This window comes from Adiantum capillus-veneris, chromosome 17 (assembly GCF_014529385.1).
Source record: "Adiantum capillus-veneris isolate H3 chromosome 17, ASM1452938v2, whole genome shotgun sequence".
NCBI classification, from domain to species: domain Eukaryota; kingdom Viridiplantae; phylum Streptophyta; class Polypodiopsida; order Polypodiales; family Pteridaceae; genus Adiantum; species Adiantum capillus-veneris.
In genome coordinates this window covers 2,130,919-2,412,068 of record NC_140947.1, presented here as the reverse complement: position 1 = coordinate 2,412,068, position 281,150 = coordinate 2,130,919, and the positions used below count along the sequence as shown (strand labels likewise).

The 281,150-nt window shown below is 43.8% G+C and overlaps 1 protein-coding gene and 1 pseudogene across 5 annotated transcripts; one reads left to right on the top strand and one right to left on the bottom strand.

Moving 5' to 3' along the window:
* Nucleotides 1-120,843: 120,843 nt before the first annotated feature.
* LOC147436718 (flagellar WD repeat-containing protein Pf20-like) lies at nucleotides 120,844-254,669 on the bottom strand. 5 transcript variants are annotated; one of them, XM_086486161.1, is made up of 14 exons: nucleotides 254,511-254,658; nucleotides 233,627-233,740; nucleotides 232,338-232,466; nucleotides 232,033-232,166; nucleotides 231,797-231,942; nucleotides 230,987-231,099; nucleotides 217,465-217,584; nucleotides 216,868-217,139; nucleotides 214,597-214,740; nucleotides 214,229-214,325; nucleotides 213,980-214,068; nucleotides 203,583-203,775; nucleotides 160,583-160,752; nucleotides 120,845-121,498 (listed from the first exon to the last, which is right to left on the bottom strand). In XM_086486161.1, the coding sequence occupies exons 5-14, from the start codon at nucleotides 231,876-231,878 to the stop codon at nucleotides 121,360-121,362; spliced, it is 1,419 nt and encodes a 472-aa protein (XP_086342287.1). In that variant the 5' UTR covers nucleotides 231,879-231,942; nucleotides 232,033-232,166; nucleotides 232,338-232,466; nucleotides 233,627-233,740; nucleotides 254,511-254,658; the 3' UTR covers nucleotides 120,845-121,359. The 5 variants fall into 5 exon arrangements, with proteins under 5 accessions (XP_086342284.1, XP_086342288.1, XP_086342287.1 ...); XM_086486159.1 differs by having other exon boundaries at nucleotides 120,846-121,498; nucleotides 230,987-231,092; nucleotides 254,511-254,669; XM_086486160.1 differs by lacking the exon at nucleotides 217,465-217,584 and having other exon boundaries at nucleotides 120,847-121,498; nucleotides 230,987-231,092; nucleotides 254,511-254,669.
* On the top strand, nucleotides 139,161-141,680 carry LOC147436719 (uncharacterized; annotated as a pseudogene).
* Nucleotides 254,670-281,150: the final 26,481 nt, after the last annotated feature.

Here is a 281,150-nt window from a genome sequence, read left to right as displayed (position 1 = left end):
CTTTCCCAAGTTTTCACATCTCGAACTCTTGACATAGGCAAGAAAAAAGCGGTTCTGCAAGGAGACAAGTGGCTTTGCCTACTGCTACAATGCTCACGGAAACCATAGTGCAAGGTGGGTCTTCCATTCAGTGTTTGGGAAAAATGTGTCTCAGCTTAATATCAAGCCATTTTCAATTTCAAAAATGCGGGTTGAGGGCAAGGGGAAAAGGAGAAATCCCGCCCCAAAGTAGAGAAAAATAGTGTAAAAGCTTGCAAAATAAACCTAATTTTCTACATTTCCTCTTGGAAAATTAAAAGAAAGCAATTTTGTATGTTTGAAACAATGATTTTTCTAGAACACTGATGTGATTGCATTTTAGGATGATCATTGTCAGTCAAGGGTATTGGCCTTGGTCTTCGAGTTAGCAATCCTTTGCTCATTTGGATCTTCCTTGGTGTTGCATACCTAAGGTGGGCCCTTTGCCTCCCCCTAGAGATGATGACTCTGATCTCTTATTTTAGGGTTGCCTCCATGCATGTGCCTCCAATGTAGGATTGCCTCCATATCATTTTTCTTACATTTAGAGCCTGGTCACTTTGGCACGGCTAAATAGCCTTCCAACTTTGTTTGCAAGTCAAGAAAACCGGTGTCTTTTTGAAGATAAATGCTGGATTTGACTGAGTGATGAGACAGATCTTGAGCAAGTTCTTGCTAACCGACAGGGCCTCAAAAGTCAACCATGTGAAAGGCTATGCCCATTTTGAGGCTCTTGACTACCACGATTAGATAGGTAGAGAGAGAAGAGCCGGCTCGTGAGCGGACAAAAAGCAGGCTCGTTAGTACACACAACCAGGCTCTTCACCTCTCACATGCTTCATTTTAATATTACAAACTAGACATGCAGCCTGAGAGAGAGAGACAGAGAGAGAGAGAGAGAGAGAGAGAGAGAGAGAGAGAGAGAGAGAGAGATAGAGAGAGAGAGAGAAGAAGAAGAAGAAGATAACAAGAGACCTAAAAATTTTATCCGATGAACGTTGATTCTGGAACTCAAGGTCTTGCATGCTCACATACTTATACAAGGAGAGGGGGACACAGTGACCTTAAAGGTTAACCCGAGAGAGAGAGAGAGAGAGAGAGAGAGAGAGAGAGAGAGAGAGAGAGAGAGAGAGATCATCCTTAAAGGTCAGATTGACCTATGGGACTGAGTACAACATGTAACATGCTTGAAGACTAAGTGCCTCAATGCTCTACCTCACATTTAAGCTAAGCCAAATGGCTGCTATGGTATAAAATATGGGTAAGGGCAAGCATGTGAATGGTTGAATACAGTCTGCTCTCTCGAAGAAGAACATGAATGTGTGTGTGTGTGTGTGTATTTTGTAACAGGCCCTTTCTTTTAGGATGATGCCCAAAACTCTTGCAAAGAGAAACGATTGAGTGAACTTTTGTCGTCACATTTTAAGGCGCCAATGGTGCCCAAATGTACACAAAAAAATAATATGCGTCTTATATTACTAACATACTTATGGTCAATTGCAAGAGACCTCAACATCCATGTGACAAGAGACCTCAACATCCATGCGACGAGCCTTGGTAGATGCAAGTGTACATGCTAGCTAGATTGAGTGCAATCCAACCTGTAAATTTTGAAATTTACCCACATGTAGAGACAAAGTTGCTATAGCCATGCAGTCAATCCCAGGTCACATACCCATCATGAATAGTGCCTTTGAAAAGCAAACGACACACTACTCACCAAATCAGTTGTGCATACCAATGGAAAAGTTTCTTCTACTACTATGTGCTATAATGTTGGCATGTTGGGTCATGGTTGGTATAATGACGAATGCCTTGATTGGTAAGGATGGTGAGATGGGATGCTAATGCATCTAAAGAATTTTTCGTTCAATGTAAACACTATCCAAAGATGGATACCATCTCTCTATTAGTCTATTTAGAGGGCCACTACCACTCATCAGGGTTCCACATCAATTGTTGGGGGGGGGGGGGGGGGGGGGGGGTGTCTCTAGCCTAATCGCAAATTCACTGCCACCTTAGAGAGAAACATAGGATGTTAAGACAAGACATCATGTGAAGGGAGCAGCCCATTACTTAATTCATTCCCAAGAGACCTCAAATTAACCTGATAATTATTGAACTCAACACATACACACATATAGATAGAGAGAAGGAGGGGAGCGACAAACTTGCCATGATTAGGAGGAGTATGTTGGAGCTTGGCATGACCAACTAGAAAGTAGATTTGTCATTGGTAAATCCACAAGGATGTGGAGAGTAACTACACTTCATTAGTTGTTTGACCTTACAATCAAAAAGGTAGACATAGTGTTGATCTAAAAGATAGATTTGTGCTTGGTTGATGTGAACGTGGAGGGCACTTAGACCTTGTGTGTTGTCATACATTGTCATCTATAAAGTAGTTATAGTGGTGGTTGATGCACAAGTGTATTAAAGAGCTATAAAAGCTCACATGAGAATCATAGGCATTTGCCCACATTTTTGCCCTCCCCGTGAAGGGAAGGAGAACAATGGTTGCATGTAGCCGCGGCAAGGCATAGGTCACATACTAGTTTATTTTATGTGGAATAGAAAGTCTCTTGACTTTACATTTGAAAAAGCTTGTCACTTCTTACATTACAATCTTACCCTTTAATTTTGCATTTTATATTAGATGTTTTGTAAGGTGTTTTTTGAAATGAACCAGGGAGTGACACGTGGACGCCCTCTCCTTCCTTGAAAATTTTAAGCTGCATTATAAAGAGTATAGAAGCACAAATTTTTTTTCTCAACCTTATCATTAAGGGGTGAAAAGGACACGGAACCGTGTCAAAGCCCAAGATGGTGCTGTAACCGTGCATTCGCATGAGTATTTTTTATTTCTAAAGCAAAAGTTGCAAAACATACTCAAGAGTCAAAAGTAATCGAGGAACCTTCACGTTCATAAATCTCGTCAATTTGTGTTCATTTACGATACGTGTCTTTTAATCTTGCAGTTGATGAGAAAAATGGACAAAAACATGCGTAGCATAAATTATAATGCTTGTAAAAATGTGGATTATTATTTTTTTTTCCTAGAAAAAAAAAGGTAAAGCACAATCTATGTGGATTTTTCAAACTGGAAAGGGAAAGCCATAATAATCTAACTTCCAAGTTCCCTTTTTGGGTACAATCCATGTTGAATTTTTTTGGAAATTGGTACTAAAGAGTCCGAGTAAATTTGACTCAATTTACAAAAGATGCCTTTCATTGTCAAAGCCAAGAGCCTTTAAACTATGGGGGCTTCCATCAGATGTGAGGTCACCACTACTACCTACTACCTCTATGCTTTCTTGGACAATCTCCATGAAGCTAGCCGTTCCCAGGGCATTCTCAAAAGCCGACCATCCTTGGCCTTCCATACTTGCTTAAAGTAGCAAAATCTAGAAATTTGCATACAAATAAGAAGCACTTGTCTTTTCAACACCTTCCCTCCCAAGAAGAGATCGTCATGAAAAAATCTATCTTCGAAGTCTTTTGAATCCATTTTCAAATCTTCTCTGCAAGGCCACAAATCATCGGGCACTCCTTGAATAAGTGAGTGAGGTCCTCATTGGACATTCTGCATTGCAAGCATCTATTAGGACCAATACCTCTGGCTAGAACCTTCAATCCACTTGATAAGGATCCCCAAAGTACCTTTTATAGAGAAACCTTCATCCCATGTGGCCATTGTGGGCACCAAATGTTCTTTGCAATCAATACCTATCTTTGGTATCACATTGCTTGTTCAGAGGGGAAAACCAATATGCCAAAACCATCAAGGTGTGGTACATGCCCTTGGTTTGCAATTTAAAAAATTGTCTATCCTTGGCCCAGTGCCATGCTTTCCACTCGAAATTGGACTCGCAAGGAGGAAAATAGAATCTATCCATCCCTTCCAAGGCTCTATTGACCAACATACTTTTAGCCCCACTGAGGTGGAACTAGAAAGACAGTTGTTCTGCACCTTTCCATTTTTTGCTACTACTATCCCAAAACTGGCCCAGTCGATGTAGTCCTTTGTTATTAATGTCTCAGGCAACTTCCCTTCAGAACGGGCTTAGAAGGATGCTTCCTGCCTTAGAAAGCCATGGGGACCAGGGAGTTATTGAGTTGTGAAAATGTCTTGTATCTGTCCCCATTCCAAGACCTTTGTTGCTTTGTTGCATTTCTCAATAAGATCACCTATAGTGCCCCTAAGCCTTAGGCTAGCCCACCGAGGGGACAAGCAATTTGTCGTGCGTCTCTAGCCCTTTCCATTGGCCACCTTGAGAACATAATTTAACATTGTCCATCATGTAAGTTGTTTTTTTTTTTTCAAAACTCACAATAGTGAGTTCATTATATTAACAAGAACAAGATTTTATAGATTCTTCTCATACTTGTGCCGAGCCATGACGTCTTCTAGCAACCAAAGATGCATCGATTTGCTGATAGGGGAGCCACCCCTTCTCATAGATATGGACCCCAGGGAGAAACTTAGCTAATCTAACCATACAAAATGGTAGCAATTGCTCTACTTCACTCATCAGTGTTGATCCGAGATGACCCCATGTATCCTTTTTTTTTTCTTTTTGCCATACTCACAATTATGAGTGGTAGTTGTATTATCATAGCAAAGCATGTACATTAAGCCTCAAGCACATTCTTTTTTTTGTTTTTTTCCTTACTCACAATTGTGAGTGGTAGAGTCAAATTGAAGGTCGGGCTGAAATGGGTTGTTCTATGTTATAAGTCTAACATATTGGGTCGAAACTCCAAATCTCAATTAATTTCTTGCTTTGATTCCTATGAATCTTTGGCAAAATTTAAAAGGCAAGCGTGTTGAGAGTTTTGGTGACTTGACTCTTGAGGATATGTATACGCATTGTAAGAACCTCTATGAGCAACCAAATGTTGATAAGATGGAGTGTTGTAGCTCCCTTCCGTTTATGCCTCCCTTCTTTACCATTGAAGATGTATATTGCACGCTTGAGAAACTTGCTACCTGCAAGACAAGGGACCTTAAAGGTGTCAAGGCTGAAATGATTAAATGGACAAGAAAGAAAACACGATATTGGATATGCGATATGTTTAACCTTGCACTTCAGCATGGCATGCCTCATGATTGGAGTGTAAATTGGATCAAACCTTTGCACAAAGGAGGAAATGTAAATAATGTGAACAACTATCGCACTATAATGGTTGGCTCTTTGATGACAAAGTTATTTGGATGTATCATGGAGATGAAGATAAGTGAATGGACTGAAAAGAATGGCAAATGTGCGCTAGGCCAAGCAGGTTTTCGAAAGCATCATAGCACTGTTGATCACCTTGTCACTCTTCGAGTTCTTATGGAAGCATCTCGATTGAAGGAAAGAAGTTGTATTGTTGCTTCGTGGATTTCAAGAAAGCTTTTGACATGGTACCGCGAGGAAATCTTTGGAGACGTATGCAAAGTCTTCAAGTGCCGAGAGAATTTATGCATGCAGTCTTTTATATCTACCAAAAAGTGATATGTCGATTACGTATGGGAGATGGGATTTCAGAATTTTTTGCAAGCACCATTGGTGTCAAACAAGGATGCCCACTTTTCCCAACCCTTTTTGGGCTACTCATTGATGAATTGGAATCCATGGTTCTTGATTTTATGCAACAAGAAGACGTAGAAGAGGTTAAGATCAGAAATGTGGTGATCGTGCTTTTGCTTTATGCCGATGATGTAGTGCTTGTGGAACATACCTTAGAAGATGCACAAAAGCTTATGAGTGGCTTGGAACGCTTTTGCCTACATAGCGGGCTGATCGTGAATGAATCCAAAACCAAGGTTATGCTTGTAAAGACCCTCAATGATGAAAATCTATGCATTGTATACAACAATGAGCAACTTGAATTGGTAGATAGCTTCAAGTACCTTGGCCTTGAGGTTCCATCCAATCATAAATGGAAGGATTGTGCAATGCGTCGCTTGGAAGCCGGAAAGAGGGATGATTATGCATTTGAGAACATGTGCAATGCTGGAGAGATCAAGTGTTGGGCTCTCAAAAAGTACCTCTTTGACACATTGGTGACACTGGTGCTTCTTTATGGAGTGGAAGTGTGGGGTGGAAGCATCGGGAAGTCTACTTGGAAAGAGTTTGAGAATGTCCAAAAGCGTTTTCTCACCAACTTTCTCTGAGTCAAGACACAAACACCCTACATGCTCTTACTTCTTGAGTCCGGATCACTTCCCATTGAGGTCTTGGCAATGCAAAGGGTTGTGGAGTACATGCTTAAGACACAAGGTAGCCCTTTGTATCGACTTCCTAGAATCGCATATGAAGCAAGTCAAAAGGTCCAAAAGACATGCAAGAGAAAAATATTAAGTTCGGGGTGGATGCTTGACATCAATAAATGGTTTGGAAGATGGGATGCATGTCACTTGGTCAAGGATGCGTCGATCGACTCCCAACCCATCCCTACATCCTTGAGCCCATCCCATTGAGTGCGATCCTCACCATTACCTCCATTCGTCTTAGCTCCCATTCTTTACGCTGTGAGACAAGACGTTGGGGCACTGGCGAGGAGTCACATTGACTCTGCACCTTATGCCCTCGTCAAGTGCGAGAGAGTGAGTACCACACACTACTTTAGTGCTCAGATTTTGACCACATTAGGTCATCTTTTCCCCATATATTCACCCACGAGTTCTCCCTACATACTTCCTCTCCAAACCACGATGTGGACTCTCTATTGCGATGCTCATTTTAGCCATTTTTGAGCATCGAGAGTCACTTATGACTTCCACTCACACCATGTGACATGTTCATTTGGTCCCATAGATCATATTTGACCTCCGAGGACGATAATAGAACTCTCTCTCTCTCTCTCTCTCTCTCTCACACACACACACACACACACACACACAATTGTAGTAAATAACGAAGAGGTATCTCTTTAAGACCTTCGACACACACGGCGATGCCGTAAAAAATGAAACATGCTCTCTCTCTCTCTCTCTCTCTCTCTCTCTCTCTCTCTTATTACATTGAATTCTCTTAGATTTCATCTCTTCACACCATGCTAACTTATCTAATCTCTATAATCAAGTTTAGTAGCATTGCTAGATCAAGGTAGACCAAATGAAGGAATCTCTCTCTCTCTCTCTCTCTCTCTCTCTCTCTCTCTCTCTATATATATATATATATATACACACACACACACACACACACACACACACTCCAATAGAATAAAAGCACTCTTAAGTTTGTTGAACAAGGGCTAGCGCTAACCTCATGAAAAATAATGTCTATGAGAAGCTTCCAATCTTGGTATCAAAAGAATGCTTTGTAGCATCTATTAAGAGGTCGTAGCATGCGTCAAATGCGATAGACTATACGTGTAGGAAGAGAGTATTGACAGTGTTCCACTTGGAAGTGAACATAACCCTATGAGAATAGAGGCATTGTTTCCTTGGCCGTAGCAATGCGCGGATCACATACTAGTTTCAACTAAACATATTGAAATTTGAGCCGGCCTCAAATCCTTGGACCTTGGTCCTTCTTGCAAAATTTTGAGACGACCATTTTAGGCTTTCTAGAAGAAACCTTCTATACTCTTTATAATGCAACTTAAAATTTTGAAGGAAGGAGAGGCCGTCCACATGTCACTCCTTTGTTCATTTCAAAAAACATTTTACAAGACATCTAATTTAAAATGCAAAAGTAAAGGGTAAGATTGTAAGAAATGACAACCTTTCATAATGTGAGAAGTGACAAGCCTTTTCAAATATAAAGTGAAGAGACTTTCTCTTCTACATAAAATAAATGTTAAAGTTTGATTGCACAAAACAAAAGGGGATAACTTTAGTGGAGGTTTTGTTACTTAATGCGGATTTCCTTTTTGAAGATATAACAAAAAAAGAATAATTTTAGTGATTTTTTTTGTTTAATGGAAATGTAATTTTTGAAGATATATTTGGTTTTATCTTTTCAAGGGGCTTTTTTCAAGACCAATATTGATATGTTTTAAAAAAATTTGGAAGTATGTATTTCTTTAAAGAGCTTGAGAAAAAGAAAAAAGCTCGCCTAACGTCGACTTAGGGTTGTTTCGCTTTGAGGACATGCATGACGTACAAATGCAGAGATCATTATCCACATTATTGACCGTTAGAGAGAGAGAGAGAGAGAGAGAGAGAGAGAGAGAGAGAGAGAGAGACCATCACATTGCATGTATCCATACACATGTACATTTATGAGGGGGAGAGAGAGAAAGAAAGATTTTATCGTTGAGCTCACGCACTTTTCAAATTTTCAAGTATTTTTTGGCATTAGTGTATTTTTTAAAGGGTAGCTAAAGTTTTTCACCCGTAGAAAATGGATTAAATGCCTGACAAAGACCAACCCTTACATTAACACCCCAAATAGGTAGAGACATTTGCTAGTTGATGGACCTTTTACCAATTCTTGGATATTTTGTTCTTTTTATTTTTAGGAGTTAACATGTGGGCCATGCTTAAAAATCTATAAATTCTTTAAATTTTGGCAGGCTAGGGTGCCAATTTAAAATCAACGAGAGAGAAATAAGTAGAGAGATTTTCCAGTTGATGTACCTTTTATCAATTTTTGGATATTTTGTTCTTTCTATTTTTAAGAGTTAACATGTGGGCCATGCTTAAAAATCTATAAATTTCTTAAATTTTGGCAAGCAAGGGCACCAACCTAAAATCAACGCGAGAGAGCGAGAGAGAGAGAGGGGGGGGGGGGGGGGGGGGGGGGGGGGGGGGGACAATTGTTAAGTGCTGTATTTAATGTGTTAAATACAAAGTTCAACATGTGACGCAAGAGGAGAGAGGAAGACAAAACAAAATGCTCGCGTGTAGAAACAATCTAAAGTGACTTTAAAAGTTACAAGGCAAGCCTTCAACAAAAGTGAATATCTATGGGGAGGAGGAGGAGGAGGAGGAGAGAGAGAGAGAGAGAGAGAGAGAGAGAGAGAGAAGATAAACAATGCCATCGCAACAATCCCAAAAGATATATCTCACAACATGGGTAAGAATAAAGTTATTTTTGTTTCATCTTCTCTCTCTCTCTCTCTCTCTCTCTCTCTCTCTCACACACACACACACACACACACACACACACACACGTCTTGATAAAAGGAGAATTTGAAATGTTGTAAGAACATCCAATGAGATCTCAAAGATCTATTTGATGGTAGAGAGAGAGAGAGAGAGAGAGAGAGAGAGAGGCAGACCGATCGTAGCCAATTATATTTTTCTTTTCAAAAAAATGAGAAAAAGAAGGTCGCTTCTCCTTTCTAAATATCCACCTGGAATACTCACTTCAACTAGAGGGTTTTGTTTGGGGATGGGGGGGAGGGGGGGACGAGGGAAGCATAGAAACTTTGAATTTCATAGTTAATGTAGTGGAACAATAGCAAGATGCCTCTTATGACAAATGTGACAAACTCAAAACATATGTGACAAATCTTTTCTTCAAGCATATGTGTGTATGTGTGTGTTTGTTTGTGTGTGTGTGTGTGTGTGTGTGTGTGTGTGTGTGTGTGTGTGTGTGCGTGCTATGTGTACATATAGACATAATTGGAACATATCATGATGTCTCAAGACCTATGTGACAAATCTTCGCTTCAAGCATATAAGCATATATATATATATATATATATATATATATACATATATATATATATATATACATATATATATATATATATATATATATATATATGTATACATATATATATATATATATATATATATATATATATATATATATATATATATATATTTATATGTGTGTGTGTGTGTGTGTGTGTACAAATAGATATATATATATATGTATACATACATCTAACATACGTACAAAGATAGAAGCAAGTAAGAGAGTGGACAAGAGATAACAAGATGCCTCTTATGACAAATGTGACAAACTCAAAACATATGTGACAAATCTTTCCTTCAAGCATATGTGTGTGTGTGTGTGTGTGTGCATGCGTGCTATGTGTACATATAGACATAATTGGAACATATCATGATGTCTCAAGACCTATATGACAAATCTTCGCTTCAAGCATATATATATATATATATATATATATATATATATAGGTGTGTGTGTGTGTGTGTGTGTGTGTGTGTGTGTGTGTGTGTAGCTGTATTAATCTTACTTAATAAGACATAATTGAACTTTTACATTCAAAAGACAACTGGCCAAGGATCAATGAACTGATTTGTACGAAAATAACTCAGTATCAGAATTATCTAAGTACAAAGATTGTGAGAAAGAGATCCTCTTTCAATGTGGTTTGGTAGTAAAAAAACTTCCCCGTTTTTCAATGGATATTTCATAACAGAAGTGCTGCTTGCCAAAGAAAAGAAACCCTCCAAGATAAGATAGAGTCCTTACCTGCATCCATCCAAACAAGACAACAATTTAGTTAGCTTTGGATGTGTTTTACAGGTATTAATGGACTATATCAGTTGTTATCCATGTCCATCTTTACAGAATTTAATTACTTTAGACAAGCTAGGTTATAGAGAGATTTAAAAAAAAAAACAGTGAGGTCTACTTGTTTAAGCCATAGATTGGTAGCTATGCTTGAGCTCATAGAAACAGCCATATACGTACTAGTCAATAAAGTTTTGTAAAAACTCCATTCTTATCACGTGAGACCACATTTCTCGAGTCATATCTCGGTATTTATGCCAAGTTTTGAGAGTACCAACCATATACTTACCTTCAATTTCCCAAGCTTTCTCCATAGCTAGGTAGCTATGCTTAAAAATAACAGTAGCAACTATTCTCTTTCCAAAAAGAGTATCAAAAAAACCTATTCAAGTGGAGCTTTTATGTTTATGAGAAAGAGGTCAAATTTTTCCGCAATGTTGAGAGTAATCCCCACATTCTTACCTTCAAAAAACTTCGAGTTTCTCATTAAGCCCTTAGTATTCCATTCAGTTCGACAGTATTCAGCTCTATTTTAGCCAAGATACTTTTAAGTGTAGCGTCTTTTTATCAGTTCCTTTCCACATGCTAAAAAAACCATATACTTTCCTTCATAAAGAGCAGAATATCCAAAGATTGGTAGTTCCCCTAAAAAAAAAACCCAGGGTTATGCCAAGCAAGAGGTCACCCTTCCTCACATTGTGAATCCATACAAAGTACCCCATGTTTTGAATGATACAAAGCTAAGATTAGCTTTTTTAAAAAAACCAGTTTTAACGTCAAAAGATTAGTTAAGCCACAAGTTTGAGATAACTCGCAACAGCTTGAGAAAAAAGCCAAAAAAAACCAGTTTTTTTTTAAAAAACAGCGACATAACCAATCCATCATGCTAGTTTTTTTTCCCAGAGCCAAGTGACCATTAGGTTCACACTCAAATGCTGCTTCTATTCATATATTTGGAAAAAACCAATTTTTCTGTCAGTTGAAACAGATGTTTAAGAACAGCCATAAAGCCAAGCCAACCAATATACTCCCAACCATATACACCTGTACATGCCAACATACTGCCCCATATCTACCTAATAATTTTATGCAGAGGTGAAGTCTTTCCATGGAATTTTTTTAGAGCCATTTCATCATATTGTGGCAAGCCTCGGCTTCTATGACAAGTTTTTCTCTTCAAAAAAAACCGAAAACAGAAAATACCTCCCTTCATTTCCTATGCATAAGTGATTCCAAGGTCATCAAAAATGCCTAGGCATATCAGAAAAAACAAGTAGATAGGAGCTTGGTGATAAAAAATTTATATGCAGTAACGAAAAAATTGTCCAAGGTTCTGCAGTAGAACAACCACTATCCATCAAAGTATGCCTTAGTTAGTACATCCAATCATTTCCCTTGATCTGCCCAAGAGATGCTAGCTCATAAATATGTCCCACCCTAATTGAGGGCAAAAGAGTAGGTAGCACTACCCATATGCTGCTACAATCTTTCTTTAGGGGAAAAAACGTTTTAGTCAGAGAGAAAAAAACCAAAGACACCTATTCTGCAGTCATTTAAACGATTTCCAAAGCCTTTGAGAGCTTTATGTAGTATTTAGCAACCATATGCTATGCTAGAACATCTCCAGAACCACAGTCGGTCAAGGGATAATAACCATTAAGCTTGATCAGGCCTCATGCTACAAAAAAAACAGCAGTCGGTTTCTGGCGAAAAAGAAGACAATTTAGGAAGACTTATAATACGTGTGGTGACTGAGTAGCAAGCTCCATTGCTTTTGGTATTTCAAGCGGAAATAACACATAACGGGTTTACCCAATATACACACTGAATCTCAAGCTAAGTGAGGGCTAAGGAGTGCCCTCACCTTTATAGGTTTGGTATTCACGCTTTCCTGAGTGTCTGAAGTGAAGAGAGTAGAGACGCCCTATGCTGTGAGAGCGCCTCGTCCGTCAGATGCCATTATTGCCAGGGGAGAAAGCTCACCTTTACACGGTCCGAGGATGGAAGGAGCCGCCTTCCTTCTGTAATGATAGTTTTGAAGATTTTTTTACGAGCTCCTTGCCCAATACCCAAGTTGGTGGCACAATGCTAGTAATGTAGGCCCTACTTTGCCAATAGGAGGAGAGAGAGGGGGGGGGGGGGGGGGGGGGGGGGGGGATATATAAGACTCCATAATGTTCACCCATAGTGTGTGTGTGTGTGTGTGTGTACAGATAGATATATATATATATATATATGTATACATACATCCATACATACGTACAAAGATAGAAGCAAGTAAGAGAGTGGACAAGAGATATTGAATTCAATTGAGTTCCTATCATTGACACCAATTCTAAAACTCACTCCATTTATAAAACAAGTGATAAAATCACAAGGCCTGCCAAAATGAGATGCACCTAACAAAAATGTCAGTTCATATAAATAATATAAGATTACAATCACGTCTCCACAATTTAATATTAGAATCTCAATTCTATTATCTATTATTATAGATAATAGGATTGAGATTCTATCATAAAATGCAATGATCACATTTATGGAAGTCGTTGTCTGATGCAACTAGATCCATGACGTGGTTACAATTGTAGCCTGGCATAATGGCCATGCTAGTCAAGATACAATTAGTCCAAAAATTAAATAATGCAGGGTGTTGGAACTTGGGGCATGCTTTCAAAGTAGGCCCAATTGCTGCCATGGTTGCCACTGCCATCCACTGATGTGTTTCTGGCCCATGCATGATAAGGTAGCGTTCCTTGAGACAATGATGTTACGACCTTCCAAAAAACATGGAATTCAACATGTGGAGACAAATTAAAGAGAGCATGTCATTAACACCAAGAGCGAAAGAACGAGCAATGCATCAGCAACACATAAATGCATCAATATCACAAGAAACTTTCTAATGCCTGGGAAATACTACTTATCTTCTTGAGAAAAGGCTCCTCCCATAGTTACCTGCCAAAGATCACCAATTAGCAAGACTAGGCAATCAAGTGCTGCCTAAATGAGAAAAACTGAGACAACTCATTGGGGTTGGTGGTCGTAACAATTGCTTCCCTGCCAAAGGTACAACTATCTAGAGAGGCACCGATGACCTGGTAATAGGCATCAAAAGCATAGGAGATGTGGTTGGGAATGTCGGTGTTAGGCTCATGACAGAGCATGCCTGGTTGGATGGTAGAGCATTAATTGGCTTGGTGATGCTACACATCCTATCTAGAGCAATCTGTGATGTGTTGTCCTCATCCACGCTAGGCTTGACCAGAGCCAGCGAGGCTCAGAAAGGGCCCATAATGTCGGGTCACTGCATGCAGGACCGACTTTCAAATATTCACTAGAGAGCTCCAAAATGAAGGTTTTGATGGGCAAGCAAGGTTGGTGGGCAGGGGTGCTCATGTTGTGGACAATGGGACCAAGGAGATTGCTATATATTGTAGGCACCCACATGTTCCATGGTGACATGATCCGCATCCAGTGTCGATTTTGTCATGGCAGGACCAGCCACTTCAAACCCTTCTCTCCGGGAGGTGTGGCCGTGGACACCAGCAGTACACTCCTTTATGCATACACTAGTCTTTTTGACACTGTGTTGGACTCAGCATTTTATGTGTTGGCCTACCTTAAGAGACAATAATCTAGGTGTAGAACTAGATATCGATATGAGCTCCCACACACATACAAAAACAAGAGCATGAACCATCAGTACAAAATCTATGTGAATCTTGTTTAAGTCGTTGTCCTAAAGATGTTAGACAAACTCATCCAGAGTAAAGCACTAATCTAAGAAACAAAAAACCAGAGTAAATAGAATTATGAAATCACTGCAAATAGAAAATATTAACAAATCAAGATTTCGATTATCTAACTTATTCCTCGTGATTGTATACCAAACTCACATCTGTTTTAGTTTTTGTCGTCTGAGCTACGATCAATTTTTAAATCTGAAAGTGCTCACAACAACTGTACACAATATAATCCACCTAAAATTTAGAGAAAAAAGCCAATCCAAAAACACTCATGTCGCAGAACAAAGCACAAGAAAAGATAAATTACATACCCTTTCTTTGGTTGCTGGTTGCTGGTTGCTGTAGCTCCAGATTGCTAGCTTTGAAGGAAGAATGACACCGTGGAGAAGGAAGAGACTGCACATGCCCAATATTTTCTCCTGGAAACTGTTTCAACTGATGTTTGCCTACCTGACATTATGCAACTCCTAGCCTTGTGCAAAAGTAAATACTTGAGCTTGGAAGAGCAACCTACAAGATATTTAGGTTCATGTAGTTGTTAATCCAAGATCTAGAACAATCTCCACACTGAAGAGTTCATTAGACTATTGCTCACATGATCACACATGTGGAAGGGCTCGTGGTGCCGCACTCATTATTTACCCGACTATTTTTCTTGATACTCGGGACCAACCCAGATGTTCCGCATATGAACCTGGAGGCGAACTTTGTACCAAAAATCCCTGCATAGACATGCAATTCATTAGTTGATGTTGTTGGTGGTCATGCACGTATATTGCAGCTCTCTCTCTCTCACACACATAGAGGCTTGAGAAGAAGCTGTCCACAAGGCACCGTGCATGTACCACCTTATGGACAACTAATGAATTGCATAGACATGCAATTCATTAGTTGATGTTGTTGGTGGTCATGCACGTATATTGCAGCTCTCTCTCTCTCACACACATAGAGGCTTGAGAAGAAGCTGTCCACAAGGCACCGTGCATGTACCACCTTATGGACAACATCAACTCGATGCACTATGTCTGGCCTTGTTGAAACTATTTCACATGGCATGCTAACTGCGTGCATGATAGTGACCTGAACTGCCCACTACCAGATTCCACACTCGAGGAAAAACAAGCACTTAATTTCCTCACAAAACTCTTTGAACGAAGCCTGCAAGTTCATACTCGTAGAAGTAAAATAAACATTACCCGCCCCTCATCACCAACGTCCTGTGTGCTATCACCCCAACTTCCACTCGCATCCATGTCTTCGTCTGCCTAAATGCCCCCTCCCCTCTTGCCTCCTCTACTCTGCTGAGCAATTACCTCTACATGTAAGCAAATGCCTACATATTTCTGTGGGTAGTGCATCATCAGCTAATAACCAGCAAGTAACGAGGTGCATTGATAGAAGCTTTTATTACTGTAATTTGCAAAAACAAGTACACACCGTCACATTGATTGAACCCAAATAACTTATACAGTCCAAGAGAATACCAACCGGAACGCGCACTGATTTTTGCTAAGAACTTGAAACTCCTTGATAGTGCAGCTGGTTAGGGTTTCTGCTAATCATAGAAAACTGTAGTCGATCTGCTCATTGCACTAAGTGTCAGAATCAGATGCTCGCCAAATGCCCATCACATGAACTTCGGGTTTCCAATGAATTGTTAATATGAGTGCTTGACCAATAACTTGGAGAGAAATGTATGCCTGCAGGGTTTCGAGAGCCCGAACCAAAACCCTTGCTCATTGTCGTTTTCAATATCTGGGGGTCTCTAACTGCTGTTTGCTTCACCCACACACACAAAGAGAAGCTTCTGGATTTTTTGTTTTTGGGCGGGGGAGGGGGAGAGAGAGAGATTGGGAATTTTTGAGAATTAGGGTCAATTATCACATAGCCGATACCCCCAATCCCTCCATTGAGTCCAAGAGTATGCTGGTTTGCAGCCTCCCTCGCCATCGCGTACTCCCCCACCCGATAAAGTCCTCCCCATTGTTCTCCTGTGCGTCACCATGTGCTTCCTCGACCCTTCCATTTTCCATCTCCCTTGGTCTACAGAACGGGTGCGTACCTTGCAGTATATTAGGCTGGCCTCCCACCAACGCTTCATCTTCGGCCCCCCACTCCAGTTGCATCTGGGAAACCTCTACCTTACCTCATGATGATAAGTTGCACCACATCACTATCTTTAACGTTTAATCACACTCAAATACATGCCCTCCTAACTCCCCTCTCCTTATCGCGATCACGCTAAGTACTTTGGAGAAAAGATAGAGATCTGTGAGCGAGAGAGAGAGAGAGAGAGAGAGAGAGAGAGAGAGAGAGAGAGAGAGAGAGAGAGAGAAAGAGAGAGTCCCTTTGCCTCTCTGTCTTGCGCCCGTCTGCACCTGGTCTGTGTCTGCCCTCTTAATGACACCCGTCATCTCTCTCTCCCTCTCTCTTTCTGTCCACCATGCCGCACTTCCTCTTGCCCCCAAAAATCTCTTTCTAATACAAGCATCTCAAAATCGTTTTCCATGGCCATGTCTGCCTCGTTGCGGATGAGCTTCTTTGCCATCTCCCCCTCTCTCTACATTTTTCCACATTCTCTTGGGTTCACCCTTGCACAACAAGGGCGTCCCTTCTGCATGGCCTTCGATGAGAAAATAACAAAAAGAAAAGAGGTAGACGTGCAACATCCATGATCTCCTGCTCGCATGTTCCTCCTCACTCTGCACCGCTTCCTCTTCAAGTGTCATGCACCTCCCATCTGTACCGCACCTTAATTGTCCAACATTGATACCGCTCCTAGCCCTCAACCACAATTTGACTGCTACATCTGAGTCCAAGTATGGATCGTCACCGTCGCACACTTAGGGGATGGACACCCAGCTGCAAGGCCAAGCATGCCTACAGCACTGAGAGAGAGATTGCTAGATAAAAAGTTGTTGCTCTAATGTGATAGTTTGAAGCCACTGAAGGGAAGGATGATTACTCTAGGCTCTAGGGGGAGCTCTGCACCAAGGCAAGAGACAGGGGCAGAGAAAGAGGGTGAAGCTCTCTCTCTCTCTCTCTCTCTCTCTCTCTCTCTCTCTCTCTCTCTCTCTCTCTCTCTCTCTGCGTCTTCGTCAGCACTGTAACTCTCACTGCCTTTGCCTGACCCTCTCTCTTCACTATCGTCCCGACTCTCAATGCGCATCATCTCCGCCACGTGCCAGATCCAGCCTTTTCCTGTAAAAGAAAAAGAAGCATCTACTGGGATTCTACTAAAAATAAGACTCTTTTCTAAGATTGGCAGGACTACACTCCCCACTTCTAATCTATAAGGCTTGCATTAAATGTACATATGCTTACGAGGAAAAGCAGAGTCTCTGATTTTTAATAGTTTGTCCCACTCTTAGAAATGAGTACCAGTCATCTAAATGAGTGCCCACTATCTTACTTCAACCGATCAACATTTTTTGCCTATCAAAAAATGCTTGAAAATGAACAAAATAAATAAAAAATATATTCGTGAGCAAAAAGACAATGCATCGCTATAGCCTTTGCCCTTTGGGCAAGCCAAAAAAGTTTTATTATTACATTGAATTCTCTTAGATTTCATCTCTTCACACCATGCTAACTTATCTAATCTCTATAATCAAGCTTGGTAGCATTGCTAGATCAAGGTAGACCAAATGAAGGAATCTCTCTCTCTCTCTCTCTCTCTCTCTCTCTCTCTATCTATATATATATATATATATATATTTATATATATATATATATATATACACACACACACACACACACACACACACACACACACACCCCACAATAGAATTAGAGCACTCTTAAGTGTATTGAACAAGGGCTAGCACCTCAGGAAAAATAATGTCTATGAGAAGCTTCCAATTTTGGTATCAAAGAATGCTTTGCAACATCTATTAAGAGGTTGTGTCATGCATCACTTTTATAAATGCGATAGACTATATGTGTAGGAAGAGAGTATTGACAGTTTTCCACTTGGAAGAGAAGATAACCCTATGAGAATAGAGGCATTTTTTCCTTGGCCGCAGCAACACATGGGTCACATACTAGTGTTCACTTATCTAATTTTTATAATCAAGTTTCATACCATTGCTAGACAAAGATAGACCAAAAGGACTCTCTCTCTCTCTCTCTCTCTCTCTCTCTCTCTCTACCCCAATAGAAGTACAACACTTCTGAATTTGTTGAACGAGCGCTAGCACCTCATGAAAAACAATGTCTATGAGAAGCACCCAAGCTTGGTATTAAAGAATTCTTTGCAACATCTATACTCTTTATAATGGAGCTTAAAATTTTTGAGCAAGGAAGGCATCCACGTGTCACACTGTGTCACACTGCTGCATTTCAAAGGAAACCTTAAGAAATGCAAAAATGAAAGGTAGAAAATGAGAAGACTTTCTGAGTCCTCGAAATGTAAAGTGCAAAAATTATTACTTCGTCTATATTTATAATAGTTTTAGTTCTTGGGAAGACCATGGAATTTCACTTCAAGCATGACTACTTTGTCTTTTTAAAGCCATTTGAAGGGTGGGTTTACTTTGCATTTTGAAGGAACTTCCCTCCATGTGTCATCTAAGGCTATGGTCATGCGAAGCTTAGTGGTTCGTTACATCAATCGGAAATTTTCGTTAGTGTGTAGATTTTCGTTGGCTTACTATGCTTAAAAGAGCATAATTTTCAAACTACGTCGGTTTCTTGGCGATCAGTCCTCTTTCTCTCTCTCTCTCTCTATTGTTTGCGTTTCACTCTCCCTCACTACTTACTACTACCTGTGACGTTTTGGACAGTCGAGTCTGCCTTAGTTAAATTGTTGAGGCTTATAGACAATTAAGCTTTGTGTGGCCATGTCCTAATGAACCTCCCTTTGTAGGATTGCACAAACCTTCCATGTTGTAAATGATATCTCTCTAGCCTTACTGCTCAAAGCTCAATAGTTACACTCATGTAGCCGTATTTTGTATGTGTGTGTGTGTGTGTGTGTGTGTGTGTGTGTGTGTGAGAGAGAGAGAGAGAGAGAGAGAGAGAGAGAGAGAGAGAGAGAGACCCTTTGCCTTTGTGTGTGTGTGTGTATACGAGAGACAGAGTTGACATGCCATTCATTGAGGTGTTGGAGCATTGCAAGAAGGCCTTCCACATTTGCATTGCAATACTAAATTGCAGCATGCTTAACGATTCAACAATAGGAGTCCAATGATTTTTTGTAGATGTCCGGCACGCATTGTGTGTGTGTGTGTGTGTATGAGAGAGAGAAAATGCGACGTATTGATTGCAAGATTTCGTGTGTGCTGAGAAATAGAGAATGCTCCATCTGATTCATCATGTGTGTGCGCACGCGCGCGTGCGCGCGTGTGTGTGTGTGTGTGTGTGTGTGTGAGAGAGAGAGAGAGAGAGAGAGAGAGAGAGAGAGAGAGAGAGAGAGAGAGAGAATGGTCCATGTGATTCATCATGTGTGTGTGTGTGTGTGTGTGTGTGTGTGTGTGAGAGAGAGAGAGAGAGAGAGAGAGAGAGAGAGAGAGAGAGAGAGGGCTATCACACTAACATGACTCAGAGAGGAGGGAGGGAGAATAAGCATAATCAACAATCAACGATCAACAGAATCCACAATCAAGAATCATGAATCAACATTGACAAATTTTGATCCGACAAATCCAAGGCAGAAGGGTGTAAGCCCAAGGCAAGAGCGGACCTCAACAGATAGCAAAGGCGGACGACAAGAGGCAACTTTGAAAAATCTTGGCTATTTTTGAGGTCTTTATGCTAGATTTCTTGCTCTTGCCTTGGGTTGACTTAGAATTTAAAGGTGAATCTCAAAAGTCATAGGTGGGATTGCACTAAGCCTAGGTTTTTGCAAGCGCTTAAAGAAAAATTATATTTTTTGAGGCAAATCTCAAAAATTTGTAAGAGGGGTTGCACTAAATCAAGGTGAGACACAATACTTTCTTCCAAAAAATCAAAAAACTTACATATGAGAAATTTTAGGGGCAACTTTATTATATTTGAAGGATATTATACTCAATTTCTTTACTTTGTAGGTTTTCTCACCTTCAAATCTAAAATTTAGAGATAAATTTCATAATGTGTAGGTGGGATTACACTATAGCGAGGACTTTTCAATCATTCAGCTATACTATGTTTTTTCCAAAAACTATACAAGAAAATTTACTATATTTTAAGGCTATTGCACTAAACTTCTCTGTAGCTTCTCTAAACTTTAATTTAGGTTCTATGAACTTTGGAGATATTCTCACCTTGAATTTAAAATTTAAAGTTGTGATGTTAAGTTGTTAACCTTTTTGCATCCATGGCTTTTTTGGAGCATGGGGATGTTGTATATTTTATGTTTCTAATTCATTACAACTCACTCTCACAAGTGATAAGTGAGTGCTACTAAAACAAAGCTTTTAAAAAAATTAGAGGTAAATCTCAAAATTTGTAGGTGGGATTATACTAAACCTAGGTTTTTTCCTCCAATTGTTGCGGGTGTCTTAACCTTCAAATTATATCTTACAAGTGTGTGGCTCATCCTATGGATGGACACACACACACACACACACACACACACAAAGAGGCCCTTTTCTTTGCGCCCAATCCACTCTCTTTCTTGCTTTGTCTTGGTCTCCAACTCTCATCCCCTCCAAGCCCTTTCCTTATGTCATGTGGCAGGGGCCTCCAAGGTGTATTAGATATAGTCAAGGAATTTGTGGGTGGGATTACACTAAACCTAGGTTTTTCTCGAGCACTTGCGTACACAATAGTTTTTTCGCTATTATTCAATAGTCCATTATCTATAATCTTTATAGTGGAGCTTGAAAAATTGGAGGAAGGTGAGGGTCTCCACATGTCACCTTTTGGTTGATTTGCACGGCATGTTGGATCAATACCAAAATTGAGTTGTTGAGTCCCTACTGGTTGTCCTCCTTGCTATAAACACATTAAAGAGCCTTCAAAAATTACACGAAGTACTCCAAATTCAATGCAAATCAATTCTTTCCCACACTGTGATGGTGACACACACACACACACACACACACACACACACAGTGCACACGCGTATGCATAATTTTGGGTAGTATAGTTTGCACGTTGTTGAAAAATGGCAAATTTGCACAATCTCTCTCTCTCTCTCTCTCTCTCTCTCTCTCTCTCTCTCTCTCACACACACACACACACACACACACACACACACACACACACACACACACACAAGTTAACACGATGTCAGGTGTACGATTTTGACTATTTCAAATTTGTAGGTGGGATTACACTAAACCTAGGTTTTTCTCAAGCCCTTGCGTACACAATAATTTTTTTCTATTATTCAATAGTCTATACTCTTTATAAATGGAGCTTGAAAAATTAGACAAAGGTGAGGGTCTCCACATGTTGCCTTCTGGTTGATTTGCACGGCATGTTGGATCAACACCAAAATTGAGTTGTTAAGCCCTCCTGGTTGTCCTCCTTTCTATAGACACATTAAAGAGCCTTCAAAAATTACATGAAGTACTCCAAACTCAATGCAGATCAATTCTTTCCCAATGCCTTGAAATAGTCAAAATCGTACACCTGACATTGTGTTAACCTGTGTGTGTGTGTGTGTGTGTGTGTGTGTGTGTGTGTGTGTGTGTGTGTGTGTGTGTGGTGTATGTGTATGAGAGAGAGAGAGAGAGAGAGAGAGAGAGTGTGTGAAAATCCACCATTTTTCAACAACGTGCAAACTATAGTACCCAAAATTGTACGCCTGACAACTTGCATGTGTGTAGGCATACGCGTGTGCATTGTGTGTGTGTGTGTGTGCGTGTGTGTGTGTGTGTGTGTGTGTGTCACCATCACTGTGTATGTCATAGAGATAAACACACACACACATACACACAGACAGAGGGGGCGAGAGAGAGAGAGAGAGAGAGAGAGAGAGAGAGAGAGAGAGAGCACTCTGGCACTAGCAACTAGACAAAGATAGAGAAAGAATTAGGCGGGTCACCAAAATTAGAACCAAGACCTTGATTAGGATAGCTGTTGGTGATCACATATAGGTGGGATAGGCCAAGCGGTGGTGCTGCAATATTTAGCAGCAAGATAGAGAAAGAATTATGTGGGTCACCAAAATTAGAACCAAGACCTTGATTAGGATAGCTGCTGGTGATCACATATAGGTGGGATAGGCCAAGCGGTGGTGCTGCAATATTTAGCAGCAATAACTTGGTCATGAAGCAGAGTTGAATAGGGGAGAGGAACTGCTTTCTTGTGGGGAACGCTTGGTAGTAGCAAATGGGTGCTCAAGGCAATGGGTGTACATGGGTTTGCTCAAGACACTGATTGTTTGGGCTGAGGAAAAAGAGTTGACGGCTTGGTGGGAGCACCTGCAGCCATGACTTGACATATTGTATGTGTGTGTGTGTGTGTGTGTGTGAGAGAGAGAGAGAGAGAGAGAGAGAGAGAGAGAGAGAGAGAGAGAGAGAGAGAGAGACTATGTGTGTGTACGGTGTGTGTGTGTGTGTGTGTGTGTGTGTGTGTGTGTGTGTGTGTGTGTGAGAGAGAGAGAGAGAGAGAGAGAGAGAGAGAGAGAGAGAGATCCCTTGGTAACCTGGTAGCCCTTCAAAAGTGACCCCAGAGCGTAGCACTAACCAAAACCTATCTTGCTTCAACTAATAGAGGATCATGAAAAGCATGTTTATTGACAAGTCATGGTTTTGATAGCATGGCACATCAAAATCAAGCTGGTAGATAATATGATACATTGTTATTGGTTGATTAGCAAGGAGATATGGGAACTTTGAATTTATTAGAAGTCGTGTGAAGAATGAGTCGCTCGCAACCATTTGGCTAAAAATACTCCATGTGCTCATTGAGAGAGAGAGAGAGAGAGAGAGAGAGAGAGAGAGCTAGCTAGCTATCCTGTCCTCAAATCAAAATGTCCTCAAATCAAAAGAATTGAGAAAGGGAGAAAAGGTCTTAAGAACATTTAAATAATGAGATGTCCATAAATGTGCTATCTTTTTGTATAACCCTTAGCTTTTTCACATGTCCAATTGCACTACAATTGCCTAAATAACAAAATATCAATTTCCATTATAGCATATGGCCCAAAATCAAGAATTTTTCTTCACCTTAAACAAAGAGAATATACTACAGCCTTAGCTACAAAGAAGATTGGCTCTCGACGCTTAACAAGCAATGGAGGCTATTATGGCATGAGACAAAATGGGCGAATGTTGTAGGTAACATCTGAGATCCTCCATGGCCTAGCATAATGAAGTCCTTTGTCTAGAAGGCATTCTGGGGGACACTACCAACATGGATCAAAGCAATTTAAGCGCAAGGGATAGGCATAGACCTATGTTTACGTTGTAAAGTGACAATCAAAGACCCCCTCCATCTATTCAAAGACTACTCGACCACGCGGCCAAAGGGGGGGGGGGGGGGGGAGACTCGCATCTCCCTCGCATGAAAAATTTGCCAATGGGTTCAAAATACTTGAAAGATACACTTGTATATGAATGATATAATTTTTGGTGGAAAGATTGTCAAGATTCAAGATACATTTGTTTGTACTTAGATTATTCTCTTTTGTTACCTCAAACAAACCTAGAAATCAAGAAACCTTTTGTAAGCATTCAAAGGAAACTCTCTAGGCTAAGCATCAAGAGATCTACACAAGAGTAGGGAATTAATTCTCTCTATTGGGAAGCACAACAAGCATGAAGATTGGAAGCAAGGACGTCTATATGTGAGAGGAAGTACAAACTACAGGCCTCTGGCTATCAACTGTATCACATCTTTATTATATATATAAAAAAAAAAAGCAAAACTCACAATTGTGAGTGAGTGAACAGCCCAAAAAATCACAAGGTCCATAAATCACAACTTAAATAAGCTTTGTAGAAGTGGCTAAAGAAAAGCTTTAAGCACCCTTGCTCTAGATATTGTGGACCATATGAAGTGATTAAAGTAATCAGTGATCAAGTTTATAAACTAAAATTACCTGAGCATCTCAAGGTCCATTTTTGGGGTGGGCGTAGCTCACAATGGTCATTGAACTATATTAACAAAACTTAAAAAATACAAATTCTAGTCATGCTCGTGACGAGCCATGATGTCAACCTTGCAACCATAGATACATTTACTAAGGCTTAATGTGCATTTTTACTACGAGTATGTGTGCCCAATCTTTGCAAGCAGATCATATTAACCGGAATCCGCGAAGATGCGATTTGAAAACTAAAGGAAAACGTTAGAGCTTGACGCAGGTGGCGCGTGACAGTCAACAGAGGGTGTGTGTCAGGTCGAGGGGGAGAGACAGGAGGCAACTCGTGGGTACCAGGTGACGCTTGTGTCGGCAGACGGGAGGCAACTGGGACGCGGATGTGCGTAGCTGGAACTGCAGCTGTGTGTTGCCCACGACAACGCAAGAGAGAGAGAGAGAGAGAGAGAGAGAGAGAGAGAGAGAGAGAGAGAGAGAGAGAGAGACAATGAGCATGTTCTACTTGCAAGGCGAGCTGCATGGCAGTCGCATTCGGTCTCGGACATGGCAGGTTCGCTCGGGAAGATAAATGGGAGCGTTCCACTGTGCCTTGAAGGTGCATGGGGGCGCATGAGAGTGCAAGGTCCTGTGTCTTTGCTGTAGGCCACTACGATCACTGCGCGGAGCTACAGTACATGCGCATGGCCCCGTAGGCAGCGTGCATCGCCCCCCGTAGACAAGGAGATGGTCCGAGGGCTGGTCTTGAGCGCAGACAGAGAGGCAGGCACGGAGAGTCAGGAAGGCGGGAGGACGCAAGAAGGCAGCACAAGGGAGCCGGTGAGGGCCGTGTGTCTCGGTTCCAAGGCAGCTCCGTGTTCGGGAGTTAAGGGGTTCACAGAATCTTTTGCCCAAATTAATTAATGTATCGACAATTCGACCTAGTATGTCCCTCTAATCTTTTTCCCATTTCTTTTTATAGGAATCAGAAGAGATGCTCGGGTTGATCTAAATGAAAATGGGAAAGTCAAAGAGCAAGGGGGGTTGTGTGCGAGGGCACGTGTGCAGGTACCCATACATGGAGGCAACACACGTGATAGAGGAAGCCTACGGGATTTCTCTTCTTGTGCCCCTCACAACCGGAGGTATTTTCAGCTCAAGGAAGATATTTGGAGAGAGGGGACGGCACAGAGAGGGATGCGTAGAGAAGAGAAGAGAGAGGGAGGCGTAGAGGGGTCAGCGCGCACAGATGCTCACAAGTGCGAGATGTTCTATGCTGTCCAAGGCAACCAGAGAGCAGGGAAGGCAGCATGGCCCCGTCAACACAAAGATGGAACATCTGGTAGGAGGGTGGTGCCACAATTTGCAGAGGCAATCGAGGGTAGTGTCTCCCAAGGCGACGCTGACGGGCGCGACGAGTGGTGGGTGCATTTGCAAGATTTTCCCTCATCGCCGGAGGGCAGAAAAGTGCTGAGTGCACACACATAGCAGGAGTGAAAATGGCAATGCAAGCTCCTCTCTCGCGCTATTTCCTTTGCACACAAGCCTAGGTTGGAGCAGCACCATGTTGCTCCGGTGCAAAAGTCATGCATGCTGCGTGCGTGAGGACCTGCAGGAGAAAGAGCGCATTTCCCACTCACAATTGTGAGTATGGAAAAAACAAAAAAAAAAGTCCTTGAGGCTTAATGCACATGCTTTGCCATGATAAGACAACTACCACTCATAATTGTGAGTATGGCAAAAAGAAAAAAAAGGATACACGGGGTCATCTCCGATCAACACTGATGAGTGAAGTAGAGCAATTGCTACCATTTTGTATGGTTAGATTAGCTAAGTTTCTGCATGGGGTCCATATCTATGAGGTGGGGTGGCCTCCCTGTCAGCACCGATGTATCTTTGGTTGCTAGAAGACGTCATGGCTCGGCACAAGCATGAGAAGAATTTATAAAATCTTGCTCTTGTTAACATAATGAACTCACTATTGTGAGTTTTGAAAAAAAACAACTTACATGATGGACAATGCTAAATTATATTCTCAAGGTGGCCAATGGAAAGGGCTAGAGATGCACGACAAATTACTTTCCCCCTCGGTGGGCTAGCCTAAGGCTTAGGGGCACTATAGGTGAGATTATTCAGAAATGCAACAAAGCAATATAGGCCTTGGAATGGGGAGAGAGAACAATTCTAAGCCCGTTTTGAAGCGAAGTTGCCCGAGACATTAATAACAAAGGACTACATCGATCGGGCCAGTTTTGGGATAGTAGTAGAAAAAAATGGAAAGGTGCAAAACAACTGTCTTTCCAGTTCCACCTCAGTGGGGCTAAAAGTATGTTGGTCAATAGATCCTTGGAAGGGATGGATAGATTCTATTTTCCTCCTTGCGAGTCCAATTTCGAGTGGAAAGCATCGAAGTGGGCCAAGGATAGACAATTTTTTAAACTGCAAACCAAGGGCATGTACCACACCTTGATGGTTTTGGCGGATTGGTTTTCCCCTCTGAACAAGCAATGTGATAAGCATTGGCCAAAATCAAGATGGGTATTGATTGCAAAGAACATTGGGTGCCCACAATGGCCACATGGGATGAATGTTTCTCTATGAAAGGTACTTTGGGGATCCTTATCGAGTGGATTGAAGGTTCTAGACAGAGGTATTGGTCCCAATAGATGCTTGCAATGCAGAATGGCTAATGAGGACCTCCCTCAGTTATTCAAGGAGTGCCCGGTGATTTGTGGCCTTGCAGGGAAGATTTGAAAATGGATTCAAAAGACTTGGAAGATAGATTTTTTCATGAACGATCTCTTCTTGGGAGGGAAGGTGTTGAAACATCAAGCGCTTCTTATTTGTACGCAAATTTCTAAATTTTGCTACTTTAAGCAGGTATGGAAGGCCAAGAATGGTCGGGTTTTGAGAATGCCCTGGGAACGGCAAGCTTCATGGAGATTGTCCAAGAAAGCATAGAGGTGACTATCACCACGTGAAACGGAAGAACTGTGAAGAGTGGAATTGGGCAATTTGGGCTACAATGACCGACTTGTATGTTTGAGTGGGTGGGATCTTGCTCATGTCAAGGTTTTCTCCCTAGGTAGGCAGTCCCTATGATTATTGTGGGGTAGCTCCCCTCTCAGCCAACGTATCGCATATGTATTTGTGGTATCAGGAAGATGCCATGGCTTGATATGAGCATGGCTTCAAATTTGTAAATCTTTGTGGTTATTTTTGTTTTTTTGCAAAACTTGCAGCACCCATGGTTCTGTTCCACTCCTCAGAGTTCCTTTGTTTTCCAATGGTGATGATCATTACCTTGCCTTCTTGGACTATCTCCGTGAACTTAGGGATTTTCATGGAATTCTCAAAGATCCAACAGTTCCTTGCCTTCCAAATTTGTTTGAAGTAACAATATCTCACTATTTTTTGTTGCAATGAGAAATGCATGGCTCTTAAACACCTTCCCTCCCAAGAAGAGAACGTTCTTGAAGATTTCTATTTTCCAAGTCTTTTGGACTCATTTGCAAATCTTACCTACAAGGCCATAGATTTCCAGGCACTCCTTGAAAAGGTGATGGAGGTTTTCACAAGCCATTTTTCATTGTGAGCATCTGTTTGGACCAATTCCCTTGGCAAGAACCTTCAGTCATAGCACATTTCATAAGAAAACCTCATCCTGTTACGGCATTAGCCGCACATGCGGTCCTGTGGTCCTGCGGAGGTCTGGACACTGCGGATCAGGAGTCAGGAGTCATGCGGTATGCGGCGGCCGGAGCGGCAGTTCTTCATAGGATATCATGGGACAGGAGTGTGTGCACCGTTCCCGATCTGCGCTGGAGCAGCGGTTGTATATGGAGGGACATACCTGTCTTTTGATGTAACTTAACCAATCTCTATGATATTCATGGCATCATCTATTGTACTCTGTGTTTGGATTACAGATGAATGAAGCAAGGGTTGTTCTGTGTCTGTGTACTTAGTACTTCCTTCTCTTGTCATTCTGTGCGTTGATGTTCATATAATGTAGTTGCGGGTAATCATTCCCGTAATGCCTATTGCTCCTGTGTGGGAAATAGCCATTACATCTGGCGACCACGATGAGTGATGAATGGCCTGCAATGAATATGCATGCGCACTAGGTCGCAGGGTCCGCCTGACCCTGTGGTTCCAATTGTAGGAAGACGTCGGAGGAGAGGCGGTTCAGATGAATTTGTTTTTTCTTCACTGCAGATTGAGGAATCTGTATCTCCATCACCAAGCCCGATGCATGGTAGGAGGTTGCGGCGAGCGAGACGTACTCCGCGCAGTCAGTCATGTCCTCCTGTCGTATGTTCACCCTCACCCACACAGGTTGCTCCACCACCGTCTCCGGTAAGCAATCCGGGAGTATCTCCACCATTGTCCCCACCTCCTAGTGCTCGTCAGCTTTTTCCGGGGGGAGGAGGAACAGTTGGGCAAGGAGTGATGGCTCATCCTCAGATTAAGTATAGTCGGTTTCGAGGTCTTTCGAGTGAAGACCCGGATGCACATTTATGCCAATTCAATAAAGCTTTATAGTCGGTTTCGAGGTCTTTCGAGTGAAGACCCGGATGCACATTTACGTCAATTCAATAAAGCTTATGGATTGAATCATCCTGGGGTGGTGATTTCTCTCCATCAACAGTCAGTATTTGAATCTACACTCTCAGGGAAAGCTGCGAAATGGATGTTCGAATATCCTGATGATCATTTCCAAACGTATGCTGATGGATCCATAGCGTTTCTACGAAGGTTTTGAACGGAAAAGACAGTCCCTCAACATTTGGAGAAGCTTCGAACGCTCCGGCAGAAGTCATTGACAGTGGAGGATTACGCCGCAAAATTTTGGATGCTTTTGCAGAGGGTACCTCAGGCACAAAGACCGGCAGCGGAAGTACTGAATGACTATTTTTTGCGGGGGCTCAACAAGGATCTCAGAACGGCTATGGCGACATTGGATAAGGTAACTACTCCACTGGATTCTGTAATTGCTAGGACTGTAGTAGCAGGAGAGGCTTTAGAGGATACAGAACATCCAAAGAAGTCAAAGAAGAAAGATAGAAAGAAATCTCATCAGAAGTCACAGGACAGTGGCAGTGATAGTTCGGAGTCGGAATCCGCAGGATCTGATTCCTCGGACTCAGGCAACAGCGATTCGGGAAAAGAATCGGAAGAGACACCACGGAAAAAATCCCAGCGTCACGGGAAAGGTGTATCCTCCGGATCGATGGAATCGGCTGTAGTGGGTAAAAGTCTGAAGGAAATCTGGTGTACCCAATGTCGGAATCCGGGCCATGCTGCTCAGGAATGTGCAATGAATCAGAAGTGGTGTGGAATTTGCACGACCAATACTCATAATACAGTGGAATGTTATTTCAATGGCCGGGGTCGTCGGAGACAAGGGGACTCTTCTACCTGGCAACAACCACAGATAGGGCAGGGACAAGAGCCTGCTATGGCGATGGCTCATGCTCATACACCAGAGCCGCCTCTGCAAGGTCAAGCAGGAGGACGGGGTCAAGGGGGAGGACGAGGCCGCGGAAAAGGTGACCGAGATCCTAATCGCCCCAAGACATGCCTTTTCTGTTTGGGGGATGGTCATTGGCGATCTGAGTGTACTGAAGCTATGGAATACGATCGGAAAAAGCAAGAACGCGCTGCAGGGAAACAGCCTAGTGTGGCTATGGTTTAGATTGAAGGATTGGAGGAGTCTGACCCAGCGGTTTCATTAATCACGCGATCGGGTAAAAATGTGGTTTCAATTACCGATGTGAAAATTCCGGATTGGACGGCTCAAGAAGAGGTGCGGAAAAATACCGTGTCCTGGTTGCCACAATCCGCACCACCAGTAAAGACAGCAGGACCATCGACTATGCCAACCACTGTAGGCCTGGATATAAGGGAAGGGAAAGCTGGAATTAAGGGTGATATTAAAGAACAGGAGGAGTGGAATTCAATTTGGAAAGAGGTTCTCATGTCACCAATTCAAGTACCTCTGGGTTCATTGCCGAAATTAGTCCCGAATTTCCATAATGCATTGCTGCGACAAACGGCCACTGAGCTGAGGGAAGTCGCCATTGGGAAGGTTGAAAGCGAGGATGATGATTCAGCCCCGTTGCCGGCGAATAGGATCACGGATACCCGTATTCCGAAACTTTCACTTCGATACCATGGCACATACATTGACAAGGTACTCTTGGATGGAGGAGCGGGGGTAAACATTATCACCCAAGCAGCGTGTGAGCGTTTTGGTCTCAGTGATTGGGAGCGTGCACCCTTTGTAGTCCGCATGGCAGATCAGCGAAGAGTGCAACCAGTGGGTTTACTTCGGGGTGTTGTTTTGGATGTAGCGGGCTTGTCCTTTGCTATTTCCTTAGTAGTTTTGAATATTGAAGATCATAATCAGGATTATCACATTATCTTGGGGAGACCCTGGTTATGACAAGCGAGGGTAAAACATAATTGGAAAGCAAATATGCTTACAGTAAAGAAGGGTAAAAGAAAAGTGCGTGTGATGTTGGGAACATGCCGACAACCAGTTCAGGCAGCATGGCCGGTGATAGCAGAAACAGTTAATATGGTGGAAGGATTAGAAGAGGATGAAGAGGAGCAATTTCTCAAAGTGAATCCGGATTTGGTTTCTCTATACCTTGCGGATATTTCTCTGATTCCGAAAGGGAATTCGGTGGGGGTTTCACGAACTCCAGGAGGAATAGGGGAGCCCCCAACAACAGGTGCTTCCAAGTCCTGAGTCACTGGAGGATGTGATTCAGCAAGAACGAGTGTTTGAGGTGCAAATGGAAAAAATTACAAGGGTTAAGCAAGATGAATTAGAGAAGGTTTTTCTTGGGGAGCAAGCAGAGTCGCAACCCATATACATTAATAAGCAGTTGGAAGCAAGTTTTAGAGATGATTTGATCAAATTACTGACAGAGTTTAAGGATGTTTTCGCATGGGAATATGCGGACATGCAGGGATTGGATCCTAAGTTTTATCAGCATACGATCAATTTGAAACCGGATGCGGTGCCCGTGAAGCAGCATTCGTACAGGATGAATCCGAATGTGGCAAAGCAAGTTAAATTGGAAATTGATCGCCTGTTGGAAGTGGGTTTTATTACCCCTATTGATAATCCGGAATGGATTTCTCCAATTGCGGTAGTACCAAAGAAAAATAAGCAAATCCGAATTTGTGTGGATTACCGGAAATTTAATGCCGCTACTGTTCCAGATCCTTTTCCTCTCTCTTTTTTGGATTCCATTTTGGATGATGTAGCAGGACATGAGATGTATAATTTTCTGGATGGCTTTAGTGGATATAATCAAATCAGAATGGCATTGCGGGATCAACCAAAAACAGCTTTTATTACCGCATGGGGAATATTTGCCTGCACAGTAATGTGGTTTGGATTGCGGAATGCACCTTCCACTTTTCAACAGGATATGTTTCAAATCTTTAAGCCTTACTTGACGGATTTTATGCGGATTTTTCTGGATGATCTCAGTGTTTTTGGAGCACAATTGGAGCATTTGCAACAATTATGGTTATGCTTTACAAAATGCAGAGAGGTAAAATTCAGTTTGAATCCTTCAAAGTGTGCATTTGCTGTTCGCAGTGGCAGGCTCCTGGGGCATATCGTCTCTGAAGACGGCATTTCTCTGGATCCGGATAAAATTGCCGCAATTATGGAAGCGCCTGCACCGCGGAATCAGAAACAGTGCCACATTTTCTTGGGTCAAGCCCGATGGCATGGGAGGCATTTGCGGTTTGTCGCGCATTTGGTAATCCCGATTACTCAGGCAACTCATGCTATAGATTTCGAATGGACACATGAATGTGATTTGGCTTTTCGAAGATTAAAACTGCAGCTCTCCAAATCTCCGATTATGCTGGCACCGAATTGGGGGCAGGATTTTCATGTGTTCGTGGATGCTTCGAATCGCGCTATTGGCACTGTGTTGATGCAGGAACAAAGTCAAGGATGGTTTTGACCGGTCTATTATGCCAGTAGACGATTATCATCTGCAGAAAGAAATTATTCAGTAACGAAAAGGGAATGTTTAGGGATGATTTATTCAATGAAGAAATTCCGGCACTATCTGTTGGGCCGACGAGTTTTCTTCCATGTGGACCATTCGGCTCTGTTATACCTGGTAAGGCAACAAAATTTGACGGGAAGATTGGCCCAATGGGTGCTTCTGTTGCAGGAATTTGACTTTGAGGTCATACACAGGCCAGGGGCTCAGCATGCGGTGGCTGACTACCTATCCCGGCTAGACTCTGGAGAGCCGCCGATGGGGGTCGCTGATGAATTTCCGGATGCATCTCTGTTTCTAACAGGAGTCGCTGCAGAAGATATTACCGTCCCAAGTCAGGTAAGGGTCATTCCGAGCATTCCATGGACATGGTATAAGGAGATGTTTCATTTTCTCGACAGCGGCAACATGCCTTCCTTCTTGACCAGCCATCAGAGGAAACGTATGGCTATTAAAAGTAGAAATTTCGAGATCATTATGGGGAAGCTCTATTACCACACGGTGGCAGAGGTATTACTCCGATGTGTGCTACCACAGGAGCAGGAAGCAGTCCTAGAGGAAGTACATACGGGTATTGCCGGAGGTCACTTTGCAGCACTAATTACAGCTAGAAAGGTTCTCCAATCAGGATTATGGTGGCCCACATTGTTTCAAGATGCGAGAAACTATGTGCAACAGTGTGATGTGTGTCAGCGTTTGGGGCAACCTACCAAACGGTCGAGAATGCCTTTTCAGCCAGTCTTGCCCTTGGAGCCTTTTCAAAAGTGGGGTTTGGATTTTGTTGGTCCTTTTAAACTAGTGGTAGCTCACACAGGGAATAAGTATATCTTGACAGCCACAGATTACGCTACCAAATGGGTGGAGGCATGGCCTTTGAGGGATAACACTGCAGTTTCTGTGGCGGGATGCTTATATAAGGATATCTTTTCTAGATATGGCTGCCCTATTGAGCTGGTTAGTGACCGGGGAAGTCATTTTTTGAATAAGGTGATAGAGAGAATGCTGCGGTTTTACTTTGTATTGCACAGGAAATCTTCTCCATATTATCCTCAGGCGAATGGGCAAGCAGAATCAACCAATAAACAATTGATTCGAATTTTGATAAAGTTAGTGAATATGAATAGAACGGATTGGGATGTGAAACTTCCTTCTGCCTTATGGGCCTATCGGACAGCTTACAAAGTGGCAACAGGATTGACTCCTTTTAAGTTAGCATTTGGCATGGAGGCAATCACTCCGGTGGAGCATGTGATTCCGATTTTGCAGATGTTGATTGCGGATTGGCTTCTTCCGGAGGATTCCGTGATTTATCGATTGGATGTTTTGCAGGAACTGGACGAAGAGCGGCTGCAGAGCTTTGCGGTGCTGCAAGATCTGCAGTCTAGGCGGAAAAAATGGCTAGATTGCCCGAAAGCACGTTAATTTGTTCGAGGACAGCTGGTCCTTGTCTTCAATTCCCGTCTCGGGAAGATGCCGGGGAAGCTTAAATTAAGGTGGTTAGGACCATTTTGGATTTTTCAAGCATGCGGGCCTATTTCTTTTTATTTGGTGGATTTGCGAGGGGAGGTTATTTCTGTGCCGGTCAATGGTTTCAGACTGCGCCATTATGTTTCACCTACCACGATTCAGTGCCCCTTTGCTACGGTACAAGAGCCGGAAGCCGCCTTAATCATGATTGGGGATTCTTTTGCATGCAATCTTGGGAAGCGGGAAAAGATCTATGATGGTTGCGACACCGTGGATCACCCTATTTTGGGAGCTCATTGTGGAAGGGTTACTATTGCATGCATAAGTTTTTTATTGTGGTTCTCTAGTTTTGTGTGTCGTGCGCTCTTACTGTTTTATTCTCTGCTCCTGCATCTCATCGCCACCATGACAGCTTCTCTTCTGCAATGTGTCCCTTTCACTCCCGTGCAGCAGCTCGCACTTCGACGAGTGGACGCATGGCTGCAAGACTTGCGGCTGCGTGTGTTCGCCAACCTGGACTAGCAAGGAATCCCAGTGCACCCGCAGGCAGCACGTTTGATCGAGCAACTCGCGGTTGGGGATATGGTGGTCCTCAACAATCAACAGATACAGTTGACAGCAGAAAGAATCTCAAGATGTTGTTGTTTACCCAATGATGGCGTGGTGCAAGCCTCCCATGTGATCCCTGCTGCAAATGTCGAGCAGGAATTTGGCTTGAAGGTCAAAGGGGAGTATAAAATGTCAGGGTTGTCAGATGTGGCAACCAGGGATGCATATCGGTGGTTCCTTGAGGCGATTTGGCTACAGGACAAAACGTATACTATTTCGACCCGAGCTAGAAATGTGTTGCATTCCGCCAACTTTGGGCTAGTAGCTTGGGCAGCAGTGGTCAGAGAGCGACTGTTGGCGGAGTGCCAACGAGTGATGGCACAGTTTGGGAGGGGTACCCCAACCAATACAAAGGTGGGCCAACTGCTCACATTGATCTTTCCTTTGAGAGAAGTGTTTCCTCTCGCCCTGCGTCCTCTTTGCCACTTTGAAGATGATCGCTTGGTGGTCCAAGGCACTAATCCTCCTCTGTCGCAAACATAAAGCTTGGCAGTGCCGGCAGAGAGGGAAACACAGCAGCAACAGGTGGGTACTGTGGAATTGCCTGGTTCATCGACGGCAGTGGTATCCTCTGGAGCCCAAGAGATGGCCACTGTAGGTGCAAGATCAGCAAGCCGCAAGCGTGCCGTGCGGAGCAGCAATTTTCAACACCACCTCCAGCAACTGCATCTCCTGTTGCGGAAGATTCTGCGGTGGCTCGCTGGCGCCGCCGAATGCAGGAAAGAGTTAGCAGTACGACTCCCTTGTGGATGAGCTCTGTGGTTGTGGACGTCCCCACTCAATCGGAAACGTCGGGTATTACGAATGCGGCTACCTCGACAGGAGGTATTCTCCCCGCAGCGCTACCCTAGGAGGCTACGGCAGCAGCGACCCCTGCTGACCAATTACAGGCATGCGGCACATTTTTTAGCAGACTTGCAGAGTCTATTCGTGCGGCCTGGCTAGCCCCAGCCATAGAGGGACGAGTCAATGAGCTGGAAGCGCAGGTAGCAACTTCGTAGACTCGGATTGACGAGTTAAACACTCAAAATGAACAGCTGACTGCCACTACTCGCCAGCAAGGGGCAGAAATACAAAGATTCAGAGGGGCTAATGCTGAGTTTGTAAGGTCTATTCAACAAGAACTTCTTCAATTGAGAACACAGCATAGCCTAGCTTCTTACTTAACCTCGCACCCTGGCGATGTAATGATCAACATGACTGATTTGGATGCATTGGCAGTGGAGATGCAAGAGGATCTCCAAACTTTTTTAGATAATCAATTACAAAGCTGGAGCACACGCTTGGCTGCTGAGTTGGGAGCACAGCCACCGGCTCAGCAGGTTGTGGTGCACCAACCCGAGTCATCCAACACTGACAGAGGTAAGAGTGTTGTTCCAGAGGGTTTTGACGTTGCTGATTGGGCACAAGCTATAGAGGATTGTGCTGAAGCCCAGACTCATGTCTCTCGTTTGTAGAAAATGATTTGTCGATTTCGTAAGGAGAGGCGCAGGGTCTGTTTTTGGGTGGAGACCTTAGCTCATTCCTTTTCTCTCAGTCTCCCACCTTGTCCTCCATTTTGGGATGCTCTTAATCGCTACCTTACTCGTTATTATCCCTTGCATACACCTCTTGCTCCTCTGCCACAGCCGCCTCAGTTTATCTCCTTGCCAACGCAGTTTATTCCTCGGGCTGCCTAGCCGGAACAAATTGAGATAGATCCACGTCTTTTGGATGAGGTCTATCGAGCCCATACTGCAGATTTTCGGGGCTTTGGCTATATTGATGTTTCCTCTTCACCAGAGCAGGGTGCAGAGCAACCACCGGAACCTTCCAACCGAAGGGGCTGATTGTGGGTTCGCGCAATCCACCGTGCGTGCCAGGTGTTACGGCATTAGCCGCACATGCGGTCCTGCGGAGGTCTGGACATTGCGGATCAGGAGTCAAGAGTCATGCGGTATGCGGCGGCCGGAGCGGAAGTTCTTCATAGGATATCATGGGACAGGAGTGTGTGCACCGTTCCCGATCTGCGCTGGAGCAGCGGTTGTATATGGAGGGGCATACCTGTCTTTTGATGTAACTTAACCAATCTCTATGATATTCATGGCATCATCTATTGTACTCTGTGTCTGGATTAGAGATGAATGAAGCAAGGGTTGTTCTGTGTCTGTGTACTTTGTACTTCCTTCTCTTGTCATTATGTGCGTTGATGTTCATATAATGTAGTTGCGGGTAATCATTCCCATAATGCCTATTTCTCCTGTGTGGGCAATAGGCATTACACATCCCATGCGACCATTGAGGGCTCCATATGTTCTTCACGACCGTTTCCCTTCTTGACCTTGGCCAATTTTTTCCCCAATTTTGCTAGCTGGAGAGAACCAATTTGCTTGAAGACATAAGGGTGAGGTACACATCCTTAGTTTGCTGTTTCAAAAAATGTATGTTTATAGACCACTGCCAAGCTTTCCACTCAAACTTGGATTCGTAGTTTGGCAGATACCACCTGTTAAGGCATTGTAGGGCTCTATTGATTAGTAATCTTTCTATCCCACTAAGGTTAAAGTGTAGAACCAATTGATCCATTCCTTTCCAACAGCTTCTATTGTAATCCCAAAGTTTGCCTATATGTCTAATGCCCTTGTTATTAACCTTTATGGAAACTTCTCTCCAAAAAGAGGTCAGAAGGATGTCTCCAGCCTTGGAGAGACAAGGGGACCAGTAAATTATAGAATTGTAGAAGTACCTTGACAACTCTCCCATTCCAAGAACTCCATTTCTTTCTTCAATTTTTGAGTGAGCTCACCTTTCATACCCCCAAGTTTCAGGACATCCCATTGAGGGGCTAGCAACTTATCGTGCTCCCTTTCCACCGGCCACCTTGCGAGCATACATTGGAATTGTCCATCATATCCTTAGCCATAATAGCCCAATACTGGCCTTGCTTTGCAAGTGCTACCACAAACTTGGCACATTGGGCCTCTGCATGAGTGCTAGGGTTAAGAATTGTGAGATTGCCTTGCTCCACAGGTCTCTCAATTATCTCCCATATATTTTAGCCCACTTCCAGGGCATTGCGTCTTTAGTGTTGTTCTTTCATAGAAATCTCTTTAAAATTTTCAAGAAATATTTCCAGTTGCCTTTAGCGAGCTTAAGAAATGGGTCATTAAAGGCTATATAGGGGAGCATCAAAAAATTGATTACCTTCACTCTGCTTGGAAAGGGGAGAAGCACATATTTCCACCTTCTCATCTTATTCCTTACTTTCTCCATAATCCAGAATCTTTGCTTGTGAGTGACGTCCAAACCCAAAGGGGGCTCCTAGGTGACGGAATATCTTTCCTTTTGACACTATCTCCACAGTCCACATAGACGGATCAAACAAGTAGTCCTTGGAGAGAGAGAGAGAGAGAGAGAGAGAGAGAGAGAGAGAGAGAGAGAGAGAGAGAGAGATCAATCTTGATTATTTAATACTACACTTTGACCTTGAGGCTAAGGAAAACGTTTGCACAATTTCTAGACCTTCTTGATAACCTCAATGCAATCCTTAAGCAAAAGTAGGGAGTCATCCACAAAAAGCTTTGCCAAAAGTTGTTCATTGCTAGGCAAAGCCAACCCTTGAATCTCTCGTTAGCAGCACTGTCTTCAAGTAATGTAACAAGAGGATGGCATCTGATGGTGAACATTAGGGGGCAAGTGGGCAGCCTTATTACCCACAATTCTTTCATTGAAAAGGAGCTCCAATTGGCTACCATTACCAAGGGTGCTAACCAGACGGCACCTTCACGGCTTAAAGCCTAATGAATTCATGACATTTTCAATGAACGACTACATTATCTTGTCATAGGCTTTATCAAGATCCAACTACAGGAGGATACACTCTTGCTTAGTGAAAGTAGCATATTCAATGCCGACCATTACTGCCAAATGTTATCATAAATTGACCTTGCCTTGATGAATCCTTGTTGGTGGGGAATGAAGACTTTGTTAAGGAGGGGGGAGAGCCTCAGGGCTACAATTTTGGCGATAATTTCATAGGCTACTCATATCATCATTATGGGGCACCAATGCTTTAGTTAGGAGCAAAAAACTTGTTTGGGGAGAGGCTTAATGAGGCCTCTTTTAATGATTAAGTTCATGACTCCATATCAGGGCTTGGTTAGCCATTCTCACAATTGGAGACTTAAGATCATCCCAAAATTACTTGAAGAACTCAGCAGTCAACCCATCCCAACCAGGGGACCTCTCTATGCCCTTGGGGGGGGGGGGGGGGGGTCATTTAATAATTATGTGACTATCACATGAGTGCAACAAAATGAGCTATTAAATTTCATTTTCTCTCACAATTTTACAAATAGAAGGATACCATAAAATGGATAGGAAAAAAATTTATCGATTGAATAAGAAAAGGGTGTCTTTTATTTTTATAAAATTCACATATAAGGAGTTGAAAAAATAGTACTTGAACGCACATGAGTAATACACAATTTATACATAGTGACCCCCCCCCCCCCCCCCCCCCCCCCCCCCCCCCACCTCTCCTTGAGTATTTGCCCAAAGCTTACAACACAAGAGAGTAGTCATGTTGGAATTAGGGTTGCACGGAAACACACATAGCTTGGAGAAGACAAAGGAAGCTCAAGGCACACAATAGAGAGTGTATTACTTAGTGTGCAATGGAAAGACAGATAACCCTAGAATGAATGGGCATATATAGAATGCACGGGGGAAAAACCTCTTAAAGAGGGAAAAAATCCCCCTGACGGTCCTAAGTGTGTTCACACACATCTCTACCACATGTATATGGTAACAAATCCCCCCTAGAGTGATGCAATGAACGAGAACTGGCACATGAGTAAAGGGAAGTGCCATGCCCTAAGGACATGATCAGTCCACAAAGGGAAGTAATCCCAAAGCTTTGCGGAAAGCTTCAAACTTCTCAAGAGACAATTCCTTTGTGAAAAGATCTGCAAGGTTGTCATGTGTTGGCACATAAGACAAACTGATGTCTCCTATGGAGAGCCTCTCCCTGACATAGTGGTAATGCACCTCAATGTGCTTTGTGCGAGCATGAAAAACTGGGTTCCTCGCAACTGCCAATGTGCTTTGACTGTCAATGTAGATAGTGTTGGCAGTGTCCTGTCCAACACCCAAATCATCCATAAGGTTTCTGAGCCATACACACTCAACTATAACTCTGTGAAGAGTGCCCTGTACTCAGCCTCACAACTCAAAGTGGCCACAATAGGTTGCTTCTTGCTCAACCATGATATACATGAACTACCAATCATGAAACAAAAACCACTTGTGGGCACTCGTGTGTCAAAATATCCCGCCCAATCTAAGTCCGAAAAGCATGTAAGTATGGCGGCAATGATCTCCCCTGGGGATAAAACAAGCCAAGATGTAAAGTGCCACTCAAGTAATGGAAAATCCTCTTGATAGCCTGCCAATGCTTGGACCCTGGGCTATGCATAAATTTGCTGACCTGTGAGACTGCAAACTGAATATTTGGCCTCATGTTGCATACATAAATGAGGCAACCAACAACATTTTGGTAAAGAGTGACATCAACAGGATCACTAGCATCATGTAGACTCAACTTCAAACCTGTTTCCATGGGAGTGGCAATAGGTATACAATCCTCAAGTCCAAATTTACATAGCAATCTCTCTATGTAACTTTTCTGACACAAGGCAATACCACCATCACACTGCTTGAAATGTATATCCAAGTAATGATGCGACAACCTCAAATATTTCATCTTGAAAGTAGCATTCAAATCAGCCTTAAATTCATGATATGTCTCTCATTTGGTCCAATGATCAGCAAATCATCTACATAAAGAACCACAATGACCCTCACACTTTACATACAATGTGCTTTGTGTTGGACTGTTATGAAAGCCTTGTTTGACCAAATGAGTGTCAGCTTTCTCATACCAAGCATGAGGAGATTGCTTCAACCCATACAAAGCCTTGTTACATTTTCACAATTTGTCCTCTTGTCCTTTCTTAAAAAAACCGCGAGGCTGCGTTACATAAACTTTCTCAAATATGTCACCATTCAAGAAAGCAGTAACAATGTCTAATTGATGTACATCCCAACCAAAATGAGCTGCCAACGCACATAGAAAACACACAGTAGTCATACGACAAGTGGAGAAGATGTCTCTTTATAATCTATGCCTTTCTAGTGCGCATAGTCTTTTCCAACAAGTCGACCCTTATGGCGATCAACCTCACCATTGGGCTTATCAAGGATATCAATGAGCAACTTATTTCTACAGGTGAAGTCATTTCAAACAATTCCCTTGTGCAGACTGTTCTTGATGCCTTACCTGATTCTTACCAGACTTTTGCTAGTTAACAGACTTTTGCTAGTACTTGGAGATTTATGACCCAAGGAAATCCTAAAGTTGTCAAGTTTGATGCATCATGCACATTGATTTGAAAGATTCACTTTCCAGAAAAAATAAGACTAGGCAGCGTGCAGTTGAACAGGATTTTATTGCTTCTCAAAGAAAGGGTGGAAACAACAATGCACCCACTTTTTATGGTTCTGCTGCGAGTGGCAAAACTTCTGTTCCTAATGCTTCTGCTGGCAGCACTTTGTCTGGAAATTTTGGTGATAAGGGCAAAAAGAAGTGCATTGCTATTGTTGTAAAGCTAATGATCACTTGATCAAGCAGTGTCCTAAGTTGAAGGCCAAAGAGGGTAAGAAGAAAGAGGGTTTTCCACTAAAAATGCTGGTTCCACTACAAATGCAACCATTGTTGAGTCTTCTGTGAATGGAGACTGTGATGCTGATGTTGATGCAGAATGGCATGATTCATATGGAGTAATAGACTGTAAATCTTTTGTAGGACACCTGTTTAGTACATAAGTGGCACACATGATGGCCTCAAGCCAAAAAGAATGTGGCAAAGCTTGACTTTTGACCATACATCATGCCATTTCCGTAAGTGACCTGTTTTTCCTCTTAGCAACACCATTTTGCTAAGGTGTATAAGGCACTATACATTGGTGTTTTATCCCACAAATAGCTAGAAATGCATTGAATTCATGAGTCATATACTTCCCCCCTTGATCGGAACGGAGGGTGCCCATAGTACATTTCGAGACATTTTCAGCCATAGCCAGAAATTTTTTGAAGCACATAAAAACTTTGGACTTCGCTTTAAGCGGAAATACCCATGCATGCCTGGAGTAATCATCCATGAAAGTCATGAAGTACAGGTAATTGCCCAAGGACAGAGTTTGCATGGGTCCACAAACATCACTATGCACAAGCTGCAACCTGCATGTGGCCCGAACTGAACCATCCTTTGGAAACTTAGAATGCTGCATCTTACTCAAAATACAGCCTTCACAAACATGTTTGATAGGTGTTTCAAGAGGCAGCAAAGAAGCAACCATATCAAAAATACAACCTTCATAAACATGTTTGACAGGTGCTTCAAGAGGCGGCAAAGAAGCAACCATATTAGGTTTCTACAAACGCAACAAACTGGCAAAATTCAAATGCCTAAAACGTGCATGCCACAGTTTTGCATCTGAAACAACCCTTGAATCTGCAACTGCATTTGCAAGATTTTATCCACACTTGCCATACAAAATGAGCTTATACAGCTCACAGCACAAAAGGCCAGATGAAACAATTTCATCACCAAAACTGAGATCATGAACTGTACATCTATCATCCACAAATTTGACTACAAGTCCAAGTCTAGCAAGTGCGGATACAGAAAAAAGATTCTTCTTCATCCCAGGTACATAAAGTGCATCAACAAGTGTGAAAGAATTGCCATTTGTAGCAGTAAGCACAATATTTCCAACTCCCTAAACCAGATAAGAGGCATTGTTGGCACAAGTGACCAAATTCCCATGAGGGACAGACTCGCGAGAGGTGAAAACTTCATGATGTGAGGAGGTAATGTGCTTTGTAGCACCACTATCGAGATACCACACATGTGAATCTGCAGCAACTGACATACATGCATCATGGACAACACGATTGTAAGTGCACTCTGCACTAAAAGCCCATTCTACATCAACATCAACATCACAATCTCCTTTCACAAAAGAATCAACAATGGCTGCATTTGTAGTGGAACCAGCATTTGCAGTGGAACCATCCTCTTTCTAAGTTAGCCTCTTTGGCCCTTCAACTTAGGACATTGCTTGGTCAAGTGATCATTAGCTTTACAATAATGGCAACGCATCTTCTTTTTGCCCTTATCACCAGAATTTCCTGATGAATTGCTGCCAGCAGAAGCATTAGGAACACGTGATTTTGCACTCGTAGAAGAACCATAAGAAGTGGTTGTATTGTTGTTACCACCCTTTCTTTGAGTAGCAATAAAAGAATGTTTAAATGCATGCTGTCTATCCGTGTTCTTTCTGGAAAGTGACTCTTGCAACAGCAATGTGCATAATGCGTCAAACATGACAACTTCAAGATTTCCTTGGGTCATAAGTCTCCAAGTACTAGCAAAAGTCTTGTAAGAATCTGGTAAGGCATCAAGAACAATCTGCACAAGGAAACTGTCTAAAATGACTTCACGTGTAGAAATAAGTTTCTCATTGGTATCCTTGACACCAGCAAGGAAGGTGTCCATATCATCTTCCCCATGCATAATCCTCGACTCCAACTCTTTACGCATCAATGCAATTTTTGCCTCATTGCGGCTTGCATAAAGACCAGCCGAATATCCCAAGCCCGTTTTGTAGTTTTGCTGAACGAATGTGAGGAGTAATGGTGTGCTTTACAGAAAACAGAATCAACACATGAGCCTGCGCATCCTTTACATCCCAACCAGCTTGTTCTGTCGTAAGCAAAACAACTCTAACATCAGCAATCCTTTCCGCAAGACCTGCAACAACTTCAACATCGCCTGCATCCTTAGAACCAGGACGTATATCAATGCCTTGCACAATATTCTAGACAAACTTTGACACAAGAACATGTTGCATCATGTAAGCCCACATAGGGTAATTTTCCCCATCCAATATGTCCTCAATAGCAAACGTCTTGAACACATCTGTGTTGTGTCAGCCATGGTAAATGCTGCACTTGATGTAAAAACTGCCTAAAAAGATGATAAACAAAGCAGGAACAACAGTTGATATATAGCACAAACCGTAGAAGACTGTAAGGGACGTGTTATGCAAAAAATGGCACTGACAAAAATTCATCACAAAATGACAAAATAGCCTGTACAGCACTATCTGTAGTGGAAACTGAAGCCAAAATGAGGCCGAAATGAGCCCGAATCAGAGAAAGTGAGCAGGCATGTGCTGGAGCTAGTGGCAACTAAGCCTGGGAGGATCCAACCTACTCTGATACCAATTTTTGGACTAGGGTTGCAGAGAAATGCACACAGCTTGGAGAAGACGAAGGAATCTCAAGGCACACAATAGAGAGTGTATTACTTAGTGTGCAATGGAAAGATAGATAGCCCTAGAATGAATGGGCGTATATACAATGCATGGGGGGGAAAACGTCCTAAAGAGGGAAAAAATGCCCCGGTGGTTCAAATGTGTTGATACACATCACTACCACATGTATATGGTAACAATTCATCCTCGGTGAATGCCTGCTCCAGGAGGTTGGATTTAGAGAGGGATATCATTCTTTTGACACTCCCAAGGAGAGTAGATCTAGTATTGTATATCATAGAGGAGTGGGCCTTAGGCTGGCCTATAATCTATCGCAAGTGGTTAAGCATTAAACGAGCCATTTCATCAAGATTCTTAATATCATTTCCTCCACCTTTGTGAGTGAGTGGACCATAAGAAAATTTCCTTTGACTTTGAGGGCCCTAAAGAAGTGTGTATGGTTTGGCCTCCTTCGAATGGAGAAAGATTTCTCTGGATAGGATTTTGGCCTTTCTCACCTCCTCTAGTTGGTGGTTAATTGATTCTGCTTTATCTCCAAGCCACGGTAGGCCACAACCCCTAGCCACGTGTAGTGTAGTATACTTCACAATTTATGCTTACAGTTCATCAAATCTATGAGAAGGTTGTATGTCAATTTTGCATGGGAAGTGGAATTTTGGGCTTTTATACAAGCATTATTGAGGTTAAACAAGGATTTCCATTATGACCAACTTCTTTGTTCTATGTATTGATTAATTGGAACAATAGGGACTTCACTTTATGCAACACAGTGACTCTAAAGAAGTTACTATTTGTAATGTGATAATCATGCTTTCGTTGTATGCTAATGATATAATGCTTCTATCACATACTTTAGAGAATGCACAAAAGCTTATGGTTGTCCTTAAGAACTTTTGCTTACATAGTGGGTTGATTGTGAATGAATCCAAAACAAAGGTTATGCTTGTGAAAACCATCCATAAGAAGAATCCATGCAATGTCCATAAGAAGACGCTTGAAGTTCTTGAGAGCATCAAGTACATTGCAATTGCGTTTTTGGCCAATCACAAGTGGCACGAATATGCTATGCATCATTTTGAAGCTAGGAAAAGAGCATACTATGCATTGAGAACATGTGTACTACGGAGGATATTGAATGTTGGGTTCTAAAGAAATATATTTTTGACACATTGGTGACATTTGTTCTTTTTCTTAACAGAGTAGAAATGTGGGCTGGGAACATTTCCAAGTCTATTAATAAAGAGTTTGAGAATGTCCAAAAGCACTTTTTTTCAAACTTTCTTTAAGTTAAGACACAAACACATTATATGCTCCTACTTCTTGAGTCGAGATCTCTTCCAATTGAGGTTATGGGAATATTAGCTAGCAAAGTTTTCCCCCTTCACGTCCTTTCTTTGGAAAGCCAAAAAAAATCACATAACATGGCCACGTAAGCTAGCCTCTAGAAGGTACTAGCTTGTAGTTTATCTCAACTTATAAAAAATCTAATCATACCCTTAACTTCTCACTCATCTAATTTTTCAAACAACATGTATGTGGTAGTTTAACTCATCAAGTAGTTGGTACAATTCTAAAATTGGGCTTCATTAGGGACAAGTTTACAAGATTTTCCATTTATGGTCACGGTTGATGAGAAGAGCGAGAAGCCATGCCAGGTGTCAAGAAGCTAAGAGCACATAAAGTGTTGGGGCCTAGAGGCTATTGGGAGGAGAGGAGAGAAATGGTAGAATAAGTGAGGCAAGTGCTTGTGTCGCACTAAAGATGCGTAATGGGAAGGTAGTGGTAAGCAAGGGAGGTTATTGCATGGCAAAATGCCACGTTCTAGGTAGGAACAAGACAAACAGATCCTTTTTTTTCAAGGTAGGGATTCAAGGATCCTACACTTAGCTCCTCATGGCGAGGTGAACCAACACAGATGGTTGCATATGAGTGGCAAGGTGATAAAAGTAAACCTCATCACCTTGCTTCTCATATAGATGACTAGGGTCAACCATGCGACAAAACCGGCAATTCAAGGTATCTAGGAGCTAAATGATTGCTTGTAAAGTTATTTGTTGACAACTCATTGCTCTTTCTAAAAGAAAACTCAAAAATGCTAAGAATATCCCTCGATGTGCAATATTGAGAAATTGGGATTGATTTTACTATCTAAAAGAGACTCGTTTGACCCCAATGAATGGTCAAGGGAAGTTGTGGAAAGGGCACTATGTTCAGACATTAAGGCACTCTACTTGGGGTGGGCGTCATGGATAAGAAAATATTTATTGGGTATTGAACAATATCAACAGTTAAATGAGAAGGTGTATTTTTGTGCTCCTCTCCTTCCACAACATAGTCACTATGATTAACAATTTCATGATCCCTTATATTTCATGCATGTCTCTGCATTTAAAACCGGGTAAATCCAATTGGAAAGAATTTATGAGACCTCTTAAATGATTCTTGTGGAAGAACAATGCAAAAGACACCATTCCTTGGTAGTGGGGGCCATGGGAATGGGTTGTGAGACCCAAGAGCCAAGGTGGCATTGTGATCCTAGATCCTATGTTGCATACAAAATCCATGTGCGCCAAACTAATTGTCATGTTGACCAATCAAAAGCAAGAATGGGCTATCCTTACTTGGGACATGATAAACAAAGCAGAGCTTGCATGTCAAGGAGGCACATGGAAGGAGGCTACAATGTAGGATTTTATTTTGGTGCATCTTTGGACCTTCCTTAAGCTTGGAGGCTACACAAGGGAAATGGCACAAAAGTGTAACAAAGTAGCATCAGCCTTGGAATGGGAGAGAAACTTTTAAATACTTCAGGTGCTCCATTCTTCATTGCTCCCCCTACCTATACAAACTTGGAAGGGGTTACTTGAACCCTTTTTGGAGGGAAGTTGCATGAAAGGTGAGCAACAAAGGGATCTCTAAACTATCACATCTTTAGGATGACAAAAACCTCTACAAGAAGGAAGTGGAGAATTTAGTTATTCAACATAATTTGAGCTTGTACAAAAGGTAAATTTTTATCGGTAGAGTCTTGAAAGTTCTATCATCCACACCTACACCTATGCTCGGGTCAAAGCTAGACTAGAAAGACTAGCATTGGTCAAAAGATATAGTGTTTGCACTCCCCAAGAGTCAAGATACCTATCACAAGTTGGTATACAAAGCAGACTAGTTCACTCTACTCACCAAAAGATGGAAGAAAAATTGGTCAAAAGAGCAATGAGGATAGAAGAGTGTCAACACCATTTGGGAAATTGAATGGCCTAACTACACGAAGATGTTTATCTAAAAGGTGATTTGGGAACCCATCTTCATTGGGAATTAGATTTGTGTTATAGGGTTGGGCACCAACACTTGCTCTGGCTGCAAAAGAGCTTTAGAGGATCCCCTACATCTATTCAATAATGTCGTGCCTTGTGGGTCTTGCCACTAAAGGTTGCAAATGAATGCACAAGACCTAGAAGATTATCTCCTCTATAGATGACCTTATCCTGGGGACACATATTGAAACGTCAAGACATTCTAGTTTGCACCCAAATCATGTTATGTAAATCAAAATTGAAAAGCCAAGAACCATCATATCTTTGAAGAAAATCTTGTTGTGGCTCAATTTGATGATATTGTGCATTAAAGAACTCGGCTCAAATACGTTGTAGGATCAAAGAGAGGGACAACCGCTAATGTCAAGGTGTAACCATGCACTTAGTTGCCTTAGTTACTTGAGAGGTTTTACTTAGCAGCTCTATGTCTGGGTTTTGCAATGTTTGTGATCAAGCCCCCTCTTGGAATCCTTGCCCCCTCAAGACACATGTAGTGCTTGAGGTTCATTGTATATACATTTTTGAGTAAGTATAAAATCTCTCCACTTACAATCTTGGAATCCTTGCCCCCTCAAGACACATGTAGTGCTTGAGGTTGATTGTATATACATTTTTGAGTAAGTATAAAATCTCTCCACTCACAATCGTGAGTACATAAAAAACAAAGAGAATAAATATGTTCTTTGACTACAATGGTATTCTCTTCATAAAGTTTAGAAAAAAAAAATATGAAAAGATATAGATATAGAATTTTCAAATGTGGATTGTGGCTCAAGATACTATAAGACTCTCAAAGTTTGTTGTGGCCATTTATTGCGTATTTTAGTGAGAGAGAGTCCAAAATGGGGTGGCCAAAGAGGAGAGAGAGGGACGAGAAGGAGGTCTTTTTGTAAGTTAAACATTACTACGTCTATTACCGCAATATTTATCGATGTTATTACCATTTCTTTAATTGTGACTATTACCTTCATCATTACTATGCAAATGCTTTGGAGCTAAAAAGATTAAATCTAGGTACTTTTTATTTTACAAAAAAAAACTTTACAAAGTAGCATGATATCTTTCATTAAAAATGGACTAAGATAATAGTAGACATTTGACCATCAAACTAATCACATACATATTATTAAATTTATGATTAGAAACATCACTCTTGATTAAATTAAGAAAAGCAATACAAATTAGTATGTTTGATAAATTAGAGAGAGAGAGAGAGAGAGAGAGAGAGCATGGGAAAGGGGCGACATGAAAAAAATACTCATAGAGTAAAATATATAATATATGTATGAATCAACTTCAAAAAGATCTCTTCAAGTGGCATAGTCTAAATCTAAACCCATTGCTCCTTCATCAATAAAGAGAGAGATTGAATTGTCATTTGTAGATGTGTTGGCTTCATCATCTTCGATTTTTTCATCGCCCATCTCATCATTGTCATCATGACAATCACCCTCCTCGATAAGATTGATGGTGGGACTGATTCATTGATCTCTCTTGAGTCTCCTCCTCATCCAAAGTAGTATGTGAGAGAGGGTCAAAGATGGTCTCCACTTTGTTAGAGGCAAAGTGGTCCTTCCGCAATGTGTTACCGGAACTATGAACCGAACCTTGGTTGTCTATTGATGGGATATAGATAATCTAGAGAAAAAAGTTTAAAGTGAATTTCATTGGTATTAGGGTACAAACAAATAAAGGTAACCTGGTAATCACTCACTTGCTCACAATTTCCTAGAAAAACTAAGTTTTCACGCCTCCATGTGTGATTCACACTTGAGTTCACCATGTAGATTTCATCCTCATGCCATCTAGACACATTTGCAAAAGACTTGGACTCAAAGATGTAGGTATGGAGGGTTCTCAAATCGACCTTCAATATCCTTTTGATATCCCCACAATACCTAGCCTCATCACTATCTATGTCAAAGTTATATATGACGCCGCAATCCATGGTGGCTCGATGCTCGTCAATGTGGCATGTACAAAAGTGTCGGCCTTTTGACCACATATAGTTAAAGGAAAGACACTATAGAATAGAAAAAAGTACACAATCAATTCTAAAGATAAAATCAAGTAAAAATTACAATATGGTTGTGGTGTATGAGTGCTCTACCTTTGGCATGAAACCTAGTGTATAATCCTATTCTCTATCAATGATGGCATCTCCTTGTGCCTTTGCTTCAATCATTTTCTCATGGATCCACTCGGGATTATTGAAACCTAGAAAACATGCAAGGTGTTGAGGAGACGGGGATACTACCTCCATGAACTTTCTTCCATGCTTCCCTCTCTTGTAAATGCGTTCCTTTTCTAGTGTCCACAAGTCCACCCACTTGGTCATAATTTTTGCATTGAGGATGTGAAATTGTTGAGCACTCACTATAGATCCATGTCCATGATAATTAATTTTTCCTTTCCACTTGGCAAGTGTGAATTCATGATTCCTCATTTGACCACATCTAAGGCATAAAGGAATCCATAGAAGCCAAATAAACTGAGATATATACAAATTCCTCTTGCACAATCCATCCTTTGGCGATGCATGCCTCAAGTTGGCCCCGTAATCTCCCAAAATTTTAAAGAGTTTTCCAAAACCTCTCAAGAAAGAACATCCATCGTGCATGCCCTACTCCACATATAGCTATTGCCTCAACCACACGAACCAAGAGGTGGACTTGACTAACACAAATGGGTCAAGGGAATGACTCCTCAATGGATTACACTATTTCTGTGGCAATTGTTTGAGCAACACAGATGCCATCTATTTCTATTTCTTTGGAGCTTACAAATCTACAAGATTATAACCCATAAGAGTACACTAAGTGCATGTTGATAATTGAGTGTATAGAAAACAGTTTAGGGGAATAGAGAGACCTTACTAGCTCACCGAGTTTGAAAATAGCTTCCCACACTTTCTTGTCCCCACACTTGCACACTCTCACAATAAAAAATGAAGTACAATGTCAACAAATTAAGACAAAATATTGTTTTAGTTTTACACAAAATCAAAATTCTAAACCAAATGAGAGACAACATAAACATTGAAGAATCACCTGTAACATCTTGTGCCAATTGTGGGACTTCACCCCATATAATTAAATGCTTTCACTTTTCTTTGCCTTTGTGAAAGCTCCCTTTAGTGATCTCATGTATTCTATCGGTATGCAAATGGAGGCAATGGAACCCTTCACTCGATCAAGCTCATCATTGGTTACAATCCATGGGGCTTTAGGAAGTACAATATTTCCATTGGGGCCTTGATGTGGAGTGGCTCATGCGGGGATATGTTACAAGGCTCTCAAATCCTTCCTTGCTCCCAATGAGTCGCTTTTGGTCGTAATGTGGTACCAAAGGGTGTGAGAAACATTCTTAAATATGTGAATGGGACCCAAGAGGTGTGGAATTTTTAAGTCCTTCCAATATGGAAGCCTAAAAAATATGGAATACCTTGACATACCTTTTGGTGGAATAGATGGGGGTGGATCACTGCTATAGTGCTCTTCCCAAATTCTTTCCCAATCTATCACTATACACTTTAGGGGGGGGAAATGTTGGTTATTTAGATAGCTTACCTTGCATAAGTCATCTGGTCGCTTTGTCACCAATGATGGTCTGCAAGCAGGACAAGCATTGCGGCCTGATGTGGACAATCCTGCACTCATATTGTTAGAGAAGTGCTCTATTTTTTAAATAATAAAGAGAAAAATAAATGCACAAAATAAACAAAGAAATCTCTATGAGGCCAAGATAGTCGTGCACAATCAACATAAGGATACCCCTCACAATGGTATCTCTCCTATCCTTAGGAATTGATACATCCACAATAGAGATGCCCTTCCATAAATCCTCCAACTCCTTGATGAGGGTCTTGAGATAGACATCAAATAGAGAGAGGTACCTCTCTCTATATATCACACTCTATCTACCTACCCTCTTTGTATAGAGGATAGATATTAGGTGTGGGATAGAGTTTATGTTAGATAGATAGGGTAGAGATATGTAGAGAGGATGTATATTAGGTATATGGAGATTAGAGAGAGATTAGACCAATAATTACAAACATGTCAAATGAGAGAACACTTGTTGGGGAACAGTCAGTGTCTTCTTCCTTTGGTTGGTTCACTTTGTAGATCCCCCTTCCCATCTGGGTGGATGTCCTCTCTAGCGGATCTAGCACTTGAGGTGGTAAGTTATTGAAATAAATTTAGGTTTATCTATAGTTCATTAAACGCAAGATTTAGTATAGCTATCTTTTTATTGTCTATAGATGTGGCCCTCTTATGATTTTGGTGGAACTTCTCCTATTGAGTTTCCTCAGTCCATCATGGATTCAAAGCTACAACGAGCACTCTCTTTGCAAGAGGAATATCTGTGTTTGATGCAGGGTTTTTTTAGCCACTACACTCCATAGCACCTAGTGGCTTATGGTCTTTTCCACTAGACCACACTGTGGGGGAGTCGAGGAGGGACTCCATACATTCAGATTTTTGCACCAACAACACTCCCTTCTACTATTTTTTCTTAATGACCCACCTCCTTCCATCTCAAGAACCCACACCATTGCATTCGACTCCTACTTCACCCGATACTTGTTGATTGTACACCATTGGTCGACGAACATCTACCAACAGCAAACGTAGGTGGTCCTCTCATGGTAACAAGCATCGTGACAGGCAGAGCGGCAGGGGATCTTGCTAGGATGCTTGTTTTGGTAGTGGTAGGGGGGCAAGGTCACCTATTATGGAGTGTTCCATACAACTACAAAGGATGAGGACTATGATGCACCCATGCTAGATACACACATGTGTTACTATAGGGTAAAATATGGTGTCGTGCAACTGTAGAGGATGAGGACTATGATGCACCCATGCTGGATACACACAAGTACTACTATAGGGTAAAATATCATGGCCAAATTAATTTTGGCATTGCACAAGGCAAAGCATTATGGTGCCACTTGCAGATTCTTATATACTCGATATATAAGAATTGTTTTGTTAAGTTAAACAGAAACATTTTGATCATGCACACTATGAAAGGAATCATTGCATGCTTGCTTTTCAAATCCCTCCACTGAGCTTTTCTCCATGCAATGGTTGGAGGGGTATATAAAGAAATTTGTAAAAAATAAGCAAACAAGTGTACGGCATGCTATGCCCAATTTAGTTTGCAAATCCAGAGTAGACCTTTCATGGAGACAGCATGGCTGATATAGAGTGGGAGTGGTCTATGCAAGAAAAGAGTGATGAAGCAACAACGGTCTCATCCCATAGACAACAACACAAATCTTGAGCCAGATAAACTCCCATACATTATGTTTCGGGAGGCAAAGTGTAAGGATTGATTAGTTAAGGCAGAAAAGGGTAGTTGCATTCATGGTAGTGAGGACTTCATAATAATTAGGAGCAAAACAAATGAGAGAGAGAGCACTCAATGAAATAGACTTGCTTGATCGATTTAGATGAAAATATCAAAATACAAGCTAAGCAATATGGCCTTACATAGGCTCAGAGTAGAAAGGTGGCATTTAATACTAGAGAGTGACATTCATCACATGTGGGAAAAGGGTCAAATAGCATGTGGCTATAGAAAATAGCATGTGACTATAAAGTGGGATGCATACATACACATAATGGTGCATGGTTGGCATGCATGGCTTTAGAGGTTGGTCATGCATTGAGTGTAAGCTAAATGGCTTACCCCAACATACGCCCCTTGTAAGCTGAAGCTTACACGAAGTGCATGGATTCTAACCAAGGCTAATATAGGCTACTTAGGGTAACTGCATATGGCTCATAAGGTGGAATATGATGCAAGAGAGGGTAGATCTTACCTCCAAACTCTGGGTTTGGGGAAGTGTCTAGAACCCATTACAATACATCCTCATAATAGACAATGTTGACTTCCCCTTTTTCTTCTTCTTCTTCTTCCACTAAGTGTACTTTCACCATTGGAATCTCTAGGACTTGTTTGGTTGTCATGGTGCTTTGAGTAGAGTTGCATAGGATAGCCCATTAGTATGTGACTTACCCTCACAATCTCCCCCTTAAGTTAATGCTAATGTCGCTAAGATGGTAAAGTGCCTATGATACATCATGTGGTTCACATACTAAAGAAGATTCCTTTGGATACATCCTCAAGGCTCATTTGGATACAACTGGCTTTGATAGGCTCTCATGATGCACATGGGGTTCACAAGATACAATTAAGGTGCAAGGATAAAACACATGGTTCATGGCTACTTTCCTATCTCAAGATAGTTGTGTTTATTATGCAAAATATCATTATAAAAAAAAGAAGGGAATGTTTTCCTTTATAGTAGCTTGATGCAACATACATAGCATTGGATGTGTCTTCTAAAACATAATGGATCTCTCCATGGTTGCGCCGTGTTGATGTCAATTGAGAAGAGTTTTCATTTTTGTTGACGTCATCTATGTCTCCATTTTTATTGTTGTGCTCGAATGTAAGCTCTTTGTCCTTCTTTGTGGAAGTGGAAGTGCCTTTGGAATGGGCTCTTGCTTGCACTTAAGCCTGCGTTGTGTGAAAGGCCAAATATGGGCTACCATGGGAGAACCCCTTCAAGAAAACGGGCAAAGAGGTAAGATCGGATAGCTCCAAGAAGTCGGGCAGGCGCGGGCAGCCGGGCAGAGATCTAGGCAGGCGGGCAGTCAGGGGCCTCTTTTAGGCCATGTGTCTCAAAAAATGGTAGGGTCCCATGAGACTTTTGAAGGCCTTTTTTGAATTCAACACCCCTTTTAAAACGGTGCACACACACACACACACACACACACTTGGTTAATTGGTAGAGTGAGAAAAAAATAAAGCACAAATCATGCGATATCAATCAAGGCGTCATTGCTTTGTGCTTGCGTTAATTAGAGTACAAGTACATTCATTCAAAAGATCTTGATGAGGGCTTCACCTGCACGTGTGTATATATATAAGCATCGGTCGTTATCAAGCAAGTCAAATCATAATTAAAAGAAGAGAAAAAAAACACACAACTAGCACTCATTTCAATTATCGGTGATCATCGGCAAGGTAGTGGCCGTGTAGACTTTTCCAAAGCCAATGATGGAGATAACTAGAATCAAGTTATACTAATCTAACCCTAAAAGAGGTATGAATCAATTTAATGCTTAGGTAGAGAGAGCACTAAATCTAGCTTAGGGATCTAATTAACGTAATTAGGAGATACCAATTACTTACAAGCTCTAATAGCTAAGGCGGAAAAGGGTTAGTTGCATTCATGGTAACCAGATTAACCTAGCAACCTCAAGAGAGCAAGGGTGTGTTACTCACCGCCCTACGCTTGCCTTCGTGGAGGATTCCTTGCCGCGAAGAAGAGGGAGCTACCACTGTGCCGCACTCAACCGCCTCGCGGCTGCCGTGCCGTCTCAATGCTCTCTCTCTCTCTCTCTCTCTCTCTCTCTCTCTCTCTCTCTCTCTCTCTCTCTCTCTCTCTCTCTCTCTCTCTCATACACACACACACACACAAGGAGATGAAGAAGAAGATGGAGATGGAGCAAGAGCACAAATGAGAGAATGAGTGATTTTTAGGTTTAGGTGACTTTTATATGAGCTTCCCATTCACACTTGGGCACCCATTCTTAGCCAACTAACCCTTGAATGTTCCAGTTAGAGTGCACCTCTCATCGGCGATCACTCTTACCCTTTTTCTGTTGACCCGACAAGCCCGACCCATGACTACTAGAAGTGGATGCCGGTGGTTAACATGTCCACCTTCCTGATGTAGATTCCACCCTTGGAAAGTAAGAACACAGCATCGGGATCCATGATAGGAGTACCCGTAGTAGCAGAAGAAAAACAACATTGTGAAAGCTCAAAGGCAGCATGTGCATGCCTGCAATAAGTGAGATGCATACATGATATTCTAGGAAATGCAAAAGAAATTCATGAATTGTAACATTGCCAACTAGAACAAGCGTAGTACCTAAATGAAATGCAATTGAGTTAAGGTCTATAAGGTTAACTGTAAGAGAAGTACACAAGAGCTAGGGCTAAATTAAGTACTAGATTGACCAATGTTAATTAAAAAATGTCAACTAAAGAGTAGTTAAACCTAGGAATGTTTGTCGGGGTCTAAAGACTAGAGATCTTGTCACTTATACCACTTAAGTGTGATCAACATAAAATACAAGTTTGTGCTATTTTCTTTTTTTCTTTTTCCCCCTTTTTTATTGTTGTCATAGTTGCTACAAGTAGCTGGGGGACTCGAGGTCTCAAATACCAGCAGCTGGGAGACTCAAGGTCTCAAATACCAGCTTGAGCATAAACTATCCGGGAGACTCGAGGTCTCAAATACTATCTTAACACATGGACTTCCACAACACAAGTCACATTTGGGTGGAATAATCTAGAGAGAACTATATCCTCATAGCCTAAACATTACTAAAGTTACTACAATTAATAGACTATTTAGGAATTAAAGTCAGCAATTGAGTGGCCTAGTTTAGCCTAAGGTCCTGATACCTACTTAAAACCTTCCTGCTCTGTAGTGGTGTAGTTTCCCTTGGCATCATTCAATTGATGACTTGCAAAGATAATGGGGTAGTCCAATTTATGTTCTCCTAGTTGAGCTAGAACACACCCAATAGCAAAGTTTGATGCATCAATATGCACATGGAAAACTATAGGGCCAATCGGGCACTCATAGAATGGGAGCGCTTGTCAAGGTCTTTTTCAATGACTCATAAGCATGGTCACACTCCGCGGTCCAGTGGAACTCAATAAGACGCTTGTACAAAGGATGAGCTATCTCGACAAAGTTTAAAATAAACCGTCGGTAGTAACCAACATGGCCCATGAACCTTTGAGCTCCTTTATATTTTGTAGATGGTGGCAATTCAGCGATGGCTTTAATTTTTCCCTTATCTATGGAAATCCCATTTTTGGACACTATATGCCCTAAAATGACTCCATATTTAACCCAGAATTGGCATTTGAAAGGGTTTAAGGATATGCGATACAATCTGCACTTCCCAAACACTTTTCATAAGCATGATAGATGTTCTTTTTAAGAGGAATAAACACAAAGGTCATCTAAGAAAGCTTTGCAAAACTCCCTCAAATATTCTCTAAAAACAGTGTTTATTAATCTTTGAAAGGTAGCAGGGGCATTGGTTAAGCCAAAAGCCATAACACGAAATGCGAACACTCCAAATTTGGTAATAAAAGCCGTTTTATCTTGGTCCTCTAGTGCAATTGTGATTTGATTGTATCCAGAGTACCCATCTAAAAAGGCATAAGCTTCCTTTCCTGCAACTCTTTCAAGCACATGTTTTAAATATGGAAAGGGATAATGGTCCCTCCTAGTGGTGGCATTGACCTTCTCGAGATCCACGCACACTCTGAGTTTTCTATTCTTTTTTGGCATAATCACTATCGGAGAGACCCATTACAAGTGCTCAATAGGGGGTATGAATCCCTATTTCACAAGCTTTTAATCTCTTCTTGAACGATCTTTGCATATTTAAGATTCATTGGATAGGGTCGTTGCTGAACTGGTTTAGCCATGTTATTCATGGGGATTTTGTGTTGCACCACGGAAGATGGAACACCTTTCATATCATGATATGTCCAAGAAAATATATCCCTAAATTCCTTGAGAAGTTCTTTAAGTACACACTCCTCAGTCTCTTTCAAATTTTGGGCAATGAAAACGGGTTTGGACTCTTCTCCTATGTTTGCTAACTCTATTTCCTTATCGCTTGACTTCATAAACTCCATTGCTTCCATCGATAGGTTTTCTCTCAGCCTTTGTATACACAACCTTACATTCCTCTGTGGTGTAGGATTTGAAATATTTAGGTGCAGGGTGTAAGTCTGTGGGACCTATTGTTCTGTGGATTGTGATTTCACTTTTGATTCCTTTTGTTATTGAGCTGACTCTCGATTTTGTTGTCTTCTTACTGTACGGCTCAACTTTGGATTCTCTATAGCCTCTAGTTGTGTGATGTCAATAGATTGTGGACTACACCACATAACTCTTTGAAGGTATTCACCCCAGTTATCTACCAACTTCAGATGAGCATCACATGCCCCTATATAATTAAGCCCTTCTTCTATAGATTTCTTTTCATTTATTCTAGCATGCACATTTGCTCGATATTGTCACCTCTTATATCTCTTACTCTTCTTGTCTAATTTTTGATTACGGTCGATCTTTAGTGAAGAGTCACTAGATGAATCACTACTTGTGTCTTATGCTCCCTTGGATAAATTTTCATCTAGGGTACCACTTGGCCCTGAATGGTTTGTCCCCACATTTGCACTAAGATTTAACTCAGATTCTTTGTCTTGAGAGTCAATTTCAATTGACGATTCTGACCCCAAATCGTGTGGGCTATAGTCTTGTGATACGCTACTGGTTCCAATACCAGTCAAACCTTCATCTTATGCATTCTTTCTAGCATATTTAAGGGTACGAGTGGTGGCATTTCATCCCCCTCAGGTGTTACCCAAGTCGTCCCCCTATTTCCCCAAGTGTCTATGGTTGCTGCAAAGTGGACCCAATCAACATTTTCTGACTCAGTCATCCTAGGTAGTACATCCATATAAGGAGAATCTTTCCCAACATCAATGTCGACTTTACATGTGTAACAATACTGCAATTGGGCCGAGCGAACTGTGGTGTCAAATCTATGATCAATTATAAACCTGTTTCCTAGAAGATGTGCTTGACTAGTTACAAGATCCACTCAAATGATAGAATCTTGGAACTGCAAAAGTAGACATGGTTTTTAAACCAGTTATGCACCATTTTTTCTTCCCTCATGAAAGGACATCCTAAGATCATCTCAGATGCCATAGTGTGCTTGGAGAAATCCATAACAATGAAGGTACTTCTTATTTTATGTCCAAAGACCTTGATCTTGAGATCTTCTAGCATCTCAATAGGTTTAACAATAGACCCAATGGCCATCTTTACTACTATGGTTGTGGTCCCAAGGTGAGGTCTTCCCATAGTTTCCCAACAATTTTTAGTCACAATGCTAACCCCAATGCCACCATCAAGGATTCCCTTCACAATTAATCCCTTGGTAGTGTTGGTATGATTGCATTGGATTCATCGCCCTCAAAGTATTGTCCCAACTTGTTAATAGGTATTTCTACAACAGAGTTCTCATCTAGGTTGGGTTGTGGATCTAAGTGTTCCTCCTCTTTTGACATCTCCCTAGCTCCATCCATCTGTGCAAATTGTGGTAGCCCAACCTTCAGTTCTCCATTGAGGAAAGCTCAAAGAGCTAAGAATAGCTCAGGGTCTCCATATAGTTTGGACATGATGGTGGTTCTAGCTTCTGAAGCCATGAAATCCATCAATTTGGCAATATTTAACGACACCTTTTGGGCTTCAGTCCCTTGACGTGGGGAAGATGGGATCTCCATTTTTTCGATAGGGTCAGGTAGTCCCTCTGTAAACATTCTTTCCAAAAATAAGTGAGTACGCCCACTTTCCCATGACTTTAAGTCACTCTCTTCTTGGATGACACTAGGTATGGCTAGGGGTCTATGGACTTTGTGAGGTTGTTGTTGCGTAGGGAACAATGTGTCTGTAATCTAGATCTACCTAGGTGCTGGTTCTAGATCCCTTTGGGTATCTTCTACCAAACTCCTTAATTACTTGACTCGCTCGATCTCCTCTGTAGGGTTTGGATAAGTTCATATCTTCTTCTTGGATCCTACCCATTGTGGCTCATGACGATCTCTTTTGTTGGTTTCTTTCTTAGTGGTCACTTTGGTCTCCATGGTTTCACCTAAATCAAAATCCTCTTCAGGTTCATTCATATATACGGGGTCGTCACCAGTCCCTATGTTGGTCTTTGAAATGGGGTCTGGCTTCGCTACTTTTTGCGATCTCTTCCTTCGTGTTTTCTTCTTCTTCTGAGATTGGGAAATTGATGTCGTGTGCCTTTTTTCAAGAATATATATTTTTTTTGGAGCATTGACCGTGTGAGTACATTTATTGGTACCATAGGTGTACTTTGTGATGGCTCCTCGGTAACCTCAATCAATTTTAATGGTGTGATCTTGAGCACATTTGAATTATTTGAACATTGGGCAATCAAATAATCTATGTCACATTGATTACACATGAGTATCGGCATTGCAGACGTGCTCGCTTGATTGGTTTGCATTAGTGTGGCGTTCTTTTGTAGCCTAATAGGACACTCGGCCACACGATGTGGACCTCCACACTCATAGCATTGAAGAGGTGGTCTCTTGGCAATGTAATTAATATTTTGGCCTCTTGCAGAGCAAGAGCAGCTACTTGATAGAATGGCTTGGAGTTGTTCTAGGAAACTCTCCATTTCCCTCTCCCTAGCCGCTTGCATATAGTGCTCAACTTCTTGCACCTCCGCAAGACTCCTACCATTGGGTAGTAGAACTTCGGGGGGTGATTGCTTTGCAAGGTCTTTCATGAAAGCAGAGGACAGGATATCGACATGGACACTCTTGGAAAGTATAGGCTCCCCCTGAGATACCAAAGGTGAATCTACCTCTCCCTCACCTTCGTTAACTTCACTAGCCGCAGGTTCATAGCGAGTAGCTCTACTAAAGGTTTCTAGCAGGCGACTAAACACACGAGATCCAGGCTTTGAGGCCCAGGCCGGTACATTTTTGTTTACTTGCTTTGGGTTTGGTGTAGATGCCTTTCCATAATATCATAGTCAGGTGAAGAATCAGTAGCCGCTATGTTTGGGTCTTCGGTTGTACTACCTTGGGTCCCCGCCGAGGGCACGGAACCTAAGTAGGTGGGTATTGAGAACCCGTGTAAGTCTAAGTGATCGCTAGTTGCTTGGCCTCTAGCACACGACGAGAGCGCAAATGCATGTGCCTTTGGCACCATACAAGCATCGGTGAATACCCTTGAAGGTTAACCGCTTGATTTTTTGGACCTTTTACACCCCGTTTTTACTCGTTTTTTGATGTTTTTAACGATCGGTTTTTGGATCAAAGTGTGTGATATCTTGAAACGAGGATATCGCTTAGGGGGTTGTAGTGTGATTTACAACACAGCGTTCGGTTACGCGAAGCTCCGATGGTCCTCAAAAGGGTCGATTTTTACTTAGGTGTGAGGCTAAAATAAGTAAGTCCAAAGGGTGGCTGAGGCCTGAGCCTGGGCTTGGGCTTAGGCTTGGGGAATGTTCCCGATCTTGGTCCTTCCTTTTAAATAAATTTTTTGTTTTTATTTATTTATTTTATTTATAGTTTTGGAGGATAAGATTGCCGCACGCGCGCACACACACACCTAGCCTACGTACTTGCAACTAATAGAGCTGCTATTACTCACTGTTTAACACAGTACTATATCAACTAATTAACTAACAGAGCTACTTATTGCACCTTATAGATCTAATACCTTAAATCTAACACCTTCTATCTATACTATATATGAAGCAACTTAAAATTTTCAAGGAAGGAGAGACCCTCCATGTGTCACATTCTGCTGCATTTCAAAGATAGCTTTTAAAAAACAAGGATGGTAGAAAATGAAAAGACTTATGAGGGAGTCTTGACAGCTTTGGCAGGGGAAAGTCAAAAAGACCTTAGTACTCTATCTAAATTTATAATTCTTAAGCCTATAGTTTTTGAGAGGCCATTTCACTCCAGCCCCTCAATTTCAAGGTTGACCACTTACTACTGTTATTTTTGAAATTCATTTGAAGGGTGTCTTTCCTTTACATTTTGAGTGCCATAGAAAAATTTTCCCCATGTGTTTCGGAGATTTGCACAGACCTTCTATGTCATAAATGATCTTTGACCTCGATGCTCAAATTTCAAAAGCTAGATGCATGTATTTGTGTGTGCGTGCGTGTGCATGTGTGTGTGTGTGTGTGTGTGTGTGTGTGTGTGTGTGTGTGTGTGTGTGTGTGTGAGAGAGAGAGAGAGAGAGAGAGAGAGAGAGAGAGAGAGACCCATTTCCTCAATGTGTGTGAATATAATAAACAAAGTCGACGTGCCATTCCCCGAGGTGTTGGCGCATTGCATGAAGGCTTTCCACATTTGCATTGCATTAATGAAGTACATTGAGCTGGCCAATTTAGCAATAGGAGTCCAAAAATTTGTCATGGATGTCATGTACGCACTATGTGTGTGTGTGTGTGTGTGTGTGTGTGTGTGTGTGTGTGTGTGTGTGTGTGTGAGTGAGAGAGAGAGAGAGAGAGAGAGAGAGAGAGAGAGAGAACACTAAGCTCTCCTTGGCTAGAGAGAGAGAGAGAGAGTAAGAGGGATCTCACACCGACATTAGAGAGAGGGCAGGGAGAATAAGCATTGGTTTTACAATCAGAAATCGACAAAATCCACAATCAGGAATAAAATATAAAAACCCAACATTGACATCACAAAATTGAGAATTAATGCAATTTGGAAAGTTCAATCCGACAAATCCAAAGCAGAAGATGTGCAAGCCCAAGCTAGGAACCGACCTCAACAAACGGCAGAGGTGGATGATGAGAGGGAATTCCGACAATTCTCAGCTATTTTTGAAGGTTTTCATGTTAGATTTCTTTGAGCTTTGTCAGTGCTCTCGCCTTTGGGTTGACTTGGAATTCAAAGGTGAATCTCAAAATTTGTAAGTGGGACTGCACTAAATCTAGGTTTTCTCAAGCGTATGAAGGCAAATTAAAATTTTTCAGAAATCTCAAGATTTTGTGATGGGGGTTACACTAAATCGAGTTGAGGCATAGTGATTTCTCTTAAAAACTTAGAAAACTTGCATATGAGAAATTTTAGGAACAACTTGATTATATTTGAAGGCTTTTACACCCAATTTCTCTATACTTTGTAGGTTTCCTCACCTTCAAATCTATAATTTAGAGATAAATTTCAAAATATGAAGATGGGATTACTCTAAATTGAGGATTTTTCAAGCATTTGGCTATACCATACCTTTTTTCAAACATTTAGAGGCAAATTTACTATATTTGAAGGTTTTTGCACTAAACTTCTCTGTACTTTGTAGATTCTCTAAACATTAATTTATGTTCTCTAATCTTTGTGGGTTTTTTTTTATTGCTCTTAAGAGCTTGATTTGAATTTACTTTAAAAGAATACATGCAGACCATGGCATATCCTTTGCACAAGTGTCTCCAACCAATACAACATATGAACATTGTGACCCAAAACATACCCGAACATTTTCGCAAGTACACTATATTTCTATCAAGGACCTATCTTCTTCTTCTCGGCAAGCATCTTACTCTTGCTTGATAAAAGCCATTTGTAATTAGAGATAAATCTCAAAAAAATTAGAGGGGATTATCCTGAACCTAAGTTTTTTCCTCCAATCATTGTGGGTGTCCTAACATTCAAATTAAATCTTACAAGTGTGTGGCTCTTCCTATGGAGAGAGAGAGAGAGAGAGAGAGAGAGAGAGACCCTTTTCTTGGCACCCAATCCACTCTCTTTCTTTCGTTGCCTTGGTCTCCCACCCACCCACCCCCCAAAGCCCTCTCGTTATGGCACGTGGCAAGGGCCTCCAAGGTGCATTAGATATAGGTGGGATTATACTAAGCCTAGGTTTTTCTTAAGCACTATGGCACACAATAGATTTTTGCTATTATTCAATAGTCCATTATTTATACTCTTTATGATGGAGTTTGAAAAATTAGAGGAAGGAGAGGGCCTCCAAGAATTTTTTTTTATTGATTTGCATGGCCTATCATATCAACACCGAAATTGAGTTGTTGAGAGTCCCTATTGGGTCATCCTCCTTACCATACACACATTAAAGAGCCTTTAAGAATTGAGTGAAGTAGTTCAGATGCTATGCGATTCCATCCTTTTTCAATGACTTGCAATAGTCAAAATTGTACACCTTACAACCTGTGCACTCCTTGCCGCACTATCGAAGCAAGGGACTTGCCTAACACTGTGTGCGAGCCACAGACGGCTCCAAGCACACAACTAGCTTAACTAGTAAGCTCAAAAGAGGGCAATGGTGTGTCACTCACCGCTCTATGCTCCTGCCGTGGAGGATTCCTCGCCGCGAAGAAGAAGGAGACGTCGCTACGTCGCGCTCAACCGCTTCACCGTCGTCATGCCGCCGCAATGCTCGATCGCACTCTCTCTCTCTCTCTCTCTCTCTCTCTCTCTCTCTCTCTCTCTCTCTCTCTCTCTCTCTCTCTCTCTCTCTCATACACACACACACAAGGAGGTGAATAAGAAGAAGATGGAGATGGAGATGGAGCAAGAGCACTCTTCTATTGCACAAATGAGAGAATGAGTGAATTTTAGGTTTAGTTGGCTTTTATATGAGCTCACCCCATTCACACTTGGGCGCCCATGCTTAGCCAACTAATCCCTTGAATGTCCCAGTTAGAGTGTGTCTCTCATCGGCGATCACTCTTACCCTTTTCCTATTGGACCGACAAGCCCGATACCTGACTCTACCAAATAAATAATACAATGTCCACCGTAGGTTACAACGTCCGTCTCGTAGATGATAGGGTGTCCGTGAGACATGAGGGTTAACATGCCCCCCTTCCTGATGTAGATTCTGTCCTCGGAAGCTATTGAGTTGAAGCTCGTAGGTCGAGGTGGAACAGCATTTGAGATGAATGTCCTTAGCCTTCATTAGTCACTGCAACATCAAACAACATTGCACAGTAATTGCATTCTCATAAGCGATTAAAAAGCATATGCAATTTTAGGCAGACAATTGATTGGTAACAGAATTTTAAACAATTTGTCAGCAATAAGCATTAAATTGCAATGTAATCAAATGCATAAACAGATGTAAAGGTAAAAAATTAAACAAGTCTGGGGTCGCTAATTTAACGGCCGAAAGGCACTAGAGATTGACTATTAATACCATGGGTAAGCTTCTTAATTTTCTCTGGTTAATTAAGTTGTGTAATCGCGAGAGCCAATTATTTCATGTTCGAGGGCTGACTAGAGGCTATACCTAGAGGACCTTGTAGTTAAGCTACGATAAAAGGAATTTCTCATGAAATCATCGCCTGACTGATTACCTTTTCTTTGACCCCCCAAAGTCTTTTCACAGTGATTCAATTTGATGTGTGTGCGTATTTTGTATGCCTTGGGTTTTTTGCTTTTCAAGGAAAAGCACCCACACTGGGAACCTCTAGGGCTCTAGTACCATAGGCAATACATGTGAGTGAAGTACCAAATCAAGCTGAGATTTCTCTTCCAGCTTAAGATTTTACATTGTGGCACTTTGATTTTTTGTTTGTTCATTTTCAGCATTTTAATTTTGTAACTTTGGGGGGTCATATAACACTGATACACCTCCCCATGCTCATCACACTAGTAAACTCCCTTTATAATACTTAAGATAAAGGTCAATAGGGTGAAGCCCACGAGAAAGCCCTAGTACATTTCACACAATGCTGCCTAAATTGGATTAAGAACCTAAGTAACCATTGATTATTAGGAAGACATTCCCCATGGTATTAAGAGAAGATCTCTAACACCTAACTTGGTCAAACTAGCTTAGTCGGACTGCTTGATTTTTAAACCTAGACAAGTGATTATGACAAAAAATTACATTGAATTAAATGTTTGATACTAAGCAAATGCGGTGAATATTAGGCTACCAATCACAATTAAAGCAGACAATCATAGATGCAAAAAAGATAAGGGGCAATGCTAATGGATAAGAAACACTTGTTTGTGTCGATGGTCGCACTTGATTTGAAGAGTGAGTCGAGATAAAGATTCCATGAAGGTCCAAATCCTATCAATAGCAACACGCTCCTGTACACACCAGGAAACAAAAGGAATACCTCCAGGAGGCACATTAGTGGGAAAAGGCACCAACACTTATTGAACACAACAAAAAACATAAGGAACCCTAACCTAATTATTTGCACTCCCCCTAGAGAGTCAAGGGAATAGGATATTGTAGAGGTTGGGGGGAAACCCTAAGGCTAAACCCCTATCCTCGTCGTGGAGATAAACAAAGTCATCATCCATGAGACCATATGTGCCATCCGTGTAGTCCTATAAATTTTCTTCTTCATCATAGGTGCCCATGTTTACTAAGAAGGTCACTAGACGCCTATAGTTATCTTGGTCAAAAGGGTAGGCTTGTGCAATGGGAGAAACGCTCTCTACTAAGTATGGATCAGACGTGGTCAAGAGACGTATCAGCCATTCTAACTCCTCAAAATTCCTCTCACATGCTAGCGTACCTATCAAATCCCATTCACATGCAAGCACTGGAAAGACCATGTGAAATATTTGTGAAAAGTAACGAGGGTACCTCTCACCCAAGGCAGGAGTGGATAACTCTAGCGTACTAGCCATATCTGTACACACAAATAGATGATGGTTAGAGTGCAAATATTACAAGGTTTGTGTTCTTGTGCATAATTTGTTTTTATGATTTTGTGTTATGGCTCTTGCTCTTTTACTTTTTTATCTCGTTTTTGTGAGTATAAGGCTTTATATATACATTCCCTAAGATTGGAGATTAAGAGGTCAGGCAGAAAGGTTGAGAGGGAAGCAAGTGAATAATGGATGTCCACAAACACTCCCCCCTCCCTTGGGTAGATCATACCGTTTGAAATGATGTTGTCACCCTTTGAAACCAGTTGTTCCAAGTTGTTATAGGTGAAGATTTTTGCCAGTAGTTTTCTATTACCTTAGGTGCCTCGTCGAGTTGCAAGGGTGGTAAAGTACTCTCCCAGGATCGAACTTGAAGTGGTTCATCAGGTGATTCTTGAACACTGGAAGGTGTGGATTCCTTTGTAGCTTCATGGAGGTCCACTATTGTAGGTGGAGGCTGTGTAGAAGCTTTTACCTCTATGGATGTATTACATGAGGAGCTAGAAGCTTCATGGCACTCCCCCCTTCCTGAGCTAGGTGGAATAAATTGGTTTTGCCTTGGAGCCCAAACTAGCTCTGGACTAGGTGTGTAGCATTCTGTGATCTTTCCCTTCCCACGGTCTGCCATTGGCTTTAGCGTTACATTGTTTGACTCATATGGGTTTGTTGTCGATAGGGAAGGACACATTTTACGTTTAGGTACCCAGATTTGCTCATTTCCATCATAGTAGCCTTGGGCTTCTAATAGTCATTTTGGAATCCATTGTGATTTGGTCTTGACTCTCCTAGAGCGCGCTCTTGGTTTTCCAGGGGAATTTTTTCTTGGAATGGATGGGAGGGTTGAGGTAGTTGGAAGTAAGGCCTTGGGGACCCATTGATATGTATTCTTAGGTCGTGCAAGTTGAGTACTTGCAATATTACTGCTTGCTGCAACTACAAGTGTTGAAGTGCTAGGTTTATGGGTAGCCGGCAAAGACGAGTTAACCACCTTGGCTTGTGAATGTTGGTTATCCTTCAACTTTGCTAGAGTTTGCAACGTAGGTGACGTTGCTTGAATGATAGGGGTAAGAGTCGGTGGTCACGTCGTGACACTACCAGTATCCCAATCAATAGTGCATTTGGTTGCCAACATCCACGTGCGTCCCAGGTTTACGTTGCCTTCCATAGCTCCCGCGGGCATGACTAGAAACCTCTGCACTATGCTTCCATTTTCATAGACAATAGGGGTGTGAAGGACTCCAAGAATAGCAGTTTTCTTTTTATTAATACCCTTGACTTGCATCGTACTCGGGGATAGGGTCAGTTTCCCTAACTGACACCAAACTCCATAGGACAATAAATTTTGTTTAGCTCCCGTATCTAATAAGGCATTGTATAGTACTTTCCCGTAGGGGCTATTTAGCTCAATTGGGTATCGTAGGGGTGGCTCAGATTCTAATGAGTCGTCATCTGTGTCCTCGAAAAATGCTTGCGTGATTCCCAGATTAGCCTCTCGTTGGCGTCTAAGACGTTGTTGTCGTTCTCGAGCCTCAACTCTTGCTTGGAGTTTTTTAAGCTCTGCTTGTTCCTTGGCAGCCTTCTTTTGATGGATGGCTTGCAACTCTTCCTGGCTTAGAGGATCATAATATCTTTTGAATTTACTCCCATTAAGGAATCCAATGGTTTCAACTCCATCTAGAGTCTCCACACGAATGGTACCTTGCGGGGTAATTTCACACACTCGATATGGTCCCTTACCAGTGTATTTCAATTTCTTCTTTTCATTATGTACCCCGTACATAAGAACTTTATCACCAACCTTGATGTCTTTATCCTTTAAATGGCTATCAAACCACTTCTTTCTCCTATACTTCTCCACTAGAGCATTTTGCACAGCTAATTGCCTCTCTTCATCTAGCCTTTCCAGGATATATAATCGCTCAACTAAGGGGTTACCATCCCAACCTTCTTGAGAAGCTACTCGAAGACTAGGAATGACAAACTCCCATGGCATAACTGCTTCTTGGCCATACACCATCTTAAACGGTGTGCAATTAATAGAAAATTTATACGCAATACGATAAGCCCATAAAGCTGATGTAAGCTTTAGGTCCCAATCAGTGCGATGACCCTCAACTGTCTTTGTCAAAATGGAGATGAGAGTTTTGTTGGTACTCTCAGCTTGGCCATTTGCTTGGGGATAATAGGGTGTAGACTTGTGGTGAGATATCATGAAGTTTGATGTGAGTTCTTTTATTACTTTATTTATAAAATGAGTTCCATTGTCACTCACAAGTTCAAAGGGGCATCCAAAACGTGTGATAATGTTCTCAAAGAGGAACTTAGCTGTTTTTTTTGCATCCGCCTTTCGTGTTGCTTTTGCTTCAGCCCATTTGGTTACATAGTCGGTAGCCACAATGATATATCATGATTGCGTGTTACGTGCAGCCGGACTAATCGGTCCTACAAAGTCTAATCCCCACTTTTCAAATGGTTGGGTTACCTTGATGGGATGTAGAGGCATCCTATTCCCTCTTTGTGGCTTCTTGAAGCATTGGCATTCATCACATCCCTTTGCAAAAAGTGATGCATCCTTAAACATAGTGGGCCACCAATAGCCTGACTGTAAGATCTTTCAGGCAGTCAACTTTCCTGAAAAGTGACCACCAGCTACGCCCATGTGTGCCTCTTGTAGAATATATAAATACTCATCCCCACGGGCACAGCGTCTAAGAACATCATCTTTTCCTCTCTTATAGAGAGTTCCAGCCAGTAAGCAATAAGGTTCGCATTCCTTGATTAATTTTCGAGCTATATCTTTTCGCAGCTCTTTGGGTGGAAAACCATTAACTAAGAAGTTAACAATCTTTTCACTCCATTCAGGCATTGTCTCAACAATGAACAAAGGAGTATCAAGCAATTCATCATCAACCCCCGTAGGAGCTTCGCCATTAGGGATACGAGATAAATGATCCGCCATGACATGTTTCCTCCCAGGCCTCACAACAACGGTGAAGTCAAACTCAAGAAGAATTAACAACCACCGTGTAATTCGACCTGTGGAACACGGCTTGTTTACCAAATATAGCAATGCTTGATGATCAACATAAAACACAAACTTGGTAGCAAGAAGGTAATAGCGAAATTTCTTTACTGCGTAAATCATAGCTAGACCTTCGCGCTTTGTAGTAGTGTAGTTCATCTTGGCATCATTTAATTGGCGACTTGCAAAGCTAATAGGGTAGTCCAATTTATGTTCTCCTGGTTGAGTTAGAACACACCCAATAGCAAAATTTGATGCATCAATATGCACATGAAAAGGTACATTCCAATCAGGTGTTCGCAGGATTGGAGCACTTGTTAGGGACTTCTTTAATAACTCATAAGATTGATGACATTCTTCCGTCCAGTGAAACTCGATAAGAAGCTTGTACAATGGACGCGCTATCTCGGCAAAGTTTAAAATAAACCTTCGATAATAACCAGCATGGCCCATAAATCTTTGAACTCCTTTATAGTTAGTAGGTGGTGGCAAATCGTCAATGGCTTTAATCTTACTCTCATCTGTGGATATCCCGTTCTTGGACACTATATGCCCTAGAATGACTCCATGCTTAACCCAAATTGGCATTTGAAAGGGTTCAATGAGATGCGATAAAATCTGCACCTTTCAAATATTTTTCATAGATATAACAAATGCTTCTCCCAAGAAGAATAAACACAAAGGTCGTCTAGGAAAGCTTCACAAAACTCCCTTAGAAATTCTTTAAACGCAGTGTTTATTAATCGTTGGAATGTAGCAGGGGCATTTGTTAAGCCAAAAGCCATAACACGAAATGCAAACACTCCAAACTCTGTGATAAAATCAGTTTTAGCTTGGTCCTCTAATGGAATTGTGATTTGATTGTAACCAGAGTACCCATCTAAAAAGCTATAAGCTTCCTTGCCCGCAACTCTTTCAAGCACATGTTCTGAATATGGCAAGGGATAATGATCTCTCCTAGTAGCTGCATTAACTTTCTTGAGGTCCACGCACACTCTTAGTTTCCCATTCTTTTTTGGCACAATGACTATTGGAGAAACCCATTCTGAGTGCTCAATAGGGTATATGAATCCACATTGGATAAGTTTTTCAATCTCCTCTTGTACAATTTTGGCGTACTTAGGATTCATTGGATAGGGTCGTTGTTGGACGGGTTTAGCAATGTTGATCATGGGAATTGTATGTTGCACCACAGAAGGTGGAACGCCCTTCATGTCATGATATGTCCAAGCAAACATATCCTTGTATTCCTTGAGGAGATCCTTAAGTACAGCCTCTTCAGTTTCGGTAAGGTCTTGAGCAATAAAGACTGGTTTAGACTCCTCACCTGGTTCTGCTAATTCTATCTCTTTAACTACCACTGGACCATCATAGACTCCACTGCTTCCATTGGTAGGTATTCGTTGGGCTTTAGCATACACAACCTTTCACTCCCCCGTGGTATAAGATTTAAAATTTTCAGGAGACGTATGTAAGTCAGCAGGCTCTTGTCCTGACAGAGACCTTTCTTTTAGTTCTGCCTCCTTTTGTTGTTGTGCTAACTCTCGATTTTGATGTCTTCTTATAGTTCGACTCAATTTCGGCTCTGTAACCTCCAATTGAGCGAGGTCAATGGGTAGTGGGCTGCACCACATGACACTCTGGAGATGTTCACCCCAATTGTCTACTAGCTTTCAATGAGCATCACATGCCCCTAGATAGCTAAGCCATTCTGCAGTAGATCTTTCCTTGTTTATCCTAGCTCTCACATTTGCTCGATATCGTCGTCTCTTATATGACCTTTGTTTCTTGTTAAGGTTTTGATTTTGGTAAATGTTTGAACTCGACTCGCCTGATAGGTCTTCGCTTGTATCTTCTTCACTCTCATATAAATTACCATAGATGGTCGTACTAGGCCTTGAGTGTTCAGTTTCTATACTTGGTTCACTCGATGTTTCCTCAGGTTCTGAATCCATTTCTCCCTGAGATTCCGTTTCTGATGTGTATTGGCCTGAAGCCTTTGAGGAATCATCGGTTTCACTCTCAGGTAGGTGTGCCTCTTTCTTATCATCGGATGTTACATGCGCTACACCTAACATGTTTACTGGTGCAATGTGTGGTATCTCTTCCCCATCTGGTGTTACCCAGGTTGTTCCTCTAGCTCCCCATGTATCTATAGTTGCCGCTAGGTGCACCCAATCGACATTGTCTGACTCAACCATTTCGGGTAGGATATCCATATAAGGAGAGTTCTCCCCAATATTCGTGTCTTCGTTACACATATAACAATACTGTAATGGAGCTGAGTGAATTGTTGTGTTTGATCGATTATCAATGATGAATTTATTTCCTAGAGGATGTGTTCAACCACTTAAAAGATCAACTCGAATGACAGAGTCTTGGAACTGTAAGTAGACATGGTTTTTGGACTATTCATGCACCATTTTTGCTTCCCTTATGAATGGACGTCCTAAGATCATCTCAAATGACATAGGATGCTTGGAAAAATCCATAACAATGAAAGTTTGCCTTACCTTGTGTCCCAAGACCTTGATCCTGAGATCCTTTAGCATTCCAATAGGCGTAACATTAGATCCATTAGCCATTTTTACCACTACGCTTGTGGCTTCAAGGTGAGGTCTCCCCACAGACTCCCAACAACTCTTTGTCACCATGCTGACTCCCGCACCACCGTCAAGGACCCCCTTTATAGTTAATCCTTTAGTAGTGATTGGTAGAGTAGCATTAGATTCATCACCTTCAAAGTATTGCCCCAACTTGTTAACGGGTATTTCAATTACAAATTCATGTCCCGCTAGGTCAGATGGTGGTGCTAAATGTTCCTCATCATTCATTACCGAGTCAGGTTTGTTCATATGTGCAAACTGTGGTAATCCGGCCTATAATTCTCCATTGAGGAAGGCTCGAAGAGCTGAGACTAGCTCGGGGTCTTTATATAGTTTGGACATGATGGTGGTTCTAACTTCTGAAGACATGAAATCCATCAATTTGGAAACATTTAATGGCATCTTGTGGGACGTAGGACCCTGACAAGAGAATGGTGAAGATGGAATCTCCACTTCCTCAAGGGGGTCGGGCATTCCCTCACCAAACATTCTCTCTAGTAGGAAAGGTGTGTGTCCACTTTCAGATGTCCTACCCTCACTCTCTTCCCGAATGATACTGGGTATAGCTAACGGCCTGTAGTTCTTGTGAGGTTGAACTTGTGTGGGAAACACTGTGTCCGACATTTGGATATGTTTGGGTTCAGGTTCTAATGTTCGTTGAGTTTCTTCCACCAAACCCCTCAGTTGTTGGACTCGTTCAATTTCCACTGTTGGGTTTGGATAGGTTCCAATCTTTCTCTTGCAATCCTCATTTTTTGTCTCTCGTGGCTTATCTTGGGGGTTCGCAACTGGGTGGTTTAACTTTGAATACTCTTTTGGTGTTCGTCGTAATTCCCTCCCGTGATCCTCCTCACTGGCTTTTTCCTTTGTAGTAACAGTTTTGGTCTCCGTGGTCTCTATCGAATCTGAGTCATCCTCAGGGTCATTCATATACACAGGATCCTCTCCTATCCCTATGTTAGTCTTTGAACTAGGTTTTGAGCTAGAAGCATTAAGGGATTTCTTTCTTCATGTTTTCTTCTTTCTCGCTCGGCCAATGGATGCAGCATCTCTCTCTTCGAGGATGTAATTTTGCTTTTGGAGCATCGACTGTGTGAGTGCATTCACTGGTGCTATGTTTATAGTTGGTGGTGTCCCATCAACAATCTCTATTAAGTTCAATGGTGTGATTTTCGGTGCGTTTGGATTGTTAGGACACTATGCGATCAAATGATCTATGCCACAACGATTACAAGTGAGTATTTGCATTGCCAATGCACTCCCTTGACTTGTTTGCATTAGTGCAACATTCTTTTGCATTCTAATGGGGCACTCAGCTACTCGATGTGGTCCACCACATTTGTAGCACTGAAGAGGTGGTCTCCTGGCAAAACTATTAATGTTTTGGCCTCTTGCTCCTAGCGCAGTAGCTTGATATACCGGTTTGATTTGTCCCCAATGGTCTTCCATATAGTACATGGGACACTCCTCAAGCATGTCGACTCCATAGGTGATACTAGAGTCTATGTCCTCTTCGCAATCTACATAAGTACTAGATGACTCGCAACCTATTTGGTTCATAGGTGTAACTCTTGGATGAGGGGGTTGCGGTCCTAGCACTGGAGGTGGCAACGGTGTGGTTTGGACCACATTTTGGGTTCTAGGGACCATGTGCTGTAATGGCAACTGTTGCTCCATGGGTGGGGTAGGCATCAACACAAGAACTCGAGGTGAGTCTGCCCAAGCTATAGGCGGTCTATTTTCCATGATGCGTTTAAGCATTAGGCAATCCTTCGCTTGATGGCCATACCTACCACACGCGTTACAAGTCCCGTTAAACTTTACTCTGAAAGTAGGGCATTCACTCGTAGTATGTGGGCCCAAGCAGATTGAGCACCATTGCTGCTCCCTTCTTGGATACATATGAGTGTTTTGTGGAGCACGATTACCCCTAAGGCTTTCTTGGATGGCCTTGGTGAGATATGCCAAAGTCATCTCAGATATCGTTTGCTCTTTCACGATTGGCTTTATCTTCATTGGCTCATGCCCTGATGCTTGCGAGCTACTAGACTTCGGCTCGGCAGACACTCTTTCTCCTGCAATCATTAAATTATCCTCCAATTGGATTGCATTCATGGTGACTGCTTCCCAAGTAGTGATACCTCTAATGACTAGGCCATTATAAATACTTTCATGTCGTAGTCCCCTAATGAATCTATCGAGCAATTGGTTGTTGTTGAATCGCTCGTTTGGATTGCATTGAGAATTCAAATTCTTTAGGCGACTAATGAAGTCTCTCACGGATTCACCTTCTTCTCGTTGGGCTTTCTGGAGCTGAGAGGCTACATCCCAAAGTACGCCCTCTCGTATGTATTCTTTTAAGAACAGTCTCCTAAGAGTAGAGTAGATCGTTTTCTCTTCTACTCTTAAGGTTCTATACCAATCTCCAGCCTTTCCGCTTAGGGTCAAACTCAAAGCCTTACACTTATGTAGCTCATTGTGCTCTTCCAAGGAATCGCACACATGTTCAAAGACTTCCATATGCTTTCTAGCATCTCCGTCTCCACTGAATTTCTGTGTGAGCTTAGCTACTTGAACTGCCTTGCTCCTAGGCTCTCTATCAGGTGCACTACGCATGTTTTCCGCAATAGAGAGACCAATAGTTTGAGCAAATGCTGCCAAATCTCCTATTTGAGCAGGTATAATGGGTGTATGTGCTCCTGGAACCACATGTGAGATGGGAGTTGGCCTTGGCATACGCGCGGCTCTTGGGTCCCATATTTCGTATGGTGGTGTACCAGACAGTGGTCCAAAGTTTACAGGAGTGGCCCTAGGCATAGGGGGTGCCTGATATGGCATGTTATTATTAAATGGCATGGATCCACTTGTATAAGAGCTTGGATAATGCCATTGTGGATTGTAAGCTCTTGGAATAATCGAAGGTGTAGGAGCTACATGAAGCTGAGGTACGACAGGTGCACATGATTGATACATACATGTAGGTATAGTTGGGGGCATTGTGCTACTAGGAATCGGCGCAGTATTAACAAATGAACTCCATGGTGTACTTCTTGTCATGCTCACCACTGGGATATGCATGGTAGCCATAGTGTCATTAAGAGAAAGATGAGCTAGATCTGGGAAGGTAAAGCTGCCACTTGTGGGCTCAGATTTTACTGAGGCTCCTGGAGAAACAACATATGGAGGATCAATGGGGCTCACTGAGGGAGTCTCCATTTGTGATAGGGTTGGTTGGTTGGTTGGCCTTTCCTGTATCCAAGAATCTCATTAGTCCTGTTGAAGGCATCTTGATCCCTGTGTTCTGTCTTTCTAACTCGACAATCCTATGGAGTACATCACAGACTTTCTGTTGTTGCTCATCTATGCTAGTAGCACCGGATGTGGATTGTAGAACATCTAACCAACCCACATGATAGGTGTGTCTTGTGTACCGATCAGTTAAAGCTTCTTCTTGTAGGTCATACTCCCAATTTTCGTTTAGGAATATCCCATCTAGGCCTGGCGTGCTGGAGGTTTCCCTCGAAGTGGAAGCATTATTGCTCCCCATCGCTTGCCCCTCCGTGACTGCTACGTTGGGAGCACTCGGTTGCTCGGCTGGCATGATTGTTGTCATAGGAGCCTTTGCTTTCAGGGCTCGACTTTGTTCTAGCCTTCGTAGGTTCTCAATTTCCCTCTCCCTTGTTGCTTGCATATAGCGTTAGATCTCTTCTACTTCGGCAAAACTCCTACCATCGGGTAGTAGAACCTCAGAGGGAGATAGTCCTAAAGGATTAGGAGGTGCAGTGGATGGAACATTCACATGCACACTCTCAAGAAGCATAGGGTCTATTTTAGGCATGAATGACGAATTTACTTCCCCACTCCCTTCATTTATTTCATTAACCGCATGTTCGGAGCGAGTAGCTCTACTAAGGGTCTCTTTTAAGCGGCTAAACACGCTGGACCCGGGCCGTGGGCCCATGGCATGCATGTCTTGACTTGAACTATCAAGGTTTGGTGTAGGATACCCCTCCATGACTTCGTAGTCAGAGGAAGAATCACTAGACGTGATATGAGGATCTTGGGTCGCGCTACCTTGAGTCCCGGCCGAAGGTCCAGAACCTAGGGTGGAGGAATAATGGGTGCCCGCGTAAATGGAGGCACTACCAATATGCTCGTGCTCTAACACTCGTCCAGAGCGTAGGTTCATATGACTTGGATCCCCTAGAAGTGTCAGTGAGTGCCCATGAAGGCTGCTCACCTAGTAATTTTGGGTGTTTTGCAACCCAAGTCTTTTCTTATTTATTTATTTTTTGATTTTTTGGTTCTTTTTTTCTGACCCAGCTATAGAATAGAACGTATGATAGCTCAAAACGAGCATCTCGGTCAGAGGGACGTGCCGTACTTTACAGCCCTCCGTTTGGTCACTTTATGCCCTTGAAATCCCTAAAATTGTCAATTTCTAGTAGGGAACTAGGCCCAAATTAGAAAGTCTAAGGGTGCAAGTGGGAAGAGAAGGGAGGAGAGTGGAGGACTTGCCCCACATGCTCTCATTCCCTCTTGAGGGGGTAGGGTATATATATAAGAGTGAGTCTAGTATATATCATAGGACTGAGGCCTGGGCCTGGGCTTGGGCTTGGGCTTGGGCTTGGGGAAACGATCCCGATCAAAATTTTAGTGTAGCCCCCAAGTCACTCACACTTAAATATTTTTAGTTTTATTTTTATTTTTATTTTTTTTAATTTTTTTATTGAGACGACGATCGTGCGCGGTTTAGGTGACCCTTTCTTGGCCACACACACTGTCAACACCTACCTAACCTCTCTGTCAACAGCTCACAAACAACTCACTACCTTATCTACTTACTAACAGTGCTGCTAACCACTAACTAATCTACTAACTAATCTGTTAACCACTCTGCTAACTGCTTACTGATAGTGGGCTAACTGTCCACCTACTTTCTCTCTCACTACCTTACTGTGCAAAGACTCTGTGTAGGCAAACCTTGACAGAAAACTGTGTACAGACTGTGTGCAAACAAAAATTGCTAACTGTCTACCTACTTATTCATTCACTGTGAACAAGCTAACGACTACTAATTGTGCAAAGACTGTGTGCAAACAGAAAACACAACATTATGTAGAAATCACAGAACTTGCAGACAATACAAAAATTAACAACTTGCAGAAAAATAACTCATTCCTCTTCCTCTTCCTCTTCTTTCCTACTACAAACAACTCATAGGAGAAGCACAAAGTGCCTCTTGGGCTTAGTGCAGGGTGATTCCCCGGAAACGGCGCCAAAAATGTGTGCTCCTTGCCGCACTGTCGAAGCAAGGGACTTGCCTAACACTGTGTGCGAGCCACAGACGGCTCCAAGCACACAACTAGCTTAACTAGTAAGCTCAAAAGAGGGCAATGGTGTGTCACTCACCGCTCTATGCTCCTGCCGTGGAGGATTCCTCGCCGCAAAGAAGAAGGAGACGCCGCTACGTCGCGCTCAACCGCTTCACCGCCGTCGTGCCGCCGCAATGCTCAATTGCACTCTCTCTCTCTCTCTCTCTCTCTCTCTCTCTCTCTCTCTCTCTCTCTCTCTCTCTCTCACACACACACACACACACACACACACACATACACACACACACACACACACACACACACACACACACACAAGGAGGTGAAGAAGAAGAAGATGGAGATGGATATGGAGCAAGAGCACTCTTCTATTGCACAAATGAGAGAATGAGTGAATTTAGGTTTAGTTGGCTTTTATATGAGCTCACCCCATTCACACTTGGGCGCCCATGCTTAGCCAACTAATCCCTTGAATGTCCCAGTTAGAGTGCGCCTCTCATCGGCGATCACTCTTACCCTTTTCCTATTGGACCGACAAGCCCGGTACCTGACTCTACCAAATAAATAATACAATGTCCATCGTAGGTTACAACGTCCGTCTCGTAGGCGATAGGGTGTCCGTGAGCCGTGAGGGTTAACACAACCTGTTGTCAGCATGTGTGTGTGTGTGTGTGTGTGTGTGTGTGTGTGTGTGTGTGTGTGTGTGTGTGTGTGAGAGAGAGAGAGAGAGAGAGAGAGAGAGACTATGCATATGACCTTTTTTCAACACTTGCAAACTATAGTAGTCAAAATTGTGTGTGTGTGTGTGTGTGTGTGTATGAGTGTGTGTGTGTGTGTGTGTGTGTGTGTGTGTGTGTGTGTGAGAGAGAGAGAGAGAGAGAGAGAGAGAGAGAGAGAGAGCTCTGCCACTAGCAAGTAGACAAAGAAAGAGAAAGAGTGAGGTGGGTCATTGGGACCAAGACCAAGACCTTGATCGCAGGATAGCTACTAGTGATCATGTAGAGGCAAACAGGGGACAAGCATTGTTCATTGATGGGGAGTGCTTGGTAGTAGAAGATGGGTGCTCAAGGCAATAGGTGTGCATGGGTTTGCTTGAGCCACTAAGACTTTGGTGATGTAGTAAGGGAGTAAAGAGCTAATGGCATAGGAGGAAGCACTTGTAGCCACAACTCAGACAGAGTGTGTGTGTGTGTGTGTGTGTGTGTGTGTGTGTGTGTGTGTGTGTGTGTGTGTGTGTGTGTGTGAGAGAGAGAGAGAGAGAGAGAGAGATAGGAACTCATTCCATTGTCCAAACTAGGGGACACATTCTTCTCCATGCTCTCTCTCATCCCCTTATCACCAGCGATGGAACGTCCCTCTACATTAGAGCACTGTGGGAGCTGACGTATTGAGAGATATTTATCTGCAGGTTATGATGGTGATGTAGTAATTGAAGCAGAACGTTAAAATGGGTCCTTTTCTTGCAATGGTGAATATAAAAAGACCTTCATTGGGGATGCAAGGATGAAGAGCATCTTAGCATTGGATGTATTTGGGCTTCTTCTATGGCTAACAATGTTGTTTTAGCTTCTAGGATCTATTACAACCGACTACTTTAGCTTCACATATTTGGAGAAGTTGTAGATGTTTTACATCTATCCCAAGATGTGTGTGTGTGTGTGTGTGTGTGTGTGTGTGTGCGTACACGCGCGTTCGTGCGTGCATGCGTGTGTGTGTGTGTGTGTGTGTGTGTGTGTGTGTGTGTGTGTGTGTGAGTGAGAGAGAGAGAGAGAGAGAGAGAGGCATTGTTATCTTCCTAGAGTAATTCCAAGGAATACAATTTCATTCTCCTTACACGTGGACATGCAGATACACATACACACCCACCTATACATGACTTCGTGTGTGTGTGTGTGTGTGTGTGTGTGTGTGTGTGTGTGAGAGAGAGAGAGAGAGAGAGAGAGACAGATATATATATCCAAACTATGCTTTTATTGGACGCAGCAACGCGCGGGTCACATACTAGTGTACTATAAAAGCTTCAAGTTTTAAAGAGATGAGTTGGTTTTCTTATAATATCAATAATGTGATTGACCCTTCCATCTATGTCACTCTCTGGGTACCTCGCTTGCATCTATATCTATGTTTTATGCACAAAAATGGTAATGGTGTCCATCTTTACCTAATCAGAACAATGAATAAGCAGTTTAGTATGATAAGGTGCACACTATTTGTTCTTCGCGACTTTCACTCCATTTGCACCTTAAAATGTGATAGAAATGAAAGCAATGTAAGGTCGTTTAAATGTTTATTTTTGTAGAAGGTTTGGCTATTATACTAAATTAAAGGACATGGTGTAAAATTGAGTCTGTGACGTAAAATCATGCATATCATTGATGTCTCTCTCCCCAAATTACAAAAGCATGTCCTCTTTGAGAGAGGAGATTGTATTCAAACATTAACATGCTTGAGCCTATTCGCTTAGGCATAATCTATACCATACAAACCATTTGGCGTAGCTCTTACTCCCTTAAATGTGAACAATACATTAAGGCAGTGTAGGAGAGCCTCTTCTGAATCTATACTCTTTGTAATGCAGCTTAAAATTTTCAAGAAGGAAGGAGAGGGCATCCACGTGTCACTCCCTGGTTCATTTCAAAAAACACCTTATAAAACATCTAATCTAAAATGCAAAAGCAAAGGGTAAGATTGTAAGAAATGATAATCTTTGCAGAATGTAAGAATTGACAATCCTTTTCAAATGAAAAGACTTTCTATTCTACATTGAATTTGACCAGCCAACCAGCAGTCGCTTAATAAAAGAGACTTTGTCAAACGTTAACACTTACTGGAATCAAGCTATAGAATGCAAGAAATGTAAAGCTATGTGAAGTTGTGAAATGAAAGGTGAAATAAAAAAATAATTAATATATGTGTATGTATAGAATTTATTAACATTATGCAAGGTGAAACTTCACTTTAGCATTCTAAAACAATAGAATGCAAGAAATGTAAATACATGTCATGATGTGAAATGAAAGGTAAGTCTCCATCATGCACTAAAATCAATAAAGTCTCCCTAGCCCAACACAACACTAAAGGTTTCTTTTAGAAAGCCAAAAAGGGGTTTAGTGGAGGTTTTGTTACTTAATGCGAATTTACTTTTTGAATATATAACAGAAAAACATGAATTTTAGTGATTTTTTTTTATGTTTAATGGAAATGTAATTTTTGAAGATATATTTGGTTTTATCTTTTCAAGGGAAAATTTTCAAGACCAATATTGATATGTTTTTAAAAAAATTGAAAGCATGTATTTTTTTAAAGAGCTTGAGAAAAAGAAAAAAGCTCGCCTAATGTCGGCTTGGGGGTATCTCACTTGGAGGACATGCATGACATGCAAATGTAGGGATCGTTAAGAGAGAGAGAGAGAGAGAGAGAGAGAGAGAGAATAATTTTTGAGCGTCCAACGAATGATGTTGCAAGGAGAAGTGAGGAGAGAAAAAGACATAGAAAAATGTTCAAGGGTGTAGGAACAGTTTAAAAAGACACTAAAAGTTGCACGAGTCTTCTCAACAAAAGTGAATATCTTTAGGGGAGAGAGAGAGAGAGAGAGACCAACCAATCATAGTCCATGCAAACTACTATCCATCCAACATGTGTGTGTGTGTGTGTATGAGAGAGAGAGGTTTTGCTGCGCGGGGGGGGGGAGCATAAAAATTTTGAATGTCATTATTATTGTACTAGAACAATAGCAGGAGGCCTCAAGACCTATGTGGCAAATATTTGATTCAAGCAACACACACACACACACTACATATATACATAGATGTATTCATTCATTTATTTATTTACACACACAGATACATACATCATACGTACACACACACACACATATATATATATGCATGTGTCTCTGTGTATGTGCATATTTATTTATTTATTTATTTACATAGGAAAAACTATCAAAATACCCCTTTAATTTGTGAAAATTTCCAAAATATCCCTTAATTTTTAAAGAGCCCAAAAATACCCCAATATTTTGTCATTAATTTCCAAAATTTCCTTCAAATTTTTCAAAATTCCCAAAATACCCGGTTGTGAGATTAAATTTTTTCAACAACAAAAAACTTTGTAGCTTTCCATAAGAAGACTGATTATCTTTGAATACAAGAAGCTAAAACTAGAATTTGAATCGGTTATGTAGGCTTTGGAGATGAACTGCTTCATTATTTGTAGACATTATATGTATATGTATGCATATATACATGTACACATACGTATGTATGTACACACACACACACATATAAAAAGAGAGAGCTTTACGTCTTTAAAAAAACCTTAATTTCAACGAAATATCTATTTATAGAGTCTTGAACTCAAACACACATTGTGTGTGTGTGTGTGTGTGTGTGTGTGTGTGTGTGTGTGTGTGTGTGTGTGTGTGTGAGAGAGAGAGAGAGAGAGAGAGAGAGAGAGAGAGAGAGAGAGAGACTCGTGTGTATCATTCATATATCGTTCCAATTTTATTAGATGCTTCAAATCTTTGAAATAATTTGAGGTTTTTCTTGATGTTAGAATATTCTATAACTTCTATATTGATGTCAATGGTAGCATCTTCTTTATTGGTGGAATATCTAAAGTTTCCATAAAGAAGATGCTCCCCTACTATGGATATAATGGTGGCAACTAACAAATGGAGTCCATGAAGTTTCTAGGAGAGAAAGAAATGTAGGCCGTGATCCAAGCTAAAATGTAAGAAAATAAACTTGACGTGATCAAAAGCTGAACACTAAAGTAGGATATGGTATTCATACTCTCAAATTTTCAAAGGATATAATGTGCATACAAAAAGACTCTCTCCTACATTGCCTCAATGTTCGGTCTCACATGTGAGGGAGCGGGAGCTAAGGAGCTAAGCCAAATCGTTGGTATGATATAGATTGTGCATAAGGGAATAGTCTCAAGCATGTAAATGGTTGAATACAATATGCTCTCACAAAGAGGAACATACTTTTGTAATTCAAGGAGAGAGTGGCATGCATGATTTCAGGTCATCGACTTCATTTTGCACCACATCCTTCAGTTTAACATAATGGCCAAAACTCTTACTTTCATTTCTATCACATTTGAAGATGCAAATGACGTGAAATTGTAAATGAACAAATAGTGTGAACCTTATTGTATTAAGATGCTTATACATTATTGTGATTAGGTGATGATTTAAACCATTACTATGCTTGTGCAAAAAAATAGATAGAGATGCAAGCGAGTCATCTAGAGAGAAACATAGATGGAAGAGTCAATAACAATCTTAATATTAATAGAAAGCCAACTCATCTCTTTGACACTTGACACTTTCTTGGTACCTTGGAAACTATGAGCCGTAATCTTTTCTTACACAATGTAGCAAACATTGGTCCTCATCTTTAATAACTTGCTAGCTTACCTAGTTTGTACTTCTTGACTTGGTAGCACTTTTGTCAACCCTAGGTAGATCAAGGAAAACACATCCTTCTTATTATATAGGCAGTTATGATGTGTACTACTACCATGTCTTCCTCATAAGAACGATGCAAGGATAGAAACAAGTAAGAGAGTGGAGTAGAGACATTGAATCCAATTGTGTTCCTATCATTAAAACCGTTTTCAAAAAAATTTATCCACATTGACTTCTCTTAGCATTCATCTCTATACACCATGCTAACTGATATAATCTCTATAATCAAGTTTGGTAGCATTGCTAGATCAAGACAGAACAAAAGGAGGACTCTCTCTCTCTCTCTCTCTCTCTCCACCCCAATACAAGGAGAGCACTCCTAAGTTTTTTGAACAAAGGCTAGCACCTCATGAAAGATAATGTTTATGAGAAGCTCCCAAGCTTGGTTTTAAAGAATGATTTGAGAATCTTACATATATTCATGTTTGTTAAAATCTATCAAGAGGTTGTGTCATGCATCATTTTTAAAAATATAATAGACTATACATGTGAAAGAGAGTATTGATAGTGTTCTAATTGGAAGATAAGATAGACTTATGAGAATACATGCCATGTTTCCTTGACCGCATATACGCGCGTGTCACATACTAGTATCAACAAAAAATAGTACATTGTAGCAAAAAAATCGAACAACTTATTAACCGGAAACAGTACACTGCAGCAAAAACAAAGTTCACAAATCCTTCTCAACAGCCACACACCTTCTTTCTCTACCTTTCCTATATCTCACATTGCACCACAAAGCAGCATAGAGTGCTATTCGAGCTTAGTGCAGGGCATCTCCCCGGCAACGGTGCCAAAAATGTGTGCATCTGTCACACGTGTCAAAGTAAGGGACTTGTCGTACACTATGTGCGAGCCACAAATGGCTGCAAGCACACAACAAGATTAATCTAGGAAGCTCAAGAGAGCAAGGTGTGTCACTCACTGCCCTACACTCGCCTTCGTGGAGGATTCCTCGTCGTGAAGAAGAGGGAGCTACCACCGTGCCGTGATCAAGCGCCTCGCCGCCGTCGTGCTGTCACAATGCTCGATCACTCTCTCTCTCTCTCTCTCTCTCTCTCTCTCTCTCTCTCTCTCTCTCTCTCTCACGCATATACACACATATAAGGAGATGAAGAAGAAGATGGAGATGGAGCAAGATCACTCTTCAATTGCATAAATAAGAGAATGAGTGATTTTTAGGTTTAGGTGACTTTTATATAAGCTCGTCCACTCATACTTGGGTACCCATGCTTAGCCAACTAACCCTTGAATGTTCCAATTCGAGTGCACCTCTCATTGGCGATCATTCTTACCCTTTTCCTATTGGACCGACAAGCCCGGCCCATGACTACTAGAAGCGGACGCCGGTGGTTAACAATAGGCTCAAAGTGCAAATGTGGCATTTAATGCTAGAGAGTGACGTTCATCACATTTGGGTATAGAGTATAGCATGTGACTATAAAGTGGGATGCATACATGCACATAATGGTGCATGGTTGGCAAGCTTGGATTTATAGGTTGGTCATGCATCGAGTGTAAGCTAAACGACCTACCCCAACACAAAGCAGCCTAGAAAGACAAATGACTCTGACTCGTCCTACTTAGAGAGAGGGTCAAGTATCAAGAGAGAGACACGGAGTTCGATACTTGGCTTATATCTCTTGTGAGCAGTTTGACTTTGCAATTGAATCTCTAAAAACGGTAAGTATAATTAATAAATAATATAATAATTATTTCAAATTATTAATTTATTTTGGTTTTGGTTGTTGTAGAGTCGACGCGATCAAACTTATGTACCTCTAGATAATCATTTCAAGTTATTAATTTATTTAATTTGGTTTTGATAGTTGTAAAGTCAAAGTTATGTACCTCTGGATGAGACAAAGGGAGGGCTTAGATTGATAATTTTTTTGTAGTCCTCTTTTACGAGTGCAATGGCATCCTAAACTTTCATTTGTAAATAAAACTAATTTGAAATTTTATCTTTATTTGCAATCAACTTTCACTATTGTTCTTTTGTGCTTTAAATTATGCAAGGAACACGTGACGTGTAATCTAAAGTATGTTATTAATTTCAAAGGTTTAATCTTTTTTATTTGCTATAAACTTTTCAAAATGCAATTGGTATTTGATATGTTTTTATGCATGTCAAAATAAAGATGCTCATTTGGGCCATCCAATTTGGATGGCTTGAATGAGCACCTTTTTCCAGTATGCAGATTTGATTTTGTTGATCCAAAAGTGCTTATAATCTAGTAAGTATTGTGCTTACCAAGTTTGGCATTGATCGGATTTTATTTGCTATTGATTTTTCATGTGGATGGTTGAATGGATTAGAGAGGTAGAAATCAGGTTTTTTATATTTAGAGAGTTCATAGATTGTTTCCATTGAGTGTATTGTGTGCAAACAAGAGATTTAAAACCTCTTGGTGTGTCCATGCTCTAGTCAAGTCACTTGTTCCCTAGGATTGATATTTTAGTATTGGGACCGTCTCTTTGCTAGATGCAACAGATCTATGCTATAAAAAGACCTCTCAAACATTGGCTCCATTTTTAAGGAATGAGTACCTAAACTAGTGTGAACACATATAAAAACCGGCATAGTTACCTTACATAGACTAGTTAGATGGAGTAGAATAGAAGTGGAGATCAAGGCATCCTTGGTCTTTGTGTTTTCAGTGGTGAGTTTTTCGCTAAGAGTAGTTGGAAGATAGTGTAAAGTGTTGAGAATAGGTTTAGGGCTTGGTGTGTAGCTTTGTAGCTATCATAGCAGTGAATTTTGTAGTAGGCTAAAAAATGCAAGAAAAACTTAAATTTTCAGAGTTGGTATAGTAAGTTTTTTATTTGAGTTATTTTTTAGGTTATTTTACTTTGTCATAGGAGTAGAGTAAGTAGATAATTTTGGACAAATACTCTATCCATTGTGAATCTATATTGAGTCGTAAAGAGTAAGTAGAGAAGTTTGGACAAGTATTCTAGTTATTGTGAATCTGGATTGAGTCATAAAGACCATCACTGCAGTTTTGGACCCACCCAAAGTGTGGTGAAGCTTCAAGAAGGGAGCACATCAATGGAAATTGTGATTTGGGGACATAGAATGCATGCACAAGAGTGTGTTCGTACACACTATTGTGCAAAAAGTTCAAAAAATTGATCATCAATATCTAGGAGAAAAAAATGTGTTTTTTTTCAAAATCTAATAAGAGAAAAGGTTGCACTTTTTGAATTGACGAGAGTTTGGTTAGTTTGTTTAAGAACTTGTGTAAAAGTTGGATGCAAAACAAAGCATAATCTACGTGCAAGAGCCACTTGACATCTTGTCAGTAGGGTTATATGTGTGTTGATTCCAAATTAAAAGGTAAAAAATGAAATACATGACATTCAATGTGCTTATTAGAGTGTGAAAGAGGCACCAGACCATGAAAAAGAAAAAAAGAGCATCCCTATGTAATACAAGAAAAAAACGCATTTTTTTTATAACACTTTGCTACAAGGGTCAAAAATTGACAAGACTTGGGGCACGCATCCTATTTAACCCCAGAAAGCAAGCCATCACATCAAAAGTGAGTTTGGACATATAGTGTGAGTGTGAGATCAAATCCTAGCTCTTAGACTAAGAAAATTTCTAAAATTAGAGTTAAACTCAAACTAGTTATCTAAACATTGTGAAATTTAGTGGGTGTACTCTTGAAAGAGGGTAAAACACTTTAGAATTGGGAAAATTGCAATTAGTTGCCAAAAGTAGAAGTAGGAGAAAAAGCACGGTCTTTTCCTGACTATCTATTGGAGAGAGAAATTTTTGCCAAGTTTTGGACCAAAGAGAGATCTTGATGCAAGGATCACATTTATCAAGTAAAAATTAAAATTGAGAATTTGCACATTAGGCTAAGCCAAGTCCAAGTCAGAGTTGTCAAAAAATGCTAACATTGGAATAGAGCACTCAAAAGAGGTCAAAATTGGTATTGAGATCTACAGAGAGTGGGGAACATAACAAAACAAAAAAAGCTTCATCCTGGCAACTTTGTGTTGATCTTAGGGGGGGGAAATGTGATTTTCTCTTCAAGGTTGTTAGAAATAGGTGAAATTTGGTGTGCTCATAGACCTTGGTGTGAGAAACTCGTTGGTCTTTTCCAAATCGAATTTGGACACTTAGATCACAAGTTAGGTTCAAAACAATGTTAGAAAAAGCTCTAAAACTACCAAAATAGGGTTTAGGGGACTTTATGAAACTTCAAATTAGACCAAATTGGTGGGTAGGCTATTCATAAGGTGAGGAACCCAGCCTAAGTGAAAAAAAAATTGAAGAGAAATATCTTGAGAATAAACAATGCAATTTTTTTCCCAAGTACTCTAAAAAAGGTGAATTTTTTGGTGCTTCTTGATTTCATTTCAAGCTTAGCAATCTTTTTAGAACAAAATTTGGACTTTTTTTGTGGTTTTTATTATCAAAACAGTGTTTTTTCAAGTTCTAGAAGTGTTATAGTGAGAGTAGGAGCTCATTTTGGACTCCAAATTTGACAAGGAGACTCTACAGAGAGTGGGGAACCAAGTGAGCTTAGCAAAACTAAACAAAATTGTAAAAAAAGATACTTTGAGAAAAAAAAATGTAATTTTTCCCTCCAATATTTCAGAATTAGCTGAAATTTGGGATGGTCATTCTCCTCTTTAGTACAAGCCAATTTGTCTTTTCATATTTCAATTTGGACATTTGATAACAAGTTGTTTATATTAGTACCAAAAGAGACAAAAAACAGTATAGAATTAGACCTAGTGGCCAAAGCAAAACTCCAAACTCGATGAAACTTGCATTGTGTACTAACCCTATTGAACCTTAGGGAATTGAAGAAAATTGCATGCTGTCGTTTTGACCTTCTTAGGCAAAAAACACAATTTTTTCCTTGAAGGTTTTCAAATTGGGCTCAAATTTGGTGTGCTTATAATACATGGTGTGGTAAGTGCACAATCAAAATTTGGTGTCATTTGGACATTGGGATCTCAAGTTACAAGCAGTTTTGTGTTGTAAGTGAAAACTAGTTTACACTAATAAGGTCATAATTTCCAAATACGGACTCTGATTCTATAAAAACATTTATTGAAACATAGGAGAGCATGGAAGCGGCTCTATAGATCTTAGAGTAACACTAGACCTAAAAGTATGGCAACCCTTTAGTTCAAGAATTTGAAAATATGTTCCTTAAGGCCTCAGAATTCCATTTTTGTTCTAGGGTGTGTGAAACTAAATTTTTCAGAGTGAGTTTTGGGAGAAAACAGTCAATTTTTTAAACATGATTTTAATTTTTTTCAATCCTAACCACTTGGAACAACTAAGATAAGACCTTAAGAACAAAGCAAAGTTGGGGTTTCCAACATAACATTTCCTAGAAACATACCATCAAGAGCTAGCAACTACAACTTAAAAGAAGATCTAATTTTGCAAGTTTTTTAAAATTTTTTATTGTTTGTGAGTATACACAAACTTCACACAAGTTCTAGACAAGAACACAAGATGCAAAGGAGTTCAACAGGCTTTAACAAGTTGAAAAGCATTTTTAAAATTTTTGGAGAGAGGGTCAATAGGTAACAAGTTGGGTTTGTGCAAACACTCTATTTGCTTTTTATTTCATGCTTTTAAGTTTTATAATTCAAGGGCTAGGTCTCACTCACACACACACACACACACACACACACACACACACACACACACACACACACACACACACACACACACACACACACACACACACAAAGACCAAGATTAGAGTCTCATCAGAAGAGAGCATCAGTCAAGAACTTATAGCAAAGGCTATACAAGTCATAGAACTTACCATGAGGACTATGTGTCTGATACGACTTCAGAGTCTTCTGTTTCTACAAAATGGCTTTCGACCTATGTAAGAAAGGACCTGAGAGATCTAGTTTTAGTAAAATGTCATTAAAGGCAGTGGATTACAACATGAACTTAGTGTACCAATTCGACAATTAGTTTGACCAAAATATCTGCACATATCCCTATAATCACCTTGTTTGTCGAATTGATGATTATCCGATGCAATTCATTGAAGAGCCAGTTGTGAACAATCTAAATGATAGATATGTGGACAACCCTGGTGCTACACATGAAGTGGTAGAAAATCCAAACCTAGTAGATAACCTAGGATGAATGGTATCTAAAAATCAAAGAGATGCAGTGCCTGAATCACCATCTTTAGAACCTCTCATGTAAGTCCATTCCTTAAAAACAAAATATGTCTTGATAGATGATATGTCCATAACATGCATTAATAAATGATATGTCCATAGCTCTCTATTGGGTATCCATAGGACAAGATATCAACATGTATAGAGGGAAGTCCGTTGGATACGAGGCAATCACAAAAGAGAAGATCCTATATGTTTGTACTTCAATAGTTACAAAGACTGTGTTGATCTTAAACAACTTTGGATACAAATTTGAAGCAGTATCAAGAAAAGATTTTTGAAAGGTCACTTTTTGTTTGAGTCCAATGATTGACCAATTGACCATACCATGTGCTCCTAGTGTAAGCCTAGAGGTAAGAAATTTAAAAGACAGAATTGGAGTTGTTGAAACACCGACAAGGCTGAGAGAAGAACCGAGAATTTGAAGAATAGATTCTACCACAAGAACAACAGAGTGGAGGATACTCATCCAGAGAGAATTGTAGATAGAGGTGGATTTATGATTGTTATAGGATTATCTATGCCACACCATACCAAGTGAGTATTGCTGAGGTATTTCCGGATGTGACTACGAGAGAAGTACTGAAAACTGTATCTAGAGCACCAACACCTATAGTGTATGAGGATACTTTCCTAGGAGATCTGAGAGTGACAAGATATGTCATTGAGTCGAGGTCCATGCATCATTCTTAAGTCGCAAAATGCATAGCATCAAAGTATAATGGATCAGGGAATCCCCATGCACATTCCACATCATTTAAATAGGTGTTGAGAGTTGAACAAATCACAAATTTCCACATTCAATTTGAAGGTTTTGGATTAACTTTAAAGGGCATCACCCTTACATGATTTTAGCCTTTGAAAAAGGAAGACTATAGGAAAATTGAGGCACTATTGCAAGAGTTTGTGGAGAAGTTTTCCATGCAAGTATTTAAGCACAACACATTGTATTAGAATCATTCATTCAAGCAGAAGGATAAGATAGAGTACGAGAGGCTACCTTGTACTATAAGCAATATATGAAGAGATGTCCACCACGAGAGAAACACCAGGACAAGCAAGTAATGTTGTTCATTGATGGGATTAAGAATAAGCACCTCAAGAAGGATTTACACTTACAAAAGTGTGTGAAATTTAAATGAGGTCATGAGAGAAGTTGTATATATAGTAAACAATTGCATGGTACACAAAGAGGTATCATAGGATATGGATATAAATTCAAATGACTCATGAGCTACAACTAGTGATGGAAATACAATGAGAGTGACATTGATACAATAGCAAGTGAGTATGAATCATCTTGCAAATGAAATTATGAAGAGAATGAATTAGAATTTGAGAGTCCAGAACCAAAGAATACTCCACCATTTAGACATTTCTTGGCATGTGAAAAAGATCATCTGATTACACATCAGTGTCCCATGATGCCATAGCAATATCCTAGATAGAAGTGGTGTGCCATCAAGCTTAGAAGCAGGTGCCCCTTCTTGGTAGTCAACCACGAGGGAATGTTGTAGAATCATACTTATGGCGAATGTTACTACAATAGGAGTCAAATTATGGAAAGGACTTATCAGTCTAACTTACAGTACCAACCTAATCCACTAGTGAATTCTCGGTATCATTAGAATAGGCAAGCACCACCATCACGAAGATATGTATCCAATTCTCAGCTAGGAGTTGAAATATTGATATCATTGTTGAAGCACCAACAATATCCTAGATAGAAGTGGTGTGACATTGAGAGTAAGTGGACAAATCATACTTTTGAGGAATGTTACTACAATAGGAGTCAAATTATGGAAAGGACTTATAAGTCTAACTTACAATACCTTCCTAATCCACTAGTGAATCCTCAGTATCATTAGAATAGGCGAGCACCACCATCACCAAGATATGTATCCGGACCAATGAATCCTTAGCTAGGAGTTGAACTATTGATATCAGTGTTGAAGCACCAACCACCCCTTCCAAGTGGAGACCAGGCAGCTGCAAGGTATGTGTATCTAGACCAATACTGGAAAGAGAATGCCTTAGTGCTAGAACAATCATATTACAAAGAGGAAATGTATGGGTACCACCATGCATACGATCCTAGGGTTTACATTGAGTCAAGGAACACTAATATTCATAACCAATCAAGGAGGGTATAAACCACATATCCCCAAGGATTGTATGCCCAACAACCAAGACAACAAAGAACCCCACGGCCGTGTCAAGGAGATCATTTATCTAGAAATTTCCCAGCTAACCAAGCTAATGATGCAAAAAAAGTTCCTAATGCCAATGAAGGTGGTAACAAGACTGCAAGTGTAGCAAAAATCGACAAATGAGCAGGGTAGTAGTGAGTCTAACAAGTCCATGAGTGTGAAATTTGGCAAAGAAATCTATGAGAGATAGAGTTAGAGATCAGTATCATAGAAATCTAAAAGCTATTCCAGTTGAGCTATCACAAGCTGAAGAACAATTACAACAACCGACAAGATCTTCATCTAATGTGATACTAGAAGAAATACCCAATACCAAAAAAAACCCAAGCAAAGTAGAGTCAAAAGATGCTAGATCAGGAGATTTGATCTTAGTCGATAAAAAGTTCCATTGGAAGAAATTCCAAAGGCATATGAAGTGTGATTAGACAACCGCCAGACTATGGAGCATCGATGGATGACTTATCCTAATACGGAGTTGAAAAAGCTGAAGTTGGAGATGTGCAAAACATTCATTGAGACTGCTCAAGCACTTATGGAACCTCCACCATATATATCAGTTTAGGCTAGAACAATACCTCAATCACAACACGACTGAACTAGAATCGATTAAGGAGGTTGAGATTTCACATGACGATAGGGTTTGCAAAAAGAGCTCAAATGAGAGAGAGGAGAAAAAGAATAAAACAGGGATTGAGCATCCTCAAGAGGGATGAGGAATTACTTGGGGAGAAGGGGCGGTTGAACACGTGGTAGAGAACATAATATATTAATTTGGTTACCATATTCTTCCTACCCTGCCAAAGGTCAAAGGAAATTGGCCTGAATAACTTTGAGATGTAGTTAGGAAGGCTAGAGATGAGTGTCATCCATGAAAATCCACACCTATTGAAAAATTCAATCTTGACAAGGATATGATGGACTTGGAGTTACATTCCATGTATGGTGATCAAGGAATGGAAAGATCCGAAGATAGTAGAGAAGAAACCCTTAAGGAGTTTCCATTGCACTTGGGACCTTCTGAGGAAAGATGTGATGTTATGGTTTTGCCATCTAAGAGAGAAACTCATAAGCCAGACATAGATTTTTAAGGATTGCAAAAGTTTATGTCAACGTCGGTGAGACGTACGCTAACAATTGTTGAGTTGTTAAAAGTAAGACCTCATATGTGGAGAGATGTCAATGGACACCCTGAGAAAATGGGAATAAAAAATCCTATTGAAACTAAGTCAAGAAGTGGAGGATTGGAACAAGCCCAAAAAGGATTCTAAGCCATTCTCCATAAACAAATTTGGTGATTATTGTGAAGGTGAAGATGGAAACACCACATTACCTACATTAGGAAGAGAATGGAGTTTACTAGGGCCTCTTTATTTGGTAGTTTAAGGGAGTCAAACCTCTAGTATTGAGAAATCAATCAAAGGATATCTTTTTAATTCAAACAAGCAAAATGGCCAATTTATTTGAATTCAAATTTCCCAACCCCCCGCCCCCCCAAAAAAATGAAATTTAAAATCTAGTGGGCCAAGCTATATCATATAGCATATCTATATTCTCCGCTCAAATTGGAGATCATATGTAGGAGTTATGGAAGGCCAAAAATCATAAAGTTGTCCACCTCCTTTTTGGGGGGAAAAAGTGCATCCTTTGATCACTTTTACACCTCTCTTACGCACCCACCATACTTGCACACATGGCGTGCATCTATTTGTCAGATTGTTAATTGCCTCCATAATCTCATGGAAAATAAAGAGGCCCTCCTAGAGCCCTTCCTCTTCCTAATGTAGATTATCATAGAAAAAAAACCACAGCTATTCTAGACAGTGGTGTGGGTGTTGCCATACTCACCAAGGAATTTGGAAAAAATATGGGAAAAACCTACTCTCAGACAAACACGAATGAAGTTACAGCTAGTTGACGGTCATATTTGAGACATGTTGGAGTTCTAGAGCATGTAGTGATGACTTCTTGTAAAATTGAGTATGAGCATACATTTGCAGTAGTAGATTTTGGTATTAAGAACTACTATGATGTTATTCTAGGAAGACCACTCATGTGCCAATTATAAATGGTTCAAGATTGGGGCTATGACTATATCTACCTAAGCCACATGGAGACCACCACGAGGATCAACTTGAGGGGCCATAGCCACAAAGATGTATGTAAGACTCCGGCAGAAGAGCTTGATTTGGCTACAACTGCATACTCTAAAATACTAGCATGGTTGAATTCTAAAGCCCATCTATGGATGGGTGGAGCTTTTGAATGTGGAAGACAAACACAAGAGGAGTGTAAAGGAGATAGGCCATTTGAATATTTTGATTATATACTTGAATCATTCCCAAAAGAAAGAATGGAACCCTTGGAGTGGACTTAAATTTTGGCCACCTTAGATGTGTGTGACAATCAGATCACTCCAACAAAATTTTGCAACAAGAATGGTCTAGACTTGATTTCATTTGCATGATAAATGGGATTCAAGAACAAGACGATCATGAAGGGAAAATGGATGACAATTCACTACAAGAGAGACTAGGGTGCAGTGCTCATGTATCTAAGATGAGATTTTTGTTCAAAAGGGACACATGAAAGAGTTTCATGACAAGCATGTGAAATCTAAGGATTTTGCGCCAAAAGACTATGTGCTTGTTTATACTCTTAAACAAGACAAGAAAACTACAAATCAAGGTATGGGACCGTTTGTGATTTATTCTATATCGCTAAGTGGGAGCCATAAGACTTGCTACATTGGACGGACAAGAAATACCCAATTGAATTAGTGGTTGGAGATTTAAAAATTTTCACTTGTTATCGACTCAAGAAATGCTTGAAAGGGAACATGCACATAAAAACAAGAAGGACAAGCATGAAAAATTCATTCAGCATGCACAACAAGAAGCCAAAGAATGTGCTGCAAAGAGGAAACCAATGCTAGAGAACTTTAGCAAGCAGAAATCTATTCAAATTTACCAGCTAACGAGCATGTAGGAGGATGAAGAAAGTTTAGATCCTTACATTTCTACAGAGCTAGGAGGAGACAACATGTTATGTATTCATGTGCTAGTAGATTTTGGTGTGCATTTTAATACAATCAGTTGGGATCTATATTAGAAAATGCCACGGTTGGTCCTACAACCATTGAAAAAGGACATTCATAGGATTCAATGGGATTGTCAGCATTGCCAAAGGCTATGTGGAACTCATGCTACAAATCAAAGGATCACACCATGTCCCCATAACTTCTAATCAGTAAATACTCGGTACACCATGGAAACGTAAATACAAGGCGTATATACATCGGGCATATAATCAAGTGTATTTTATAGCAGAACATCGAGTACAATAGATCGCATTTGCTTACATGGAAGATATTGGGTATCTCTTTGAGGATGAGAAAAAAGCACCAAAGAGTTAGCCAATAGCTTCAATGCAATAGATACACAACAAAAAATTGCAATTGCCATGCCAAAATGACATCTACAAAATCTACCGACAACCATAACTATGCATATGTAGTTGATTCGCTCCCTTCAGATACAAGTGTTTGAGAAAAAAGGTACATGCTACAAATTTTGTGTCCATATTAAAGACTTAGGGTCATCACAAAAAATCACTCAATTCAGTCATCCAAAACAAATTTGGGTACCAAAGAAGAGATAAGGAAAATGTCAAACCAACACAACACCAAACACCCTCAAGGTGACAAACATAGATACCAAAGGATACGCCAAGAATTAATGCAGACTTCATTTGGGTGCCAAAAGTCCATTTGCAAAGTTTTTCCAAGCAAGGTCAAAGTCAACCACGGTATTCATCCAAAGCTACAAAGGAAAGACGAACAGTCATGCTTAATCTCACCCCAATCATCCATACTACAAAGGTCAAGAAAATGGGGGTAGTCAGATATAAACAGGCATGGGTACCTAAGAAACTTATTACTGCTCAAAAAGCAACACAAAGACTGCAGATTCCAAAATAAAAAAGTTTAATCCATCCCATGGCGACCACAATCCACAAAAGTGCTTCAAAGACACCACAACATTTTCCAAAGTCAAAACCCATTATAATGGTGTGACGTCCTAAACTTTCGACACAAATTCAATCCAAGAAGCGGTTTTAACTTTCATCAATTCAGAAGCACACTGTCAACTTACAACACTTGTTACATGGTATGCGCTCATTTACACAGGACCAAGTCAACCTCATTGTCGATTGTCCTTAAGCACTTTTCTTAAGACCACTATCACACAATATTAATTTTTACATGCATTGACTAAGTATGCATACATAGGGCCACATTACAAGGTCTTGCATAACGCACTGCTTTGACGCCCATTCACAACACAACCCTAATGGCTCAGTGTCATTCAAGAGAACTCCAACCAAGAGAGGAGGGGGGGGCGGGGGGGGGGGGACATTTTGAATGCATACCTATTGATTAGATGAGAAAAGATGCATTGATAATAATTTTTTATTATTTTATGCCCTAAGAAGATGAGATATATCAAGAGTAAGGGGCAAACGTCAGATATGAGCCTTTAGGTGTGAGTACTTATGTACATAATAGTGCTTTTTATCAAGAAAATTCATAAAGAGTGGAGTAACCCATCAAAAAAATGACAAAATAAGATTTTTCTTTCAAATTTAGTATTTTCTAGTTTTCTAGCTAAAACAAGATTCATTCTATTTTCTCTATTTCGTGTAGTTTTGTTGATTTTTAACCAAAAAAGTAACAAAAAAACTAAAAAAATTTCAAGAAAAGTAGGATACAAGTATGAAGTGTCTATAAAGTGATAGGAACTTCCAAAAGTTTAATTGGAGGTTGTTTGGTCAAGATTCAAAATGAGCATAACTCGGTCAGATGAGGCCAAACTTGACCTGCATATTAAGGACATTAAAGCTACCAAATTCTGTGAAGGAGTCTCACCAAAAACTCTACATGTAAAGTGATGCAAGCAAAGAGACTCTTGGATGTCGAAAGCAAGCAATGACATCAAAATGAGATCACACTTCATACACCGCATCTACATGGCTACTACATCATGTTTTTCATCATATATAGTACTAGGCTTCAACCTATAGTTTAGGACAATAGTCGAAGCTTTATTCAAATGGCAAATTGCTGATAATAGAAATAACGGCATCTAATAGATGGAGTGACACATCAAGTGTGTTACAAGGGAGTATATGCTCATGTGGGAATACTCACATAGCTAAAAAATTGTATATGTGTACTAAGTAGGAAAAAGACGTGATTTTTTCTCTACCTTATTCATGTTGAACAATAGTCAGATTTTAATTTAGCCAGTGTTTTACCCTAAACTGGAACTAATGCATATGAAGTCCCAAATGTATTGAACTTACCCAATGCCAATCCTGTTTCTTTAACCTTGCAAAAGTCTAAAAGTGGTAAAAAAATCTTGCATGGGAGGCCACATTCATGATACAAATGGTTCAATACCTTAAAACATCATGGGAAACATGCCCACAAAGCTGGAAGTCAATCAAAGTTAAAATCTTCAATCTGAGGAAAAAATCATGTTTTTTTTTTACAAAGGTTGGTCACACACCCAACAAGGTTTTCAACTTGATAGTCATTTTGGCTAGAGTTGATAGACCACTCTTGTAAGGTCAAAAGTCAAAAAGCTTACATCTATTGTGAATAGGGTCCAGAAAAGCGTGCAACAACTGATGTGGGCAACCTCGGTTCAAGACAAACCACTCAACCAAATTTCACCATTTTTGGACCAAAGCCTATTCTTACAATGTACATCGAGTCCATAAGGGCCAAATCCAAAAAAAAGTTGCTATCCATCATAGCTAGGAAAAAACCACGATTATTTTATCATTCTTGCATGAATGAAATATTTCAAGTTTTTGTGCATGCGGTTTTAAATCATATAGTCATTCGAAGACAGTGAGAGAATTTGCAAGCTAAATGGATGAATATAGGCATGGAAAATGCAAGAATAATTTTGAAAATTCACTAAAAACGCTATTGTGATGTGATGGTTATACAAAATCTATGCGGAACGACACAAAAAGAATGCCGAAGAGGTGGAGCCACAAGCAAAAAAAGATAGAGTAGCTATTGGCCTTCACTATACTCAAGGAGTCAGAGAGAGCTTGACAAGAGACTCCTAAATTTCATACCTTGACTCATGTCAAGGATAACATGAAGTAGGAGGGGGGGAGTGCTGGAAGATTCCAACAAAATATTCCTACTTCAGAAAAGAAGATGCTTAAGAGGATTTTGAACCTTTATAACACAAAGTTTAATTTAATTTTCGTGTCAAAAACCATTAGATTTTGTCTCACTTTTTTGTTAATGAGAGAGTTGAGGCTATGAGCTTCTAATTTATATCAATAAATAGACATTTGGCTAACCTAGTTTACTCATTATTTGAATTACAAATAGCCATTGTACATTTGAGACCCTTAGCTAGGGTATAAAAGATAAAATTGTAAGGATTCTGAGGAGGTTTATTCATAAGTAAGTTCAAGTGATAAGGTTTTCTATGTACATCGTGAGAACCTTCTACAGTTAGGATTTCAACCCCTTGCACCACACCACATGGTTACCATATCAACAAGGCAAGGGTATCAACATGTTAGTTTCAAGGAGATCTATACATCGATATCTACATTGCAAGCATTTCACAAGATCCGAGCGCCGACTTCCACAACCTTCCAGGTGACATACCTCACTCTCCAATCATTATCATGAGATTCTATCAATCGCATCAGATTTCTAGTGCTTAGGAACACCTATTAGGTGCGACCGACATTAGATTGGATGACCTACAATTGTGCTATTGTAGAAAATTGCATTTTTTTCCAACATGCAGAATTTAGGTTTACTGATCCATAAGTGTTTTTGACCTAATAAGGACTATGCCTACCAAGTTTGGGTTGGTCGTAGTTGATTTCCTATTGGTTTTTCATGTGGATGTGTGATTGGATCAGAGAGGTAGAAGTCAAGTTTTTCGCAATTAGAGAGTTCATAGACTGTTTCCACGGAGTGTATTGTGTTCAGACAAGAGATGCAAAACCTCTTGGTGTGCCTCCATGTCCTAGTCTAGTCACTTGTTCCTTAGGATTGACATTTTAGTCTTGGGACCGTCTCTTTGTGAGTTGTGACATATGCTATAAAAAGACCCCTCAGACATGAACGCAGGTGGAAAGAGTGGTCTTACCTCATGCTAGTAAATATGGCTAGTGTCTTACCTTGGGAAGGAAAGTTTTACCTCATACTAGTGAGTATGGTAGTGTCTAAACCTTGGTTGTTAGGTAAATCCCTTATGTGTACACTGCACCCCACATACTAACCTTCATTCTTACCATTCTAATACATTATTATAGCAAATTGAGGATAAGGAGCATACAAGTTCTAGAAATGGTTGTAGGTGCTCCACCCATTACCTCAATATACTCTCTTCTTTTGTTGCATGATCAAAATTGACCATTCTACTAGCTGATATGATCTCCCACGGATAAGTTAATAGAGTTATTTAGAATATTACGAATAAATATCTAGGATTTTAATGGAGTAAGAAAATAGCAATTACTATAAGTGAAAAAAGGATCACATTGGCTTTGATGCCATGTTAGATTTTACAAAACACAAGAAGCAAGATTTATATTTGTTAAAAACTATAATAATGAATACAACTGAGAGTTATTATCCCTAGACTAGCACAAGATACATAGCTGCATTGGATGCTCTAAATGCACAAGATAAAAATAGGGTGGAGGTGGAGCTACTTGCACAAGGAGAATAGGATAGGCTAAATGTAGAGGGCCAATAAAATTAAGATGGTCTTATATAAAGGTAACCATTCCTTTTGAACCTAACATTCATTTGGCAGTGCTTGAGGTTTTTTTGAACCTAACACTCATTTGCAAGGTGCTTGAGGACAAACACCACAAACATGTCAACATTATGTAGATGAAAACCCTATAGATATTTTTACAAAAGGTCTACCCTCTAAGAAGTTTGCACATTGTGGAGTGCCTATAGGCATTGTGTAAAGATCAGGCTATACATATCTTTGGATATGTCCATGGTTTTGTAAAAGGAATACTCACCTTCAAGGTTGTTTGGTAAATCTCTTGTGCCTAGGTTGCATGCTTATCATTCTAACACATTCTTATAAAAATTTGAGAATAAGGAGCATACAAGTTCTTGCAATGGTTGCAGGCACTCCCACGCATCACCTCAATATACTCTCTTCTTCTATTGTGGTTTCTTTGTGCATAGGTTTAGCTCTAAATTAATCCTTAGTATCATTGTATCTATAGAGAGGTGAACTATCAATCCACACTAGCTCCACCACTCATGGTCTTGACCTAGGAGCACTCTTACCCTTGTCACTTGGTCAAATATGCCACGTGTGCACTCTAGCATGTGGACATGTCATCCTATTGAGATCCATCCCATGGTAGCTACATGTTGTGTAACACTTAATGACTAATGAGTGTAATGGCTAATAGGATAAATGGGTTAGGAGGTGCTAACTTCAGTTAGCTTTGATAAAATGGAGGTCATTAATATGGATAAGAGAGTGAGACATTCATAATTTTAGGGAGAAAGCCACAATTTTCATTTCTAAAAAAAGAGTACAAAGAGACTCCATGGATAGAATCGGGATAGAAATCTAGGGTTGAGGCACTTTATGATAGTGATGTGTGAACACACTTAGGACCATTGGATTAATTTTTTTCCTTGCTAAAAAGTAAACACCCCCCCCCCCCCTCTTGTAGAAGGCCTACCCGACACATTTGCAAAAACGAGGCATTGGATAGACTAGATTCCTTTTATGTGGGTTTGTAATTTTCCAAAAAGAAAGCTAACCCACAGAATGGTTCCAATGTTATGCATGAGGAGGATGATTTGGATGTTTTTCTTACATAGATTAACAATCTCAATGAGCAGATTGCAATTGGTGAGGTTATTCCTGACAGTACTCTTGTAGAGACAATTGTTGATGCTTTGCCAAATTCTTATGAGACTTTTGCCTCCACCTTTAGGCTTGTGACACAAAATAAACTTGATGAAGATGGATGGTATTGTATATGGATTGATACAAAAGGCCCAATTAAGAAAACATAAGGCCAAGTAGGTGTTGGAATTAGGGTTGCAGAGAGACACACACAGCTTGGAGAAAACGAAGGAAGCTCAAGGCACACAATAGAGAGTGTATTACTTAGTGTGCAATGGAAAGAGAGATAGCCCTAGAGTGATGGGCGAATACACAATGTACGTGGGAAAAAACCTCCTAAAGAGGGAAAAAATGCCCTGGCAACCCTAGTGTGTTCACACACATCACTACCACATGTATATGGTAACAAATCCCCCCTGGAGTGATGCGGTGAACAAGAGCTGGCACATGAGTAAAGAGAAGTGCCATGCCCTAAGGACATGATCAGTCCACAAAGGGGAGTAAGCCTAAAGCTTTGCGGAAAGCTTCGAGCTTCTCACGAGACAATGCCTTTGTGAAAAGATCTGCAAGGTTGTCCTGTGTTGGCACATAAGCCAAGATGATCTCTCCTGCTGAGAGCCTCTCCCTGACATAGTGGTAATGCACCTCAATGTGCTTTGTGCGAGCATGAAAAACTGGGTTCCTCGCAACTGCCAATGCGCTCTGACTTTCAGCGTAGATAGTGTTGGCAGTGTCCTGTCCAACACCCAAATCATCCATAAGGCGTCTAAGCCATACACACTCAACCGTAGCTGTGAAGACTGCCCTGTACAGCCTCACAACTCGAAGTGGCCACAGTAGGTCACTTCTTTCTCAACCATGTTATACATGAACTGCCAAGCATGAAACAAAAATCACTTGTGGACACTCGCGTGTCAAAACAACCAACCCAATCTGAGTCCGAAAAAGCATGTAAGTCTGGCGGCAATGATCCCCCCTTGGGATAAAATAAGCCAAGATGTAAAGGGCCACTAAGGTAGCGGAAAATCCTCTTGACAATCTGCCAATGCTAAGACCCTGGGCTATGCATAAATCTGTTGACCTGTGAGACTGCAAACTGAATATCTGGCCTCGTGTTGCATACATAAATGAGGCAGCCAACAGCAGTTTGGTAAAGAGTGACATCAGCAGGATCGCCAGCATCATGTAGACTCAACTTCAAACCTGTTTCCATGGGAGTGGCAATAGGTTTGCAATCCTCAAGTCCAAACTTACATAGCAATGTATCTATGTAACTTTTCTGACACAAGGCAATACCACCATCACACTACTTAATTTGTATACCCAAGTAACGATGCAACAGCCCCAAATCTTTCATCTTGAACGTAGCATTCAAATCAGCCTTATATTCTGCAATATGTCTCTCATTTGGTCCAGTGATCAACAAATCATCGACATAAAGAACCACAATGAGAAGTACATCACCCTCACGCTTTACATACAATGTGCTTTCTGTTGGACTGTTACGAAAGCCTCATTTGACCAAATGAGTGTCAGCTTTCTCATACCAAGCACGAGGAGATTGCTTCAACCCATACAAAGCCTTCTTACATCTGCACACTTTGTCCTCTTGTCCTTTTATGACAAAACCGCGAGGCTGCGTTACATAAACTTCCTCAAATATGTCACCATTCAAGAAAGCAGTAACAATGTCTGATTGATGTACATCCCAACCAAAATGAGCTGCCAATACACATAGAAAACACACAGTAGTCATACGACAAGTGGGACCAAAAGTCTCTTCATAATCTATGCCTTTTTGTTGTGCATAACCCTTTGCAACAAGTCGAGCCTTATGGCGATCGATCTCACCATCCGGCTTGCGTTTCAACTTGTAAACCCACTTTGTACCAATGGCATTTTTTCCAGGAGGCAAATCACATAAAGTCCATGTGTCATTTTCTATAAGTCCATCATATTCTGATTGCATGGCAGCCATCTAATTTTCTGAGTTCTATGCTTCATCAAAAGACAGAGGCTCCTCAACATCATGTAAGCTAGACACAACCAAAGCATAACAATCTGATGCATAAGATGCATGGCGAGAGCCTGAATGAGTACGACTAGACAAAGGTGCATCCAATTTATTGTCACGCAAAGTGTGCACCAGCCATTTTGGCATACCTCTAGCCTGCTCATTTTCAGCCCTTTCCTCATCAAGTACATCATGTACATCTGCATCAATAATAGGTTGATCTGTAACATTTTCAGAAACCCCCATAGGCTGTACATTTGCCTCATTAGAACTTACATTCGTATTTCCACCACTGAAAAGAGGCAACAAAGTGTCATAAATGTCCTGTGAGCTTACATTACTGTCTCTAGTACATGACAACAAGGGATGAACAGAATATTCCACAAACACTACATCCCGTGAAACCAGAATACATTTTGTTTGCGGATGATACAACCTGTAACTTTTGATTTCAGCACTATAACCAACAAAAATACATTTGACAGCCTTATCATCCAATTTTCTACGTTGTGTTTGTGGCACCAAAGCATATGCCAAACAACCAAAAACACGCATTTGCTCAATAGAAAGGCTTTCTATCATGCCATGCTTCATATGGAGTAATAGACTACAAAGCTTTTGTAGGACACCTGTTTAGTACATAAGTGGCACACATGATGGCCTCACGCCAAAAAGAATGCGGCAAAGCTTGAGCTCGAGAGATGGCCATCTATACACTGATAAGGAATGAATAGATTCCTGAGAAAGGAGGATCTGCTAGCGACCACCGGTCCTCCCTGGATCGCCCAAATCCCACGAGTGATTCGGAGGTTGAATCTTCATTAGATCTCACCTGAGTCGCCTCATCTACCTCTTCTTGTAGACTCCGAGAACCGAGGCAGAGAGAGCTAGCAAAATTGATCCTGAGGAAGCTCGAAAAAGTTTTCAAACGGCTCAAGCCGAGTTAGCTGAAGCAGAAGGCAGGAGAAAGCTTGACTTTCGACCATACATCGTGCCATTTCCGTAAGTGACCGTTTTCCTTTCAGCAACACCATTTTGCTGAGGTGTAAAAGGCATTGTACATTGGTGTTTTATCCCACGACTAGCCAGAAATGCATTGAATTCATGAGACATATACTCCCCCCCCTCGATCGGAACGGAGGGTGCCCATAGTACATTTCGAGAAATTTTCAGCCATAGCCAGAAATTGTTTGAAGCACATAAAAACTTCGACTTCGCTTTAAGCGGAAAGACCCATGCATACCTAGAGTAATCATCAATGAAAGTCACGAAGTACAGGTAATTGCCCAAGGACAGAGTTTGCATGGGCCCACAAACATCACTATGCACAAGCTGCAACCTGCATGTGGCCCGAACTAAACCATCCTTTGGAAACTTAGAACGCTGCATCTTACCCAAAATACAGCCTTCACAAACATGTTTGGCTGGTGCTTCAAGGGGTGGCAAAGAAGCAACCATATTAGATTTTTGCAAACGCAGCAAACTAGCAAAATTCAGATGAACAAAACGTGCATGCCAAAGTTTTGCATCTGAAATAGCCCTTGAATCTGCAACAGCATTTGCAAAATTTTGCCCACACTTGTCATACAAAGTGAGCTTATACAACCCACTGCACAAAAGGCCAGATGCAACAATTTCATCACCAAAACTGAGATCATGAACTGTACATTTGTCATCCACAAATTTGACTACAAGTCCAAGTCTAGCAACTGCGGATACAGACAAGAGACTCTTCTTGATCCTAGGTACATAAAGTGCATCAACAAGTGTGAAAGAACTTCCATTAGCAGTAGTAAGCACAATCTTTCCAACTCCCTGAACCGGATAAGAGGAATTGTTGGCACAAGTGACTGAATTCCCCTGAGGGATAGACTTGAGAGAGGTAAACAATTCACGATGTGAGGTAATGTGCTTTGTAGCACCACTATCAAAATACCACACATGTGAATCTGCAGCAACTGACAAGCGTGCATCATGGACAGCAGGATTGTAAGTGCACTCTGCGCTAAATGTCCATTCTCCATCAACATCAGCAACACAGTCTCCTTTCACAGAAGACTCAACAATGGCTGCATTTGTAGTGGAACCAGCATTTGCAGTGGAACCACCCTCTTTCTTCTTAGCCTCTTTGGCCTTTAACTTAGGACACGACTTGATCAAGTGATCATTAGCTTTACAATAATGGAAACGCATCTTATTTTTGCCCTTATCACCAGAATTTCCAGATGAATTGCTGCCAGCAGAAGCATTAGGAACAGAAGTTCTGCCACTCGCAGCAGAACCATAAGAAGTGGTTGCATTGCTGTTACCACCCTTTCTTTGAGAAGCAATAAAAGCCTATTCACGCTGCCTAGTCCTATTTTTTCTGGAAAGTGACTCTTGCAACAGCAATGTGCATAATGCATCAAACTTAACAACTTCAGGATTTCCTTGGGTCATAAGTCTCCAAATACTAGCAAAAGTCTGGTAAGAATCTGGTAAGGCATCAAGAATAGTTTACACAAGGGAACTGTCTGAAATGACTTCACCTGCAGAAATAAGTTGCTCATTGATATCCTTGACACTAGCAAGGAAAGTGTCCATATCATCTTCCTCATGCATAATCTTCGACTCCATCTCTTTACCCAGCAAAGCAATTTTAGCCTCATTACGACTTGCATAAAGACCAGCCAAAATATCACAAGCCTGTTTTGTTGATTTTGCTGAACGGATGTGAGGAACAATGGTGCGCTTCACAGACAACGCAATCAATGCATAAGCTTGCGCATCCTTTACATCCCAACGAGCTTGTTCTACCGTAGGCAAAACAACTCTAATAGCAGCAATCCTTGCAGCAAGACCTGCAACATCCTCAACATCGTCTGCATCCTCAGAACCAGGGCGTACATCAATGCCATGCACAATATTCCAGACGCCCTTTGACACAAGAACGTGTTGCATCATATAAGCCCACATAGGGTAATTGTCCCCATCCAACCTGTCCTCAACAGCAAACATCTTGAACACATCTGTGTTGTTGTTGTCAGCCATGGTAAATGCTGCACCTAATGTGAAAACTGCCCAAAAATAGGAGAAACGGAGCGGGAACAACACGTGCTATATAACACAAACCGTAGAAGACTATAAGGCACCTGTTATGCAGAAAACGGCACTGACAGAAATTCTGCACAAAATGCCGAAATTGCTTGTGCAAACCTGCTTGTAGTGGAAACGGAGGCCGGAATGAGCCCGAATCAAAAATCTAAGCTCACCAAGCTCTACGATCTACCTCGAAGAATTTTTCGACCTGCGAACGCTTGCCAAAGCTCACTAAAATCGGAGAAAGTGAGTAGGCGTGTACTGAAGCAGCTGGCGACTAAGCCCGGGAGGATGCAACCTGCTCTGATACCAATTATTGGAATTAGGGTTGCAGACATACATACACAGCTTGGAGAAGACGAAGGAAGCTCAAGGCACACAATAGAGAGTGTATTACTTAGTGTGCAATGGAAAGATATATAGCCCTAGAGTGATGGGCGTATATACAATGCACGGGGGGAAAACCTCCTAAAGAGGGAAAAAATGCCCCGGCGGTCCTAGTGTGTTCACACACATCACTACCACATTTATATGGTAACAGTAGGGTGCTATTGAACATGCATTTGCCAAGAAGAATTCCATATCCATTGGTTCTATAGGAAGCCAGCCTATCCCTACTAGCTGCTACTTCTTCAAGCAACAATAGATCTAAGAAGTCTAGCAATAAAGGAAACAAGAATCTGATATGTCATTAATATAGAGAAAATGATCATCTCATGATGCAATGTCCTAAACTTAAGGTTAAAGAGGGCCATAAGAAAGAGATAGAAGTAGCCATTGCAAATGCTTCTTCAAATGCAAGTTTAAAAAATGTTGTGCGGGCTATAGAATGGGATTTTAGTGCTCTATGTCAATATGACCCATCTATTCATGATGCATGTATTGTAGAATATGTGGATAATTTACTATGCATGTATTGCAAAATATGTGAGTAATGTACTCTGCATGTATTACGAAACATGTGAGTAATGTACTCTACATGTATTACAAAACATGTGAGTAATGTACTCTACATGTACTATAGTAATGTGTAGTACTTTGGCGGTGGTGCAACTAAGCACACTATGTCTCATTGTGATTTGTCCACTTCTCTTGGGAATGTCCCTAATGGAAACATGTTATAGGGTTTCCCAACTCCGTTAATCTTATTGAAGTAATAGTGAGAACCTTAAACAAAATTGTCAATCCGAAGGACATAGCTAGTTTGACTAATGTGGAGGTTGTAAGAGGTGTGAGACTCTGGGAAAACCGAGTCATAACATGCTACAATCAAATGTTGATCTCAGTGTTGATAACCAAATTTTTGAAAGTTGATCTCTAGCCGCTAGTCTAACTCATGTATTTCACCTAGAAAATGGTGTTCAATTTCAACCCACTTGCCATAGGGAGATAGACAAGACCATCTACGAGCACCCAAAGGCATCAAATTCATCAAACAAATGTCAAGATACAAAAATAATACTATATATGAGGCCTAAATGTAGGTTGATTTTGAAACTAGATAGACCCTATAGATTGTAATGTCAAGCCCTATCCACACGCACTCTCAAAGTCACAAATAGGTACTAATCACAAAATATGACTAAAAATAGCATATAGAGGGACACACCCAAAACAATATAATACAGTGAGTTACATTAATGCATATAGAGCTTTCACCCAAAAACGTGATGTGGCACTCAAATTCAAATAGCATGTAGTGGGACACACCCAAAACACTATAATACAGTGAGTTACATTGATGCATAGAGCTTTCACCCGAAAACATGATGCGGCTCTCAAATTCAAAAACCAACTTCATGTAAGAGAGATGCAAGCAGATAAAAGACATAGGCAGAGACAAGTACCCACCACTTTGAGCGCTCAATTCATTATCTCAAAAAGTTTGTGTTCATTTTACAAAAAATGGCCTCTATATTTTGCCAATGGTCAAAATTTAGCGCTCTGGCCAGTATGGCTCATAAAATTGGTAAATTAAGTTCCGTAGGAATAAATGGAATCCTACTTTCACTTATGTGTCAGCTCAAGGGATAACATTCCCCCCTTCCTAACCCATGTTGTCTCATGACATGGCTTTTTGTAATCTATCCTATGGCTTTTTGGTCTAGGTAATGAGCTTCAAAATTCCTTTTTCAACTAATGTGGTTCTAGACTTGGTATGCTTTGTTTCTTTGCTATGTTCTTGCTAGTCACGTTGCCTTGAATTAACAAATTTCAAGGCCAAACTTTCAAATTTAGACTTCTCTACAACGGATCTACTTGGCAAACTCTACAATTCGCTTCCCTTGTGATGTGTGATGATTTATAGATCTAATGAGTTGAGATTTGGTGAGCGGACTTAGCAAACATGTGCCAACATATTGGTGATCAGAGTTACCCCCTTGTGAATAATTTTTTAATACCACAATACTAATAATCGTTCATGACATGGAATTTTGGCAATGGTAATTAAATGTACACCTTATGGCAATGTCACATGGCAACTTTTGATGAGTTTGGATCAATGAATGAGGTGTTGGGTCCAATTTTGGCTTTATGGCTATGAAATTGGTGTTGTGAACAAATGTTCAATACTGTAATACTAAACTTTCTTGCTCAAATTTGGCCATACTTTTCCCACACACTCCCCATGGTATGTAGAAATTGTACATGGCTTGCTACCTAAAGAAGGAACATTGGAAGTAGCATCATTGTTATTGCTACCTCTTCTTTGTGCAACAACAAAATCCTGATGAACAATGCATTGCTTAGCCCTATTTATTTCTTAACATAGCCTCTTGCAACAACAAACTGACCATCCCTCAAACTTAAGAACATTATCATTTCCTTTTACAACGAGCTTCAAAGTCTGAAGCAAAAATCTGATATGAATTTGGTAATACATCCAAGACAGTTTGCTCAAGTGAATGGTCTGGAATGACTTTAGTTGCAGTGATAAGTTTTCTCATTAAAATTTTCCATTTCATCTTACTCGTGCATGATCTTTGATTCTAGCTATTTGTGCAAACATGCTATTTTTATTTGCATACAATTTAATAACAGTGCACTTGACAGATAGCGCAATCAATGCATGTACTTGCATACCTCTACTATCCCAATGACTGTGTTCAGCTGTAGGTAAAACAACACTAGTAGTAGGAGCAAAAATGCCAGAACCTTCAACATCCTCCACAGAACCTAGGCATATATAAAAAAAATTTAACAATGTTCCATACACCGTTGGAAATAAGTACATGCTGCATCATGTAAGCCCACAATGGTTAGTTGTCTCCATGCATTTTGTTATCAAAAGATAACATTTGAAAACATCATTGCTCTCACTACAAGTAATGTAGAAAATATATGAATTGAGTAGAGACTATTCATACTATATAGCATAACCATAGTAGACTATCGAAGACCTGCTATTGAAAATTTGCACTAGACAAAATTCCAAAGTATATATTGACCTATTAACACTCACCAAAGCTCAGCCAAATCGGAGAAAGTGAGCATGGGGTGCTTGCAACACTAGTGACTATGCTTGAGGAGACAAAACCTGCTCTGATATCAATTGCTAGAATTATGTTTATAAGAATGCACATTGGAGATCAAGAAGACTATCAAGGTACAAAACAAAGAGTCAATTAGTAAGTATGCGAGTACAAAATAAGATAACCTTAGAGTGGTGGATGTATATACAAAGCATGGGGAAAAATAGCTCCTAGTGAGGGAAAAAGGTGTCCCAATGGTCCTAAGTGTGTTCACACACATCACAAACATATACATGGAAACATCTCACTTTCTTTCTTTGGAAGGTACAAGCTTGCATTTTTTGAAAACGTTTTTTACACAAGCTCAAGAATCTCATGTTAATCACTACTAGGATACAAAGAACATGCTTTGGTATAGATAGAGGTGGGTACCCAAGCCAACAATTGAGCAAGGCATTTGTCCCAACCCTTCAAGTATATTCTGTATAGTCTAAGAGTTTTAGCTTTTCTAAAAATTGCTCAAACTAGAGGAGTTGAGCATATTGAAGTTGTGTTGAGCATGTTGGTATGGGTGAGCATAATAGTCAAAGTCTATGTATTTGAAGTTTAGTCTATTAGCAGAGAAAAGTCCAAAGGACACTCACACACTGAGCACTGTGAAATATGAGTGGAGAAGCTTCTACATCAAAAACCCTTCGTGAAAAAGTGAAAGCTATTGGGACATCTTTTGGTGTCACATATGCTAAATTTTTTCCTTGAAGCACTTTCCACCGCATGCTTTAATGCTCCAGCATTAAGAATGGGAAACAAATGAATAGTTCCCACGTAAGCCAAAGAAGGACTAAAACATGCTCTAAAGTGTCTAATAGTTCATACAAGGAAACCAATGTGAAAAGGCTGGCATTTATCAACCCAATAGTTGTATCAAGCCATTATGATGTCACAAAAATAGTTGTGTCTTAGTTTGGACCATCATGACAAGTTTGAGGCCAAGAAGTGCATTTCATAGAGCTCTGGCGCAATACAGACTTCCTACAACAAATGTGCAATCCCGAATTTCTCAATGGAAATACCAATAGGCTCCAAATATAGCAAAGAACAAGACCAATCCAAGGAAATTCATCTTTGGAAAAAATGTTTAGTATTGTGATACTGAACATTTGTGTCAAAATTGGGATTATCCATCACAAGAGGCATGATACCTTTTTTGGTCAAAATGGACATATGAGCACCACTTAACTACTAGTATTTCAAAGGTCTCAGACCAACATACTACTAAGGGGAGAATTTTTAACTTTTCTAATTTGATTGTGATAACAGAAATGCATTTGGAAGATTTGCTAACAAAGGAAAGAAAAAACTGCATTGTAGCTATTGCAGAGCTGCTAATTATTTGATAAAGCAACCGTTTAAGCTAAAGGCTAAAGAGTCACATAAGAAAGGAAAATGAATCTTCTTCAAATGTGGCCACTATAGACTCAACAATTATAGGATCAGCAGCTGTGTAGACACTATAGAATCAGCAACTTCTAGTGTTGATACAGAATGGTCTTCTAGTGTGCAGTGTGAGGATGACCCTTCTGTCCATGATGCATGCATGATTGAAGCTACAAATTCACATGTGTGGTATTTTGATAGTGGTTCTACAAAGCGCATTACATCTCATCATGACTTATTCACTTCTCTTGTTGTTGTCCCTAATGGGAATATTGTCACATGTGCCAACAATGCCTCTTATTTAGTTTAAAGAGTCCAAAAATTTGTGCTCGCTACAGTTAATGGTAGTTTCTTCACACTTATTGATGTTCTCACTTCAGTTAAAGGCACTTCCTTCACATTTTTTTATGTAATCACTACAATTAATGGCAGTTCCTTCAAACTTAATCGTGTTGTATAGTTTGTGATTGACACAATTCTTATGACAAGTGTGTGGAAAACTTTGCAAAGGTAGTTACTCATTCTAAAGATGTTCCAGATGCTAAACTATGGTATGCCTGTTTTGGACATCTGAATTTTTTCAATTTTATGCATTTGCATGAATTTGATATGGTTTCCTCATTACCCCCTTTGGAGAAACCATCTAAGTTTCTATGCAATATGAATATGATGCACTTGTGAAGAACAATTCTTGGTCTTTATGTGATTTGCCTCCTGGCAACAAGGCCATTGTTACAAAGTGGGTTTATAAGCTAAAACATAATCGGGATGGTAGTATTGATTGCGCTACAAGGCAAGGCTTGTTGCAAAAAGTTACGCTTAGAAAAAGGGCATTGATTATGAAGAAAGTTTTGCTCTTATTTACTGTATGACTACTAATCATTTCATTTGTGCATTGGTAGCTTATTTTGGATGGGATGTATAGTAGTCGGGCATGAAAACCACTTTCTTCAATGGTGACTTGTATGTCGAATTGTATGTAATGTAGCCTTGTGGTTTTGTCAAGAAAAGGACAGGAAAAGAAAGTGTGCAGATGTAATAAAGAATTGTATGGTTTAAAGCAATCTTCTTATAATTGGCATGAGAAAATGGACAACCATTTTTCTACACGTGGCTAATAGTCCATTTGAGAGCACTTTGTATGTGAAACATGTGGATGATGTATTTCTTATCATTGTTGTGTATGTGGATGTTTTCCCAGTCATGGTCCAAATGCAACACATATTGCTGATTTAGGGTTGTCACAATTGAGACATTAGATTTGGGGCTTTTGCATCATTATTTGGGCATTCAATTCAAGCAATGTGATGAGGGTATCTTATTATGTTAGGCAAAGTATGTGCAAAATTTGCAAAGAAGATTTGCACTTGAAGATTGCAAGCCAATTGCCACTCCTATGGAGACATGTTTGAAGTTGACTCTACATGATGTTGTAGATCCTGCAAATGTTACCCCTCTACCAGATAGTTATCGATTGGCTCATTTATGTATCCATCACATGGACAAATTCAATTTGCAATCTCATAAGTGAGAAAATTTCTGCATAGCCTAGGGTCTAAGCATTGACAAACAGTTAAGAGGATCTTTTGCTACATGAGTGGCATTATAAACCTTGAGTTGTTTATCTCATGGGGATCATTGCCACTAGATTTACATGCTTTCTCTGACTCGAATTGGGTTGGGTGCTATGACATGAGTCTCCATGAGTGATTTTTGTTTCATGCTCAGTTGTTCATGCATATCTTGGTTGAGCAAGATCTGTTATGGCCACCTCTACTTGTGAGCCAAAGTACAAGGCAACTATCACAACTACAGTTGGATGTGTGTGGCTCAAATGTCTTATGGCTGATTTGGGGTTGGCTAACACTCTCATTTACATTGATAGTTAGAGCGCATTTGTAGGTGCAAGGAACGTAGTCTTGATGCCTGCACAAAGCACATTGAGGTGCATTATCACATTGTCAGGGAGAGACTCACAGCTGGAGAGATCGGCTTGCCTTATGTGTCAACACAAAAAAACCTTGCAGACATGTTCACAAAGGCCCCGGAGAGTCTACCATGTAAAAATTTCATATAGCACCTGTGAACAAGTGGTATTTAAATAATCCCTTACATGTATATTTTCAAGTATTATATGTACCCCTTATGTATGCATTTTCGTAAACGAAACTAATCCTTATGTATGAAATTTTTCACTTTCTCAATTTAAAAACCCTTTATGTAAGTAATTTTTTGTAAATGTACTTAATTATAAATTCCTTATTTTGTTCGCACATGCTATCTTACATATTTCCTAGTGGACGCCTCGAGACAAAGGCATTGCCTTGTGAGACGTTTGAATCTTTTTGCAAAGGTATGGGCTTGCTTCCTCTTGTGGACTCACCATTTCCATAATTGCACTTCCCTATACTCTATGTGCCATCTCTCGTTCTGAGTGCATCACTCACAAGGAGGATTTGTTGCCATGTATATGGTAGTGATGTGTGCGAACACACTTCGGACCGTAGGGCCACTTTTTTCCTCACTAGAAGGTTTTTTTTTTCCTCGTGATTTATATATATGTCCATCACTAGAGCTATTTTATCTTGTATTCGCACACTTAGTAATCGACTCTTTGTTATGTGCCTTGATCTTCTTCTCCATCTTCTAGTGTGTGCATTCCTACAACCCTAACTCCAACATGAGAGACCTCTTTTTCTTTTTTCTTTGCATACTTAGAGAATACCAAGTTGTCTTTGCATGGTCTTATAAAGACTTAAAAGGGATAAAACCTATGATTTGTTAGCACATAATCCCTATGTGAGATGATGCTAACCGATTGAGATAACCCATTGAGACAAAGACTGTATACCTATGATGAGACCCTTGCTAAAAAGATAAAGAAGGAAATAGAAAAACTGAAAGATGCGGAGTTCATCTAGATTGAGCATTCTGATTGGGTTTCACCTATTCTAGTAGTGCCCAAGAAAATTGGTAAACTTCGAGTTTACAGTGGGGCTAAATATGGAATAAGGAAGCATCCAAAAGCAAAGGCAACCCAACCTACTCTTTTGTATGGTCACCCCCAAAAGTTCATAGGTGTGAATCCTTGAAAAATGGACAAAAGTGTCCTTTGATGTTTGAAATATATGACCAAGGTGTCATTAAAATTCTCATGAAAGCCACCAGTAGGGATCAATCTTCAGGCCACATGCATGTACACGTGTGTGTGTGTGTGTGTGTGTGTGTGTGTGTGTGTGTGTGTGTGTGTGTGTGGCTTAAAAACATATAACCTAAACAAACCCGAATAAGAACTCTCTATGAAGACAACTAACTCAAGACAAAAATATGCACCCAAAACAAAATTGAATAGGAACTCTATATAAAGACAACTAAATCAGACAGTGTATAGTCTGCACGTGTCATAACTTTTGTGCATTAAGTACAACGCAAAAATCATGCAAAGTTAACGGTTCAAAATATGCGTATCTCGACCCTCTTGACTATCTCAGTGGAGCTGTGGATGTATCATTTTGTCTCTTCTAACAAAGATTCAAATGTTTTACTGGTATAAAAGAACCTTTAACGGGAATATTATAATATATGCAACATCTTTAAGAGTGCACACCAAACAAGGTGAAGGTTCTAACTTCACATTGGCATTCTAAAAGAATAAAACGAAAGGAAAGTCATCTAAGGTTGTGAAATGAAAAGACCTATCAATTGAGAAACTTAAAAAGAAAGGGATCAAAATCCTTGGAATGACACATTGGTCACCAGAATGTGAGAGACACCTCAACCGTAAAACAATTAGTTAGTCTTATGGGTCCTCCATGTCACATTGCTTTAACTTGGATTTTTAGTTGTACTCAGGTTTTAAGATTTACAATAGTCTTTGTCCCCTTAGTTTTTTGATAAAGGCACAATCCCAAAATCGGATTCAATCAATATTGTGACCTCAATATGAGCTTAATCTTAGTCACAATGTCTACTATTTATCAAAAAGTGATAAATAGTAGTGTTTTGTGATTTTTTAGCAAGCACTATTTATCACAAAAAGTGTCAAAAAGTAGTGTTTTGTGAATTTATGAAAATCAATTCTTGGAGGTATTTTGCTCCATTTTCAAAATAGCCTACCTCAAATAAACCCAAGGAGGATGGTACCTCACATATGTTAGCGATTTGAGTAATCTCGCAAAAATCTAACTTCAAACTCCAGGCACTATTTATTTAAAAGCCCAATCAAGACTCAAACAATAATTTTACTAAATCAATAGCTCTTTGCTAAGTTGTTTAAACAACTACAAACCCAAGAACCAAGGCGACATTGGGATTCTCGACCATGTGCTGTATGTAGAAGGCATGTGAGTAAAACTAATCAAAGGCAAGAATGCACGGTCATGGCCTAGGCCATGATCAACAAAGTAGAGATTTTCTCTCAAGGAGGCACATGAAAGGAGGCTTCAGTGCACGATAAAATCCTCACACCTACTTGGACTTTCCTTAAGCTTGGGGGATGCACAAGGAAAATTGCACAAAAGTGTAACAAAGCAACCTAGGATTTGGAATGGAGGGAGACTTTCAGACACTTAGCATGCTCCATTTTGCACTGGTTTGTTTCGCTTTCCTGGAATTTGTGCATTTCAAGAGATGACATCTTGAACAAGAATCTCCTCAAGCACTTTTTGTGCTTTATGAAGTGCACCATATTTGGACATATCCTGCAACCAATGCAATCCTTGTGTAACCCGGCGACACGCTTGTGTAATGCCACATGCCTTCAAGGTGCAAGTGTACAAGGCTGCATTTGGAGAGATGACATCTCTCTACATCTGCTAAAAACAGCTCTCTCTCTCTAGCTGCCATGACCCTATTGGAGATATCCTGCAATCAATGCACTCCATGAGCCAACATGCATCTGGAGAGGCACCCACACTTTGTATCAACTAAAAACTACCAGTGATTGCATTTGGAGAGACACCCTCGCTTCGAATCTGCTAAAAAATGCCTAGAGCTCCTTGGCCCTACCCAAGGTGGGCATATCCTGCAACCATTGCATTCCAAGAGACGACATCCCGGACAAGAAGCTCCTCAAGAACTTTTTGTGCTTTATGAAGTGCACCACATTTGGTATACATGTCGACCAAGGTAGTGCCAAGCACGATGTTTTCTTTCAACAACTCCCGACTAACAATATCATCATGAATTTGTTTTGCCCATATCAGCATCTTATGTAATACCACATGCGTGGAAGGTGCAAGTGTACGTTGTTATATTTGGAGAGATATCTTTTCTCTACATCTGCTGAAAGCAGCTCTCTCTGTCTTCATGACCCTGACCCTGTTGGACATATCCTGCTCTCTCTTCCAGACCTTGACCATGTTAGACATATCCTGCAATCAATGCACTCCATGAGACAACATTGCATCTGGAGACACACCATCACTTTGCATCCACTAAAAACAGCCCCAGGGTGTGGGTGATTGCATCTAGAGAGACACCCTCACTTCACATTTGCTGAAAAACTCTGAGAGCTCCTTGACCTTGGCCAAGTTGGGCATATCCCGCAATCAGTCCATTTCAAGAGACGACATCCTGGACCAAAGCTCCTCAAGCATTTTTTGTGCTTTATGAAGTGTATCACGTTTGGATATATCTTGCAATCAATGTACTCCTTGTGTAATCAAACGACACGCTTATGTAAATGCCACATGCCTTCAAGGTGCAAGTGTACGTGGTTGTATTTGGAGAGATACCCTCTCTACGCATTTGCGAAAAACAATTATCTCTCTTCCTAAATCAATGCTCTCCATGAGACAACATGCATCTGGAGAGATACCCTGACTTTGCATCAGTTGAAAACAACCCAGAGCATATGTGATTGCATCTGGAGAGACACCCTCGCTCCGTATGTGCTTGAAGAGAGTCATGAGCCTCCATATACAAGACATATAGGTAGGACATCCACTTTGTGAAAAAGTGCTTGAAGAGAGTCATGAGCCTCCATATACAAGACATATAGGTAGGACATCCACTCATAAGTGCCATAGAATGCTTATTCCTTTGACAAACAACCCAACTATATTTGGACATTTTGATTGGTCAAAAATGTAAGTTTGAAAGAGACATGGATCATGGGTTTACAATTGCATATACTAGATGATCCTTGCAATGGATTTTCCCAAAAGGACACCAAAAGGAAATGATATGCTTCGGTAATCATTGACAAGTTCAAGAGCAAGATCATTTTATTCCTTGCCATTGGACTTACAAGCTGCACGTCTTTTTATTCAACATATCTTCAAGCTACATAGTGTGCCTTTAGAAATCATTCCAAGTAGAAGCTTCGTACTTCTTTAAAGTTCTTTTTATCCTTTCACCCACAAATAGACTCAAGTCATGAACCTCACTCCTCTTGATATGTTGAGAATGTATGTCATAATGAGAAAGGTTTCTACCTTTATTGGGATTTCCTTACAGCAATATTGTCCTCTCCTCTACAAGAAAGGTTTCAAATGAGATAATGTACCAAAAGAGTCTAGACTAGATCACATGAAGATGATTTCCTAGTCCAGTATTTACTTTATGCCGAACATACATTGGCACATGCGTAATAACATGATTGTGTCATTTTTGAAGGTCAAAGATCCTATGTTCCGTAGTAGCCTTCATTTATTGTACCATCATGCTTTCAAGTTCTCTCTTTAGACGTAAGCTTAGCCGTTGGCAAAGAGAGAGGGTATCCAAGCACATGGAAATGCAGGATTCAAGAGAGAATTTCCTACGCTCGATTGTGTATTTACACTTCGAGCTAGCATCTAGGAGGGTGCAACACATGGACGTTGAATCAATTATTGCTGAAAGCTTTTGATACAATACCTAGAGCCAGATTGACATACAAAGATTGTATGAGTGAGGTTCTAAGACTCAGATTAAATTGAGTGTCATGGCACTTTTTGAGATTGGGATAGTAAAGTGCATACAGCATAGGGCCTATCAACAATTTCCACTTCATCGAGAGTGAAGCATGGATGTTTGCTCTCCCTTATTTTTTCTAGTATGAATATTGATGAGATACTAGTTAGACAATCTTGATAGACAGGGAGATAGAGGTGCATAGCTTTCAAACACTTAGATAACCTTGTTCTCTATGCAGATTGTTCTCATTATTGACCTGCGAGAGGGGCTACAAAGATACTTGGATGCATTACAAAGCTATGCATACGAGAGAGATTTGTTTGTGAACCATAGCAAGACCAAGGTGATATGTCACACCACAGCATACTGGGTAAGGGCATCACCACAAACTGGCTGAGTAGGTCGAGTCCTACACATGTAGTTCTTTGTAAAAACTCCTCCATCTACACGAGGCAACCGGTAGCCTTGAGGTTGACTCAAGTATATGCAACCTTTGCAAGCTTGGAGCCGCTGTGCTCGTTGGTACAATTTCAAGAGCCTCACACAAAGTGCTTATTTGATATTATTGTGATATTCATACTATGTATGGCGCACACATTTGGGACCTAATCTAGACCATCATAGTCTAGCACATGTATGATGCAAGAGAGCTATGGAGAGACAATTGGTGACTAGAAGATGATCCCATGCAAGGCTGTAGTGTCACATGAGGTAGTGAACAAAATCGGGATCCCCACATCTAACATACACAGGTTGTGGGAGCTTTCTAGGTTATCGTTATGCTAGATATGGCCTCCAGTCATCTCAACAACCAGCCATGGGGGGGAGTTACTAGATGTTGGCACACACAGATGTCAACTTGGTTTTAGTTGCATTGCTTTACTACAGATAGATTGCCAACCTTTCACACATTTAGATGTTTAGAGATGAACTGGATCATCAGACATGACATGCATACTGCGGCTTCAACAAGGTTCTTGGAAGAGCTTTCTGTCATGATGCCATGGCCCATGAAGAGGGAGATAACTAAAGTTTTGGGGGCACAAACATGCTTTACTACGAAGCTTTACACACCCTAGCATAGGACCAAGCACCCACTAACAGGTAGGTGACGGATTCTTCCAGAATAGCACCCCAAGACACGTACAGCTATAGAGATTAGTAGATCTTGTTGCTCCTAAGAGGTTCTTTATAGAGGAAGAGATTGAGTTCATGTAATGGTTTAGGCCTATTGCAGACGAAAATGAAATTCCAATTCATTTCCTCTCTCTCTCTCTCTCTCTCTCTCTCTCTCTCTCTCTCTCCTTATGGCTGAAAATCAACCCAGCAAATGGTCAAGTCATGTTTGTGGCCGGTTTCTACATTCCTCACTATGACTCCAACTTCTATGCTTGCTTGAATATGGATAGAGATCAGCCCTTTGTTGAACTAGAGGAAGACATTGCTCATTACAAGGATCAAGGTGAAGTCATTGTTTTTGGGGACATGAATGCTCGCACAAATATGCTACAACACGATATACAACAAGTAGACATGCCGCATGTCTCAAGAAGAATGGATGACTCATACATGTATAATCGAAGTTCTAATGATGCAAAAGAAGTGGATCACTATGGAAAGTCACTTTTACATATGTGCAATAGTACCGGAATGCTCATTGCAAATGGTGTATCTCTATGACAAGGCACCAATGACTTTACATGTAGAAAGCACAACGGTGCTAGCGTGATTGACTATATGTTGTTCTCGGAAGCCACTCTAGAATGCATACAAAGCTTTACACTTGGTGAATGGAATCCGGAATCGGATCATAGGATGTTATGTATTGACCTCAAGTGTGGTAAACGGCCCGAGCATGTAGCCTCCAATCATGATGTGAATCATTTGTACCTACGTCTAGACTTCAAACGAGCACTTATATATGCTAATATGGTGGACCAAATGTTAAGCATGATCGAGCATCAAGAGAGCCCAACATTAGAATGCAAGTGGAAATTTTTCAAAGAAGTAATTTTCTCTTGTGCGAAGGAATGCTTTTCGGTGAAACACATGTCTTGCAAAAGGTCTAAGAAGGGTAGCACCAAGAAGAAATGGTTTGACATGGAATGTAGTCAAGCCCGAAAACGCTTGCTAAGTTTGGATGCAATCAAAAACAAAGAAGTTTACTTGGAATATTCACACACATACAAAGCACTTGTTCAAAAAAAGAGGAGAAGGTGGGAAGTCGAAAAACAACTTCTTTTAGCACAAGAGAAAGCACATGCATGCGGCAAGTTTTGGCAAAATCTAAAAGGCAAGCGCGTTGAGAGCTTTGGTGACTTGACTCTTGAGGATATCTATATGCATTGTAAGAATCTCTATGAGCAACCCAATGTTGATAAGATGGAGTGTTGTAGCTCCCTTCCGTTTATGTCTCCCTTCTTTACCATTGAAGATGTATGCCGCGCGCTTGACAAACTTGCTACTCCTAAGGCAGGTGACCTTCAAGGTGTCAAGGCTGAAATGATTAAATGGACAAGCAAGAAAACACGATATTGGATATGCGATATGTTTAACCTTGCACTTCAGTATGGCATGCCTCATGATTGGAATGCAAATTGGATCAAACCTTTGCACAAAGGAGGAGATGTAAATAGTGTGAACAACTATCGCACTATAATGGTTGGTTCTTTAATGGCAAAGTTATTTGGATGTATCATGGAGATGAAGATAAGTGAATGGGCTGAAAAGAATGGCAAACGTGCACTTGACCAAGCAGGTTTTCGAAAGCATCATAGCACTATTGATCACCTTGTCACTCTTAAAGTTCTTATGGAAGCGTCTCGATTGAAAAGAAAAAAGTTGTATTGTTGCTTTGTGGATTTCAAGAAAGCTTTTGACATGATACCACGAGGAAATCTTTGGAGACGTATGCAAAGCCTTCAAGTACCGAGAGAATTTATGCATGCAGTCTTTCGCATCTACCAAAAAGTGATATGTCGATTACGTATGGGAGATGGAATTTCAGAATTTTTTGCAAACACTATTGGTGTCAAACAAGGATGCCCACTTTCCCCAACTCTCTTTGGACTACTCATTGATGAATTGGAATGCATGGTTCTTGACTTTATGCAGCAAGAAGGCATAGAAGAGGTTAAGATTGGAAATGCGGTGATCATGCTTTTGCTTTATGCCGATGATGTAGCGCTCTTGGCATATACCTTAGAAGATGCACAAAAGCTTATGAGTGTCTTGGAACGCTTTTGCCTACATAGCGGGCTGATCGTGAATGGATCCAAAACCAAGGTTATGCTTGTAAAGACCCTCAATGATGAAAATCCATGCATTGTATATAACAATGAGAAACTTGAAGTGGTAGATCACTTCAAGTACCTTGGCCTTGAGGTTCCATCCAATCATAAATGAAAGGATTGTGCAATGCGTCGCTTGGAAGCCGGAAAGAGGGCCTATTATGCATTTGAGAACATGTGCAATGCAGGAGAGATCAAGTGTTGGGCTCTCAAAAAGTACCTCTTTGACACATTGGTGACACCGGTGCTTCTTTATGGAGTGGAGGTGTGGAGTGGAAGCATCGGGAAGTTTACTTGGAAAGAGTTTGAGAATGTCCAAAAGCGTTTTCTCACCAACTTTCTCCAAGTCAAGACACAAACACCCTACATACTCTTACTTCTTGAGTCCGGATTGCTTCCCATTGAAGTCTTGGGCATGCAAAGGGTTGTGGAGTACATGCGTAAGACACAACGTAGCCCTTTGCATCGACTTCCTAGAATCGCATATGAAGCAAGTCAAATGGTTCAAAAGACATGCAAGAGCAAAATACTAAGTTCGGGGTGGATGCTTGATATCAAGAAATGGTTTGGAAGATAGGATGCATGTCACTTGGTCAAAGATGCGTCGATCGACTCCCAAGTTAATGAGGCCTTCTTACAACGCCAATGTATCACGGCTTGGGAGAAATCCGGAGGTTCTCGCTTCAGCCATTACACCACACACGTTGCCCCAAACTACAAACCTCTCTTCTTCTCGGAACGAGGTAACCGAACCCATTCCTACATCCTTGAGCCCATTCCGTTGAGTGCGATCCGCACCATTGCCTCCATTCGTCTTAGCTCCCATTCTCTACGCTGCGAGACAGGACGTTGACCGGCGAGGAGTGTCATCGACTTTGCACCTTATGCCCTCGTCAAGTGCGAGAGAGTGAGTACCACACACTACTTGAGTGCTCAGCTTTTGATCACATTGAGTCCTCTTTTCCCCATATATTCAGCCATGATCTCTCCCTACATACCTTCCTCTCCCAACCACGATGTGGACTCTCTATTGCGACGCTCATTTCAACCATTTTTGAGCATCGAGAGTCACTTATGAACTCCACTCACACCACGTGACATGTTCATTTGGTCCCATAGGTCATATTTGACCTCTCAGGACGATAATAGAACTATCTATCTATCTCTCTCTCTCTCTCATAGGTCACTTTGGCCTTTTGAAGACGTTAATATAACATTTCATTTCATTTCTCTCTCTCTCCCTCTCCACATGTGCTACATTTTACACCCTCCAATTAGCACACGAAGGAGCTAGCTAGATTGATGCATTTGCATGGTTGTACTTCCCTCAACATATAGACATGAACATATCCCTAGTAGTAGTGCTCCACCCATACCATAGATTTCATCACCCACCAGACGTCCGCTCTTTTATTTTGTACCAGTCTGAACTATTTTGTCTTTTCCAATAGACATACACACATGTATACTTGATTTGTCTCATAGGCCAACTTCAAACTCACATAGACGTTAAAAAGCTCTCTCTCTCTCTCTCTCACTCATATGGCATCCTTAGAGTGGGATGTACCAACTCCCATGTATTCAATTGGTCCAATAGGTCGATTCGGCCTCTGTAGGACATAAATAAAAAACTCTCTATTGTTGTGCGGCAATTAAAACGTAATTTGACAGCAACTTGGGGGTGTCAATCAGTGCAAGTAATTCCCAATACATTGGGTGGGTAAGGGAATTCATGTTGATCCATAAGAACATATAGGTAATTCAGCACAAATATGTTCTCTTGAACCAGAGCGGATCTGAGCAAAAGATACAGTCCAAGTTTGAAAGAACTGTCAAAATTTTCCTTTTTTTTGGATCTTACAGATAACAGCCTACTGTCATTCATATAACCATTAAAAATGATTATTCTTCAGATTAATCATTTTCTCTAACTCAACCAGCATGCTTGGAACGGTCAGCTATATTCTGCAATCGGAATACTGTAAGCAAATATGTAGAATATGTACGGTTGCTTTCCAGCCAATGCAGTAATTAGTGAAGGGAGAACCTAATATGTACAATGGCAAGCAGAGAAGGCACGCTTTCCATACTGCCTGGACATGAAGCCGAGAGTTGTGTGATCTCAAGCCCACACTCTAAACGTACAATCTGTACTTCCAGAAACCATAAATTTGCATGCTGGATCAAACACAATGGCTTGCACTGCATCCTCATGACCCAGGAGCTCTGTTATGGATGAGACAGTTTCATTCACTTGAAAGCTGCATCAGAAGAAGCTGCAGTTTAGCTTATTTTTGTGTCAAACGACTCCACTAAAAGCATTGAAAAAGTTACTGCCAAAAAAAAGGGGTCAAGGATCTATCACTAGGAATGATAAATGCAAACCACTTAGAGAACAGAACAAGGGGTTGGACAACCAAAATATGAAAAGCTCTCTTGATCCCAGAGGGTTTATTTCATATCATAAATTTTCATACGCAACGAGAGCTCCAACACCACAGATAATATCTAAAGCAAGCTTGAAATAGTACTATAGAGCACTAAGAGCAGGTCCAGTCAACCCCTTACCTCTCTGCCTCTCATTTACCATCTTCTCCTTTTGGAGTTGCATATACACTTGGTCACACACTCACCCGCACCACTCCTCTCCACCTTGGCAGAGTCCCTGCTTGTTTCCTTGTGTCTCCCTTACCATCGCTTGGTTACTGCCTTCAGTATACCTTTGATTTTCCCATCAGGTGATATGATGTTTCTTAAAAAACCAAACCTTCGAAAAATGCAGGATAGCTGTACAATCACTTACTCTCCCAGAACTGCCCAGAATCTACATAGCTAATCACACCTGCTGGCTTTGCAATCAAATCCTTACATTCACCTCCACACACGCAGCGCACACACATCAGCTCACTTCAGCTGCTCACTAACACTTATCCAGACCACAAAGTGCACCCCTCCCGCCAGCTACTCTTTCACTCACTCAACATGGCCTTTCGCAGACATTAATACAGTATTTATATTTCTATTCCTATAATGCAAGTGCTTGTGGACGATCCGACACTCATCAAGACAACTTTATCCAGCCTCATGTTCCTCAGTCCCACTCTCCTCCTCAACCAACTCTCTTCTCCTTGTCACAACCACCCGGCCTAGCCAGATAATTTCTTTTCGAGCTGTGACGATCCTTCCCATTTTCCCCATCTCTTTGGCATTGATGAAGTGGAAGCCCAACATCTGAATATCACAAGCCTCCACTTGTCGGACCGTTTCCTTACCCACTAGTACCGGCATTATCCTCGTGCTTACTATGTCAAAGAGATCTATGACATTAACGAAGAGAATATTGAAGAACAGCCATGGAAATGAAAAGCTCGAGGCAAATTTGCATGGCTCCATAAAGAACTTCACTCTTCTGAAGCCCCTTGCAAGTCGCCCATCACTATGGATGACACATGGGACCTTCCCAAGCTAGGCGACTATAACACTGTTAGTTGTCAGGCTTCACCCCAGAAAAATCAGCTGGAAGGTTCTCCTCAGCTGGCACAAAGCTTTATTGGTAGCTTCTGGTTTCACGAACGCTCTGCAATTGACTACTCCGACATACTTCGCCAGTTTCCGGTGTCGTGCCGCTCCGCTTCCATGATGGGAAAAAGGTCCAGGGGATGCAAGTTTAGCTTCTTTGAAACCTATATGTATATTGAGCCGTGGCCAGGGCTTGATAACAAGCAATATTTGATGCTAAATGTATGTCGGATATAGCTTTAAGGGGCCATAACCTGTGTTTTTTATGATAAAAGTGGGTATGTCTGAGGTAATAAAAAATGGAAGTTTATGGATTAAAATTGTAGTGCTCAAGGTGCTCTACGGGCTTGTCTTTACAGCTCGTCAATTGGAGCTACGGTGAAGAAGTTATGCCAATTAGAAGTTGGGATTGATTGCAGATCTGTACCGGATTGGGCAACTGCAGATGAGGGATAGGGGATGAAGTAAATGCATAGGCATCAAGTGCTCGTTTTGTGGAGCACGTTGGTCTTTTCAGATCTAGAATCGGAGCTCTGGTTGCTAAAATAATAGCAGTTCAAGTTTCACCGGGGTCTAGTTCCGTACCAATTTGGTCGCCTCAGTGAGTGTGCGAACTAGGAGTTTTTGGCTATCGACCAGGTTTTGGAATGCGGTGCACTTAATAGGTCAATAAGCGGTCAATGAGCATCTTGCATCGAATGTCATCTCATACGTTGCATCTCATACGTCCCAAAAGCACAAGAACTATGGCCGCCCGAGAGTTTAGTAAGTGGGAAATGGTAAAAGAAAAAGAGGGAAGGCGTTTTGCCAAATGCAATCACCTATACTTGCATCTTGAGGGCATGTGGCACTGCCTTGGTGGACATGTAAACTAAATGTGGTGCACTACAAAGGCCGTCTGCCCACCATGTCAATGGCTGCCCGTTTGAAAAACAACACACACAATGTGTGTGGATGGAGGGGAAAATAATGGAGGAGGAAGTCGACAGGGCGACGAGCAGCGAGAAAGGGGAGAAGAGGGCTCGCGCTGGGCTATACAGGGCTCGGACGCCGTCGAGCATGAAGCGAAAGGCTTAGGTGCCCCTTTTCGGCACAACTCTCGCCGGATTCAGTGCTCCTCCTGACTCGCGATGCCAGGTCATCATTTGGTTACACACGCCCCTAGCAACAACGGCGCCATCATTGCTTAAGGGGAGAAGGGGCATTTTTAAGAGATGGGGAATAAGGTTCGTAGCGGGGAAAAAGATAACGAAGGGGATTCGAGGTAAGAAAAGAACGAGGACGGAAAGGAAGAAGAGGAAACTCGGTAAGCCGGAAACTCTCAATCTCTCTCTCTCGACGAAACCCTCAAACAGACCTGCAGCACGTGACGAAACCCTAAAACAGTGCTCAGCAGGTGGCAAAAACCCCAAAACAGGTTCGCAATAGGTGACGAAACCCTAAAACAGTGCTCAGCAAGTGGCGAAAACCCCAAAACAGGTTCGCAGCAGGTGACGAAACCCTAAAACAGGTGGCGAAAACAGGTTCGCAACAGGTGACCAGGTCGCACAGGCGCACCCTCTCTCTCTCTTGTGGGAGGTGAGCTCTCTGCAGCGCGAGGTGTTTTCCAACTCTTTGCAGCACGGGGTGAGGGCAACACTCTGCAGCGTGAGCGTGCAGGTCGACTCTGTTGAGCAGCGTGCAGGTGGAGGGTGCCCGGTGTGGGCAGCAAACAAGAGGTCTGCAGCCTCTGTCGAAAATGGCAAGCTGAAGGGCTGTTGACAGCGGACGTACAGGGCTATGGAGACGTAGGCCCTTGCACGCGCTTAGAGACGAGTTCCTATCAGATTGCTGCTCGCTGACACTTTAGTCCTGCTTCCGGATTGTTTGCTCACAGCCCTCCCATTGCAGGCGTTTTGCTGTGAAGATATGCTAGCTGTATGCTGATGTAAAGAGGTGTGCATTGATCTCCTTCGGCTTTATGTTGATGTGAAGAGGTGTGCTTTGGCCTCTTTTGGCTGCGAGCAAGGGACACCTCAGGCTTTAGCACTTTGGCAACAATCGCAGGAAACTCCTTGTGCGCAACAGGGGCCGTTACGATGGAGGTCATGAGCGCTTGAAACCGACCCGTGGGGCGGTAGGCGTTGGCTTTCACCCGAAATTCTTTACTTTAGACACACACAGAGTACTTTGCAAAGGTAACCTGTAACGGGGATTAACACCTAAATACACACACGGCTTGGAACCTAGAATGCTCCGAGCAGATGCCGACAACCTGTAGGCCCCAAAATTGGCGCCCCTTTCGGTATTTCTTTATTCTTTAACAGAGGGAATAAAACCTGTGATCTCCTACAAGCTGCCCCGCACAATCTAGGCTAAGAAACACCTGTTCTGGCCCGATTTCGACAGCATAACTGTACTAGGACACTTCACAATCAGTATCCCCACACAATAGGTGACTTTCCCGACGCATGTGAACACTTTGCAAAACCTGGAGATCTACAGCACGCTGAATTTTCTGTTTTCTGCCCCGAAAATGCGCCAGTTCACCTGTACAGCGATCCCCTTGCGTCCCCGAACCTCCTGGGGGTATTAGGGTCCGTTAAGGACCGAAACCCTAAACCTGCAAAAATACACAGCAGGCTGTAATTCCCTGTTTTGGGCTCCGTTTCACGTGCCGGTCGCATCTGTAGCAAGACCTCGAGCTCCCACACATGCAGGACTACTTGCCCTTTGAAACGGACGAGATTTCTGGCGTGAAATCTCTCCGAATTCTCTTGTACCTGCGGGGGATTACCCGCTAGCTAATCCAGTACCTGTGCAAGAGGCTCTTGCCTCGGCAATCGCACATGAACCCACATAATTGTACATTGGTCAAATGAAAAGCCCACTAGTGGGGCATAACATACTGGTCGTAGCGGAAAGAGAGAGCATGTGAATTCCAGCCCTCACTGATAGAGGAAATCAAGGTTAGCACTTGCCACGTCCTCGTGACATAGTTAACAGTTGCCACGTCCCCGTGACATACCCTCCTCTTGAAATCGCAAATGTCCTCGATTCCATACCATAAATACATGCCACTGATGATCTTCTGCTATAAACACTCTTTTATCATCGCATGTATCCGCAAGAAAGGTCATAACACATAGATACAAATGACTTAATGAGGCCTTCATACTTTTGTCATTTCCATCTATTACACTGAATTCATATGTACATTTGATGTACTAGCTCTATCATTAGACCTCCTTTGCACACGTTGGGTTGGGGTATAAGTAGGTTGTAACCCAAAGGATTCATGGTAAAGCTGCAATACATTTGGTGACTCTGACAGTTCATGCTCTTCCATCCACTTTGCATCCATAGGCGGATAGTTCTTAAACTTCACCAAATAGCGTCTTGCAACTTGTCCTTTTAACTTTTCTGTCCTTATGTGCCAAAACTTGCTCAGGTACGAGGATCTCATCAAGTTCCTCCACTTTGCATCCATAGGCGGATAGTTCTTAAACTTCACCAAATAGCGTCTTGCAACTTGTCCTTTAGCTTTTATGTCCTTATGAGCCAAAACTTGCTCAGGTAGGAGGATCTCATCAAGTTCCTCAACTTCTGGCTGATCCTCATCTGGCATATCTTCTAGCACATCACCCACGAAGGGTGTTAGAAGATTCACGTAAAACGCACTATGAATCTTCCACGCATCAGGTAATTTCAGCCTGTAAACCACATTGCTGATCTTGTCAAGCACTTGAAAAGGCCCATAGTAACGCATGCTGAGCTTAGGAAACAACCATTCCTTGCCCTTCATCTTCTTTAACCTTGCTTTTTCGAACCTTAACAGAACCCAATCACCAGGTGATAACAGCAATTCACGACGGTGACGATCAACAACCTTTTTCTACTTTGCCTGAGTCTTCTCCAAGGCAACTTTAATCTTCTTATACATCTCATCCATGTTCTCAACATATCGATCTGCCTCAAGGATCTTGTCCTTTGTATGCAAAATCGGAGGAACCTTTTTGCCGCCTTCAACAATTTCAAAAGGTGCTTTGCCAGTAGACGAATGCACCGTATTATTGTACGCATACTCAAGCATAGACAAATATTGTTCCCACTTGCCCTTATTATCTGACACATAGCATTTCAGCAGATCTAAGACAGTAGAATTAGCCTCTTCTGACTGTCCATCAGTTTGTGGATGAAACGAAGACGAGAACTTGAGCGTAGTGCCCATGTTCTCAAACAATCCTCTCCAGAACAAACTAGTCATGCGAGGATCACGATCACTGATAATCGATTCTGGCATACCATGGTACTTAAACACATTGTACATGAACAAGCGTGCCATCTGATCAGATTTTATCTTCTTCCTGAAGGGGATAAAATGGGCCTGCTTGCTGAACCTGCAGATAACGGTCCATATACCATCATTCCCTGTTGACGTTATTGGAAGATCAAAGATAAAGTCCATAGCAATGCTTTCCCATGGCTTATCCGAACTCGGAAGTGGTTGTAACAACCCTGGTGCCTTTTGCCTGTCAAACTTGACCTTTTGGCAAACTATGCATGCTTGCACAAAGCCATCCACATCTCTCCTCAAGGTAGGCCAATAGAAGAATGTCTGTACCGCTTTAATTGTTGCATCAATGCCACGATGCCCTGCATACGATGGGACATGACTCTCTTCCATGACCTTGTGTCGCAGTGGCCTAGTGACACAAAGTCTGCCATGCATCATCATTAAACCATCTCTGAGGAGGTAGTGGTCGTGATGTTGCCGCTCTTGTAACTATTCAAAGATCCTTGCAAAATCTTCATCAGCAGTATATTGTTCCTTCATGTCATCTAGCTCATGATGATAAGGAATTGCGCATATGCTTTTCGGATAACTTTGACTGTGTCAAGAAGTATCGCAAGGTCTGATGATCTATTTGGACAACAAAATCAACACCTAAGACGTAGTGCTTCCAACTAGAAAGCGCATGAATCACGGCCAAGAGCTCTTTCTCATAGACTTGCATAGTCCTCTCTGGCCCTTGCAAAATTCGGCTTTCATAAGCTACTACCCGTCCATCTTGCATTAGCACTGCTCCGATGCTATTGCCACACGCGTCACACTGGACCACAAATGACTTCCTGAGATCTGGCAAAACAATAACTGGATCTGAAGTCAACTTTTCCTTTAAAAGACTAAAAGCTGAAATCTCTTTTTGGGTCCATCTGAAAGTGACCTCTTTCTTTTGCAAAGCGTGAAGAGGCGATGCTATCTCCGCAAAATTTCTAATAAACCTTCTATAGTAGGAACACAATCCCAAGAAGCTTCTGACATCGTGCACAGTCTTCAAGTCTGGCCATGTCTTGATAGCTTCGACCTTTGCGGGATCCATTCTAACACCATCCTTTGAGACTATGTGGCCAAGAAAGTAGATCTCTTCGAGGAAGAATTCACTTTTCTTAGGATTGACAACTAACCTGTGACTGCGCAGTTCTTCGAACACCATGGTCAAGTGACGCCTATGCTCCTCATCATTCTTCGAATACACTATCATGTCATCGAAGAACGTTCCAACAATCTGTTGAGGCGAGCGAAAAATCCGATCCATCATTCTGTTGGACGTGGCAGGAGCATTTGTTAGCCCAAACGGCATCACTAGGAACTCATAGAGACCAAATGTCGTTCTAAACGCAATCTTGTGTACATTCTCTGGCCTTATACGAATCTCATGGTACCGACTCTTAAGGTCTATCCTACTAAAAATTGCAGCACCCTCTAAACGATCGAGAATATCATCCATTCTAGGAATAGGGAACCTATTCTTGATAGTATTCTTACTTAACGCACAGTAATCAATACACATGCGCCATGAGCCATCCTTCTTCTGCACTAGGAGCACAAAGGAGCAAAAGGGTGAAGAACTAGGCTGAATCAGCCCCTTCTATAATAACTACTCAACCTGGCCCATAATCTCTTTCTGCTGCGCCGCACTAACCCTGTAGGGAGGTCTATTTGGTGGGCTACAACCTGGCACCAAATCTATCCGATGGTCCTCAGGTCTCTCTGGCCGCAATTGCGACGGTAATGAATCTGAAAAAAAGTCACTAAACTTTTGCAAAAATGCTGACCTTTCTTTATCTAACACAAATAAATTGGACTGATCACTATCTGAGACATCACGTGCAAAAATCAAGTACACAGAAAGATGATTCTTTATTACAGAAGTGATAGCAAAAGCAGATACAATAGGAACCGACTCTCCTTTAAGCTTTACATCCAAGATTTGAGTTTTGCCCCTGTGCTGTACAGTGATCTTTTTGTTGTAGGCATCCAAGACTCCATGCACTCGGAACATCCACGGGATCCCCAACAAGGCGTCACAACCTTCCAACGACATGATGTAAAACTCATTCAGTGTCCACATACGACTGAATATGCAGACGCAGTTTTCCAATCATGGGAGTAACACACTTTGAGTGGCCAGGACATGCCAACCCTGCCTCTGCTGTGTACCCAATCTCTTCAGCTCTGATGCCCAGCTTCATAGCTAACTCTGGTGAGATAAAGTTGGCTTTGGCACCTCGATCAAAGAAGATGAGTGCTCTCTGATCCCTAACTTTACCCCATGCCCTGCATAACTCACTGGCATCTGTGCTGGGCCTGTCACCCACCATGTCTGGCACAAAACCTGCCGTGGGTTTAGGCTTCTTGCCTTTCTGGTCTTCTTTATCCTCTGAGTCATCTGGTCTTTTCCTTTGTGGACAATTGATAGAAAAGTGACTAGGCTACTCGCATATAAAGCATTTGTTCTCAGCCATTAGGACCTTCTTTTCCTCGAGCGACTCGCGCACAAAAGGCTTCCTTTTCTGTTTCTTTGCCTACGCTCCAGAAGTTCCGGCTGAATCCTCGTCTTTGGTGGCCTTTTCTGACCCCTGTGACGCATCAGGAGCCGTTTTCACAAAGGGCTTCTTTGCTGAATTTTTCTTTTGCTACCCTCCTTTGTCGCTGCTCGGAAATCCATTGTCCTCTCCTTTCAATAAGGCAAGACCAGTGTTCGCAACTTCCATAAGCTAAGTGAGGGTAGCCACTCTGTTCTTTGTAAAGTAATCGCGAAGCCCTTTAGGCAACCCACAACAGTACTTCTCTATCTGCTCTGTCAATGGCACAAATCTATAGGAGGTCAATGAGAGTAACGCTTTACAAAACCTCCTATTGCACTCCAACAAGTTCTTGCACGAAGCTGAAGTAAGCAGGTGCCAATCTGTCATGACGTCGGCTTCAAATTCATTTGACAGCCAAGTAGATGCAAACATTTGCTCGAAGTAAACCCAAGTGGCGGGTGCCTATCCTTGCATTAACAATGTCGTCCACCATGTAAGTGCATTGTCCTTTAAGAAAGTGGCAGCTTTCCTGACCTTCGAGGCGTCTGTAAAATTTCCTCCCGCATAAGCTGTATCAAACTGCTGGAGGAAGGTAAGAGCCTTGGTCTTATCCTCGAAACCACTGAAGGTACTGAACTTTACTTTACAGCTGCACCACCTTCTAGTGTCCCCAAGTTGTCATATGGAATGGTCAACAACATGGGCACTGTAGTAAGCATGATCGGCACATCTTGGCCATTCACATTTTGCGTCAGAGGTGCAATATCTGGCTGTTGTCCAGAAAAGCCAACCATGACAAAATGACCCTGTGACACCCCAAACTGGCATGATGCCTTGCATACCCCCGAACATTGTTCCTAGCATGTACGGCTGACTTCCAAGCGCATAGCCAGCGATACTTTGGAACACTGATCCACCCCCAAAATACCCAGGATGTACCCTGGGTGGTGGAAAAACTGAGTGCATAGCCTGGTATCCAGTTCCCTGTCCATTCAAGACAGCATGCTGGCTCTAAAAGGTGGCGGGCTGAATTGGCATAACCTGTGGAATAGGCGTTCTAGCCACCTGTTCAAGCACGGGCGAAACCTGTTTTGGAGCCCCCAACTCCGCAACATGCGAGTCTTCCCTTTCCTCCTGAGCCGTATGAAGTACCTGGGCTTAGGCATCAACAAGCTCCGTACGCGGCGTAGGTTGCCTATTTTGCTGTTGCACTGGTTGCGCTTGCAAGAACTCCATAAACCTTCGATTCTGCACCAGCCGCGAAAAGACATTCACCGCGGCAACTAACTGAGTCTTGAACGCATCATCCTCAAGTTGCCCAGCCATAAAGCCTTGTACTACTAGAGGGACATTCACGTTGACATGAGGTACAGACTAACGTGGCCGTGATCTCTTGCCAATCTCAAAAACCATAGGGATCTCCTGCCTGTCCTTTGAAGAGGAACCCTCTTCCATAATGCCCTTCCCCTTGTTGGCCATAGTGTAATCCCTGCGTTCCTGCACTGTGTGTCTTTACCCAAAACAATCCAGGCTCACTCTTTCAGGAAAAAGTGATTGATGTCCTAGCAACGGAACCATGAAACCGGTCCGTGGGGCGGTAGGCGTTGGCTTTCACCCGAAATTCTTTACTTTAGACACACACAGAGTACTTTGCAAAGGTAACCTGCAACGGGGATTAACACCTAAATACACACACGGCTCGGAAGCTAGAATGCTCCGAGCAGACGCCGACAACCTGTAGGCCCCAAAATTGGCACCCCTTTGGGTATTTCTTTATTCTTTAGCAGTGGGAATAAAACCTGTGCTCTCCTACAAGCTGCCCCGCACAATCTAGGCTAAGAAACACCTGTTCTGGCCCGATTTCGGCAGCATAACTGTCCTAGGACGCTTCACAGTCAGTATCCCCACGCAATAGGTGACTTTCCCGACGCATACGGACACTTTGCAAAACCTGGCGAGAATCTGCAGCACGCTGAATTCTCTGTTTTCTGCCCCAAAAATGCGCCGGTTCACTTGTACAGCGGTCCCCTTGCGTCCCTGAACCTGTTGGGGGTATTAAGGTCCGTTTAGGGCCGAAACCCTAAACCTGCAAAAATACACAGCAGGCTGTAATTCCCTGTTTTGGGCTCCGTTTCGCGTGCCAGTCGCATCTGTAGCAAGACCTCGAGCTCCCGCACATGTAGGGCTACTTGCCCTTTGAATCGGACGAGATTTCTGGCGTGAAACCTCTCCGAATTCACTTGTACCTGCGGGGGATTAGCCGCTAGCTAATCCAGTACCTGTGCAAGAGGCTCTTGCCTCGGCAATCGTGCATGAACCCACATAACTATGCATTGGTCAAAATGAAAAGCCCACTAGTGGGGCATAACATACTGCTCGTAGGGGAGAGAGAGAGAGCAGTGCGTAGGTACAAGACATCACTCGTGGCACCGCATTGTACATAAGAGGGAAAGGAAGCACTCCATAGCTCTTAACCTATGACAGTTTGCAAAAAGAGCCTCCTCCCAGCTTAAATTTCAGTGCCAACCTTTCCCTTGTGAGACAAGTGCACATAAACGTGCCACTTGGCACATTTACAAGCATTTTCCCGTTTCAGGTTCGCCGCTTAAAAATATCCTGATCGGTTGCCCAGTTGACTTCGCGGCAGAGTTGTAAAATGTTCCCCTAGTCATACCGGAGGTAATGACGCGAACACATTTTACAACCCAAAATAGCAGTTCCTTAAATTTTAGGAGATGCTTCCGTTGGGCTCCCACTGGTCTTCTGGCCATCTATCCTCATTGGGACCGCATCCAAAAATGCAATGTGGCCCAACTATCGAATACTTTTCTGTTGATAGTCACACCTTGACTTGAGGCCTTTATTGAGTTCACTTCCTAGTATCCACCAACTTGCAAAGTGCGACGGGGGGGACCTATATGATCTTTCTCTGAGCTTAGACATCCTATTACCATACGAATTCCAGTGCCGACCACTACCCATCTGCGGGTGAAACTACCGTTCACATTGGCCATGCAATGTCCGACCGTTTGCTACTTCAAGAAGAGGGTCTCAAAAATAAAACAAAACCCCTTGGAAAGAAACCAACAACTAAAGTTAGCAGTTGCCACGTCCTCGTGACATAGTTAACAGTTGCCACGTCCCCGTGACAGCGCTTCACCAGTTTGCAAGTCTCGTACGAAGGCAACCTTCATGCTTACAAACAAGCGGATAACAGAAGTGAAAGGGAGATGAAGGAATGGAAAGCAAAGATGGGAGGATGGTGGAAGGAGAAGGCCAACCTTCTTCAAATGTTCCTCAACGAAGGCACACAATGGAAGAAGGAGAAAGAGGACCTACACGTAGAGATACAAGCACTTAAGGCGAATTCACAAGAACTCAAAGAGAAGGTCTCAACCCTCAAACGAGAGCTTGCTGATAGAGCAAGCAATGGACTAGAGGAAGGTGAGTTCCATCCCTTCGCTGATAGAGGAAATCAAGGTCATCAAGGAACAGGTAAAGAGGAAGAGAAACAAAATGGGGCAAAGATATCTTCGTGGGTGGATGTAATCAAGAAGACACAGAAGAAGGTGGATGAGGCCGAGAAATGGATAGAAGTCGCTAAGAAAGGGAAAGGGAAAGAAACCACGTCTATTCCCACTCCTACAATCATCAACATGACTTTAGAAGAGAGCAACGAAGGAAGACTAGAGCTTTGCACGTACGAATAACCAGTCTAAAAGACCGAGATGACGTGGAAGGGGAAGTCAAAGAACTTCTAAGAATGATGGGTAGTGAGGCTACTCATACAGCATGGAGGGTAAGGAAGAAGACACAAGGAAATGGGGAGACTTCAAAAGAAAGAGCTCTAATCATGCGCTTCCCATTCATGGAGGCAAAGGACTTCTTGAAGAAGCGTCCTATACTAAAGAAAACGGGCATATTCCTTGGAGATGACCTCACACTCACAGCTTGCTCAAATTAAAGAAGTTATGCACGAGATAATGACAGCTCGAGGGAAGGGGAAAGTGGCCTTCTATAGGGATAGACGAGTGGTTATTCTGGAGAAGCGCCCGCATGACAGTGCAAGACCTGTGGGACCACACTCAGAGTGGCTACATGGAATTGTAATGGATCTTTGCGCCTTGATGTAGGGGCCTTTGAGGATAGTTTCACAGGGAGAGACATCATTTTCTACTCTGAGACGCATCAGGCCCCGGGGCAGCCCATGTCCCATGTGAGCGGATACAGATGGGAGACAACTTGCAGACAAGAGACTCGATCAGAGCGCAGAGGATGAGGTTCAGGAGGAGTGGCACTCTTATTCAGGGAGGAGCTACAATCTCTGATACATATAGCTCGGAGGGATGAGCATGCTAGGTACATGTGGGTGAGACTAAAGGCAGAGACAGCCAGATATCCCTTCATCGCTATTTGTTATTTCCCCCCTAGTACGCCAGTATATGCATCACCTAGAGGACAGTCCCCCTTCTCTATTTTAGATGATGATATATGGGAGTTTTCCAGAGATAGCGACATTATTATCTTGGGGGATTTCAATGCTAGGACTATCCATCACTAGACAGTATTCTATGATACCTCATAGGAGTTGATGCGGGAGCTTGATATTACAGAAATGGGCCTGTCTAGATTATCACAAGATGAGGAGCACATTGAGTATGGCAGATACTTGATTGATATGGGGACTGCACATGGATTGGCCATTTTGAATGGCCTATAGAGATTCCCTACAGCTAGTGGTTTTACATGCTTTCCACATCGGCATGGCGCTAGTACAGTGGATTATGTTATGGCTCCGCCAGGACTCATTCCTTCCTTTCAGGATTTCGTGGTGGGAACTAGGCCGGTTGGGATAGCAGTCGATCATGCTATCTTGTCTTTAACTCTATCGTTCCACTTCAACACAGCTCCATTGCGAGAGGCCTCCACACATCCTTGGTATACCTTCAGGAGGGAAACGGACCACGTATACACTGATGAGATATACAGGCAGCTATGCACTCAGGAGCCAGGACGACCACTAGATGAGCTCACCCAGATTCTGACAGAGATGCTACATGATGCAGCATCAGAGGCATATCCCACAGCCAACCTACACGCACACGATCTAGGAGCATGCCTCAGAACAGTTGGTATAATGAGGAGTGTAGAGAGACGAGGATCACATTACAGAGAGAGGTGCTCATGGGTACTACTACACATAGACAGTCACGGATTATCTTCCGCCGGCTAGTGAGACGAAAGAAGAGGGATTACTCAATTAGAGCGTGATCTGTATCAGTTGTTTATGGTCAGGACTCTAGTGAGGCATGGAGGCTTTTCAACGAGCACTCTCCACTGCCAGCCATCACTTCCACAGAGACGTGGGGGGAATATGCTACATTTCTCTATACAACATCGAGGCAGCCACCTTTGCCTGACCGTCCAGAGGCATGCCCACAAACATGTACTTTCTTTACTGCTGAGCGGGTAAGGAAAGCCATTGACAAGATAAAGACAGGAAGAGCACAGAATCATGATGGTCTGATAGCAGAGCACTTCATCCATGCTAGATTTGCTTGCAGAGCCTCTTGCTATGATGTTTAATAGAGCCATGTATGAGGGTTTCCCTGAGACTTGGAGTATGTCCACTATTGTGCCTATCTTCAAGTCGGGAGATCCTATGCTTCCCGGGAATTACCGAACCATCATGGTTGGTCACACTCTGGCTAGGCTATATGCATCAATTCTTGAGCATGAGTTGAGTGGATGGGCAGAGAGAGAGGGCATACAAGCAGTAGGACAAGCAAGGTTCAGGAGAGGTTTCTCCACTCTTGACAAGATTGACACTCAGAGCCATTATTGAGGAGGGTAGACACCATAGCAGGAGGATATATTGTAGCTTTGTGGATTTCCGCAAAGCCTTTGATATAGTGCCACGAGCCAGACTCATACAAAGATTGCAAGACATGGGGGTGCCCACAGAGCTGATATGGGGGATCTTAGCTTTATACAAGACAGTGGTAGGACAGGTACGCACTACTCAGGGCATGTCCGACATGGTTCACTCCACCACTGGGGTGAAGCGGGGTTGTCCCCTATCTCCGACTCTCTATATGTAGATGAGTTTTCAGATTATGTACATACAGAGGGTGATAGAGGTGCTCAGCTTGCAGGGACATGGATTCTGTTGCTATTATATGCTGATGATATTGTGTTGATCTCCGATTCTCCGGAGGGGATGCAGCGTCATTTGGATGCATTGCATGTATTTGCACGGGCCAGTGGATTGTCTGTGAACCTTGGTAAGACCAAGGTAATGGTGTTTAACACCACTGCGAGTGGGTAAGGAGGTCCGCCCCCACTTTTACATATGGTCGACAGACTGTGGAGTACGCAGATACATACACTTATCTTGGGGCGGTTTTCAGTGGTCCAGAATTTTCCCTGAGGCGTGCAGCAGATACGCGATTGACCAGAGCCTATGCAGCACTGGGGAGACTTGAGAGGATATGTTCGCAGGTTCAGTTCCAGGAACCTCGCACAAAGCTTTGGCTCTTTGACACTTTGGTCACTTCGGCCATGCTGTACGGAGTGGAGATATGGGGCCCCTCAATTGATCATCATAGCAAAGTTGGCAGTACTGATGGGTGGAGAAGCCCTTCGTGTCTATGATTTCTCGGATGATTAGGGCCAAGGCCTCAATACCACGACATTGTTAGGGCGGAGCTCGTTGCTCCTCCATTGGTAGTGGAGGCACTCACTCGATCAGTTTCATTTATGCATAGCACTTGGGCTCTCCCTAGAGACAGATATGATCGATTAGCACTAGAGTCTTCGCGACAACTAGCATTGCAGGGAGATAGATCATGTTGGTATGCAGAGATGGCATCTTGGTTTCAGTTACATGGCTTTAGTATGGACCGGCTACACCCATTTCAGTACTCTCTGGATGCACCCTCCATCTCCCTCACTAGGGCAGAGATTACCACGCTCATCAGACAAGACTTGATTCAGTTGGATACGAAGAGGACATGGATACAACCTATACATGAGCTAGGTACGAAGATGACTTTCTATAGAGAGCATCTTCTCCAACTCACGGAAGATGGTTTTGTGATCAGACCAAGATACATGGATACTCGTCTATCCCACGGGATACGATGTGCTATTGATTAGATACGCACATCCTCACATCAGCTAGAGATCGAGACAGGCAGATTTAGAGGAGTACCCGCTGAGTCCAGGATTTGTCAGGGGTGCCAAATAGAGCCAGAGACAGAGCTACATTACATATGTCACTGCCCAGTATACTATCAAATACGAGGCCGCTTTCACTGTCTATTCAGAGAAGGTTTTGGGCCACTTTCTAGAGTCATGAGATACCAGGATCAGAGATGCCTCGGATTATACTTACTGGAGATTCGTAAACACAGAGAGGACCTCTTGAAGAGGGGCACAATGAGAGAGATCCAACAACAGCGAAAGATTACAGATTTCTTTAAGTCACAGACAGAGGAGTTCGAGCAGCCCACACAACATAACAACACAAGAGGCACCAGAGGCATACTGCTTGATCAGGCGATGGAGTTGGGGCGGTCCCGTCGCCCATGGATGAGGGGGCCCTCTCGATATCGACGCAGATTGCGACAGAGGATCCATACCATACTAGCGCGACATAGGAGCCGTCCCGTATACTAGTGTATATGTATATGATGCCTTGACTGTCAGAGAGCTCCATTGTATCAGCTCACCCTTTGTATTTCCTATTCCCTTTGTATCAGCTTTCACCCCACCCCTACCCACTATTTTATTTTCTTTTTAATTCTTTGTACTTTTTGTACCCAGACCTGGTATTAGATTCACCACATGTAACCTTTTGGTCTCATAGGTCATTTTGGCCTTTTGAAGACGTTAATATTACATTTCATTTCATTTCTCTCTCTCTCTCTCTCTCTCTCTCTCTCTCTCTCTCTCTCTCTCTCTCTCTCTCTCTCTCTCTCTCTCTCTCTCTCTCTCTCTCTCTCTCTCTCTCTAGAATGGGTGAAGTCTTCCTCACGGGGGATTTCAATGCCAGGACACAGAGTAGACAGTGTGATATTTACGACTTCGACGACCCAGAGCTACTCTCCACTATGGAGGACACAGGGGCAGAGAGGATCTCTAGTGATACCACCACACCCACACCATATGGGAGGCACCTACTTCGCTTGGGATCACAGCACCGTCTCGTTATCTATAACGGGATGGCGCAATGGCCATCATCCGGCGTCCTAACTTGTATACCGCAATCAGCAGCCAACGGAGGTAGTACAGTCGACTACATCATTGGCTTCAGAGAGACAGCCCACCTACTCACATCCTTCACCATCCCACCATTGCCTATTGGGGCTGACCACGCATATCTCGCCCTCTCTCTCACTGGCTCACCCATCTCACATACACCACCTACATCCTGTAAAGAATGAGGATGCAAGAGAGCTACACAAGACAAGCACAAAGCACACAGAGATGGAAAGCTTCTTCTTCTTCTTCACAGAAAAGAGAGTACAAAATGACTAAGTGCTAAAGTTGAAAAGTAGCACATATGTACATGCGGTCACTAAGTGTGAACTCGCTAGAAGCGTACTAGGCTGGCACTATAAGTGTAGTCCAGCTGTAGAATCACTGGCAGAGACCCTCCGTGTCGGTCACCTAACGCGCCAGTGAGTAAATGCCGTAAGCGGCCAAGACCCGTAGTGGATGCCAGCTCAAGGTGTAGAGCTCGACATCTCAACACATCCACACCATACACCACTTTACACTTCACACATGAGCTAGCCCACATTTACTCATCACATATATATCAGGGGATCTACACTCTCGACCTAGACACACCACTCTCTACACTCACTAGCCAGCTCTCAGCAGTTCTACACACCTCAGCCCTCAGCTGCTTTCCACACACTACCCACAATGGCCGACCCCCCCCCCCCCCCCCCCCCCCTCTCTCTGGGACGATGCCCCAGAATCGCTCGTACGAGGGGGAGTGCAGAGATCTATACAGACAGCTACGGGCTCGACGAGGAGATTACTGAGAGCGAGGTCAGACGACAGATGAAGGCCATCACACGCCGTAAACGGCGGGCCTTCGAGGAGGCAAAGGAGCTTGAGCTATACCACATTCTTATGAGTACAGACTGCGCCACAACATGGAGGATTCTGAGAGAGCCACGCCCCACCACCCCCCTGGAGGACCCCCAGATTTGGCATGATTATGCCGAGCGCTTGTACCAGATACTTGGGCAGCCACTGATCCCAGAGCCATCTGATCCTCGACCTACCACCTCGACTTTCTTCACATCTAGCATGGTGGAGAGGGCCATCCGACGCCTTCAGCATGGCCGATCAACAGATCACACTGGACTATAGAGTGAGCACTTGATATATGCAACAGACACTCTTTCCCCCTTGATAGCACGTCTCTTCAACTGTGCCTTGGTTGAGGGACTACCAGAGGAGTGGACTATGCACACCATCGTGCCTATCCACAAATCTGGCGACACCCTGGATCCAGAGAACTACAGGACTATCATGATTGGCCACACACTGGCCAAACTATATGGGATTGTTCTTGAGGCAGAGCTTAGCACGCATGCAGAGGCATCAGGGATACGAGCGTTAGGACAGGCAGGCTTTCGACGCACTTTCTCGACTATCGACCACATTTTCGTGCTTCGCTGCCTGATCGATGGAGCGAAAGCACGGAAGAGGAGACTCTACTGCTGCTTTGTGGATTTCCGCAAGGCCTTTGACACTATCCCTAGAGAGAGACTCTTCCAGCGCCTTCAGGAGCTACAGATACCATCTGAGATGATATGGGCCATTCATTCTTTATACGCACAGGTCTCTGGTAGAGTACGCTGCCAGGTGGACTATCGGATTCCATTGCTAGCATTATTGGTGTGAAGCAAGGATGTCCCCTCTCCCCGACTCTATTTGGTCTCTACATCGACGAGATATCAGATTACATTCTACGCGCAGGAGGGGTGGGATTAGACTTGGCAGGTATACCAATACATATTATGCTTTATGCTGATGATATCATCCTAGTTTCTGAGACACAGGAGGGACTACAGAGCAACCTACGAGCCTTGGATGATTTCTGCACACATCGAGGGCTCACAGTGAACCTTGGCAAGACCAAGGTCATGATCTTTCACACCTCCAAGACAGTGCGGAGCCGAGCAGTACTCACAGCAGCAGGCGGGCAGGTCGATGTGGTTGATTCATATGTATACTTGGGGGTGACTTTCATTGGCACCATTGGTAGATTTTCCATGGCACAGGCAGCCCGAGACCGGCTTACACGAGGATATGCAGCGTTGGCCACCTTGGAGCGCAGATGCCATCAGGCCCACTTCCAGGAGCCCTGCACCAAGGGGTGGCTTTTTGACCATAGTTGCCCGGAACGCGGAACAGGAACGGCGACGGGATCCCCGCGGAACGGGGGAACGGCTAGGGGTCCGGAACGGGAACGGCGCGGAACAGGAGGTATAAAAAACACCCAAATAGTGCATTTTTTAGCTCCTTGTGTTTAAATACGAGGAGTATTAGAGTGCTTTGACTCTAATACTCACAAAAAACTCGTTTTGAAGACCATTCAACCTTGCTATGACTAGATGATGAGAGAGAGAGAGAGAGAGAGAGAGAGAGAGAGAGAGAGAGAGAGAGAGTGAAGAGGGAGAGACTCGAGAGAGTGAGAGAGAGAGGGAGAGATTTGAGAGAGTGGGAGGGAGAGGAAGAGAGCTTGAAGGCTTGAAGCCTTGAGCCTTGAGAGAGTGAGTCTTGAGAGAGAGAGATCTTGAGAGTGTGAGAGGGAGAGAGCTTGAGCCTTGAGGATTAGCTTGTGGAGAGAAAGGGGGAGGGGGGTGCATTTTATGAGTCCTTGAGGCCTTGCACACTTCAAGCAGAAGCCCAAACATTTACTTCAATTTTTTCAATTTTTGCCAAATTTGTTTGTAGCCGTTGGCCGTTCCAGGGGCATTCCGGAACGTTCCGGAACGGCCGTTCTGGTTTGCACTGGCCACCCAAAACGTCAAACGTTCCAGGACGTTTCGGAACGTTCGGGAAGGGAACTGCCCCCCGGAACGCCGGAACGGAGGCTAGGGGGCGTTCCCCGGTAACTCTGTTTTTGACACTCTAGTCACACCTGCCATGATGTATGCAGCCGCTGTATGGGCTCCAGGGCTATCCGCATCCCTATGGACACAGATAGAGCGCCCACAGATCATCATGATCTCCCGTTTGCTCCATAGCAAACCCTCAGTACCACATGATATCATCACAGCAGAGCTAGCTACCCCACCGATGCTAGTAGAGGCTCTCTTCCAGACAGTTTGTTTCATACAGCGCATGCGAGAGCGCCCACCAGACAGACTCACCCGCAGAGCTTTTGAGGCATCGATACAACTACATCAGGAGGGGGACACGAGGGCATGGTACTCACAGGTCATAGAGTGGTTTACATCCCATGGCTTGGACATCACGGATCTGCCCCCTTTTCAGTATGATCCTGACTCCCCTCACATATGCCTCTCACACATCGAGAGGAATAGAGTTCTCAGACAGGATCTCTGGCAGCTATACATCAGGGAGACATGGATCACACCCAGAGAGCCTCTTCCCACAAAGAGGCAGTACTACAGAGACCACTTCCTCACTATTGTAGCAGATGGTTTCATTTAGAGACCGAGATACATGGATGTCTATATGCCACATAGAGCACGGGTCGCCATCGGCGGACAGCTCAGAGTATCATCACACTAGCTAGAGATTGAGGCAGGGAAAGCGGCACATGTCCCCAGAGCAGAGAGGATATGCAGACTTTGCACAGCAGAGGTTGAGAGCGAGGAGCATTACGTATGCAGATGTAGAGCATATGAGGAGATTAGAGGCAGATATCTGACCTTGTTTGCATATCAGCCCACTCTACATCATATCTTTGAGTCCAGAGACCAACGACAGCTCGGCCGCTTCCTCATAGAGGCACAGCAGCATCGGGACTCCCTCCTCCAGGCAACACTAGGGATGAGAGACGAGCGCCAGACATAGCTCACGGACTTTTTCCAGAGGACCATAGCAACACCATCACTTTCGACCACCCAGAGAGGAGTGACTCTACAGCAGGCTGAGGAGGTCCGAGCTCGCAGACGCCCACGCACACATGGACGTAGGGCACCCCGCCTACACAAGAGAGAGATCCAGGAGCACTACTACAGATCCTTGGAGGAGCGACGTACTCGGGCTTTTGCAGATCCAGCCGCCATCTTACGCGGATTGTCCGCACCCTACCCATCCATGCATCATGTATTACACCCTGATTATGGGACTGGATGGAGTTAGAGATAGGATAGCATCTCATGATTGTATTTACCCCAGCATATAGGATTGCATCTCTCCCCCAGTTTTTGGAGCTCCACCCCCACCCTCTTTGAATCACCTCCCCCCAGACATTACACAGGATAGTTTACTTTTACTTTTGTACCCTTTTATCCTTTATGGATACACAGAAGACACCCACCTCATGTACTTTGATTTGTCTCATAGGCCGATTTCGGCCTCTTTATAGACGTTAAAAAATCTTTCTCGGCCTCTTTATAGACGTTAAAAAATCTTTCTTTCTCTCTCTCTCTCTCTCTCTCTCTCTCTCTCTCTCTCTCTCTCTCTCTCTCTCTCTCTCTCTCTCTCTCTCTCTCTCTCTCTCTCTCTCTCTGCGTGCTGCTCCCTGCGCGTGGCTCCCTCCTGCACGCTGCCTCCCCTGCGCGCTGCTCCCTGCGCGTGGCTCCCTCCTGCGCGCTGCCTCCTCTGCGCGCTGCCCCACCCCTGCACGCTATCCCTGTGTGCTGCTCCCTCCTGCGCGCTGCGCTGCTCCCTGCACGTCAAGTGAAAACACACACCCCATCCCCATCCCCTGCCCGCTGCCCCCCTGCATACACACAAGCTGAGTGTTCTCTTCCCCTCTTCTTCACAATATGAAGAGAGGGTAGCTACGAAGCCAACCATGTCTTCCCCCATCATCAAGACGCCGACACCGACAAAGAAGACAACGTCCTTCATGCTCACGAATAAGAGGCTTGCACAATTGGAGAAGGACATGAAGGAATGGCGGATGGAGAGAGAAATATGGAAGGAGGAGAAAGCCAACTTCATCAAGCTATGGAACGAAGAGAAGGAGGACATGAGAGCGGAAATCCAAAATCTCAAAGAGGAGAAGGAGAGAAGGGAACGGGAGAACGAGAAGGAGAGGGAGAGATGGAGGAAAGAGCAAGAAGAGATGAAGGCACAAATCGATCTCCTTCATGCTTCCCTCACATCCCTCACCCCCGAGGAAGGAGAGATTAAAGGGGAGGCTAAGGAAGCCCTCAAGGAGGAGATCACCAAAGCCCTCACCGCAAGCATTGAGGACAAATTAGAGGCCACCAAAGAAGGATGGGTCGAAGTAGTCAAAAAGAACATCAAGAAGGTAGCAAGAGAGGAAGCCCAAAAAGATGAAGTACTCATCGTACACACAACCATCGAAGAGGAGAAGATGCGACAAGCTCGCCGTCTCAATGTGCGAGTGACCGGCATCAAAGAAGAAGAAGGGTCTACACCCGAAAGCGATGGGAAAGCTTTATGCAAGAAAGTGGGATACAAGGAAGAAGAGATCCCTTTCTCCAAAGTTTGGAGAGCCGGCAAAGATCCAAAGAAAAGAGCTCTCATCCTCCAATTCGCCTCCGAGGAGTCTCGAACTTCCTTCCTCCGAAAGAGGGTCATCTTGAGAGGGATCGACGGCCCACCGATTTATCTAGATGATGACCTCACAAAGATGCAACAAGATCACCGTCGCGCGTGCATGCCTCGAGTCCACCAAGCCCGCAAAGAAGGGAAGAAGGCAGTATATCGGGATGGTAGGGTTATCATTGATGGCAAGACCATCGCATAGGGACTCGCGGCCTGTGGGACACACGAGGAGATTCATGTCACGGTTTGGAATTGCAATGGAGACTTATGGACACACCCAGAGAGACTTGAGGAGGTGATGAGAGGCCGAGACATCATTCTACTTACAGAGACACACGAGAGCCCGGAGAGAGGGTTACCACGGATACATGGATTTCAGTGGGAGTCTCTACATCGAGGATGTATGCGCCAGCACACCACTCGCGGCTCAGGAGGAGTGGCCATACTCTTTAGACAGGGGCTTCACAGCAGACTACAGATTGTTGCCCGGGACCCACAGGCCCGCTACATGTGGATTCGCCTCGAGCTCTCACGAGACAGGATCGTCTACATTGCCCTTTGCTATTTTGCTCCCACAGGCTCCAGATTCGCCCCTATTGAGCAGGAGTCACCGTACGCATGCCTCACGGAGGAGATTATGGAGTACTCCACACTGGGTGAAGTCTTCCTTATGGGAGACTTCAATGCTCGTACACGCAGTGAGCAGTGTGAGACATATGACCATGAGGACCCAGAGACACTACACACTCTAGATGAGGAGGCTACTATGAGAGACACAGCAGACAGAGCTCCAGTCACAGCTTATGGACGACATCTACTTCGACTTGGCTCCCAGCACCGTCTCGTTATTTATAACGGGATGGTCCAGTGGCCCACCTCAGGGGGCCTGACTTGTATGCCACATGGAGTTGCAGAAGGAGGGGGGAGTACAGTCGACTATATTCTGGGACCCAGGGAGGGTACACACCTTATCACATCCTTCACCATTCCACCCATACCCATCGGAGCCGACCACACATACCTCTCTTTCTCTATCACCGGAGATACCATCACACACAGCTCCACAACACGCACTCCACACACCACCATCCATTTCACACATGAGTTAGCCTCTATTTACTCGGCCAAGGTCGAACATGGCCTATGTCTCCTCCACCCATCCACACCACTCTCAGTTCTCACATCACATATCTCTTCCGTTCTCCACACTTCAGCTATTAGCTCTTTTCCACACACCACTCACACAGGACGCACTCCCCCCCCCGGGGCTATGCCTCAGAACCGCTGGTATGATGATGAGTGCAGAGAGCTATACCGACGCCTCCATGCACGGCGAGCCTTAGGAGAGATCACAGAGAGAGAGGCCAGACGGCATATGAAGACGCTGACACGCCAAAAGCGGCGAGCATTCGAAGAGGCACAGGAGCTTGAGCTATACCGCCTATTCATGAGCATGGATAGCGCGACGGCATGGCGCACCCTGCGCGAGCCACGTCCGACTACAGCTATTGAGGATCCACAGATATGGCATGATTATGCAGAGCGACTTTATGAAGTGCCAGGGCAGCCTCCTATTCCACAACCACACGAGCCTCGCCCCACGTGCTCCTCCTTCTTTACAGCAGAGATGGTAGAGAGGGCCATACGCCGCATGCAGCACAGACGATCAGCTGACCATACTGGATTACAGAGTGAGCACATCATTTATGCGGCCTCCACTATAGCCCCGTTGATTGCACATGTCTTCAACCGGGCTATAGGGGAGGGCTTCCCAGAGGAGTGGACACAGCACACCATAGTGCCTATCCACAAATCTGGCGACACCCTGGACCCAGGGAACTACAGGACTATCATGATTGGCCACACGATGGCCAAGCTATATGGAGCAGTACTTGAGGCACAGCTCAGCTGCTACGCAGAGATCGAGGGTTTACGAGCTCCAGGCCAAGCAGGTTTCAGACGAGCTTTCTCCACCATTGACCACATCTTCGTTCTGCGCTGCCTCATTGATGGGGCAAAGGCGCGGAAGAAGAGGCTTTACTGCTGCTTTGTGGACTTCCGCAAGGCCTTTGACACAGTCCCACGCGAGAGACTCTTCCAGCGCCTTCACAGCATTGGGGTACCAACAGAGATGATTTGGGCCATATATGCTCTATATGAGAGGGTGACGGGTCGGGTTCGTTGCCCAGGCGGTTTTTCAGAGACCATTGCTAGCACCATTGGTGTTAAGCAAGGATGCCCACTCTCCCCGACACTCTTTGGGCTATACATCGACGAGATCTCCGACTACATACTGCGAGCAGGGGGAGAGGGGAGCGACTTGGCAGGTACTCCGGTCCACATCATGTTATATGCTGATGATATTGTGTTGATTTCAGAGTCACCCGAGGGCTTGCAACGCCATCTTGAGGCCTTGGACGAATTCAGCACACACAGGGGGTTGACTGTGAACCTTGGCAAAACCAAGGTTATGATCTTTCACACATCCAGTGCAGTGAGGAGCGCCGCCACCTTCACAGCAGCAGGAGGACAGGTTGATGTAGTCACCTCCTATGTCTACCTTGGCATCACATTCACCAGCCTACCAGGACCCTTCACTATGAGGCAGGCTGCTGTTGACAGGCTCACCCGAGGATATGCAGCTCTGGCCATGCTAGAGCGGAGGTGCCACCAGGCACACTTTCAGGAGCCCCGCACGAAGGGGTGGCTTTTCGACACCTTAGTCACCCCGGCCTTGATGTACTCGGCGGCAGTATGGGCACCAGGATTGACAGCTGACCAGTGGACACAACTTGAGAGACCACAGGTATATATGATCTCACGCTTGCTCCGCAGCAAGAAGACAGTGCCACACGACATTATTAGAGCCGAGCTCGCCACACCACCAATGGTTGTAGAGGCACTATTCCAGACAGTTTGCTTCATCCAGAGGATGAGAGAGCTACCTCCTGACAGACTTACCCGTAGAGCATTTGAGGCAGCTATACAGCTATCAGAGAGTGGACATGAGAGAGCATGGTACTCACAGGTCAGAGCATGGTTTGAGGGACACGGTCTTGACATGGAGAGCCTACCACCATTCCAGTACGACCCCCACTCACCATATGTTCACCTCTCTCGCAGTGAGAGGAACTTGGTATTGAGACAGGATCTGTGGCAGCTATACACTAGGAGAGTCTGGGAGGCACCTAGCTTGGGGACGAGGATGTCAGATTACAGAGACCAGTTTCTCACCATATTGTCTGGGGGGTTCATACAGAGACCACGCTACATGGACACATATATGCCACATAGCTCACGGGTGGCGATTGGTCAGCTGAGAGTGGCTTCACACAGGTTAGAGATTGAGATCGGGAGACATACTGGTGTTCCGAGGGGGGAGCGAATCTGCAGAGCCTGCACAGAGGAGGTGGAGAGTGAGGAGCACTTTGTATGTAGATGCAGAGCATACACTGAGATCAGAGGCAGGTATGAGGCCCTATTTAGAGGACAGCCCACTCTCCGAGAGATCATGGAATCTCGAGATCAGAGACAGCTCGGACGTTTCTTACTAGAGATACAGAGCCATCGGGACACACTACTACAGCCACACACAGCTACACAGACAGAGGGGAGACAGTCGCAACTCACAGACTTCTTTCAGAGGATTTCCGCCCCCCCCTCACCAGACACTCAGAGGGGAGTGACACTCCCACAGGCGGAGGTGAACCGAGCTAGACGACGACCACGAGTCACAGGCTACAGGGGCGCGAGCTCCCACCACCGACAGATCGAGGAGATCCGAGCCCGGGAGCGCCGTGCCACTGAGGAGCGAGTGGCTCAGATGAGGGCTGACCCGACAGCTTTCATCCGGGTAGCCTTGGCACCAGACCCACCCATGTACCACATCTTACACCCCCCCATTAGTACAGGATGGAGCTAGATAGCTTGATGCATTCTCATGATTGTACTACCTTGAGCATACAGACATGCATATACCCCTAGAGATAGAGCTCCATCCCTCCTCAGATACTCCACTACCTACTTTCAGCTCAGTTTTGTATCAATTTTGATTCATTTGTCTTTCCGATAGACGGATGACATACACACAATGTACATTTGATTTGTCTCATAGGCCGATTTCGGCCTGACATAGACGTTAAAAATCTTTCTTTCTTTCTTTCTTTCTTTTCTCTCTCTCTCTCTCTCAGCATGCTCAAGGGTGGCATTAAGGCCAAAACGGGGAAAGAGAAAGAGGTTAACGAAGTGTGAGAGGGAAGGAAGGGCAACGAAGCTAAGAAGAAGGGAGATCCGAAGCTCACCTTCCGGGAAGCTCGCGAGCCAGAGCTTGGGGAGGAGCTAATTACAAGAGCAAGGAAGAAGCAAAAGGGCAAGTCAAGCTCGGGCGGAGGAACAAGCAGAGGAGTAGCTTGCGCATGAAAGGAGCTCGACTTTAATCTCTCTCTAGAGGCATCTCTGAAATTTTTGCAGGAAATTTTTGCCTGAGGGTGGATCCTCCCTCTCTACCCATCTACTCAGTTGCTGCTCAAGAATGGATGCATACAACCGTGCCAATGTGTGTCCAATTATGATAGTACGATAATTCCCAGTCTTTGCGATCATGATCTTTACTATCACACCATATGCAGTGGTCATCCCAATCCTTGCGTGGAGGCTATTGCATGGGCTATGTAGTGGAACCCTTGGTGCTCACCTCTTCAAGCTTAATTGCTTTCAAATTTAGATTTAATTCGTGTATACCTTTGATCATCTCATCAAGAACTGGCTCTTCTAATTTTTGTTTCCTAGAGGCTGACTTCTCCTTAATTTCCTCATCTGTTTTCTCCATGGGATCGACCACAATCAGCCTGGTTATGTGCAGCTGGATAGGCAAGATTCACGAGAGGTTTCTCTACTCTTGATCACATTCTGACAATCAGGGCTATTATTGAAGAGGACAAAACACATGGGAGACGGATCTATTGCAGCTTTGTGGGCTTCCGCAAAGCATTTGATACAGTGCCCAGAGCTAGACTGATACGCAGACTGCAGGAGATTGGAGTACCCACAGAGCTTATTTGGGGGATCATGGCATTATACAGATCAATAGGGGGCATGTACGCACTCCAAATGGGTTATCTGCTTTAGTTCACTCTACTATCGAGATGAAGCAGTGCTGCCCACTCTCTCCTACCTTATTTGGTATGTATGTGGATGAGGTTTCTGACTATATTGACAGAGATGGTGATAGAGGTGCACAATTGGCAGGGACATGGATTCCACTCGTGTTATATGCTGATGATATTGTGTTGATCTCTGACTCACCAGAGGGGATGCAGTGTCAACTGGATGCTTTACATAGATTTGCACATGACAGCGGTTTTTCTGTTAGCCTTGGCAAAACCAAGGTTATGGTGTTCAACACCACCCCACAGTGGATCACGAGATCAGCACCTACATTTACATATGGCGAGGAGACAGTGGAGTATACAGATGCTTACGCCTATCTATCTTGGGGTGGTCTTTAGTGGGCCAGTATTTTCATTGAGGAGAGCAGCAGAGACTAGATTGACCAAAGCTTATGCAGCATTGGGGGGATTGGAGAGGATGTGTTCACACATTCAGTTCCACGAGCCTCCGACGAAGCTCTAACTTTTTGACACTTTGGTAGCTTCAACATTGCTCTATGGAGTTCAGATACGGGGGCCTTCATTGAATCATCATGGGAGGTTGGACCGCAAGGATCGCACTGATGGATGGAGAGGCCTTTGGTCTCTATGATATCGCGGCTCATTAGAGCCAAGGCCTCAAACCACATGACATCATTCGAGCAGAGCTACCTACCCCCCCACTAGTGGTTGAGGCGCTTACCAAATCAGTATCCTTCATAATCGTCTATGGGACCTTCCCAGAGGGCATGAAAGGAGCTCGACTCTAATCTCTCTCTCTCTCTAGCTTTGGGACTCGAGGGAGAATCAACAAGTGAAGGAAGAGGAAGGAACGGGAGCTCGCTCTCGGCTTTGGAAATTGGAAGAGAATCGGCAAGGCATTAATGCTACAATGGCATCAGGCAAGGAATTTTTTCCATAAACCTCCTTCCTAATTAACTTCAATAAGCTGTATTGGCAAGCATAAGAGAGAGATCTGCAGTCTTGGTCGAATTTGGGAGCATTAAACTCTCTTACTTTATCAGCGCCGTTAACTGCAAACACTTGTAATCGAATTTCACTTTGGCTAATCATTAGCAGCTTATAGCATTCAAGTTTTTAATTTTAAGCATTTAAGGCGTCATCGGAGTCTTTTGCTTTGTGTCGTGCATCTTGTCTCTCTTATTATTCCCACAGCGAGCAGCCCCGGTGCTGACCCGGCTCACCTCGCAAACCCATTATCCCCAACACTGGTGTGGTATGCAGGTTGCAATACCAATTGGTATTGCAGTCAAATATACTCCTCCTTCTATTACATGTAAATACATGTCATTTACACAAAATTGTATAAATGCATCAACCATAGTCTTATCCTCATTATCCCGCATCATATGTATGCACGCTTCCACGTGCCAAACACGGCCTTCTCATAGTGATAAAATCCCATCTACTACGATCTTCTCAGTAAGGGCTGGAAGCACTTACTGTTGCGTATAATATCTATATGTAGCAAACACCTAGAGTACCTTCCTCGTTTAGGCCAATTTGATGCTGATAATCATCTTAGAACCACTATTACACTCATGATTTTGTGCACGACTCCAATGCTAAGAATAGAATTTCCCATTTCTAAGAAAGGTTCTATGTCATACTTTGTGCATGTATCGAACTCTATGAATGCAAATACTTCTTGTTGAGCATAGTCTAGCCACGAACCTCTATAATGCTGGATGCACACCTTGCCGAACCAACGCATCCCTCTTGCTCATGAAGATCATGCATTTAGATTCCCTTCCTCCCCAACATCTCATATACTCCTGTTTGAGGGAAAATATGCAACCCCATCTTCTGCATCCATCTAGACCAAAGCTATGCAAGCCTTGTCTTCTCTCATGCACTCATGCTACTCTGCCTAGCCCATAGGAAAGTTTCATGTCTTTTTGTATTACATCGGCCGCCTTGAGGAGGATGTAAGAATGTCACTACAGTATGCAAGAAATCTTCCTCACAAACCAAAAGGGTAAGACAACGATTGGATAAGTAGCTGAATAGACATTGCATAATTGTTGGAGTCCAGGTGACTGGTTCATCAGTGATCATCACGCTCGATTGCCTCTTCGCAAGCCTCAAGTGTTCTGAAAAGGTTGCTACCTTTTGCAGGGTAGAGCTTTGCGCACTCAAGAAACTAGAGAAGTGATCCATGGAATTCTCAGAATTCTCAAGTTGATTGAAGACTTGCATCTACACTAGCTGGCAAGAAAGATTGTGAAACCAGCCGGTAGGGCGGTAGGCGTTGACTTTCAACCGAAATTTTTTACTTTAGACACACACAGAGAGAAAGTGCAAACGAAACCTGTGACGGGAATTAACACTTAAGCACACACACGGCTCGGAAGCTAGAATGCTCCGAGCAGACGCTGACAACCTGTAGGCCCCAAAATTGGCGCCCCTTTTGATATTTCTTTATTCTTTGAGAGGGTAAATTACAAAGTAGAGTCCTGGGAATCCTTTACCTATATACCTCTAGATACTACCTGATTTGGCCAAATTTCGGCAGCATAACAACCCTAGAACTTGCGCGAAACCACTTCCCCTGCTAGAACTCACTTCCACTGGAAGTATACCCTCTGATTCCTGCCCAAAAACAGTAAATTCAGCACGCTGTATTTACTGGTTTTTGCCCTGTTTTCAGCCCCAAACAGTCCCCTAGCTGTCCTCTGCTAGTGGGGCACGATTCCCAAGGGTTTTGGCGTCCGTATGCCTGAAAAACAGTAAATTTTCTGCGCATATACAGTGCTGAATTTGCACCTATACGGTGAGGTTATGACCCTACCGGTGCCTGCTTTGGAGTAGCAGCTAGCTACCCCCGTTCCTGCTCAAGGAGGCTCTTGCCTCAGCACAAAAGCATGAAACCACACAGCTATACATCAATCAAATGAAAAGCCCTCTTGTGGGGCATCACATAACTGCACGTAGGGAGAGAGGGAGCAGTGTGTAGCGTGCACGGCACCACTCCTAGCACCACACTGTACATGGGAGAAAAAGAAACCACTCCATAGCTCTTAACTTGTGACAAAATGCAAATGAGGCCTCTTCCCAGCTTAAAATTCAGCGCCACTTCTTCTGCATAAGGCAGGTGCACAGAAATGTGCCACTTGGCGCATTTCCAAGCTTTTTCCCGTTTCAGGTTTGTCGCTCCCGACTGGTTGCTCAGTTGACTTCGTGGCAGAGTTGTAAAATGTTCCCCTAGTCATACCGTAGGTAATGACGCGAACACATTTTACAGCCCAAAATAGCAGTTCCCAAAATTTTAGGAAATGATTCTGTTGGGCTCCCAGTGGTCACCGGACCATCTATCCTCATTGGGACCGCATCCAAAAGTGCAATGTGGCCCAACTGTCAGATGCTTTCTGTTGGTAGTCCCACCTTGACTTTATGCCTTTATTGAGTTCACTTCCTAATATCCACCAACTTGCTAAGTGCGACAAGGGGGGACCTACATGATCTTGCTCTGAGCCTAGACATCCTCTTACTATACGAATTCCAGTGCCGACCACTACCCATCTGCGGGTGAAACTACAGTTCACATTGGCCATACAATGTCCGACCGTTTCCTACTTCAAAAAGAGGGTCTCAAAAATAAAACAAAACCCATTGAAAAGAAACCAACAACTAAAGTTAGCAGTTGCCACGTCCTCACGAAATAGTTAACAGCTGCCACGTCCTTGTGACATACCCCCCTCTTGAAATCACAAACGTCCTCGATTGCATACAATAAATACATGCCACTGATGATCTTGTGGTATTAACACTCTTTTATCATTGCATGTATCCGCAAAAAAGGTCATTTCCATCTATTACACTGAATTCATATGTACATTTGATGTACTAGCTCTATCATTACCCCTCCTTTGCACACGTTGGGTTGGTGCATACGTAGGTTGTAATCTAAAGGCTTCAAGGTAAAGCTGCAATACATTTGGTGACTCTGACAGTTCATGCTCTTCCATCCACTTGGCATCCATAGGCGGATAGTTCTTCAACTTCACCAAATAGCGTCTTCCAACCTGTCCTTTAACTTTTCTATCCTTATGTGCCAAAACTTGCTCAGGTACCAAGATCTCATCAAGTTTTTCAACTTTTGGCTGATCCTCATCTGGCATATCTTCTGGCACATCGCCCACGAAGGGTCTCAGAAGACTCACGTGAAACGCATTATGAATCTTCCACGCATCAGGCAATTTCAGCCTGTAAGCCACATCGCTAATCTTGTCAAGCACTTGAAAAGGCCCATAGTAATGCTTGTTGAGCTTAGGAAACAACCGTTCCTTGCCCTTCATCTTCTTTAACCTTGCCTTTTCGAACCTTAATAGAACCCAATCACCAAATGATAACAACAATTCATGACGGTGACGATCAACAACCTTTTTTTGTTTTGCCTAAGTCTTCTCCAAGGCAACTTTAATTTTCTTATACATCTCATCCATGTTCTCGACATATCGATCTGCCTCAAAGATCTTGTCCTTTGTAGAGGAATGCACCGTATTAATGTACGTATACTCAAGCATAGGCAAATACTGTTCCCACTTGCCCTTATTATCTGACACATAGCATTTCAGTAGATCTAAGACAATAGAATTGGCCTCTTCCGACTGTCCATCAGTTTGTGGATGAAACGAAGACGAGAACTTCAGCGTAATGCCCATGCTCTCAAACAATCCTCTCCAGAACAAACTAGTCATGCGAGGATCACGATCACTGATAATCGCTTCTGGCATACCATGGTACTTAAACACATTGTACCTTAACAAGCGTGCCATCTGATCAGATTTTATCTTCTTCCTGACAGGGATAAAATGGGTCTGCTTGCTGAACCTGCACATAACGGTCCATATACCATCATTCCCTGTTGGCGTTCTTGGAAAATCGAAGAGAAAGTCCTTAGCAATGGTTTCCTATGGCTTATCCGGAATCGGTAGTGGTTGTAAACCCTGGTGCCTTTTGCCTGTCAAACTTGACCTTTTGGCAAATTATGCATGCTCGCACAAAGGCATCCACCTCTCTCCTCAAGGTAGGCCAATAAAAGAATGTCTCTACCACTCTAACTATCGCATCAATGCCACGTTGCCCTTCATACGGTGGGCATGACTCTCTTCCATGACCTTGTGTCGCAATGGCCTAGTGACACAAAGTCTGCCATGCATCATCATAAAACCATCTCTAAGGAGGTAACCATCTCTAAGGAGGTAGTGGTCGTGATATTGCCCCTCTTGTAACTGTTGAATCCTTGCAAAATCTTCATCAATAGTATACTGCTCCTTCATGTCATCTAGCTCATGATGATAAGGAATTGACACAACTGAAATTTGTGGCTTCCTTGATAACGCATCCACCACAACATTCTTCTTGCCTTCCACATGCATAATCTCGAAGTGGAACATGGAAAGAATGTTTGCCCATCGCATATGCTTTTCAGATAACTTTGACTGTGTCAAAAAGTATCGCAAGGTCTGATGATCTGTTTGGACAACAAAATCAGCACCTAGGAGGTAGCGCTTCCAACTAGAAAGCGCATGAATCACGGCCAAGAGCTCTTTCTCACAGATTTGCATAGTCCTCTCTGGCCCTTGCAAAATTCGGCTTTCATAAGCTACTACCCGTCCATCTTGCATTAGCACTGCTCCGATGCTACTGCCACACGCGTCACACTGGACCACAAATGACTTCCTGAGATCTGGCAAAACAATTACTGGATCTGAAGTCAACTTTTCCTTTAAGAGACTAAAAGCTGAAATCTCTTTTTCGGTCCATCTGAAAGTGACCTCTTTCTTTTGCAAAGCGTGAAGAGGCGATACTATCCCTGCAAAATTTCAAATAAACCTTCTATAGTAGGAACGCAATCCCAAGAAGCTTCTGACACCGTGCACAGTCTTCAAGTCTGCCCATGTCTTGATAGCTTCGACCTTTGCGGGATCCATTTTAACACCATCCTTTGAGACTATGTGGCCAAGAAGTGGATCTCTTCGCGGAAGAATTCACTTTTCAAGTAACCTCTGACTGCGCAGCTCTTCGAACACAATGGTCAAGTGACGCCTATGCTCCTCTTCATTCTTCGAATACACTATGATGTCATCGAAGAACGTTCCAACAAACTGTTTTGATGCGAGCGGAAAATCTGGTCCATCGTACTGTTGAACGGGACAGGAGCATTTGTTAGCCCAAACGGCATCACTAGAAACTCATAAAGACCAAATGTCGTTCTAAACGCAGTCTTGTGCACATCCTCTGGCCTTATACGAATCTAATGGTACCCACTCTTAAGGTCTATCTTGCTGAAAATTGTAGCACCCTCTAAACGGTCAAGAATATCATCAATTCTAGGAATAGGGAACCTATTCTTGATGGTATTCTTATTCAACACAGGGTAATCAATACACATGCGCCATGAGCCATCCTTCTTCTCCACTAGGAGCACTGGGGAGCAAAAGGGTCAAGAACTAGGCTAAATCAGCCCCTTCTCTGATAACTCCTTAACCTGGCCCATAATCTGTTTCTATTGCGCCGCACTAACCCTGTAAGGAGGTCTATTTGGTGGGCTGCACCCTGGCACCAAATCTATCTGATGGTCCTCAAGTCTCTCTCTGGCGGCAATTGCGACGGTAATGAATCAGAAAAACAGTCACTAAACTTAGGGAAAAATGCTTACCTTTCATTATCTAGCACAGATAAATTTGACTGATCGCTATCTGAGACATCACTTGCAAAAATCAAGTACACAGAAAGATGACGCTTTATTACAGAAGTGATAGCAGAAGCAGATACAATAGGGTCTTACTCTCCTTTTAGCTTTACATCCCAGATATGTGTTTTGCCCCTATGCTGTCCAGTGATCTTTTTGTAGTAGGCATCCAAGACTCCATGCACTCGGAACATCCACGGGATCCCCAACAAGGCATCACATCCTTCCAGCGGCATGATGTAGAACTCTTCTGTGTCCACATATGACTGGATATGCAGACGCAGCTTTCCAATAATGGGAGTAACACACTCTGAGTGGCCAAGACATGCCAACCCTGCTTGTGCTGTGTACCACATCTCTTTAGCTTTGATGCCCAGCTTCATAGCTAATTCTGGTGGGAGAAAGTTAGCTTTGACACATGGATCATAGAAGATGAGTGCCGTCTGATCCCTAACTTTACCCCATGTCCTGCATAACTCATTGGCATCTGTACTGGGCCTGTCACCCACCATGTCTGGCACCAAACCTGTCCTGGGTTTAGGCTTCTGGCCTTTCTGGTCTTCTTTATCTTCTAAGTCAGCTGGTCTTTTCCTTTGTGGGCAATTGGTAGCAAAGTGACCACGTTGCTCGCATATAAAGCATTTGTTTTCACCCATTAGGACCTTCTTTTCCTCGAGCGACTTGCGCACAAAAGGCTTCCTTTTCTGTTTCTTTGCCTGCGCTCCAGAAGTCTCGGCTGAATCTTTGTCTTTGGTGACCTTTCTAACCCCTATGACGCATCAAGAGCCGTTTTCACAAAGGGCTTCTTCGCTGAATTTTTCTTTTGCTGCCCTCCTTTGTTGTTGCTCGGAAACCCACTGTCCTCTCCTTTCAACAAGGCAAGACCAGTGTTCGCAACTTCCATAAGCTGAGTGAGGGTAGCCACTTTGTTCTTTGTACAGTAATCGCGAAGCCCTTTAGGCAGTCCACAATAGTACTTCTCTATCTGCTCTGTCAATGGCACAAATCTGTAGGAGGTCACTGAGAGTAACGCTTTACAAAACCTCCTATTGTACTCCAGCAAGCTCTTGCACAAAGCTGAAGTAAGCTGGTGCCAATCTGTCATGACGTCGGCTTCAAATTCATTTGACAGCCAAGTAGATGGAAGCATTTGCTTGTAGTAAACCCAAGTGGCGGGTTCCTGTCCTTGCATTAACAATGTCATCCACCATGTAAGCGCATTGTCTTTTAAGAAAGTGACAGCTTTCCTGACCTTAGAGGCCTCTGTGAAATTCTCTCCTGCATAAGCTGTATCAAACTACTGAAGGAAAGTGAAAGCCTTTGTCTTATCCTCGAAGCCACTGAAGGTATTGAACTTTACAGCTGCACCACCTTCTTTGTAAGCTTTTGGCTTCTCCAGTGCCCTCAAGTTGTCATAAGAAATGGTCTGCAACATGGGCATTGTAGTAGGCATGATCGGCACATCTTGGCCATTCACATTTTGCGTCAAAGGTGCGAGATCTGGCTGCTATCCAGAAAAACCAGCCATGCCAAAATGACCCTTTGGCACCCCAAACTGGCCATGGTTGCTCTAAAAACCCTGCTACATGCCGATACTACCATACATGGGGTTTGGCATCATGCCTTGCATACCCCCAAACACTGTTCCTGGCATGTACGGCTGACTTCCAGGCGCATAACCAGCCATACTTTGGAACATTGATCCACCCCCGAAATACCCAGGATGTACCGTGGGTGGTGGAAAAACTAGGTGCATAGCCTAGTATCCAGTTCCCTGTCCATTCAAGACAACATGCGGGCTTTGAAAGGTGGTGGGCTGAACTAACATAACCTGTGGAATAGGCGTTCTAGCCACCTGTTCAAGCACGGGAGGAACTTGTTTTGGAGCCCCTGACTCCGCAACATATGCGAGTGTTTCCTATCCTCCTGAGCCGCATGAAGTACCTGGGCTTGAGCCTCAACAAGCTCCATACGCGGCGTAGGTTGCCTATTTTGCTGTTGCACTGGTGGCGCTTGCAAGAACTCCATAAACCTTGGATTCTGTACCAGCTGCGAAAAGACATTCACCGCGGCAACTAGCTCAGTCCTAAACGCATCATCCTCAAGTTGCCCAGTCATAAAGCCTTGTACTACTGGAGGGGCATTCACATTGACAGGACGTACAGACTCACGTGGCCGTGAACTCTTGCCAGTCTCAAAGACCATAGGAATCTCTTGCCTGTCCTTTGAAGAGGAACCCTCTTCCATAATGCCCTTCCCTTTGTCGGCCATGCTGTAATCCCGCGTTCTTGTACTCTGTCTGTGTCTTTACCCAAAACACCGAGGCTCACTTCTTGAGGAAAAAGTGATTGATATCCCGGCAATGGAACCTTGAAACCGGCCCGTAGGGCGGTGGGCGTTGGCTTTCACCCGAAATTTTTTACTTTAGACACACACACAGAGAACGTGCAAAGGAAACTTGTGACGGGAATTAACACTTAAGCACACACATGGCTCGGAAGCTAGAATGCTCCGAGCAGACAAACAACCTTTAGGCCCCAAAATTGGCGCCCCTTTAGGTATTTCTTTATTCTTTGAGAGGGTCAATTACAAAGCAGAGTCCTAGGAATCCTTTACCTGTATCCCTCTAGATACTACCTAATTTGACCAAATTTCGGTAGCATAACAACCCCGGAACTTGCGCAAAACCACTTCCCCTACTAGAACTCACTTCCACTGGAAGTATACCCTCTGATTCCTGCCCAAAAACAGTAAATTCAGTACGCTGTATTTACTGGTTTTTGCCCTGTTTTCAGCCCCAAACAGTCTCCTAGCTGTCCTCTGCCAGTGGGGCACGATTCCCAAGGGTTCTCGCGTCCGTATGGCTGAAAAACAGTCAATTTTCTACGCATACACAGCTCTGAATTTGCACCTGTACGGTGAGGTTATGACCCTCACCGGTGCTTGCTTTGGAGTAGCAGCTAGCTACCCCCGTTCGTGCTCAAGGAGGCTCTTGCATCACCACAAAAGCATGAAACCACACAGCTATACATCAGTCAAATGAAGAGCCCTCTTGTGGGGCATCACATAACTGCACGTAGGAGAGAGAGAGCAGCGTGTAGCGTGCAGGGCATCCCTCCTAGCACCACGTTGTACATGGGAGGGAAAGAAAGCACTCCATAGCTCTTAACCTGTGACAAAATGCAAATGAGGCCTCTTCCCAGCTTAAAATTCAGCGCCACTTCTTCTGCATGAGGCAGGTGCACAAAAATGAGCCACTTGGCGCATTTACAAGCTTTTTCCCGTTTCAGGTTTGCCGCCTAAAAATCTCCCGACTGGTTGCTCAGTTGACTTCGCGGCAGAGTTGTAAAATGTTCCCCTAGTCATACCGGAGGTAATGACGCGAACACATTTCACGGCCCAAAATAGTAGTTTCCTAAATTTTAGGAAATGATTCCGTTGGGCTCCCAATGGTCACCTGACCATCTATCGTCATTGGGACCGCATCCAAAAGTGCAATGTGGCCCAACTATCGGATACTTTCTGTTGGTAGTCCCACCTTGACTTTATGCCTTTATTGAGTTTACTTCCTAATATCCACCAACTTGCTAAGTGCGACGGGGGGACCTACATGATCTTGCTCTGAGCCTAGACATCCTCTTACTATACGAATTCCAGTGCCTACCACTACCCATCTGCAGGTGAAACTACTGTTCACATTGGCCATACAATGTCCGACCGTTTCTTACTTCAAAAAGAGGGTCTCAAAAATAAAACAAAACCCATTGGAAAGAAACCAACAACTAAAGTTAGCAGTTGCCACGTCCTCGTGACATAGTTAACAGCCGCCACGTCCTCGTGACAGATTATGACCAGAAAAAAAGGTCACAGCACAAGAGGATAGAGCAAAGAACAAGAAACAAGGTCGTCAAGACTTCTGTGACACCATAGACAATAGCTCAGTGTGAAAAACCCCAAGGAGTAAAACACTACACTCCCTCTGAAATGGACACAATTAATATCCAGACTCCTTGGTCTCTTCTTTGAGTATATACGGCAGATTGGTAGATGTACTATTTGATGTATCACCAACAGGCTTAGCCAACCCACCTGCCTGCATGGCTACGTGGGATTATCTCATGCCTTCCTAGCAGAGTTGCGGACTCCACATTTGGGAGACCCATGTTGCTTGGAGGGTGATGTACTTTGTGGATGGTTGCATATGCGGGTATCAAAGTTAGCACTCGGGCTACAAGAGCTGGTCATTGTATACCGCAGGAATCTCTCAAGCTTTGCTTAAGGAGTTGTCCATGCAGCACACATTGTTAAGATCCTGTTTGCCTCTGGCTGACCAGAATGAAGCTTTGTTATGGATTTATTACAAAGGGAGCCGTATCGATGCTTTCGTATCTACTGAGATCCCATTGCCTTTTTGAGGGGGATGATGTGGTTTCAACCTTCATGTGGGCATCATCCTGATATTCACAAGGTACATTGATGATTAACTATGGTCCTACCCATTGCACAAACATAGACACAGCAGCCCGTGGATTTGATATTCTCTAGTGTAGCCAATATTACAGCCCTGTACATTTGGGAGGCCCATTGTTTACAGGTTTTTGAGTTCAAAGCCTTCCTCCCCGACAGAACATGAACTGATTCACTCTCTTTGCAGTACGTATGATACACCAACACAATGATTAAACCGCAGAGCAGTTTCAGTTTCCTAAATTCCCTAGTCTGGAGTGGCACTATTGCCACCTGATTGGTTCATAGCTCACTTCTCACATCAACTGCCTTGCCAGTAACTGTTTTCTTTACTTTGTACAGTCCCCTACAGACGCGACTGATTTTGTGTCCTGTAAAACCATCTTATATCCTTTGATACATGCATCTCTCATCCCCGCCCAGGGCCATGCTCCCTCCACAAAATAAGGACACATGATCACTTGGCAGAGGAGGTCTGACCAACTAGTCATAGCGGAAGAGAGGTTGGTGAAATGTTTTCATGGCGTTCAGAGGACCACATGTCAAAACGCAGTGTGGTCTAAAACACAGGTCCTCTCAGGGTATTTGACCCTCTATAACACAAATGGAACAGGGATTTAAAAAGATGGCCCTTCCACAACAAAGATTACACGCTTACTTATCATAGCAGACCCTTTGACTGATTAGATTTTTGAGCCTAGTACTTTGAATTTCAGTATTCTAGAGGACTCATTGTGTAACCCTCTCATTTTCAGTCAAAAACTGGGACTTGAAATGACAATTTGTAGCCCAAGTGCCCCTTAAAATAATAAAAGCACATGTTCTAGCAAAATGAACGATAGTTTACTTGTGTATCTAAATTAAAATGTAAAAATGTTTGTATGATTCTCGATCCCTACCATTTGATTGTGTTGTCACTACTTGCAATGGCCAGTACATTTCCACTTTCATCAAATGCACACTTATTTGCTGCACTAGGGCCAGTATCAATTGTGGAAAATTCCGATATTTTGCGAATGTCCCATAACTTGACAATGCCAGCTGCATCTACTGAAGCTACTAAAGAACCCTGAAGAACATTACAACATGAAAAACTCTAACACTCTCTCTCTCTCTCTCTCTCTCTCTCTCTCTCTCTCTCTCTCTCTCTCTCTCTCTCTCTCTCTCTCTCTCTCTCTCTCTCTCTCTCTAGATCAGGATTATTCTAGTATGACATGGCTCAGAGGATCAGGACTATTCTAGCATGACATGGTTCAGAGGATCAGGACTATTCTAGCATGACATGGCTCAGAGGATCAGGACTATTCTAGCACGACATGGTAGGTGCCGACTACGACTATTTACAGAGGCGGACATTGACGATGCTTCATAGAAATATACAAGACTTTCTCGGACAATGCCCAATGCCGGGCATCCTCGGGTATTGATGATGATGCTGATGAGGATGATGATGATTTTAGTTTTTCACTTTAATTCATTTTTATTTTGTACTCGCTCTCTCGCTCTCTCTCTCTCTCTCTCTCTCTCTCAATAATCGCATTGGCGGGCTCCCAAGCGACTGGAAAGGGGAAGGGGACCTCAAGTTTCACAAGTCCCTGGCCCGCATTCAAACAACACTCCCCATGGTACAATGGGATCCAGCAACAATTACCTCTCTTACGCACAAGCATCGCACCGACCATGCAATCCTCACTTTCAAGACCAAGGCGAACCGAATCAAACTCCTTGAGCAATCAAGGCTTCTCAAGGACACTAAAATGTGGTTTACAGAAGACCTTACGTCCGCCCAACTCAAACAGAAGAAAGCAGAACTACGAAAGATACAAGAAGCGCGCAAAGCAAGGAAATGGGCAGTCTATCGAGGAGGAAAAGCTATTATCCAGGAGTTTCGAACTCCCAAAACTGCTCCCTCCTCAGCTCCTCTTTCATAGTTTTTGTTCATCTTAGCTCCCCCTTTCTTTTTACCCCTCATTGGACCCTCGGTCCTTAGCTGAGATGTATCTCACAATCCCTCCACTTGGAAAGACCTTTTGTAATGTCTTGTTTTCGGTCCATGGCTGATAACTCTCTCTCTCTCTCTCTCTCTCTCTCTCTCTCTCTCTCTCTCTCTCTCTCTCTCTCAGAGCAAGAGTACCGAACTACCACCGCGCTGGCCTCCCTTAGGAGCGAGAGCCGCACTGTGGGGAGGCGTTAGGCCCAGCTGCACCCGAATCTTGGCGAGCATAGAACAGTGCCACCTTCTCGAGCTCTCACTTCCTTCCCTCTTCAATCGACGCTGTGAAACAGAAGCATCAGTGTTCACAGAAAACTTCAACAATCTCCCGCACTCTCGAGCTCACAGTCAATCGCTGCCTCAAACACAAAGCCTTTGTTTACTCAGTCGACAAAGATACCTTTCGTCAGAGGAGACAAAAGGTGATTCACACAGTCGCTCGTAAGTCTACTGTAGTAGGCTACAGTGTCACTTTCACAGGACATACAGTTAGTACAGGTGGTCTGGTCTGGTTCACACTGAACGGACTCTCTGAGCTGGGCAATGACACGTGGGAGGGATACGGATGGTGGTCTAGTGGATATCGTGGCCAGCTGAGCACCACCACTCAGTTTGGAGATAGACTTAGATGGCTGACATTTATGAGCCGTTGGTGGCTCTTTATGGTGGGACATATGAGTAGTAGCTGTTGGGTCATCATTATCATCTTCTTCATATATGGTCCAGCGTCGTCGTCTAGAGTAGCAAGTCTATACACAGCACGTCTGCACCATCCCTGCACATCTAAGCCTCGACACCCCATTGTACCCGTGAGTTCTGGGCTGGAGCTGAGTGTGTTGCCACGCCAGAGTCTGCATCGGTTCTTTGAGATAGTGGAGTCCATATGTTCTGGTCGGCTGTTGTGTCTCTGTGTTGATTAGTTGTTATCTATTGTTTCCTGTGTTTTCATTCTGTTTTGAGTGAGATGTCACGCACATTGCATTGAGGAGCACCCCCTGTAGAGAGCACGACACACTATCCGCGCTACAGGTGCTCTCATTTTTGGCACGCCCGGTGGGACTTGAATTGATGTCTCAGTCTCTGTTGAGTTACAAATCGAGGAGCTAGCTGGGTTTACCTAGCCTTGCCTACTTCACCTTGCACAGTGCAGCCTGTTGGTCTGTCCAGTTTCACCCTAGACAGCTTAGTCTAGCTGACCTAGTCTCTCGCCCTACAGGTCTGGTCCTCTCTCGCCTTGGTCCAACCAGCTCTCGTCATGCTCTAGTCCTTCCTTGTCCCTGGTCCAGCCAGGTGGTCTAGTCACTCACCCTGGTCTAGTAGAGTCTAGACATGTGTTCACCAGTTAAAAGTCTTCTTGCTCAAAGCTTGGTTGGGTTTGTGGATACTGCATGACACATACAAGGCGGTCATTTGAGCATCACAACGCACTACTGAGTCCTTGATACTTAGTAGAAGTCCACCAACCTCATCACCCGTACCTCCACAAATGGCATCATCCATTCCTCCATCCGGTTCTACATCTTCCTCGGGAAGTTTTCACATCAGGTGCACCCGTTCGCTATGGCTGACAACAACATAGATGTGTTCAAGATGTTTGTTGTCGAGGATAGATTGGATGGGGACAGTAACCCTATGTGGGATTACATGGTGCAACATGTGTCAAAGGACGTCTAGAATATTGTGCACGGCATTGATGTACGTCCTGGTTTTGAAGCTGTAGGCGATGTTGAGGATGTTGCAGGTTTTGGTGGCAGGGTTGTTGCTGCCGGAGTTGTTTTGCCTACGGTTGAACAAGCTTGTTGGTATGTTAGAGATGCATAGGCTCATGCATTGATTGCATTATCCGTGAAGCGTACTATTAATCCTCACATTTGGTCAGCTACATTTGCAAAACACGCTTGGGATATTTTGGTTGGTCTTTATGCAAGTTGCAATGAGGCTAAAATTGCATTGATGCGTAAAGAGTGGGTTACCTTCCCCAGTAAAGCTCTCTCCCATTTTCTTACAACAAGCTATTGAGCAACACGCTCCTGAGCAAGAGGTCATGGAGGCGTTGACCAGTGTTTTGGCCAAGGTAAACATCAAGTTTCCTACTTTCAAGGGAATCTCCTCAGAAGATGCAGACAACCATGCAAGGAGGTTTGTATCTCTCTATAGAGGTCGTGGTCTTAATAGAGAAGATGCTTATTTGGTACTCTTTCCATCTACCTTGGATGGCTTAGCAGACAAGTGATAGTCAGTTTGCAGAGAACCACTTTGCAACGTGGGCCACTTTACGACAACAGTTTTGTGCAGCATTCAGGCAAGGTGACTTCCAACAAAAGGTTTTGGGTGAGTTGGCCAACATGGTGCTCCAGCCAGGGGAGACTTTTGCAGAACTCATGACTAAAACCAAGTCTCTAGATGCGAAGCTTCCTGAGCAACCAGGGGAATTTATGGTTAAGAAGTGGGTGGAGAAGGCTCTTCCCAAAACTTCCCAGCAAAAACTTCGAGAGAGTCTCCGACCTGACACCACTCTGGAGGAGTTTGTTGCGGCTGCTACTAGGATAGAGGGAGCTAGGAAGCTATTCACCAACTCCCCTCAAATAGAGACCCCCACAGTGTTTTCGGCAAATCCTTCTGATCCGTTAACTTCTTTACGCAGGGAACTGGAAGCCCTAAAGTTACAGCGAGCTCTTCAAGAGGAGAGGTCCTTCTCTCTTAGACAAGAGAAGCCTCCACATCATGAGGCATTGGAACAAATCAAGCACGAGCTAGAAGAGCTCTAGTCTCAGCAGGAGACTAAGGCTATGGTTTGGTGTAGCTCATGCCGCTCTCCAGGGCACCCTCCACAGGAATGCCCCCTTAGGGTTTACTGCCACTTCTGTAAAAAGTCTGGACATGAGGACAAGGACTGCTACTACCTCAAGGAATTGCGACAAATACAGCAACGTCTTGGTCTTACTCTTCAACAAGGGCCAGTACCTGCATCCAACATGGTTTCTCCCTATGGCCATCCACACCACATGCCACCTTTAGTGACAGCCCCTCCTATGCAAGGTATGCAAAGTACTTTTCCGTCTCAGAGATTTTATCATACCCATGCTCCCTCATCACCTCAAAGCTTCTATGCCTCCACCTCCAACTCCATGCACCAAGAGCAAGGACCACCTCACCCATTGAATAGGCCCATTTTGTGCTACAGATGCGGGGAATATGGTCATTACCAAAGCAAATGCTCTCTGCCCGAAGGATCCCCTTCATGCCGTCATTGCCTTGAAATGAAGGATCACTACAGTAAGGATTGCCCTAAAATTCGTGCATCCACGGCTTCGAAACCAAGTCAAAGCCAAAATGAGTTTACTTTTCCCAAGCTCAATCTGATAGCAATCAGCACCGTTCCTCAGCCGCCCCCTTCTACCCGTGTGGTTTACCCCTCAAAATAAGCTGCAGTTGGGGAGGAGCCATCGGGTGTCCTCATTCGAGCCCAGAGAGCCGTTCTTGGTCTTAGCATTCCAGCAAGTTTAACTCCCCCACACATTCTCACAACAGTGGATACCCTACTTCAGCTGTTGACAAGCCATCCTCCAGTGCCAAGAAAGAATCCAAATCTTTGCTCTCCAATATTGATGAAGCTTTCTTGGAAGCAGTTTCAGATATACAGAAGATCAAGGTACCAGAGAAACCACTGGTAGAGCAAGAAAAGCTTACAGTAGAGATAGCCTTGAAGAACACTTTCCAACAAGTGTCCCTCTATGACATGTTGCGACTAGATGCGAGTTTCACAAGTGACACCCTTGCAGTTATTCAATCCCTTTACCCCGGAGCGGGTCCTAGTGGCGGGCACCTCCCAATGCGACCATCAGAGTCCTATATGCTATCCAATCCCGCTGCTCCCCTCACTGATTATAGAAGCCCTCGCCTGACAGTGTCCGTCTAGGGTCGGCAATTCTCAGGAGTGATAGTGGATGGTGGATCTGGCATCAACCTGATGCCCGAGTTCACTATGTTAGCTCTAGGTCTACAGCCTACTCGCCTTGCTCCCTTCACAGTTACATTGGCCGACCAGCGGACAGTCTACCCAGTGGGCATAGAGAACAATGTGCCTCTGCAGGTACGAGACTTTACTTTTAACTTGGATTTTGTTGTGGTTCGTCTTCCCCAGGTTGAGGGCAGATTTCCCTTGCTCATCGGTAGACCATGGCTGTGACACACTAAAGCACTTCATGATTGGGGAAATGATGTCATGTGGATACATACTCTTCGCTCCACGATGCAACCCATTCGCCTAGGAGGCATGGATCCCGTCGTATAACATAGTTCTTTGTCCCTAGCAACCAGCCTTGAATTGGAACAGCCTACTCCATCTGATGGGTCAGACGAGGATATGTTGGAGTGGTTGGATGCTACCAAATCTATGCCCTGTTATGGAGTCTTTATTCACTCTTTTCCTGAAGGTACACCCTCTTCCAACGTTTCCACAGTAACTAAACCTAATGAGCCACCAGAGCCAGCTCAAAGGTTGAAGGTCACAGAAGCTACTCCTGATGCGCCCTTGGTGGAAGCCTTTGAATTTAGTGAGCCTATGAAGAAGCATAGAAGCGGGAAGAAATCTCCTCTATAGGAGTTCACCCCCCCTCAAACATCAGCCCCATTAGTGTCTGCAGAACAAAGCTCTCCTCTGTGTCTAGCAAACTCCCTTCACAGAGCCCGTCCTGCTTGATGAATTTCAAGCTCATGATAGCTGTCTTGCTCATGATAGTTGTCAGCTCCCTCCTCACCCCTACCTACCCCTATCCCCTCGCCCCTACACACAATAAGAATGCGCACATCCTTAGGTTTCACACCAATTTGGCCAAAGAGATCATCCACAGCGTCGAACATCACACGCTCTGCTTCAAGACGTGCCTCTGCCATACATGGAGTAGGCAGCTCACTAATTACAGCAGGCGGCAAGTATGTCTATTCACCAAGCCCGGATCGCTCACAAATCCTACGCTGAAATTCCAAGCTCTTATCATTGAAGGCACCAATGGCAGCAGAGTATCTCATGAAATCCTCATGACTGCACATGTCCGTTTTGGACACCTTATAGCAGGAGAAGTCCACCATATACACAGGGTATGGCATTGCCATGAAGTAGATAGTAATGCCAAAGACAAGTGTGGTGGAGAAGAGCATGACATTGACCAGATTGTATTGAAGCATATCCCAAATGGCTCTCATACCGACATGCCGAAGGCGACCCATCTCTGCACCCACGGCCGTACACAAGGGAAGCAGAAACAAGTACATGGCATGCTGGATCAAGTAGTGATAGCCAAGCTTCACATACTTGAGGTTTATTGTCTTAAGCAAATCCGGCATGACAAAATTCTGCTTCAAGGACATGGCACGCTTATCGGGCTTTGTCATTTGAGGAGGGGAATGGCGCAAGGATGAGAACCCTGCGTGCAAACGGGGAGCTAGGAAGAGAGGGTCTGGCTATGGTGATCAAGAATGAAAGTGGGTGTGGCAATGTGTGTATGTGTCACGGAAGGCGACATCTACTACATTAGATTCCCTCCTACCCCTCGCCCCCTACCCACCCACCTCTCGTCCCCCATCCAGGTCTCGCCCCCCCCCTACCTACCCCTCGCCCCTCCCCCTCCACTGCTCTCGCCCCCTTGTCCCCCCCCCCCCCCCCCCCCCCCCCCCCCCCCCCCCCCCCCCCCACTAGCCCTCGCCCCCTGCCCACTCCCCCCCCCCCCACCAGCCCTTGCCCCTGCCCCCTCACCCTCGCCCACCCCGCTCCCCCTCGTGCCCCTACCCTCCCCTTCACACCCCCTCACCAGCCCTCGCCCCTACTCACCCACCCCCTCTCTCTCCCTCGTCCCCCTACCCTCCCCTTCACACCCCCTCGCACCCCCCTCACCAGCCCTCGCCCCCCCTACCCACACCCCTTTGTCTTGTAGAGCAACCTCTTGTGCACGCCCTCTTGTGCAGCAGCGGGGGTTTGTGCTTATTGAAAGCGTTGGCAACACCAACCACCCTCCATTAACAGAATCAGCGTTCCGCAAGCTCCCTTCTGCCGCCTCGCCAGTTAGAGCATCTGTTGTTTCTATTTCTCCTCTTCAACGTCTTTCTAGGAGCCTTGCAAGAATGGCTTCAGAAAATCCATTCAAGTATACTTTGACGGACTTGCCAAAGCAGGAGGGTGGGAGCTTTGCAAAATATTACAGTCTTCCTACATTGAAGGATCCTCGTACCCCTACCACCCCTCGCCCCCTATCCACAAGAGGAACATTTCGTCATTTTTTAGAATAGCTCTTCCAAGATTACAAGCAAGAGCTAGTCTTATCTTAGCTACGGATTGCGACGTTATCTCTGTAGAGTTGATGTTATTATGCTTGTTAGTAAGGAAAAAGTTATGCAGCTTTAGCAGTAGAGCATTTGTCTCAGAGGCAGTCACTAGCACTTCCCCGCTATACTCCAGCAACTCCACAAAGTCTTGCAATAGAGGAAGAAGAAACCGTTGGGGAGTGATGCCCTCCTTCATCAACTGTATGAGATGCTTTGTTGCAGCTTTGCCAGCTACAACTTGTTAATCAATACCCGCAAGGTTCGTCTGAGCTTCTTGAAAACTATATAAAGAAACTTTGAAATCTCTACACCTGTGCAAGAACGCTAACCCTCCAAACCCTTCAAATTGTGGCCCCGGAAGATCAATTAGACCATCAAGTTCCTGAAGCCTTTTGGAGCTCACCATTGTACAGATGCAGTACCTAGTAGTTTTCTTTCACAGTTTTTCAGTATTCCTCTCACCAAGACGGTGAGCGGTCTTGTGGCGGGCATTCTGTAGCAGGCTACAGTGTCACTTTCACAGTGTCATTTTGGCATGGCTTGTTTTTCTGGACAGCAGCCAGATATCGCACCTCTGACGGAAAATGTGAATGGCCAAGATGTGCCGATCATGCCTACTACAGTGCCCCATGTTGCAGACCATTCCGTATGACAACCTTGGGGCACTAGAGAAGCCGAAGGCTTACAAAGAAGGTGGTGCAGCGGTAAAGTTCAATACCTTCAGTGGTTTCGAGGATAAGACAAAGGATCTAACCTTCCTCCAGCAGTTTGATACAGCTTATGCGGGAGGGAATTTTACAGAGGCCTCGAAAGTCAGGAAAGCTATCACTTTCTTAAAGGACAATGCGCTTACATGGTGGACGACATTGTTAATGCAAGGACAGGCACCCGCCACTTGGGTTTACTTCAAGCAAATGTTTGCATCTGCTTGGCTGTCAAATGAATTTGAAGCCGACGTCATGACAGATTGGCACCAGCTTACTTCAGCTTCGTGCAAGAGCTTGCAGGAGTACAATAGGACCTCCTACAGATTTGTGCCATTGACAGAGCAGATAGAGAAGAACTGTTGTGGGCTGCCTAAAGGGCTTCGCGATTACTGTACAAAGAACAGAGTGGCTACCCTTACTCAGCTTATGGAAGTTGCGAACACTGGTCTTGCCTTGTTGAAAGGAGAGGACAGTGGATTCCCGAGCAGTGACAAAGGAGAGCAGCAAAAGAAAAATTCAGCGAAGAAGCCCTTTGTGAAAACGGCTCCTGATGCGTCACAGGGGTCACAAAAGGCCACCAAAGACAAGGATTCAGCCGGGACTTCTGGAACACAGGCAAGAAACAAAAAAGGAAGCCTTTTGTGCGCAAGTCGCTCGAGGAAAAGAAGGTCCTAATGGCTGAGAACAAATGCTTTATATGCGAGCAGCCTGGTCACTTTTCTATCAATTGTCCACAAAGGAAAAGACCAGCTGACTCAGAGGATAAAGAAGACCAGAAAGGCAAGAAGCCTAAACCCACGGCAGCTTTAGTGCCACACATGGTGGTTGACAGGCCTAGCACAGATGCCAGTGAGTTATGCAGGACATGGGGTAAAGTTAGGAATCAGACGGCACTCATCTTCTTTGATCCAGGTGCCAAAGCCAACTTTATCTCACCAGAGTTAGCTATGAAGTTGGGCATCAAAGCTGAAGAGATAGGGTACACAGCAGAGGCAGGGTTGGCATGTCCTGGCCACTCAGAGTGCGTTACTCCCATCATAGTGTGTTACTGTCACCAGGAGGTGTATTTTTCCTGTTGCCTTCCGTAAATAAGTACTAGGTATTTTTATTTATTTTTATTTTTACTTGTTTTCCTCGGAACCCTTGAAAAGGTGCAAGTGGACATTGCATGGCCAGTGTGAAACGGCTGCGGCCGAATAGGTTTCTCACAGCGGAAGTCTGGGTCGGTCAGTCTGGGACTGGTCGGGCCAGTTAGCACTGAATTCTGATGAGTATGGAAGCCTGTGCGCGCCAAATGAAGTCTGGGCCACTCGGAAAGTCACTTATAACTTTATAAGTCAGTGGGAACTAGAGAATTAACTCAAAAGGAGCAAACTGGACACATGGCGGCTCCTGGTAAAGTTTTCTACTTCCATCAGCAAGAGGGGGCGCCCAATTTGAGAGAGGAGGCTGATTTGACTCATAAGTAACCTACAGTGTGTGTGTGAGTAGTGGGTGCAGGTCTACAGCTTTAATGGAAAGCTTGCCTTCTCCTTTGTCTCATGTAGCGCGATGATTTGCTCTCGTGCATCTCTCTCTCCCCTTTGGCACATATGGTAATGCCCCACTAGACGGGCTACTCATATGAACATGTACAGTTATGGGGGTTTATGCGTGTTTGCCAAGGCAAGAGCCTCCTGAATAGGAACCGGATTAGCTAATTGCTAATCCCGCACAGGTACGCACAGTTCCATCGCGAAAGATTGCGAGTTCGGAGAGTTTTCTCACGTGAAAACTCGTCCAATTCACAGGGGAACTGTCCCATTGCGTGCGGGAGCCCTTGGGACACGCGTAGGCGTGTTCGCTCCGCTAAAAACGATCCGAAACAGAGAATTACAGCGTGCTGTGTTTTTCTGCAGGTTTAGGGTTTCGCACCTAAACTGCAAGGGAACACCGGGGGAGCCTCGTGAGAGCCTTGGGATGCGTGTACAGGCTTTTGGGCACCCGACAGTGAAAAACAGGGAAATACAGCCCGCTGAAATTTTGTGACAGCTCACCAGAAAGCTTCCAGATAGCGAGGGAGTCCGTCCTAGACAGGTGCTTTTGACCTACAGGGGTTTTTGCGCCGTTATGCTGCCAAAATCAGGTCGAAAACCTGCGTGTTCAGCCCTCGCCAGGTTTGGACAGCTTTCTGAAAGCTTGTGCGAAGTGGTCGTATCATCTACCTTAATTTGAATAAAGAAATACCGAAAGGGGCGCCAGTCTTTGGGGCCTACAGGGTGTCGGTCTCGTGTGCGCAGTGACATTCTAGTCGCTGGACGCAACTGTGTTCTCTTCCCTTCTCAATGCTCTGTGTAAAGTTAACAGGTAATTGAAATAGTACCGCCCTCTACGTTGTACAGGCCGGTTATATGGTTCCATCAACGGGATAGTCACTTTTTCTTCAAAAAGTGCAGCGTGGATTGTTGTGGGTGAAAGCAACACAGAGCTTGTCGATATGGCAGAGAAGAGAGACCAAGTACCTGAAGAGGGATCTTCCTCACATGGCACGGAGAAAGTTCCTTCAACTCTTCAAGAAGAGGATAGGTTGTTAAGAACTCAACTGCGTTGCTGCATGGACATGTTTCAGCAGTTGGCTAACAACCCAAGGATGCAGGAGTTCTTACAGGCTCCGACACAGGGTTTTCAGCCTCCTACACAGGGCACGACTGAGCCGTTGCAGGAAAAGGAGATTTCCAATGCGCAGAGGACTCATGATGCTCGAGGGAAAGCCCATGTGGTTGAGCAACTAGCGGTGTCCAATGATCCAAAGCAACTTGCTTTAGCTAGACAGGAACCGTTTGTAAATGGTCAAGGGAGTAATGAACACGCTATGCGTCAGACCCTTCCATTACCTAATACTTATCCTGGTTATTTTGGAGGTGGTTCAGTGTTTCAAGCTATGGCTGGACCTTCCACAGGTTATTGTTCGGGACAATGCAAACGGGCATGGGTAACCCTATGTACGCGAACATGGGTGTCCAACCAGGTTTTCAGGGTGCCTATGGCCAGTTTCGAGTGCCTGGAACACAATTTGGTATGGCTGGTTTTTCGCAGCCATACGTACCAAATGCAGATACCACAGGTAAAACAGTTGATGCGAGTGCTGGAATGAACAATCATGGAGCATCACTGTTACAGGCACCTGTTTATGATAATGTGGCTCCTTTGAGTCAGTTGAAGGATTACAAGGAAGGTGGGCAAGGAGTGAAGTTTGAAACTTTTAGAGGAACTGAGGATCAATTGAAGGCTTTGACCGTCATACAGCAGTTCGATGCAGCTTATGCTGGAGGAAACTTCACGAAATCTTCAAAGATACGCAAGGCTGCCACTTTCTTGAAAGGGAATGCGCTTCAATGGTGGACCGCATTGTTGAACCAGGGTCCAGCCCCAACAACGTGGGTCCAATTCAAACAGCTTTTTGCGCCTGCATGGTTGACAAACACTTTTGAAGTGGATGTGATGACAGAATGGCACGAGTTGAATGCTAAACAATGTGCGAATCTGGAAGAGTACAATAAACAGTTTTGGGCCGCACTGTTGCCAGTCACCCCTTACAGGTTTGTGCCATTGTCAGAACAGATTGAGAAGTACTGTTGCGGATTGCCCAAGAAAATCAGGGACTACTGCACAAAGACTACTGTCATGAATATGTTTCAGTTGATAGAGAATGCAAGAGTGGCCAGCAATCTATCGAAGGGAGATTCCAATGGACTTAATAGCCACAAGAAAGGGTCCCAGGGCAAACAGTTTTCAGCCAAGGGCAATGTTGCAACAAAGCCTTCTGAGCCTCCCACAAAGAAGCCCTCCACTGAAGAAGGTGATACGTCCAAGAAGCAGTCTAAGTCTTCTTCGGGCTGAGGACAAGGACACAAGAGGCATTTTTCTCGCAAAACTTTTGAAGAACCGAAAGCTCTTAGGGAGGCCAAGAAATGCTACATTTGTGAACAGGAAGAACATTTTGCAAATGAATGCCCACAGAAGAAGTCACAGGATAAGGATGACAAGTCACACCATAGAGGGAGGAAGCCAAAGCCAAGTGCAGGACTTGTTCCAGATTTGGTTGGAGACCAACCAAACACAGATGCCACGGAGCTGTGCAGAGCTTGGGGCAAAGTTAGAGACCAGACAATGCTCATTTTCTTTGATCCCGGACCCCGTGCAAATTTCATATCACCAAAATTGGCATCAAAGTTGGGCATTAGTGCAGAGGAGATGGGTATGACAGGCGAAGCAGGTTTGGCATGCCCTGGTCATTCAGAGCCTGTTACTCCCATTTTGGGAAAGCTTCGTCTGCACATTCAAAGCTATGTGGATGCGGAAGAATTTCATATTATGCCACTTCAGGGCTGTGATGTGTTACTGGGTATCCCATGGTGTTACAGGCATAGTTACATGGGACGGCGGGTCGGGGTCGGGACGGCAAAAGTCAAGAAACGGGGACGAGGGTCGGAACGGCAAAAAAAAAAAAAGAGTTTTTTTGGCATTTTTTGACCTACGCACATGCCACACACATAGAGCATCACTTTGACCATAAATTTACACTAAATAGACCAAAGAACACGAGTCATATAGGCTGAAATGTACTAATAAATTATAAAACATCGATGATCGATGGATACAAAATGAGAAGTGCATGCCACAAGGGCTCAAGAGTCAAAAAGCCTAAAGGACTTAGGACAAGCCTGAGGCCTCAAGGATAACAAAAAGTACAAAGGGCTATGTAGTAGGTAGAGTCGAAGACTCGAGAGTCGAGTGATCAATGATCATCAAACTCAAGAAGTGCTCGCCTGCTGAATCTCCACATCGTCGTCGTAGTCGAGGTCGTCAGCGACGTATGAGGGCTCGGGAGGCTCGCATTGAGGCTCGAAATCCTCCTCTAGCTCCTCCAAAAGAGTATCGGCCATAGATGGATTCTCTTGTGCCATCTCCCACTCAGTGAAAGGATCTGCCTTGTGTGTGACGCTCTTGGCAAGCATGCGCAAGTTAGCGCTCACAAACACCAAATCATTGGCCCTCTAAACCCCAAGGCGATTCCTCTTCTTAGAGGCATAGTTGCTCCAAGCAACTAGTGGTACATGCTTGGCTAAGGACACGAACAGCCAAGCGCTGCAAATGTGGGCCATCTCCTCCATAGTCCTCCCACCACAAAACCGAGCCAATCTTGTAGCGATCAAGCTGTGCATCTACACATCCATAGGAGTCCTTCTTTTGCCTTTAGTTGAGTAGCTCGTCTCTAATCTTGCGCCTAATGTCACTGCTAGGCTCAAGGCGCTCCAATGCAAGCCACCATCCTTTGCTCACCTCCTTGTCCGTCTCTTGACGCCTTCCTTGAAACTCAGGGTCAAGCACATAAGCTGCCGCATGAAGTGGAGAGTAGTATCCAATTTCACCTCGACTCACACCAGCCATGAATCTCCGCATACTGAACAGGGTCAGGCACAAGCTTCTCAAGTGCCTCTATCATCCGATCCATGGCTTCGTAGACTTTGCCAATGCATGGCTGCAAGCCATCCACCACTCGAAGTAGGTGTAGAATAGGCTTGACCATGGTGTCAAGAGTCTTCACCTCCTCCCACCAAGCGGCGTCGTCGGCCCATTCTCGGCATTTCAATCCTACTGCTGATGTAGAATCTGGCATGGCCTGGAACTCATCACTGAGAAAGAGGCCCCTTAAGGCTCCGCCACATGTAGACAAGCGGCCTAGCATAAGCCAATTAAATGCAAATCTTGTCTCTAAATATTTGAGCAAGGACAAGTGGCTCCTCTTTGAGAATTCATGGCGCACTTTTTGATGGTTGAGCACAAAGGAGCCAATTCGAGAGGCGTCACCAATGGTGGGTGAAATCCATGACAAGTTCTCTATGTCCTTGAGGAGGTTATTGAGGCAATGCGCCGTGCAAAATGTGACATGGATGTTGGGATACATGCCCTCAATGATAGCTCCGGCTGCCCTATTTGACAACTCTCCATCTGCAACCATACAAAGAACATTCTCCGGGCCGGTGATCTCTATGGTGCTTGTCCACTCCGCAGCAAGCATCTCGGCGGCCTTGCCACTATCGGATGCATCATGTGACTCCACAAAGTACCTCCCCCCTCGAGAGTAGGCCACCACCACGTGGATGGACCGCTTGCGGGTGTCGCTCCATCCATCTACAAGAAGAGAGACGCCATTGGTCTCGCACAAATCCTTTGTTGCTTGGGCCGCTTGCTCCACGGCAAGCTTCTCTTTGTCAAGGAGGGTGGTGCGAAGCCTCTCCGATAAAGGTGGCACATAAGAGGAGCCATATTCCCCTATTTTCGTAACCATGGTTCGAAAGTATGGAGACCTATCCGCACAAAATAGAGCATGTTGTGTTAGTATGGAGAGTCGTGAGTCGAGAAGTTATAACCCATTATGAATACAAAATGGAAGATTACAATGTGCATATGCCAAGGGAAACTCACCGCGAAGCATGGAAGGCAATGTGGTCGTGGAAGAAGAATCGGGCAATCGACCTATCCACCTCTTCCTTCAATTTAGGATTCCAATTTTCGTTGAGAGTGGTTTGGCGATGCGGAACGGAAGAGGACGGTGTAGATCCATGGCGCTCTTGAAGGTTCGAGAGATGTCGTCAAGGTTGGCTTCCCTTTGCTCTCGCGGTGTCGCCGTGGCGGAGGGATCAACGGCAACAAAACGGCCCCTCTTGGCCGCTTCCGCAACCTCATACACCGTGAGCTTCTCAAGAAGATCCAACCTCTTCTCGGGAGCTACATGAGGGCAAAACTTCACCTCGTGACCGGGTTTATGAAGAAGATGGGCTCGCACTTTGTTTGAACCACCCGATCTCTTGTATGGACATAGCTTGCACGTCCATGGTCTTGCACCGCCACCTTTGCCACGCGAGCTAAAGTCGACTTCATCCCACCACGACCACGTTTGCACGGCGGGCCTCCTTCGAGAAGAAGCGGCTTGAGAAGTGGAGTTGGCTTGAGATGACATGATGGTGGAGAGACTCGAGAGAGTAGAGCTTAGAAGTTAGAAGAGTTAGAGGAGAGCTTGTGTGGAGAGAGAGTAAAGGAGAGCTTCAAAGTGGGTAGAAGAGGGAGAGACTTGAGAGTGGAGACTAGAGTGTAGAGTAGTCAATGGTCATGCTTCAAGCTTGAGCAATGAGCATTGAGTAGAGAGGAAAGCATTGATGATTGAGACTTGAGTAGCTTGAGCCTTGAGCTTGAGGGAAATGGAATGAGCATTGAGACTATGAGTATTAAGAGGCCCAAGGGAGCCTTTTATAGCCTCCCAAGGGCCAAGGCTCCAAAAATAGGCCGTTGGGGCTGCACACATCCATTGTAAACGGTCAAAAACGAGCAAAAATTTGAATCTGTTTCGTCCATCCCCGGCCGACCCCATCCGACCACTGCCGGTCCGTCTGTCCCCAGTCCGTCCCCCCTGCGACCCGCCCGTTCGGCCCGATTTCTGTCCGTCCCCCGGCGTTCCCTTCCGTTCCCGGCCCGGTTACGGCCGTCCCTCGGCCCTAGGGACCGTCCCCCTCGTCCCCTGTAACTATGGTTACAGGTTGCATGCTATGGTGGATACTTACAACAAAAAGATTACCCTTGTACATAGAGGAAAGACTCATGTCCTCGATGTAAAGCTTATAGGCGAGTCTGTTCCAGTTGTTTCCGCTTCTGCTATTTCATCTGTAATAAAGAATCATCTTTCTGCGTACTTGATATTTGCAAAAGAAGTACCTCAAGTTGTATCTAATTTGGCTACCTTAGATAAAGACAGGTCAACTTTTTTGAGTGGTTTCAGTGATTGTTTTGCGGACTCTTTGCCAGGGAGTTACCTCCTGAGAGACCTGAGGATCATACTATAGATCTTGTGCCAGGTTCTAGTCCACCGAATAGACCACCATACAAGGTTAGTGCAGCCCAGCAGAAAGAGATTATGAGTCAGGTCAACAAGCTTTTAGAGAAGGGGCTGATTCAGCCCAGTTCATCCCCTTTTTGTTCGCCTGTACTCTTAGTGCAGAAGAAGGATGGTTCGTGGCACATGTGCATTGACTATCGCGCCTTGAATAAGAATACTATCAAGAATAGGTTCCCCATACCGAGGATAGATGACATTCTTGATCGGCTTGAGGGAGCGTCATTGTTTACAAGAATAGACCTAAAGAGTGGGTACCATCAGATACGCGTTAGGCCAGAAGATGTCCATAAGACTGCGCTCAGGACAACATTTGGTCTCTATGAGTTTCTTGTCATGCCATTTGGTCTCACAAATGCTCCTGCCACGTTCAATAGAATGATGGACATAATTTTTAGACCACATAGAAACTTCGTGGGTACCTTCGTTGATGACATGATTGTCTATTCGAAGTCTGAAGAGGACCATAGCGATCACTTGATTGCAATTTTCAATGAGTTACGTAAGAACAAGCTACTCATTAATGCGAAGAAGAGTGAATTCTTTTTGCAAGAAATTCACTTCCTTGGGCACATTGTTTCAAAGGATGGGGTACGCATGGATCCCGCTAAAGTGGAAGCAATTAGATCATGGCCAAACTTGAAGTCCGTACATGACATCCGAAGCTTTCTAGGCTTATGTTCCTACTACAAGAGGTTCATCCGAAATTTTGATGAGATTGCTTCTCCACTCCATGCACTACAAGGAAAAGGAGTTACTTTCAAGTGGACAGCCAAGCAAATTTTAGCGTTCAAACACTTGAAAGAGAAGCTGACTTCAGATCCGGTAATCATTTTGCCAGATCTTTCGAAACCTTTTGTGGTTCAGTGTGATGCGTGTGGCCATAGTCTTGGTGTAGTTCTAATGCAGAATGGCCGAGTAGTCGCATATGAGAGCAGAATTCTTTTGAAGACTGAAAGGAACTTGCAAGTCTATGAGAAAGAATTGCTGGCAGTAATTCATGCTCTCACTAGTTGGAAACACTATCTGCTAGGGGCTGATTTTGTTGTCCAAACAGATCATCAAACCTTGCGATATTTTCTTACACAGACGAAGTTGTCTGAGAAGCACATGCGATGGGAAAACATCTTGTCAATGTTCCATTTTCAGATTGTGCATGTGCAAGGGAAAAAGAACGTGGTGGCTGATGCGTTGTCACGAAAGCCCCAAATTTCAACAGTGTCAATTCCATACCATTGTGAACTAGACGAAATGAAGACACAATATGCTGAAGATTCAGATTTTGCAAGGATCTATGACCAGCTTGTTGATGGGCAACATCATGAGCACTATATGCTTAAGAATGACTTTCTCATGATGCATGGAAAGTTATGCGTTACTAAACAGTTACGGCCAAAGATTTTGATGGAAAGTCATGCTCCACCTTATGCTGGGCATTGTGGAATTGATGCGACAGTGAAAGGGGTTGAGGCATTCTTCTATTGGCCAGCTTTGCGTCAAGATGTTGACACATTTGTAAGATCATGCTTAGTATGCCAAAAAGTCAAATTTGACAGACAAAAGCAACCGGGATTGTTGCAGCCATTGGCGATCCCAAATAGGCCATGGGAAAGCATAGCAATGGACTTTATCTTTGATCTTCCAAGGACGCAAACAGGCAATGATGGGATTTGGACTATCATTTGTAGGTTCAGTAAGCAAGCCCATTTCATTCCTGGGAGGAAGAAGATAAAGCCAGAACACATAGTCAAGATATTCATGAGCAATATCTTTAAATACCACAGGATGCCTCAGTCAATTGTCAGTGACAGGGATCCACGTATGACGAGTCTTTTCTGGAAGGCATTGTTTGAGAACATGGGCACTACGCTAAAGTTCTCTTCTTCGTTTCATCCGCAAACTGATGGGCAGTCAGAAGAGGCAAATTCTACTGTCCTGGACCTGCTCAAATGTTATGTGTTAGAGCATAAGGCAACTTGGGAACACCACCTTCCATTGGTTGAATATGCTTACAATAACACTGTGCATACGTCAACAGGTAAGGCACCATTTGAGATAGTGGAAGGAGGAAAGAAGGTCCCGCCCATTTTGCACACTAAGGACAAGATTTTTGAGGCAGACATGTGCAAGATATGGATGAAACATACAGGAAGATAAAGATTGCTCTCAGGCTAAGCAAAAGAAAGCTGCACAGTCGTGAACTTGTATTTTCACTTGGTGATTGGGTGCTTTTGCGCTTTGAAAAGGCCAGGTTAAGGAAAAGGAAAGGCAAGGAACGCTTGTTTCCTAAGCTCAGTATGCGATATTATGGTCCTTTTCAGATTTCAGAAAAGATCAGCGATGTAGCTTACAAGTTAAAGCTACCAGAAGGCTGGAAAATACATAATGCTTTTCATGTCAGCCTTCTAAGACCCTTTGTCGGTAATGTGCCAGAGAATATGCTTGATGAGGAACAACCCGAAGTGGAAGAATTGGATGAAATCCTTGTTCCTGAACAGATATTGACACATAAAGAAAGAAAGGTTACAGGAAAGGTTGCAAGACGCTATTTGCTGAAGTTCAAGAACTATCCATCGTTGGATGCCAAATGGATGGAAGAGTCTGAATTGGTTGATTCACCTCAGCTATTGCAATTGTATCTTGAAGCCTTTCAGATGGAACCCACAGTGACTTGATGTAGCCTTTTCTGGAACAAGGCAAGAGCATGGTTCATGATGCTCAAGAGAGTAGTTAAGCAATTGTATCTACTCTTTCCATACAGAATTTAGCTCGAGAAGTTTGTGCTTGAGAGTACACTAGATGACTTCTATGCTTGATTTATGTGTCGTAGCCAGGTTGGTGGGATTGTTTAATCGTCCAATGCTACATTTCCAAAAGCATGTATATCTTGGATTCCCATCATAGAATATATGTGATATCAGGAGATACCGCATGTATTATCGGCATGCAAGCGAGGTCGCTTGCAGTATTTCAAGGGTGGGGTGTGTCACCAGGAGGTGTATTTTTCCTATTGCCTTCCGTAAATAAGTACTAGGTATTTTTATTTATTTTTATTTTTACTTGTTTTCCTCGGAACCCTTGAAAAGGTGCAAGTGGACATTGCATGGCCAGTGTGAAACGGCTGCGGCCAAATAGGTTTCTCACAGCCGGAGTCTGGGTCGGTCAGTCTGGGACTGGTCGGGCCAGTTAGCACTGAATTCTGATGGGTATGGAAGCCTGTGCGCGCCAAATGAAGTCTAGGCCACTCGGAAAGTCACTTATAACTTTATAAGTCAGTGGGAACTAGAGAATTAACTCAAAAGGGGCAAACTGGACACATGGCGGCTCCTGTGGTTTTCTACTTCCATTAGCAAGAGGGAGCGCCCAATTTGAGAGAGGAGGCTAATTTGACTCATAAGTGACCTACAGTATGTGTGTGAGTAGTGGGTGCAGGTCTACATCTTTAATGGAAAGCTTGCCTTCTCCTTTGTCTCATGTAGTGCAATGATTTGCTCTCGTGCATCTCTCTCTCCCCTTTGGCACATATGGTAATGCCCCACTAGACGGGCTACTCAGATGAACATGTACAGTTATGGGGGTTTATGCGCGTTTGCCAAGGCAAGAGCCTTCTGAACAGGAACCGGATTAGCTAATTGCTACTCCCCCACAGGTACGCACAGTTCCATCGCGAAAGATTGCGAGTTCGGAGAGTTTTCTCACGTGAAAACTCGTCCAATTCACAAGGGAACTGTCCCATTGTGTGCGGGAGCCCTTGGGACACACGTAGGCGTGTTCGCTCCACTAAAAACGATCCGAAACAGGGAATTACAGCCTGCTGTGTTTTTCGGCAGGTTTAGGGTTTCGCACCTAAATTGCAAGGGAGCACCGGGGGAGCCTCGTGAGAGCCTTGGGATGCGTGTCCATGCTTTTGGGCACCCGACAGTGAAAAACAGGGAATTACAGCCCGCTGAAATTCTGTGACAGCTCACCAGAAAGCTTCCAGATAGCGAGGGAATCCGTCCTAGACAGGTGCTTTTGACCTACACGGGTTTTTACGCCGTTATGCTGCCAAAATCAGGTCGAAAACCTGCGTTTTCAGCCCTCGCCAGGTTTGGACAGCTTTGTGAAAGCTTGTGCAAAGCCGTCGGATCGTCTACCTTAATTTGAATAAAGAAATACCGAAAGGGGCGCCAATCTCTGGGGCCTACAGGGTGTCGGTCTCGTGTGCGCAGTGACATTCTAGTCACTGGACGCAACTGTGTTCTCTTCCCTTCTCAGTGCTCTGTGTAAAGTTAACAGGTAATTGAAATAGTACCGCCCTCTACGTTGGACAGGCCGGTTATAGTTACTCCCATGATTGGAAAACTGCGTCTGCATATTCAGTCGTATGTGGACACTGAATGAGTTTTACATCATGCCGCTGGAAGGTTGTGACGCCTTGTTGGGGATCCCATGAATGTTTCGAGTGCATGGAGTCTTGGATGCCTACAACAAAAAGATCAATGTACAGCATAGGGGCAAAACTCACATCTTGAATGAAAAGCTTAAAGGAGAGTCAGTCCCTATTGTATCTGCTTCTGCTATCACTTCTGTAATAAAGAATCATCTTTCTGTATACTTGATTTTTGCACGTGATGTCTTAGATAATGATCAGTCAAATTTATCTGTGCTAGATAATGAAAGGTCAGCATTTTTGCAAAAGTTTAGTGACTGTTTTTCTGATTCATTACCGTCGCAATTGCCGCCAAAGAGACCTGAGGACCATCGGATAGATTTGGTGCCAGGGTGTAGCCCACCACATAGACCTCCCTACAGGGTTAGTGCGGCGCAACAGAAAGAGATTATGGACCAGGTTGAGGAGTTATCAGAGAAGGGGCTGATTCAGCCTAGTTCTTCACCCTTTTGCTCCCCAGTGCTCCTAGTGGAGAAGAAGGATGGCTCATGGCGCATGTGTATTGATTACCGTGCGTTGAATAAGAATACCATCAAGAATAGGTTCCCTATTCCTAGAATTGATGATATTCTCGACCGTTTAGAGGGTGCTGCAATTTTCAGTAGGGTAGACCTTAAGAGTGGGTACCATCAGATTCGTATAAGGCCAGAGGATGTGCACAAGACTGCGTTCAGAACGACATTTGGTCTTTATGAGTTTCTAGTGATACCGTTTGGGCTAACAAATGCTCCTGCCACGTTCAACAGTATGATGGACCGGATTTTCCACTCGCATCAACAGTTTATTGGAACGTTCCTCGATGACATGATAGTGTATTCGAAGAATGAAGAGGAGCATAGGCGTCACTTGACCATGGTGTTCGAAGAACTGCGCAGTCCTCACAGGTTACTTGTCAATCCTAAGAAAAGTGACAATGCAAGGAGTGACCAATATCGGACGCTCGCTACTGCTGCCCCCCCTCCCACTCGCCCTCGCTGCCTCCAGCCCCCGCGCTGCCCCCTCGCGCTACCTTCTGCCCCCGCGCTGCCCCCATCGCCCTCGCGCTGCCCGCCACGCCACCCTTGCCCTCTGTTGCCCGCTGCCCTCCCCCCTAGCTGCCCCCTAGCCCGTCCGCTGCCCCCCATTCCCTGGCCGCTTCTCCCCCCCCCCCCGGCAGCCTTTTAAACTTTCGCTCGCCGCTTTATCCGTCCCCCCACCCCCCCCCCCCTGTCCTCATCGCTCCCAAAGGTCTTCTGCACCTGGCTCTGCATCACTTCTTCTTCGGACAAGTGCTTGGCGTACTCGGTTGCAAATTTTCTTCACCGCCCGCTTCTTCGACTCAGCAGTAGACACAGATGGAGGCTCCAGCTCCGCCACAGAGGGACTCGCCTGACGCCCCCTCGCCCGACCCCGCTGAGCCCACCATTCGACTTGCTCTCTCGCCGACAGAGCAAGCGAGCCTTGCCGCAGAGGTAGAACGCTTGCATGCGACTTCTGTCATCTGCAAGGTTCTCGGCACCCGTCCTAGCAGAGGAGAGCTGCGAGACCTTCTCCAGGCTCGCCTTCTCGCAGAGGTGGGCAAGATCTTGGATGTCCAGATTCTCGGACGGAGGTACTACCAGATTGAGTTTGAGACTTCCGAGATGGCCTCCAAGGTCATAGCTATGAGTCCACTGGCCATCCGAGCATCACGCGCCCACTTTCGACAGTGGCGACATGGTTTTGACCCAACTTCGGATGTGCTAGTAGAGGAGGCAAACATCCCCATCTCAGTCTGCTTTCCGGGTTTACGGAGGGAGTACCTTCCACTTCTCTCCAGGATTGGCTCCGCCATCGGGACTGTCTTGTAGACACCTCGTATGGCAGCATCAGTGGCTGCCAAGGCGGCTGGCATCCCTTCAGTTCGAGTTTTGGTCAGAGATACCCACACGCTCCCGAAGGTCATCCTTCTGCCTCGGGTGAGTGGGGGGTGGTTTAGACAGAGTGTGGAGTACTCGGGTCTCCCGAACCAGTGCTTCATTTGCAGACAGATGGGCCACCTAGCGAAGGCCTGTCTACGGAGGAGACCTCGACCCGCACCTCAGCCTCAGCCCCAACCTGCCAAGGCTGGGCCGCAGCCACAACCAGCGACACAGCGCACAGATCCAGAGCCACCATCCGAGCCTGGGGCTCCAGCGGAGGAGGGGTGGCAGCAGGCCCGTGGCCGTCGACGCCAGGGACCACAGCGACAGCCTGGCACTCAGAGTGGCCCTCAGGTGCCTACTCAGCAGCAGTGGGTTCCCACGGGGAACCGCTTTGGTCCTCTTGAGCAGGAGGAGCCCCCTACGCCAGGCTCCACCTCCGCTTCACCCTCGCCAGCCGCCCCACCATCCGATTTCCCCTCCTCCTCCTCATCCCCTCCCCGGTCCTCTGCCCCCGCCCACTCCCCACCTCGCCCCCCTGTCTCTGTCGCCCCACGCCGCTTCTCTTCTCCTCCGCCCCCCCCAGCTCCTTCTCCCCCTCCTCCTGCTTCAGTACCACAGTCGACTCAGGAGACTGGTCCCTCGTCGGCGGCTAGGAGATCTCTTGGCAGCGCCTTTGCCACAAGTCGCCTAGCGAGAGAGGGTCAACGGCCCCCTCTGCAGATTCAGACATCTTCCCTTGCAGCTATCCCTTGTGGTCTGACGAGCATTGACCTCCGACGCCGCTGGGATTTCCTCAATTACGGGTTCACTCGCTTTCTCGGCGATTCCGCAGCAGACCACTAGGCAACCTGCTTCAGGGTCCACGCTTTGTTCCTCGCCGCTAGGGGGACAGAGGCCTTGGACTCAGCAGTTGGTTTCTCCTTCCCCCTCTGTGGTAGGACCAAGACAGAGTGGTCCCTCGACTCAGTGGTGGGATGGTTGCATACACAGGTTCTCAAGTTCTCTCACCACATGGGAGAACTTGGCGTTACAGATTTGCAACACACTTTGTGGCCACTGGCCAAGTTTGCGGTGACACCCCCAGACTAAGCAGGATGTAGGCACATTGTGGTGTACTTTTTTGCTGATACGCAGTGTTTGCCTTGCTATGTATACATTCATGAGGACTCCTAGACAGAGGAGATTGCTTTACGCACGGCTCGCTCTACTTGGGCTTGGACCAGGCACTCACTACAGTCTCGCCTATCTAGAGGACGCTCGGATGCGGATTACTCCCCATCCAAGCCACCCTCGAAGATAGCCCGTCTTGCTGCTGCGGCAGCATCTGTTCTCTCTCGCTCCCCATGAGGATCGTCTCGTGGAACGTGCAGGGACTAGGTGGGCCCCAGTTTCAACGACAGCGGGGCCGATTGCGTCAGGAGCTTCAGCGTTACCTTGTGGGAGGAGAGATTGATCTCCTTATGCTTCAGGAGCACCATTTTTCTGAGAGCCGCATTCGGCAATGTGGTCAGATTTTGCGTGGACGCTATGATACCTTTTGGTCGGCTGCTTTTGGACCTGGAGGCATCCAGGGTGGGGTATGTATGACTATTGCGGACTCATTGCAGCAGGCCATTGTGGACAGAGGGATTATTGTGCCAGGCAGGGCTCAATGGATCACTATGCAGGTTCAGGGTGGCCTTGTGGGCTTCTTGAACATCTATGCGCCCAATGTGGCGAGTGCTCGCACAGAGTTTTGGTCACAGATTGTTGAGTCTTTGCCACAGGTTGACCATTGGTGTGTAGGAGGGGACTTCAACATGTTGGAGGACCCTTCTGACAGGATCGGAGGCAGCCATGCTACTATGCATGGAGTCGAGTTAGCAGCTTGGGAGAGGTTGTGTATGACTTTGAGAGTCTTGCCTTCTCTAGATCGGACCGCAGAGTGGGAGGAGTGAATCTATCGCGCATAGATCGCTTCTACACTAGTGACCACTTCAGTGACTTGGGGGGATCAGTGGGCATCTTGGCAAGAACATCCTTCTCGGACCATGCACCAGTGATCCTCACAGTGGCAGACAGGCAGAGGAGTGGGAGCACGATGCTTCGCATCCCAAAGCGGGTCTTGTTGGACTCAGCACTCAGAGAGAGGGTAGAGGCTCTCTGGACAGAGGGCATGGACAACCAGGCTCCACCTGCAGACAGAGTGGCCTTAGGCCTAGCTCAGCTTAGCCACTTTTTTCTCCAGGAGTCTCTGGCTCGACGGGCTGCAGCGAGAGAGGAGCAGCGTCTCAGACAAGGCATTGCTTCACTACAGAGGATGCAGGAGCAGCATCCAGACAATCCATGGTTGGAGGAGCAGTTACAGCAGGCTCGACAGGAGCTTGCTTGCACAGAGGAGAGGCGCCATGAGTTTGCCTTTCACCGACAAGCATCTCAGTGGACTCAGGTGGGTGACAGAGTTACAGGGGCTTTTTTTGAGACAGTGGGACCTCGGCACTCGCATGCCAAGGTCAATCAGTTGAGGAGACCCGATGGGTCAGTTGTTTGTGAGCCCGAGGATATGCGTGCAGTTGCTACTGACTTTTACCGTGAGTTACTGTCGGCTGAGCCCCAATCAGAGAGACAGGATGCATGCATGGAGCAGGTTTGGGCACAGATGCCTTGTCTTGTGACTGAGGAGATACGCCAGAGGCTAGAGATACCTCTTCAGCTTGAGGAGCTGCACACGGCTCTTAGGGCCCTCCCTCGTGGTAGCTGTCCAGGTGAGGATGGGCTGACTCCCAGTTTTTTCTTGGAGTACTGGGACCTGCTTGGCCCAGATCTTTGTAGTGCCTTTCAGTACATTCTGCACACAGGAGTGATACCGGATAGCATGAGTGAGGGCCTGATTTACCTCATTCCAAAGGAGGATGGCTCCTTGGATGAGATTCGACAGTGGCGCCCCATCACCATCCTCAACTCAGCCTACAAAATTCTTGCCAAGGCTCTGAGTTTCAGGATTCAGCCACTTTTGGAGAGCCTTATACATGGGACTCAGACAAGTTTTGTCAAGGAACGCAGTATCCTTGACAACATTTTCACTTTCTGGGAGGCTTCTGCCCTGGCACGACTCCGTGGGGAGGACCTTGTGATTCTTCTTCTCGATTTTCAGAAGGCATACGCCAGAGTTGACTGGGACTTTCTAGAGGGCACACTACGCAGGATGGGCTTCTCAGATGCTTGGATCAAAGGGGTGTCAGCTTTGTACAGACAGGCTCACAGTCAGGTGCTTTTGGCAGGAGGTAGAGGTGAGCGCTTCATGCTCACACGATCGGTCAGACAGGGTTGTCCTCTTGCCCCCTTTCTCTTTTTGTTCTATGTGGAGGCGATGAGCATATTTTTTATAACCAGCCCGTACAACGTAGAGGGCGGTACTATTTCAATTACCTGTTAACTTTACACAGAGCATTGAGAAGGGAAGAGAACACAGTTGCATCCAGTGACTAGAATGTCACTGCGCACACGAGACCAACACCCTGTAGGCCCCAAAAATTGGCGCCCCTTTCGGTATTTCTTTATTCAAATTAAGGTAGACGATCCGACCACTTAGCACAAGCTTTCACAAAGCTGTCCAAACCTGGCGAGGGCTGAAAACGCAGGTTTTTGACCGGATTTCGACAGCATACCGACGCAAAAACCCCTGTAGGTCAAAAAAACCTGTCTAGGACAGATTCCCTCGCTATCTGGAAGCTTTCTGGTGAGCTGTCACAGAAATTCAGCGGGCTGTAATTCTCTGTTTTTCACTGCCGGGAGCCCAAAAGCCTGTACACGCATCCCAAGGCTCTCACGAGGCTCCCCCGATGTTCCCTTGCAGTTTAGGTGCGAAACCCTAAACCTGCAGAAAAACACTGCAGGCTGTAATTCCCTGTTTCGGATCGTTTTTAGCGGAGCGAACACGCCTACGCGTGTCCCAAGGGCTCCCGCACGCAATGGGACAGTTCCCCTGTGAATTGGACGAGTTTTCACGCGAGAAAACTCTCCAAACTCGCAATCTTTCGTGATGGAACTGTGCGTACCTGTGGGGGATTAGCAATTAGCTAATCCGGTTCCTGTTCAGAAGGCTCTTGCCTTGGCAAACGCGCATAAACCCTCAGAATTGTACATAGGTCAAATGAGAAGCCCACTAGTGGGGCATAACATACTGTACGTAGGGGAGAAAGAGAGAAGTATGTAGCGTGTGGGGCATCACTCCCGTCACCATACTGTGCATAGAGCGCAAGGTAAGCATTCCGTAGCTTCTGTACCTGCTACAATCCACTTGAGGCTGAAAATGGCGCCCTCTTTGTTGATATGCAGCTCGTTTTGCCTCCCAGAGTGGCAGAATCGCTCACAGGCTGACACGTCGCCCAGTTTCCAAGTTTGGGCTTTCCCTGCTAAAAATATCTCAACTGGTGCGTCAGTTGACTTGGCAGCAGAGCAATAAAATGTTCCCCTTGTCATTCCAGAGCTAATGACGCGAACACATTTTCCGGTCAAAAATAGCAGTTCCCTAAATTTTAGGAGATGCTTCCATGGCGTCCCTATCGGTCTCCTGACCATCATTGAAGACTACCATTTGACCAACATCTACAATGTGGGTTAATTTACTCGCCCCTTTCAACTTATAAAGTTGCAGTAACTTGACAAGTGGCCCAAATTCCAGTTTGGCGCACACGAGCTTCCATACTCATCAGAATTCAGTGCTAACTGGCCCGGGCAGTCCCTATCTGACCGACCTAGATCCCCGATGTGAGAAACCCATTTGGCTGCTTTGGCTGCAGCCGTTTCACACTGGCCATGCAATGTCCACTTGCACCTTTTCAAGGGTTTTGGGACAAACAAGTAAAAATAAAATAAATATATCTAATACTTATTTACGGAAGGCAACAGGAGAAATACACCTCCTGGTGACATTTTTGGTGTCACAGCAGGTTGGTCTGCAGGGCTTAGCACTCCCTATACGGGGAGATGAGCTTCTGGACGCTGAGTTTGCCGACGACTCAGCCTTGTACTTAGAGGGCCAGGAGGCCAATTTACACAGATGTGAGCAGGCTTTGGAGACCTTCTGCTGTGCATCGGGCGCACTGATCAACTAGAGAAAGACAGTGGCTTTCTCGGTTAGCAGTGCTCCTGTGCCAGATTGGATGCCAGGAGAGGGTTTCAAGTGGAATTTTCCAGGGACTGCAGTTCGGTACTTGGGTTGTCAGGTTGGTTTAGACTTGTCCCCCGAGCAGCAGATTGCTCCTCTTCTCCTGTCCATCAGGAGAAAGCTATTACATTGGAGCTCAGCACGACTTTCGCTGGCTGGCAGAGTAGTAGTTGCCAACCAGGTGTTGTTGGCGACTATGTGGTACATCACTTCTTGCTGGATCTTCTCGAGTTCTTGTATCACCCAGGTAGAGAGGCTGATCAGGAACTTCCTTTGGTCAGGTCGCGACACTCAGATTGCCCGAGCCAAGGTGGCTTGGTCGGTCATCACACTTCCTTGTTCTCAGGGAGGGCTTGGGATCATTGATCCAGCACAGTAGAGCAGAGCCCTTCTTGGGAAGTTCGTCGTCAGAGGACTTCTTCCAGGCGAGGAGCCCTGGAAGGAGTTCTTGCTGCAGAGGCTTCGTGCCAGGGTGCCTCAGTCAGGAGGCCCTTGGCAACCTTCGACCAGATGGATCTTTACAGAGTTGCGCCGAGTTGGTTTGAGCAGGAGACTGGAGGACCGATTCGCTGTGAGTTTGCTTCGATCTTGGGAGCTCTTACGGCGTGGCCTAGAGCAAAGACAGCCGATGTGCACGAAGGAGCGTCTACGGCAGCCCCTCGTCTGGAACCCCATGGTTAGCACTCAGAGAGGGCACTTGGTTGGGAGTCGGCCTCATGTTTCTTGGGGTCCCATGGCAGCAGGTCCAGCGCGCTCTCTAGGTGACTGGCTAGCGTTCACAGGTTTGTCAGAGGAGGTGCAAGCTGTCCAGCTACACGGCATGAGAGGGGTGCAGAGCATGTGTCAGGACATCTCAGAGTCAGTTCCAGCCGAGTGGCTCACACCTCTCGAGCCAGTAGCACCCTGGTGGATGGGAGCCTTCACACAACTGGAGGTTCTCATTTCAGTCAGGGCTTGCTCAGAGACTGTCCCAGCCCTGTTCTTCGAGCTTCAGGGTGGGGGACGATTACAGCGAGTTGCAGTAGAGGCCCCGCAGGTAGCAGAGTGTTGTTTCCAGAGGATCCGAGTTGTGGGCATCTGTGGGAGGACTTGCGTCATCGACCCTGACCCAGCAACTCTTGAGACAGGACACTGGAGGCTATGGGCTTGGGAGTGTTGTCCACTGGCACGAGTACAGTGGGAGTCTGGTGAGTGGCTATGAAGGGACCCCTTCTCTTCTGCAGACCGCCCAGGAGTCCCCTTTTTTCAATACACTGTTCAGCTTGGACGTCATATACTTGCAGCACAGAGAGGCCCGCCCCGCTGCAGCACGTCATTGGCAGGAGGAGGGCCTCACAGTAGAGTTCTTGGCAGCTTTTTGGCAGAGGCTGTGGGACTCCAGACAACCGAGGCGCGTCACTTTGTTCCAGTGGCTGGTTGCACACAGAGCCACAGTAGTAGGGAGCTGGCTTGTGCATAGTGGTCTCTCGGCCGCATGTGCAGCCTGTGACCAGTTGATGGAGAGTCAGCGTCACTATCTTTGGGACTGTCCTTCGGCCCAGCAGGTGTGGCTACGAGTTCTTCGGCTGATGCCTTCCCTCTCCACGGCTCGACAGTACACTTGGGGGGCAACGGCTTGGTCCACCCTCAGGGGCCCGGCACTTCAGTTTGAGCTATCTTCCACCAACAGGATGATAGTGATGCAGGGAGGGCGACCTACACTCCAGCCTGCTACAGATCTTACTCCACAGGAGTGGTGCAGTGAGAGAGAGGAGTGTTGGGAGCTCATCAGCGGCCTAGCTCTCTAGTTCATCTGGCAGGCCCGCTGTTTCCGCATCTTTGAGGCTCGCCCTATGCCACCAACAGAGACTGTTCGTGACTTTTGGCTAGAGCTGATCCATACTCTCAGAGGACAGCTTGAGGGACTACACGGCAGCTCCGACCGCATGCGGGAGCGCCGCGAGGCTTTCCTTCGACTCTGGCGCCCTGGGCCTTTCTACACCATTGTCCAGGGGGTGCCCAGATGGCACTACTGTCCACCTTTGTGGCTCTTCCCTCCTCCCATCTCTTGATTTAGCCTCATTGTATATATGCTATTTTTTCATTGGAAGAGTCTCCCCATCATGCTTGTTGTAGCCCTCTCCTGCAGAGGTGGATGTAGCCCTATGGGCAGTTTTCATTAACTAGTAGAAGGATCTTTTTCTCAGAAAAAAAAAAAAAAATCCTAAGAAAAGTGAATTCTTCCTCAAAAAGATCCACTTCTTGGCCACATAGTCTCAAAGGATGGTGTTAAAATGGATCCCGCAAAGGTCGAAGCTACCAAGACATGGCCAGACTTGAAGACTGTGCACGATGTCAGAAGCTTCTTGGGATTGTGTTCCTACTATAGAAGGTTTATTTGAAATTTTGCAGAGATAGAATCGCCTCTTCACGCTTTGCAAAAGAAAGAGGTCACTTTCAGATGGACCCAAAAAGAGATTTCAGCTTTTAGTCTCTTAAAGGAAAAGTTGACTTCAGATCCAGTAATTGTTTTGCCAAATCTCAGGAAGTCATTTGTGGTCCAGTGTGACGCGTGTGGCAGTAGCATCGGAGCAGTGCTAATGCAAGATGGACGGGTAGTAGCTTATGAAAGCCGAATTTTGTAAGGGCCAGAGAGGACTATGCAAGTCTATGAGAAAGAGCTCTTGGCCGTGATTCATGCGCTTTCTAGTTGAAAGCACTACCTCTTAGGTGCTGATTTTGTTGTCCAAACAGATCATCAGACCTTGCGATACTTCTTGACACAGTCATGAGAGGGGTGCAGAGCATGTGTCAGGACATCTCAGAGTCAGTTCTAGCTGAGTGGCTCACGCACCATTAAGGCAAATGACAAAGGAATAGAAGAAGAAGATCACTTAACTTTCCTTTGCATGCCATAGAGAGAGTGGAAGCAAAAGAGGAAGCTCCACTACATGCATCATCATCTCCACCTTCTTCACAAGATTTCCATGAAATCTCTACTCTCAAAACTATAAATGAAAAATGACCTAATTTTCACTTTTATACCCAAGGATCTCTGAACAGTTCCAAGAGGGGCAACATCACGAGCACTACCTCTTCAGAGATTTTTTTATGATGATGCATGGCAGACTTTGTGTCACTAGGCCACTGCGACATAAGGTCATGCAAGAGAGTCATGTCCCACCGTATGCAAGGCATCGTGGCATTGATGCAACAGTTAAAGCGGTAGAGACGTTCTTCTATTGGCCTACCTTGAGGAGAGATGTGGATGCCTTTGTGCGAGCATGCATAGTTTGCCAAAAGGTCAAGTTTGACAGGCAAAAGGCACCAGGGTTGTTACAACCACTGCCGATTCCGGATAGGCCATGGGAAAGCATTGCCATGGACTTTATCTTTGATCTTCCAAGGACGCCAACAGGGAGTGATGGTATATGGACCATTATCTGCAGGTTCAGCAAGCAGGCTCATTTTATCTCTGTCAGGAAGAAGATAAAATCTGATCAGATGGCACGCTTGTTCATGTACAATGTGTTTAAGTACCATGGTATGCCACAATCGATTATCAGTGATCCTAATCCTCGCATGACCAGTTTGTTCTGGAGAGGATTGTTTGAGAACATGGGCACTACGCTCAAGTTCTCGTGTTCATTTCATCCACAAACTGATGGACAGTCAGAAGAGGCTAATTCTACTGTCTTAGATCTGCTGAAATGCTATGTTTCAGATAATAAGGGCAAGTGGGAACAGTATTTGCCTATGCTTGAGTATGAGTACAATATACGGTTCATTCGTCTACTGGCAAAGCACCTTTTGAAATTGTTGAAGGCGGCAAAAAGGTTCCTCCCATTTTGCATACAAAGGACAAGATCCTTGAGGCAGATCGATATGTTGAGAACATGGATGAGATGTATAAGAAAATTAAAGTTGCCTTGGAGAAGACTCAGGCAAAGCAGAAAAAGGTTGTTGATCGTCACCGTCGTGAATTGCTGTTATCACCTGGTGATTGGGTTCTGTTAAGGTTCAAAAAGGCAAGGTTAAAGAAGATGAAGGGCAAGGAACAGTTGTTTCTTAAGCTCAGCATGCGTTACTATGGGTCTTTTCAAGTGCTTCACAAGATTGGCGATGTGGCTTACAGGCTGAAATTGCCTAATGCGTGGAAGATTCATAATGCGTTTCACGTGAGTCTTCTAAGACCCTTCGCGGGTGATGTGCCAGAAGATATGCCAGATGATGATCAGCCAAGAGTTGAGTAACTTGATGAGATCCCGGTACCTGAGCAAGTTTTGGCACATAAGGACAAAAAAGTTAAAGGACAAGTTGCAAGACGCTATTTGGTGAAGTTCAAGAACTATCCGCCTATGGATGCAAAGTGGATGGAAGAGCATGAACTCTCAGAGTCACCAAATGTTTTGCAGTTATACCTTGAAGCCTTTGGGTTACAGCCTACTTATGCCCCAACCCAACGTGTGCAAAGGAGGGTAATGATAGAGCTAGTACATCAAATGTACATATGAATTCAGTGTAATAGATGGAAATGACAAAAGTATGAAGGCCTCATTAAGTCATTTGCATCTATATGTTATGACCTTTCTTGCGGATACATGCGCTCATAAAAGAGTGTTAATAGCACAAGATCATCAGTGGCGTGTATTTATGGTATGCAATCGAGGACGCTTGCAATTTCAAGAGGGGGGTATGTCACGGGGACGTAGCAACTGTTAACTATGTCACGAGGACGTGGCAACTGCTAACTTTAGTTGTTGGTTTCTTTCCAAGGGGTTTTGTTTTATTTTTGAGACCCTCTTCTTGAAGTAGCAAACGGTCGGACATTGTATGGCAAATGTGAACGGTAGTTTCACCCGCAGATAGGTAGTGGTCGGCACTGGAATTCATATGGTAAGAGGATGTCTAGGCTCAGAGCAAGATCATAAAGTCCCCCCGTCGCACTTAGCAAGTTGGTGGATACTAGGAAGTGAACTCAATAAAGGCCTAAAGTCAAGGTGTGACTGCCAACAGAAAGTATCCGATAGTTGGGCCACATTGCATTTTTGGATGCGGTCCCAATGAGGTAAGATGGTCAGAAGACCACTGGGAGCCCAACGGAAGCATCTCTTAAAATGTAGGGAACTGCTATTTTGGGTCGAGAAATGTGTTCGCGTCATTACCTTCGGTATGACTAGGGAACATTTTATAACTCTGCCGCGAAGTCAACTGACGCATCGGTTGAGATATTCTTAAGCGACGAACCCGAAACGGGAAAATGCTTGTAAATGCGCCAAGTGGCAGTTTTTCATGAACCTGCCTCATGCAGAAAAATGGGCGCTAATTTATAAGCAGGGAGGAGGCCTCTTTTGCATTCTGTCATCACAGGTTAAGAGCTATGGAGTGCTTCCTTTCCCTCTTATGTACAGTGCGGTGCCAGGAGTGATGCCCTGCACGCTACGCACTGCCCTCTCTCTCCCCTACAAGCAGTATGTTATGCTTCACTAGTGGGCTTTTCATTTGACCAATGTACAGTTATGTGGGTTCATGCGCGATTGCCGAGACAAGAGCCTCTTGCACAGGTACTGGATTAGCTAGCGGCTAATCCCCCGCAGGTACAGGTGAATTCGGAGAGGTTTCATGCCAGATTTCTCGTCCGATTCAAAGGGCAAGTAGCCCTACAAATGCGGGAGCTCGAGGTCTTGCTACAGATGCGACCGGCACGCGAAACGGAGCCCAAAACAGGGAATTACAGCCTGCTGCGTATTTTTGCAGGTTTAGGGTTTCGGCCCTAAACGGACCCTAATACCCCCAAGAGGTTCAGGGACGCAAGGGGACCGTTGTACAGGTGAAGTGGCGCATTTTCAGGGCAGAAAACAGAGAATTCAGCGTGCTGCAGATTCTCGCCAGGTTTTGCAAAGTGTCCGTATGCGTCGGGAAAGTCACCTATTGCCTAGGGATACTGAATGTGAAGCGTCCTAGTACAGTTATGCTGCCGAAATCGGGCCAGAACAGGTGTTTCTTAGCCTAGATTGTGCGGGGTAGCTTGTAGGAGAACACAGGTTTTATTCCCTATGTTAAAGAATAAAGAAATACGGAAAGGGGCGCCAATTTTGGGGCCTACAGGTTGTCGGCGTCTGCTCGGAGCATTCTAGCTCCCGAGCCGTGTGTGTACTTAGGTGTTAATCTTCGTTACAGATTACCTTTGCAAAGTAAAGAATTTCGGGTGAAAGCCAACGTCTACCGCCCTACGGGCCGGTTTCACCATATGTTATGGTCTGCTGCTGTGTCTCTATGTTGATTAGCTGTTATCTATTGTTTCCTGTGTTTTCATTCTGTTTTGAGTGAGATGTCACGCACATTGCACTAATGAGCACCCACTGTAGAGAGCACAACACACTATCCCCGCTACAGCACATCTTCGCGAAGTGCCCTAAAAAGGCACAGAAAGAAAATGATGAAAGAAGGGCCAGAGAGATCGAAAGCGAGGAACATGGACGAAAAGGCAAGATGAAAGCAGGATTGGTTCCAAATTGCATGGGTACTCACCCAAGCACGATCGATGAGAGTACAAAACTTTGCCGATCTTGGGGCAAAGTGAAAGATCAAGAAGCCTCGATTTCCTTTGATGGAGGAGCCAAGGCCAACTTCATTTCACCTGAATTGGCGTCGCGGCTCGAGATTACACCCGATCGGATGGGACCACAAGCAGAGGCAGTTCTAGCAGCACGTGGCAGGGACATAGCCATTACACCTGTCATTGGCAAACTTCGGTTGCATTGTCAGGGGTATTTGTGGCACGAGGACTTCTACATAATGCCCTTGGAAGGTTGTCATGTTCTCCTGGGAGTCCCTTGGTACCATAAGAACAATACCGTGGTAGATTATCGGGCGAAGAAAGCGACATTGACTACTAAAAAGGGCCGAACCATTGTACTTGATGTGAAACTTAAGGGCGAGTATGTCCCTATTGTATCGGCTTTGGCCTTTTCGAAATTAATGAAATCCAATCTGTTTGTTTACTCGATCTTCTTGAAAGAGTTGAATGATGATCATGGGACAAATATGTCCAATCTAGAAAAAGAACGCCAAGATTATCTCCACACTCATGCCCATTGTTTTTCTGAGGGCTTGCCAGGTGAGTTGCCACCAGCTCGTCCTGAGGATCATACCATTGATCTGATAACTGGAAGCACACCACCGAACCGGCCACCTTACCGAGTGGTCGAGCCCAGAATGAAGAGATTATGAACCAAGTGAAAGACCTCTTGGAAAAGGGTCTTATCCAGCCGAGTACTTCACTTTACTGTTCTCTGGTGTTGTTGGTTTTAAAGAAAGACAGACTTGGAGAATGTGCATTGACTACACAGCTCTCAACAAAAACACCATCAAGAACAAATTTCTGATTCCTAGGATAGATTATATTCTAGATTGACTACAGGGATCCTTCTGTTTCAGTAGGATCGATTTAAAGAGCGGATATCATTAGATCTGAATCGCGTCGGGAGATGTCTACAAGAGAGCTTTTCGGACGACCTTTGGTTTATTCAAGTTTTTGGTGATGCCTTTTGGGCTTACCAATGCTCTTTAACCGATGATGGACATGATTTTCAGAGAGTACAAATTCTTTTGTTGGCACTTTCTTTGATCACATTACTGTGATCTCCAAGGATGAGGCAGAACATAGAGAACATCTGCTACAGGTCTTTCAGGCATTACGAGATCACAAGTTGGTGATTAATGCAAAGAAGAGTGAATTTTTCGTACCAGAGATACACTTTTTGGGACACATCGTCTCAGCGGCAGGAGTGCAGATGGACCCAGCCAAGATTGAGACTACTCGTGATTGGCCCGATTAGAAGAATGTCCATGAAGTTAGAAGCTTCTTGGGCTTATGTTCTTACTACCGGGGGTTCATTAGAAAGTTTCCAAAAGTTGCTTCCCCTTTGCATATCTTGACACAGAAAGGAGTCTCTTTCTCGTGGGGACCCACAGAGGTGACTGCCTTTCAGACGTTGAAAGAGAAATTGACTACATGACCAGTTTTGACTTTGCCGGGTTTGCAGAAGTCATTCGAAGTATATTGTGATGCTTGTGGTCATAGTCTGGGTGCGGTCTTAATGCAAGAAGGCCATGTCATTGCCTACGAGAGGGGTGGAGAGCATGTGTCAGGACACCTCAGAGGCAATACCAGTTGAGTGGCTCACACCTCTCAAGTCAGCAACGCCCAGATGGATGGGGACCTTCACGCCACTGGAGGTTCTCATCTCAGTTCGGGCTTGCTCAGAGACTATACCCTCCCTCTTTTTCGAGCTACAGGGTGAGGGACGCTTACACCGAGTTGCAGTAGAGGACCCATAGGTGGCAGAGTGCTATTTTCAGAGGATCCAAGTGGTGAGCATCTGTGGGAGAACTTGTGTCATAGATCCCGACCCGGCAGCTCTTGAGACTGGCCACTGGAGACTGTGGGCTTGGGAGAGCTGTCCACTGGCACGAGTACAGTGGGATCCTAGAGAGTGGCTTTGGAGGGACCCTTTTCTCCTCAGCAGACCATCCAGGTGTCCCTTTCTTTCAGTACACTGTTCAACTGGGACGTCACATACTGGCAACGCAGAGAGAGGCTCGTCCTGCTGCAGCACCTCATTGGCAGGAGGAGGGTCTCATAGCTGAGTTCTTGGCAGCTTTTTGGAACAGGTTGTGGGACTCCAGACAGCCAAGGCGAGTCACTTTGTTCCAATGGCTGGTTGCACACCGAGCTACAGCAGTTGGGAGCTGGCTTCTACATAGTGGTCTCTCGGCCGCATGTGCAGCTTGTGACCATCTTGTGGAGAGTCAGCGTCACTGTCTTTGGGATTGTCCTTTGGCACAGCAGGTGTGGCTTCGTGTTCTTCGGCTGATGCCAGCTCTTTCTACCATAGTAACAAGGAATGGCCGTTTTCAGGTCTCCGTTCCCCGTTCCCATTCCAAGTTCCCGTTCCGAATCTTCGTTCCGTGTTTCAAACGTGAGTACCTGTAATAACAGGGAATGGCATTTTGTTCCGCGTTCCCGTTCCTGGTAACTATGCTTTCTACAGCTTGGCAGTACACTTGGGGAGCAGCTGCTTGGTCCACTCTCACGGGCTCGTCACTTCAGTTTGAGCTATCCTCCACCAACAGGATGATAGTGATGTAGGGGGGTCAACCTACACTCTAGTCTGCCAGAGCTTACTCCACAGGACTGGTGCAGTGAGAGAGAAGAGTGTTGGGAGCTCATCAACAGCCTGACACTCTGGTTCATTTGGCGGGCCCACTGCTTCTGCATTTGCGAGGCTCGCCTTGTACCGCTAGCACAATCTGTTCGGGATCTTTGGCTAGAGTTGATTCATACTCTCAAAGGACAGTTCGCGAGACTCCAGGACAGCTCCGACCGCATGCGAGAGCGCAGAGAGGCTTTCCTTCGACTCCGGCGTCCTGGGCCTTTTTTCATTATGGTCCAGGGTGTGCTCAGATGGCACAACCAGTAGCGGATCTCTCGTTCTCCAAACACTCTCTTCTTTGCATTGCTCCTAGTCAATCTTGCAGGTTGTGTTACTGGTGTACCTGCTAGGTGGAGCTTGGTTCTACCAGGTTCACTGGCTACAAAGATCGCATACAGGTTTACGCATCTGGAGACAACCATTTCCCCCGAATACAGTACGACTTTCGATCCCACCACACAATATGTCCGTCTACAAAGGTTGGTGGTTATTGGTCACCCGGATTAGTGTTTCAAATGCCTTTAGTTTGGGCACATGGCGAGAGATTGAAACCGGTTCGTGGTGCGGTAGTCTTTAGCTTTCACCCGAATCTTTATTTGATAAACTATTCTTGACTTTACCACACAGAGAAACTTCACGAATAAACCTGCGACTGGAATTAACACTTCAAGCAAATCACGACTTGGTAGCTAGAGTGCTACTCAACAGACAATGACACCTTGTAGGCCCCAAAGACTGGCGCCCCTTTCGGTATTTCTTTACTCCTATTAAACTTAGGAAAAACCTGCAAATTCCTACAAGCTGTCCCGCTTTTACTCTAGCCCGATTTTGGCAGCATAACCGTGTTAGGAGGTTCACAGATAAAATCCCCATGTAAAAGGTGACTCTCCGGACGCATTCGAGCACTTTCGAAACCTAGCGAGAATCTGTAGCACGCTCAATTCTCTGTTTTCTGCCCTGAAAATGCACCAGTTCACCTGTGTAGTGATCTCCTCGCTTCCCCAAAGCGCCTAAGGGTATTAGGGATCAATTAGGGTGGAAACCCTAAATCTGCAAAAATACACAGCAGGCTGTAATTCACTGTTTCGGGCTCTGTTTTGCATGCCGGTCGCATCCATAGCAAGCCCTCGAGCTCTCGCACCTGTACGGCTACTTGCCCTTTGAATCGGACAAGATTTCTCGGGTGAAATCTCTCTCCAGGTTCACCTATACCTACGGGGGATTAGCAATTAGCTAATCTAGTACCTGTGCAAGAGGCTCTTGGCTCGGCAATCGTGCATGAACCCACACAATTGTACTTACAGATCAAAAGCCCTCGAGCGGGGCATCATGATTCGGTATTGAAAGGGGGAGAGAGGTGCGCAAGAACGGAATCATTGCGCTACATAGCATAAGGGAGAAGGCAAGCTTTCCATTGAAGCTGTGATCACTTGCACCCACGACACTCAGACACAGTAGCATTCAAATGAATAAAATTCAGCCTCTCATTTTTGGGCGCCCTCTTTGCTGATGGGTTAGGCAAAATCACCTGGAGCCGCCATGTGTCACTTTGCCTCTTTTGAGTTAATTTCTTAGTACCCACCAACTTATAAAGTGTAGCGAGGGGCCTAAATGACTTTGAACTAAGCCTAGACACCCTTTTACTGCTGGGATTTCAATGCCGACTAGCCCGACCATCTCATGGTGACCCGCCCTTCCCAACTGCGGTTGAAACTCTCGACTGTCGACTGTTTCACACCGGGCACACGATGTCCCACCATTTGTGAATTCAAAAAGAGGGGCCCAAAAATCAAAGAAAAATCAAGGGAAAGAAACCAACAACTAAGGTTAGTGGTTGCCACAGCCTCGTGACAGAGATTGCCATTTCCACCCTCCTAGTCGCCCTGAACGACAACATCCCCCACCTCAAGGCGCAACGGAGGGTTGGCAGAAGAACCCTCGTTGCCATAGCTTTCGGCCGGCGTTGCCTCTTGCAGCACCACGGCTATTGAACCGGCTCAGCCGCTACCGAACATACCCTCTACTTCGTGGCATCGGCCCAGAGCCACCTCACACTTAGCTATGGAGACTGACCCCCCCCCCCCCCCCCCCCCCCCCCCAAAAAAAAAAAAAAAAAAAACTCCATGACATTGTAGCACCGTCACCCCCTGCCGCGCACACCCACTCGCCCCCATGGCACTCTATCCTTTGGAGTCTGCTCCTCTACCGTGCGTCCCACCACCCCCTCATGTTCCTCGATCCTTCATAGCTTCTGCGCTCCCAACTTGACAATTTTATAGAGTTGAGTACAACAGTGATAGCACTCTTCCATTATTGGTTTGGTTGTACATTTTACAGCGAGCATAGAAGGCACACTCTTCTAAGTAGTAGCAGGCAGAGTCCCATGCACCCCTCCCTACCTTTTGTTGGCACAAAGACATGGACAGAGGTTTCAATTATGGATTTTGTTCTTCGACACACATTGCAAGCTATCCGGACTTGGCCAAGCTGCATTCCTTCATGCATCGCTAGAGACAGGCTGGCACAAAGTATAGGAGCTATACAATGGTTACATACAGAGGATTGCTATTGCTTACCATTGGTTTTGTCTGTGAATCATACTACCCCGATCCCTCGCACCATGCAAATATGGTCGGAGTCGCAATAGTCTCGACTCTCCACACGTCCTCGAGAGGATGGGTTGACTAAACGGTTCTGTTTACGGTTCTGGAATGCTCTTAGCTCCGCTATGCTTTCCAGATTACAACAAATTTGACATAGCACAGACCGCTGCCTCTATGTGTTCGGGACTGCTTTCTTTTATACCAAAAGGCGGAGATACATCATCCCTGCGACAGTGGCGTCGATCTCTCTCATGTTCTCTGTGTATAAGATCTTTGCTCGCATGAGATTTCTGCCTTTATGTGTTCGGGACTGATTTCGCTTATACATAAAGGCGGAGATACATCGTCCCTGCGACAGTGGCAACCTATCGCTCTCATGTCCTCTGTGTTTAAGATCTTTTCTCACATAATCAGTATGCGTATGAAACCCTGTATGCTTGATCTCATCCATGCTTCACAGACAAGTTTTGTACAAGACCATTGTATTTTGGATAAAACTTTCACTTTCTATGAGGCAATTGAATGGGCTGGTTAGACAGATCAACCAACAACTTTCTTGCTTCTTGATTTGGAGAAGGCTTATGATAGAGTGGATTGGGGTTTCTTGGTGGGCACTATTTAGAGGATGGGTTTCCCCTTGCAGTGGATCAGACGTGTATGTGTACTGCTTCTAGTGCTGTCACGATTAGAGGCCACATTGGACGGTGATTTCCCCTATTTCGTTCAATCCAACAAGGATGTCCCTTGGCAGCCTACCTTTTTTTTTTTTTTTGAGGCCATGTCTCTCTTCTTGCACAGTGGATTACCACAGTTGAGAGATCTTACCATGCCTTTGACACTATGCTCTTTGTACGATATGGGAACCGTTTTGACTTTCTTCAGCAGGACTCCCCGAGGAGGCTCCATCCTCTTCAGCTCCGTCGCCTCCACCGCCTCCCTCTCCTCCTCCCTTAGACACCGCCGCTCCGTCTCCTCCGCCTCCTCCCTCTCCTCCACCTCCACCTCGCGCTCCTCCTCTCTCCCCGGTGTGGCCCGCAACCTCATCTCCCGACCCCACCCTCACTCCTCCTCAGACGCAGGAGACTGGACACACGTCTGCAACGAGGCGTTCTCTTGGTAGTATTTTGGCTACGAGCCGCGTGGCTCAAGAGGGACAGCCCCAACTGAGGCCGCCACTTCTGGTTCAGACTTCCCCTTTTGCAGCAGTCCCTCGAGGTTTGACTAGCTTTGACATTCACATGTGATGGGACTTCTTCGGCTGTATACTATAGCTTCACACAATTCCTAGGTGATTCTTCTCTCGACCTGGAGGAGGCCCGCTTTCGAGTCCACGTCCTCTTTCTTGCAGCTCGAGGCACTGAGCCTTTGGATATAGCGGTAGGTTTCTTCTTTCCTATGTATACAGCTACAAGGCCTACATTGCCATCAGAGAGAGAGAGAGCGCTTCCTTCGTCATCTCTTAAGAGTCAGCACGCCAACACATACTAGAAAGATTTATACTGGAGATTTAGTGACACAGAGAGATCTCTTTACAGGTCTAGAGTCTGGACGGCACCCGATGAGGGACTTTAGACACAGATCACCGCTTTCTTTAAGAGATCCACCCCACCTTCGGCACCCACACAGCAGAGAGTAACCCTACTGAGAGCAGAGACACTCAGAGCTAGCATGAGAAAGAGAGCACCTCAATTTCGCACATCTCGTCTCTACCAGCAAGAGAAGACCAATGAGAGAATGCAGAGTGCCTGGTCATCTCAGATCAGACCTAGGCAGATTTCTCAAGGGGCTTGTGACACCTTATCTTTGATGTATACTATACTACACCACCAATATAGTGCAGATGGAGCTAGCTAGAATGCATATAATACTTGTATACCCTTTGCATATAGTCTTGCATTCTAAGTCCCTAAAGGTAGAGCTCCATTCACCACCATAGTCAACACTCATTGTACACCCCAGATTACAGTGTTATCAGTTGGCTTTAGCTACACTCTTTACTTTGATAAAATCTGAACTAAGCACCCGCTATTCCTTATCACTTGGAATTAACTTATGCATAAAGCTCCCACGCAAGTCACCCATGCAATGTGGCACGTGGCAGACACCGCATCTGTACACTTTGTACATGTTTTCTTATTCATATAATCAAATAGCATTAAAAAAAAGGCATCTTAAATTGTTTGGGGTGGCCACAGCATTTCTAAAAAACACATAACAATGTCTACACAGCAAGCCATGGGGGGAGACTCTAGATGTTGGTATGCATAGATGTCAACCTGGTTTCAGTTGCATGGCTTTACAATGGACAAATTCTCACCCTCACAATAGTCCTTGTGGATTCACACCTCTGCTACGAGATTGGATGTTTCATAGGTTAGCTTCGGTTCTCTATCATCAACTGCAGATAGAGAGGTAGATGTATTTTTACACCCCCCAAAGCAGCAGATATGTCAGCTATGCGACTTACAACAAGATACAACGGAACAACACATATGTCAATGCTCAATACAATATGAGACGGGGGGACGATTTCATTGTCTCTTCAGTCGGATCTCTCTCCATAGTGATGGCTTACATCGATCAAAGATGTCTTGGGCTATTCTTGCTAGAGCTACACACACAAACGCCATGAAATTTCGAAACATACATTTCAAACGAAACGAGTTCAAAGTTTTGAAATGGTTTCGCTAGACTACGAAACGCCATGTCAGAACTTTCCTCAAGAACTATGAGTGACAAGCCATATATACGCATATTGCAAGGCATCCTTGAGTTGAGAATGCAATAAGTGTGTAAGACCATGTGACATAGAGACTAGTAGAAAGCATTCGCCTTCGGAATGTTTCAGGAGAAGTTTTGAAATGTTAGAAACAATTGGTAAGTTTCTTCATTTAATGAGCAAGTTTATTGGTAATTATGGCTACACGGGCACAAACATGCTTTATTACAGAGTTTCACACACCCTAGCAAAAGACCCATTCAAAAACAAGTTACAAAGTTCTTCCAAAAAAGCAGCTCTCAACAGGACCCCAAGACACATCAGTTTTCGGCTCATGGGACTCTCCTAGATAGAGCTACAGCGCTTAATAGATCTCGATGCCCTTATACCTCTCGCACATCACGTCATCGACATATTTACCATCGCCACATCCATGCCATTATTGATAGGGATAGAGCAGCTCCTGCAAGATTCTTTACAGAGGAAATTCATACCATGATGCAGCGGCCCATGAGAGAGTTCATGTAAGGGTACTAACATGGGCAGGCCACTCAACAGATAAGGCTTTGGCAGATAAGTCACCAGTTCAGTCTACCAGTTCAATTATTTTTTTCCTTAATTTTTTGTAGTTTCCATACTAGACATCTGGATCATATGATGATCATGTAATTTTCCGGTCTCATGGGTCTTTTAGGCATTTTGCAGTCGTGAATAAACATTCCATTTCATCTCTCCCCCATATTATCCCAATTCCGTACCAGTAGGCAAACCTTGCACACACACACACACACCCCTCCCCCCCTCCCTCTCCGATATTTATATATAAAAAAAAGACTTCAAATACTCCACTAATTAACAAGCAAATCCTCCACTAATTGGCAAGCAGACCTTGAGAACAACGTGGATTACATAGAATTTTTGACCAGCAAAAAATTTAGAATTCATGTGTGCACAAAAATCACTACCTTCGGATTGAATATTGCATGATTGCATGATGTTTGATGCCCATAGAACGTCTGAATGCATAAGGAAGTTCGAGCATCCCACAAGCTGATCGTTTTATCACTTGAAGCTGTGCACAAAATACTACTGCCAGATTTCCATTTAACACAGTTGACAGAATCGACATGGCCACGTAAGGTCCCCCTGCATTTAGGGCTGATTGGGGAAAGAAAAAAAAATCAGAGAACTGAATATATCTCCACTTCAAGCTGCTGAGGTGTATTCTTAAGAGCTGATGAGTTGAAGTGGAACGTTTGACAATACAGTTACAAAACGATCATCAAACCACACACCCTCAGGAAAGAAGATTTTAATTCTTACAACACTTTCTTCTCATGTCCTTTTGCTAACCTAGTTCTCTTTCAATGCTGTCATCTCACTGATTGGTCTTAACATTGATGTGATCTTAGACTTCATTACCACAGGACTCATAGGAGACAAGAAGCACAGATATTTGGATCCCCTTTTAGTGTATGCAGATGGCAATGTGCTCATAAAAAAATCGCTAAACTAAGTGCACCCGTGACCACACACACACACCAAAAACAAAATCACAAGCAGCTGAGAAAGAAGTACTCCATGGTAGGTGTACTGACTGTACTCCCTCTACCAATTATTCTATTACAAGGGTTTGGCTTCCCCTCCACCTATGCAAGGGCCAACACCGCCACCAGCCTCCAATCACACACACCCAAACATACACTTTTCTTTGTAAATCTTTTTTTATTAATTTACAAGTGCGAAACCTCAAAGTGAGGAAAACGCATCAGAAAGATCAGATACTAAGGGAAGAATAGAAAAGTGTTCAGTAATGTGAAGGCTCTTAAAGCATACATAGGAGAGCTGAAGGATATCCAGGGATATGTCCCCAACATCAAGGGCAAAATGTAAGGATTGCCTAAGTGAAATCTTGAAGGGAAGGATCTGCATCAGGCTGATGAAACATTCAAAAAACTGCATTGCCGCCACAAAGACAATAGAGACCAAAATCGTTGAAGGGAAGTTGGAAGAATGCCAAAAGCCCAGAACCGATTGTGCAAAACTGCCGAGGGAAAATGGAAACTGATATGCAGTCAAGGAAGGCCCTGCTGAAGCGACAATCCCAAAGCAAGTATCTGCAAGTCTCATCACATGCTGGACATCTGAAGCAACAAGAAGAGCTGATGTGACGCGCGCACTAAGGAGAGTTCCAGCAAGGAGAACTCCCTGCAAACAGTGCCATATAAACAGACGTTCCTTCATAGGCAAATGGCTCTTCCAAATTGCCGTAAGAGCCTTTCTCCACCATTGATCAGATTTATGCAAAGACCATAGAGCATTACAATGGTCATCCAGCCAAGGCTCGTGCAGGCGAGAAGCATAAATGTTGCGGACAACAACAAAAGGTGTCCCATAAAGTCCAATCCGACGTACGGCATCCATTGGCTAGTGGCAGAATGCGCAGGAAAGCAGCCAGCATGTGCTCAGTGCCAAAGGTAGAATTGGTAACATGCTGACATTTTGAGACAGTCCATGGTTGAGACTGCTTCGCAAGAGTAGGTAATAACATGGCCTTCCTCGCAAGAGGGTGGCAGCGAAGGTCCAAAATATTCAGCCTCCCATAACGCTTCGGAGTGCAAAATTTCTCCATTGATAACAAACAGAGCCCTTTCTTGCCAAAATTAGTGCGCCACAAATGAGATAGATATCAAACATAAGCGATGTGGGATGAGGACAAGGCTAATGCAACAACGGTAAGTAGAACTGAACATATGCCATCATGATGCTCTGAACAATACGGAGCCGAACATGTAATGGCCATGTGGACAATTTCCAATATTGCAATTTGACGTTCAGGTGTTGCATAGCCCAATCCACTTGCTGAGTATTGGCTACCTTCCAGCCAATAGGATACCCCAAGTGTCTGACAATCACATGCGGATCAAGAACATCCCCGGATTATAAAAGATAATGCCTGTCATGTGCAGATTGCTCGTTGCTGCTGTTCTCCCCGTCCCCTGCTCGCCATCACACCCCCCTGCTCGCCTTCGCCCTCCCTCCCTACCTGCTCACCACTGCCCTGCCCGCTGCCCTCTCGCCTGCCCGCTGCCTAGGGATGAGTGTACAAGGTTTTGGGCACCCGACAGCAGAAAAACAGAGAATTACAGCACGCTGAATTTCTGTGACAGCTCACCAGAAAGCTCCTAAATTGTGAGGGAATCCGTCCTAGACAGGTGGTTTTGACCTGCAGGGGTTTTTGCGCCATTGTGCTGCCAAAATCAGGTCAGAAACCTGCGTTTTCAGCCCTCGCCAGGTTTGGACAGCTTTGTGAGAGTTTGGCCTAAGTGTACGGATCATCAACTGTTAATTGAATAAAGAAATACTGAAAGGGGCGCCAATTTTGAGGCCTACAAGATGTCAGTCTCGTGTGCGCAGTGACATTCTAGTCGCTGGTCGCAACTGTGTTCTCTTTTCTTCACAGTGCTCTGTGTAAAGTTAACAAGTAATTGAAATAGTACCGCCCTCTACGTTGTACAGACCGGTTATAGTGTGTGTGTGTGTGTGTGTGTGTGTGTGTGTGTGTGTGTGTGTGTGTGTGTGTGTGTGTGTGTGTGTGTGTGTCGGCAAAACAAACAGCCCGTTCGTGTGTTTCGTCATACTCATGCAGACCCGTTCCCACTCTTCAAGCTTTCCCTGAGGCAATCGTTACAATTTGCTTTGGAAGTTGGTGATATCACTGCAGAGATACATCGGCTTTCCTATGACTGTTCTAGCTACTCTGTACAGCTGAGTAGTTCATTGTTTTTCGCATTGTATATTACCCTTTTGGTGGGTTTTCCTCGCTTTGAGGTTTCCCACTGGTAAATTAATCAAATAGATTTACAAAAAAAAAGAGTGTGTCCGCAAAACAAGGGCGAGTATGGTTCCACTCATGCCCAATTGGATCGCACGAAGATTGTGGTGTTACTATTGTGAGAGGCTTATGGATCAGATGGATTTGAGTTGCAGCAATTTTCCATTCATGTTCTTTGCCAAGCCGTGAGCTCTCAATGCTTGGAGCAACTTTGGAGTGTGTACATCCACATTGCCACTAGGAGGAGGAACCGTCTTGGGGTCAAAGGCATAGTTACATGGCACGGCGGGTCGGGGTCGGGAACGGGGTCGGGACGGCAAAAGTCAAGAAACGGGAACGAGGGTCAGAACGGCAAAAAAAAAGAGAGTTTTTTTGGCATTTTTTGACCTACGCACATGCCACACACATAGAGCATCACTTTGACCATAAATTTACACTAAATAGACCAAAGAACACGAGTCATATAGGCTGAAATGTACTAATAAATTATAAAACATCGATGATCGATGGATACAAAATGAGAAGTGCATGCCACAAGGGCTCAAGAGTCAAAAAGCCTAAAGGACTTAGGACAAGCCTGAGGCCTCAAGGATAACAAAAAGTACAAAGGGCTATGTAGTAGGTAGAGTCGTAGACTCGAGAGTCGAGTGATCAATGATCATCAAACTCAAGAAGTGCTCGCCTGCTGAATCTCCACATCGTCGTCGTAGTCGAGGTCGTCAGCGACGTATGAGGGCTCGGGAGGCTCGCATTGAGGCTCGAAATCCTCCTCTAGCTCCTCCAAAAGAGTATCGGCCATAGATGGATTCTCTTGTGCCATCTCCCACTCAGTGAAAGGATCTGCCTTGTGTGTGACGCTCTTGGCAAGCATGCGCAAGTTAGCGCTCACAAACACCAAATCATTGGCCCTCTAAACCCCAAGGCGATTCCTCTTCTTAGAGGCATAGTTGCTCCAAGCAACTAGTGGTACATGCTTGGCTAAGGACACGAACAGCCAAGCGCTGCAAATGTGGGCCATCTCCTCCATAGTCCTCCCACCACAAAACCGAGCCAATCTTGTAGCGATCAAGCTGTGCATCTACACATCCATAGGAGTCCTTCTTTTGCCTTTAGTTGAGTAGCTCGTCTCTAATCTTGCGCCTAATGTCACTGCTAGGCTCAAGGCGCTCCAATGCAAGCCACCATCCTTTGCTCACCTCCTTGTCCGTCTCTTGACGCCTTCCTTGAAACTCAGGGTCAAGCACATAAGCTGCCGCATGAAGTGGAGAGTAGTATCCAATTTCACCTCGACTCACGCCAGCCATGAATCTCCGCATACTGAACAGGGTCAGGCACAAGCTTCTCAAGTGCCTCTATCATCCGATCCATGGCTTCGTAGACTTTGCCAATGCATGGCTGCAAGCCATCCACCACTCGAAGTAGGTGTAGAATAGGCTTGACCATGGTGTCAAGAGTCTTCACCTCCTCCCACCAAGCGGCGTCGTCGGCCCATTCTCGGCATTTCAATCCTACTGCTGATGTAGAATCTGGCATGGCCTGGAACTCATCACTGAGAAAGAGGCCCCTTAAGGCTCCGCCACATGTAGACAAGCGGCCTAGCATAAGCCAATTAAATGCAAATCTTGTCTCTAAATATTTGAGCAAGGACAAGTGGCTCCTCTTTGAGAATTCATGGCGCACTTTTTGATGGTTGAGCACAAAGGAGCCAATTCGAGAGGCGTCACCAATGGTGGGTGAAATCCATGACAAGTTCTCTATGTCCTTGAGGAGGTTATTGAGGCAATGCGCCGTGCAAAATGTGACATGGATGTTGGGATACATGCCCTCAATGATAGCTCCGGCTGCCCTATTTGACGCCTCTCCATCTGCAACCATACAAAGAACATTCTCCGGGCCGGTGATCTCTATGGTGCTTGTCCACTCCGCAGCAAGCATCTCGGCGGCCTTGCCACTATCGGATGCATCATGTGACTCCACAAAGTACCTCTCCCCTCGAGAGTAGGCCACCACCACGTGGATGGACCGCGTGCGGGTGTCGCTCCATCCATCTACAAGAAGAGAGACGCCATTGGTCTCGCACAAATCCTTTGTTGCTTGGGCCGCTTGCTCCACGGCAAGCTTCTCTTTGTCAAGGAGGGTGGTGCGAAGCCTCTCCGATAAAGGTGGCACATAAGAGGAGCCATATTCCCCTATTTTCGTAACCATGGTTCGAAAGTATGGAGACCTATCCGCACAAAATAGAGCATGTTGTGTTAGTATGGAGAGTCGTGAGTCGAGAAGTTATAACCCATTATGAATACAAAATGGAAGATTGCAATGTGCATATGCCAAGGGAAACTCACCGCGAAGCATGGAAGGCAATGTGGTCGTGGAAGAAGAATCGGGCAACCGACCTATCCACCTCTTCCTTCAATTTAGGATTCCAATTTTCGTTGAGAGTGGTTTGGCGATGCGGAACGGAAGAGGACGGTGTAGATCCATGGCGCTCTTGAAGGTTCGAGAGATGTCGTCAAAGTTGGCTTCCCTTTGCTCTCGCGGTGTCGCCGTGGCGGAGGGATCAATGGCAACAAAACGGCCCCTCTTGGCCGCTTCCGCAACCTCATACACCGTGAGCTTCTCAAGAAGATCCAACCTCTTCTCGGGAGCTACATGAGGGCAAAACTTCACCTCGTGACCGGGTTTATGAAGAAGATGGGCTCGCACTTTGTTTGAACCACCCGATCTCTTGTATGGACATAGCTTGCACGTCCATGGTCTTGCACCGCCACCTTTGCCACGCGAGCTAAAGTCGACTTCATCCCACCACGACCACGTTTGCACGGCGGGCCTCCTTCGAGAAGAAGCGGCTTGAGAAGTGGAGTTGGCTTGAGATGACATGATGGTGGAGAGACTCGAGAGAGTAGAGCTTAGAAGTTAGAAGAGTTAGAGGAGAGCTTGTGTGGAGAGAGAGTAAAGGAGAGCTTCAAAGTGGGTAGAAGAGGGAGAGGAGAGCTTCAAAGTTCAAACTTCAAAGTGGGTAGAAGAGGGAGAGACTTGAGAGTGGAGACTAGAGTGTAGAGTAGTCAATGGTCATGCTTCAAGCTTGAGCAATGAGCATTGAGTAGAGAGGAAAGCATTGATGATTGAGACTTGAGTAGCTTGAGCCTTGAGCTTGAGGGTAATGGAATGAGCATTGAGACTATGAGTATTAAGAGGCCCAAGGGAGCCTTTTATAGCCTCCCAAGGGCCAAGGCTCCAAAAATAGGCCGTTGGGGCTGCACAGATCCGTTGTAAACGGTCAAAAACGGGCAAAAATTTGAATCTGTTCCATCCGACCCCGGTCCGTCCTCCCTGCGACCCGCCCGTCCAGCCCGATTTCCGTCCGTCCCCCAGCGTTACCTTCCGTTCCCGGCCCGGTTACGGCCGTCCCCCGACCCTAGGGCCCGTCCCCCCCGTCCCTTGTAACTATGGTCAAAGGGCCAATGATTTAGTATTTGTGAGCACTAACTTGCGCATGCTTTGCAAGGGACAAAACAAAGAAGGGAGACTCTCATTGAGTGCTAGATGACATAGGACGAGGCCACGTCGGCCAATGAGCATACAAAGGACGACACAAAGGCAGAGGTGGCTCCTGATCTCATCCTTGATGACTTCGACTTTCAAGATGTAGCCATTCATATTCCACCTTCTCATGAGGCAAGCACTTCCGAGGTTTTATGTGCCATCGTGGGCTCACCCCCTCCCGGCTTTTTTTGCCTCTTTATCACTTGCCATTGAGGCATGTGATAAGGTGGCTCCTGATCTCATCCTTGATGACTTCGACTTTCAAGATGTAGCCATTCATATTCCACCTTCTCATGAGGCAAGCACTTCCGAGGTTTTATGTGCCATCGTGGGCTCACCCCCTCCCGGCTTTTTTTGCCTCTTTATCACTTGCCATTGAGGCATGTGTATTTGCCATCACGCCATCGATGTTTTATCGGCGTATTTTGCTATTATGAGTCATGTTTCTTGTCTTTTTTGGTGCAATGCTCTATGGTACATACATGTAGCTCAAAATTATCGAAAAAAGGGAATTTTTTTGTGCCGTTCTAGGCACCAATCCCATTCCCAAACTTTTGTCATCCCAGCCCCGTCCCCATTTCCATTCCCCGTAACACATTTCTATGCTGTGGAGCTGCCTGGCGCATCAAGAGGTCGCCCAAATAAAAACAATGCATGTGCAATAGATTGGTAACCCAAATGCACCAGTCAAAATGAAAGAGTTCTAGGCTCTTTGACCGCCGCACAAAAGCCTCATGCTCCGATACATCATTCAACATCTCTAAAACAAGAACAAGTACACTTTGCCACAAAGATTGCTCCCTACATAGCTGTTCTAGAAGACAAAAACATTGTGACCACCTAGGCAGCTCTATTGAATGACACTTGAGTGTTTGCTTGTTGCTTTGAATGTCCTGCTTAATTTCCAGCATAATATGTTGCTGGACTCCAAAGAGAGAAACTCTTTCAAGTATGGGTGCAAGTGATACCTGCAAGCTTAGGTGTCTTTGCTCCATTTTGATGAAGACAATGAGGGTGACGGAGAGAATGGTGGCGATGGAAGGAGCTCTTGCTTCATCAAACTTGGGCAATAGTTCCTCTAGCAAGCAATCCTTGGATCATACATGGTATGGTTTTTCACACAGATATGTAGAACAGGCATGGTCTCAACAAAGCATTGGAAGGATTGTTTGCTTTGAGAACCTTGGACGCCTCGAAGTAGAGGATCCTTCCCACATGGAGGAGAGCCTTCACCTAGCTATGTTGTGGAACCCTTTGTCTGCACATAGCACAACCAAATGCTTAAAAGTCATTTTCACGTGGCCTTGCATCCCATTATTATAATAGAAAATGCACCGAGTCTTGGACATTTCTTACCGTCTTCTAGCCTACCTGAGCATGTGTAGGCAAATCCAAATTGAGTCTCATGCAGAAGGTGGTCAATGTATGTGGCAAAACATAGCTTAGGAAAAATGAAGCCTCAGCAAAAGGGCATTTTTTTTTGAGATGACAGCTGTCACGTGACACATCCCAACCCTATGTGTCCGTGGACAAGCTACACCACAGCAGGGTTGAGTCAGTTCAGTCAGTTTAGATTAGCAGTGATCTGGCCCTTTTGTGAGTCTATTCGTAGACCGTGCATGCCCGGTCACTTAGCATAGATGCATATCCTCCAGTTGCACACAGCATGATCATCGGAATTCTCATCAGAATCCATTAGCATCAGTTAGGGGAATTTTCCAGTGCATTTAGCCTATTTACCTATTTTTGGTTATTTTCGCTTATTATTTTTAAGTGACTTTCCAACAAAAGTAGGTAGAGCAATTTTGCTAAGTTAATATATAAGCAAACCCAAGTTTGCACTTTCTGGCAGAAGAGGCAGCAGGAGCTTCCCGCTCAACAGGCAACTTCTCAGCAGTACCCCCCCTCGGCATCAGATCCATCGCCATCACCTCCCTTCCCCTTGGCGTTTTTCACAGCATATCCCATCGCCTTGAAGTTCCCCCCTTTCTAGTGATAGTCCCCTTGCAGATCAGCCCCATCCTCGGGGTTTTCCCGCGACAGAATCACCTCAGCCTTCAGCGTTTTTGTCAGCAACTCACTAACGCTAGACCCTGCTGCCTATTCCAGCGTTTTCCACAGCTTGGACACCTCAGCCTATGCAGCGTTTTCAGCAGGTGCAAACCTCTCTAAAAACGCAGCCAAAGAAGTCCCACAGCCAGCGTTTTTGGCATGAGAAAGGCAGCATCAGAGTTTTTAATTCTCAGCCCAAAACAGCAGCAGATCCTCGCAGTTTTCAGCCTATGACTCAGTAGCAGAACCATCCCAAGACGGTTGCAGATGTTCCCCCATTTTCAGCCCTAAAAACGCAGCCAAAACAGTCATTTTCAGCCACCGAAATAGTCCCGAAAATCAGCAGATAAAAGTTCACAGATTTCAGCCATCAAGTCGTCGTCGTCGTCGTCGGCATAGTCCAAGTTGCATCAGTCCATTGCATACGCATTGTACACCTTTGTGCAATCAAAGTAGACCACTCTCGCCGACGAGAGTGGGGCCTTCGGAGGAGGGTTTTACAACCTCTCGGGTGTCGTATCTCTTCTCTCTCCTTCTCTCAGTCTCATTCACTTGCACGCACAATATCCACTCACTTTGTTCGTGACCTCAGCACTCTACAAGACAGAAAGCTCTCTCTGTCCCTACGAACTAAAAGGAACCTTGAGCAATAAAGATCACTAATCTTGAGAAAATACAACATTCATTCCACTGCACCTTACAACAGCACCAGCCTGGATTAGGGTCTTCAAGTGCTTCAAGATACTGGTTGGAGTCAAGGTCTACACACACAATGCAATTCGGCCTTCTTTGAGGCCCTTAGAGATGGCTGGCCTCTATCAGTATAGCAGGAGTCGAAATTGGTTTGGTAGCATATATTAGAGCAGATTCGAGTTATTGCTAGTCGAGATAGGACATGGCATAGAGATCCTGACCCCTCAGTGGTCAGATGGCAGGAGTTGGTGGTGACTTCTATTTGGGCTTATTGTGGATCATGGAGACCGGCATTGGCGTTTGCTCGCTCAACCCTAGGCTATGAGATGGAGACTAACAGTTTTGCAGGTTAGACAAAGGGGGGCATCTCATACCCTGTCTATCCTAAAATATTTTGGTGTACATTGGAGTTGAGACAGAGATGGGCTTGTTAGGCAGCCTCACCATATGGTTTATGTAGGCCTCATTGCTTTTGTATGTTTAGGGACATTCCAAAGTGCCTCCAGAAAAGAACATCCAACAGCTTTGACTCCTGATGGGCAACACTCTACAGACCCATCTCTATCACCTATGAGGTAGCTCAGACGGTGCGCAGGGAAGGCAACAAGCTTTCATCAGTACCTGGTGGGCTGGTCCCTTCTTCCCGACAAAGGTTGGCTCACATCGCTTACAGCACATGCCACACCTATGACCGTCCCCCCCCCCCCCCAGGGGGCCATACGACATAGCCCTTTGAGCTTATTGTAGTACCTTGGGAGAGTCTCTCAATGGTCCCTTATCTTGTGGGGGGAATATTTGTTATCCTATGTGTGTTCAATTAACTCAAACCAAAAATCCTAAATGCGGAAATAATTATTCTCGTCAGAATGCCTAAACATGGCATAGACTTAAGGAGACCAAATGAGTATACAAAATTGCAGAATTCTTTGGCATGCTAAAAAACCTCAACCAAGAAGGTTTACAAGAGCTTTCAGTCACGATAAAAGCTAACATTTAAGAGACTAAAAGAAAACTAGAATATAATCTGATATTAGGTCCCTGATTTTGCTAAGAGAAAGTTAAGTAAATTAGAAGCTGTCTTTCTGGTGCTCAAGAACATTTTCCTTATTATGAAATCCAAAAAAAGGAGAAATCTGTCTGTACCAAATTGCCAGGTATCATGTTTTAACTCAAAAGAAAGACAGAACAGGTGATGAATCACACTACTATTCTCAAAAGTCTTTTGGTGCCCAGACTAACCTTGTGAGATCCCAAATCCTAGCTGTATGGTCCAAAGATGCACTGGCTAGAACATCCCCACTGTCATGATAAGCCACCGACCACACTGCCTGTCAAACCAGCATTAAAATATAAAAGTTGATTACAATCATGTTTCTTAGAGAATATCACCACTTTAAAACCTGTACGCACAGCCTTATCATGATAAATTGATAAATAAAGACCCATGTGCAACAACTGCATGCAATACCATGGCTCCAGAGGTAATACCTGTGTATGGTCTGCAAAAGTGTGCATGCAGCGAGCTTTCTCAAAACTCCAAACTTTTACAGTGCAATCCCCAGAAGACGATGCCAGTTGCATACCCCTAAACAGCATACAAGATGTACAGGGATCCTCCTTAGCATTGACAGTACCTTTTCAGCGCAACGATGCATGCAAGTATGTGTGGATAATGTTGACTGCCCGATTAGCTAGCTAGCGCAAGTTATAAATAATTCAAGAGCACACAATACATACCTAGATGAATCCAGGAAAAACCCCCATTCACATATGAAGAAAAGTGTTAAAGACTCACAGTGCTCATTCTCAAGACAACATAACCATCGGCTCCATCATGCATACGAGTCAAGCGTTACCTAGGATGAAAATCGAGACCAGCAACCCACTCTTTGTGTCCATCACCCGTCATGATGAGATCACCATCTGGAAGACCCCACATTTTCCACGTTGCATCATCTGAAGCAGTAACCACAACTGGTTTTTTGGGGTGAATAGCCACGCTGCCTTGACCAAAGACGAACCGAACATCAGTTTAAACTTCAAAACCAGACAGTACAGTTTGAACTGCAAGACATTATTATTCTGTACCTCATTGTTACAGACCCATAAACTTTGTGTGCAACCACTGCCATCATCATAATCATGAAACAAAAGCTCCATGCTAAATTAAGTGTTATCCTATGGTCAGCATACAACTATCCTCCCCTCAAGTCTTCTGGAATTCAGCTCGCTGCCTGCTGTGTCACTCGCCTTCCCCCCTCTTCGCGCTGCCCCCTGCGCTGCATTCCCCCCCCCCCCCCCCCCCCCCCCCCCCCGCTGCCCCTCAGCCCGCCTGGCCAGCAAGTTACCACTGCTGGTCTTTTCCCCTGCTCACCCACCTCCATTGCGCGCCATACATTGCCTCCCCCCCCCCCAAGGCCTCAATCTGTTTCGCCTCGGCAGTGACGTTTCGGTGACATTACCGTCGTAGCTTCTCAAAGGGTGGTCTTCACTCGGTCCCATTCCATCACAGCAACAGACATAGATGGAGGCTCATGCTCCACCTCAGAGGGACTCTCAAGAAGCCCCCTCGCCCAACCCTGCAGAGCCCACCATCCGACTTGCTCTTTTGCCGATAGAGCAAGCGAGCCTCGCAGCAGAGGTGACCTCCATCATCTGCGAGATCATCGGCACCTGCCCTAGCAAAGGAGAGGTGCATGATCTTCTCCATGCCCGCCTTTTAGCAGAGGTGGGCAAGATCCTCAATGTTCAGCTCCTTGGGCGTGGCTATCGGTTCAGAGACTTGAGGGGAAGCCATGGCTCCAGCCTGAGGTTTTTGTGAAAGCATTTAAGGACGTCTAAATATCTTATGTCCAAACTTCTTACTAGTTAAGGACACTTTACCTTTGGCTTCAACCCGAGAAACAGCTAAGAAGAAACCTGTCTTCCTTTTTGTAGTGGCGAGGGGGTTGGTTCAGAGACTTGATGGGAAGGCATGGCTCCAGCCTGAGTGTGAAAACACTTAAGGACGTCTACATGCCTTCTATGCACCAGTAATGACACCCCATTCCGAATCAAAATATGAAGCACCTATAGAAACACCATCAACATCTATGATTATGGAAGGAGGAGTGGTAGCATCCATATACTGTAAAATACAAAATCCATTCACATCCCCCTTAGGTGGACAAATGAATTTCCCCAAACTAGAAGCAATCTGGGGTAACACAACACCCAAACATTTAAGGAAACTAACAACCTTCAGCCACACCGGACACTTATGTCAAATAAACTTTCATAATCTCTCATGGATGTCCATGGCAATGCATGTGTCGTCGTTTGGGGATCATTTGCTTACTAAGTCCTGACTAGACAACAACTGATCAGCAGAGGAGGAACAAGCCATGATACAAGAGAGATCTGATTCATTTCAGTCAAAAACACACACATCAGAAAGAAGGGAGGATTCTCTCTCTCTCTCACATCAGAAAGAAGGGAGGATTCTCTCTCTCTCTCACACACACACACACATATTTTTATTTTGTGACTAAACCAAAGTACGTACTGCTTTCTTGAACGGTGACATATTTGAGGAAGTTTATATAACGCAGCCTCGTGATTTTGTCAAGAAAGCACAAGAGGACAAAGTGTGCAAATGTAACAAGGCTTTGTATGGGTTGAAGCAATCTCCTTGTGCTTGGTATGAGAAAGCTAACACTCATTTGGTCAAACAAGGCTTTTGTCAGTCCAACAGAAAGCACATCGTCATGGTTGCAGACCTTAGCTATCTACATCGCTAACAGATTCTGGCATTCAGACGTAGCCTCGTCGTTGTCGTCATTGTCGACACAATACCCCAGTACCTAGTACGTACCCTAGAAGACACAGCTACCTAGAGTGGTAGAGCTAATATAAGAAGGCTAAAAGCGTCTGCACAATGCCTCAAGCTGCTGTAGTGAAAATTCTCCCAAACGCAAACAATCACAGGGTGTCATAACTCCAGAGTTTTTTGGTATCCTTTAAATTAGTCTATTTATTTGTACTCTCAGTTAAAATTTCTGTGAGCCTTTATCATTCTTGAGCATAAGACTGATTACAACCTTCAAAAAAATATATATGTACTTTTGCTAACAAAGAAAATCACTCACTTGCTTATAGGCATAGCATGACCCTTGAAAGTCTTCTGCATGGTAAAGCCTTTGATAAGAGGTGGATCATGGACCTGCTGATGATGGGCACTGGTACTGCCAAACTTTACTGACAATGGGTCTAATCGAGAATGCCTTTCCCTTGTGAATTCTGAGGCCTCCTTGCGACCAACCTTGCCTTGTCTGAAATCTTTCTCTGTTCCATCACTTTTTGAACCAAAGTATGATAGAGAACCTTCTTCACTGTTTGCATATTGTGCTAATGTGGAAATCTGTGGAGGCAAGGGTTGAGTTAACATTGTAAAACTAACATGCTTGTTAAAAAAATGTGCGATTGAATCCTCTTTTCAATTTACATGAATAAAAGTCTTGTTGAATCTGTTTAAAGGAATAGCTATTTCAGCTGTTCCCCTGGGTTAGTTTTATCTATTTACATGTAAAATGAAGACTTGTGCATTTCATTCAGATAGATATGATGATGGATGCATTAATGTAGCGTTTTCAAATTTAAGATATTGGGGAATGCACAATGGCAATGAGGATTGATCTAAGATTCTAGAAATTGATAAATAAATCCCTGCCGCAAGTCCTTTACACCTGCTCTTGTAATTTGTCTCTTTCAAGTACAACTAGTGCCTTTTGCCTCACTGCAGCCTCATACTTCTTTTTGAGCTCTCTGATAATAGGCTCATATTGAGAAAAATGCCTTTGCAACCTCTGATGTCAAAAAGGAAAGGAGTTGCATATCAGGAAAGACTCTCCCAAAATAAACACCAGAAAAAATTTAACATTACACTAAGTTAACAACTTTGGTTGTAGTCGTCCATATTTTCCGTGGCCAGCATTTTCAAGTTACCCTATTTTGCCAGAAGATGTACTTCAAATAAGGAGGTCAGGAGGTCCAAAGCTTGTCAAGCCCGTGGAGCGTTAGGCTTTGTGGCTATAGAAATCCACCACTGCATAGCATTGTCTCTGAGAAAGCGACTGCTCGAGAGAATTTTGAATTCTTTTGTGTAATTCCTTATGAATAGATATTATTGAACTGCTGCAATTGTGAAACACAAGCGACGGTTGGGAGGTGGTGGCAAAGGAGGCGACACTGGTGGTGAAAAAACAGACAATGCAACCAAATTTAAACTCCCCCAAGAGGAATAGAAGATTATGTGGATTGTCAAGAAGAAGCTCTGGTACTGTCTGGTCCTAGCGAAGGGAAACCCTAAGGCCTCAGAGGAGGCCACATGTACTTTAGGAACTACTAGAAGCTTTGCAGCATAGGTAGATTCTGCTGAGGATGCTTCGAGAGGATGTGGCGAAGTTCATCGAGGAGGACCTGCAAGACTGGTTTGCTTGTTAGCACAGCAAACAATGGAAGCTTTGATACCACTGTAACCAATGGGCCAATTGAAAAGAGCATAATTGGAACAGACTTCAGCACTTCAAACACACACACACACACACACACACACGGTAGACACGGAGTGACAGAGTTCAACTTCCAAATGCACTGGCCCCAAAACCTTGGCACCCCTTTCATTATTTCTTTTATATTGCTCTGACAAAGGTATAACCACAGCGGAGAGCCTTCTCTGCAATCTGCAAACACTGCGATAATAGGGAGGTCTCCGAAGGCGCATATTAAGAGGCCCTAGCCCTAAAAGTATTAGATATAAAAGTTGGCGTGAAGAACAGATTTCCATAAAATCTGGAATTTTCAAACTGTTCCGTGAGTTGGGACACAATTCCCAAGACGTCCGTATAGTAAGCTACATCATCTATATTGGCCACTGGAGTTGAACCTCATCAATATGGTCCTTTCGAGCACTTTAAACAAGTCATGTTTAAGTGGATAGGCCACGTCATCACTTTGTGACAATATATCTATATCTCTATCTACATGAGAGCGCAAGTCTCGTCCAAGCAAGTTCTATATTGGGCCACTAATACTAATGTGATGTAATCCATTGACATTCCAAGTAAAAATGTGTAAATCCATATCATGAGGTAAAGAAGAAACGTGAAACCACAAAGTCATACATCAACCATAGCAACTGCTACATATAATTCAATGTAAGGTGCAGCGGAATTGAAATGGTGAAGATCTAGGTTTTACACTTCCACAAATCCTTTACTTCTTTTCCTTCTGTTAGTAATTCCATTTAGCTAAATAACGGGGTTTTTTACTTTTTTCTAAAGAGAGGGAATGAGCGAGTGCCGTAGAGATGTGTAGAGGAACAGAGAAAGACAGAGAAGAGGAGAATGACACCCGACGGGGTTTTAACCAACCCTCTCAAGAGCCCCCGACAACGTTGCCAATGTGGTATTTGCTTTAGATTACGTAAATGGAATGTACACACATGCAATACCTCAAGTGCAGACTCTAGTGGCTCGAATGATGACTGTCACCGCAGTAACTCCTGAAGACAAGGCACCTCCGGGGCTGATTTGATGCACCTTTGGATCCTTCGCGATGTGGGATTGCGGATGGCCACGAAGGGGCTGATTTGCACTCTCGATGTGAGAGGAATGAAGGGCTAGAAACGTAGATCTCGATGACGGCGATGATGGGCCGCAACGGAGCACTCGATGCCGGAGAGGGAATGGCCGAGGGGAGGCTCCATGGGCTGCCGAAGTACCGGAACACATCTGAGAAGGAATAGCGTTCGCAGATCTCGCACGCTCCCACGACGGAAGGGCTAAAAACTGAAAACGCTAGGGCTGATCTGCAGTGGAGAAAACGCTAGGGCTGAACCTGCAAAACATTAGACTACTCTGCTCCTCATGCTAGCACTAGGCAAATCTACAACTTGCTCCAAATGTCACGATTGTGACTACGTTGCAGTATTACATCTACTCCTAGTTGCAGATACGCGAAGTGCCATGCCAAGGAAAACCCCTACGCTTGGATGGTCACGACCCTTTGCTCAAGAGACGTGCCTCTTCGCAAATAGCCACACTCCTTCGACGACTGGTCACACCCCTTTGCTCTACGGGTGCGACTCTTCGTCCAATGGTTGCAGCTCTTCGCCGAAAGGATGTGTCTTTACGTCTAAAGTCATGTCTCTTCACCAAGAGACGTGTCTTTTCATTTGTGTCTCTTCGTCTCCTATATAAGGAGGAGCCTATTGTACTCAGTTTTCAAAAAGTCATGCAATCAATCAACACAGAGTCTTCTAAGTCTTGTTTCTGAGTACAGTTCAAGTTTCTTAAGTCTTAATCATGAGTTTAAGTAATTAATGAAGGATTTTCAATTAGAATCCTTACAGTGGTATCGGAGCAATTTTTTCTCAGGAGTTGCGGGTTTTGAGCCTCTCATCCTCGCCGCTACCCTCTTCACGGTCTCCCCTCCCCAAAATTTAATGGAGGAAGAAGAAAGGTGATTCCTACAAGCGATGAGTAGTGGACACATGTAACCCCTACCCGTACCCTCACCCGAATAAACACACACCCTCGGCAGACAGGAGAGCCCGTGCTTACCCGAGCTGAAATGCGATGGAAGCTGGTGAATTCCTTTGCGCCCGGGGTGTCAATCTACCAATAGTTTCACTTGAAGCAGATAAAGATTCAATCGTTTATTGGACAAAGCTCGAAGTTACAAATGACTTTGACAAAGGCACTTATCAAGTTGTAGATATGATCAGTTTCCAGTTTGGCAAAATAGGTATTGTCAATAACAGTGCCATGACATGGGACTTGATAGTTAGAGCTTTGGATGCACAAGCACAACAATACATTTCCTTCTCCCGGAGTTTCTACAATTACCCTCGGTTTTATTAAAGAGGGAGGGAATGTCACGATTGTGACTATGTTGCAATATTACATCTACTCCAAGTTGCAGATACGCGAAGTGCCATGCTAAGGAAAACCCCTACGCTTGGATGGTCACGACCCTTTGCTCAAGAGACGTGCCTCTTCGCCAAAAGCCACACTCCTTCGACGACTGGTCACACCCCTTCGCTCTACGGGTGAAACTCTTCGCCCAATGGTTGCAGCTCTTCCCCAAAAGGATGTGTCTCTAGGTCTAAAGTCATGTCTCTTCACCAGGTTTGTCTCTTCGTCTCCTATATAAGGAGCCTATTGTACTCAGTTTCAACAAGTCATTCAATCAATCTGCACAGAGTCTTCTAAGTCTTGTTTCTGAGTACAATTCAAGTTTCTTAAGTCTTAATCATGAGTTTAAGTAATTAATGAAGGATTAGCAACTAGAATCTTTACACCAAGTGAGGATCTACTGCTCCCTTTACAAGGCTGAATTGCACTTATGAATTTATTTAGGCTAGGGTAGAGCAATACGTCCAAATGATTTATTAAAGTGTCGCACATCTGCCACGCGAGAATCCGATCGACGCAGGGAATAGCTCGTTTGGATTCCTCTAACCTAGAACTGCATGGATGTCATTCCAGATGCCCACCGTAGTGTAATAACATATGTCAAAACACGTATACAAACCATTTATGCAAGAGGGTTCCAAAACTGGAAAACCGGACATGCAAGTCCTACGGACAGGCTCACAAAATTGCTGGTACTAATCCTCCTAGATTCAAGACACTCCTATCTAGGAAGAAGGAAAAAACTTTCTTCTGGAAGTCGATGAAGCATGTCCACGTGGTACATAGAGCCATGTGCACATTACTTAAGGTGAGCTATTGGTACCAGACTCCATGCACGCCATAAGATGGTCTCGGATGAGGTTCCTTCTAGATGATGTCCTCCACGACGACTTTTGAGAGAGAGGCTCCCTTGGGTGATGTGCAAATGTCCAAAACACAAGGATAGTGATGATACATCTACTCGCAAACAATAGACTACCTCTTGGATCAACGATGCCCTTATTGGTTACCGGCCAGCAATAACCTGTGCTGCCCCACCTCAAATGGTGTAAACCAAACTGCAACCGGATAGATGCTCGTAGAGCGAATGGCTGGATATGCAAACGCCGATGTCCACGAAGGTTACTGGCCAGCCTATGCTACCCATTTGTCGGAAGATTGGCGAGAGCAACGCCGAATGGGAGATGAAGATGGATGTCTTTTGGAAGGCCCACAAACCATAGCAAGTCCTCGGTATAATGTCTCATGAACCGCCAAGTAACTCCACAAAGATAGAGTCTCCTCTTGGGGCTTCGACTGGATTGCCGTATATGGAAGCTCTAGATGAATCCTCGTCTCTGCAACGTGGCTACGAATGTAGGCTGAAGATGTCTGCAAACTCCCGCGGTGATTGCCTTGGATTGGAACCCCTTGGCTCCGGATTGATGGCTACCGATTGCTAAGAAGATGCAGATGGTGTGGACTTGATGTGCTGCCAAAGATATGTACAGATTGATGACGATGTAATGCCTCTTCTGGAATGATGGAATTCTCCAAGCAGATGGAGAGATGGTTGTTCAAGCAATGCCAATACTCCAAAGCTAATAGGTTGATCTGGATAACGCCTTCCTTTGTCGTCATAGGCCGCTAACAAATCCTGATACTCGCAATCAATATCTTCATGTTTCCAATGCATGTCTTCAATGATGCGATCTGTCATGTCGAAGAAGTTCATGCTAGGATTTCATTATGTCCAAGTGGTTGAGCTCACACACCAAGTCAACTACTCTCTCGTAGGCGCACCACAATTGTAACCCCCGGTATGCAACGTTTGCATTTCCTGTGCTCTAGGCGCACGATCCTACGAACAATGGCAAGTCCTGCAATTCCCCGAGTGAGAGAAGCGTCCTTGGGCGAACACTACAACACACTCAAACACGAGATGAAAAAAACAACGGATTAGTGCAAAATCTTCAAAACTCCGATACCAATGTCAGATGCAGCGGAATTGAAAGGGTTAAGATCTAGGTTTTACACTTCCACAAATCCTTTACTTCTTTTCATTGCGTTAGTAATTTCTTTTAGCTTGAATGATGGTTCCTTTTACTTTTCCTTGAAGACAAGGAATGAGAGAGTGTCCTAGAGATGTGTAGAGGGAGAAAGAAAGAGAGAGAAGAGGAGAATGACACCCGATGGGGTCCCAACCAACCCTCTCAAGGGCCCCCGACACCGTTGCCCATGTGGTACTTGCTTTAGATTGCATAAATGGAATGTATACACATGCAATACCTCAAGTGCAGACTCGAATGATGATTGTCACTGCTAAAACCGGCCCGTAGGGCGGTGGGCGTTGGCTTTCACCCGAAATTTATTTACTTTAGACACACACAGAGAGAACGTGCAAAGGAAACCTGTGACGGAAATTAACACTTAAGCACACACACGGCTCGCAAGCTAGAATGCCCGAGCAGACGCCGACAACCTGTAGGCCCCAAAATTGGCGCCTCTTTCGGTATTTCTTTATTCTTTGAGAGGGTAAATTACGAGTAGAGTCCTGGGAATCCTTTACCTGTATCCACCTAGATACCAACCAAATTTCGGCAGCATAACAGCCCCAAAACTTGCGTGAAACCAAATCCCCTGTTGGAACTCACTTCCACTGGCATAAACCCTCTGATTCCTGCCCAAAAACACTAAACTCAGCATGCTGTATTTACTGGTTTTTGCCCTGTTTTCAGCCCCAAACAATCCCCTAACTATCCTCTGCTAGTGGGGCACTATTCCCAATGGTTATGGTGTCCGTATGGCTGAAAAACAGTCAATTTTCTGCGCATACACAGCTCTGAATTTGCATCTGTACGGTGAGGTTATGACCCTCACCGGTGCCTGCTTTGGAGTAGCAGTTAGCTACCCCTGTTCCTGCTCAAGGAGGCTCTTGCCTCAGCACAAAAGCATGAAACCACACAGCTGTACATCAGTCAAATGAAGAGCCCTCTTGTGGGACATCACATAACTGCACGTAGGGGGGAGAGAGAGCAGTGTGTAGCGTGCAGGGCATCACTCCTAGCACCACACAGTACATGGGAGAAAAAGAAAGCACTCCATAGCTCTTAACCTATGACAAAATGCAAATGAGGCCTCTTCCCAGCTTAAAATTCAGCGCCACTTCTTCTGCATGAGGCAATTGCACAGAAATGTGCCACTTGGCGCATTTACAAGCTTTTTCCCATTTTGGGTTTGCCGCCTAAAAATCTCCCGACTGGTTGCTCAGTTGACTTTGCGGCTGAGTTGTAAAATGTTCCCCTAGTCATACCGGAGGTAATGACGCGAACACATTTCAAGGCCCAAAATAGCAGTTCCCTAAATTTTAGGAAATGATTCCGTTGGGCTCCCAATGGTCACCTGACCATCTATCCTCATTGGGACCGCATCCAAAAGTGCAATGTGGCCCAACTGTCAGATACTTTCTGTTGGTAGTCCCACCTTGACTTTATGCCTTTATTGAGTTCACCTCCTAATATCCACCAACTTGCTAAGTGCGACGGGGGGACCTACACGGAGCCTAGACATCCTCTTACTATACGAATTCCAGTGCCGATCAGCTTCCTGTCTACAAGTGAAACTACCGTTCACATTGGGCATACAATGTCCGACCATGGGTCTCAAAAATAAAACAAAAATCATTGGAAAGAAACCAACAACTAAGGTTAGCAGTTGCCACGTCCTCGTGACATAGTTAACAGCGGCCACGTCCTCGTGACAACTGCGGTAACCCCTCAAGACGAGGCACCTCCGAGATTTGATGCACTTTTGAATCCTTTGCGATGTCGGATTGCGGATGGCCATCAAGGAGCTGATTTGCACTCCCGATGTGAGAGGAATGAAGGGCTGAAAACACAGATCTCGATGACGGCAATGATGGCAGCAATGGAGCACTCGATGTCGGTGAGGCAATGGCCAAAGGGAGGCTTAATGGGCTGCCGAAGTACCAGAATCCATCTGAGAAGGACTAGCGCTTGCAGATCTCGCACGCTCCCACGACGGAAGGGCTGAAAATTGAAAACGCTAGGGCTGATATGCAGTGGAGAAAACGCTAGGGCTGAAACCTGCAAAATGATAGGCTGCCCTGCTCCTCATGCTAGCGATAGGCAAATCTGCAACTTACTCTACTGCTCCCTTTATGGGGCTGAAATTGCACTTATGAATTTATTTAGGCTTAGGTAGCGCAATCCGTCCACCACACCCAACAAATAAATCATTAAAATGGTTTATTAAAAAGTTAGGCCAAGGGGGGTCGATTTGGGTGAAAATCTCGCACATCTACCACCCGGGAATCTGATTGACGCGGGGAATGGCTTGTTGGATTCCTCTAACCTAGGACTGTATGGATGCCATTCCAGATGCCCACCAGTGTAATAACATCTGTCAAAACACGTATACAAACCATTTATGCAAGAGGGTTCCAGAGCTAGATAACTGAAACAAACAGGAGGAATGGATCTCCCAACTACACGGACCGCCTACAAATAGGCATCGGACGATAACACCTGGCCTCACCTCCTCAAGGTGACCTCGCACACTCCTAGCCTCGCGGGCTAACCACTGGCACTCTGCCAGTGGGGTTCGACAACTCCAAATGAAGCCTTGGCCTCCCTTTTATTATAATGGCCGGTTCACACTACAGCTGTCCGGACACTGGACGCCCATCCCGACGGCGTCTGGGCTAGATCCCCTCTCTTGTGAACGAGACATAACATACTTCCCCCCTTAAGAACCATTAATGTCCTCATCAATGAAGTGGGGATACTGAGCTTTCAAAGCTCTAACTGGTTTCCAAGTAGCAAACCTTTCAGATTGACCCTTCCATTTAATTAAGTACTCGTCACGATGATCAAAAACTACCTTTGGTTCTCGAGGAATATACTCAGTTTGCATATCTTGCCATACATTTTCCTCGATAGGCACAACAACGTCGGCTTCGCCCAATTTTTCTTTAAGGCGGCTGACATGAAACACTGGGTGTACACTAACATCCGAAGGAAGAGCGAGTTTATAGGCAACTTGGCCAATTTTCTTTGTGACCAAGAATGGACCACAATATCTAGTTGAAAGCTTATAATGCTTTCCCGTTCGCATGGTCTTGGAATCCTTGGGTATCTTCAGATAGACCATTGTCCCACCTCTAGAGTCCTGGGAGATCTCTTTTGGTAAGCATAAGTAGTGACTCGATCTCGGGCTGTTCTTATACTATCCTTAGCCAGTTCGAGCATTTCTTGCATGTTATACAGGAAATCACAAGCTTGGCGTTCCTTGACTTTCTCTAAGCCAATAGCAATCACGGATTTAGGCTCAAATCCTTACATCAGCATGAACGAGCTAAATCCAGTAGCAGAATGCTTACTACTATTATAGGCAAACTCTAATTGTGAAAGATACCTTTCCCAATCAGACTGCCTATGAGAGACAGGCTCGCAACATGTCCTCTAACGTCTGATTCATCCTCTCAGTTTGTTCATCGGACTCAAGATGGTCAGAAGATGATATACTCAACTTCGTCTAAAGATGAGCAAACACATCTCGCCAAAATCCGCCAGTGAATTTAGTATCTCGATCATTGACAAGACCATACAGCTTATAAAGCTGATCGACAAATAAAACCGCCAACCCATGGCTTTTTACTGTCACCTTCGTTGGTATGAATTTCGCCATTTTTGTGAGATAACTGACCACAACCCAAATGGCGTCATTGTCTCGACTAGTATTTGGCAAACCAGCGATGAAGTCCATGGAAATACTCTACCACTTGGCATCTAAGATTTCCAATGAATGTAGCAGGCTAGCTTCCTTAAGGTGCTCTGCCTTATTGACTTGACACTGAGTGCATCTCTTCACATAGCTCCCTATGTAAGAGCGCATCCGCAGCCAATAGAAATATCGCTTGACCAAAGCCAAAGATCTCTGGATGTTCGAACAATAGTCCACCTCTAATGGAATATTGTCGATGTCTCGTCTCTCTGACACGACTCACTTGGGTCTCCGGACCACCCAAGCCTGTACACGAGTCATGCATCTTGCCAAAATAGCCATCGGAAAGGCATAGCCCTCGGAGAGAGAGAGAGAGAGAGAGAGAAATCCGTCAAGATTTCAGCCATAGACAAGGCATTAATTTCAGGAATCTTGCTGAGTGCATCGACAACTCGATTGCTGGATCCTTTCTTGTAACGAATCTCAAAGTCAAACTCTTGCATAAGTTCAACCCATCTAGCCTTCCGGCCTTTGAGGTCACCCTGATCACAAACATAGCACAAGGAGTGATGATCTGTCCATGCAACAAACGTAGAGCCATACAAGTAGTGTCGCCATTTCCTCAAGGCGTGAACTACGGCGTAAATCTCCTTCTCATATGTTGGATAACGCATCTCAGAGTCAAAAAGTTTCTTACTTTCAAATGCAACAGAACGTCCATCCTGGTATAATGCCGCACCAATGGCATAATCACTAGCATACGTTACAACTACAAACGGTTTGCTAGGATCCACGATGTGCAATATTGGCACAGTAGTCACCAAGTGCTTTAGTGTCTGAAAGCTCTCGTCGAGACGCTCATTCCAGACAACCGGGGGGATACCTTTCCGGTGAGGACCCAAAGTCTTCGGCCCTTTCACCCCTCCTTTTAAAAGTTGCGTAAGCGGACAAGCAACTTTAGAGTAATCCTTGATAAATTTGCGAAGAATCCTGTAAAGCCTAAAAAGGACTTTACTTGGCGCACATTCTTAAAAATGGGTCAATTTCGCACTTTATCTAACTTTTCAAGGTCGACACGAATTCCATCGCGAGTAATGATGTGACCCAAGTACAGAAGCTCTTTCTTAAAGAATTCACACTTAAAAGACTTAGCATAAAGCTTCTCAGTTCTCAGTACCTCCAAAACAGCGCGTATATGCGCTAAGTGCTCAGACAAACTTCGACATAGATCAAGATGTCATCGAGAAATACAACAACGAAGTTGCCTAGAAACGGTCTCAGCAGATCATTCATCATCTGTTGAAACGTAGCTGGAGCATTGGTCAAACCAAAAGGCAAGACCAAAAACGTCTCTAGTGCCGTATTCTCTTCTCTCTCAGTCTCATACACTTTTACGCACAATGTCCATTCACTTGTTTGTGATCATTGCACTCTCTCATTAAGGACGGAAGGCTCTATCTTCCATAAGAACAAAAAGGAACCTTGAGCACAGCTTGGAGCACTCATCTTGAGCAAAGTTCAAACATTCATTCTGTTGCACCTTACATTGGTATCAGAGCTTTGGCAGTGTTCTGTATCACTCAAGGAAAGAAACACAAGAATTACAAGAATTTTTTTGCTTGTTGAGGTCGCACGTAACCCAAGTTCTCTTGGGCGTGTTGATTCTTAATCGTGTTTTTGAAGAGTGACAGGAAACCCAAGAAAGAAGGGCTTGTCCAACCTCCCCTTGTGCCTCTTTTCACTCATTGAGAGCGGACCGTGCACTTAGCGGCCGGCCAATTGACGTGAGGTGGGAAAAAGCAACCTTGGTGTGACCGCAGGCCGCCAAGGGGTGCGCCCGCGGAAAGGGGTGAAGAGAAGATCCTTCTCGAACACAGATTGCAAGCGAAAGAAGAACCTCAAGACCCTCAAGAACTCAAGACCCTCAAGAACCCAAGACCCACAAGAACTCAAGTTCCTCGTGAACTTAAGAAGCCAAGAACCCCAAGAACCCAAGTTCCTCGTGAACTTAAGAACCCAAGACTTCAGTGTATGGTCATCACTCAAAGCGGAATGGATATTTCGCTTGGAGGTAATGAGCATGAGAGAGGCGAAGAACAATTTTCCCCACCAGGAGGTTTTTCCGACCCTCCCCCTTCCACATCTACATTAAGGATTGCACTAACTCCTACGGAGGCTTTAGACCAAATGTTTATGGAAAGGAAGTTAGAACGCGAAGCAAGACATGCAAAAAGAAAAGCAGAAATGGATCGTAGACACGCAGAAAGCAAAGCAGAAAGAGAAGCAGAAAGAAAGGCAACCAAAGCAAGACAAGAACAGAGCGACCGACACATGCAAGAGTTCTTGCGACTCTTTTCTCAAGTGCAGGCACAGATGCAAGAGATTCAGGAGACGGACTCTCTCAGTCTCTTCTTCTCCCAAGCATGACACACATGATTTGCATGATTATGAGAAGCATGATGAATTGAATGATAATGATGAGCATGATGATTTGAAGGCCAATGATTTGCATGATGATTTGAATGACAATGATAAGCATGATGATTTGGATGTTAATGATTTGCATGATCAAGATGTGATTTCTCACAAGCATGATGATTTGCATGAAGATGACGTGATTGTTCGCAAGGATGATGAGTTAGTTGATGCTTTTTCTAGCGAAGCTAATCTCGTTGTAGATTCGTTCAATCACGAAGGATCGATCTTGGCTCTCGAGCCTAGGTCCAAAGAACCCCCCCCCCCCCCCAAGTATTCTGTTTTCGCATGATTAGTACACACGCATTGTTCCAGTGTTTCATTTGTGATCGTTTCTTGTATTTTAGTCACCGTCTTTATGTGATTCCTTTTCCTACGCATGACATATTGTCCGTTGAGCACGTTTCGCTCATGAATGAGCACGGATGTATGCGGATTATTCATGAAAAGCTGAAAAGTATGCATTCAAGGAAGTAACATTCCATGTCTCTTCCTTGGCACGACACAGTTGTAGCAGGAGCACAAGAAAGATTGAGCACCAAGCATGGGCATTTCCGTTGTGAATTGCCACAGTTGATTGATTTAGATCAGAAAGACAAGATTCGATCTTATTGTTTGCGTGTGTGTGGTGTGAACGGTTTGGCAGTCCGTCTATTTGTTCATCTACATTGCATGCACAGTCTTTTAGGAAGACGAGATTTTTTCCAGTCACTTTACATGGAATAGGTATGTTTATGTTTTTGTGTTGGAAGTGGTTTCAGGAATACCTACGTCCATAGACAAAGTTGAAGCATTAAAGGAGCTACAGAAGGCTTTGTGTCGTTTTCGGCGCGGCCCAAAGAAGCAATCGTTGCAGACCTTTATGAAGTTCAAGTATCGCATGACCCACACATCAGAGTGGGCCGGCAAAGAGTCCTTTCCAGGATTCCGGATGTTATTGGCAATCTCCCTCGACGCCATACAGTTCGGTACCAGTACCTTACTTTGAAAAGGAGGGGATGTCACGCGACACATCCAACCCTATGTATCCGTGGACAAGCTACAACATGATCAGGGTTCAGTTCAGTCCAGTCAGTCTAGATTAGAAGTGTTCTGGCACTTTTTGTGAGTCTGTCGCAGACCATGCATGCCCAGACACTTAATGTAGATCCATATCCTCTGGTTGCACACAGCATGATCATAAGCATTCCCATCAGAATCGTTCAGGGGAATTTTTCAGTGCATTTAGCCTATTTTCCCTATTTTTGACATTTTTCACTTATTATTCTTAAGTGACTTTTGTTGGAAAGTAGGTAGGGCAAATTGAGTAAGTTTGTATATAAGCAAACCTAGACTAGCACTAATTGGCAGAAGAGGGAGCAGGAGCACCTTGCTCAACAGGCAACTTCTCAGCAAGACCAACCCCCAAGACAACTCTGGCGTTTTTGCTCCACAACAACCACCTAGCATTTTTGGACCAGATCAGCTAGCGTTTTTGCTCTTGCAGATCCCTGAGGACAGAAGAAGTGCATTGGATGTCCATGGATAAGAAGAGATATCTCGCCATAAGGCATCCCTTTGTCCAGAAGCTGTATATGCATACAAACCTCCAATTTCATAAATTTGACCATTCAACAAGCAGTTCACAATCATCCAACGACCCCTCGGATCATTCCTCACCAGAACTGGTTGCAGCTCATGCCTAACCAATATCATTACTCGAGAGTAATGGTGCAAACCAGCATACGCAATCCAAATAAGAGCACTGGCCAGCAAACTCGTGCTGATTATGTTCTTGCAATATTACGATATCAGCTCTACATGTATTTACATAATGCCATTTATCAAGGTTACATAACCCACGCACATTATATGAGATGCATCTAATGCGATCCTGCATAAGCGATCATATGCACAAAGGCAAGAGAAGAGGAGGAACTACATAGACGTACCCATGTGCACGTCTTCTTCCACCAACACACACGCACGCACATCATGAATGCTAGTCTCATTAATCCACCCTAACCCTGACCATACAACATCATCATCGTCCAAGAGACATTGAATGGATAAGAAGGGCACACATGCCCACGTTTGCGACTGGAATCAGTACCTTAACATCCACAATAAGCTTATTCTTCTCTTGCGCAATCCGTCTGTGATGCATTCGATGAATGTTTCTCTCTTTTCTTAGCTTCTCCAACATCTCCTGCCTGCACCTGCAACCTGGAACAGACTTGTGAGAATGACTTGTGCCACGAACAAGAAAAATCTCATCAGACAGAGAGAACCAACATAGCAAGCAATGTGACACCACTAGTTAATTCAAATTAGCTCCTTGTAAGAATACAAAAACTTTAAACCACTTTAAGGATAATCGCTGCATTGAGAACAAGTCTGATTACATGCAAGTAACTTGTAACCCTAGACGAATTTAGCAAAAGCCCAATCTCCTCTTCACTAGATATGGCATCAGATCACAAAAGAGGAGGTTTCAGGTTCGAGACCCTAGAATAAACATCAATTTCTCAATGTGCAAAATTTCACATTAACCTCATCTGCATGTTTTAGAAGCACTTCCATAGTGTGGATAGTATTGAACTGTATCTCATCACTAATACAACGAGCCATATCTTCTCTGAATAATTCTTGTGATTTCGCTACAGTTTTCCATCATTAACTTTTGGCCATTGTCCAAGCTAGGTCCCATTCTAATGCTTCAACATGAACAGATAGGAAATAATAATTAGGAAATCATTCAGCAATTACTGAACAAGCCCACTTACCCACATCGTTCAATCATAAATAGCTGCTGCATTTAACCATAAAACTTCTCATAGTTTCTCTTCAGACTTGCCAATTCAGACTTAGGGCAGAGATTTATCAGGGTGTATACTCATGAACTATCATAGCAAGGGCTTACTGGGCGAGATAGTTTGCCTGTTGAAGTTGTTGTTGTAAACTCTGTAACACTTCTTCCAAATGCATACTCCTAGTGTACTCATCAGGAAGATCACCCAACTGACTATCCAATAATTTGCCACTCTGTTTCAGTTCAAACCACTCTGTCTGGACTAACAAAAAAACATAAATTTTCAAAACACACAAATTAAATAGGTGAGAAAACTAGATCAAGCATCCGTCGCTGGAAAACATTACCTCAAACACATTCAAGGTCTTTGTGCAGCCCAATCTGACTAAGAAATTCCGGAAAAAATCATCTATCACCTCTGGTTTTTTTGAGATCCCCTTGTGGTCCTCTACAAGGGTTTGTTTTGAAATCTTGTCTTTGTCTACACCAAGATTGAAATCAATTTAGACGCTTGAAAAGGTTCTCTAGTTACCCATATAAAGATATAATATCAGAAGCAAAAGAATAGCATTAATACAGACTTTCCAAAGGTATCTACACCCATGATATGATGCACACGTTATAATTGGACCAGGACAAAAGTATAAATTACCCAATAAGAAAGAAAGCCTTTGCAAAGATCTGATTGTAGCATCAAGATCTTCAGATTGAGCATCGTCTTCTTCAGAATCACTGGGAATCTGAACTTCTTCCTCATAAGTATAATCAGCTTGCAATTCATCTGCACAAAGAAAATCCATTCAAACCAAGGTATGCTGCTAAATTAATCAGTAGTGATCCCACCTCTTTGCCCCTGCCGATATGCAAAAAAATTATATTTTGAAATAAAATATCTTTGTATTGAACTCACGTGATAGGTACAAATATTTTAAGTGACCTACCCTGGGTAGTGCAACAATGCTATATCTTAAACACAGGCCACCAGCTTAGATTTCCTCACTCTTTCTTGCAACTTCTTTCTTAGCCCAATTACTTTTACCCTACCATTCATGGCAAAGGTTCATCTCTGAACTTCCGGCCTTTCCCTAGGTGCAAGACCAGGGAGGTGAGTGACAAAGAAGCTCTAGATAAGTGATCAGCCATTGAAAACTGCGATTCCCTTAACTGTTTTACTGAGCTAGTATGTTTGTTGTGGGTGGTATCCTGGAAGATTGTGTCATAAGGGGCCACCCCATACACCCTCCAGATTACTCAAATACCTCTTGTTCAGGGCAGAGCTGACAGCTTCCAGCTTTACAACCGACTGCAGCCCCTAACCCCCCCCTTCCCCACTCCCACACTTTTCCATCTGCCAATATGGTTGGCGTAGGGGGCTGTCTATAAGTTCTGTAAGTAAGAAAGGCAAAATAATTGATGAATGTCTCTTTAAGGTCAAAATGACCCATGGGATCAGAAAAAGGTACAACAAATGACAATAAACTCTTTCATTTAGTGTCACAATATTGAAGCATCATCCCAACAAAAATAGCTAGAGTAGAAAAGAAGAAGCTCTTGGATGACTCTGGAGCTGTATGCTACAACTGGCATGTCGTTGGGAGTAATCTCCACTCAGCACAATATTACCATCAAGAGGTGCCTCAAGAGGGAGAAACGGTTGAGTCATCATGCACTGCTCCTCAAAGCTGCCATGATAAGGGAGCTGTACTTGTAGGTGTGGTCCTCATTTCTTGTTGGCCTTACATGGCTACATCCAGTTTGGGTGGCTAAGTCTTGTACATCATTGTAATTCATGGACATATAGCTTCACCAAAATGTGTGAATGTGTGTGTGTGTGTGTGTGTGTGCGTGCGTGCGTGCGTGCGTGTGTGTGTGTTGCACGCGCACATGCATTCTGGTGGTAGTGGTGGTTTCTTTTTGGTTGAAGAGGGCCGAATGGTTAACCTCTTGAGAGCTCCATTCTTCAAAAGGCGGCCTCCAATCTGAAACGGTGACTGTAGAGGCACATGCTGGACATCATTCTTTTCAGTAAGGATCTTCTTCGCAACCAGTAAGAAACTACAAAAGCAAAAAAGAAAACTTCAGGGCTCTCTCTCTCTCTCTCTCTCTCTCTCTCTCTCTCTCTCTCTCAAAAGAAGGGGCTTGGCACCCTTTTATACTACATAATCAAATTACAGGCCCGAAGGCATTACATTTGCCTGTAAGCACACAAAATATAACGGATTTGATACTAAAAAACCCCTAAGATATTCAATAACCACAAACTATATGTGAAAAACTACCAGTGATAATGGTTACAAAAGATGGGTGATACTACAAAAGCTAGGAGCAAGGGAGTAGAGAAGAAAGTAGCAGAGAGCTGAATCAAAAACAGGCCACCCAAACTTCGACGAGGCCGCTGCAAACTCCACCGAAGAATCTCGAACATCCAACTTGGGTCTCCAAGGCCATGAAGTACAACGCATCCCAACAAAAGAAACATCACCATTGAAAAGAGACTCTGCACCAAATATTTATTGGGGAGAAATCCTCTAGCAATCCTTGGCATTGATCAACCAGCCTATGGCCTCTTCAACCTGCAAATACAACAAGCCGAAGACGAGGCTAAAACCGCCCTTCCCTACGCAACCCGTAGCCTCTTCAACCAGGCTATGGCCTCTTCAACCTGCAAATACAACAAGCCGAAGACGAGGCTGAAACCGCCCTTCCCTACGCAACCCGTAGCCTCCACCAAACCCATGCCAACACTTGTATCCACCAAACAAAAAAATAAAATGGCAAAACATATACGAGCAAGCAACCACGCACAAACACCCCTTGCACACAACCACACAGACACGCTAAACACACAGACACAAGCAAACAAACAAAGGAAAAACCACATACAAACAAAACATGCATACATGTAGCAAACACATAAACAAAGAAACACCTGCGAAAACAAAATGAAAGAAAGCAGAAAGCAAGCGTAGGCGACACAGATACTGTCAGAGTGTGCAGCGGAAGGGAGAGAAAAAGAGAGACAATGGCACCGTGAGAGAGAGAGAGAGAGAGAGAGAGAGAGAGAGAGAGAGAGAGAGAGGAGACACATGGTGGAAAGGCTGGCAGCCCAATAACTCTAGATGGCGAACTCTGTACAAGACAAGACAACGAGGGTACCCCCCCTCCTATATATAGGAGAATAGGGGCTGGTCGGGCAATAATCCTCAATATAACCCAAAGACCTAAAAATATGACCCTCCAATATAAATGGGGGAATATGTGACCAAAACAGGTCTAAAGTGGGAAATGTGTTGAACAACCCTAAGTGTGCCTGAGATCCCTGTCCAGCAGTGTACGGGTGGCCAACCCAGAACCAAGGGCCAGTGCACATGAGCAGTGAGGAGCCTGTAGACAGTGTGTGAAGCATCTAGAGGTGAATGAAAATCTAACAAATACGTGTAGCAACAAGGGAAAGGGAGGGAGGTGTGTTGGTTGCTGACGAAAGCCAAAAAAACTCTAGCGCAGAACATCTAGTGACGACCAGCAACACATTGGCAAGGGCATAGGCATGAGACTCAATGCGCAACGCGAGCATGGAGGGGGAGACGAATGGTGACAGCACATATAGAAACTATGGAAGTCCGAGCGCGCCATTTGATCAAGGCGGTGAGGGAGAAGGGAAAATTGCTTTCTACACGGGAGGGAGAGTAGCGGTGTTGGAAAAATGCACCGCAAGAGGGTGCAGGACCAATGGGACCAGCCTTAAAATGGCAGCATGGAATTGTAATGGATTAATGAAGCTGGATGTAGGCGCATTTGAGGATAGCTTTAAGGGAAGATACGATATTTTTTACTAGGAAACGCATCAAACTCCGTGGTGGCACATTACCTAGAGTGACGGGATACCATTGGGAGACTACTTTTAGGCAGGATGGGAGATCAATGCATAGAGGACGGGGGTCAAGAGGTTTGGCAACCCTATTCAGGGAGGAGCTTCAACCCCTCATTCGTATTGTTCGGAGAGATGAGCAGGATATATAAGGGTCAGAGTGAGAGCGGAGACAGGGAGGCCACTCTACATTGCAATATGCTATTTTGCCCCCAGTACATCTCATTACGCATCGCCCAAGGGACAGTCACCTACATGATATTGGATGAGGAGATATGGGAGTTCTCTAAGGCTGGTGATGTCATTCTTCTGGGAGACTTGATTAAGAATCACTTTCCAATTCTTCCGATTGATGATATTCTCAATAAATTGCAGGTTGCAAGAATCTTTAGTCACCTTGACTTAAAGAACGGGTATCATCAGATAAGCATAGCCCCTGAGGGTGTTTATAAGATTGCCTTTCCCACAACCTTTGGACATTATGAATTTTTGGTAATGCCTTTCGGCTTGAACAATGCTCTTGCCACATTCAATCAAATGATGGATCGAAGTTTCAGCCCACACCGAGCTTTTACAAGAGTGTTCTTTGATGACATACTCGTCTTTTCGAAGACTGAGGAGGAACATCGGAAGCATTTGGACATAGTGTTTCAAGAATTGAAGAAGAGTGAGTTCTTTCTCACCGAGATACACTTATCTCGCCCATATAGTCTCACACAACCAAGAGAGTATGGACCCCGCAAAGATCCAGGTGGTACAAGATTGGCCAATTCCCACTACGGTACATGATGTACTGTCACGTGACACATCCAACCCTATGTGTCCGTGGACAAGCTACAGCATGATCAGGGTTCAGTTCAGTCCTGTCAGTCTCGATTAGAAGTGTTCTGGCACTTTTTGTGAGTCTGTTCGCAGACAGTGCATGCCCAAACACTTGGTGTAGATGCATATCCTCTGGTTGCACACAGCATGATCATAAGCATTCCCATCAGAATCCTTCAGGGAAATTTTCCAATGCATTCAGCCTATTTTCCCTATTTTTGACATTTTTCACTTATTATTTTTAAGTGACTTTTGTTGGAAAGTAGGTAGGGCAAATTGAGTAAGTTTGTATATAAGCAAACCTAGACTAGCACTAATTGGCAGAAAACGCAGCAAGAGCACCTTGCTCAATAGGCAACTTCTCATCAAGACCAACCCCCGCGACAACTCTGGCGTTTTTGCTCCACAGCAACCACCTAGAGTTTTTGGACCAGATCAGCCAGCGTGTTTGCTCTTGCAGATCCCTGGCGACAGAATACTCAACAAGAGACTTAGCATTTTGCAGTTGCACGCCATCCGGCGACAACAGAGCCATTTTCAGCCCTAGTGTTTTTATTTGCAGATCAGCCCCAGCGTTTTGCAGATTCACCGCGACAGAATCAGCCATAGGACCAGCGTCTTCAGTTTTCAGCCTTTAGCACTCGCAGAAGAACCCCCGAACCTCGCAGATCTCACCTTCCCGCAGCAAATACTCGTCACACGGTCAGATCCATCATAGTTTGCAGTTTCAACCCGGAAAACGCAGATTTCAGCATTTGCAGTTTCAGCCCATCGTCGTCGCGTCGTCTCCATCGACATCGTCTTCGACACAGAGTCAGAATTCAGCAGATAAAGATTTGCAGATTTCAGCCCTTGGAGTTTCCAGATTTCAGCCCGTCTCGTCGTCGTCCTCATCGTCGGCAAGTCCAAGCATTGTAGAGATTTGTGCAATCATAAGTAGACCGCTCTCGCCATAGAGAGTGGGGCCTTCGGAGGAGGGCTTTACAACATCTCTGGTGTCGTATTCTCTTCTCTCTCTATCTCTCAGTCTCATACACTTTCACGCACAGTGTCCATTCACTTCTTTGTGGTCATTGCACTCTCTCATTAAGAACGGAAGGCTCTACCTTCCATAAGAACAAAAAGGAACCTTGAGCACAGTTCGGAGCACTCATCTTGAGCAAAGTTCAAACATTCATTCTGTTGCACCTTATATTGGTATCAGAGCTTTGGCAGTGTTCTGTATCACTCAAGAAAAGAACCACAAGAATTACAAGAATTTTTTTGCTTGTTGAGGTCGCACGTAACCCAAGTTCTCTTGGGCGTGTTGATTCCTAGTCGTGTTTTTGAAGAGTGACAGGAAACCCAAGAAAGAAGGGCTTGTCCAACCTCCCCTTGTGCCTCTTTTCACTCATTGAGAGCGGACCGTGCACTTAGCGGCCGGCCAATTGCCGTGAGGTGGGAAAAAGCAACCTTGGTGTGAGCGCAAGGATGCCAAGGGGTACGCCCGCGGAAAAGAGCAGAACTCGGGTGAAGAGAAGATCCTTCTCGAACACAGATTGCAAGCGAAAGAAGAACCTCAAGACCTCAAGACCCTCAAAAACCCAAGAACCCAAGACCCACAAGAACCCAAGTTCCTCGTGAACTTAAGAAGCCAAGAACCCCAAGAACCCAAGTTCCTCGTGAACTTAAGAACCCAAGACCACAAGAACACAAGACTTCAATGTATGGTCATCATAGAAGCAAAATGGATACTTCGCTTGGAGGTGATGAGCATGAGAGAGGCGAAGAAAAATTTTCCCCGCCAGGAGGTTTTTCCGACCCTCCCCCTTCCCCATGTACATCAAGGTTTGCACTAACTCCTATGGAGGCTTTAGACCATATGTTTATGGAAAGGAAGGTAGAACGCGAAGCAAAACACGCAGAAAGAAAAGCAGAAATGGATCACAGAGACGCACAAAGCAAAGCAGAAAGAGAAGCAGAAAGAAAGGCAGCCAAAGCAAGACAAGAACAGAGCGACCGACACATGCAAGAGTTCTTGCGACTCTTTTCTCAAGTGCAGGCAAAGATGCAAGAGATTCAGGAGACGGAGACTCTCTCAGTCTCTTCTTCTCCCAAGCATGACACACAGGATTTGCATGATTATTAGAAGCATGATGAATTGAATGATAATGATGAGCATGATGATTTGAAGGCCAATGATTTGCATGATGATTTGAATGACAATGATAAGCATGATGATTTGGATGTTAATGATTTCCATGATTAAGATGTGATTTCTCACAAGCATGATGATTTGCATGAAGATGACGTGATTGTTCACAAGGATGATGAGTTAGTTGATGCTATTTCTAGCGAAGCTAATCTTGTTGTAGATTCGATCAATCACGAAGGATCGATCTTGGCACTCGAGCTTAGGTCCAAAGAACCCCCCCAGGAAGTATTATGTGTTCGCATGATTAGTACGCACGCATTGTTCGAGTGTTTCATTCGTGATCGTTTCTTCTATTTTAGTCACCGTCTTTATGTGATTCCTTTTCTTAGGCATGACGTATTGTCCGTTGAGCACGTTTCGCTCATGAATGAGCACAGATGTATGCGGATTATTCATGAAAAGTATGCATTCAAGGAAGTCACATTCCATGTCTCTTCCTTGGCACGACACAGTTATAGAAGGAGCACAAGAGCACCAAGCATGGGCATTTCCATTGTGAATTGCCACAGTTGATTGATTTAGATCAGAAAGACAAGATTCGATCTCATTGTTTGCGTGTGTGTGGTGAACGGTTTGGCACTCCGTCTATTTGTTTATCTACATTGCATGCACAGTCTTTTAGGAAGACGAGATTTTTTCCAATCACTTTACATGGAATAGGTATGTTTATGGTTTTGTGTTGGAAGTGGTTTTAGGAATTTTCAGCCTTGGAGATTCTTGAAGAAGATGGACCAACGCCCATAGACAAAGTTGAACCATTGAAGGAGCTACAGAAGACTTTGTGTCGCTTTCGGCGCGGCCCAAAGAATCAAGCGTTGCAGACCTTTATGAAGTTCAAGTATCGCACGACCCACACATCAGAGTGGGCCGGCGAAGAGTCCTTTCCAGGATTCCGGATGTTATTGGCAATCTCCCTCGACGCCATACAATTCGGTACCAGTACCTCACTTTGAAAAGGAGGGGATGTCACGTGACACATCCAACCCTATGTGTCCGTGGACAAGCAACAGCATGATCAGGGTTAAATTCAGTCCAGTCAGTCTAGATTAGAAGTGTTCTGGCACTTTTTGTGAGTCTGTTCGCAGACCGTGCATGCCCAGACTTAGTGTAGATGCATATCCTCTCGTTGCACACAGCATGATCGTAAGCATTCCCATCAGAATCCTTCAGGGGAATTTTCCAATGCATTTAGCCTATTTTCCCTATTTTTGACATTTTTCACTTATTATTCTTAAGTGACTTTTGTTGGAAAGTAGGTAGGGCAAATTGAGTAAGTCTGTATATAAGCAAACCTATACTAGCAATAATTGGCAGAAGAGGCAACAGGAGCATCTTGCTGAACAGGCAACTTATCAGCAAGACCAACCCCCGCGACAACTCTGGCGTTTTTGCTCCACAACAACCACCTAGAGTTTTTGGACCAGATTAGCTAGCGTTTTTGCTCTTTAAGATCCCTGGAGACAGAAGACTCAACAAGAGACCTAGCGTTTTGCAGTTGCAGGCCATCCGGCAACAGCAGAGCCATTTTCAGCCCTTGCGTTTTTTATTTGCAGATCAGCCCCAGTGTTTTGCAGAGTCACCACGACAGAATCAGCCATAGGACCAGCGATTTCAGTTTTCAGCCTTTAGCACTCGCAGAAGAACCCCTGAACCTCGTAGATCTCACCTTCCCGCAGCAGATCCTCGCTGCACGGTCAGCTCCATCGAAGTTTGCAGTTTCAGCCCGGAAAACGCAAATTTCAGCATCTGCATTTTTAGCGCGTCGTCGTCGTGTCGTCGCCATCGACATCGTCTTCGACATAGAGTCAGAATTCAGCAGATAAAGATTTGCAGATTTCAGCCCTTAGAGTTTCCATATTTCAGCCCGTCTCGTCGTCGTCGACATCGTCGGCAAGTCCAAGCATTGTAGAGATTTGTGCAATCATAAGTAGACCGCTCTCGCCATAGAGAGTGGGGCCTTCGGAGAAGGGTTTTACAATGTCTCTGGTGTCGTATTCTCTTCTCTCTCTATCTCTCAGTCTCATACACTCACGCACAGTGTCCATTCACTTGTTTGTGATCATTGCACTCTCATTAAGAACGGAAGGCTCTACCTTCCATGAGAACAAAAAGGAACCTTGAGCATAGTTCGGAGCACTCATCTTGAGCAAAGTTCAAACATTCATTCTGCTGCACCTTACATGTACGTAGTTTTTTGGGATTGTGTTCCTGTTATCGGAGGTTTATTTGAGGCTTTGCTCAAGTAGCAGGACCACTCCATGACCTGCAAGCCATGTAGTGGCTTAAGGATGCAGAAATGCATGCCTTGATCTACGAGAAGGAACTTATGGTTGTGATTCACGCCTTGTCTACCTAGAAGCATTACCTTCTAGGAGCGGATTTTGTGATCAAAACTAATCATCAGAGTTTGCGGTATTTCCTTACGCAACGGAAATTATCTGAGAAGCAAATGAGATGGACTAACTTTTTGTCCATGTTTCACTTCCACATCCTTCATGCGGTTGGGAGTAAGAATGTGGCTGTCGATGCATGCATTGTCTAGATGGCCTAGGGTGACAGCAGTTACTTTTGTATATCACCAAGAACTAGAATTCAGATTTGTATCCAAATGACCCTGACTTCTCCTCCATTTGGAGTAAGTTACAGAACAGAGAGAATGAATATTCCTATTCCATTCGGGGTGGTTACCTCTATCACCACCAAGCAATTTGCGTGGCGGAACCATTGAGGAAGAAAATCATGGAAGAAGCACATGCTTCGCCTTATGCAAGTCATCGGGGAATCCTCCCTACGACTTTAGCATTGAAAAGGTATTTCTTTTGGCCAAGCCTTAAAGCAGACATTGATCAATATATCAAGGAATGTTTGGTTTGTCAAAAGGTAAAGTACGATCAGCATTAGACGCCTCGGTTACTCCAACCTTTGTTTATGCCTGATCAACCTTGGGAGAGTATTGCCATGAATTTTATTATGGATCTTCCAAAGACTCAGACTAAAAATGATGCGATCTGGACCATTGTGGACAGATTTAGCAAGCAAGCTCACTTTATTCCAATGAAGAAAACGATCAAAGCAGATCATATGGCTAGGATTTTTCTAGCACAGATCTTTAAGCATCATGGGATGCCCAAGTCTATTGTGAGTGATCGAGATCCTTGCATGACAGGAATTTTTTGGCGTGCTTTGTTTGATAACCTTGGCACGAAGCTAAATTTTTCTTCTGCATATCATCCTCAAACGGATGGGCAAAGTGAGATGGCTAATTCCACAGTATTGGATATGCTGAAATCTTATGTGTCAGAGAGACAGTCTGACTGGGAGAAGTGTTTGCCCCTTGTCAAGTACGCATATAACAATACCGTACATTCATCTACAAGAAAAGCACCTTTTGAGATTCTTTATGGTAAACCTTTACTTCCACCAATCCTTGTAACTAAGGATAAGATTTTTGCAACGGATGAATTTGTTCTAGATTTGAACACGGCCTACGAGTAAGTTAAGAGGGCAATTTTGCGCTCTCAAGGAAAACATAAGAAAGCTACAGACAAGCACATAAGGAATTTGGACTTAACAGCTGGTCAATTGGTCTTACTCAAGTTTGAGAAGGCAAGACTAAAGAAACAAGCGACTCATAAAGGAAAAGTGGTAAAACTTTCCAATCGCTATTATGGGCCATTTAAGATAATTGACCAAGTGAATGATGTGACGTTCCGATTAGACTTACCATCTAATTGGAAGATCCACAATGCTTTCCGTGTTAGTTTACTCCGGCCATATGTGGGACCGCATCCAAGTCAGCCTATTGCTGAGGAACCTCCAGAGGTTGAGGAAACGAAAGAAATACTCCAACCGGATCATTCATCATGAGGAGCGGCCACTCAAGTCCGGGAAGATTACACGAAAGTATTTGGTAAAGTTTAAGAATTATTCTACTTTGGACGCTCAGTGGATGACCAAGAAGGAATTAGCATCTTATCCTGAGATTCTAGAGAATATGTTTAAGCATTACAATTACTCAATTTTATTAAGTTTTGTCCAAGTTCATAGTTTTTTAAAAAGTGACCGACCGCCCACTTAATAAGTGGGTAGTCCACTTAAAATAACATTAAAGCTTCTTTTAAAAAAAGCCAATGCTCATGAAAAAAAAAGGCCAACGATCTCTTTCTCTGCTCGCAAATCAGCCCGTAGCCTCCTTCTATCTCTAGCGCTACCCATGGCCTCTATTCCAGCCAGCTCCGCACAAGCTATTCTTGTCGGATACGGGAGCCTATAAAAGCAACCTGCTCTCTCTCAGTTACACAGAGGCACCAGTGCTAGTAGCAAGAGTCCACCCGGCGAGAATCTGCAAGTGATCAAGAGACGCCATCACAAGGAGTTCGCTTTCACGTGCTCGGAGTGACAGGTATCAATTGTGAATTCGCGATTCGCATTGTTGTTTCATGTTTGTGCTTTTGCAGGGACTCCATCACGGAGAAGGAGCACCAAGGCCTCGGCCTATGCTCAGAGATTCTAGGAACGGAATCGGGAACGGTCTGTAGAGCTTCACGCTCTAGAAACAAACGGAAACAGAATTGAGAGCTCGTCTCAAGGGAATTTCCCGCTTGGGAAGGGATTGACCATCGATCACTCCCGTTCTTGTGCTTGTAAAAAGATTCTCCCTAATAAAGATTCTCTCGGGGGGGGGGGGGGGGGGGGGGCCCATCTTTTGATCCCAAATACTATGTCGATCTTCTCCCTCATCTCTTTTGAGTTGAAACTTTATTTATTTTCAGCTTGTTGATTATTCCTGTGCACTCCCATTTGTGACACGATTACTTCTGAACATTAGACTACTGACATGACGACAACATGGGCGACAACCCCAACATTGATCCACCTCCTGGCAAGGAAGAATTGGAGAGAGAGAGAGAGAGAGAGAGAGAGAGAGAGAGAGAGAGAGAGAGAGAGAGAGAGAACTGGATCTCTTCTCTCTTAGGCCGGCACACAAAGATGGCGCTATGCCTCTGAATGAGATGCCCACGAAATGGGCTGCCCTGAGAAGATAACTCGAAGGGGAAGATTAGCTGCCCATCTCTCCTAGCAAAGGACCATCTCCACAAGAAGCCCGTCATCACCTACAAACCCTGCCATGCAGGCCAAAAACGTTGGGGGCTACCAGGGAAAAACGCTTGGGCTGCTGGTGAAAAACACTAGGGCTGCAGGTTGGAAAACGCTAGGGCTGCATGTCACCAATCTGGAGGGAAAGGGGCAGAAGGCTCTGGAGGGCACTGGAATCCAAGGACAAAAGGTACCCTATGGCAAGGGAAGCCAATGTGGCTTGGAAATTGAAGCAAAATCCAAGGCTAAACACGGTTAGACATATCCCGACATGAGAAACCTACCTCACACTAGCCGGGCACAGCCACAAAACAGCCCTCACTCCCTAGCACCTGTTCCTAAGAGAAACTATGACCAACTAGACGAATCCAAAGAGATGCCTAACTCTAACATTTAGGACCCCATCCGATGTTAGTCTCTATCTCTCGGTCTTATGCACTTCCATTCACAGTGTCCATTCACTTTGTTTGTGTCCATTGCAGTCTCTCACTAAAGGAACGGAAGGCTCTCCCTTCCATAAGTAAAAGGAACCCTTGAGCACAAATCGGAGCACTCATCTTGAGCAAAGTTCAAACATTCATTCCACTACACCTTACATTGGTATCAGAGCTTTGGCAGTGTTCTGTATCACTCAAGGAAAGAACCACAAGAATCACAAGAATTTTTTTTGCTTGTTGCGGTCGCACGAACCCAAGTTCACTTGGGCGTGTCGATTCCTAATCGTGTTTTTGAAGAGTGACAGGAATCCCAGGAAAGAAGGGCTTGTCCAGCCTCCCCTTGTGCCTCTTGTCACTCATTGAGAGCAGACCGTACACTTAGCGGCCGGCCAATCGACGTAGGTGGGAAAAAGCAACCTTGGTGTGAGCGCAAGGATGCCAAGGGGTACGCTCGCGGAAAAGAGCAGAACTCGGGTGAAGAGAAGATCCTTCTATAACACAGATTGCAAGCGAAAGAAGAACCTCAAGAACTCAAGAACCCCAAGAACCAAGACCTCCAAGAACGCAAGTTCCTAGTGAACTTAAGAACCCAAGACCCCCAAGAACCCAAGTTTCTCGAGAACTTAAGAAGCCAAGACCACAAGAACCCAAAAGAACCCTTGACTTCAGTGGATGCTCATCACTCAAAGCGGAATGGATACTTCGCTTGGAGGTGATAAGCATGAGAGAGGCGAAGAAGAATTTTCCCCACCAGGAGGTTTTTCTGACCCTCCCCCTTTCCCATCTACGCCAAGGATTACACTAACTCCTATGGAGGAGCTGGAGCAGATGGTTATGGACACGAAGTTAAAACGCGAAGCAAGAAGAGCAGAAAGAGAAGCAGACAGAAAGGCCTACAAAGAAGAAATGGCAGCCATAGAGCGTCAGTACGACTTGGAAGAAAAAGAAAGTCAAGCCAAATTTGATCGCGAGAACAAAGCCATAAGAGAAAAGAGCGACCAACACATGAAAGAATTATTGCGACTCTTTTCTATGGTACAGGCTCAATTTGCACAGAATCAAGAGAAGGAGACTCTCTCAGTCTCTTCTTCTCCAAAGCATGACACACATGAAGATTTGCATAATGATAAGCATCATGATATCAAGATGTGATTTCTCACAAGCATGATGATTTGCATAAAGATGACGTGATTGTTCACAAGGATGATGAGTTAGTTGATGCTTTTTCTAGCAAAGCTAACCTCGTTGCAGATTCGATCAATCACGAAGGATCGATCTTGGCTCTCGAGCCTAGGTCCAAAGAACCCCCTCAAAAAGAACCGATCTTGGCTCTCGAGCCTATGTCCAAAGAACCCCCTCAGGAAGAACCGATCTTGGCTCTCGCGCCTAGGTCCAAAGAACCCTTACAGAAAGTACTATGTGCTCGCATGATTGGTCAACACACATTGTACGAGTGTTTCATTCGTGATCGTTTCCTATATTTTCGTCAACGTCTTTATGTGATCCCTTTTCCTAGGCATGACATATTGTACGTTGAGCACGTTTCACTCATGGATGAGCACGGATGTATGCGGATTATTCATGAAAAGCTGAAAAGTATGCATTCAAGGAAGTCCCATTTCATGTCTCTTCCTTGGCATGACACATTTGTAGAAAGAGCACATGAAAGTATGAGCACCAAGCATGGGCATTTCCGTTGTGAATTGCCACAGTTGATTGCTTTAGATCAGAAAGACAAGATTCGATCTCATTGTTTGCGTGTGTGTGGTGAACGGTTTGGCACTTCGTCTCTTTGTTCATCTACATTGCATGCACAATTTATTAGGACGACAAGATTTTTTCCACTCACTTTACATGGAATAGGTATGTTCATGTTTTTGTGTTGGAAGTGGTTTCACGAATTTTCAGCCATGGAGATTCTTGAAGAAGAAAGAAGCATGACTCTAGCCAAAGTTGAAGCATCGAAGGAGCCTCAGAAGACTTTGTGTCGCTTTCGGCGCGGCCCAAAGAAGCAAGCATTGCAGACCTTTATGAAGTTCAAGTACCGCACGACCCACACATCAGAGTGGGTCGGCGACTCTCCCTTCCAGGTTTCAAGATGTTGTTGGCGACCTCCCTCGACGCCATACAGTTCGTTACCAGTACCTCACTTTGAAAAGGAGGGGATGTCACGTGACACATCCAACCCTATGTATCCGTGGACAAGCTACAGCATGATCAGGGTTCAGTTCAGTCAAGTCAGTCTAGAATAGGAAGTGATCTGGCACTTTTATGAGTTTGTTCGCAGACCGGGCATGTCCAGACACTTAGATTAGATGCATATCCTCCGGTTGCACACAGCATGATCATAAGCAATCCCATCAGAATCCTTCAGGGGAATTTTCCAGTGCATTTAGCCTATTTTACCTATTTTTGACATTTTTCACTTATTATTTTTAAGTGACTTTTGTTGGAAAGTAGGTAGGGCAAATTGAGTAAGTTTGTATATAAGCAAACCAAAGCTAGCACTTTCTGGCACAGGAGCCAGTAGGAGCACACGCTCAACAGGCAACTTCTCAGCAGAACCCAAGAGGCCTAGCATTTTTGCGTCACTGCAGCAAAGCTAGCGTTTTTTGGACAAGAACCCAGATCAGCCAGCGTTTTTGCATCTACAGCAGCCTGGCGACAACAGAAGACAGATCAGCCCTAGCGTTAGCAGTTTGCACCAACAGATCAGCGTTTTTGCATCAGCCTGACTCCTCTGTGTTTTTGCAGATCTCCGCGACGGAATGATCCCTAGAACCAGCGTTTTCAGTTTTCAACAGTCAGACATCACAGAAGAAGTCCCAAACCTCGCAGACCTCACCTTCCCGCAGCAGATCCTCGCCGTACGGTCAGATCCATCGAAGTTTGCCGTTTCAGCCCGGAAAACGCAGATTTCAGCATCTGCGTTTTCAGCGCGTCTTCGTTGCATCATCGTCATCGCCGTCGTCACCGACATAGAGTCAGAATTCAGCAGATAAAGATTTGCAAATTTCAGCCATTAGCGTTTTCAGATTTCAGCCCGTCTCGTCGTAGTCCTCATCGTCGTCGACATCGTCGGCAAGTCCAAGCATTGTAGAGATTTGTGCAATCATAAGTAGACCGCTCTCGCCATAGACAGTGGGGCCTTCGGAGGAGGGTTTTACAACGTCTCTGGTGTCGTATTCTCTTCTCTATCTCTCGGTCTCTGTTGCTAATTGGACTATTTTCTTATTTTTAATGATTAATTTCTTTTTTAGGATATTTTATTATGTGCACTAAGAACTCTTAAAAGATTGTAGCTACAGGAACTGCCATCAAGAACGGACAACTCTGATGTGTCATTTGATGGGTGACGGTAAACATCGCGAAGGAGTTTCCGTACGTTCGGTGGAAAGGGCCGGGTTACGAGTGCCCCTGATGCGTCACATGATGGGTGACGGGTGCATCAGTAAGGAGGCATCCCGTAGGCTAAGGAGGAAATCCGAACTGAGTAAGAAAATACGCGTAAGAACGCAAGCACAAGAATAAAGATGGGTTCAATGAAGCTTTTTACGAAAAGCAGGAACAATCGCGGGAAGGCAGACGCTTTCCCGTGAGGAATCTATGTTTGCATTGCATTCGTGCATGTGGTTGCATCCAGGGACGCCTGGGAAGTGTTGTGAAATGCATTGGTTTTAACTTATAAGGTTTTATTGAGTTTTTGGGCAGGTTCAGACCAATTTTAAAATATGCCGGCCGCCCACTAATAAGTGGGCAGCCACTTAGAAGATAAAGCAACAAAACCAGCCAGCGAATTCTCTCTCCCTATTTCGGGTAGAACAGCGCAAAAAAAAAAAAAAAACGACCGCGATCTCTACGCGAGCAGCTAATCGTGCCGTGGCCAGGGAGCTATAAAAGCACCACATGCCCTCACTCAAAGGGGGTACCAACGTCAACAAGAGAAGACTCTGCCGCAAGAGATCGCGAGACTACGAAGCACGGAAGTCGCTTTTTCCCGCGCAAGAGCGACAGGTATCTATTGTGGATTCGCCATACGAATTGTTGTCGCGTGTTTGTGTGGTTTGTTTTGCAAGAATCTCCCGTCTTACGGGAAGGCCCTTAACGGGAAGTACGGCTTCACGCCTAAGTCCCTTACGGGAAAGTACCGCTTCACGCCTAAGTCCCTTACGGGAAAGTACTGCTTCGCGCCTAAGTCCCTTACGGGAAGGAACGGCCTTGTGCCCAAGCCCTTTACGGGAAAGCACGACCTTCGGGTCTAAGATTACAGAACGGAGGGGTTTCCTCGAGTTTTCGTGCTTGTATAAGAATTCTCCCTGAAGAAAAGAATACTCTTAACGGGGGGGGGAGCAGCCCATCTTCTGGTCCCCAATACTGTGTCGATCTTCTCCCTTCTCTCATGTTTTCAAAGAATTATAATTTTCAGATTTTCTAAGTGCTCGTGTACGCTCCCGTTTTGTGACAGTCTCATGCACTTCCATTCACATTGTCCATTCACTTTGTTTGTGTCCGTTGCACTCTCTCACTAAAGGAATGGAAGGCTCTCCCTTCCATAAGTAAAAGGAACCTTTGAGCACAGTTCGGAGCACTCATCTTGAGCAAAGTTCAAACATTCCTTCCGCTGCACCTTACAAGAGGCCAAAGTAGAAGTTAAAAAAAAGGAGCTCATGTCACCATAGATGAACAGAATTTGTGGCACTGTAACAAACTTGGTCTCCCCAAGTCTAGGTTATATCGCGACACAATAGAGATTCACTTAAAACACTTCACAATTAATGAGTCGACACTGCCCGGAGTAGTTCTGTGAGATTGGTCCCAAAAACTGGCACCCCTTTCGGTATTTCTTTTTGTATTTATCTTTGAGCAAAGTACACCTCCCGCGCGTCCTCAACTCTCAGACTGTGCATCCCAGTGCTCTAAGTGAGGCCCTTGGGCTCCTTATAAACTTACAAAGAGATGCTAAAAGCAGAGCCCCAAAAGCCATAAACTCAAAAGCAAAGTCTTCCAAAAACATTTTGGTCCAAAAATAGCAAAAAAGCAGTTAGCGCAATTTCCGTACGACTGTCGGCGCAAAAAGCGAAATTCCATACGTTCTACCACGTCCGTCTGTCAGCGCAATTTTCAAGATCCGTACGACCTACCTGCCCTATCAACGTCAATACGGTCTTTCTGCCACGTCATTGTCCGTACAGTCAGCTGCCACGTCAGTAGTTTGTCCGGACAGAACTACTATGTCATCAATTTGTGACATACCCCCCTCTTGAAAGAATTGTGATCGCCCTCAATTACGCCTACAAAACAGACAAAGGCCATAAACCATTTCAACAGACACTGACTCTAAGTACCGACGCACTAGACATGACATAACCTAGAATTGGGCACCCCAAGTCTAAGTTCTATCACGACACAATAGAGATTCACTTAAAACACTTCACAATTAATGAGTCGACACGGCCCGGCGTAGTTCCGTGCCAAGAGAGATTGGCTCCAAAGGCTGGCGCCCCTTTCGGTATTTCATTTTGTATTAATCTTTGAGCAAAGTACAACTACCATGGGTCCTCAGCTCTCAAACTCTACATCCAAATGCTCTATGTGAGACCCTTGGGCTCCTTATAAACTTACAAAGGGATGCTAAACGCAGAGCCCCAAAAGCCATAAACTCAAAAGCAAAGTCTTCCAAAAACATCTTGGTCCAAAAATTGCAAAAAAAGCAGTTAGCGCAATTTCGTATGGCTGTCAGCGCAAAAAGTGGAATTCCGTACGTTCTGACAAGTCAGCTTGTCAGCACGATTTTCAAGATCCGTACGGCTTGCCTACCACATCAACGTCCGTACGGTCTATCTGCCACGTCACTGTCCGTACAGTCTCTCACCACATCAGCAGTCTATCCGACAGAACTGTCACATCATCAATTTGTGACAGGCGTGATGTCACGTGACACATCCAACCCTATGTGTCCGTGGACAAGCTACAGCATAACAGGGTTCCCTCAGTCCAGTCAGTCTAGATTAGAAGTGATCTGGCACTTTTGTGAGTCTATTCGTAGACCATGCATGCCCAGTCACTTAGTGTAGATGCATATCCTTTGGTTGCACACAGCATGATCATAAGCATTCCCATCAGATCCTTCATGGAAATTTTCCAGTGCATTTAGCCTATTTTACCTATTTTTCACTTATTAATTTAAGTGACTTTTGTTGGAAAGTAGGTAGGGCAAATTGGATAAGAAAATATATAAGCAAACCAAGGTTAGCACTAAATAGTAGATGAGCAAGGAGAACAGCAGGCTTCGGCGACGGGTTCCCTCTCTCTCAGCAACACTCCCAAGTGCCTTGGCGATTTCCTCTTGCAGGCATACCTAGCGTTTTCCTCATCATCGCCATCAGCCTTTTCCCCTTGGCGTTTTTCAACAGACACAAGACCACCTTGCCCTCTTGCATCTAGCGTTTTACAGAGCCATCATCGCCTACTTTCCCCTGGCGTTTTCAGCACCAACCCGCAGCAGAAAGGCAGCGTTTTCAGCACCAAAATGCAGCATACATTTCAGCGTTTTTCATCAGCCAAATCTGCATTTTTCAAACAGCATAAAATCAGCCTTGAAATCAGCGTTTCAGTCGCAGCAGATTTCAGCCTTGAGCGTTTTTGGACAGCAGATAAACACTTGCAGATTTCAGCCCTTAGACCAGTATCGCCATCCCCGTCGTCATCACCGGCATAGCATAGACTTGCATTAGTCACATGCATCGTCATTGTACCAGTTTGTGCAATCAATAGTAGACCACTCTCGCCAACGAGAGTGGGGCCTTCGGAGGAGGGTTTTACAAAGTCTCTGGTGTCGTATCTCTCTTCTCTCTCTATCTCTCAATCTCATACACTTGCACGCACAGTGTCCACTCACTTTGTTCGTGATAATAGCACTCTCCATTAAAAACGGAAGGCTCTCCCTTCCATAAGAACTAATAGGAACCTTGAGAAAATATGGAACACTCATCTTGAGAAAGAACAACATTCATTCTGCTGCACCTAACATTGGTATCAGAGCCTTGGCAGTGTTCTGTATCACTCAAGGAAAGAACCACAAGAATCACAAGAATTTTTTTTACTTGTTGCGATCACACGAACCCAAGTTCGCTTGGGCGTGTCGATTCCTAATCATGCTTTTGAAGAGTGACAGGAATCCCAGGAAAGAAGGGCTTGTCCAGCCTCCCCTTGTGCCTCTTTTCACTCATTGAGAGCGGACCGTGCACTTAGCGGCCGGCCATTCGACTCAGGTGGAAAAAAGCAACCTTGGTGTGAGCGCAAGGCCGCCAAGGGGTGCGCCTACGGAAAAGAGCAAAACTCGGGAGCAGAGAAGATCCTTCTCAACACAGATTGCAAGCAAAAGAAGAACCTGATATCATTGATGAAGCTAAATATCATGGAGCCGGAGCAAGTGTTGTTGCATCGGTTTCGACATGGTTCGAAGAAGCAAGTGAGACAATGGGTCGACGAAGAGTTTTTCAAGGATTATCCAGAGTTGTTGGCAGACTATTACAAGGAAGCCAAGCAGCTCGCTACCAGTACCTCGTTTTAAAAAGGAGGGGATGTCACGTGACACATCCAACCCTATGTGTCCGTGGACAAGCTACAGCAGGACAGGGTTCCGTCAGTCCAGTCAGTCTAGATTAGAAGTGATCTAGCACTTTTGTGAGTCTATTCGTAGACCATGCATGCCCAGTCACTTAGTGTAGATGCATATCCTCTGGTTGCTAAGCATTCCCATCAGAATCCTTCAAGGGAATTTTCCAGTGCATTTAGCCTATTTTACCTATTTTTGACATTTTTCACTTATTAATTTAAGTGACTTTTGTTGGAAAGTAGGTAGGGCAAATTGGATAAGAAAATATATAAGCAAACCAAGGTTAGCACTAAATAGCAAATGAGCAAGGAGAACAGCACGCTTCGGCGACAGGTTCCCTCTCTCTCAGCAAGACTCCCAAGTGCCTTGGCGATTTCCTCTTGCAGGCATCCCTAGCGTTTTCCTCATCATCGCCATCAACCTTTTCCCCTTGGCGTTTTTCAGCATACACAAGACCACCTTGTCCTCTTGCCTCTAGCGTTTTGCAGAGCCATCGTCGCCTACTTTCCCCTGGCGTTTTCAGCACCAACCCGCAGCAGAAAGGCGGCGTTTTCAGCACCAAAGCGCAGCATACATTTCAGCGTTTTTCATCAGCCAAATCTGCGTTTTTCAAACAGCATAAAATCAGCCTCGAATTCAGCATTTCAGTCGCAGCAGATTTCAGCCTTGAGCGTTTTTGGACAGCAGATACACACTTGCAGATTTCAGCCCTTAGACCGGTATCGCCATCCCCGTCGTCATCACCGGCAATCAATAGTAAACCACTCTCGCCGACGAGCGTGGGGCCTTCGGAGGACGGTTTTACGTCTCTGGTGTCGTATCTCTCTTCTCTCTATCTCTCAGTCTCATACACTTGCACGCACAGTGTCCGCTCACTTTGTTCGTGATCATAGCACTCTCCATTAAAAACGGAAGGCTCTCCCTTCCATAAGAACTAAAAGGAACCTTGAGCAAAATATGGAACACTCATCTTGAGAAAGAACAACATTCATTCCACTGCACCTAACACATGACCAGCGTAAGGCTCAACATATATGTCATTGGCATTGAAGAGAAGAAGGATTCCACTCCCAAAATAGATGGAAAGGGGTCATGCCTAAAGCTTGGATACAAAGAGGAAGAGCCTCCCCCTTTTGCCAAGGTTGGAAGATCTGGCAAAGACTTCATAATGAAGAAGGGTCTGATATTACAATTTGCCACCAAAGAGGCTTGAACCACCTTCATCCACAAGCAGGTGGTTCTACAAGGGCTCATGGGCCCCCCCATCTACCTTAATGATGACCTGACCAAGATGCAACTTGAGCATAGGCGAGCATGAACGCCTGAAGTACACCAAACGCGCAAAGAGGGAAAAAAGTCCTTTTGAGATGGATGGTCATCATTGATGGCTGTCCCACGAAATAGCGGTTTGAGGCCTATGGGACACAGGCTAACCCACCTGCAAAGACGCATATTGCAATCTGGAACTTCAACAAATCATTGTGGGCATAGCCTAGACGACAAGAGCCTTTGATGGAGGGGAGAAACATCATACTATTTAAAAAGATGCACCAGAGCCCATACACCACGATTGGAGGCCATCAACGGGAGTCAATTTACAAGAGGACTACACGTCAGCAGACTTTGAAAGGATCTAATGGAGTGGCAATACTTTTTAGATGAGAGCTCCAAGGACGCCTTAGAGGGAGGGCTCCTATTGTAGTTTACTGGTGAGGTGGAGAGACCACTTTCGTGCAAAAGAGGGTGGTACACAAGTAGCCGAACTTCCTTATGACGACCTCACACTGATGCACATAGAGCAAAGAAGGTCATGTATGCCAAGAGTTCTACAGCTGGCAAAGAGGGAAAGAGAGCCATATACCGTGAGGCTCAATCATCATTGACGGCAAGGCCATGGAATAGGGTTTCGCAACCTATGAAGCACAATATAGTGGGCTGCACACACACACACACACACACACACAGTGTGTGTGTGTGTGTGTGTGTGTGTGTGTGTGTGTGTGTGTGTGTGTACATATAAAGGTGACATAATGTATCTATGTATACATATTGGCAGTGGAATAGGGATCTACATACAGTTGTGCTGCTTTACTTTTGCAAGAAGTAACGGTTGCCAGTGGAGTAGGAATACTAACATCGCCAAAACAATACGTGCACCATTTTGACAAATACAAGGACAGTAGAGCAGATTGCTCTGTATGCCTGTGTACCTATGCAGTCCCGTATGTGATCTGTTCTCTGGCAACATTACATTTAGCCCAGGTCGGTTCGATGCTTAAACTCTGGTGGGGATCTCAATATATGATCACCCAACAACATTTGTTATGCTCTTGCTGGAATATACGTGCAGACCTACTGATCATGACTACATGTGCGCAGCCCAGCGCTACAAGCTTCCGCTTCTGGCTTTCTCTCAACACAACCACCTACAGGCTGCCTTCAAAATTCAACTCTGGTGGGGATCTCAATATCTGATCACCCAACACATTTGTTGTGCACTTACTGGAATATACGTGCAGACCTACTGATCATGACTACATATACGCAGCCCAGCGCTACAAGCTTCCGCTTCTGGCTTTCTCTCAACACAACCACCTACAGGCTGCCTTCAAAGTTCAGCCCCTTCTGCATTCCCAATTCACTGGCTTACTAAGCCATAGCCACACCTGCGCTTTATGATGATAGTTGGCAGGTAAGCTATTCCCATCCCCCTTCACTACACGCTCACTTCAGTGCTACAGAATTGCGCAGAGAGGGAGAGAGAGGGAGAGAGAGAGAGAGAGAGACACCTGTGGCTCCTCCCCGAAGGTGAAGCACGCCGGCAACCAATTCGAAATGTTTTCGTTGGGCTTCACCAGTTAACCTTACAATTTCTGCGCCCTTTGAGCCTTCGGCTTCGAAAGAAATCTATTTGTTGTGAATTAATCTTACTCGGCCCCAAGCCCCTTCCTCCTCGCAAATTCATCCATCTAGTCTAGTAACATAATACAGCCCTTTATACATGTAGCAATTTGCAATCTCAAGGCTAAAGTCCAAAACAAAAACAAGCCTCTTTGCACGCGATAAAGAGGGAGAGAGGAAGAGAGAGAGAGGCCGCCGAAGGCGACCGACTGTATTAGTAAAACAAATGAAAAAAAGTACTCTCTCTCTCTCTCTCTCTCTCTCTCTCTCTCTCTTTTTACTCTCATTCTAGTAACGTAATACGGCGGAAGGGGAAGCCCTTTACACGTGTCGCAATCTGTGACATGAAGGCTAAAGTCCAAAACAAAAACAAGCCCCTTTGCATGCGATAAAGAGGGAGAGAGGGGGAGAGAGAGAGGCCGCCGAAGGCGACCGACTGTACTAGTAAAGCAAATGAAGAAAAGTATTCTCTCTCTCTCTCTCTCTCTCTCTCTCTCTCTCTCTACTTTTGGTCTCATAGATCATAATGCTCTTTTGGAGGCATGGATATAACATTTTGTTTAGTTTTGTTTCATCTCTATACAAAGGCATGTTTGAATTTGGAAAAAGATTTGAAACAATCATCACATCTTTCCAAAAAGAAGATTAAAAATAACAACATGGTCGGCCGCCTTTGACGGCCTGTGTGTGTATGTGTGTACACACACACGCGTGCGCTATCTGCCTATGTCACCAGGGCTATAGGAAATACAGCCGAATCAAGCTACTTGTGATGTGGTCGATGGAGGGGCCGAAATTCCTCCATGCCTATATATAGCATAGATAGTGTGTTCTTTTCAAGCAACCCACTATCACAAATATCAGCATGCATCCTATTGCCTTGGTACAAATCCTTCTTCTAAGCATTTGTCTGCCTCATTGTCGTGCCATGCCTTGGAGCCCAAGCTACAGACGTCTCACTATAGATCTCCCCCTCTAACTTGACATGTTCGCCTTCAAGATGCAAGCGAATGTGATTGCATCTAGAGAGACACCCTCGCTTGGCATCTACCAAAAAACAGCACAGAGCTTCTTAGCCCTGTCCAAGTTGGACATATCCCACAATCAATGCATTCCAAGAGACGACATCTCAGATAGGAAGCTCCTCGCGCACTTTTTTTGCTTTATGAAGTGCACCACATTTCGGATACATGTCGACCAAGGCAATGCCAAGCACGACATTTTCTTTCAACAATCCCAGTCTAACAATATCATCGTGTATTCTTTTGCCCATATCAGCATCTTGTGTAATGTCACATGCCTTCAAGGTGCAAGTATATGTGATTGCATTTGGAGAGATGCCCTCTCTCTACAGCTACTAAAAACAGCATGGAGCTTCGTGACCATGACCCTTGCCTTCCCTTTCTCCCATTATAGAGCCCGAGCTATGGACGTCTCGTCGCAACCCTTCGCCTTGCCATGTTTGCCTTCAAGATGCAAGCAAGTGTGATTGCATCTAGAGAGACACCCTCGCTTTGCATCTGTCACACACACACACACACACACACACACACACACACACACACATAGCTCATTTGTTGTCTTCCATATCCCACAATCAGTGTATTCCAAGAGAAGAAATCTCGCATAGCAAGCTCCTCAATAACTTTTTGTGCTTTATGAAGTGCACCACATTTGGCATACATGTCGACCAAGACAGTGCCAACCACAGCAATTTCCTTCATTTATGCATGACTACCGATATCATATTTTGCCCATATCAGCAGGTGCCAGTGTACATCATTCCATTTGGAGAGATGCCCTCACTCTCCATCTGTTCAAAATAGCCCAAAGCTTCCTGACCCTGTTGTTGGACATATCTTGCGATCAATGCATGCTTGCGAGTCCCCATCACAATAGAAAATAGCCCAGAGCTTCCTCTCTCTCTCTCTCTCTCTCTCTCTCTCTCTCTCTCTCTCTCTCTCTCTCTCTCTCACACACACACACACACACACACACACACACACACACACACACTTCGACATCCCGGAGGAAGCTCCTCAAGCACTTTTTGTGCTTAATGGAGTGCACCACATCTGGCATACATGTCCAGCAAAGGCAGATCCAAGTACAACGTTTTCTTTCATCAACCCCCTGATCAATCATATCATTGCGATTTTCATTTGGAGAGGTGCCCTCTCTTTGCATCTACTAAAAACAACCCAGAGCTTCATGATCATGAACAATGGTACAATGGTAAGGCATCCGACAGTGCTCATGCATGCCAACACTATCTACATAAGCCCTACATTTAGAGAGAGAGAGAGAGCTCATTTGTTGTCTTCCATATCCCACTATCAGTGTATTCCAAGAGACAAAATCTTGCATAGCAAGCTCCTCAAGCACTTTTTGTGGTTTATGAAGTGCACCACATTTGGCATACATGTCGAACGAGGCAATGCCAAGCACGGCATTTTCCTTCAATTATGCATGACTACCAATATATCCTCTTGCCCATATTAGCCGGTGCTAGTGTACATCATTGAATTTGGAGAGATGCCCTCACTCTCCATCTACTCAAAATAGCCCAAAGCTTCCTGACCCTCTTGTTGGACATATCTTGTGAGTCCCCATCGCAATATAAAATAGCTCAGAGCTTCCTCTCTCTCTCTCTCTCTCTCTCTCTCTCTCTCTCTCTCTCTCTCTCTCTCTCTCTCTCTCTCTCTCTCTCTCTCTCTCTCTCTATCCTTAACAAAAAGTGCTTGAGGAGCTTCTTGTCATGGATGGAGAGAGAGAGAGAGAGAGAGAGCTCTTTGACATCCTAGACAGGAAGCTCCTCAAGCACTTTTTGTGCTTAATGGAGTGCACCACATCTGGCGTACATGTCTAGCAAGGTAGAGCCAAGCACAACGTTTTCTTTCATCAACCCTTCGACTAACATGTCGACCAAGGGAATGCAAAGCATTCTGTTTTCTTTCATCAACCCCCCGACTAACATGTCGACCAAGGCAATGCGAAGCACGCCATTTTCTTTCAGTAACCTTTGACTAACCATATCATCATGAATTCTTTTGCTCATATCCGTATCTTCTGTAATACCAAATGCCTTCAAGGTGCAAGTGTATGTGATTGCTCAAGGTCGTTGAGGGAAGAAATAAGAGAGAAATCGAGACAGAGGAGACCTTATGGCAGCAATCACGCTGAAAGGGGCTCCAATTTCATGTTATGGTGGCCATGGTGCTCAACTTCGCACCTCCAGTTATAATTTATGGCTCCTACACTACATATATGGACCGTGCTTCTTGCTAGTCGGAAACATTGTCCATTATTTTTGAAAATATTGAAAATTCAATTTTTTGATAAAAAAAGAAGGGGAATTTGCTTTTCTTTGTAAAAATTCCCAAAATACCCTTTTATGTATTTCGGTGAATTGTTCAAGATTTTTAAATCTTTATTCCTTTTTGACAACTAAGATCCATTTTTGGGTGCTTAGCATGTAATTTGTCACAAATTCCCGCGCAAAAACAGGCGGTTATGTCTTAAAATAATGGAGGGATCATCAATCTCCAAAGCCTACATAACCAACTCAAATCCTAGTTTTAGTATCTTGGGTTGATAGGCAATCACTCTTCTTATGAAAAGCTACAAATTTTTTCAGCTTTAGAGAAATTTAATCTCACGACCCTGGGTATTTTGGGAATTTCAAAAATTTTGAAGGGCAGTTTGGGAATTTATGACAAAATATTGGGGGTACTTTGGGAATTTATGAAATTTGAGGGGTATGTTGAGAATTTCCATAAATTAGAGGGGTCGACTGGTGCTGTCTACTATAGCGATGGTGGCTGATCTCTCTCTCGCTCTCTCTCTCTCTCTCTCTCTCTCTCTCTCTCTCTCTCTCTCTCTCTCTCTCTCTCTCTCTCTCTCTCTCTCTCTCTCTCTCTCTCTCTCTCTCCAGAACCCTAGAAGCAACTCAAATTGCTCTCCTGCGTCCCCCCAGGGCGAGGGGCAGCCCTTTGGGAGGCGTTAAGAATAACCTCGCCCCCCCTCAATCAATAGCAGCCTGTGGCCTGTCCGAAGATTCTTGAGCAGAGGCCCAACACAACAGTCGAACGCAAGGAGTGCCTGGCGCAGCAACTTGCGAAGACTGAACCCTCAACACAGCTCGTAGAAACAGTGAAGCTTTCACTTTGTCGAGTCCGTTTTTTACACACAGTTTTCTTTTTGAAGCCTCAATCAAAGCCTACCTTACCTACCTTACTTTAGGTATCTTTCCCACCAGTAAATCTTTGTTGATTGTTCAGCACATCAAGTCCAATGTCAGCTTTTGCTACACTTGCCTCAAACACCCAGAAGAGTTTTCTTGCAGTGGCGGCTGCTCCAAGGAAGGATCCTAAAGCCTGTCAAGATGCTAGGATCACAGCTTTGGAGGCCCAGATCAAGACACTCATTGAGGAGAATGAAAGACTTAAGGAACGTATGCGTAACCTGGAGGACACGAAAGAATCAGAGAGCCAAGCACTCCTTGCCAAAACAAACGAAGTTAAAGCCTCACTCACTGAATATGTCCTAGCCTTTTAGAAGGAAGCACATGACACAACACATAATCAAATCGACACCAAGATACAAGCATTACTGCAAGAATGCCCACTCCAAGAATCTCTTGGCCTCAAGATCAGGATTGGGGGGCTCCAATCCCCATGGTGCACTGACGAGGACACCCTAGAAGAAGCAATTGCCAAGCTTAATGCCATCCTTCAACATCGAGCCCAAATCCATCTCATGGATTAACGACACACACACGTGCGTGCCACATGGGCACTCTATCCTCACTTTCAAGGACAAAGAAGAATGGATGAAGCTGCTATGCCAATCCCGTCTTCTCAAGGGAAAAAATCTTTGGATCGCAGAGAAACTAACCACAAATCAACTCAAGGTCAAAGTAAGCGAGCTCAAAAAGATGCACAAAGCTTGCAAATAGGGAAATGGGCAGTTTATCAAGGCTGCAAAGCCATCATTCAAGAGTTTTGAACTTCAAAGCTAGCTGTCCCCTCACAGGCCCCCCCCTAGATTTTCTTTTCTTATACCCTTTTAATGGACTCTCAGTCCTTACCTGATATGTATAGATTGCTTTCACCTGGAAGAAACTATTGTAATGTTTTGTCATGGTCCCATTGGTCATATATGACCTCCGTGGATGATAATTCAATCTCTCTCTCTCTCTCTCTCTCTCTCTCTCTCTCTCTCTCTCTCTCTCTCTCTCTCTCCTGTGTTCACGTTTTGCTCAGTCCACACCAGTCGGATCATTCTCCTGCTGACACGTGGTCGAGGGAGGGGTCGGAATCCCTTTCCCCATTATTATTAGTATAGAGGTGCAAGTGTACGTGATTGCTCAGGGTCATTGAGGGGAGAAATAAGAGAGAAATCGAGACAGAGGAGACCTTATGACGGCAATCATGTTGAAAAGGGGCTCCCATTTCATGTTTTGGTGGCCATGGTGCTCAACTTGGCACCTCCCATTATAATTTTGGGCTCCTGCACTACAATATATGGATCGTGTTTCTTTTTGGTCGAAAACATTGTCCATCATTTTTGAAAACATTGTAAATTCAATTTTTTGAAAAAAAAGAAGGAAAATTGCTTTTTTTTTGTAGAAATTCACAACATACCCCTCACATTTCAAAAATTCCCAAAATCCCCTGTTATCTATTTTGGTCGGATTGTTCAAGATTTTCTAATCTTTATTCCTTTTTGACAACTAAGATCCGTTTTTGAGTGCTTAGTATGTAATTTGTCACAAATTCCCTCGCAAAAATAGGCGGTTATGTCTTAAAATAATGGGGGGATTAATATCCAAAGCCTACATTGTCATAAAATCTAATATCTAACCAACCCAAATGATTAAACTGATAATTTAATATGGGAGAATAAATGGGAACAAGGGTTAGAATATAGACATGTGCTTATGGATCTGTCTCAACACAGGGCCAAGGTTAAAGGGGTCCAAATGAGAGACGGTATGTTAAAGAGCAATGCTACCTAATGGAGCTTAAAAGACCTTAGGGTTAGCTTCATTAAAGACCTCCAAAAGTTAGTGTTAAAAAGTCATTTGACCTTAGGCAAGCTAGGGCTGACCTTGAGGTGGTAATTCTACCCAAGCATGAGGTGCTTGTCGTGCTTGCTAACTAAGGTGCTTAAGGTGTTTGTGGGAACCTTGCCCAAGCTTGAGGTGCTTCTCATGCTTAAATGACTAAGGTGCTTGAAGTGTTCAATTCAAACATGATCTCTTAAGAAGCATAAAAGACACATGTCAAGATCCTCCCCATTTGGCCCTCATGATGTGCTTGAATCCTATTGGATAAGATTTAAAGGGATCCAATGAGAATTTAGATGCGTAAAAATAAATAATTAAGCTCTTTCTCTCAAAGAGAAAAAACATAACACATTTCCAAATGATATAATTAAATAATGAGAGAGAGAGAGAGAGAGAGGTGGATCAAGCATGAGAGGGGGGGTATACTCTCCCACACAAACACGCACACACTCTCTCATTGTGGAAGTACAAAGTGCAAGAGCTCCATCTCCTTCTCCAAGCTTGTTGAGAAGTGGAGAGACTACACCAACACTCTTGGCTATGGAATGCAAATCCAACCAAGAGCCATGCTTCAATGCTTAAGCTTGCCATCTTCTTCATCTTCACTACTATGATATTATGCTATGCTAAGCAAGAAGAATGATGATAAGTGAGGAACTATTTTTTTCTTCTATGAATGATTCTTCTTCCTCTCCCCTACCCTCATTCCCCGCTAGCTCTCTCCACCTTTGAAGGTGTTTGAGGCCTTGGGACTGAGGTCGGGGATTGTTAATGCTTTTAAAAAGTTTATGTTATGCTCGTGATGCATGAATGTTTCCATCTTCATAGCATCACCAAGGTCACAAGGAACACAAAGATTGTATTGTACGAAGTCTCTCTTGATGGGAGAATCTATAATACAAAAGCCTTTTGGAGGGGGGACGGACTCCAAGTAAATCCGGTCCTTAACTATTGTCATGTTCTCTAATACTCTCTCTTGCAAAAATATTTTTCATGCCAAGTTAATGGTTATGTTGCTACCGCTAATTAAGTTTACCCTCTATGTTCTCAAAGTAGTCTCATGAAAATGCTCACTCTAATTCTCTTAATTCCGCTATTCTCCATATTACATACATAACCAACTCAAATTCTAGTTTTAGTATCTTGTATTGATAGGCAATCACTCTTCTTATGAAAAGCTACAAATTTTTTCAGCTTTAGAGAAATTTAATCTCACGACCCTGGGTATTTTGGAAATTTTAGAAAATTTGAAGGGCAGTTTGGGAATTTATGACAGAATATAGGGGGTATTTTGGGAATTTTTGAAATTGGAGGTGTACTTTGATAATTTCCATAAATTAGAGGGGTCAACTACTGCTGCCTACTGTAGCGTTGGCGGCTTCTCTCTCTCTCTCTCTCTCTCTCTCTCTCTCTCTCTCTCTATGGCGGATGGCCATCGGTAATACACTACAATATATGGACCGTGCTTCTTGTTGGTCGGAAACATTGTCCATTATTTTTGAAATATTGTAAATTCTATTTTTTGATTAAAAAAGAAGGGAAAATTGTTTTTTAAATAAAAAATTCCCAAATAGCCTTTTATCTATTTTGGTTGGAATGTTCAAGATTTTTTAATCTTTATTTCTTTTTGAAAACTGAGATCCGTTTTTGAATGCTTAGCATGTAGTTTGTCACAAATTCCCTCGCAAAAACAGGCGGTTATGTCTAAAAATAATGGAGGGATTAATCTCCAAAGCCTACATAACCAACTCAAATTCTAGTTTTAGTATCTTGTATTGATAGGCAATCACTCTTCTTATGAAAAGCTACACTTTTTTACAGCTTTAAAGTAATCTCAAATTCTAGTTTTAGTATCTTGTATTGATAGGCAATCACTCTTCTTATGAAAAGCTACACTTTTTTCCAGCTTTAAAGTAATCTCATGACCTTGGGTATTTTGGGAATTTCGGAAAAATTGAAGGGCAGTTTGGGAAGTTATGACAGAATATTGGGGGTATTTTCGGAATTTATGAAATTTGAGGGGTATGTTGAGAATTTCCAATAAATTAGAGGGGTCAACTGGTGCTGTCTATTGTAGCGTTGGCGGCTTCTCTCTCTCTCTCTCTCTCTCTTTCTCTCTCTATTGTAGCGCTGATCTCTCTTACATTTTCAGCCATGAGTTAGACCTACACACTTTCCTCTCCTTGCCACAGTGTGAGCTCTCCATTGTGACTCTCATCACCACAATTTGGAGCATCGAGAGTCACTCATCAGCCATACACATACTACATCACATGTAACTTTGGTCCCATATTTGACCTCCAAGGACGATAATAAAATCTCTCTCTCTCTCTCTCTCTCTCTCTCTCTCTCTCTCTCTCTCTCTCTCTCTCTCTCTATGATCGGCAATATTCTCAGGTAGCGGCAAGCCTCTCCCTCTCTCTCTCTCCCCGCCAGTCGGACGCTGTCTCCTGTGTTCCCGTTTTGCTCAGTCCACACCAGTCGGATCATTCTCCTGCTGACACGTGGCTGAGGGAGGGTTCTGAATCCCTTCCCCCATTATAATTAGTATGGATTAATCTTCAAAGCCTACATAACCAACTCAAATTTCTAGTTTTAGTATCTTGTGTTGATAGGCAATCACTCTTCTTATGAAAAGCTACAAATTTTTTCAGCTTTAGAGAAATTTAATCTCACGACCCTGGGTATTTTGGGAATTTTGGAAAATTTGAAGGGCAGTTTGGGACTTTATGACAAAATATTGGGGGTATTTTGGGAATTTTTGAATTTGAGGGGTATGTTGAGAATTTCAATAAATTAGAGGGGTCGAGTGGTGCTCTCTATTGTAGCGCTGGCGGTTGATCTCTCTCTCTCTCTCTCTCTCTCTCTCTCTCTCTCTCTCTGTGGCAAACGGCCATCAACAATGTTATCAGGTAGCGGCAAGCCTCTCCCTCTCTCTCTCCCCCCCCGCCAGTCGGACGCTGTCTCCTGTGTTCCCGTTTTGCTCAGTCCACACCAGTCGGACCATTCTCTTGCTGACACGTGGTCAGGGGAGGGGTCCGAATCCTTTTCTCCATTAAAATTAGTATAAAATTAATCTCCAAATCCTACATAACCAACTCAAATTCTAGTTTTAGTATCTTGTGTTGATAGGCAATCACTCTTCTTATGAAAATCTACAATTTTTTTCAGCTTTAGAAAAATTTAAACTCACGACCCTGGGTAGTTTGGAATTTCAAAAACTTTCAAGGACAGTTTGGGAATTTATGACAAAATATTGGGGGTATTTTGGAAATTTTTGAAATTTGAGAGATATGTTGAGATTTTCCATAAATTAGAGGGGTCGATTGGTGCTCTCTACCGTAGCGCTGTCGTGCTGTGACACGTATATAGTGGGAACGAATGCTATAAGATCTATCTTGCAACTGTTTAGATACATAAGTATATTTCCTATAATGTACATATGCATATCTAAGTATACTAATAAGCTTTCTATCTCATCCTATTATTCATCTCAAGGGTAGTATTGTCTCTATTTGGCATGACTTTTTACTTTATCGCATGTATATATGCTGTGGATTATTTGACTCTGATGACATGCGCTGCAAACATATTTGACTCTAATGGCATGAGTTGTGAAATGGTGATTTTTCTGGTTTACATTTTCACGTCGTTATGCCCTCTCGGTCTCTCTCTCTCTCTCTCTCTCTCTCTCTCTCTCTCTCTCTCTGCATAGTGATATACAACTCTAGAATTTTACTTTGTCTCTCCAAAGATTTCAGAAGAGAAGTCACTCTTTCTCTCTCTCAAGGATTTATGATCTCTTCTTTCAATGGTAACGCGCATAGATACTATCTCTCTAGAATTTATACTTTCTCTCTCCGTCAACCACACAGATATGGAGTCTTATGATGATTGAAAATTACATTAAATAGATACTTTATGCTATGACACATGTTTGGTTAAAAAAACTCTAAAGATTGCTAAAATTGTCAAAAAAACTTGAAATGAAAAACTCTCAAATGTTAACTGGAGGATAATTAACCAACCTTGTAAGCTATCCTTGGAAGATCAACTCTAATCAAAGAAGTTCTTGAACTTGGTGCATCAATCAAGGATTGAAGTCTTCCCTCTTCTTCTCTCTCCATCAAAATGGTGAATAACTTCCGAAGAATTTGTCAAGTAAGATGTATTTTACTTTGATATTCTGTTGGTTTCTTTTTCATCTCTAATCCTATATATATATATATATATAATTTAATCTCCCTAACCATATCTATTTCTCTCACTCTTAGAAAGTCAATTTCTCTATAAGTTCTAGATTCTCCTTGGTAGAGGTACATCTCTCCCTGCAGTATCCTTATTGCCTACAGGAAAGAATAGGGTTTGGGAGGGAAATTCACTTTTCTTCACTTCTCTCATATCTATATTTTTCACATACTAAAGTTATCCTAGATTAATAATCCACATGATGTGAATTTCTATCGCTTCTACTCTATACGATCTATTACAATTAATGTATAAATTAGCTGTAAAATACACTTTCAACAACGTATAGTGTTTCTCTTTGGCCCAGAAAGGTTCAATAAAATACTTCTTTCACCGGATCCCTTCATACTAACCTTATAGACTATAACTTTTCTTTTGACGTAAGTGTAGTTATCTTGCTATGAACCAAGAGAATTTGTATACACAATTAATCCCAATCACTAAGCAAAACATATATACTATGAAAGCACAAAATTACAATTCTAAAGAATAATTCATAGCCTGTTTGGTTGGCAAAGATTGAACGCCATTAACTCATTAATTAACCCTTTCATATTACCCATGATATGATACGACCATAGCCTTGATGTTATCATCTTTGTGTTGTTTTGATATTCTCTTTTGTGTTCTTTCTTTGTGTGTGTGAGTGCAAGAGAGAAAGAGTAGGGCTTCTTTGATTGCACTTCCTTCTAAACCCTAGACTTCATGGCATCTATGGTATAACTCCTTCATAAAGTTTTTTGGAGTTCTCTCACAAACTCTCATAGCCAAAAGCCCGGTGCAAGACCGCAAACTTCTCAACAGTGCTGGCGACTCATCTCTCTCTCTCTCTCTCTCTCTCTCTCTCTCTCTCCTCGCCAGTCGGATGTTGTCTCTTGTGTTCCTGTTTTGCTCAGTCCACACCAGCCGGATCATTCTCCTGCTGACACGTGGCCGGGGAGGGGTCGAAATCCCTTCCCCCATTATTATTTGTATAGAGGTGCAAGTGTATGTGATTGCTCAGGGTCATTGAGGGGAGAAATAAGAGATAAATTAAGACAAAGGAGACCTTATGGTACAATCACACTGAAAAGGGGCTCCCATTTCATGTTTGGTGTCCATGGTGCTCAACTTGGCGTCTCCGATTATAATTTTGGGCTTCTACACTACAATGTATGGACCGTGCTTCTTGTTGGTTGGAAACATTGTCCATTATTTTTGAAAATATTGTAAATTCAATTTTTTAATTAAAAAAAAGGGAAATTTGTGTTTTATAAAAAAAAATCCCAAAATACCCTTTTATATATTTTGGTCGGATTGTTCAAGATTTTCTAATCTTTATTCCTGTTTGACGACACTGAGATCCTTTTTTGAGTGCTTAGCATGTAATTTGTCACAAATTCCCTAGCAAAAACTGGCGGTTATGTCTTAAAATAATGGAGGGATTACTCTCCAAAGCCTACATAACCAACTCAAATTTTTAGTTTTAATATTTTGTGTTGATAGGCAATCACTCTTCTTATGAAAAGCGAAAAAAAATTTCAGCTTTAAAGAAATTTAATCTCACGACCCTGGGTATTTTGGGAATTTCAAAAAATTGAAGGGCAGTTTGGGAATTTATGATAAAATATTGGGGGTATTTTTGGATTTTTTGAAATTTGAGGGGTATGTTGAGAATTTCCATAAATTAGAGGGGTCGACTAGTGCTCTCTACTGTAGCATTGGCGACTGATCTCTCTCTCTCTGTGTGTGTGTGTGTGTGTGTGTGTGTGTGTGTGTGTGTGTGTGTGTGTGTGTGTGTGTGTGTGTGTGTGTGTGTGTGTGTGTGTGTGTGTGTGTGGCGGACGGCCATTGGCAATATTCTCAGGTAGCGGCAAGCCTCTCCCTCTCTCTCCTTGCCAGTCGGACGATGTCTCCTGTGTTCCCTTTTTGCTCAGTCCACACCAGCCGGATCATTCTCCCATTGACACGTGACCGTGGGAGGGGTCGGAATCCCCTCCCCCATTATTATTAGTATAGATTAATTTACAATTTTTGTGCACAAAATGCCCTTAGCCGAAAGAAATCTATCTTTATGGCAAGGCTCAACCAGAGAGAAAAAGGGCACCCTTAAAACCCTCTCTGTTTTTAGGTCAAAATTTGAACGATTTGCCCGTTTTTTTACACTAAAACTTGTAAAATTTTGCCGGTTTTCTTTGAGGCATACTCAGAATCTAGCACTAAAGGCGAGTTTTTTGCAAATATTGCTTGCATTCGTTCACGGCCTCTTCTGGCACTAGAGCTTAGGCAACAAAAATCTCTCTCAGGTTTGAACTCGACTCTGTCCAATTCAAGGACCTTGTGCTAGCCAACTCATCTTGTTGAATCCTTGTTGGCACATAGTAAAACAAAGAACATGCACAAGGCAACTGGCAAAGCAGAGACTATACGAAGGAAAAGAGACACCAACTATTCCTGAGAGAGAGAGCTCTCATGAGCTCAAGTTTGTACTTATCAAGAACCGATCTCCTCTTCCTCTTGAATTGAACATGTGCAAGCGTAAGAGGCACCACCATTCTCGCCGATCTGTTATCAAGAACCGATCTCCTCTTCCTCCTGAATTGAACATGTGCAAGCGTAAGAGGCACCACCATTCTCGCCGATCTGCTCCTCCTTGTGCACGTGGTGAGGGAATCCTATGAAGATTCCCCTTAGATTTCTTTTATGAAAATCGTTCACACATATATATCGCTCCATGAAAAAAAAAATTACCTCCAAAGATCCCCTCAAAGATTCAATACCTTTGACTTCTTCCTGCATGCCACTTACTGCGGTAGACCTTGTTGTCCCCTCCCCCCCCTCGGCCAAAAAAAAAAAAAAGAGGGCAAGGTAAGCAAACAAATGGTAGGCATGCCTCTGAGAGCCAAGCTGAGACAAACCACTAAGCTGCACTCAACTTCTTTCTTCTCCATCACCTTATCGTCTCCTCCCATTCCAATATCCTTGGAATATCTTCTACTACATCACAACAACCTTCCCCTTGTGCCCTTCTCTCTCCTTTTGCTCTTCGTGGGTGCTTTGGTGCCTTACACACACAAAGAGAGAGAGAGAGAGAGAGAGAGAGAGAGAGAGAGAGAGAGAAAGAGAGAGAGAGATTTTATATCATCCTCGGAGGTCAAATATGACCTATGGGACCAAAGTTACATGTGATGTAGTATGTGTATGGTTGAAAAGTGACTCTTGATGCTCCAAAATTGTGGTGATGAGAGTCGCAATGGAGAGCCCACACTGTGGGTAGGAGAGGGGTCTAAGTCATGGCTGAAAATGTAAGAGAAGCAAGTTCGGATGTGACCAAAAGCTGAGCACTCTAGTAGTGTGTGGTACTCAGACTCTCGAACTTGCAGTGAGCATAATGTACACATTCAATTTGACTCTTCTCTAATCTCCCAACGCTCTGTCTCACATCAAAGGGAATGAGAACTAAGCCGGATGGCTGCAATAGTGCGTATCGCCGACAAGGGGATAGGCTCAAGTATGTAAGTGTGAGTATGATTTTCTCTTTCAGCGAAGAACATGGTTTTGTAGTTGGGGGCAATATGGGTGGTGTAATGTATGAAGCGTGATCCACGGGATTTCTCCCAAGCCATAATACATTGGCGTTGTAGAAAAGCTTCATTCACTTGGGAGTCAATTGAAGCATCATGTAGCAAGTGTAATGCATCCCATCTCCCAAACCACTTCTTTATGTCTTGCATCCATCCTGTGCTCAAAATCCTGCTTTTATGCGTCTTTTGAACTTTTTTGCTTGCTTCCCATGCATTTTGTGCACATCTGTTGCACGTGTCAATGCAAGGAACTTGCCGATACACTGTGTGCAAGCCACAAATGGCTCCAAGCACGCAACTAGCCTAAATTAGTAAGCTCAAAGATGGCGATGGTGTGTCACTCACCGCTCTACGCTTGTTGTCGTGGAGGATTCCTCGCTGTGAAGAAGAAGGAGCCGCCGCTGCGCCGCGCTCAACCACTTCGCCGCCGTCGTCGCAATGCTCAATCGCACTCTCTCTCTCTCTCTCATGCATACACACACACAAGGAGATGAAGAAGAAGACTATGGAGATGGAGCAAGAGCACTCTTCAATTGCACAAATGAGAGAATGAGTGAATTTTAGGTTTAGTTGACTTTTATATGAGCTCGCCCCATTCACACTTGGGCGCCCATGCTTAGCCAACTAATCCCTTGAATGTTCCAATTAGAGCGTGCCTCTCATCGGCGATCACTCCTACCCTTTTCCTATTGGACCGACAACCCCGGTACCTGACTCTACCAAATAAATAATACGGCGTCCATCTTAGATGATAGGAATGCGCGTGAGCGTTAACATACCCCCCTTCCTAATGTAGATTCCGTCCTTAGAAGCTATTGAGTTGAAGCTCATTCGCCGAGGTGGAAGAGCATTTGAGATGGATGTCCTTAGCCTTCTTCAGTCCTCACTGCAAAATCAAACAACATTGGCACAGTAATTGCATTCTCATATACAATAAAAAGCATATGTAGTTGTAGGCAGATAATTTGATTAGTAACAGAATTTTAAACCATTTGTCAACAATAAACATTAAATTGTAATATAATCAAACGCATAAACAGTTGTGAAGGTAAAAAATTAAACAAGTATGGGGTTGCTAATTTAACGGTCGAAAGGCACTAAAGATCGACTATTAATACCATGGGCAAGCTTCTCAAATTTCTCTGGTCAATTAAGTCGTTTAATCGCGAGAGCCAAGTATTTCATGTCCGAGGGCTGACTAGAGGCTATACCTAGAAGACCTTGTAGTTAAGCTACGATAAAAGGAATTGCTCATGAACTCATCGCCTGAATTATTTCCTTTTCCTCGACCCCCTAAAGTCTTTTCACAGTGATTCAATTTTGATGTGCGTGCTTATTTTGTATGCCTTAGGTTTTTTGCTTTTCAAGGAAAAGCGCCCACACTGGGAACCTCTAGGGCTCTAGTACCATAGGCAATACATGTGAGTGGAGTACCAAATCAAGCAAATATTTCTCTTCCAGCTTAAGATTTTACATTGTGGCACTTTGATTTTTTTTTGTTTGTTCGTTTTCAACATTTTAATTTTGTAACTTTGGGGGGTCATATAACATTGTTACCCTCCCCGGGCTCATTACACTAGTAAACTCCCTTTATAATACTTAAGCTAAAGGTCAATAGGGAGTAAGCCCACTAGAAAGCCCTAGTACATTTCACACAATGCTGCCTAAATCGGATTAAGAACCTAAGTAGCCATTGATAATTAGGAAGGCATTCCCCACGGTATTAAGAGAAGATCTCTAATGCCTAGCTTGGTCAAACTAGCTTAGTCGGACCGCTTGATTTTTAAACCTAGACAAGTGAATGACAAAAATTACATTGAATTTAATGTTTGATACTAAGCAAATGCGTTGAATATTATGCTACCAATCACAATTAAAGCAGACAAACATGGATGCAAAAAGATAAGGGGCAATGCTAATGGACAAGAAACACCTGTTTGTGTTTGACGATCGTGCTTGATTTGAAAAGTGGATGAGAGAAAGATTCCATGAAGGTCCAAATATTAACCACAGCAACACGTTCCTGTACACACGAGGAAACACAAAGAATACCTCTAGGAGGCACATCAGTGGGAAGAAAGAACTTTGCTAATCACTAAACTCTAAAATAGAAACACTCCTATCGTACTAATCCTACCTACCCTCCATCACTCGAGTGATGAGGATCAAAGGTGTTTTATGACATAGGTTTCTGTTTCAGTGTACTGGATGTGAATGTGTAGGTCTGGGTCAATGTTTTGACTTTTATTGTGCATACTTGTTTGCTAATTGCTCTTGCTCTTTATTATTTTTGTTTTTTGTGAGTTTAAGGCTTTATATATACATTCCCTAAGATTGGGAGATTGAGAGGTAAGGGAAAAAAGGGTAAGAGGGAAATAATTCAATATGCTGACATAAATGAAGACTTACCCCCTTCCTTGGGTAGGTCATATCGTTTGCAATGTGCTCGCCACCCTTTGAAACCAATTGTTCCAGTTGGTACTAGGTGAGGATTTTTGCTAGTAGTTTTCTATTACCTTAGGTGCCTTGTCGAGTTGCAAGGGTGGTAAGGTACTCTCCCAGGATTGAACTTGAATTGGTTCATCAAGTGATTCTTGAACATTGGGAGGTGTGGATTCCTTTGTAGCTTTATGGAGGTCCACTATTGTAGGTGGAGGCTGTGGAGAAGCTTTTACCTCTCTGGATGCATTACATGAGGAGCTAGAAGCTTCATGCGACTCCCCCCTTCTTGAGCTAGGTGGAACAAATCGTTCTTTCTTTGGTACCCAAACTAGCTTTGGAGCGGGTGTGTAGCATTGTATGATTTTTTTCTTTCCACGATTGTCAATTCGTTTTGAAGCTACAGGAATGGGCTCACATGGATCAGATGATAGGTAAGAACACAATCTACGTTTTGGTACCCAAATTTGATTATTTCCTGGATAGTACTTTTGGGCTTCCAATAGTCGTTTAGGAATCCAACGCCACGTTTCCTTACATTTCTTGGAGCGAGTGGGACATTTCTTACAAGGCTTCTATTTTTTAGCACTAGCTATGGTCGCTAAAGAAGCTTTAGGGACACACTTATATGTTTTCTTTGTTATATGAGGATGAGTCTTGTCAGAATCTATATGCATTGCTTGTAGCATATTTAAGGGTACGGGCATTTCATCCCCCTCAAGTGCTACCCAGGTCGTCCCCCTATTTCCCCAAGTGTCTATGGTTGCTGCTAGGTGGACCCAATCCACATTGTCTGTCTCAGTCATCCCAGGTAGTACATCCATATAAGGAGAATCTTCCCCAACATCAATGTCCGCTTTACATGTGTAACAATACTGCAATGGGGCTGAGTGAACTGTGGTGTCAGATCTATGATCAATTATAAACCTGTTTCCTAGAGGATGTGCTCGACCAGTTACAAGATCCACTCGAATGACAGAATCTTGGAACTGCAAGTAGACATGGTTTTTAGACCAGTCATGCACCATTTTTGCTTCCCTCATGAAAGGATGTCCTAAGATCATCTCAGATGTCGTAGTGTGCTTGGAGAAATCCATAACAATGAAGATAATCCTTACTTTATGTCCAAAGACCTTGGTCTTGAGATCTTCTAGCATTCCAATAGGTTTAACAATAGACACATTGGCCATCTTCACTACTATGGTTGTGGTAGCAAAGTGAGGTCTTCCCATAGTTTCCCAACAATTTTTAGTCACAATGCTAACCCCAACGCCACCATCAAGGATTCCCTTCACAGTTAATCCCTTAGTAATGATTGGTATGGTCCCATTGGATTCATCGCCCTCAAAGTATTGTCCCAACTTGTTAACATGTATTTCTATAACAAGGTTCTCATCTAGGTTGGGTTGTGGATCTAAGTGTTCCTCCTCTATTGGCATCTCCCCAGCTCCATCCATCTGTGAAAATTGTGGTAGCCCAAACTTCAGTTCTCCATTGAGTAAGGCTCGAAGAGCTGAGACTAGCTCAGGGTCTTTATATAGTTTGGACATGATGGTGGTTCTAACTTCTGAAGACATGAAATCCATCAATTTGGTAATGTTTAACGGCACCTTTTGGGCTTCACTCCCTTGAAGTGGAAAAGATGGGATCTCCATTTCTTGGATAGGATCATGTAGTCCCTCTGTAAACATTCTTTCCATCAAGAAGTGAGTACGCCCACTTTCCCATGACTTTAAGTCACTTTCTTCTTGGATGTGACACTAGGTATGGCTAAGGGTCTATGGACTTGGTGAGGTTGTTGTTGCGTAGGGAACACGCTCTCTATAATCTGGATTTTCCTAGGTGCTGGTTATAGATCCCTTTGGGTATCTTCTACCAAACTCCTTAATTGCTTGACTCGCTCAATCTCCTCTGTAGGGTTTGCTTAAGTTCCTATATTCTTCTTGGATCCTGGCCATTGTGGCTCGTGAAGATCTTCCTTGTTGGTTTCTATCTTAGTGGTCGTTTTGGTCTCCGTGGTTTCACCTGAATCAGAATCCTCTTCAGTGTCATTCATATATACGGGGTTGTCACCAGTCCCTATATTGGTCTTTGAACTGGGGTCTGACTTCGCTGCTTTTTGCGATCTCTTCCTTCGTGTTTTCTTCTTTTTCTGAGATTGGGCAATTCATTCTGTGTCTCTTTCCTCAAGAATATAATTTTGTTTTTGGAGCATCGATCGTGTGAGTACGTTTACTGGTACCACATGTGTACTTTGTGATGGCTCCTCGGTAACCTCAATCAAGTTTAATGGTGCGATCTTCGGTGCATTTGGATTATTTGGACATTAGGCAATCAAATGATCTATGCCACATCGATTACACATGAGTATCGACATTGTAGACGTGCTCGCTTGGTTAGTTTGCATTACTGTGGCATTCTTTTGTAGCCTAATAGGACACTCGGCTACACGATGTGGACCTCCACACTCATAGCATTGAAGAGGTGGTCTCTTAGCAGTGTAATTGAGATTTTGGCCTCTTGCAGCAAGAGCAGCTACTTGATATACAGGTTTGACTTGTCCCCAATAGTCCTCCATATAGTATTGTGGACTTTCTTCAAGCACATCCATCCCATAGGCAATATTAGGGTGCATATCTTCCTCACAGCCTTCCAAACAACCAATAGATGACTCACAATCCACTTGATTCACATAAGTGATTCTCGGATGTGGTGGTTGAGGTCCTAGCACTGGAGGTGGTAAGGGTGTTGTTTGAACAACATTTTGGGCCCTAGGGACCATGTGTTGTGTTGTTTGTTCAAGAGGTGGGGCTGGCACCAATGCAGGCACTCGAGGTGTGTCTGTCCATGCTAAGGTTGGTCTATTGGCCATCACGTGCTTAAATACTATGCAATCCTTAGCTTGATGACCATACCTTCCACAGGTATTACAATTCCCATTGAATTTTACTCTAAAAGTAGGGCATTCACTGGTACTATGCGGTCCATAGCATACTGAGCACCATTGTTGCTCCCTTCTTGGATACATATGATTGTTTTGCGGAGCACGATTGTCTCTAAGACTCTCTTGAATAGCCTTGGTGAGATCTAATAAAGTCATCTCAGATATCTTTGGCTCTTTAGCAATAGGCTTTAGGGTCATTGGCTGATGCCCCGGTGCTTGCGAGCTATAGATTTAGGCTCAACAGACACTCTTTCTCCTTGAATCATTAAATTATCCTCCAATTGGATCGCATTGGTGGTGACTGCTTCCCAAGTGGTGATACCTCTAATGACTAGGCCATTGTAGATATCCTCATGTCGTAATCCCGTAATGAATTTATCAAGCAATTGATTATTGTTGAAGCGTTCATTTGGATTATAGCGAGAATTCAAATGCTTTAAGCGACTAATAAAGTCTCTCGTCGACTCTCCTTCCTCTCGTTGGGCTTTCTGGAGCTGAGAGGCTACACCCCAAAGTACTGCCTCTCGTATGTATTCAAGGACAATCTCCTAAGAGTAGGGTAAATCGTTTTTTCTTCCACCCTTAGGGTTCTATACCAATCCCCAGCCTTTCCACTTAAGGTTAGGCTTAAAGCATTACTCTTATGCAGGTCATTGTGTTCTCCCAGAGAATCGCATATTTGTTCAAACACTTCGATACGCTTTCTCACATCCCCGTCTCCACTTTTTTTTTTTGAGCTTGGCTATTTGTACTGCCTTACTTCTAGGCTCTCTATCAGGCGTGTTACGCATATTCTCAACAATAGATTGATCAATAGCTTGAGAAAATGTTTCCAAGTCACCTAAGTGAGAAGGCACCACGGGTGGAGGTGCTCCAGAGACTACATGTGGAGTAGGTATTGGCATTGGGCTTGGCGCATACGAAGCCCTTGGGTTCCACGTTGGGTACGATGTTGTGCCATGTGGTGGCCCAATGTTCATATGGGTGGCCCTAGGCATAGTAGACATTGGATGTGACATGCTAATGCTAGCCGGTATGGTCCCATGGAAATAAAATCTTGGGTGTTGTCGTTGTGGAGCATAGGTAGTTGAAACAATGGGAGGGGTAGGGACTACATGAGTGCGATGACCCATAGGTGCATACGATTGGTACACACTTGTAGGTACTGTTGCAGGCATTGAGCTACCACGTAGTGGTGCTTAACTAACAAATGAGGTCCATGGTGTGTTTCTCGACATGCCCATCATTGGGGTAGGCATGGTAGCCGTGGTGTCATCAAGAGAAAGATGAGCTAGACTTGGAAAGGTAAAGCTATCACTTGTGGGCTCAGATTGCACCGAGACCCCTGGTGAAACAACATATGGGGGATCCATCGGACTTACCAAGGGAGTCTCCATTTGCGATAAGGTCGTTTGTTTAGCCTTTCCTATATCCAAGAATCTCATGAGACCCGTTGAAGGCATGTTGATCCCCTTGTTCTGTCTCTCTAACTCAATGACCCTATGGATGACCTCACAAACTCTTTGTTGTTGATCCTCCACACTAGTAGCACCCATTGTGGATCGTAGGACATCTAACCAACCCATGTGATAGGTGTGACCTGTGTATAGGTAGGTTAGAGTTTCCTTTTTTAGTTGGTACTCCCAGTTCTCATTTAAGAACGCTCCATCTAGGATTGAGGTGCTAGGGGTGTCCTTTGAGCTAGATGCAATGTTGCTTTTTAGGGGTTGGCCCTTAGCGGTTGCTAAATCAGGAGCACTCGATTGCTCTCCTAGCAAGGATATTGACATACGGGCTTTCGCTTTTAACTCTCTTCATTGCCCCGCCTTGCGTAAGCTCTCGATTTCCTTTTCCCTTGCTGCAAGGATATACCGCTCAACCTCTTGCACTTCGGCAAGGCTTTTACCATCAGGTAATATAACCTCAGAGGGGAATAGTTCTGAAGAGTTAGGGGGTGCAGTGAATGGAGTATTCACGTGCACATTCTCTAAGGGCATAGGGTCTACGTTGGTCAGGAATGGAGAATTTACTTCCCCACCCCCTCATTTACATCATTAGCTCCATGTTCAGATCGAGTGGCTCTACTAAAGGTTTCCTTCAAGCGGCTAAGCACGCTCGGCCCGGACCGTGGGCCCATGGCATGCATGTCTTGGCTTAATCTATAGGGATTAGGCATTGGGAAACCCTCCATGATGTCGTACTCAGAGGAAGAGTCACTGCCCGCTATGTTCGGGTCTTGGTTTGTACTACCTTGGGTTCCCACCAAGGGCCCGAAACCTAAGGTAGGTGGATATTGAGAACTCGTGTAAGTTGAAATTCTCTCTAGTTGCTCCGTCTCTAGCACACGGCCATAGCACAGATACGTGTGCCTTTGGCACCCTACAAGAGTCGGCGAATAACTTCGAAGGTTAATTGCTTGCTTTTTTAGGCGTCTGTTTTCACTCGTTTTTTTATGTTTTTTAATGATCAGTTTTTTGATTAAAGTGTGTGATAGCTCAAAACAAGCGTATCACTCAAAGGGCCGCGGTGTGTTTTGCAGCACAATGTTCGGTCACTTGAAGTTCCGTTGGTCCTCAAAAAAGTCGATTTTTAGCTACGTGTGAAGCTAAAATACGTAATTTTAAAGGGCGAGTGAGGCGTGAGCCTGAGCGTGAGCGTGAGCTTGGGCTTGGGTCTGGGCTTGGGAGATATTTCCGATCCCGGTCTTACCTTTTTTTTTTTTTGAGATAAGGTCGTCGCGGCCTGCACGCGAGCACACATACACTCTACCTACCTACTCAAAACTAATACACCTACTGTTACACACTGATACACTTCATTAGCTCTCACAGATCTACTTCCTACTTACTGTACTTTACATTACATAGAACTAACAACCTTAATACTAACACCTTATCACAAAGAAAACACAGTACCTTTCAAAACTTCATTAACAAGAAATACACAGTAGCAAAACAAAATCCTTCTTCTCAACACACACACCTTCCTTCCCTACCTTTCCTACAATTGAAATTGCACCACAAAGAAGCACAGAGTGCCACTCAAGATTAGTGTATGGCATTTCCCCGGCAACGGCGCCAAAAATGTGCACGTCTATCGCACGTGTCAATGCAAGAACTTGCCGATACACTGTGTGCGAGCCACAAATGGCTCCAAGCACGCAACTAGCCTAAACTAGTAAGCTCAAAGATGGCGATGGTGTGTCACTCACCGCTCTACGCTTGATGTCGCGCTCAACCGCTTCGCCGTCGCCGTGCCGTTGTCACAATGCTCGATCGCACACTCTCTCTCTCTGTCTCTGTCTCATGCATACACACATACAAGGAGATGAAGAAGAAGACGATGGAGATGGAGCAAGAGCACTCTTCAATTGCACAAATGAGAGAACGAGTGAATTTTAGGTTTAGTTGACTTTTATATGAGCTCGCCACATTCGCACTTGGGCGCCCATGCTTAGCCAACTAATCCCTTGAATGTTCTAGTTAGAGTGCGCCTCTCATCGGCGATCAATCTTACCCTTTTCCTATTGGACCGACAAGCCCGGTACTTGACTCTACTAAATAAATAATACGGCGTCCGTCTTAGGTGATAGGAATGTGCGTGAGGGTTAACACAAGTGTAGGAAGCGATGTGAGGGGTTTTTATGCATCTTTATCATGTACCCCACAACCCTTTCCATGCCCCGATACATAGCACAATCATGCCACTTGTGATTGGATGGAACCTCAAGGCCAAGGTACTTAACACTAGTTTGGTACCAAAACAGGACACTTAAGTGTCCTTTTTGTACAAATTTAAAGAAATGCTACTTGCATCAGGACGATGTAGTTAAGATAACCCTCTTGATATGCTTAAATATGTTAACTAGAGGGTATCTTAAAAATGTAACCTTGCATTTTAGAATCTACCATGATTAAGAACTATACTCATCAAGTTGACCCTTGTAAGACTGCAATTGATTCTATGAAGAAATGGATTTGATAAGCTCAAGAAAAAATGAAGTGACCCTGTAGAAAAATGTATGTGACTTTTTCACAAGTGTGCAATAGATAATTGAAATTTTTACGTGCAAAAAATTTCACTTTAGAGTATATAAAATAATGTAAAGTTCTACATGTTTGATATGGCCATTTCAAGCATATCATTGTGTACAAAGAAAAATATGTTTTTGATGTATTTGTGAGTTTTAGAATGTGATACATTGCTTACCCTTTCCATGAGGACTCAAGGTGGCAAGTAGAAGGACTTTGGTATGCAACAATTATTGGATCATTTTAAATATACAAAACTGTGTAAGAGAAAATTTTGATATTTTCATTCTTGAAACATAAGCATTCAAAACCTTTAATAATATCGAACTTTCCCTACAGATCAACTAAATGTATCAAAGTACGTGGTACATACACAATTGGGGTGCCTAAAACCTTGGTTTCAATGTTATTATGGACAACTCTAGATTTTAAAGATTTTTTGTACAATAAAAAATCAACATAGAGTTGAAGCAACGACATTTAACTGAATTAGGGAGCTGAAAAAATATGTACTTTCTTGGTTTCAACATACAAAGTCATTTTTAGTTGTCAAACTGCACAAGAATAGCCCCAATTTCATGAGGGGACCTTTGGAAGACCAAAATTATGCTCTTATTCAGCACGTGCTCAAGTATGAAATTATGACTATAACTTGCATGTTACTAGGGAACTAGTCTTTGAAGGGCATTCCATTGTTTTGTAACACTAAGTACTAACACTTGGCATTTATAAACATAAAAAAGGCCATCTCTACAAAAAGATAAAAGAAGTTTATGATTTTTTTTGGCAAAACAGCTTGAAATTTTACTAAAATTTATGGCTTAGAATATACTATGATTCACTTCATAGGGATCGTATTTTGACATGGAGAAAAATCCACTGTTATCTTTCCCTATGGTAGAAGCAATGTGTAAAAGAATTCTTTCTAGCTTGACAAATAAATTGCCAAAACTTGGAAGGAAACAGGACACTTTTGTGTCTCTGGACACTTAAGTGTCCAATTACAGAACTAGTGTTATTAAAGCTCTCAACAACTTCAAGTGTCTCATTGTTGTACACAATGCATGGCTGAACAACTTCAAGTGTCTCATTGTTGTATACAATCAGCCCACTATGCAAGCAAAAGTTCTTGAGGACAACCATAAGCTTTTGTGCATCTTCTAAAGTGTGTGCTAGAAGCACTACATCATCCGCATACATCATCCGCATCTTCTAAAGTGTGTGCTAGAAGCACTACATCATCCGCAAACAACAAAAGCATGATTACCGCATTGCAAATAGTGACCTCTTCAATGCCTTCTTCTTGCATAAAGTAAAGCACCGTTTGTTCCAATTGATCGATGCATAGACCAAAGAGAGTTGGTGACAATGGACATCGTTGTTTAACCCCAACAGTGCTTACAAAAATTTGTAAAATTCCTCTTTCCATGCGCAATTGACACATCACCTTCTCATGGATTCGAAAAATCGCAAGCATAGACTCACTTGGCACTTGGAGTTCTTTCATCCTTCTCCACAAATTGTTACATGGAATCATATCAAAGGCTTTCTTTAAGCCCACAAAACAACAATACATTCGCTTGCCTTGCCTTTCAACCGACTTTCTTCCATGAGAACACAAAGAGTGACAAGATGATCAATGGTGCTATGGCATCAACAGAAACCCGCTTGTCCCTTTACACGCTTGTCATTCTCTTCAGCCCAATCACTCAATTTCATCTCTATTATGCACCCAAACAACTGTGCCATAAGAGACCCAATCATTATAGTCCGGTAGTTGTTTACAGTATTTACATCCCCTTCTTTATTAACCCAATTAGTACTCCAATTATAAGGCATAACACGTTGAAGTGCAAGGTCGAACATATCACACATCCACTCATGGGTAAAATCTCCCGTCCATTTGATGATCTCCGGCTTGATACCTTGAAGATCTCCCGCTTTGCAAGTGGCCAACTTTTCAAGCCAACCGTATACATCCTCAATAGTAAAAAAAAAGGGTATACATGGGAGTGAACCATAAAATGACAGTTTTTAAGCATTTGGTTGCTCATATAATTGCCTACAACGTATATACATATCCACAAGACTCAAGTTACCAAAATTTGCAACCCACTTGCCCCTCAAGTTTGTCCAAAATCTTCCACATGCCCGTGCCTTTTATTGGATTTGAAAAAGTTGTTGCTTTAGTTCCCATCTTCTTCTCTTCTTTTGGATCAATGCCTTGTATGTATGCAAATGACTTTGATAGTTGTCTTTGTCCATAGTTGCATCAAGCTTTATCAAGGACTTTGGAGCATCTTTACATTCTTTATCAAACCACCTTTTGCGTGATCTATCTTTGTTGATACCATGGAGATGCTTTATGGCAAAGCATTCTTTGGCACAAGAACAAAAAACTTTCTTGAAAGCTTCCCATTTAGTTTTCAAAGGTGCGTCATATTGAAGCTTTGTCATCCATAACTTTTCCTCAACCATTTCAATGTACATTGGTGCCCGTTTGAAATCCATATATAGTGATAACTTCTCTTCCCTTTGGCTGAGATTATCATGCTTAGTTGCTTCTCACACATGCAAGGTCAATACATAAGGTCCGGTCGTTTGATTGCGGGGTCCATTGGTCAAACATAAAACTCTTTATGCGATACATGATGGCTTCGGAGAGTAGCATATAGTCAATCACACTATCCCCATTATGTTTTCTACATGTAAATCCATTGGTTCCACTCCACAAAGATACACCATTGGCAATGATCATACCTGTGCTATTACACATGTGTAAAAGTAAATTTTCATAATGATCCGGCTGTTTCTCATCCATTAATGTACGATCATACAAGTGAACTTCCTCTAACTCTCTTGAAATGTATGGTATATCAAATTGTTGAGTATCATGTTGCAATGGTTTTTTGTACGAGCATTCATATCCCCAAATACAATAACATCACCTTCGCCTTTGAAATAGGCAATGTCCTCTTCTAAATCAAAAAATGGATGATCTCTATCCATACAAGCATAAAAGGGGGAATCATGATGAGGAAGGTAGCAACCGGCTACAAAAATGGGTGCTCTTTTTGGAGTCATAATTTTCAGTCATACATAACGTGTATACTTGTCATTTTTTACAATTGATACAAAATATTCCAATCCTTTTTTAACCATACATGCTACTCCTCCTTGCCCTCCTTGTTACTTGAGATTCTTTGACCACATCAATGAATGTACATTGTAAT

Coding starts and splice junctions, on each gene's coding strand:
- LOC147436718 (XM_086486158.1), bottom strand. CDS start 232,485: ATGGATTTTCTTTGTGCAGATGAATTGCAAGCTGATTATACTTATGAG. Junction 214,069..214,228: donor CTTTTGCAGACCATACACAG/GTATTACCTCTG, acceptor CTGGTTTGACAG/GCAGTGTGGTCGGTGGCTTA. Junction 203,776..213,979: donor AGGATTTGGGATCTCACAAG/GTTAGTCTGGGC, acceptor TTCCCCAATCAG/CCCTAAATGCAGGGGGACCT.